Source organism: Rhinatrema bivittatum, chromosome 3 (assembly GCF_901001135.1).
Source record: "Rhinatrema bivittatum chromosome 3, aRhiBiv1.1, whole genome shotgun sequence".
Classification (NCBI taxonomy): Eukaryota; Metazoa; Chordata; class Amphibia; order Gymnophiona; family Rhinatrematidae; genus Rhinatrema; species Rhinatrema bivittatum.
This window is the reverse complement of record NC_042617.1, coordinates 282,681,746-282,889,165: the sequence shown is the minus strand read 5'-3', so window position 1 is coordinate 282,889,165 and position 207,420 is coordinate 282,681,746. Positions and strand designations below refer to the sequence as shown.

The window sequence follows — 207,420 nt, the reverse complement described above, 5'->3', positions numbered from 1 at the left end:
GGACCGGGGCACGGCCCGGGACCGCAACACTTCTGGCTTATACAGCTGGCCCGCCTCACCCATTGCACACTGGAAGAGTGGAACCCACATCATCACAATATCAGGATATGTTTTGCTGCTTAAGAACATGAGCTATTCCATAGAGAACGGATATTTTAAACTAGTCCTCCATCATGCGATGTGCAGTGATATCCAATATCTCTGTTATACACCCAGGTGCTACAAAGGAATGAGTAATGCAGGAAATATGTTCACCTTGCCTATACACCCTTGGCAAAAACTTCCCCAAGAGCCAAACCACAGAATCACATGTGAGACAGCTACCTGAACACCGTCACACATCCAAGATACGATTTCTTTCCAGTTGCCATATTAGAGTCACAGGTGGTCGCTGATCCTTTTGATTGATTGATTATGAGGCTACCAATGACACCATCACTTATAAACACCGTCTGACCCTATCTGCTACTACACTGCAAGAGCCAGTTCTATTTATGAGTTGAGTAATGCCGTTTGTGGTGTAAGGGCTGAATTTGTTTGAAATATATCGATCTTGGTCCATTAAGGTGGGAGGCGACTCTTTCTAACTGTGAGCTCGGCTCCTTTAATGAATCAAATGATGATTTCAGCTAAGGCAGGCTTCTCCCGAAGGGCGGGCTGATGCCGAAGACCTCGCATCTTGCAGCTGTGCGGTCTGAGAGGCAGCAGAGGGAGACCTGGTCACACCATGGAGGGAGGCGCCGGAAGAAAGTGGGTGTGGTGGGAAGGTTGGATCCTTCCGAGCAAGAGCGAGGGTGTGGGGCGGTGCTGTGCTGCACACCATGGACAGCTCCCCTTGAGCTCCGGACGCTGCCTCTTGACCGGGCCAGAGTTGGAAATCTTCCCTGCACCCAGCAGGGGAGACGGCCCAGCAGTGCACCCGCAAAGCTGTCAGAACTGAAAAGGAAAACAGCAGCCACTCAATTTCGGCTCTCCCTTGGGCAGGTAAGTTTTCAGACTGCATCTGAGCAGCAAAATAATCCGTGCCCTGCCTCTTCTGATTACTAGTTTCTTTTAAGGCGGTTAACTTTTTAAATAGTTTGCTTGAATGCTCTACCATGCTGAAAGGCGAGCTAAACATATAATTTGATAACAGAAGTTCTTCCTGCTCAGAAGGTTTATAGACGTGGTCAGCTAAGGTTAGTTGTGCATTCATTAGGAGGAATACTTGGGTGCTTGCCAGGTTCTTGTGGCCTGGATTGGCCACTGTTGGAAACAGGATGCTGGGCTTGATGGACCCTTGGTCTGACCCAGTGTGACACGTTCTTATGTTCTTAATAGCCTAGGTTAGAGCAGCGGGCTAAAAACCAGGGCAAAAGCCACACCTTGTGACCTTGGGCAAATCACTTTACTTTCCACTTTACTTAGATTGTAAACCCTCTGCAGATAGGGAAATACCTACAGTGCCTGAATGTAATCTGCTTTGAAGTGCCAAAAAGCAGAATATATATATATATATATATATATATATATATATATATATATATATATATATATATATATATTATTTATTTATTTATTTATTTATTTATATATATATATATATATATATATATACCGATGGTCCTGTATAATATACACATCACACCGGTTTACAAGGAACTAAAACTGTCGCCTCGGGGGCGGAATACATTGAAACATAATAACAGTAAATAACTTTAATAACTTTAAAAAAATATATATATATAAAAGGCAGAATGAACTTGAACTGATGTTAAAGGAATGATGATGGGGGGTTGGGGGTGTTACAGAGGCAGCTTCTAGGAGCAGGTCATCCAGTTGCAGAATATTTGAAGCACTGCAATGAGGTAATCCCTATTTCTGATCCGGGCTAGTTCCAAAAGAGGCACAAAAGAACTTCCTCCAAAGAGCTGTGAGAAATAAGATTGCTGTGTTTCTCAGTCCAGACTTGGAGCCTCGTGTAACGGGTCTGGCTTTTAGGATATCTACAATGAAAATGATCGAGATATGCCCATTCATGCTTTGGAGATCCAGCGTATGTAAACATATGTCATGCATTAGTCACTGGGGATATTCAGAAGACCAAACAGGTCAGGGTACCCCTGAGGACTGAGCTGAAAACTTTTTAAGCAGTTAGAAAGTCACTGGTTGGCCTTTCCGTTTTCTGCAAAATATTTTTTCAACTTTGGTCTCCACAGTGCTCTTTGATTTCTATTTTTGTTTTCTCAATATGAAAAGTAACAGTACAGACTACAGATCTCAGATCTCCCTGAAAATAGCGAGAATACAAATAAAAGACCATTTTTCCATGTTCCCCTTTATTTTGTCAGCTCTTCAGTAGGATTCAGGACACTGCATGAATTGCTGGCAATTTTACAGTTTCAAAAGTCTGTAAAAATGAATCCATTAACTACCTGATAGATAAGATTAAAAGGTTTATTATAAGGTTCAGGAATTATATCCAGGATCTGTAAATCAAAGGTGAAGGTTGAATTAAAAACTATAGACATGCAAGTCAGTAATACTTAACTTCTAGTTAACATTTAGCTGGCTGGCTTATAGAGAATCTGCTATAGTAGCCTCCAGCAGTTTATCTACACTATCTCAATACACCTCTCTGCTCAGTCCAATATCTGTGTGGCTGTTCTGGTTACACCAGACCTAAATGGCGCTGATAATCAAAAAGTTGTTAAATGAACTCCTGATCTTGCTGTTTTGGTTTGGGTGGTACTGGGTCCCTGTGTGACATGTGCCAAAAAGCAATCTGCTCTACCCGCCGAGTGATTTTGTGATATGGCCAGAGGCAGATTGCTATTGGATCACTGTGTTCTGATTCCAGCGCAGCACTTTGTAGGTCTAAAGCAAACAAAAGACTTTGGACCATATGTTGTACAGGTCCCACAGTTTTGCCCTTGGGAAAAAAAATCCATAATGCATCTTTCCCTCTGTGCAGCGTTCCCTGGAAAGTTGTTTAGTTGCTGTTCAGAAATATTAATATAGTAACATGGTAAATGGCAGCAGAATAATACATCCGGTCTACCCAGTTATCCTGTCCACACTGCTAAGGATACATCCCAGCTGCCAGCCACAGAGTGCAACTGCCTGCAAGATTTCTCCTTATCCAGGACAGTCCTTTTTTTTTCCTTCCTCCTTTGTATGCCACCAACTTGGGTATAAAAGCATACAAGATCCCCACATAGTCTCTCCAGCACCCACCTTTCCCATGCCTAATTACAGGGCTGTGTAATAATCTAAATGGCCAACAATAATAGCATGGCCCATTACCCAAGCATTTGGCCTCCTAGGTTCCCTGCATAACCTGCAGACAGATCCAACGACCTGAGTGCCAGCATTTTTGCTTGGACTTCTGGTTCCTACAGAACTTGCAGCCTGCCAGACTAACCCAGCAGCCAGTGCGATGTCAAAGCCACATGGATGCCTGTATTACCGCAGGGGGCATCTATCGTTTCGTTGTAAGCTCTGCTACACACTCTGGCAGCCCTGGCCCCCAAAACCCGTTGTTATATCAGGCAAGTGTAGTACTAGGAATGCTTATATACATCTTGCTAAGTAGTGCTTTCTCCTCCTTTAGCAATTAAGGATCCTCTGTGCCTATCCCATGCTTGTAAGGTCTTTATATGAAAGCAGTTAAGCATAGCCAACATTTTCTAACTGATGTGGACAGCCAAGAAAGCTCTATAGTGGCCAGGGAAGATTAGGTATCATTGATGAAGCAACAAAGATTATTTCTATGCTGTACTCACCTCCAAATGTTGAAACTATGTGCCTGAAAATGTATTCTCACTTCCTGCAGGCAGACAGTACTATATTTTAGGATTGTACAGCTGTGGGTAATTGGCTTTGCATACCTCAGCTGAAGTCTATATTAAAAACCTAAAAGAAAAACGTGTAATACCATGCAATCAGCTGAGGCCAGTTAAGGTTCCTCTTTTATTGATCTTATCAATTTGCATGCAAAGTAATAAACCTGTTATAGTCATTGACCAAACCCAGAGAGCTCTGAGTGTCGTAGATGAAATTAACCCTTTAAATATGATCCAGAAAAACTAATAACACATTTTCAACCAAGCAGCAATCAAATACCTCAATATTTATTAGATTCCTAGAATTTATACTTAATTCTTGTAACAAATACCTATGCATAAGCTTACGTTTTGTCTACGTGTTTAAATGGACATCTTAACCAGTAAACAACTTACTTCTATATGAGGTAAAATTTTAGCCTGTAAAGAAATATACATTTCATTGAACTCTAGAATACAAAAGCCATAGGTCATCTCTGGTTCTCTGGCCTTTAGCAATTTCCAGCAGCCATGTATTCTGATTCTACAACCAAGTCTCAGATCTGTAAGACAGATGTCAGCATAACGAACAAGGGAATCCAAGCTCACCTGCTGCTCGGCAGCACCACGGGCTTCAATTCAAGGGCCTGGAAGATGATCAGTGACCGCTTTGAAGAGCAGGCTTTCCAACCCATGTAAGGCTAAGAGCAGTGAGACTTCTCAGATAACTGTAGTAAGCACGTGTACCTCGAGCTTCTAGGCCATTGAGAAACGTAATTGTCGGTCACTGTTCAGCTGGCAGAACTTTGGCATTGGGAGCTGCAAGTGACTTGCCTAGAGTGCCACAGAAAGAGTCACCAGCAAAGCTGGGGCTAAATCCTAACTTATCCTAGAGGCTTTCTGACTCCCAGCCCCATGCTTTAACCACTACTAGAGTCGCCCTCCTTCCCCAGGATACCCTATACAATTAAAGCACCCCCTGGTATCATGGCCCCTGTTAGTTGCTTTGTTTCTGTCTTCCAGTGAGGATGCAGCTCTTGGAAGTAGGGGGAGGAGGGTAACTCAGAAGATCAAAACCCATCAGACGAAGGAGCACACATAAGAGTTGTCAGATTGGAGTGTCTTGCAGAGGCCGCCACCGAGGGCTTAGCTGTTGCCTTGCAGCTGGCGTCTCTGAAGTTTTAATATTTATTTCCCCATCTCATCCCCTGCTTCTTTACCGACATACATTTCATTTCCTGGACTTGCTGCTGATTTCCTAGCTGAGTAATCGTATCCTTGGCAGGTCCGAGCAAACAAGGGAAGACTGCTGCAGTCCTGTGTCTTTGACAGGACAAAAGGAGTGCTGAATGGAACTGGAACTTCACACATCACTCTCACTCATCGAGAAGCACTGATAGGGCAAGCCAAACGAGACTCAGTACTGAAATAGCAGGGGGCATTGCAGGGCAAAGGTTTAACATCCTCAAATTATAGTTACTGAAGGAAATATTTAAGAGGCTTCGATAAAGCATGGAAAGGTGAAATTTTCCATAGAAAAGGAAATTCAAGGTCAAGGAGTCAGAATGAAAAGTTGCAGGAAGAAAATTTTAGGGGAAACATGAGGAAATATGTCTTGCAGAGGTAGTGTCAACCAAAACCGTGACAGAATTTTAAAATGCTTGGGACAGACCTTTTTTAAACCCAGCTCCACTAACAGCTTTTACCAGATCCCCTGGCAACTAATTCCAGAGTCCAGTTATGCATTGAGTAAAACAATATTTTCTCCTGTTTGTCTTAAATGCATTACCTGGTAACTTCATTGTGTGTCCCCTATTCTTTGTAGTTTTTGAAAAGTAAACAACTAATTCATGTTCACCATTCCACCTCACTCATTCCTTTATAAACCTCTATCATATCTCCTCTCAGCCATCTCTTCTCCAAATTGAATAGGCCTAACTTTTTTAGCCTTTCCTCATAAGCAAATTGTTCCATCCCCTTTATAACTTTGGCTGCCCTTCTCTGTACCTTTTCTAATTCTGCTTTATTTTTTTTTGAGATGCAGTGACCAGAATTGCACACCATACTCAAGGTGCAGTTACATCATGGAGCGATTATGATATTCTCTGTTTTATTCTCCATTCCTTTCCTCATAATTCCTAGCATTCTATTTGCTTTCTTGGCTGCCGCCGCACACTAAGCAGAGGAGTTGAACATATTATCCACAATGGTGCCTAGATCCTTTTCCTGGGTAGCGACTCCCAAAGTGGAACCTTGCACTGTGTAGCTATAATTTGGGTTGCTCTTGCCTATGTGCATCACTTTACACTTGATTTGTAGTTCTGATTTCCCATTAATTTCCCTAAGAAAATCAGAACTACAAGTCCATGCATGCAATGGGGCAAAACTAAGACTGACTCAGCCTATCCCTGATGAACTGGAGCCATCTGGTAATCCTAAAAGTTGTGTGTGGGGATGGGGGTGAGACATACCAGTTATATTGTGATCTCTCCCCTCTAGTTCTTTTTCAGGCAAACTCCACAAAGGTTCTTCAGTGTGGCTCGTTCATTGGCTCTGAAACATTGGTAGAGCAGAGCCTGTTTTAATAATTATTGCTGGAGATGAATGCTGGAAACATAACCACATTGGAAACATTCTTCGGTGGTGTTCATTCTAAGCATGTAAAGCAAATCTCTGTGATAATGGAAGATAAAATACAGAAGTAGCAACTCCAGCCCTTGAGTGCCACAAAGAGGTCTGATTTTCAAGATCCCACTGAAAATGCATGAGATTTCTTTGTATATAATGGAGGCAGTGCATGTAGATATCTCTCATGCATATTCACTGTGGAGATCCTGAAAACCAGACTTGTTTGCAGTACTTGAGGACCGGACTTGCCTAACCCCTCATATAATAGATCAAATGTGCAAACTAAAGAGTAACAAATCACCAGAAGCAGATGGTATCCAGCCCAGAGTGCTAAAAGAACTAAACCATGAAATTGCAAACCTTTTACTAGCAATCAGTGGTCTATCGTTTAAAACAGACACAATATCTGAAGACTGGAGGGTAGCCAATGTAATGACTCTGGAGGGATCCAGGAACCTACAGACTGTTGAGCCTGTTGTCAATGCCGAGCAAAATGATAGAAACTATTATTAAAAATAAAAATTACTGGCCATATAGATAGAGATAGTTTAATGAAGAAGAATTAATATGATTTTAACAAAGGGCAGCCTTGTCTTACAAATTTCTTAGATTTTTTTTTGAAGGTGTAAATAAACATGTAGATAATGTGAGCTGGTTGATATAGTGTCTGGAGTTTCAAAAGGCATTTGACAAAGTCTCCCATGACAGACTCTTCAGAACATTAAAAAGTCATACAGGCCAATGCAATATAGTGCACTCAGGCTAGCTCACCAGGTAACACTCTATTGGACATGCGTTTTGGACACACTAAAATAACTCCTGATGCAATATGGGGATGAGCGCATCCAACTGAGCGCATAGCTAATAGCACTCATCACATGCAAAATCCATGTAGATGAGGCTATTGGCTATTACCCCGTGATACCAAAAATTGCCATGCGGCCCAGGCACCCCTTTTAATGCGGCAAATGTGACGCCTGACAGGAGCTGACATTAAAGCATGCTGTGCTCAAGGGCTCACTGAAAAAAGCAAAAAATCCTGTTTCTAAGATTGCTCCTATTAGTATCATCACAATCCTAAATAGGAGGAACCACAGAAAGCAGCATCCCCAAGGTGTGGCCCAATTGGAACCCCTGCTGGCAGAAAGTGAAGAATAAATTAATATTAAGTGTCAGTGGAAGGACCAATCCTCTTTCAGAAGGCTGTCATGAAAGGGGATTGCTCCTTTCACTGACAAATGTCAGTGAAAAGGATAAATCGGGAACAACCCTGCCAGGGGTGGGGATGGAGCTCTGGCCAGGCTGTTGTGGGCGCACAGCCATGTCTCCTGGACGCCCGATGCAGAGCGCTAGGGATGCACAAATTACCCATTGCGCGTCCCTTTTAGCGCGGCAGCTCATTTGCTTATTGCATCAAGTGCCCAGGAGAGGTGGATGTGCGCGCATTCAAAAACCGTGCACCCAGTTTGCACACACGTTTTTTACGCGATGATATTGCATCGGCCTGATAGCATAGAAGGATTTGTAACTAGAAGATAGGAAATACAATAAAAATCTGTACTGGGACCCTGAGCTGCTTAACATAGTCATAAATGATCTGAAAAAGGGAGTAAATGGAATTATCAGATTTGCAGATGACACATAATAGTTCAAAGTTGTTAAAACTACAGTGGATTGGGAGGATCTGAAAAAGGGCCTTGTGAGACTAGGAGATTGTAAACCCTGCTGAGCAGAGACTGTCTCATATGTTTTTGACCAGCACTGCCAATATCTAGTACCGCTATAGACGTGATAAGTAGTAGTAGTAGTAGTAGAAAGTTAATATGTAAAAAAATGCAAAGTGATGAACATAGGTAAAAATAATCCCAACCAAAGGTAAACACTGCTGGTTTCTGTGTTGGAAATCAGCACCCAGGAAAAGGCCCTTGGCGTCAGCTCAGTGGGCGGCAGAAGTAAAAAAAAAAAAAAAAAAAGCAAATAGAATGTTAGGAATGATCCATAAAGGAATGGAGAGTAAAATGGAAAATATCATATTGCCTCTATCTTGAGCCAAGGTGCGACCACACCTTGAGTATTATGTTCTGTTCTGGTCGCCCCATCTCCAAAAAAAAAACAAACCATAGTGAAACTAAGAAAGGTGCAGAGGAGGGCAACAACAATGATAAAGGGGATGGAATGACTCTCCTATGATGAGAGACTACACAGGTTAGGGCTCTTCAGCTTGGAAAAGAGACGGCTGAGAGGGCACATGATGGAAGTTTATGAAATCATGAGTGGGATGGAACGGGTAAATATTGGATGGTCATTAATCCTTTCAAATAATAGTAAAACAAGGGGGCACTTAAATTCATTTAAGAAATGAACACCATAAAGGCTTTTAAATAAATAAATAAATATTCTGGATACACAGATTTATTGGGCAAATAGCAAAAACACCTGTCCTAAATGTCACTGAGGCACAGATGGGTAGTAATGCCAGCCTGAGAGAGAAACAGTATACATTTCTGAGACAAACCTTTTTTTTATTTATGTAAAATAGTTATAGGCCGAAGTGCAGGCATTCTAAACTAATATACTGTAGCTGCTGATACGGACGTTTAGCAGAAGCGTGGCAGTGGTAGAGGTACTCCAGGTTATTCATTCTGGTCTTGTTTTAAGTGCTTCCGTCTTTTTGCTCCTGGAAGTGTGCGCTGCATAATGTGATGCAGATGGAAATTTTAGAATCAATGCAGGCTCCCAAGCACTAGAAACTCTTCCTTGAAATTTGGAGAGATTCTAATCGATGACTCTCTCCCAAGGCCAGGAGAAACAGATTCAATTAACCTTAGTAAGTAACTTAAGCTGGCCAGACAAGCGCAAGAATAAATCTACTTGATTCACATGTGTTTGTCCATGGATTATTGACAGTGGTTACCTAGACTGCTTTACTTGCTTTTCATGTGTCAGCTCTTTTTTTATAATTTAGGGGGAGGGGAAAGAAGCTGGGGTGTTTGGGAGAAATGGGGTGTGGTGGAAGTTTTACCTCCTATGTATTTTTCAATTTCTGTCCATCTCTGGTGGTTGTTGTAGAGAATAAACTTAAAATCAAATTTGTCCTCTGTGTCATACAGCTTGGCACGCATAAGGAACAAATGTATGCCAGGTGTCTGTATTCTATATTTTGGTTCCTAATAAAATAGTTTAAACAGTAAACTAAAGTGTAGGAAGTACTTTTTCACTCCATACACAACCAAGCCGAGGACATGGTCAAGGTGACTAGTATGGCAGGGATTAAAAGAGGCTTGGAGGAGTGGAGGAGTAGCCCAGTGGTCAGAGCAGCAGGTTCAAATCCCACCACTGCTCCTTGTGACCTTGGGCAAGTCACCTTGCCCTCTGTTACCTCAGGTACAAAATTAGATTGTAAGCCCTCTAGGGATAGGGAAATACCTACAGTACCTGAGTGTAATCTGCTTTGATGTACACTTTGAAGTACCAAAAAGCAGAATAAAAAAAGTCTAAGTTCCTGGAAGAAAAGTACATTATTAGCTGGGTAGACTAGAGAAAGCCACTGCTATCTCTGGGAGTGAATACTTTTTGGACCTGCCGTGTACTTGTGACGCAGGCTGGTCACCGTCAGAGACAGGATGCTGGGAATCGATGGATCTTGGTCTGACCCAGCGTGGCACTTCTTAAGTTCTGGAGCAGAAACTCCATCCTTGCTTTCCTTAATGAGGTGAAGGATTTAATTTTTTTTCTTTCTGTTATCAAGGAACTGTGTCCTCCCACTCAGTTCCAGCCCCGCAGAAGAGCTGTGCAGCAGGCATAGGTACCCCAGTGTCCAATCCCTACACAGAATACATCTCTTATACAGTAAGAGGCATCCTGTCAGCAGCACCCATGCTTACACCAGACTCTCGCTTTGGCCCTTACTGGCAGGGTATAAGTTTTCACTTGCCAGTGGGTTGAAAGTTCTCTTGATATCATCAGCTCTAGCCAGAGCCTGCTGGTGAATGTTTCACTTTTATTGATAGGCAATTATCCCCGGACAGCTTGAATTACTTGATTGCACTCATATTTCTCCCACTCGGTGTGCATCTGAGCCTTGTATTCCCCACCCACCTTTTATCTGCAGCAATAAAAAACCCAAAATACATAATTATGCTGGAGTCCAGAGCAATTTGCTCTGTGGATTTTGGCATTCTGTGGATGGACAGATCCTCCTGCAAACTGGCTTGTGACTGATGCAGCTGTCGCATCTAATGGGAGCACCTGAAGAGGAAGAGCGCGGAACAGAGAGGGGAGGGTTGGGGGTTAACATAAGCATCCTGCTTACTGGGCTGTTAGGAAACCTCACAAATGCATTAGTTGTTCAGAAATGCATGAAACAGAGGGTCTTATCAAGATAAGAGTGCCATTTACACAAGACTCTTGTGAACATCCCCTGTAAACTCTGGTACTTGCACTGTTCACAAATTCCAGGGCTAGATCAGGGCCGGATTAAGGAAGCCTTGGGCAGTGCCCTGGCTATGCCCCCCCCCCTTCCACTCCCACTACTCTTGGCCTTAAGCTGATCCTGATTAGGCTCTCTTCTAGGCTTGGGTCCCAGGTGAGCGCCCCACTCCATCCCTGCTCCTCGTTATCTGTCACTGAGCTCATCGGGCTGTTTCGAGAATTCTTAATGAAAGTCATAGAATATTTTTTGGGTAAAGTAGTGTGGTTATCATGTTAGTTAAAATATTTCTTGACTGGGCGTTGAGCTAATAAGAATGTGCATTTACACGGGACCTCCCATCCAGAGCGGATGCTTTACAACTACAGTGCTATAGATGCAATTGCACACATCTGCCTATCTCTAGGGTGCCGAGGGCAATTGAAGACTCCCATTGCATAGAACTTGGAACCTTTCCAACTCTTATTGTCAACTTCATTAGCCAGGTGAGGCTAGAAACCCAGAGGCAGTGATTCTTAAATCTGGTCCTTGAAGTCCCTCCAAACTATGATGTTTTTAGGCTTCCCATGAGGAATATTCGCTAGATATTCTGCATTACACACTGTCTAAGAATCAAGTTAATTTGCACATGTTGGCTACTCTGAAAACCAGATTGTTCATTCTGGGTGAGCAGCGGGGTTGCCAACTGGCTCCAGATTTTCAGGACAGGTTGATCCAGTCCTGCTTTTACTCCCCTGCATGCAGGTACTTATAGTTTTGCTTTTTTTAGGGAAATCAGAATAAGTCCCAGCATGCAATGGGGTAAAACCAGGACTGGATCAACTTGTTCTGAAAATCTGGAGCCAGTTAACAACCCTAGGGAGGGGAGAAGTAAGTTGCTCTTTAGAGTAGACTGAGAACCATTGCCCTGAGCTATTTGTAGGCAGGTGAGAATCTCTGGCATTCCTGACCGAAGTCACAGTAAGAGCTGTAGTGGCTGGCATTGCTGTGCCAGGGGAGATGTGAAATGCTCCCTGCTGAGGTGAAAGGTCTGGCTCCCAGTTCTGACTCCTAATTTGTATATCAGCTTTAGGAATGGAGAAGGAAAGCAGGTGGGTAGACACAAATGGAAATGTAACATAACCTAGAACCAGCAGGTAACTCAGTTTATCAGGTATGAGCTGAGCCAGTCCTGGTTTTATCCTCATGGCACCTATAGACCTGTAGTTCTGATTCTACTAAGCCAAGCTGGACTGTGGTGGGATGAGAGTTTTAAAACCAGGACTGCCCAAGTCTATCCCTAGAGGCCTGGAGCCATCTAGTAACCTTATTATCTCATCTCAGCCCATGATGTCTGTGACCCGAGCTTGAGTTCGATAGAGTCAAGGAAACTTGTTTGTGAACTGAATAAAAAGAAAAAAATCTGTTCTCTCTTTCCTCAGCATCCTGAGTCTCTTCCGCAGCCATGAATTCCACGGCCTCACTGCTGGACTCCATGGTGGGGGTTGGTGACATGGTCCTCTTGGACCCCCTCTCCGAAGTTTCCATGATCAAAAACCTCAAGGAACGATTTAACCAGGATGAAATTTATGTAAGTGAGAAGAATGGCAGTGCTGCATTGGTGGGAATAACAGGTTAGGCCGGTGTTTTTCATTTTAAAGCCTGGGAGCCAGTGACAGCTCCTGTTGACCCTAAGTGTGGCTCCCTGACTCTCTTCTCCTCCTTCTCCCGAAGCTTTGCTGCGGTGCTGCCTCTGGAACAGCTGTTGTGTTTGCTTCCGGCCCCGTAAGGTTCTCAGTGAGTTTGAACCACGTGGCACCAGATCCACCGTGCTGGTCTCACCACACAGCGAGAATAGTGCAGGACTTCAGGCATGGTGCAGCCCAAACTCCGTGCCGAAGAAGACAGAACAGCTGTTCCAAAGGCAGCACCGCAGCAAAGCTTCGGGAGAAGGTGAGGAAGGATTACCAAGCAGAGGTGGAAACCGGCTTGGAGGGGGGGGCAGGATGGTGGAGGCTAGCTGGTGGGAGAAACAGGTAGGGGTTGATATTGGCTGGAATGGGATCGAGGGAACAGAGGGTGTGGGGGAAGAGAAGCTAGGGAGACCGTTGGGGAAGGGGGGAGAGAGTGTGGGGAGCAGACATCATTTCAGTTACACTGGTCACTATCAGTGTGCCTGAGTAACTGTGCTGGCCACATCATTGAAGGGGGGCCCCCTTCTGGACCCTTGCTAGGGTGCCAGTTGATTTGACCGGCACCAGTCCTGGTTCTCATACTGAAGTGGCCCCTGCTTGAAAAATAGTGAAGATCCCTGTGTTAGACATTGATTTAGTGCAGCACAGAATCATGACATGCTAATACAATCTGAGCACTTGAAGGACCATGCATTCAGCCACCCCTGAGGTAGGTGGCCTGGCAGCCTCGGACACGGAAAGGTAGTCTCTGGAGTGTGAGCAGAAGGTACGGTGCATATGAAAACAGCATTTTGTTTTTTGCAATTCTGGGGTGCTCTGGTTGGATGCAGTATTTCAGAATTAACACCACGAATGGTAATAGTCTGTATATTGTTTTCAAATTTCACCATTCTAATTTTTTTTGTAAAATCTTTAAGCTGATCTCTTGTTTTCATCTGAATGCCTACGGGAGGCAGGGGGGGGGGGGGCTGTGTCATTAGTCAAGGGTGTCACAGAGTACACCAAGTTCATTGGATCTGATTGGTCCATGCTGTCAGTGATGTCACCGATTCTTTTCCTCACCTGGGACTCCTGAATAATATTTCCCCGTGGATCTCTCTCTCTCCCCCAACCCCTTCTCCCTCTTCTCACCAGACATACATTGGCAACGTGGTGATCTCCATCAATCCGTACAAGCCGCTTCCGATCTATACCCCAGAGAGAGTGGAAGAATATCGAAACTGCAACTTCTACGAGCTGAAGCCACACATGTGAGTGGAACAAAAGCCTGCCACTTAACAAACCTCCAGGGCTTTAATTAGCATGAGCACCGCAAGGCTAGAAATAGATCTGGGCAGGCAACAAGGGGAATTGGAATCCATCTGTACTTAGACAGGTGTCTTTAAACCTGTAGTTAGCCTCCACCCATCCCTTAGCCCCCTGTGGGGCTTTTATTGATGAAACCTGCAGATAGAAAGGGGCATGAGTGTAGCAAGGGCAGAGTAAGAAAGGGCGTTGGGTCAGAAGAAGAGGAATGGTAAGCAAGGTTAAGGAGCTCTGGACCCATCTTTGTCCCTAGTTCTTTGGCAGATCACTTGATCTTGGAACTGATCTGAATAATGAGCGATATCCTACAGGCAGTCAAGGTTGAACAGCTGGGAACGGAGAGATATCCTTAACTAGAGCAGCACAGACAGGAACAGCCAGGGACACTGGATGGGCCAATAGAAGTATAACTGCTGTCATTTACTGTGTTGCTATAGAATTGATCTGGTGCTGCTGTAAGAGTTCCTGATGTCTAGTCGAGTCTGACCCCTGGGGCACCTCACCATTGTTAACAAGGAAATGCGGCAGCCATTTTTATTCATTCGCAGCTGCTCCCTTAAACCTGTGGAAGCATGAATATTTCTGATCGATAAGACAGCATTTAGCTGTCAGCAATCTTTACCAGTTCATTTAAATGCTTCATCAAAGCCAGAGGCCTCGTTCCCTTATCTGCCCCTATGGGTACTGAGCATTAATAAGGTCCATCAGCGCTAAAGTGGGACCTCTCTAGGATCCCTTTGCGGAGCTCTCAGAGGAGCAGGCAGTGTCTGTGAACAGGACCTCCCTGGTTTATTGTTGCCAGTTGCAGAGCAAAGCAGGGAGGAGATCTGGAACAGAAAGCTCATCCATTAGGAATTTATTTATAATTCATTAAAATAAAATAGCCAGGGCCTGCAGCAAAACAGAAGAGTAGGATGCAGCGGGCAGTATTTATCCCGCTGGAAGAATGACTTCTTGTTATCGGTGGGGTGGGGAGAGGGGTAAAGCATTAACTGATGGCACTGGGGATGGGGACGGGGGATCAGAAATATTATCCCTTTCCAGTAGAGTTGCCCAGTTGAATGGGTGAAGCTTCAAGCCTCTCCTGGCTGGTTGACTTTCATCTTAAAATATTTGAGACTTGAGATATGAATTTGAGACTCACCCTCCAGCACTCATTTACCACTATAATTATCCAATTACTTGCGGATAGGTTTACCAACTGGCTTGGCATCATGTGGCTTCTTTTTATATAGGGCTTTTATCTTGTGTTAATACTTTATTTTATGAGGATGATTTTTGATTATTATTATGTCTGTTCTTTACAGTATACATCTGGGTGTTTATTTTCTATTTTATGTTGGTTTTGTACATCACTTACAACTCTCGTAGACATAATTTATACTTTTTAAAATTCATATTCCACCTTTCATGACACTTCAAAGCAGACCATAGTCAGGTAATGTAGGCGTTTCCCTATCCCCAGAAGGTGTCTGATATGAGGGACCTCATATACTATGCATTCTTCCCATAGACTCAGAATGAGAGAAAAACCTTAGTAAATCAGGCCCCATGCTTGAAGTGAAGTGACGTGACTTGCCCAAGGTCACAAAGAAGTATGAGCAGTGTTTGAACCCTGGCTTCCCTGCATCACAGCTTTGCTGCTCTAGCACTAGGCTACTCCTCCATTTGTAAAGCTAGTTAAATAAATATAGTCATGCCTCCATGGCATGTAAGGAAAACTTTAGCTCTGATTTTGCTAAGAAAAACAGGGGCATCAAGACTGTAAATGTACTGGAGACATAACAAAGGCTGGCTCAGCTTGTACAGATGGTATGGAGACAGTAAAGCTGCCTGTGAAGCACAGGTTTATATAGATGTCACAGCCTTAGAGCAGGGCTTCCCAAACTGTGGGTTGGGACTGCAAATGGAGTCACAAAACCTTCTGCTGAGATCACAAGAGTCTCAAATGGTTGCAGGTGCCAGCAGCAGCAGCATTAATAGTGAAAATCAGCATACGGCCTGTGAGCAGCACATGCTCACAGGCCTTGCAGTGGCACTACCCTTGCATGAGTTTCTATGGCAACAAGAAGTCCTGTGTGAAAAGGGACTGGGGCCACTACAGAGCCTGTGAACTTCCACTAACCTATAGGCCCAATGTTGATTTTTAATTACTAATGCTGTTGCTGTTTACAGATCACTATCAGGCTTGGGATCAGCCATGAACAGAGGGGAGGGTCAAGGGTGCATAAACCAGTGGATTGCCACTTCTCTCTCCACATCCATCACTGAACCTACCCAAGACAAACATGTTGTTCCTGTCATCAGCCAGCCCTCTCTTCCCACAGTTGTCATCTACCTTTGGACAGGAGTCCAAGGGAAAATGTGGCCTCTGACCCTGGCAGGAGAATGTTTGGAGGAGGGGCTATTTGAAGAGAGGGATAAGATGCAGGAGGGGTTTGAGGATCAGAAAGAGAGAGAATGGTTGTAGAGGGTGAGAGTGGGGGAATGTAAGAAAGTCACTGTGGGGTGAAAGGGGATCAGCTGGAAGTGTGTGAGAGGGGAGGAGGTGAAAGAGGGGATGGGGATGAGAGTGAAGAAATTACAAATACTCAGTTGAGGGTCATAAGAAGGGTTTGGGGATGAGAGAGGATCAGCTGAGGGATGTAAAAAAGGCTAGAGGAAGTGGCCTGGGGAGGTGAGAGGATCTGGGGGATATAAGATCAGCTGGAGGGAAGGAAGTCCTCTGGAGGGGATGGCAGTTGAGAAAAAGGATTGACTGGAGAGGGTGGAGACGAAAGAGGAGATCAGCCATAGTGCAGAGAGGGTGAGAATGGATTGACTGTTAGAGGAGGACCACACTCCTGGTCATCCTCTGAGGTCATATGAATTTTAAGTGCTAAACTATGGTCACATTGGTTAAAAGTTTGGGAAGTCCTGCCCTAGAGAACTGTGCTTTTTCTGCAGCCTTCCCTAGGGACTCAGGAAAGGACAGGGTTGATGATGCACACTTCCAGGGCTCCACCTCTCCTCTATAATCAAACCAGGCAGAGACAGCCTGAGACCTATTCATCTGCACCATGCCTAGGGGATTTCAGGGAGCAGGCAGATCAAAGGTCACCTGGCAAATGTATCTGCAAGGTAAATTTTTAACTCAGTTGGAAATCAGCCCAGGGAAAAGACAAAAATGCTTAGCACAAAAAGCACACTGTATTGCTCTGGAGCAAAGATGAGGTTCTCTCCTAATACTGTCACCCAGCAAGCTCCACAATGCAATCTCTTAAACCCAGTTTATCAGGGAAATAAGAAGAGGCTGGACTGCAGGATCCAGCACAAAGACAACACTAGAGGAGAAAAGGTAACAAGAGTCACTGGGCAAGTACTAGCATAGTCCCTGAGCCCTTACTATTACTGGTGTAACTCCCGGGCTCAGTTGGGTTCTCAACAAGGTGTGAAATCAGCCAAAAATCTCTGGAGGTGGGGAAAGATTGACTTCTAGGCCCATTTGTGTTCCTTTACACAAAGTCACCCTTTGTAAACAGCACTGATGATGAAGCAAAAATAAACAGCAGCAATAATCACACTAGAAGCTGGTCTGGTTTCCAACTCATTTTTACTGATAGTTTGTAGAATTGAATGAATAGGGTTTGGGTTTTTGTTTTTTTTACAGCTGTTGATGTTACTGTCCAGTTGATTTACTGTTTGACTTTTCAACAAATTTGTGACTTTAAACTTCCAGTACAAGTCCTTAGATGTTAATGCCAGTTTCTTTAACCGTTAAGCTCCTTCTTCTTGTTGATCAATAGAATTAAAGTTCAACTCTTCCCATTGAGAAATGGGTAGAAAATGTAGTCCCAATTACGTAAATGAATCTCAGGTTCCCAGTTCTCATACCTCTCTTGTAGTCTTCCCTATTCTCCTCCCTAAGTGTTTCTCACCTGGCTCAATAGAGACACGCTCTTGCATGATACTGTTCCTGGTAATGGATGTGAATCCATTCCTCCTTGATGACACAGATATTCTTCAGGCTCGTTCTAATTGAAAGACACCACTTCCTCCAGGTGATAAAGACTCTGAATCCCCGGGACCTAGGGTGCTCAGTAAAACAAAACAGAAAAATTCTTGCTCAAAAGGGGAAACCGAACAAGAAGCAGGAAGGGTGGAAAAACGTCTTCCTCACATAACAGAAAGGTTTCCAAAACCATGGAATCAAAAATGGGGATAAGGTACTCTTGTCCCCATTCTCTTTACCCAGGTCTCAGTCCAAGAGACACCCAAAGTCCTTTTCCTAGAGAAAAATAATAAAAAAATTGGCAACAGCAAAGGACATGCTGCCCCTAAAAAGGTTAACCAAGGAAATCAAAGTAAGAATCCTTACCCTTCTTATGTAATCCTTTGGGTTCCTTACACTGAAAGAATGCAAACAGCAGACCTGCTCTAAGCCAGATTCCAATGACAGCAGTCTCTTAACCCCAGCCAAATCACTGCGTGCATCATAATGGTTTATTCAACACATTCCAAGCAGTGGCAAGCATCTAAATCTACACTAGCATAAAAGCATAAGAACTTGCCATACTGGGTCAGACCAAGGGTCCATCAAGCCCAGCATCCTGCTTCCAACAGTGGCCAATCCAGGCCACAAGAACCTGGCAATTACCCAAACATTAAACAGACCCCCATGCTACTGATGCTGGCTACTCTCGAGAGAACAAAGTCTCTCATAGCAACTCCCCTACGTACAAGAACATCACCCTAGATTCATTTGACCCTCTTGTGTCGTACCAAAGTACGTATCTTAGCAAAGTATGGGGACCGATGTAATAAGACCCATGGCAAAACAGGTGCTAGTTATAGGCGTGGGTTTTGATCACCGCGCGCTGCTGAAGCTGCCACTTCCGCAGGGTGTAAAAAAAAATAAACTATGCAAATGATTTGTGTACAGAAATTCACCCACATACGGAGAAATGCGTGTACCTAAGCGCGGTAAAGGCCTGTGTAATAAGCGGCTGCATCCGCAATCAAAGCCTGCACCGATAATCCGTGCATTAAGGCGAGCAAGCGAATGGGTCTGCCTATTAAGTGAACGCATGACCCTGGAACATATTTTTAATATTTCCAATAACTGGGCTGCAGAAAACATGGCAAATATTTTCATGGATGCTAATTCACACCGGTATAGCAGCGAGATGCTCGGGTGCCGATATAGACACTCAGCTGGGAGTGAATATGGACGCTCTGGCGTCCAGAAAGGCGCCTAGCTAATCTTGCAGCTCAGGTACTGAGCTAGGCACTTGGTCGCGAATCTATACCATCAGGCGCCCAGAAAAGCGCCTAGGGAAGCACCTATCTAAGCTGGCTGCTCCGACGCCAAGAAAAGTGGCTAGCGATGCTGGCCGCGTGGTCGCCTAGAAAAGCGCCTAGCTAAGCTAGCCACTTGGATGCCAATATAGGCACTCAGCTAGGTGGTTTTCAGGCTGCTCGGATGCTGACATAGGCCCCCCCAAGTCGGCGCTAATACTTAACTCGTTCCCTGACCATGGCGGTAAAAAACCTGCATTAAAAAATCCGCACTAGCATTAGCACGGCTCCCTGCATTGCCTATAATTAGCTAATCACCTCCTTTGCATGTATTTGCACAGGAAAAGCCGCTGGTCTGTAAGCGCATTCATACACGCTTTTTTACAGCACACAAAACCCTTATTGCATCCCTGTATAGGGCTTTGTGCGGAAAAACGCATGTACAAACGCGCGTACAGGCCGCAGCAGCTTCATTGGCCCCTGTATGTCATCCCTAAGCATGTGTTATATCAAAATACTAGCCGTTAAGCCCGTAACAACGGGCTCGGTCCATTTCCTTCCCACTCCCTCCCCCTCATTCTCCCTCCTCCCTCACTCCCCCCTCTCACCTCCCTCTCTCCCCTTCCCCCTCCCCCCCCCTCCCTCCCTCTCTCTCTCCCTCCCCCCCCTCCCCCTCCCTCCCTCTCCCCTTCCCTCTCCCTCCTCCTCCCTCTCTTCACCTTCCCCCTCCCTCCCTCCTCTCACCTTCCCCCCCCCCTCCCCTCTCTCTCTCCTACCCTCCCCTCACTCTCTCTCCTTCCTCTCCTCAGTCACTCCCCCTCTCTCAATCCCCTCCCCTTTAAGATCATCCACAACCGGCAGACGGAAGATCTCCGGGGGGGGTGGGGGTGTCCCTCCCGCGCGTGCGTGGCGCCGCTACTGCTCCTCCCGCTCCTGCTCGTCATCGCTGCCGCCGCTACTGCTCCTCCCACTCTGCTTCTCGCTGCCGGCGCTCCTGCTTCTCACCGCTGCCGCCGCCGCCGCTCCTGCGGCCCCAGCGCCATTTTTTTTTTTCGGGCACACTGGGCTCTGACCTACGTGCTCGCCCGCGCATGCGCGGTAGAGCTGCTCTCTACTGCGCATTTGCGGGCCGTCGGTCAGAGCCCATTTATAAGGTAGATGTTACACCAAAGTGTGTAATGACCTAAAGGATGAATGTTAATTTTGTAAACCGTTGTAATCTTTGCTTGGAACGATGGTATATGAAATAACCAACTAAATAAATAAAATAACTATACTAATGGCTTTGTCAGGGCCAAGCTCATGCCTAACAAATATTACAATAGGCCTAATACCATTTGGGTTCCAAGTGGTTTGTTTTTTTTTGGGGGGGGGGGGGTTGTTTTTGCTTTTTCGCAAGGTTTTCTGATTGGCATTACAGCAGTATATGGATATATAGTATACATGTTACTGTAAGTGATAGTTTGACCTCAAGGCTGTACTTTGAATGTCTTTTTACAATACTCCTGGGGGAATTCTGCCCAAAAAAATTTAAACTTCTGCCCACAAAAACTTAAAATTCTGAAAAATTCTGCAAACTTTATATTGGTCAAAATAACACAATTTACATGACAGTCTTTTAGTAATTAGATTTTAAATTGATACAGAAAAAGTTATTACTTAAAGATGCAGAATTTTAAATATTTTGAGCAGAATTTCTCTAGAAATCTACTGTAAGAGTGTCCCTTCCACTCATGCTCCCTATTCTCCTGCCAGTATTTCTCCCCTCCATCTCTAGGCTCAACACCTTCCACTCTATCGCCACTCCCAGAGTTTGACCCCGTTCTCAGTACTGCCCCTCACACAGGCTCCCTCTGTCCTTCCCTCTCTCACACACATGCTCCCTCTCTCTAGTACATATACACACACCCTCATACAGGCTCCCTCACATCCCCTCATACAGGGTCCCCTCTCTCTTGCATACACACCCACTCAAGCTCCCTTTGCCTCTCACTCATACATCCTCACACAGGCTACCTATATCTCTCTCTCATGCACCCCTTCACACAGGCTCTCTCTCACACATACACAATCCCTTCACACAGGCTAGCACCCTCACATACACACAATCCCTTTTTCATACACACGCGCTCCCAATCTCTCACACACATACACACTCCTTCACAATCTCCTCATATAGGATCCCTCTCTCTGGCACCCACACTCAAGCAGCCCCCCACACACACACACGCACTCTCTTTCTCTCTCTCACTCACCTCCCCTGCTCTCTCACACCCTCCCCTGCTGTTTCTCTCTCACTTCCTCTCCCTCCTCCCCTCCCCCTCCCCTCCTCTCATCCTTCCTCCTCCCCTCCCATCTCTCATCCTCCCTTTTTCTCACACACCCTCCCCTCCCCTCCTCTCTCTCACCTCCCTTTCCCTCTCTCACACCCCCTTCCTTCTCTCACACCCCTCTCCCCTCCCCCTCCTCACACACACACACACACACACACACACTCTCACCAGGGTCTTCATCTTCGCTGCAAGTGGAGCGGGTCCCAAGGCACGTGGGTGCCTTCATCTTTGCCGCGAACAGCGCGCCAGGGGCCTTCATCTTTGCTGTGAACAACACGCCGGGGCCTTCTTCTTCGCCGCGAATGGCGTGCTCTGTTCGCTTCATGCTGGGGTCTCCTCTGACATTTTCTGTGCAAAATTTGGCAATTCTGTGCGGGGGGTGGGGGAATCCTGCACAAATTCTGCGCTCTGCAAGGCTGTGGGAAAGGAGAAGGGTGGGATGCAAGGCTGAAAGGGAGCCTACTAATGACCTTGCAGTGGGCCTTCATGGGTCCAAAATGACTAAATGGGGCAAGAGCAATTGCCCAGGCACTCCTGCCCTGCCTGCCAGTATTTAAAAATGTTGTGGGTTGGCTCTCTGGCTAGCAACATTTTCTTGTATAGAGGTACTTCTGTACAACCAAATGGCACTGGCCAGAAAGGCAGCCAGGGCCATTTTTACACACTGGCAGGCAAGGGCAGGAGCACCCAAGGATTGCCCAGTCTGATGGATTTGGTGGGGATGGGGTATTAAAATTTAAAATTTGGGTCACTGGTGGGAACTAGCTTTTTTCGGGGGGGCGCAAGACTGACAGAATGTGAGAGAGTGTGAGAATGAGCGAAAGTGAGACTGAGAGGGCGTGAGACAGAGTGTGTGGGAGAGAGAGTCTGAGATAGGCTGTTTCTATTGTGTGCTGGTTATTGCAAAATAAAAAATTAAGCGTTAAAAAAAAAATAGAATGGAGGGGGGAGGGCAGCCCAGTGATTGTTCGCACAGGACATCAAAGAAAGTAGCATAGGGTGATAAAGGGACTTGCCTCAAGGTCACCCAAGAGAAATTCAGTGGCAGAGCCAGGAGTACAGTTCAGAGAACCTGATTCTCACCCCGTGTTCTGACAATTAGCCCATACTTCCTTCCTGGTGCAGAATAGGTTTTAAATGCTTACGCTTTGTATAGACAGTGATGGGGAGGGCAGAGGGGAGCTGCAAAACCTTGGGCCTGGCTGGGAGAGACCAAAATATGAAACATCCCACTAAGAGAGGTGGAAAGACATAGTCAAATGCAGCCGAGGAGCAGAACCTTTGAATGAAATTATAAAAAGAAGCACAAGGTACCAAGGATCTGTAGTCTTCCGGGCAGCACTGGGTTGCAACATTATCATCCTTCCCCACTCTGGATAGGACCTGCATGGGGGATAATGGCCTCCTCCTGGGTCACAGACGTGCTTGCCCAGTACATCAGCTTTGACGTGACAAGACATGAATAGTAGAAGGGAATAAGCTTCTATCATCCTGGCTTCCCGACAGACTCCAGGATCCCCATTCTGGACCAGCCAGCACAAAGCGGGTCATTCCCTGGTGTACTTGACCCCTTTCCTTTTGGTTTAGTTATTTTAGCAAGGGAAGATCTCCATGGTGTTCCTCTATGCCATCTCCTTGAACTGGAAAACAAATGATTTACACATACACTTTTTCTGCCAGGCATTTCTTCACTTCGTTTTGGCTTTGTTTCTCTCGGTCCTGATTTGCGGGCCATCAGTGATCGTACATTGCAGCCTCTGTAGCTTCTGGGATGATACCAGGGGCTGGTGTGGGGAGGGGGAGGGGGAAAGGCTCATGTTGGCTGAGTTTGGCGGTGGCCAAAGCTATTAGCTGTACTGTAATGATCGAGACTCCTAGACACCCAACTCCAGAAGGAGCTGCACAGATCTATAGAGCTCCAGGCTTAATAGCACTGCAAGGACCACAGAGCCAGGACTCAATAAATATTAAAGTCTAATGTACCTTCCTTTAAAAGACCCCAGTGCTTGTTGTTTTTTTTTTTTTAAATTCAGGCTGGGAGGAAATTGCTGATTGTGTTGGTTAAAGGGCTTAGCTCAGGAAGGCTGATCCTTTTTTCTTTTTAATTGGTTTTTGGAGCAGGAAGGTGAGAGGGCAGCTGGTGGACAGGCAGAGGAAGTGAGCCCCACATTGCTTGTAAAGCTTAGGGAAAAGAACAAGGACAGTGAATCTTGCTGCCGTTCAGAGTTTATATACACAGTGGGGATTTAAAAACAAACAAACAAAAAAAAAAACAGGTCGGGGTCAACGGCGATCTCCACCTTTCACGTGGACTGTCATGGGGAATAGGAAAAGAAACAATCTGACACAGGTAAAAGAGATTCTAGGTCATTGACCTTGTGTGACCTTGCAGAAAAGCAACACTGTATGGTGAATTTTCAAAAGGTTGCATGCGGAAAAATGTGCATATACACATGTAAATAGTATGTACTCACATATATGCTATTTTATAAAGCTCAAATGTGCGCGCGTAAAGAGGGTTCACGCATAAATATCCACGTGTAAAAATGGGGTGGTCTAGGGGGTGTTTTAAGGTGGGGCCGACAGTTATGCATGTTTGTTGTTATTTTATAAGAGACGCTTGTAGATTTGACAGCTTACTTGTGTATATTTACACCTGCTCATTATCTGGTGTAAGTGATATTAAACATCTTTATTATGAAACTCTGAGTAGGTGGCGGGTCTGGGAGAACTAGGGGGAGTTCAGGCTGAAGTGCCAGGAGGGTCTCGATGACCTGCACATGGACTGGGGAAACTGGTGGACTAATTGGGAAAACTGGTAATTTCCTTCACACATGCATATAACAAAGTTTTCGGACTTACATGCATAAAAACCTACTCACAGGGGGTATGAGCTATTTAAAATATGTGTGTAAAATCTCTACACCTATATTTTTTAAATTGAGAGTAAAATGTTAAAAATTTTAAAAATGTGCATGTATAGCAATTCAACACCACTTAGATAAGGTCTGATTTATCCGGCTAAGTAAGTCTTAGACTTATCCAGCTCGTAAAGGTTAGGGTGAGCCCTTGGTGTTGCGGCATAGTTGACGCAACCTTGTAGCAAACCTACGAGGCATACACCGGCAGCTGGCAAACCTGCGCTGTAGCGGGACACACTGGAGCTTCACCTATACCAGCCGCCTCCCTCGCAAGTTGAGCCCTTGGGTTCTGGCAGCCAGTAAGCTGGTCCCTAGGGTGGAGACAGGAGCAAGAGTCCAATAGCACACCAGGGTCAGGACAGGCAGTGGTCAGACGGAATCAAAGACAGGTCAAGGTTGGGGCAGGCTGTAAACAGACATGGTCAGGTCCAAGCAGCAGACAAAACGTGGACAGGTCCAGGCAGAATGTCAGGTCCAGGCGGCAGTCAAAATGTGGTCAGAAGATCAAGATCCAGAAATTCAAGTCAAGGGAGGACAAAGACATACTGAAGACACTGGATGAGATGAATGAGGCAAAGCTGGACGAGATGGGCTGGATGAAGGAAGCAACAAAAAGACAAGGAGAACAGAACAAGGCTGGAAGAGACAAAGCAAGGCTGGAAGAGGGAAGGCAGGTCTGAAGAACACAAGACAAAGAGGAGAAGGCAAGCTGAAGACGCAGGAATTTTGAGTATGCTGGCAACACGCACTGCAAAGCATGAGACCCGTTGCTGAGGCGAGGAACTGCTTCAGGGCCTTGGCTTAAATAGTCCAAGAGGCAGATGTCATCTGGAGGCATTGCTCAGGGGTTCCCGCCACTGTGCACATATTATGCAGTGCACATGCCTATGGGAAGGCCAGGTTGTGGTGGCATGGTGGTGTGTGGGATGCTGGGTCCAGCGGTATTCCTGCCACACTGAGGCCGGGCTGCATCGGGGCCAATAGGAGAGTCAAGGCAGCGTGCCGCGCTGAGACTGACCGGCATCAGAGGTGAGTGCTGCAGCTCAGAGGGCCTACCTGTGGGCTACAAATCTTAACACAGCTATCTTATTTAGCTGGATAAGTAGCACTTAAAAGACATATCCAGCTAAGTAGCGGCAAAACCACCACTTGGTCAGATAAGTTGGAACTTATCCAGCTAACTTGAATATGTATTTGCGCGTATCCTTTATATGCGTGCAAATGTTGCAGGGTGGATTTACGCATATTTTATAACCTGCACATATATGATAGGCATGGGTTATAAAATACTGGGGTACATCTGCACTCGGCCATATACATGTGTATATGGGTGTGCACGCATGTGTTTTACATTTATCTTCCCTGTATATCTATCTACCTATCTAAATTATATATACTACCCTGGACCACAATCTTAATATTTCAAATAAATTTTATTATTATTACAAAACCCTTCTGTTTTATTCATTCCTTACCAAATAAATCATACACATGGTATTACACTCCCCCCCCCCCCCCCCATAAAAATTAGAATACAACATATATACTCTATACACATCACATTCATAACAATTAAAACATACCACAGGCATCAATTTATATGTAACAAAAAAATCTTGAAGGGGCTTTTTTAAACACACCTAATCTTTTTCAACATGGTTTGTTCAAAAAAAGCGGTATGTTGAAAATGATTTGGTGTGTTTAAAAAGACCCCTTCAAGAGCTTTTTTAAGGGAATTTTATGGTATGTATGAGTGGGTAATGAATATAGTTTGTGGAATGGATGTTAATGGTGCTGGTTTATTGTCAGTGATTTCTGACAGGAAGTTTTTTTATATATAGAAATTGAGATGTAACTGGGCTTTTTTTTATATATTGTATAATAAAAAGTGAATGTAAATGGTAACAATATTACTTTAAACATTGGTGATGTTACTCTTTTTATATATATGTATATAAATATACATATATATATATATATATATATATATACATACACACACACATATGGGGTAGATATTCAAAATTCACAATTATGAAGAAAGTGCAGAACAAAGTGACTATCACTTTCTAAGTGCAGTCTCTCCATTTGTTGTTTTTGTAGATATTCAAAAGCCATTTAGACGGATAACTCATAAGTTATCCATCTAATTGGCTAATGCAGCATATTCAGACACTTATCCAGCTAAATTATAGCCAGTTAAGTAATTATCTGGCTATAATTTAGCTGGGTAAAAAAAAGGGGGGGGGGGGGGGTTGTTTCAGGGAGTTCTGGGGAGGGGTAGAGATATCGGCTAACCTAGCCAAATATCGAGTATATCCGACTAGCAGGCCGATACAGTAAAGCGCGTCCGCGGTTACCCTGTTTCTAACCTGCTTTCTACCCACAATTTGGCCGCATAAGTCTAACCCGCGATTCACTATCCGTTTTTACCAATCTTTACTGCTTCTTTAAATCAACGCGTATCCCTTTCTGCCCGCGGCATGTATATGATATGTAAACGATCAGATTAGCTATTCCCTCCCATACAGTAACGTGCGGCCCGATTATCGCCTTTTTAACCAATTATTTTGCCGCGTCTTTAACCCGCTAATTTACCGCCTACCCTGACCCTGGCGTTAGAGGGATGTGACAGCAATAGGCAGGCTCCGGTCAAATAAGTGGGTGGGTTGGAGCAAGCGAGTAACATGGTGTGGCCTGGTTCTTCTACGCTCGGGCCTGGTTCTCCTACGCTCGGGCATCAGGGATTGCCAGTCCTCTCTCCCCCCCTCCCGAAGCAAGGCGCAGGGCGAAAACAAATAGAAATTGTAACAAAAGTAAACTTACTGCATGCTTCCAGCAGCCCCAGTCCTCTCTCCCCCCCTCCTGAAGCAAAGCGCAGGGCGAAAATCGACTCGACATGTTATTAAAGCAAATAGAAATTGTAACAAAGGTAAACTTACTGCATGCTTCCAGCAGCCCCAGTCCTCTCTCCCCTCCTCCCGAGGCGCCCACCGTGGCTCCCCTGCCTCCTGGGGCAGCCGGCGGTGAAAGCGGCTTCCAGCAGCCCCGCTGGCGAAGGTGCATGAACGCACGTCCAATTTGGGTGCTCAAGCAGCGAAGGCGCATGAGCGCACGCCGTGACCTCGGACGGCGTGCATTGGACCAATGCACGACGCATTTCCGACTACAATCACCCTTCTTTCCAGATGACGTCACCAAGACCACCTATATTCTGTCCCTGTTGGAAGGCAAAGCTCTAACCTGGGCTTCTCCTTTATGGCAACGATCGGATCCAGTGTTGCAGAACTACTCTCAATTTATTGAGCTGTTTCGGACTACCTTCGAGGAACCTGGGAAACAAGCTGCTGCCGCCACTGACCTACTTCATCTCCATCAAGGAGGACGGTCTCTCACGGATTACAATATTGACTTCCGCACGTTAGCCAACGAACTCCATTGGGAGGAGAGTGTTCTTCGGACCATCTATTTAGAAGGACTTACAAACTTCCAGCTTCTTTAAATGGCACCATTGAATTGTTTATTTATTTATTTAAAAACTTTTCTATACCGTCGCTAAGTTATATACCATCGCAACGGTTTACAAATAGGCACATAGACTAAGGTAAGTAAATGTAGGATATCTTACATTCTAACAGGTGCCAATAAAGTTTGGTTACAATTTCATAAATAAAATCATTATTTGAGTAATGTTGGTCAAGTCCAGGTATATTATTGAGTTACTATCGCTTTGAAATATTACTTCTTAAAGGTAGGATTGATTAAATTCATTCTCATCTGCATTACCTTGTACTTTCATTCTCTACCCTCCACACTCTTTAGTGGATCGACCGTAGGCTACAAGAAAGAGCACGAGAGGGTGGTAACTGGAGAAAACGGCCTACGTTTTCCCAGGCCCCGCCGCCCGCCACTACGACTCCTCGAGAAACCCCTACCAGTGAGGGTCCCAGGGACCAAACTATGCAGCTCGGAAGGGGCCCGTTAACTCCGGAGGAACGTTTGAGACGATGCAGATCTGGGCTTTGCTTGTACTGTGGTGGTTCTGGACATCGTTTAGCTAACTGCCCTATTCATCCGGGAAACTTCAAAGCCTAGGGACTTTTGGGGGCGTTTCCCTGGGCCTTTCTTCTCCAAAACCCCCACTCACTCTACCAGTAACTCTTCATATGAACGGACGGGAATTTACCACCTTGGCACTGGTGGATTCTGGAGCCGGAGGAGATTTCATTCTGCAAAACCTGGTGGATGAACTCCATATCCCAGTCCGACTTTGTCAAACGCCTCTAGTCATTTCCTCCATTCACAGGGAACCTTTACCCGGCAGGATTATGCATCAGACAGAACCTCTGGACTGTTTTATTGCACCAGACCATTCTGAACAAATCACGTTCTATGTCCTGGAGACAGCCATCCATCCTGTGGTATTGGTCATACCTTGGTTGCAACGCCACAATCCCCAATTTGATTGGGCTTCCTTACGACTAACACAGTGGGGTCCTGAATGTTCTGGGACTTGTTTGAAGGACTCTGGTTCCGCTTCCAACTATATCTGTGCCTCGACTCTGGGGGAATTGCCCCCTCCATATAAACAATTTGCAGATGTATTCTCTAAGAAAGCGGCTGATACCTTGCCTCCTCATCGGACGTTCAACTGCGCAATCAAGTTGGTGCCTGGTTCCACACCACTGCGTGGGCGAGTCTATCCTCTGTCTGCTGCCGAAACTCGAGCTATGACTGAATATATTCAGGACAACCTGCAAAAAGGATTTATCCGACGATCCACCTCGCCTGCGGAGGCTGGATTTTTCTTTGTGGAAAAAAAAGACGGGACTTTACGCCCTTGCATCGATTATAGAGGCCTCAATGCTATTACTATCAAGGATCGATATCCCTTGCCTCTCATTGCGGAATTATTTGACCATCTGCAAGGAGCTCAAATTTTTTCTAAACTGGATCTCCGTGGTGCGTACAATTTGGTACAAATACAAGAAGGGGATGAATGGAAGACTGCGTTCAACACCAGAGACGGACATTATGAGTACTTGGTAATGCCGTTTGGTTTAACTAACGCTCCTGCGGTTTTTCAAAATTTTATTAATGAAATCTTTAGAGACCTGTTATATACTTGCGTTGCGGTATATCTTGATGACATCTTGATTTTTTCCAAGGACTTACTAACTCATCAACACGTGCTACAAGTATTACAAAGACTCAGGGACAATCGGTTGTATGCTAAACTGGAGAAATATATTTTTGAAACTGAGTCTTTGCCATTCCTGGGTTACATTATTTCTAAACGAGGTTTCCAAATGGACCCTACTAAAATAAAAAGCATACAAGAATGGGCTCAACTGAAGGGGCTAAAAGCCTTGCAGAAATTTCTTGGTTTTGCCAATTACTACCGACATTTCATTAAGGACTTTTCCAAATTATCTGCACCACTCACTGCACTCACACGTAAAGGAGCTAATATCACTAATTGGCCCACTGCCACAGAGGAAGCATTTCAGGCTCTTAAGGACTCCTTTTTACGACAGCCCTGTCTTCGCCACCCTGACCCGAGTCGCTCATTTACAGTTGAAGTCGATGCATCCACCGAGGGAGTAGGAGCAGTTTTAAGTCAGACTGATGCCAAAGGTACGTCTCATCCCTGCTCGTATTTTTCAAGAAAATTCTCTTCTGCTGAGCGCAACTATGCTATTGGCGACAAAGAATTACTAGCCATTAAACTCACATTGGAAGAATGGCGACAATGGCTGGAGGGGGCCCAGCACAGAATCACTATCTTTACAGACCATAAGAATCTGACTTACCTACAACAAGCCCAACGTCTTAACCCGCGACAAGCTCGCTGGGCATTATTTTTTTCTCGCTTTGATTTTGAACTCCGGTATCGACCTGCAAGCAAGAATATCAAGGCGGACGCGCTATCCCGTTCTTTCATCTGCGAGGATGGAGAGGAGGTCCTGCAGAATATCATTGACCCAGCCCGTATTATCCTTGCAGCTACCTTCTCTGTCCCGATGGGGAAAACTGTGGTTCCCAGCAGACTCCGCAACAGGGTACTGAAATGGGGACATGATTCCCAATTCGCTGGACATCCTGGCCGTAAGAGAACACAGGATCTCCTTCAACGATTCTACTGGTGGCCGGGGATGTGCAAAGACATTCAAGCGTACGTAGATTCTTGTCCCATGTGTGCCCAACATAAAAGTCCTGTGGGGAGGCCGTGGGGACACTTACAACCACTGCCGGCGCCAACCAAACCTTAGACTCATATCTCCACTGACTTTGTGGTTGATTTACCTGCTTCTGCAGGACACACGGTTATCTGGGTGGTGATTGATCGTTTCTCAAAAATGGCTCATTTTATACCCCTGCCCGCCCTCCCCTCTGCTCCTCGTTTGGCTCAACTATTTATGTCTCATATATTCCGGCTTCATGGCCTACCTCTGCATATTACCTCCGATCGAGGTTCCCAATTCACCGCTCGATATTGGCGGAGTCTTTGTGCCAAATTTCATATTACATTGGATTTCACTACCGCCTTCCATCCGCAAGCCAATGGACAGGTAGAACGTACCAATCGTTCTCTCAAGCAGTTCCTATGGTCATATGTTAATGCACGCCAGGATGACTGGGCCGCATTGTTGCCGTGGGCGGAGTTTTCACATAACTATCACATCTGCTCCTCCACTGGATCCTCCCCTTTTCAAGTTGTTTTTGGCTATCAACCCACACCACCGGTGCCTCTGCCCCTGGCGGTGCCCTCTCAGGCGGCTCAGCTCACCGCCACACAGTTCAAACACTTATGGGTACACACTCGTCACATGCTCTGCAAAGCAGCTCAGACGGCTAAGAAGTTTGCAGATAGGCATCGGAGACCGGCACCTCAATTTCATCCTGGCGATAAGGTGTGGCTTAGCACCAGAAATATTCATTTGAGGGTTCCTTCTATGAGGTTGGCCCCTCGGTATATTGGTCCTTTTCCTGTGACTAAACCAATTTGGCTCGTAACTTACCAACTTCGCTTACCTACTTCTCTTCGCATCCACAACAATTTTCATGCATCCCTGTTGAAACCGTTGCTCCTCAACTGGCCATCTCGGAAGGTTCCTGTGTCTTCACATGTCCAGCTGGAGGACGACGTGACGTATCAAGTCCGGGAGGTCCTCAATGTTCGGAGACGTGGCCGCAAATGGGAGTACCTTCTGGCATGGGAAGGATTTGGGCCGGAGGAGAACTCCTGGGAACCTGTTACTAATATCCTGGACAAGGATCTTCTCAAGGATTTTCATACCGACCACCCGGAGAAACCCAGACCTTCTAGGGGGAGGCCTAAAGGAGGGGGTACTGTTATGAATACTGGCCGCGGCAAGCCGTGACTGGGACCTACCGCTGTCCCCAGGGGCCGGACGGAGCATCAGCATTGATGGGATCCTCAGCAGCACAGCCTCTTCAAGATGGCCATGGCGTTTTCTCCGTGCGGCTTAGCTCTGCCCCCTGACTAGCTGCTAGGGCCGCGCGGGCGGCTCTGGCTCAGATTTAAAGAGATACTCACAGGATGTGAGTTAGCTTCTTCCTGCTGCATCCTGATTGGCTGGGACTATTTAAGCAAGGTCTGTGCCCTCAGACCTTGCCTTGACTTCTTGGCTCCTGAGTTTGTTCTGTTCCTGGTTCCTGGTAGTCTTCCTGTGTTGATTCCTGGTCCGGCTGACGTTTCTTCTGGTTCCTCGATCCCTGGCTTGGCGACGTTCTATCTCTGACTCTTGATTCCTGGACTGGCTGCGGACACCTCTGGCTCTTGACCCCTGGACTGGCTGCGGACACCTCTGGCTCTCGACCCCTGGACTGGCTGCGGACATCTCTGGCTCTTGATTCCTGGACTGGCTGCGGACATCTCTGGCTCGCGACTACTGGACTGAACTTCTTTAAGAGACCCTCGGGGTTTGCTCCTCGACCCGCTGAAGGCATCAGCTGTTGTTGTCTCGACCCGCTGGAGGCGCCAGCATCTGGATTACACGACCAGCAGGAGGTGCCTGCATCCAGATCTTCTTCATTCCTATCTGCAACTCCGAGGATCGGCCTCGCCTACCGACGGTGGCCTAATCTGTCATCGTCGGACCAAGGGTCCACTTCTCTGAGCACAACAGATACAGTTGTGTACTAATAGGAAAACCTTATACAGGATCCCACGGTGTTTGACTTTTTTAGACAAGTTAATTTAAGTATATTAGGTAGGGTGGACATCCTCTTTTCTTTTCCCTGTCTGTTGTATTACAGTTTGTTAATCTTTTTGGATTAATTGTACATCCTTGCTAATAATATATTTTTTAGTTTATTAACTCTGTGTTTGTGACTGGTTAGTGATCCAGGTAAGATAAGTTACTATATACCCTCAGTATTTATGGGTATCTGGTATGTGAATGCCCATCCTATGAACTCTGTGAGGTTGTTGTGAGGTCACAGTATCTCCAGAAACCCTCAGTAAATACCTTGTGAGTAAGGTACTTGCCCAATGTTACGACTGTCGCTGCCCGACATCTCCACTCTGCCTTCTTACCTCTCTGGCGACTCCTCCTGCAGTTGACGGACGTTTGGCTGCAGTGGCGTCTGCCTGCTGTCCTCTCCGGCATCCCCGGTCCGGCTTGGGCACTGCCTCCAGCCATGCTGTCCAGTTGCCTTAGGACGCGCGCACTGCGCGGCCCTGCTTCAAGTACCTTCTTTGGCGCAAACCTCAGGGGCATCCCCTATGATGATGTCACACACTCTGGATACAAATAGCCTATGCGTTTGCTAGCCGTTGAGTTGGCAAAGGTTTCCTAACAGATGGGATTCGCTCTCCGTACCTAGCTACTCTGCCTCCACTATTGGACTACTCTATTTGGGGTACCCGTTCCTCGGGGGCCTCTCTCGCTTCTCTTTCAGGTCGCTGTCTGGAACCGGTACTTGCTCCTCGAGGGCCCATGTTCCTGGACTCGCTACCTGGACTTCTCTTCTGCTTGGAAGACACTGCTGCCTATACCATCAGTGAGTTACCATCTACTTCTCTCAGAGCTGTTCCCTGGAACCAGGTACTCGCTCCTCGAGGGCCTGCCTTTACTTCATCTCCTGTGCTCCATACCGAGAGACTGCTGTGTGAGTACTATACCAACGAGGCTCTATTCCTGAACCCTGCATATATTGATTGTACTCTCGCTCTCAGTTTCTCTCCACTACAGCACAGCCATTGTGGGATCGCTGTTCCAGAGCCTGAAGGACTACAAGCCCAGCCGGGCTACATTCCTGCTCACTACCTCCACCTCTGGTGGCTCCTCAATACTGTTTAATGAAAGATCTAACTGTGTGTGTGTCCTAAAGCTGAGCCTGACCTGTGGCCCCTCACGGGACTTTCCCCCATGGGCGTGGCCGGCAGCCACAGAGTCCAGGGATCCACCCAAATCCTTACAAACAATAACACCCAAAGGCAGGAGAGAAATTACCAGGACAGGGACAAATGCAGATAAGGCCTGTGCAGTGCTTGATGGGACTCTCAAGTGGCTAAGGGTTGACCTCTGGTGAGTGATAGGAGTAGCGTGGAGGCGTTATGTGACATTCCCTATCCTTGGTCCTCTCTTCCTTTCCTCTCACCTTCTCTTCACACCATTTCTGTCTTCCTCCCTTCCTCTCCCCATCCTTGAGATTTCCTTCTTGTACTGATGATTGAGAGTCCTTTTTCTCACCCAATAAAAAAAAAAATCAATTATTCAGACACAAGCAAAGTTGGTAAATAATGCTATTTTTACAATGTAAAATAAAAAATTGGAAATGTTTGCTAGTGTGCTTCAGCATTTGCCACTAAATCAACCCCCGAGCTGCTATTGGAAACTTTGATTTTCTGCTCCCTGAACTTATTGGGAGTGGTGATGGGGGAGGGGGGGGGGGGGGGGCGGGGCTCACAGCACCAAAACTGCCTAGGGGAAATAAAATCCTAAATCTGTCACTGTCCATCCCTGCTGTGATATGACTGCTGGGCTCTCCTTTTTTTGCATTTTGTTTTGTGATGCCCAGAGCCAATCACTTTTATAGAAGCAACCATTAAAGCTCATAGCCAATCACATTCCAACTCAAGAAGCGATATTTCAAGACTAGGTCACCCATGATCAATCATATTCAAGTACAGAAGAATGGTTGTGAGGGTCTCAGCCCTGGAATATATTATTTTCAAACTGGTAATAAATTTGCAACCGAAGAAATTGAAAGCACAGAAACAACACTCTCCAACCATTGGCATCTGTGAGAAGTGATGTAGCTTTAGGCTGCAGTTTTCCAGCAGGTACTTAGGATGTCCTGTTCATGCCATAACTGCCCTGAAAAATTGTGGTTGATGATGGTTTATGTCTTCTATGCTCTGGGGGTCTCTGCTTTGTGTCCTTCCTGCCTGTGCTATGCACAGCTGAACTGTCTAATGACAGCAACTGTACTGGGTGCCTGCCAAGGCAAGGTCTGAAGAGATGAATGGGGAAAGCCATGGCTTGGCAAGAAGGCACTGTAATTATCAACATCCAGTTATTAGTTTCACCCCAGCTCCCTTGCGGCCCACTTACACAAGTGAGGCTACGATTTGAGAGGATGTGGCTGCCTGTCCATTAAAATGTTGCTCTGGGCCAGAAAAGTTGAGTGTTACTATAATATATCTGCCATTAATGCACAGAGATTGCAACACAGCATCGCGAGTGCCTGCAACATATTCTGCAGAAAAAAAAAGATTATTGCGCTGATATGTATGACTCTTAGTTGTTGAATCCACCACGCAAATTGCCCTAACCCTGTCCCCTGTTTATAATTAATGTCATTCTTCTTTACATACATTCTTTGCGTAAACCATGTGAAGTATAATGGATTATTATTATTATAACAATGAGGAGGTAGGGGCAAGAGAGAGAGAGGGCCGGCGGAAGCATTAGGCAGGGTAGGTGGTGGCCTAGGGCGCTGGAAGTGGGTGGAGAGGCAAAGTAGCCAGTAAGGCAGCAGTTTTGAAAGGACAGACGAGATGAGTAGTGATGTAGATGAGGCACAGAGCCAGAGGGCGTTTTCCTTTTTTTGTTATGTATTTCTTTGAGGAACTGGGGTCCTTTGTCATGTGTGGAGAGAAAGAGAGAGAGATCACATGACACCCTTCCACTGGCACTGGAGAGAGAGCAAAGGTGGGGAAAGAAGGGGGTTGAGAGGAATAGGACAGGGCAAGGGGTGAGAGTAAAGGGGGGGGAGAGAATAGGGGGAGAGAGCAGGGGCTGAAAGGTGACAAGGGGGATGGGGAGAGAGCTAGGGTGCTGAAGAGGGGTAAGGAGAGAGCTGGGAGCAGTGGGAAGGAGCTGCTGGCAGGTGAGAGAGGAGGGACTGAGAGAAGGAAGAAAGAGGAATTGGCTAAAGGTAGATGACCCCTCCCCCCCCCCCCCCCCCCCCCACACACACACACAAGAAAAAATGATAAAGGCTTGGCGGCCATTACAGGTTGGGAAAGAGGTTAGGGGTCGCTGCAGCCCGAACAGCACGAGTTGGACATGGTGCTTGTTGGCCAAATGTTGGTGGGGGTCATGGCCCCTGTGGCCCATCCCATTCCAACGCTTCTGTAAGAAAGTACCAGCTAGGAAAAAATAAATAAGAAATGAGAATCTGAAGCAGAAATCATAGCTCAGCTTTCTTTATGTATTGCTGACAATAATCGTTTAAGTCACAAAATAACTTGAAGGCAAAAAAAAAAAATCAATCTTAAAAATTTGGGAAGGCTAATTTTCAATAGTGTGCATAACGGAGCATGTAGACATGTCTAAAGTTAGGCTTAATATTTTATAAACAGTGCAGCGGGAGCCTTCATTAATTCACCTACATCCTCTCCAGCACTTGCTCCAGACCCCCCTCACCTGACAAAAGAGAAGCCAGATCTAATACCCTCGACTTGCATGCAAATTTGATGATGTAAACATGCAGTCCATTTATAAAATATGTAAATGTGCACATACTTCCAAAACCTGCTCCAGGAAGCCCTTGAAACCCCTTCTTTGTACGCGCACACGTTTCTGTGCTCCCTCCCTTCTCTTCCCGTGCACAGAGGCCCATGCACGCCGATTTTACACACACAGCCCCCGTGTCTGTCTTGGAAAACTGATCCCATAAACTAACTGTGTGCTTTCTGACTCACATGGGATCTGTCTGAAAGGTAGGCTTTCTGTCTGTTTGTATCCACTGCAGGACCACGAAGTCTCATATTTCTCTTCAGTTTGCCATCTTGGCAAGAAGATGTCGTCAGTCCACCATGAAATAATAACTTCATTATGTTTCCTATCATGTCAGATATCAAAATTGGCTAAAAAAAAAAGAAAAAGCACACATACAAATTACTTATATGAATGAAAAAAAATCTTAAGGTGGCTTGATGACACCCTCCTTCCCTTTGTTCAGTTGTAGCCTCTGATGTGACAGCCAAGATAGTGAATTGAAAAGGAAGCAGAGACTCCTTTTCCACAGAGACAGACATTAATAACTGAAACTTGTGCGTGTCAGGTATGTACATGTTGGGGTAGATATACCTGTCCGACTAACTTTTAAGGTAACTGCACCACTGAATATCCCGGCTAACTTATCTAGCCACTCAGCAGCTGAATATGGATCCCATGATTGCTATATGTTTTTTATGTTGATTTTTTTTGTTTTCTGAAGTTTTTTTTAAGTGTTTTTTATTTTTTTTGTGAATGAAAGAATTATCAGCCAATATTTCCCTCTTTTTACTTCTTGGTCACGCAGAAATAACTAATAGGGCCATCAACATGCATTTGCATGTTGTGGGCGCTATTAGTTTTGGGGGGAGGGAGGGGGTTGGCCGCGCGTTTTCGACGCGCTATTACCCCTTACTGTATAAGGGGTAAAAATAACGCGTCGAAAACGTGCGGCCAAACACGGGCTAACAGTGTGTTCCACCAGAGCGCACTGTACTGTATCGACCTGATAGTTTTTTGGTTTTTTTTTTGCAACCAAGATTTTAATCGGTGCAGCATTTTGAGTATAATTTTTGTAATTAATGGTTTTTATTGTAATGCAAACATAACCAGCAACAAAGCAACCCCATGTGCACATTTGCTCTTAAGTGCCTCATGATACAAACAGCGTAAGGTACAACAGAGATTTTGTTTTTTAGATAGCAATTGTTCATTTCCTGGTCTTTCTTTTCTCTCCTTTTGTTTTTCCCGGTGACGTATTTGCCATGAAACAAGGGCTGTAGAAGGACTGACTATTCCCATACCTTGAAAAAGCAGGAACTCTGTAGAAGGATTAGTTTTTTTCAATAGCAATTGGCAAACAAGTGGAGACACATGACAGCAACGCTAATAATTCCTTTGGTTTGTGTTTTTCCTTTCCATGTAGCTATGCAATTGCAGACGAGGCATACCAATCTCTCAGAGACCGGGATAAAGACCAATGCATCCTTATCACAGGGGAGAGTGGGGCAGGAAAAACAGGTAAGCAAGGCACATAATACACTGATGTCTTCATCTGACTCTTCCATGCTTTGGAGTTAGGATATCTCTGAGACATACAAAAAAGGGCTAGAGCAAGGGCAGACTGAAAAGGTTAGACAGGCATAACTGCATGCAGTGGTCTATAGGGAGAAGGCCTTGATGTTCGTCTCTGGTTCTTGTTCATAGAGGCCAGCAAGTTGGTGATGTCATACGTGGCAGCAGTGTGCGGGAAGGGAGAGGAAGTGAACCAAGTCAAGGAGCAATTGCTGCAGTCCAACCCTGTGCTGGAAGGTAAGAATGAAATTGTGCCTACTGTGGATAGAGGCTACAGCTGAAGGGAAGACACAAGCTGCTGCCGACAATTGGATAGAACTCCCTTAATGCCATGGAGTTATGTGCAGTCCTGGTTTATTCAGCAATGTCATCACATCATTGTTTGTTCTCTGCTTCCCCTTCTTCAGAAACCATTGGGGCAGATTTTCAAAGCCGTCCGCGTGTAAATCCAGGGCTTGAAAAAAGGGGCGTGGCTTGCGCGGGGAGTGGGCGGGGCAGGGTGGAGCTGGAGGCTCCAGGCACAGCGGCCATTTGCTGCTGTGCCTGGGATTGCAGGTCGGCCATCGGTCGGCGCGCGCAACTTGTGCCTACCCAAGGCAGGCGTAACTAGGTAAGACAACTTTTTTAGGGGGGTTTAGCTTAGAGCTGGGGGGTGGGAGAGTTAGGGGAAGGGAAGGGAATGTGGGGTGGGGGGTAGGGAAGTTTCCTCCGAGGCCGCTCCGATTTTGGCCTGGGAGGGAATGGAGGAAGGCAGCGTGGCTTGGCGCTCCAAGACACACAATTGTGCACCCTCTTGCGCGTGCCAACCCCTGATTTTATAACATGCGCGTGGCTGCGCGCACATGTTATAAAATCCGGCGTACATTTGTGCGCACCGGGTAGCACGCACAAATGTAGACCACGAACGTACCTTTTAAAATCTGCCCCATTGTGTTTATATTTCTCTATCTTTAAGAACATAAGATATGCCATACTGGGTCAAAACAAGGGTCCATCAAGCGCAGTATCCTGTTTCCAACAGTGGCCAATCCAGGCTACAAGTACCTGGCAAATAACCAAACATTAGGTAGATCACAAGCTACTATTGCTTATTAATTACCATCATAGCAGTTTATGGATTTATCCTCTAGGAACTTATCCAAACCTTTTTTAAACCCAGTAACACAACTGCTGTAACCACATCCTCTGGCAATGAATTCCAGAGCTTAACTATATGCTGCATGAAAAATAATTTTCTTCAATTTGTTTTAAATGAGCTACTTGCTAACTTCATTGAGAGATCTCTGGTCCTCTATTATCTGAGAGAGTAAATAACCGATTTACATTAACTTGTTCAAGTCCTTTCATGACTTTGTAGGCTTTGTCATATCCCCCCTCAGTCGTCTCTTCTTCAAACTGAATAGCCCTAACCTCTTTAGCCTTTCCTCATAGAGCAGCCATTCCATGCTCCTTATCATTTTGGTCGCCCTTCTCTGCACTTTCTCTAGTACAGCTATATCCTTTTTGAGATGCGGTGACCAGAACTGCACAAAGTATTCAAGGTGCGGTCTCACAATGGAGCGATACAGAGGCATTATGATATCCTCCATTTTTTTTCCATTCCCTTCTTAATAATTCCTAGTATTCTGTTTGCTTTTGTGATTGCCATATTATCCACTATGACGCCTAGATCTCATTCCTGGGTGGTAACTCCTAAGATAGAACCTAACATTGTGTAACTATAGCAAGGGTTATTTTTCTCTATATGCATCACCTTGCACTTGTCCACGTTAAATTTCATCTGCCATTTGGAAGCCCAGTTTTCCAGTCTCGCAAGCTCCTCCTGCAATTTATCACAATCTGCTTGAGAAATATTGTTTCAACAAGTCCCTATCAGCTACAGAACAGAAAGAAACAAAGAGTGTAGCACAAGATGTAATTAAGTCCTGAGAGCTCTCTAAAAAAGCAGAAAAATCCACATTAGCTAAGGTTGTAAGAGTATCTAAAGCTCCTTCATCCCCATCTTCTCACCTCTTCATCATTGAAATGTAATAGATCTGGGAAAATAAGATTTCCTTTCTTTGAAGTATCATTAACACTTCACATAAATATTATTTAAGCAGTCCCTCAGTTGATAGTCAATTGATGGGAAAATTTAAAATTTGAAGATCCATTGCTTTCACTTTATTTTCCAACCCCTCAAGTTTATTATGGAGGCTTAGATTGTTCTTCATATGGGTGACACTGGAAGCTTGAACATTAGCAAATTGATCTTTCATTAAAGTAACTTGAACCTCCAATTCTCCCAATCTCCTATCCTGCTTCTTGAACTTCAATAAAGCAGCTTGAGAAAATTTACAGAGCTGAGAGATAGAACACAATAAAACATTCTCCATATGAATAACCACCTTCCAAACATCCATCAAGCTGATGTTGGAAGGACTGGGGGGTTACATTGTCTTGCCCAGCAATTCTTAAACCATGGGAAGGGGAAACTGCAACAGGAACCTGCAGAAAGTCCATTCTCAAACCAACTTCTGGTATTTTATTCAAGTTAGAGTCTTTACCTCCAATCGTGGGTCCTCCTTCTGCTCCAGATACACACCTGACCTTCGTCGGAGTAACAACAACCCCCTCCAAAACTTTCTCCAGCCTCTCAGAATGCAGCACAAACCATCCTGCATTCTCTGGCGCGATCTCTGCCACAGGCTCTGGCAGCTCAGAACCCATAGTCAAACACTGATTTCCCGAGCAGAGACTCATTCTTCAACAGATTCCCCTCCCCTCTAAAGGATTCCTCTATCACAGCAACGTAGGAGTTCTGATAGGCGGAGTCAGGGAGACAGCCAGCGACCCAAAAGAGTCACCAGTTAGCTTTACCTGCTCAGTTTTTATTTTTGAAGGTCATCCCTTACCAATTAAATCTCCAGTTCAAAATATGGGCATCATATTGGATCCAGGTTTATCATATCAGAGTCATATTAAATATCTCGTAAAATTGGCCTTTTGTAAATTGCGCATGTTATGCAGATTGAAACCTCTACTAGAGCCCAGTATTTTTCAGAGCACGTTGCAGGTTTTGATATTTTTCCTAAATTTGATTAATGCCATTCTCTGTTTGTTGGCCTTCCCACTAACACACTCAGAGCTAGGCAAATCGTGCAAAATTCTGCTGTTTGCATTCTAACAGGGAGAAGTATGCGTGAACACATTACGCCTGTACTTTATTCGTTACTTTGGCTCCCAATTCAATGGCACGCAAAATTCAAGCTTGCCACGCTTGTTCACAAATTGTTTCATAACACCAGTACTCCCTGGATAAATGCAACACTACAAATGTAAAAGCCACTTTCATCCTTGAGATCAGCCAGTTGAGGTCTTTTAGAAACCCGCTCTCCAAAGCTGGATCATCTTACAGAAACCTGTGACCGGGCTTTTTGATCGCTGGGCCTTTATTGTGGGACTCTCTCCCAGAACAACTACGTCCCACCATTGGAATTTAAACAGCTTTTTTTTTTTTTAAGAGATTTTAAATTTATTAACATAATCCCGTTATTTAAAGCATTGCTTCTATTACTGGGTATTTTAAACTCTTTTGAATTATGCTCCTTTTGTTCATTTTTTTTTTCCCAGTCTTCATTCCCTTTTTGGCGATGTCAAGATCTATTGCCTTATCTGTTTTTCTAATGTTCTACTTGTTTTATATAAAATTTTTATGCTTGTTATATTATACCCTGCCTTGAACTTTGAAGAGTGTGGGTAACAAGTCTTTTAAAATAAATATTGTGTATACCCCTGTCCTGGTAATATCATCATACAAATTAGTGAACAATTATAAAGTGCAATAAAAAAACAAGAATAAACATAATCAAAAATAACTACAGAAACAATACATCCATAAGTAAACTTTAAAAAAAATCATGGCAAGGAATGAGTCACTGACCTTCCATCAATCCCAAGTTATCCGTACACAACACATCAACCAGCATGTTTCTCAATACAAGGACCATCCTTCCATCCCTACTGAAGCTATTCACTATGCCCAATTACCGTACAGGAGATAAGCGAAAGATTTTTTTACTATTCCAACTTATCTTATGGAAAGAACCAAGGTCCTGATTCATCAAGGCATTTTCCTACAGACACAGAATGGGAGAAATGCCTTAGTGAATCAGGCCCCAGATTTTTAACTTTCTACTAAACATTGTTAACTTCTTCTCCAACCTAATATCAGCTGGCTGCCCCCAAGTCAAGCACATCTCTCACCTAGACCAGATATACAGTGAAGCTCCCTGACTTGATCTTAGGACTGAGTTGGATTCCACCACTGTAATGCAGAGGATAAGTAAACAGGGTCCATACCATGTAAAGCTCGAAAAGCTATCAACAATGTTTTAAATGTTGCTCTTATTCCCTCTGGTAACCAGTGGGATTGCTGTAACAGAGGCTCCATCAAGGAGCTTCCTGTGACCACCCTTTGCTGCTAAATTCTGCAGAATCTGAAGGTTCTGAGTAGATTTGGCTGGAAGACCCCCATAAAGCATACACCAGTAAATCCCGTTGTGAAGTCACAAGAAGAATCACTTTTTTGAAAGCTGTAATATTCAAACAAGGCCATAGGCGTTTAACCAAGCACAGTGTAAAAAATGTTTTACGTGCAGTCACGGGCAGAGTCAAGCTCCACCTCTCACCGCCCAGACTACACCCCCAGCCAGCCCCTTTTTCAGGGCCCAGCCGAGACTTACATGCATGGCTGGGCCATTTAAAAAAATGCCCGACTCAGCCAAGTTTCGCCACTCCTCTAGTGGCTGCCTCAGCTGTTTTAAAGAGTGAACATAAGAACAAGCCATGCTGGGTCAGACCAAGGGTCCATCAAGCCCAGCATCCTGTCTCCAACAGTGGCCAATCCAGGCCATAAGAACCTGGCAAGTACCCAAAAACTAAGGGGTAGATTTTTAAAAAAAGCGCGTTCATGTACTTTTGTTTGCGCACCAGGCGCAAACAAAAGTACGCTGGATTTTATAAGATACGCGCGTAGGCGCGCGTATCTTCTAAAATCCTGGATTGGCGCGTGCAAGGCTGCCGATTTTGGGCAGCCGGCGCGCGCCGAGCCGCGCAGCCTGTCACCGTTCCCTCCGAGGCCGCTCCGAAATCGGAGCGGCCTCGGAGGGAACTCTCTTTCGCCCTCCCCTCACCTTCCTCTCCCTTCCTCTACCTAACCCACCCCCCCGGCCCTATCTAAACCCCCCCCTTACCTTTGTCCGTAGATTTACGCCTGCGAGAAGCAGACGTAAATCTATGCGCGCCAGCAGACTGTTGGCACGCCGTGCTCCGACCCGGGGGCTGGTCCGAAGGCCTGGACCACGCCCCCGGGCCGGCGCCATGCCCCGGTCCCGCCCCCGAAATGCCGCACCCCGCCCCCGAAACGCCACGTCATCGGGTCCCGCCCCCGACACGCCCCCTTCCAAAAACCCCAGGACCTACGCGCGTCCCGGGGTTCTGCACGCGCCGGCGGCCTATGGAAAATAGGCGCGCAGGCGCGCAAGGCCCTGCTCGCGTAAATCCGCCCGGATTTACGTGAGCAGGGCTTTTAAAATCCGCCTGTAAGGGTTTAGAGGGTGTTCGGGGGGGAAGAGGAGAGCACAGATAGGATTCTGTAAGCACAGGTACACATGTCAGGTTAGAACACCTGTAGCACAGCACTGTAACAGGAGCCGAAGCACTGAAAGGAAGCCAGCCTCTACCCCTCTTCCCACCTTCTCATAGCTCGAGCAGCCATGGATCCAGATGTTTAGCATGCAGGAACATGTGGATAATCTGAGGAATCCTTAAATGAGCTGCTTTCCTGCCATTCAGTTAGGGTTACCAAGGGGCTCCGTTTTATCAGGACAAGTTGATCCGGCCCTTCCCTCCTCTCCCCCACCCCCCAGTTATGAAGATTCAGCTTTATAATCCCTGTAAGGAAAGCAGGAAGGACAGGTCCAATAGGGTCAAAGCCTAGCCTGAAAACATGGAGGCAGGTCGTAAATCTTCATCCAGCCTCCTCCCTGTGGAGCTGCCCATCGGACTCATTTCCGTAGCCAGGGACTCACTCTTTCTTTATCTCCTGCAGCCTTTGGGAATGCCAAGACCATCCGTAATGACAACTCCTCCAGATTTGTAAGTAACTTTAATCTTTTTGTCAGATAACAGTTTGGCTTGGGAGGATAGGAGGGGGGAGGGGAAATACAGCATGACTAAACTCAAAAGCTTTAAAAAGAATAGCTTTATGGATTGGCTACAATGGAAATTATGGGGTTTTCAGATCTACCCCTGCCTTTCTTAGATGTCAATGAGACACCCATGTGATTATCATTGGCCAATCAGATTGCTGCATTTTTATTACCCAGTGTTCTAAGGCGTTTTATAATTGGGTGTTTAGGGGCAAGGTGATAGAAGTAATCCACAGCGCTATCCGGGGCCATATAATTACCTTCCTTAAGTCTGGAGGCATTTTCCATGAATAGAAGCAAATCTTTGAATATTTCTCAGAGCCCAGCTAATTATGAATTTAAGTGTGTATTTGTCTCAGATGGGCATTTTCTCAGACTGGTGAAGCTGAAAAGGCCGGCCATATTTACTTGATGTGTGAACCTTGGAGCCAGGCCCTAGTGCTGCTGTCCTGCTGTGAGAATACCTGACCCCCGTCTCGAGTTCATATTTACTGCCAAATAGGGATGCGCATAGAAAATAATATTGTTTCCCTGTACGTACCTGGATCAGTCCAGACCATGGGTTATGTCCCCAATCCAGCAGATGGAGTCAGCACAAGCTTCGAGGGGGCGTCACCATATATACTACTACCCCCTCTGCAGGAGTTCAGTATCTTCTGACTCCAGCAAATGCGAGTAGGGGACTCAGGGTTTCTCTCCCTGTGGTTGTAAATTAATCTTTTCCCTTTTTGCTTCCTCCTTTTCTGGGCTTCTGCCTAGTTTTCTTGTGGATCAAGTTTTTCTCTTTAAAAAAAAAAAAAAAAAAAACCTCTTATTCAAAGGCAGGCTGTGGGGAGGCGTGGCTTACCCCCTGTGTTTGTTTCCCCTCCCGGTGCTGAATGCTAGTAGTTAGGACGGGGTAAGTGATATTATATATTTTGTTGTTCGTTTTTCTTTGCAGCTCTCCCCAACCCCGGGGCCTCGCGGCTGCCGGTGGTGACAGTCTTTCAGCGCTGGTGTCTCGGGCAGCCTCGTGGGCTGCTGGGACACACAGAAAAGTTTTTCTTCTGCCGGGTTGTGAGGCCAGGAAGGCCCCCCCGCGCCGATTTCTTCAGCGGGCAGTGCAGGCTTTCTGGCCCCCCCGCAGCGGCGGTTTTTCGCGCGGCCACCCTCCCGAGCCTCAATTTATTTATTTTTTCTCTCTCAGCCGGCGTTGCGCTCGCGGGGTGCTCCCGATGCCGCGGCCGTCGCGTTGCTCGGCCTGCGGCGAACCGGGATCCAGGATCTCCCGCGAGGGCGTCTGCGCCCGGTGCCTTCCCGGGGGGGAAGGCACCTCGCGGTCCATCGCCGATTTGGTGTTGCTCTCTTCGATGCCCGGGAGGCGCGGGCCGGCCCCTCCCCCATTCCTGGCTGGAACGGCGGCCATTTTGCAGGCACAGCGCCCTGAGGAGGATCCAGAGGCGCTGGAGGAGGGGGATTGCGATGCGGTTTCTCCGCAGTTCTTATTGCCGGAGCAAGGCCCGCAGGGGCAGGGTCCAACGGGGGTTCCCCCCCCTGGAGCCCCCTCGGGCAGGCCGGGGTTTTCCCCAGAGTTTGTTTTGCTGATGCACACAGCCTACCTCCAGGGGTTGGAGACTCCTGCGGGGCCTCCCCCTCCCAAGATCCCACGGACGTCCCCCCCGGCACAGGCCCCCCCCGCCCCGGCGGGCGCGGGGGGCCCCTCATGTTCACCCTCCAGCTCGGGCCCGCTTTTCGGCTGCGGCTGTGGGAGCGGTGTCAGGACCAGCGGATCCGGGGTCTGATCCTCCGGATGGCGGACAAGGAGACTCCATGCCGGAGGGGTGACGACCCGCGCACGCTGCGCCTCTTCCAGAGGGACGAGTTGGATGACCTCATTCCACTTATAATTCAGGAATTGGATCTGGACCCACCGCCGGACCCGCCTGCTCCAGTGGCGCCGGCAGTCGTCATTTCTTCAAAGAAGGGGGACCCGGTCCTGGCGGCCCGGCGGCCCAGGGCTTGAGCTTTTCCCATTCACGAATCGTTCCTGCAGCTCCTCACTGGGGAATGGGATACCCCGGAGGCTGCTCTGAAGGGCAGCCGGGCCATGGAAAAGCTCTACCCCCTGCCAGAGGATTTCCTGGACCTCATTAGGGCTCCGAAGGTGGACTCCGCGGTGTCGGCGGTCACGAAGAGGACGACGATACCGGTGACAGGAGGTGCGGCCTTGCGGGATACGCAAGATCGCAAATTGGAGGTTTTCCTGAAGAGGGTCTTCGAGGTCTCCGCTCTGGGTATGCGGGCAGCAATGTGCAGTTCCCTGGCCCAGAGGGCGAGCCTTCTCTGGGTACAACAGCTGCTCACGTCGCAGGAACTGCCCGCGGAGGAGGCCGCCCAGGCGGACAGGCTAGAAGCGGCGGTGGCGTATGGGGCGGATGCCTCGTACGACCTGTTTCGGATCCTAGCAAGAGCCATGGTGTCGGTAGTGGCGGCACGGCGCCTCCTGTGGCTTCGCAACTGGGCGGCGGATACGTCCTCCAAGTCGAGTCTGGGCTCCCTTCCATTCAGAGGTAAGTTCCTCTTCGGGGAGGACCTGGATCAGATCATCAAGTCTCTGGGGGACAACGCGGTTCATCGGCTGCCGGAGGACAGATATCGGCCTTCGCGAGCATATGCCTCTTCCCGGACCAGGGCCAGGGCGCAACGGCGCTACAGGAGCTACAGGCCATCGGGCTCTAGGCCCGCCGCCTCCAGGCCACAGACCTGGTCACGTTCCTTTCGTGGACGGAGGCCCGCCCGCACCACCCCCGGAGCAGGTAACCCCCCTCCTAAGCCTTCGCAATGATGTCAGGCTCGCCCACTCCGCCAGTCCCAGAATTGGGGGACGGCTGGCGTTTTTCTACCAGGAGTGGGCGCAGATCACCTCGGACCAGTGGGTCCTAGACACCATAGAGCACGGCTACGCATTGGAATTTGTCCGTCCTCCACAGGCAAGGTTCATTTTCTCCCCCTGCGGGTCGGTGCTCAAGAGACGGGCGGTGCAGGCGACGTTGGACAGACTTCGGGAAATAGGGGCTATCGCCCCCGTGCCCTCCGGAGAGGTGGGCTCGGGCCACTATTCCATTTACTTCGTCGTGCCAAAGAAGGACGGGTCCTTCCGGCCCATCCTGGATCTCAAGGAAATCAACAAGTGCCTCCGAGTGGTCCGGTTTCGCATGGAAACACTGCGGTCCGTGATTGCGGCGGTACATCGGGGGGAGTTCCTCGCCTCTCTGGACCTCACGGAGGCCTACCTGCACATTCCCATCCGCCGGGACCATCACAGTCTCCTCCGGTTCAAGATCCTGGACCAGCACTTTCAGTTCATAGCGCTCCCGTTCGGATTGGCGACGGCACCGCGTACCTTTACCAAGATCATGGTCGTTGTGGCGGCAGCCCTTCGAAAGGAGGGCGTGCTGGTCCATCCCTACTTGGACGATTGGCTCATTCGGGCGAAGTCCTTCCACCAGGGACAGGCAGCGGTGCGCAGGGTGGTCCAGTTTCTACAGTCCCTGGGCTGGGTGGTGAACTTCTCCAAGAGCTCCCTCGTACCCTCGCAGCGCTTGGATTTTTTGGGAGCGTCCTTCGACACCCGGCTGGGCAAAGTCTTCCTGCGTCAGGACAAGGCGCAATCGTTGCGGGAGCATGTACTGCGGTTCTCTGCCTTGCAAGATCCCACCTCCTGGGACTACCTCCAGCTCCTGGGGGTGATGGGTTCCACCATCGACATGGTCCCCTGGGCGTTTGCGCATCTCAGGCCCTTGCAGTGGGCGCTCCTCTCCCGTTGGAAACCGGTTTCGCAGGACTACCAGATGATTCTCCCACTTCCACAAAAGGCCAGGGACAGCCTGGGCTGGTGGCTGGAGCCGTCGAGTCTAGCCCACGGAGTGTCTCTCGACTTGCCCAATTGGGTGATAGTAACCACCGATGCCAGTCTGCTGGGCTGGGGGGCGGTCTGCGATCGAAGCGCCACGCAGGGGACGTGGTCCGCGGTGGAGGCGAAGTGGTCCATCAACCGTCTGGAAACCAGAGCGGTCAGGCTAGCTCTGCGACATTTTCTGCCGCTCCTTCGGAACCGGGAGGTCAGAATCCTATCAGACAATGCTACCACTGTGGCCTACATCAACCGCCAAGGCGGCACGCGCAGCCCGCAAGTAGCGCTAGAGGCGGCGCTGCTGATGCAATGGGCGGAGCGTCATCTCGTTCGACTAGCGGCCTCGCACATCGCCGGAGTGGACAACGTGCAGGCGGACTTCCTCAGTCGTCAGCTGCTGGACCCCGGAGAGTGGTCTCTGTCCGAGGAAGCGATGCAACTTCTAGTCCGGCGTTGGGGTGCCCCCCACTTGGATTTGATGGCCTCCGCTCTCAACGCCAAGGCTCCTCGCTTCTTCAGTCGCCGGAGAGAGCGCGGCGCGGAGGGAGTGGATGCGCTGGCCCTTCCGTGGCCGTCTCATCTTCTTCTATACGCGTTTCCACCATGGCCCCTGGTGGGCAGAATGCTTCGCAGAATAGAAAGTCATCAGGGGACCGTAATCTTCGTCGCTCCGGAATGGCCCAGGCGGCCTTGGTTCGCGGACCTGATACAACTGGTGATCGACGGGCCAGTCAGACTGGGGCACCTCCCCCGTCTCTTACGTCAGGGCCCGGTATTTTTCGATCAGGCAGAACTCTTCTGTCTTGCGGCCTGGCTTTTGAGAGGCGCCGCCTTCGGCGCCGGGGATACCCGGAGGCGGTAGTGTCCACTCTACTGCGGGCACGTAAGACATCGACGTCGGTGGCCTATGTTCGTGTCTGGAAGGTGTTCGAGCTGTGGTGTGCTAGTCAGGACACGAGACCTACGAAGGCTTCGGTACCTCAGATCCTGCAGTTTTTACAGGCGGGGGTGGACAAAGGACTCGCCTATAATTCTCTGCGGGTGCAGGTGGCCGCCCTGGGTTCGCTGTTGCGTGATGGCGGTTCCCTGCTACAGCATCCGGACATTGCGCGTTTCCTCAAGGGGGTCAAGCATTTGCGGCCTCCAGTACGGGACCCGTGTCCCTCCTGGAGTCTCAACCTGGTGCTTCGCTCCCTGTCGGGACCACCGTTCGAGCCGCTGAGCACTGCTACGATCAAGGATCTCACCCTCAAAGCGGTATTCCTGGTGGCCATCTGTTCCGCTCGCCGCATCTCGGAGCTGCAGGCTCTGTCGTGTAGAGAGCCTTACCTGCGTTTCTCCGACTCTGGAGTGTCGCTTCGCACAGTGCCTTCCTTCCTTCCAAAGGTGGTGTCTGCATTCCATGTGAACCAGACGGTGGAATTGCCGTCTTTTTCTTCCTCCGAGCCGAAGGCTCTCCGACTATTGGATGTCAGGCGCACGCTGCGTCTCTATCTGGAGGCTACCAATGAGTTCCGGATTTCGGATCATCTCTTCGTGCTTTGGTCTGGTCCCAGGAAAGGGTCTCAGGCCTCGAAAGCGACCATTGCGAGGTGGTTGAAGGCGGGCATTGCTGCTTCATACATTGGGGCGGGGTGGTCTCCCCCGCCCGGCATTGTAGCTCATTCTACTCGTTCTCAGGCGGCTTCCTGGGCGGAGGCTCGTTCGGTCTCTACTCAGGAAATCTGCAGAGCAGCTACCTGGAAATCGTTACACACGTTCTCGAGGCACTATCGTCTGCACCTCGCCTCCTCAGTCACGGGACATTTTGGCGAACAGGTTCTCCGAGCAGGCCTCGCAGGACCCCACCCGATTTAGGGAAGCTTGGGTACATCCCATGGTCTGGACTGATCCAGGTACGTACAGGGAAAAGAAAATTATTACTTACCTGCTAATTTTCGTTCCTGTAGTACCATGGATCAGTCCAGACGCCCACCGCACTTGGGTCTTTTCCTTCCTGCTCGACTCTTCTCTACGGGACTGTAGTGTGATAGGGCTTTCCCGGCTCCTCAGTCGCACTGTTTCTCACAGCCCCCTTCACGTTGGCGTGCTGTTTACGCAGCGTCCTACCCGTTGGTAGGACGGTTCCAGTTTTTCTATTACGGTTACACGGTTTATTGTTGCCGGTTCTTATAAACTTGATCCACTAAAGGGGTTCTATTTCTACTCGGGCTTTGATATACTCGATACTGAACTCCTGCAGAGGGGGTAGTAGTATATATGGTGACGCCCCCTCGAAGCTTGTGCTGACTCCATCTGCTGGATTGGGGACATAACCCATGGTCTGGACTGATCCATGGTACTACAGGAACGAAAATTAGCAGGTAAGTAATAATTTTCTTTTCGTTTTTATTGCAGGGGGGTTCCGTTTTTTTGCTTTGGGTTTTTTTTTTTTTCTGATTTAGTGTGTGCTGTTATGTTTAGTGTACACTTAGTGGACATGCATACTTAATCCATTTAGCACGTGTTAAAACCTTTAGGGGTTGATTTTAAAAGCGTTTCTCTCACAAACATGCCCATATATGCGAGTCTGTAGGCCACATTTGAGCAATGTGGTTTTTAAAGCTGTGATTTATATGTGTATATGTGCATGCGCGAGCAAAACATAAGGGGGCAAAAAAGGAGTAGGGAATGGGCATTCTACAGCGGGGTCAACTGTTAGGTGCCTAACTCCATATTTTAAAATGGGAGGCCGCAGCGTGCAGCGGCTTGTTAGCTGCGTAACTTTACTGCTGCTCCTGATGAGGTGTAAGTCTGCAGGTCTCACGTTTTAGGCCTAACTTGACAGGCTGAGGGGTCCAGGTCAACCTGGGAGGTGCAGGATGAAGAATTCCAGTGTATCTCCGCTCGCATGCCGATGTGCTCATATATGGGCACACGCGCGCTCGTTTTAAAATTAGCCCGGTAGCATGCACTAAATTGGAAAAACAAATCAAAAAGAACAGTTTAGTTGTTTTTTTTTCTCTCGTTTCGATTTTAAAATGACATGAAACAAAATAAGAAAGATCTTCGGTGTTTTTGTGTCATTTTAAAATGCCGGCACACCTCTACTGCCAAATCGTCCGCTTTAAAGAGCGAATGGACTGAGGCGGCCTGCAACCTCTGTGGGAGACAGAGAACATAGAGGCCTGGACAGGAGGTTCTCTGTGCACTGTTCCGGGTATTGGTGGGGGAGATCTGGGTAAAAGCTGCTGCAGCAAACAGCATCACATTGGCTGGGAGGTGGGAGGCGTGCAGGCTGGCTCGCACTTCCAGAATGATGAGGCCACTGCTACTTAACATTTCTGGACGTTGTGTGAGGTAGAAGCTGGCAAGGTGCGGCAGTTCACATAAGCCCTTCGAGAGTGCTGCTGACCGTCCGGGAACCAGCATAGCACAGTGGACGTAACACGGGGTTTTTGTCTCTTGCAGGGAAAGTACATGGATATCGAGTTTGACTTTAAAGGGGAACCATTGGGAGGCGTCATCAGCAACTGTAAGTGTCACTCTTAGCAACTATATGTAGCCCCTACTTCATGGTTTCCTGGCTGAAATGCTCAGGAGGAATGCTGAGTCCCAGAGCTAAGTCCCTGCACATAGTCACAAATCCATACAGCTCCAGGGCATGGATTCACTGAATTGGAAGGGGGGGGGGGGGAACCTACAAGATCCAAAGCTACTGGGGGAACCTCTGTTTCTCTCTCTCACTCTCCAGTTGTACTCAACAGTTTGATGGATTGCTGCAGTGCATCTGGACCAATATCCACACTAGACCCTCAAGTGGGGTGTTTCAAAACTAACTTTCCTGTAGCAAACCTTCAAAAGTTGCCATCAGGCATCAGTGCATGTTCTCAGGGTTATGTCCAATCTTCATCCAGACTCTTACTCATGCTTCTCTGGGTGAGTGTCCCTCGGGGTGGCTGGCACCCTGCCACCCTCTCCTGCCAGGTTTGGAAGATAGGCTTTTAGCAAGGCAAAGGGGGTCCCCTATCCACAGTGGCACTCCCTTCCCAAGATGAAAGCAAAAATACCTGAGGTCGCACATACGCTCTCTTAGCTCCTGGGGAGAGACGCTGCTGGGAATCTCCAACCAAACTCTTTTCCCACATCCCACTCTCCTCTGGGTTGTTGAAAACAGATCTCTCGATTTGAAAGTCCAAAATGCAGCCAGCAGATGTAATCCCCTGTTCCTGGCAGGAAGGGTGGCCGAACTTCCTCCCAGCACAAAAAGGACATCAAAACCTTCTAAAAAAAAAAAAACCAAGAATACTTCTCTTGTGACCAGTCACCTCTGTCCTTCCACTTGTAAAAAAATAAAAATAGAAAAGCAGCTCTTCTGATCCTGTCCTCCTTCAGGCTCCTGAAACCAGGCACAGAGGTTCTCCACAATAAAAAAAAAACAAAACAACAACCCTTACTCAAAACTGAGACAAGCCCTGCCAAACCAGTTGGGTACTAACGAGGGATGTGTCTCTCTTCCCTCCTCCTAGGGTGTCTGTCTGTCAGGCCTAGACTGGAACTGCAGACAATTAAGACACCTCTTTCCTCAAAAGCCAGCTCAAAACTGCCATACGATTCAGAACCGATGGGAGATCCTCTCAGCATCCTTAGAGGAAGTGCTGGTTAGACATTATACGCTCTCTCCTCGTTCCCTACCCAAAGCCTGAACTCAAATGGAAACCTACTTATATAAACCACAAAGGACATCACGCACAGTGCCTAAATATCCCCTAAAGCACCTATTACCATATGTAAACTCCTGGGGACAGCACTTGTAATATTTCTGAACTAATATATACCATAAGGGATATCTTTTGCTGTGCCTATTGCCTTCTCTTTATGGTCTTATAGTTGTTAGGTTACAAAAACGACTTGGAAGAGGGGACAGGACATATCTGTCCCAGTTTTGAGGAACTGCCCTCTTCTCAACATTATAATAGAGTGATTCAAGTGTGCATCACTTTGATTGACTTCAGAAATGCAATTGATTAAATCAATAAACTAAACTAAATCATTATTATTATTATTTATTAAATTTGATATTCTGCATGTGAAAACAAAAGGAGCCAGGCAGTTTACAGTAAAATTAAACAAAAAACATATGTCACAATGCAGTTATACGTGGGAAAAGAGACACGACATGCCAGCTAGCTCAACTTTCTGGCAACCTGGATGCTACCTGGTGGTATGTGTTGTGCATTACCTCCTGGGGGAATTCTGCACAATGCAGAATACAGCAAAATCGCCTCTACCATGGAGAATTCTGAATTTCCTGTGCAGTAGCCAGCAGCATCCTGAGAAGGAGGATATCAGGGCTTGCAGGGCCTGGAAGACAGGCAGCAGTGGCAGTGTAGCCGTGCCAGTTGGAAACGGAGGAGGCAGCAGGGGCCATCACGCAGGTTGGAAAACTCAGGGGAGTGGCAGTGTTAGCTCACATGGGCCAGAAAAAGGGGGAGACTTCAATGACAATCAGGAGGTGGAAGAAGGAGGAGGCAGCAGTGTGGGTAGAGCCTGGGCCACAGCAGAAAGAGAGCAGCGCTGGGAGACTTGCAAAGAGGGTAGGGGAAGAAGAGTGAGCTGCGGATCTATCTGGGGAGGGAACAAGAGAGCTAGGTGTCTAGTCGGGTGTGGAGGAGAGAGCTGGGAGTCTTGAGGAGGGTGAAGGGGAAGAGAGCTGGGGGTAGTGAGGTGGGGTAGAGATCTGGAGGTCTTGCTGGGGTAGGAAGGAATTTGAATCAAGGCAGACAGCAGAGAAGAAAGGGTGAAAGCTGCAATGGGACAGAGAAAGAGCTGGGGATCTTTTTGGGAGGTGGGGAGAGCGCTAATCCTGAGGGAGGTAAAAAAGAAAGAGAAAAACTGAGGAGAGAGTTGAGTCTGGGGAGTGGTGGGGGGTGCAGAGAGAGAAAGCTGGGTGGCTGGGGGCTGACACTGGGGTTTGGAGAGAGCAGGAGGGAGAAGCAAGAGGGGGAGGGGTCAAGCCTGGGGGGGGGGGGGGGAAGGGGCCAGGCCTTATGATGGGGGAATTCTGCAGAAAAAATGTCAAAGTTTACATCTTTGAGTAATAACTGTTTCCTATATTGCATTTTAAATTATTACTCAAAGGCAGTGATTATATTGTGATATTTGGACAAATCAAGCGTGCAGATGTTGCACTATTTTTAATTTTTTTGCGCAGAATTTCCCTAGGATGTATCTGGCAGCTGAAGATCTGCAGACGCTGGTCTCCTCGGGGACTCTCCCAGTTCTAAAGATACCAGGCAGCCTTTGTCACAAAACCGCCGGGCGGCGATAGCCACCATCTATCTTTAGAGCTGAATGAATCAGTGCTTCCAGCTGCTATTTCTCGGGAAGGAACACGCGGGCTCTTGGTACTCAGCCTTCCAGCGACGGCAGAGTCCCCCCCTGGGCATCACTGAGATGTACCATGAGGCGCGGGATGCACAGGAGACGGGGGAGGAAGGACAAGGGAAATTCCTGTGTCATGGAGCAGCTGCTTCCCGCCCGTTAGTGCAAACCCACTGGCCCATTAATGATTCTTTTCCGGTTTAAAATGAACAATAACAATAAAAAGAGTAGCCATTGTGCTTAAGAAAGATTATTTTATAAAAAAAAAAGAAGAATCCAGGAGAGTAGAGAACGAGATGAGAAAAGGAAAGAGAGAGGGGGAAGGGGAGGGAGGGAAAACTGTAAAATATATGGTCATTGTTCTACCTCCTTTAATCAGATGTTGAAACGTGTTCAAGGTTGTATATGTCTTGTTAATGATTTTGGCCTCAATAAAATTTTAAATGAAAAAAAAAAAAGGAAAGGAAAGAGAAAGATGGATCGATGTCCAGTGCCCAGCCTTAGCATGCTCTGCTCTTGTGTCCTGTGAGTTTGGTATCGTCTGGACAAGGGTAGATTCTTTGTCCCTGCTGCTCACGATCCTGACTCCTTTTCGCCTTGGTAACTCCGTCGCTTTTCCTGTTCATTTTTTTCAGATTTGCTGGAGAAGTCCCGGGTGGTAAAGCACGTCCAAGGGGAGAGGAACTTCCACATTTTCTACCAGCTGCTGGCCGGAGGAAGCGCAGAGCTGTTGAGTATGGATGGCCTCTCTGATTTTTTTGCTTCAGTGATCGGGGTGGGAGGAGGCCTGGGAGCAAGGAAGATGGTCAGCAGGCTCCTAGGTGTTCTTATAGAAGGAGGAAGGTCTCATGACAGGGTGGCCACTAATGTACCCCCAGCCTACAGGGCATCTTCATGGTGAAAGCAATATCAAACATTACCATGTTTAAAAGGCCAATTTTCTCTGCCTCCTTGGTAGCTAGATTGGCAGTACCGAGGACAAGCCAGCAACATCCCAGTCCCTGTGGCTGCTCATCCTAGCCCTCCTCTGCTTTTTTTTATTACAAAGGAAATGCACATCATGGGGAAAAAAAACAGCTGAAGAGACTCATTCACCATGCCCTGGTGCTACTAGCCCACTGCTATGTCCGTAGTCCTGTGGCCTAAGAAGTTGAGAGGAATCTGAAGGACAGGGGGCAGAGACGGAGAAGAAACCTGGAAGGAATAGAAGAGAGGGAGAGAAAGAGAAGATGAGAGTGAGGGGGAAGGCGCAAGGGGTAATGGTGCACTATCCTGTCTGCAGGCCCCTTTTTAAAATCCTATATCTGTTTGAGTGTATCATATATGAAATAAGCAAAACAATGGTATTAGGGATGTTTAGCCCCCAATTTTTTGTTTCAGTTTGTTTTTTCATATTTTTTTTTCAGTTCATTTAATTATTTTTCAGTTCAGTTTATTTGCTAAACAGAAAAAAAAAAACATTAAATGTGAAACCCCACCCCCAAAACTAAAAAAAAAAGAACCAATTAAAAAAAGACAAATACAGGCCTCCTACAGCTCTGGAAACCCCCTGCCACCCAGCAAAATAAATTCAGGGTTCAGGCCTGCCCTGGTATCTCCAAACCCTCACTTCCAGGCCAAAAAAAAGAATCCAACCTGGCCAGAGCCTGCTTGGTTCTGAATTGGGACCTGCCTAGGTCCCTCCCATCCCGGCCCTGAATTACCCTTTTCCCAGATGCTGAGTGAAAAAGGGGAGAAGCGATGCCCACTCACACCCAGCCGGCACCATTATCATGTATGGCCATACAAACGTACGAATCCTAAAAAATGGTAATTGAAGGCTGGGTTAGGAGATCCCTAGCCCCAGCGCATTGAAATGGTGTGGGAAATGGCCCAGTCAGGCCCCAAGCAGGCTCTGGCTGGGTTGGATTAGTTCTTTGGGCCAGAAGTGGGGGTCAGAGAGTCCCAGTGAGGCCCAGCGGGAAGGCTCAAGCCCTGGGTTTATGTTTTGCTGAGATACAGGCCTATACAGTACAGAGCACTCTGGCAGAGCGCACTGTTAACCCGCAATTGGACGTGCGTTTTGGACACGCTAGCTTTACCCCTTATTCAGTAAGGGGTAAATGCGCGTCCAAAACGCGCGACCAACCCCCCCGAACCTAATAGCTCCCGCAACATGCAAATGCACGTTGATGGCCCTATTAGGTATTCCCACGCGATACAATAAGTAAAATGTGCAGCCAAGCTGCACATTTTACTTTAAGAAATTAGCGCCTACCTAAAGGTAGGCGCTAATTTCTGCCGGCGCCGGGGAAGTGAACAGAAAAGCAGTAAAAACTGCTTTTCTATGCACCCTCCGACTTAATATCATGGCGATATTAAGTTGGAGGTCCTGAAAGTTAAAAAAAAGTAAAAAAAAAAAAAAATTTAAAATGGGCCCACGGCTCGCGGGTTGAAAACCGGATGCTCAATTTTGCCGGCGTCTGGTTTCCGAACCCGTGGCTGTCAGCGGGCTGGAGAACCGACACCGGCAAAATTGAGCGTTGGCTGTCAAACCCACTGACAGCCGCTGCTCCTGTCCAAAAAGAGGCGCTAGGGACCGCCGGCCCTAATTTTAATAAATTAAAATACTGTATCGCGTGATTTTACTGTATCTGCCCGTAAGAGAGGGTTTCCAGCATTGCGGGAGGCTCCCCCTTTTTTTTTAATGCCATTAATACCCAAAATATTTGGAGTATTTTTGTAGGAGATCATCTTCAGTTCGTTCCATTCGGAATGAACTGAAAATAGCCTTATTTGTTGCATTTGTTTCAAACGAATGTGCATCTCTAAGCGGTATCAAAAAGGACATTACCTCAGCAAACGATCAAAGTATCTAATTAAATCAGGCGACACTCATAATCCACAGGTGCCCAATCACATAGCATCCAACACCAAAAGGTTTAATCCTAGGACCCTCGAAAATATTGTTTTTATAATTTGTATCGATGCAGACAGTATTCAGTCCTTTGCTGTGTCCAAGCAAACTTCATGGTTTTCAGTCTTTCAAAACGTGAGAAAAAGGCTTCCTAACACAGTATAAATGAAGAAGGTAAACAGCACCAGAGGACACAGGGCGTCCAACAGTCCATATCCAGGAAACGCCGGATGAAAAATGTCCAATCCAACGTCCAGCGGATCGCATTTCAACAAAGATCGTCTGCTCCAGGAGGGAAAAAAGCTGCTTTACAAACTTCTTATTGAAGAGCTCACCCGTACAGATCCATCACCAGTTTTTATGTCATTAGGCACTCCCTCCCCTGATTTCTTAACTGCCAATTATTCAGACTCTGAATAAATCAAAGCCTACACTTAAAGCACCGAAGCCTGGCGCTCCTGCTGTCTACACATCCTCTTTTCTTTGCTCTTCTTCTGGCTGGCGCACATGTGGATTACGAGCGTCACCTAATGTAATTAGATGCTTTTCTTCTTATATATATATACGTTATAGTGTAATACATTTAGCACAGCTGCTCTCCTGTAAGTGGAATATAAAACTGTTTACATTAAATAAACAAACAAACAAACATACTTGGACTGGTCCTTTTTGCTATCACTGTGCTTTGCTTGGTACACACTGGTGGTCCCAGTCTTGCCTTCTTATGAGGAGGGGGGGGGGGGATTTTCAGACCGTCTAGTTTGGGACAAAGGGCGTGGGTACAATTTGCCTGCAGGCTTTGCAGCAAGACACGGTACCCACTTTTGGCCTGAGACCTTTGCTACCCATGAACATTTTGCCCCTGCTTTTTTGTGCGGGTGCTTTATCCAGGGACAAAACCTGTGTTAGTTTCTTTCCTCGACCTAAACACGCCTCCCAGGAATGCCGTTGCTAAACGTGGCTAGACGTCCACATGTCGTGGAACAACCCACGTGCTTTCCGCCACGGTGAGGGAGGGCAATATTCAGACAGCCCGCTTTATGCTGGCAAAATGTTCTGAAACTCTTCCTCTTTGTGATTTGTTAGATATGAAGTGTAGTCAGATTTCTTTTTCTCTGTATGGCCAGATTGAAAAACGGGGACAATCGCGCATTCTGCCTTTCCTTAAGCAGGACATAGGACTGTTTCATTAAAAAAAAACAAAAAAAAACCTGTCCCATACAAAGCAGGACCCCAGGCAACCCTGTCTCATGAACGTGTTCCCGAGGTCACAACTGATCCCTGCTCATCAGTACTGGCAAAATATTTTACTTTTTTTTTTACCTTCTGAAATCAATGGCGACAAATCCACTGCCTTTTTTTTTTCCCCCTCTTTTCCCTGTCTCGTAGAAAGTCTGAAGCTGGTCCAAGACTGCAGCAAATACAGCTACCTCAACAAGGACCCCCAGAGCCTGGATGGCATGGAAGATGCTGACAAGTTTCAAATCGTGAAGGTACAGTTTGCCATCCCCGTGCGTCTTGTATTGGTGGACAGTGGGAGGTGGATATTCAGTGGGCCTGTGAGCGGGTAAGGTACCTGGGGAAACTTCACCCATGTATTCAGCGGAGCGGAGCGGAGCCGGATAACTGTTTCGCTGATTGTGTCTGATTATCCGGGTAACCGTAGCACAGTAGTTTTTCCAACCAGACTAACCTGGCTATCTTTAACCTGGTAGCACTGAATATCAGCACTCACCAGCTGTTAAGCTGCCTCTTTTTACCTGGCTAAATTGTTTCCAGGTAATGAGTTATGTGGATAAAATTTAGCAGGGGAGCCAGAGGAAATTATTGAAATCCCAGGGTTTTGTCTGAGTAACTCAAAAAGTTTACCCGGACAAATCCTTTGAATATTGACCTCTGAAGGAGTCGTCATAGTGACCAGATTCCACACTACATATCTAAAATTGTATGAATTAGCTCCTTTCCATCTCTCTCTCTTTCTCTCTGTGTTTTTGACTCTTTCCCCATACATATACAGAAACACGATCCATAATGAGAAATATTGCCACCCCCCCCCCCCACACACACACAGAAGGCAATAGCCATCAGCGTGAGCTCTGTTGCCCATAGACACTGTGAGCAGTATTGCCTCTGATTTATGACACTGAAGAATATGCAGGGCAAAGAGGTTTTGATGACCTCACTTCGACTGTTGCCTCCTGGTCAGACTATTGACTTGTTTTGAGCGTGGTAGCTCATTTTGTGTTGGGTCTTGTCAAATTGTCTGAAGAAGTGTGGTTCTTGTAAAATATAAATATGATAAATATTATAAATATATCTCTGGATGTCACTGGTTGGGAAGCAGCAGAATTTGGACCTCACCCTGCCTCACCGCCTAGTAAATGCTGTTTTCTTGCTTCTCTGCTCTTCAGAATGCCATGGAGATCATTGGTTTCTCGGATGCGGAGATGACCTCCATCCTGCAGATCATAGCCGTTGTCCTCAAGCTGGGGAACATCCAGTTGGGCAACCAGGTTCAGGCTAATGGAATGGACGCCTCCTACATCATTGAGATCAAAGGTCAGTGGGTCACCTTCTTGGAAGTGGGGCTGGAGCATGGAGAAAGAATTGAGGGGGGGGGGCTAGGGGTGGAAAGCTATATTTATCCAATTTTATAGCAAGTGTTTTTTTCATCTAAATATATTCAAGAAACTCTCTTCCAGTAGTGTATGTACAGAATAGAATCAGGCATCTGTCCGCTCAAAACTATTTCTTCTTTCATTATGAATGAGACCACAGAAGGATCCAGCTATGTGATCCTCCTTCTCCCTCAGTGCAGATGTTGCACAGTGGCAGGTAGTACTGAAGAGTAGGGATGTGAATCGTTTTCCATATCGTCTTAACGATAGAAATCGTGTGGCAGGGCAAGAAAATCGTCTTAGGCACGATTTTTTAGTTAAAAAATCGTTAAAAATCGTTGTTTCCGATTAGTGCGCACTAACTCGAGTTAGTGCGCACTAACGGGAGTTAGTGCGCACTAACTGGGAGTTAGTGCGCACTAACTGAAAATGATACAATTTGACACTTTTCAGGTCAGTTAAGGTCAGTTTAGGAATGAATATGTATTCCTATTGGCTGCCCTCTTATTTATTCATGTTACCAAGTTTCCTAATGACAGTATATGGGGGATGGGAAATGGAAACAGTTGGTAGCTTGACAAAACAAGTAATGTGATCAGTCAATGTGACTAGAACTTGTGCCCTAACCCTGATACCAGGGGTATTGTGATCTTCCTGCACACAGTGCCCTATCCCTATTAATACCAGGAGTGTTGTGATCTTCCTGCACACAGTGCCCTATCCCTAATACCAGGGGTGTTGTAATCTTCCTGCACACAGTGCCCTATTCCTGATACTGGGGGTGTTGTGATCTTCCTGCACACAGTGCCCTATTCCTGATACCGGGGGTGTTGTGATCTTCTTGCACACATCCCGATATCAGGGATAGGGCACTGCGTGCAGGAAGATCACAACACTCCTGGTATTAATAGGGATAGGGCACTGCATGCAGGAAGATCACAACACTCCTGGTATTAATAGGGATAGGGCACTGCATGCAGGAAGATCACAACACCCCTGGTATCAGGGATAGGGCACTGTGTGCAGGAAGATCACAATACCCCGGAGGAGTGAGGGTCAGGCAGCTCCCCCCTGTCTGTGAAGCCAGCCTCTCACTAGTAATGCAGGGAGGGAGCTGTCTCAGACTTCACCATCCTCCCCCCCCCCCCCCTTACCCACACACCATTCACTAGCTGGGACATGGGGGAAGTCAGGAGTGAGGGTCAGGCAGCTCCCCCCTGTCTGTGAAGCCAGCCTCTCACTAGTAATGCAGGGAGGGAGCTGTCTCAGACTTCACCATCCACCCCCCCCCCCCTCACCCACACACCATTCACTAGCTGGGACATGGGGGAAGTCAGGAGTGAGGGACAGGCAGCTCCCCCCTGTCTGTGAAGCCAGCCTCTCACTAGTAATGCAGGGAGGGAGCTGTCTCAGACTTCACCATCCTCCCCCCCCCCCCTCACCCACACACCATTCACTAGCTGGGACATGGGGGAAGTCAGGAGTGAGGGTCAGGCAGCTCCCCCCTGTCTGTGAAGCCAGCCTCTCACTAGTAATGCAGGGAGGGAGCTGTCTCAGACTTCACCATCCTCCCCCCCCCCCTCACCCACACACCATTCACTAGCTGGGACATGGGGGAAGTCAGGAGTGAGGGTCAGGCAGCTCCCCCCTGTCTGCGAAGCCAGCCTCTCACTAGTAATGCAGGGAGGGAGCTGTCTCAGACTTCACCATCCTCCCCCCCCCCCTCACCCACACACCATTCACTAGCTGGGACATGGGGGAAGTCAGGAGTGAGGGTCAGGCAGCTCCCCCCTGTCTGTGAAGCCAGCCTCTCACTAGTAATGCAGGGAGGGAGCTGTCTCAGACTTCACCATCCACCCCCCCCCCCCCCTCACCCACACACCATTCACTAGCTGGGACATGGGGGAAGTCAGGAGTGAGGGACAGGCAGCTCCCCCCTGTCTGTGAAGCCAGCCTCTCACTAGTAATGCAGGGAGGGAGCTGTCTCAGACTTCACCATCCTCCCCCCCCCCCCCCTCACCCACACACCATTCACTAGCTGGGACATGGGGGAAGTCAGGAGTGAGGGTCAGGCAGCTCCCCCCTGTCTGCGAAGCCAGCCTCTCACTAGTAATGCAGGGAGGGAGCTGTCTCAGACTTCACCATCCTCCCCCCCCCCTCACCCACACACCATTCACTAGCTGGGACATGGGGGAAGTCAGGAGTGAGGGTCAGGCAGCTCCCCCCTGTCTGTGAAGCCAGCCTCTCACTAGTAATGCAGGGAGGGAGCTGTCTCAGACTTCACCATCCTCCCCCCCCCTCACCCACACACCATTCACTAGCTGGGACATGGGGGAAGTCAGGAGTGAGGGTCAGGCAGCTCCCCCCTGTCTGTGAAGCCAGCCTCTCACTAGTAATGCAGGGAGGGAGCTGTCTCAGACTTCACCATCCTCCCCCCCCCCTCACCCACACATCATTCACTAGCTGGGACATGGGGGAAGTCAGGAGTGAGGGTCAGGCAGCTCCCCCCTGTCTGTGAAGCCAGCCTCTCACTAGTAATGCAGGGAGGGAGCTGTCTCAGACTTCACCATCCTCCCCCCCCCCCTCACCCACACACCATTCACTAGCTGGGACATGGGGGAAGTCAGGAGTGAGGGTCAGGCAGCTCCCCCCTGTCTGTGAAGCCAGCCTCTCACTAGTAATGCAGGGAGGGAGCTGTCTCAGACTTCACCATCCTCCCCCCCCCCCTCACCCACACACCATTCACTAGCTGGGACATGGGGGAAGTCAGGAGTGAGGGTCAGGCAGCTCCCCCCTGTCTGCGAAGCCAGCCTCTCACTAGTAATGCAGGGAGGGAGCTGTCTCAGACTTCACCATCCTCCCCCCCCCCCCTCACCCACACACCATTCACTAGCTGGGACATGGGGGAAGTCAGGAGTGAGGGTCAGGCAGCTCCCCCCTGTCTGTGAAGCCAGCCTCTCACTAGTAATGCAGGGAGGGAGCTGTCTCAGACTGGTATCAGGGTTAGGGCACTGTGTGCAGGAAGATCACAACACTCCTGGTATTAATAGGGATAGGGCACTGTAAGAGATGACTGTAGTAGATTGAATAAAGATCTGATGTTTCTGCTCTCCTCACACCAAACAAAAACAACACACAAGCAGAGAAGCCCTTCTTACAAAGCTGAGCTAGTGAGTTAAGTAGGAGGAAAAGTAAACATACTGGTGCCAGTGTGGCTACTTAAAAAATACACTTACCAACAATCAATTACATATATTTGAACTGTGTACAGTTCCAGCCAGGACCACCTTTCTAAAATGCACAGTGATTGGCAAATTCAACATGCACTAGCATTTCAGGTGCCTGCTAACAAAAATAATAAACAAACAAGTTCTAGTCACGTGAGTGCTGATCATTACATTACTTTTTTTGTCAAGCTTCCAACTGTTTCCATTTCACATCCCCCCAACCATATTGGTAACATCAATAGATAAGAGCACAGCCAGCCAATAGGAATACATACATACATATTCATTCCTAAGTGACCTTTACTGACCTGGGAAGTGTGAACACTTTGTTTCATTTTCTGTTGGTGTTCGTTAGTTTCCAGTTCCATTTCCCATCCCCCCAACCATCACCTCAGTGGTAACCTTGGTAATATCAATAGATAAGAGGGCAGCCAGCCAATAGGAACACATATTCATTCCTAACTGACCTTCAGTGACCTGGAAAGTGTTTATTTGTATCATTTTCAGTTAGTGCGCACTAAATCGAGTTAGTGCGCACTAACGGGGAGTTAGTGCGCACTAACTCGAGTTAGTGCGCACTAACACGATTTAACGATTTTTAACGATAAATCGTTAGAATTTCTATTGTATCGTGTTCTATAATGATTTAAGACGATATAAACATTATCGGACGATAATTTTAATCGTTGAAAAACGATTCACATCCCTACTGAAGAGCTCTCAGCTCATGGGAGTTGTGGTCCCTGCAGGGCGACTGCTACTTATCATTCTGCAGTGCTGTTAGATGCACACAGCACTGTATGGATATACATAAGAATCAGACCCTGCTATATAGAGCTTCCAAGTTAGTCAACACAAACATACAGAACAAAAGTCACTTTGGGAGTTTAATTTATTAAGAAAACGGTTAAAATCAACAAGGCTATGGTCAGGAAAAAGAGGGATTAAAATGTAAAAGCAGCCTCATACAGGTAGGTTTTTAGGCTGAATTTGAATAAGGCCAGAGAGGGAACATGCTGTGAAACTGTATAGGAGAGAGCAGGATTCCCCTTTGCCAGGCCATAGGAGGATGCTGAGCTGTAAGCATCATTCGGCGTGGGGCTTGTGTAATGGGAATTTCGGAATTAGAGACAGGAGAAACAGAGAGGAGGCCCACTGTGTGCATGCTGTCCACTGCCTGACTCTTGTAACCAGTACAGCACAGCTTATGTCGGAGAGGAATTTTGTGCATTCATGAAAATGCTTTGGGAAGTGGTGTTCTGCATCTTGGTCATCGTTGTAGGTTAATGTGAGTCTCTGAACCTAGTTTCTTTCCCTCAGTCCTGCAGGAGATCTGCCAGCTGATTGACCTAGATGTTGGCATCCTGGAGAACGCCCTCTGCTTCCGGACTGTGGAAGCCAAGAAGGAGAAAGTGGTGACAGGCCTGAATGTTTCCCAGGTACCCCTTCTCTGTGGATGTGCCAAGAGACAGACTCCAACACAGCATACAGAACTGCTCTTTTTTATTTGGGGAGGATGAGGAAATAGATAATCTTGAAACTGAGAAATCAAGACATATACCACTCTGTGCACCAGGAGTTCCCAAACCTGTTCTGGTGACTCCTCGGTCAGGTTTTCAGGATATACACAGTTAATATTCATGAGATACACAGTGGAGATCCAGCTTATGCAAATTAAGTCATAAATATTCATTGTGGGTGTCCTGGAAATCCAGCTGGCTGAAGGGTCACCAGGACAGGTTTAAGAACCACTGCTCTCCTCCCTTCATTCCAGTGGTTTTATTATTGCTTTATTATTGCTGGGCAAGCACAGGGAGATGATGGAACAATTCCGAAGAGCCCGCATTGTTTGCAATGTTTGAGGGCACGTTTAACACAGGAAAATTGGTTCTTACCTGCTAATTTTCATTCCTGTAGTACCATGGATCAGTCCAGACACTTGGGTTCATCTCCCCCTATGAGCAGATGGAAACAGAGAAAAAAACCCTCGCTGACACCGTATCAAAGCAACCGTGCCAGCTGCAGTTCGTCAGTATATATCTATATCAAAGCAGATAATAGCAAAAAATATGGAACCATTAAACAACAATTAACAAGAACATGGAATGCAACAGAGAACAATATTACAGCTGAGCGGACAACTCTCCCCTTAATATAACCCCTTTATAATTGGGCGGGTTCTGGACTGATCTGTGGTACAAAAATTAGCAGGTAAGAACCAATTTTCCTTTCTCTGTACAAACCTGGATCAGTCCAGACACCTGGGATGTACCAAAGCCCTTACCCAGGGTGGGACCTGGAGAGTCTCACTCACAAAACACTCTCGCCAAAGGAAGGGTTTGCCAGAGCCCCGACATCTAAGCGATAGTGCCTTGCAAAAGTATGTAGCGACTTCCAAGTCACTGCTCTGCAAATTTCCTGTGGGCACAAGTTAAGATTCCACCCACGAGGCTGCTTGCATACGTGTGGAGTGAGCACGTAAGTCTTCCAGAACTGGACGACCCCGTGTAATATACACGGAAGAAATAGCCTCCTTCAACCATCATGCAATAGAGGCTTTAGAAGCCTTGGAGCATCTATTAGGAGCATTCCACAGCACGAAGAGTTGAATGGATCACCTAAAGTCATTGGTAAACCCGAGGTAACGCAATACAGCTCCCTGAACATCTAGATGTTTGAGCTCCCCCACATTAGGATTCAACACCGGTAAGTTAGGAAAAGCCAGAAGTTCCACTGACTGATTGACATGGAACGCTGAAACCAACTTTAGTAAAAAGGAAGGTACCATCCGTAAAGAAACTCCGGATTCTGAAATCTGAAGGAAAGGATCTCGACAAGATAACGCCTCTAACTCAGAAATTCTTCTAGCCGAACAAATGGCGACGAGAAAAATTACCTTAAGTGTCAAATCCTTTAACATAGCCCTTCGGAGCGGCTCAAAGGTAGGTTCACACAGAGCTTTAAGAACTAGATTAAGGCTCCAGGTTGGACAAGATTTCCGAACTGGAGGACGAAGGTTCATCATACCTCTAAGAAAACGAACCACGTCCAGATGAGATGAAATAGAGGAACCTTCAATTTTGCCATGGAGAGAGCCCAGTGCTGCTACCTGCACTTTAAGAGAACTAAGAGATAAGCCCTTGGTGAAGCCATCCTGTAAGAAAGATATTTCAGGAATTAAGGCCCTAAGAGGGTGACTTCCCCTGACGGAACACCAGGACTCAAAAATCTTCCATACCTGAACATAAGAGAGATTAGTAGACTTCCTTCTAGACTGTAACAATGTGGTGACTACCAAGTCCAGGTAACCTTTCCTTTTCAAATGCCTCCTCTCAAAAGCCAGGCCGCTAGACAAAAGCGAGCAGCCTGGTCGAAAAATATAGGACCCTGTCGAAGAAGCCGCGTCAGGTGGCCGAAGCGAAGCGGGCCTTCTACCGCCAGGCTGACCATATCCGCAAACCACGGATGCTGAGGCCAATCTGGAGCCACCAGAATCACCTTTTTCTATGCGATGTAGAACCTTGCCCACCAGCGGCCACGGAGGAAAATCATATAGTAGAACTCCCTGAGGCCATGGTAGAACCAAAGCGTCGACCCCTTTGGCCCCATACTGTCTTTGGCGACTGAAGAATCAGAAGGCCTTGGCCTTCCGAGAGGTCGCCATAAGGTCGACATGAGGTAGACCCTCAATGATCTTGAATTAACTGTATGGCTGTCTCTGAGAGTTACCACTTGCCTGGATCCAAGTATGTGCGACTCAAGAAATCCACCTGAACATTCTCTGTTCCTGTGATGTGGAATGCCGCTAATCTCTCTAGATATCATTCTGCCCAGAGCACCAACCTCTGCGCCTTTAGAGCCACTGCCTTGCTTTTGGTTCCGCCCTGCCGATTTATATACGCTACTGTTGTCACGTTGTCCGACAGAACTCAAACCGGACGATTCCATAATAACGGCAGAAATTCCTTCAAGGCCAAGTGAACCATCCTGGTCTCTAGACGGTTGATAGACAACGCAGACTGTCTCATGAACCAGGATCCCTGAACCAAATGGGACTGACAAATTGCTCCCCATCCAGAGAGACTGGCATCGGTAGAAACCACCATCTAATCAGGAACTCCCCGACTGAGATTAGAAGTCTGAAGCCACCATGACAGACTGTTTCTCGGCAAAACCTTGAGAGGTAAGCGGATATGATATTCTTCTGATACTGGCTTCCAGCGAGACAACAATGTCGTCTGTAGTGGACATATGGGAAAACACCCAGGGAACCAAGTCCAGCAAGGAGGCCATCGAGTTGAGTACCTGAAAGTAGTCCCAGACCTTGGGTACCTGCAACCACAAAAACTGGCGGATCTGGGCTTGAAGTTTCAAGATTTGATCTTGCGAGAGAAAGACTCTGCCTATAAGAGTATCAAACCGATCTCCTAAATACTCCAAAGTTTGTGTTGGTGATAGCTGACTTTTGTCATGATTCACTATCCAAGCTAGGGACTGTAGGACTTCGAGAACCCGATGAATCGACTTGCGGCATAAATACTCTGACTTGGCTCTGATCAACCAATTGTCCAAATATGGGTGAACTAGAATACCCTCCTTTAGAAGGAAAGCTGCCACAACCACCATCTCCTTGGTGAAAGTCTGTGGAGCCGTGGCGAGACCAAACGGAAGAGCCTGAAACTGAAAATGTTGACCCAGAATCATGAAGCAGAGCAAACGCTGAGAGTCCTGATGGATGGGAATATGTAGATAAGCCTCCATGAGATCCAAGGAAGCCAGGAATTCTCCTTTGCGTACAGCCGCTATGACCGACCTGAGGGTTTCCATCCTGAAGCGTGGCACCTTTAGTTTTGCATTGACCTTTTTTAATTGAGTATCAGCTGAAACGAGCCCTCCTTTTTGGGGACCAGAAAATAAATGGTGTATCTCCCCTGACTGAGCTCTGCTCTGGGAACTGGTACTACCGCACTTAACTGACATAATCGGTCTAGAGTCAGTTGTACCTCCGCTCGCTTGACTGGATAGCTGCGTGGGGAAATTAGAAAAAAAGTTCCAGTATGGGATGAGCAAATTCTAAAACGTAACCGTATCTTATCACATTGAGAACCCACTGGTCCTGAGTGATCATGGCCCACTCGTCGTAAAAGTGCCATAAGTGATCGCCTATAATAGGAACGACAGAGTGGACCAGCCTGGCATCCTGCTGAGGAGCCACCAGAGGATCCCCTAAAGGACCTTCTGGCTCCACGAAAGGATTGTCCCCATGCTTACCCCTGTGAAAAATATTGTCTCTGTGGTCCTGGCATACCACGGGTAGGCTGTGATCTTCTGTCGGACCGAAAACGAGACCTTGATTGAAAAAAATCTCTTACTCTTAGGTTTATCCTCGGGTAACCTGAGGACTTTGTCGTCTCCAAGATCAACTGCTCCAGATCGCCAAACAACTTACCTTTGAAAGGCAAGGATGCCAATTGTGTCTTAGAGGAAACATCTGCCGCCCAATTGTGAAGCCAAAGCAACCTTCAGGCAGCCACAGCTGATGCCATTACTCTGGAGGAAGTATGCACCAAATCATAGAGGGCATCTGCATCGTAAGCCACAGCTGCTTCCACACGCTCAGCCATATCCACATCCACACCTGATTGAGACAAATTACCTTGAAGCTGCTGTACCCACCGGAGACAAGCATGCTGCAAGAAACTTGAACAAAGCGCTGCAAGCAAACCCAGGTACACCACCTCAAAAATCCTTGTACGTCTTTTAAAGCAGCCGAACCAATAACCGGAATCATGGTGCATAGTCACAGCAGACACCGCTGCATCTACTTTCGGGAGGGAAAAAAATTCTAAATCCTGTTCTGGTAGAGGGTAAAGTTTCCCCATGGCTCTGCCAACCTTTAAACCAGAATCAAGAGTCCCCCATTCCTCTTCTACTAACTTCCTAACCGACTTGTGGTAAGGGAAAGAAGTTGGAGGATCTCGGATGGTACCTAGTACCTGGTCCTCGCCCTCCAAATCCTGGTTCTCCTGAGGCATTTTAACCCCAAGAACCTGGTAAGCCAAGGGAAGCAAAACCTCCAGCTCTTCCCTTTTAAAAAGACGGACCACCTTAGGATCCTCTGCCTCATGAATAAAAGAGAGCGAGTCATCCCCTTGACCCGCATCCTTAGCCAGAATAACCTGAGTCACCAGGGGAGCTTAGCCAGACCCCGAACCAGTACCACCAGGAGCTATGATAGCATCCTCCGGATCAACAGCCCCAGCTGCATCACCCTGTGGGCGAAAAATCAAGCCCTGTGCTGAGGGAACCCTATTACCGGGCATAGGAGACCTCCTGGGACCCCCCCCCCCCCCCCCCGAAGGACCCTCAGTGGGCTAAACTGGTGGAATCTGTGGCTGTGTAGTCCCCAAAGCTGCTTTCTGTCTGGCCATATAGGCATCATGAAGTAACAAAACAAAGTCTGTGGAGAAAAGCCTCCCTGCACCAAAAACAGCATGGTCTGGTTGAAAAACAGGCAAACTAGAGTTTTCCTCCCCTTCTAGCACTCCCTGCCCATTCCCCAACCCAGAATGGGCCGGAGACAGAGATGGAGGACCCTCCCCCACACCCCCTGGCAATGTGGGAACTGCCGCAGCAAAATCCAAAATGGCCACCCTTCCCGCACCAGCCGGGTGAGGTAAAAAAAGAAGTTGCAGCCGGTCCAAAAGACAATGATACGCGATGCTGTTTAGCGGGAGAAGGAGCCACAGACAACCCTCCCCACTGTCGGCACAGTTAGCGCATAACCCCGACCTATTAAGCTGAGAAGTATCAGAGCTGCATGAACGGCATGCCCTGCCGCGAGCCATAAGGTAGAGATAAAATTAAAATCCTTTCCCTGAAGGTACTCACCATGACAGAAGAAAAGGTCCCCCAAACAAACAGCCAGAGCCCCTCAAAAAGCTCCTACCTAAGGGGAGGAAGTCGCTCGCCTGTAGAGCAGTGCTCTGGTGCAAACACAGTTTTGTTTTGTTTATTTTTTAATTAGCCAAAAAATTCTTGTAAAAAAGTAGTAAAGAGCCTGCAGCTGCCTCAGTGGCCTCGTGAAGGGAGGGATCTGGACAACCAGATTTACATTTCACGAGCGCCCAGACCAAGAACACACAAAGGTACCAACCCCAGCTCGGCTGCCTCAACCGGACAGGGAAGAACCCTAAGGATTCTAAAAAAATAAAAGAAACCCCCAGAAGGAAGGCTCAAAAGAAAAAAATTAGCTGAAAAAAATTAGTCAACTGCAGAACTGCAGGATTAACAGCCTCTGCCATCTGCTGGAGACAGAGAAATACTGACGAACTGCAGGTGGTACAGTTGCTTAGATACGGTGTCAGTGAGGTTTTTTTCTCTGTCTCCATCTGCTGATAGGGGGAAATGAACCCAGGTGTCTGGACTGATCCGGGTATGTACAGGGAACTGTACTTTGCAGTCGGTTTACAAAGGGAAACCACGCATGTGAAAGTCCATGCATACTTGTAGCTGGACAGAGGTGGGAATTTTTCCAGAGAGGACAATTTACCTAGGCACACGGCTTTGAAAACTGCCCTCCTCGTAACTTTTCTGACCTCACTCAGAGAATCAGCAGGAGGGCCAGAGACATGGTAGACTGGGTCAGGTGTGGGAAGAGTCTGTCACCAGCCATACCAGAAATAGTTCAAGAGGTTTAGTGTGGCTGTGAGACTGCAAACAAAGCTCAGCTTCTTAAGCAACACGATTAAACAGGAACAAAAGATAGTACAGCTTCTCGTCAGCATAACTAAATCTACCCAAGTCATCAGGCAGAGCATCTTCCTTCAGTTACCTGACAGCCCTTGGCCTCCTTGACTGCAGGTTAGGGCTTTCAGGCTTCCCGGATCATGGGTGTCTGTGTACCTGGGCAGTCCGGACTCTAGCGGCCTGCCGGTTTCAATCCAGACTTCTCTTGTTACAGCAGGAAAGATGTGAAACCCTGGCCTGGATTATACCCAGTTACTCTGTAACACTGGGTAGTTCTGCATGCTGCTCTGTAACACCACTATTAGAACTGAAGAACGTAAAATGAACAGGCACCTGTGCACTGAAAACTGCACAAACATTTTAGTGGGCACATGCTAGAACGCCAATTAACAGGCAATGCGCTAATATATTTTTTTTGTGTGCCCACAAAAATAGTTTCTTTATCAAGCCCACTAATCCTTCCCAGTGTGAAAGGGCCAGCTAGCACGGGGAATTTCCTTCCCTCCAACATGACAAACAAGGGGCCTTGAATTACACTCCTACACCACAGATCATGGAGGTTAACTGGCAGCCCTGACTCCCTCTCCACCACACAAAATATCAAGAATCACCAAATGACTCTCTCTCCCCGCACCTCAATTCCCTTTCCACACCCACCATCAAGAGGCTTGCTGACCCTAACTGCTCCCACCTCGAATCCTCCTCCTCCACACTCACAATCAAAAGGGCTGCTTTACCCCATCCTCCTACTGGCAGATCTCCCCCCTTCCTACCCCTTCCAAAGAGCACAGCTCCCTCCCACCCTACTTCTGAGACTTTCAGAATAATGCCAGCTGGCTTCTTGCGTTGCTTTGGCCTGCTTGTTGTTTTACGGGAAGTATGGGGCATGATCAAGGCAGAGGCCTCTTGATCTTAAGGTTGTGGGGCGGTAGTGGGCATAATTGCGAGGTCAGGGAGGGGAAGCCTATGTGCGGAAGGGAAGCACCGAGGCCATGGCCTCACCACAGTGTTAAATGTTAGTGTGCCTGCCCTTCAGGAACACTAATATTTAACACCAGGTCAGAGGAGGGTGCTACATTTTAGGCCTTAGTGAGCGTGTGCTGAATAGTGGCTGGAGGAGAACATACTACACTATTTAGCAAACGTCTGCTATGTCATCATTTCCATCTAACATACCTTCATCTCCATGTGGGTACATGCTAATTTTAGTATGAATTGGCTAATGGGCTTCAGACCGGGTTAGTGTAAATGCTAGGGCCTAACTGCTTAGTGACGCTATTCCACACATGCACTAAATGACCTTAAGTGTGCACGCTAAGCTTTAATTCACAGGTCCCAAAGTGACTCGGCATACGTCACGTACAAAGTCAGGGGAAGAGCCAGGGATTAAGAGGGAGGTACAGTGAAATACACACAGAGTGAAAACAGAACAAAGATTTCATCTCCACCACACAGCCCCCCTGGCATCCCTGACCGCTGGACAATGTCACTCCCTTCCCCCAAAATGTATTAATCTGTAACATCAAATCAGGGAATGGTGGTGCTCTGCCGGGTGGGTCCTGCAGCCCTGCACTGATAACGCCTCCTGCCCCTTCCTCTTTCAGGGTTACTATGCTCGGGACGCTCTGTCAAAGAATATCTATGACCGGCTCTTTAACTGGCTCATCATCCGCATCAATGAAAGTATCCAGGTGAGTGCATTCGCCGAGAGATGAGTCTGGAAGCTTTCAATTAAGGTCAGGTCTCAGATCTTGGGCCCCTGGGTGACAGAAAGTGCTTTAAAAGGGTTCTTGTGTTTGCAGGTGACAGCCATCCAGGAGAAGAAAGCCATGGGGGTGCTGGACATCTATGGCTTTGAGATTTTTGAGGTGAGCATCAGCACCAGTATACTCTCCAGCATCCCGGTCTCAACACAAGAGTTCCCCCTAACCCAACTGTGCCCCGTTAGGCACAGCAAATTCCCTCACCATAACACTTTAAAGAGTGACTCTGCCCAAAACGAGATACATGGATGGAATTCAGGAGGCAAGATACCCTGCCACTGAGTGTTGAAAAATTACATTTTTCAACACTCAGTGGCAACACACTTTCTCTTTCATTGGGATGAGTTTTCAAAACGTTTCCGCACGTAAAACTGAAGGTTATGCATCTCGGTGGTGGGTGCCCGTTTAAGTAGAACTTTGCAAGAGCCTAGCAGCATCGCATGTAAATGTTAACAGAAAAAGAAAGTAGGGTTTAGAAGCTCGTGCGCAAGTTAGCATTTTGTAAGCAGTATACACGCATACATTACCAAACTTGTGTGCTCGCTTTTACGTCTGCTAATTGAGCTGCGGAATTGCAATTGCATTTGTCTTGTGTCTGTAGTTTTTGGGTGGAAGGTTTGCGTTAAGCGGTGATGGGGAGTCAGGGTGAAACACTGGAAGGTCTGGGACAACTGGTGGGGGAGTCAGCGAACTGGTGATTAAAAGTAAACATACAAGTCAGTATTTTCATAAGCAGAGTACACATTCTTTATAAAATATCTGCCTCCGTGCATAACTCGAGGTTATTATGTGCATGTGTTACATTTCTTACATGCGTAAAATATGTGCGTGTATTTTTATAACACGGGCATTGAATTATCTGGTTCCCTGCATTACCAAAATGTGCGTGTACTGACTCATACGTGCATACTTTCAGAGCCGAGATGTGCAGTATAAACCGTGCAGCTCCCGCCACGCAGTGTATAAAATCCTGCTGTAACTTTAGAGGTACCGCCTTGCACACACATGTGCTGATTCGCGCTGACTGTTGAAAATTAGCCTCAGGGATGGTAATTTTCAAACAGGCTTGCTGGCACACATAGACATGTGCGGTGCGAGTCCAGGTGCGTGGCCATTTTATGACCTGTGCGCACATATGCGTGTATGTTATAAAATAGCCCTGGTGCGCATACGCGTGCCCCCAGTTTTGCAAGTCGGCACTCACAGCCGGGTAAAGTCAGGTTTGAACCCTGCAAGTGGGGGAATTTTATATCAGGCGCACGTCCATGCCATGACCAGTTTCACCAGGAAAAAGATCTAGACATCATAATGGATAATCGTTGGCTCAGTGTGCTGCAGCAGTCAAAAAAGCAAACAGAATGTTAGGAATTATTAGGAAGGGAATGGTTAATGAAACGGAAAATGTCATAATGCCTCTGTATCGCTCCATGGTGAGACCCCACCTTGAATATTGTGTAGTTCTGGTCGCTGCATCTCAAAAAAGATATAGTTGCGATGGAGAAGGTACAGAGAAGGGCAACCAAAATGATAAAGGGGATGGAACAGCTCCCCTATGAGGAAAGGCTGAAGAGGTTAGGGCTGTTCAGCTTGGAGAAGAGACGGCTGAGGGGGGATATGATAGAGGTCTTTAAGATCATGAGAGGTCTTGAACGAGTAGATATGAATCGGTTATTTACACTTTTGAATAACAGAAGGACTAGGGGGCACTCCATGAAGTTAGCAAGTAGCACATTTAAGACTAATCGGAGAAAATTCTTTTTCACTCAACGCACAATTCCCTGTACGTACCAGGATCAGTCCAGGACACCTGGGCTGTGACTCCGCACCAGTAGATGGAGACAGACTAAAACTTGTGGGCGGAGCCATATATGCCGCTGTGCCAGTCACAGCCCCTCAGTCTTACTCTGTCTCCAGTAGGTGGTGCAGGTCTAGTCACAGCCTCTGAGTGGCCTGAGGACTGATAGTTAGTCAGGGTCTTTGTGGTTTATTGGTTTCGGTTTATTGGTTTTGTTCTTTTTAAAAAAAAAAAAAAAAAAAAAAGGAAATTTAAAGGTGAGAAGACACAAGAGGAAGCTGTCCGTCCTGCCTCCCAGGGGGGTGGGAAGGTTCTGAGGGGACCATCCCCCCCTGGTTGAGGCCGCTGCTGAGGGTCGAGGACCCGACCTACCACAGGCAGCAGCGTAGGGGGTGACACCGGGGAGCCCGGTTCACTCACCCCCAACAGAAGCAGGAGACTCAGGACTCCGGACAGCGGCAGGTTTGAGTACAAAAAAAAAAAATAATAATTGTGCTTTTATTTTCTTGTGCGGCTCTCCGTTTCTTCGCTGGGGGGGGAGTTTTCTCGGCTCGGCGAGGGGCGGGGAGTGTTTTCGGCGGTAGGAATTAATTATTTAATTTCAAATTTGTTAGTTTGCCGCCCGTTCCGCCGCGACTGCGCGGATGCTGAGGGGATCGATTTGCCGCGCTTGCGGCTCAGCGCGCGCGCGGTTTTCATGAGGGGGGATTCGCTCCGCCTGCGTTCTGGGCGGGAGGGACCGTCCGGGACAGACAGGGGAGGGCCGATCCCGGTCGGCACTATCGCCGTCACGCGCTTTGGCCGCTTCTGTCATGCCAGCTGACCCCTTCCCGCTCAGCGCGGGAGCGGCGGCCATCTTGGGGTCAGCCCGCGAAATTGTACGCGATCCGGCAGGGAATCCCGGCATGCCTCCCGCGTTCTCTCCTCAGCACAGGCCTTCGAGGGGGGGTCCTCCGGGGGGGGGCTGAGTCCCCGGCTGAGGCTAGCAAGGATGGTCCTCCTCGGTTTCGGGGTCCTAGTTTTTGGCCGTTTTCGCGCTCCTATGGCGCAAGGTACTCAAGGGCAAGGCCCGCAGGCGCAAGGAGAAGCATGGCCACTCTAAGGGGGATGGCCCACGGCAGAAGAAATCCGGGTCCTCGTTTTTTGGCCGCTTTCGTGCTCCGACTGCACAAGGTGCTCAAGTACAAGGGCCGCAGACGCACGGAGAGGCATGGCCACCCTAAGGGGGACGGCCCATGGAAGAAGAAATCCCGGGAGGGCCCAGATTTCTCCCTGGCTCCAGCAACGGGAATGCGACCACCGAGAAGGGTCCCGCAGGATACGGAGTCTGAGTCCACCTCACAGGATCAGGTGGATCCGCCCGGAGAGCCCCTGAGGGGGGCCGATGGAGCGTCCGGGGACAGTTCTGCCCTGACTGGTCCGGGCAAACCATCACAAACCGGTGATGGGGATGACACTAAGGTGGTTCAGTTTTTACGCAGAGATGACCTGTCCCCGCTTATCCCGGCTATCCTCAACGACCTAAGGGTGGAAGCCCCACCGACAGGTTCGCGCCCTGGAGCGAACATGGACCCAGTCCTGCTGGGGCTCACTGGTCCAGCGGTGACCTTCACATTCCGTTTCTCGGCGTCAGACATATTGTTTCAGGAATGGGATACTCCAGAGCTGGGTCTGTAGGGGACCAAGGCAATGGACAAGCTTTATCCGCTGCGAGAGGACGTACTGGAGCTTCTACGGCTTCCGGCTTCCGAAGGTAGATTCGGCAGTGTTGGCAGTAACAAAGAGGTCAATCTTCGAGGTTTCAGCGTGAAGGGGTCCGAGCTGCCCTCTGTAGTAACTACGCCAGGCGGGCTAGTTTGCGTCGGGCCCAAATTCTACAGGCGACTGCAGGTCTTTCGGCTCAAGAGGCCACGCCGGCGGATCGTCTGGAGGCTGCCATCGCCTATAGTGCGGATGATTTCTATGATCTACTGCGTACTTCGGCTAATTCCATGGTCGCTGCTTTCGGCTCACCCATTGTTTTGGCTTCGCAACGGGGCAGCGGATGGATCCTCCAAGGCTCTCCTTGGGGCACGGCCCTTCAGGGGAAAGCTGTTGTTCGGTAAAGAGTTGGATGCTGGAGGTTTTTCCCTGGGTGAGAACCGGGTTTTCAAGCTTCCAGAAGACAGGTCCGGAACTCGGTCCTCCTATTCTGCTACGTCCCGTTTCCACGGTAGCAAGAGATCTCGTCCCCAGAGGTCCTCTGGGCCTTCTTATCGCTCGAAGTCTTCACTGGCCTCCTCGTGGCCGCAGTCCTTCCGGGGGAAGCGTTACGGCAGCCAGGGAGGAACCCCGTCCGGCACGGGGCCCAAGACCTCGCAATGAGATACTGCTGGGCCATTCCTTAAGGCAGCCATAGCCCTTCGTTCCAAACATAGGGGCGAGGTTGACTTTGCTTTTCATGGACTGGGCCAAAATAACGTCCGCCCTGTGGGTCCTCAACTTATTGCAGCACAGTTCCGAGTTACGTTTTGCACGAACTCCACCGGATAATTTCCTGATGTCGCTCTGCACAGATCCAAGGAAAACGGGGGCGGTGCACCGCACCCTCCAGCACCTAGAGACCTTAGGAGCAGTCCTCCCCGTACCTCCCAATCAGCGAGGCACAGGTCGTTGTTCCATTTACTTCATTGTCCCGAGGAAGGACGGCACGTCCCGGCCCGTTTTGGTTCTCAAAGGGGTAATCAAATGGCAACGACCCTCGGACTTGGCCCGAATCAGCCAATCGTCCAAGTAGGGGTGTACCAGGAACCCTTCCAGTCGAAGTTGTATCCACTACGACTACCATTACCTTCGTACACGTGCAAGGAGCCGTGGCGAGTCCGAAGGGGAGAACCCGGAATTGGTAGTGTCTGCCTAAGATGCACAATCTGAGGAGCCGCTGGAAAAAACGGTGGGATGCCGAAATGGAGGTACGCCTCTGTGAGATCCAAGGAGGCTAGGATTTCGCCTGGACGCACCGCGGCAATCACTGGCCGAATCATTTCCATCTTGAAGGTTGGACTGCGCAGGCTTCGTGCACGCAAGCTTCAGCCTAAAGTGCGTCGATTATGGAGTCTTCAGCTGCCGCTGGTTGCGATTCTCTGACGGTTCTGGAGTCTATGGCGTCTACCCTGGCGTTGGTTCCTTGGGCTTTGCTCATCTACGCCCAGACGGTTTCACCTACCGCTTCCGCTCACGGCCCAGACGAGGGCCAGTCTTCACTGGTGGCTCGATTTGGACCATCTCACTTGCGGTATATCCCGGCTGGTTCCCAACTGGACAGTGGTGACGACGGATACCAGTCTCTCCGGTTGGGCAGCGGTCTGCCTAAGCAAGTCAGTGCAGGGCCGGTGGTCCTCCGGCCAGTCGCAGTGGTCCATCAACCGTCTGGCATCCAGAGCGTTACGCCTGGCCCGGCAGGCCTCCCTCCCTGTGGTGTCCCCCCCCCCCCCCCGTGGTCCGGGGGAAGGCGGTCCGCGTGTTGTCGGACAATGCAACAGCGGTATCGTACATCAATCGCCAAGGGGGGACAAGGAGTCCACTAGTGGCGGAGGAGGTGCACCTGCTGATGAGCTGGGCAGAGCGCCATCTCGGCTCCATCGCCGCGTCCCACATTGCCATCTCGGCTCCATCGCCGCGTCCCACATTGCCGGGGTCGACAATGTCCAACCGGACTTCCTCAGCCGCCACCATCTAGACCCCGGGGAATGGGAGTTGGCGGACGATGTTTTTCCGTGGGGGGCTGCCCCACATGGACCTGATGGCCACATGGAACAACGCGAAGGCTCCGCGTTTCTACAGTCGGCGTCGAGAACGGGGAGCAGAAGGCGTCGACGCGCTGGTCCTTCCTTGGCCGACGGATTTTGCCCCTGTACAGGTTTTCCCCGTGGTTGATGGTCGGCAAGTTTCTGTGGCACATAGTTGGCACCCGTTCCATGTGCTCATGGGGGCACCGGAGTGGCCACATCGTCCGTGGCTCGCAGGTTTCATCCAGTTGTCGGTGACGTCTCCTTTTCGTCTCCGTGGGTTCGCGGGGCTCTTATATCAGGACCCGGGCTGCCTGGAGGTGGCGGATCACGTCTGTCTCGCAGCATGGGTTTTGAGAGGAGTCGCCCGAGGAGAAAAGGTTACTCAGATGCAGTGATAGCCTCGTTGCTGTGGTATAGGACGCGGTCTACGTCTCTGGCTTCTGTCTGGGTCTAGGACGCGGTCTACGTCTCTGGCTTCTGTCTGGGTCTGGGTGGTTTTTGAGGATTGGTGCGTGCAGCGAGCGATGGATTCATTTTCCGCTTCAGTCGCAGAGATTCTAACGTTTCTTCAAGCCGGTCTGGTCAAAGGCTTGCCGTGCAGTTCGCTACGGGTCCAGGTGGCGGCGCTTGCACGTTTGCGGGGTAAGGTCCGGGGAGCCTCCTTGGCTCTTCCTCCGGATATCTCCCGTTTTCTTCGGGGGGCTGAACGTCTCCGTTCTCCATTGCGTCCACCTTGTCCGTCTTGGAACTTCTACTGGGTTCTTCCGCCCTAGGCTCGGCTCCGTTGGCGCCATTGAAGCGCGCAACTCCGAAGGCCCTTCCTTTGAAGACGGGCGGAGTTGCGGGCGCTGTCCTGTAGGGAACCGTTCTTGCGGATTTCCGATCCCGGAGTGTCCTGGCGGACGATCCTTTCTTCCTTCCTAAGGTTGGGTCGTCTTTTCACGTGAATTAGTCAGTGGAGTTAACGGCGTTTTCGGGTCGGGGAGTCCTCTGATTCCCAGTCGGAAGCTGGACGTGCGGAGGTCTCTTCTTCATTTAGAGGTTACTAATCCGTTCCGGGTAACCGACCATCTGTTCGTTTTGTTCTCGGGGCCAAAGAAATGGGCCGCTGCGTCCCGCCCGACGTTCGTGCGTTGGCTTAAGGAGGCCATTGGCTTCAGGCCGCATCCTGGGCGGAAGCTTCTCAGGTATCGCCTCAACGAGGTATTGCCTCAAGAGATTGGCAGGGCGGCTGCCTGGAAGTCGATGCATACCTTTATCAGGCATTATCGGTTGGATGTCCGGGCTCCCGATTCCGGGGGATTTGGAGAGAGGGTACTCCGAGCGGGCCTCTCTGCTTCCCACCCTAGGTAACTTTTGCTCTGGTACATCCCAGGTGTCCTGGACTGATCCTGGTACGTACAGGGAAAGGAAAATTAGTTTCTTACCTGATAATTTTCGTTCCTGTAGTACCAAGGATCAGTCCAGGATCCCGCCCGCAGAGCTTCGCCACAGTAACGGAGAGTCCGCTCATAATTGTTCTTAGTCCTGCTGATCGCTTGTTTAGCTCTCCCGGTTGGGGAGTCCGGTTAGGAGTTTTGGGTTAGTAGTGAATTTTCTAGCCAGTTTTGTTGATTGGTTGCATTGCTACTTTGACATTACGTATGACTGAGGGGCTGTGACTGGCACAGGGGCATATATGGCTCCGCCCACAAGTTTTAGTCTGTCTCCATCTACTGGTGCGGAGTCACAGCCCAGGTGTCCTGGACTGATCCTTGGTACTACAGGAACGAAAATTATCAGGTAAGAAACTAATTTTCCTTTAAGCTCTGGAATTTGTTGCCAGAGGATGTGGTTAGTGCAGTTAGTGTAGCTGGGTTCAAAAAAGGTTTGGATAAGTTCTTGGAGGAGAAGTCCATTAATGACTATTAGTCAATTTTACTTAGGGAATAGCCACTGCTATTAATTGCATCAGTGGCATGGGATCTTCTTGGTGTTTGGGTACTTGCCAGGTTCTTGTGGCCTGGTTTGGCCTCTGTTGGAAACAGGATGCTGGGCTTGATGGACCCTTGGTCTGACCCAGCATGGCAATTTCTTATGTTCTTATGTCCACCAGTTTGCCCAGTCTACAGCTAGGTCCTCCAAAGCCCACTCTTTCGTTAGCCTGCATCCCCCCCTCCCCCCAATTAACCCAGACCTCTCAAAACACCAGAGAGATGCCTACAGTTTATTTACTTACACCTCCTTAATAGCAGAAGTAAACTTACGTGGCACTAGAGCTGGGCACCTGCCCAAGTGCAAACTTACTTATGCAGATATCTCTTGGCCCTGCCCTTTTTTTGTGTGTGTCCAAAGTGAGATATTCGCTTATTGAGACACTATGCGCGCATGGTGGTGCCTTTTAACATTGGGTGGATGCGAACATGTCCTCTATGGGCGCACATCTCCCGATTTTTGGTGCATGCATCTCTTTTAAAATTCACCTTTAAGTATCCTTCTAAACTGCATGCTCAGCCTTAAAATTAAGACCACCCAAAGCACTGTACAAAGGTTAAAAATTCAGTTTAACAGATAGAACTAAATAAATAAATGTCATGAACATTACAATCGCAAATAAATATAACATCCAACTCTGGATATAACTCTCTACCGACAAATGCCCCATGTGATCCCCAAAATGGTAGTGCAAGCCTAAATGCAAGCTGGTGCCCAAGGAAACCTTTTCTATAATGGTCTCTAATGGATAATTATGAATATAAAGTCTGACGTGTATTTTAAATATATGCAGCCATGTATAAAATATATTAAGAAACTATCAAATTGGGCTATTGTCATCTGTTTACAGTATTTATTTTTATTTATTTATTTGTATTTTTCTATACCGGCATTCACGGAGTTCGTATCATGTCGGTTTACATAAAACAAGGGGTGAGAAATACATTATAACGTAAATAACTAATAACATAAGAGTATACATTAAAAAGTAAAACAAGTGCATGGAAGAAAAAAGTTACAATAAAACGGGGGTCATTCTAACTGGGATTAGAGTTAGAGGAAAGATAAACAGTTTAACGAGAAGTAAAACATTGTAATGATTGGTAGATAGAGACTGTTTCAGTTTAATAGGAAATGATCAGTAATGCTGCATTTGATGGTAGTGAATCTTTAAGGGTCCGGAAATGCTTTCATGAAAGTATGAGCTGCTTCAATACTTTGAATATATGCATTTAAATGCTTTTGCTAGGGTTTAATATATAGCAGACCATCTATATGAAATAAAACTGCAGAAAGTGTTGTTGGCTGATACAAAAGGTTTTGAACGCAAAGAATTCAGGTTTTTCCGTGTATCTTCTTGAACTCTGAAGCCCTGAAATCTTGGCCGCTTACTGGGGGGCCATGCAGGAAGTCTCTGCCTCGCAGCAAAGTCACTTGTTTTTCTTTGGCTGTCACAGAACAACAGCTTTGAACAGTTCTTCATCAACTACTGCAACGAGAAACTGCAGCAGGTCTTCATCGAGATGACGCTGAAGGAGGAGCAGGAGGAGTACGTGCGGGAGGTAAGGCTTCCGTTCTCCCCTGACCTTACTGCTCCTGCTTCTGGCGGGCAAAAAGCATTGCGCACCCATCCCAGTTCACCTCCTGCTCCTCTCACTCCCACTCCCCGCTCTTCCCTCCTCCCCCCTTTCCCCAAGACTGTCGAACTCTCCAGTAAAGGTTTACGTGTTCTGTGAAATGCTAGGGTCCTCCCCTGCCCATGAGCATGGGGATTACCTCCGCCTCACGCCTAATGGCCTCTCTGTTCAGGCTCTGACTGTGCTGTTCCTTCTGCCCTAGGGCATCACGTGGACCCCGGTGACGTTTTTCAACAATGTGGTCATCTGTAATTTGATAGAGGATGTAAGTGGCTTTTATTAATAGTTGTAGCAGTAGTAATAGTTTTTCTTGTGGTGAACAGGGCGTTTTTAGTTTTAATTGTTTGGCTCGTCAAAGCTGGAAGCAAGGGTTTAAGAAGCAGTCGTACTTCCGGGGCTAATATGACACTAAGCGGCTGATCGGGACAGCATGGAAAACGGCTCTGTGTGGGACGCTGCACTTCAGGGAGTCCACTGCAACATTTGATCTCTCAATGGGGCCGGCGCAATATCATGCGCGCAAAAAAAAAAAAAACGTGCGCGCATCCCCTCTCTTGGGCGCTTGAATAATATTCTAATGAGCTGGTGAGCTAAAAGGGACGCGCAATGGATAATTTGCGCGACCCTAGCACATCCATGCCATCGAGCGCCTAGGAGAAGTGACTGTGCACAGGTAAGGAAAACAGACGTCCAATTTTCTGAGCCTCCGTTTTCCTAACCCATGTACAGCCACGGGTTAGGAAAATGGACACTCCTAAATTGAGTTTCACTTTCCCTAACCTGACCAGTCAAGTTTTTTTTTGGTTTTTGTTGCCGCTTTCTATAGTTCCTTCTGCTTAGTATCACAACAATATTAAGTAGGAGGAACCACAAAAATTGTATTTTTTGCTCTTCTGACCATGGCTTGGGGTGCGGGTGCCTCAAAACTTAACACCAGCTGTGAGCTGGCTTAAATTTTTGAGCGTTAAAATGTGCATGTCAGGCGCACATTTTTTTTTTTTAGATCGGGATGCTAGCTAATAGCTTCATCAACATGGCATTTGTATGAGATGAGCGCCATTAGCTACGTGCCAGCATGGACACGCATGTTGGACGCACTAATCCCAATATTGCATTGGGCTTATGTCTAGCGTGTCCAAAACGCACATCCAACCGCGTGTTTAGCAGTGCGCTGAGCTCAGCGCACGATATTGCATCGGCCCCTATGTGTGATGGAGGTTGGATGAAAGATGGCACAAAAAAACAGAAGGCTGCACCTACCCTCTGGAGGAAAAGGGTAGGGCTAGGGAAGAATAAGCAAGGAAAAAATCTAGGTAAGTTGAGTCTTGTGTGCGAATTTCAAGAAACAGGGACCAGCAACAACAGATTGATCTAGCCCCTTGAGTATTTGCAGTAGTGATGGGACACACATGTGATTGCTCTGGTTCCCTTGCAGAGCAGGCAGGGGATCCTGAGCGTGCTGGATGATGAGTGCCTACGACCCGGCCAGGTGTCGGATGCCACCTTCCTGGCCAAACTCAACCAGGCATTCGCTAACCACAAGCATTTCGAGAAGCACACCAACCAGGTTACTAGACACCAAAAGGCAAATCCCACCATCAACCAGTGCTTCAGTATCCAGCATTATGCAGGCCAGGTAAGAGAGAGAGGGCAGCCGTGGTATGGAGCATGCTCTCCTTTATTGCCTTACTATCAGAATGGCCCAGATTAACCATGATAGGCAGATCCAGTCATGGTTTTCCCTCAGTGCATCAATAGACTTGTAATTCTTGCTTCCAAAGAAATAACTGGAACTACTTGTTCAGGGGTAGGCAACTCCGGTCCTGGAGTGCCACAAACAGGTCTGGTTTTCAGGACACCCACAATGAATATGCATGAGGTTTATTTGTATACAAAGGTGGTAGTATATGGAAATTTATCTCATGCATATTCATTGTGGATATCCTGTAAAACAGATCTATTTGTGGCATTCCGGGACCGGAGTTGCCTACCTCGTTGCAATGGAGGTAAAACCAGGCCCGGATCTGCCTGTCAGCTTGCAATCCCAAGTGACTTTTGCCGTGTCTTTTATATAAATTTATATCACGAAACAGTTTATTTTATAACAGGCTTGCTGATGCCCTCTTTCCTGCTGTAAAGCTTAACTACCATACTAATTTTTTAAAAATAGATTTCTGTTAAAAATTCCAGTATGGATATCCTGTTTTCATCATGACAATTAATAATAAAACGACAAACCCGGACTGTTGCATAGCTGAAAACACCCGATTGCCCTTCTACAATAGAATTTGACACATGCAGGCCAAAGTTTGGTATCATCATACTGGTTGATGATGTCAATTTTAATTATGACAAAGTAGGGTGAGTTGATGTTGTGTTTTAACTATCATCGTTAAGTTCTTCCTCTATTTTTATTGTGAAATGGTATTTTGATATGTAATTGTGAGTATGTTTAGTAAATTGCCTTGAGCTGACCATAGACAAGGGGATTCAAAAGCTGCCATAAATAAATCACCAGGGCTACCAACTGACCTTGTTAAGGATGGAGATTTTAGGTTGGTTCTGGATTTCTGACAACTCCCATCCTGATGCATTCTGCTACCTGCAGTGCTAATAATGTCCAACAGTAAATGCAGGGAATACAAATCTGAGTGTAAGCTCACAAACCAGGACTAGACAAAACATCTCTCTCCTTGACCTGGGTCACTCGGCAGCTCTATGTCACTGTGGGATGGTTTCTACCATGCTCTGGGCCTGGTCTTTGATGCTGAATTTTTATTACTGTTTGAAAAAAAAGGACCTAGAAGTTAGCTCTTGGCCCTGCTCAGAAGGCAGATGGAAAGGGTAGGGAGGTGGCAGACGGGATGTTGAATTTTCTGGTAATTACTTGCCAGAATAAGGAACCTTATGATGCAGGTTTGCATGGGTTCAGCTTTATTTCTCATGGCTTAAGAAGACAGTCTGGCAGCGTGTTGTTGATATATTATTTGGCCCCCTTCCTTCTTCAGGATGGGGGAGGGGGGGTGGGTGGAGAGACAGGCTGAGGCAGATGAGCTTTTGTCCTTTGCATTTCCAGGTTACCTACAACACCACGGGCTTTGTGGACAAAAACAACGACCTGCTCTACAGAGACCTGTCGCAGGCCATGTGGAGGGCCAAGCACAAGTTACTGCGCTCCTTCTTCCCCGAAGGAGACCCTCAGAAGATCTCTCTGAAGCGGCCCCCCACAGCTGGCTTCCAGTTCAAAGCCTCCATCAGCACCCTGATGAAAAACCTCTACACCAAGAACCCCAGCTACATCAGGTAATCCCCGAGAGTGGGAGGAGGCACTGCTGGAGGACCAGGGCCAGGGGGGAGGGTGAAGCAGGGAAAGGGAGACTGCACCGGGGGGGGGGGGGGGGGGCTAGGATTAGAAAACCAGCACATGTGGGATGGAGCAAGGAAAGGGGGAGAAGCGGGAGAGAAGAGGAGAACTGATAAGAAGGTGGAGAGATGAGGGAAGGAGGAGAGGGGGGAGAGCAGAAGGAGCGGTTTTTGAGAGGAGCCCCGGCCAGCCCTCAGTACTTGTTTGGACAGGAGGGAGGTAGGGGATCCCTACAGGCACACTCTTTTTTTTTTGGCAAAGAGGGGGCATGCACCATGGAGTTCTTTGTTTAAAAAAAAAAAAAAAAAAGTATAGCTGGGATGGCGGGGAGGAAAGAGGTTCGGACCATGGACCTTGTTTTAATTTGTTACATGAGGGAGGGAGGGTGGCTGGGGGGCATCCAATGGCAGGAAACCATTTTATTAAAATTGTTGCATGGGCAAATAGTGCAGGGATAGGACTGGGGATTTTTGGCGTGAGGGATCATTTTGTTTTCACTTTTACATGCAGGAGGGAGGAAGGTGTGATGACAGGTTTGGTGGGGGATGTGGGGGTTAGTTTTGCTGGCTAAGCACTGATTTTCAGCGCTGGATAGTTAAGTTCTGACAGCCCTCATGCAGCGCTCTAAATATAGACAGCTAGATTTAAGAACATTTTTAGGTGAACCTAACCGGCTCGGTTTTCAATTGAAAATATGGCTAAAGATAACCAAATAAATGTACCTAAGCGGGTTTTAATTATGTATCTTATAGTTTCTACCTGTATAACCACCTGATCTTCACACACAAACTGTGCGGGCAGCTGGTATGTGAATATCAGGTTGGTCTGTGCACATCCTGCATCACTTAGGTGCCTTATTGAAAATTTACCCTAAAATGACTTCCATTCCATTTGTGTAAATCTCATTTAATTTCATTATTGCTTTTGATTTACTTTTTTCCATTTGCTTTCTTGTTTTCATTCCATTTCCTTTATCTTCCTTTTGTTTTCCTCTCTCATGCCTGGTTTACCCTTTCATCACCACCTCTGACTGTTTCCCTCCCATCAACTTTAAGTTTCTCCTCGCTCTTACCTTCCTCGTTCCTCCTTCACATGCACTTTCATCTTGTCTCCCCGCCAGCCTCCGTCCTTCCTTCGGTCCATCCTCTGCCTGCCTAACTCCCTTTCACCTGAAGTCCTTCCTCCACACCCCCTTTTGTCCTCCCATCCGTGGTCTTTCCTCCACCTCCTCCCCACCTCAAATTTGTTTCGGCAGCCCATGCCTCAACTACATGGGCAACTGCAAGACTGCTGAGTGAGCCAGAGAAAAAATAGTAGGAGCAGGTTGGCCACCCATTTCTTGTGAATCCCTGACAAGGCCCGGATAATACAGCCCTTAGTGGAATCACAGGAGGGGATGGGGGCCCTGATTATAAAAACTGTAGTCCGGATTTTAAACGCCCTGTGCATGTAAAATCCGGGCTTTACTCGCGTGGCTGGGCCTTGTGCGCGCTGAGCCAATTTTCAAAGGGGACCAGCCACGTGCACAAGTGCCGGGCTTCTTTGAAGGGGTGGGCTGGGGGGGCATGTTCTGGGTGGGGAGGGGCAGGGCCATTGATTGCTGTCCCGAAGACCCGGCTGCCAGAGCGCACAAAGGAAAATTGGTTCTTACCTAATAATTTTCGTTCCAGTAATACCACGGATCAGTCCAGACTCCTGGTTTCCCCGGTGTCTCGGCGCGTCGCCTGCTTTGATTAAGAAACTGGTCGGCATATGTTTCTTCCAAAGCCCAGCTAGGTTCTCTACCTTTTAAAGGCAAGTTGCTATTTGGCATGGACTTGGAAAACATGGTTCAATCCCTAGGGGAGAATAAAGTTCGCTGGCTTCTGGAAAAGTGGTCTTAGACGCCATATTACCTCTTTTTGGACCACTCCACAGCACAAAAAGATGATCCGAAGTACGAAAACTGTTCGTGACTTCCAAATAACGCAGCAAAGCTCTGCGAACATCCAGTTTCCTTAAGCCCTATAAAGGGGATCTGATTGGTCCAGTTCTGAAAAAGACGGAAATTCTACTGACTGATTCAAATGGAATGAGGAAACCACCTTAGGAAGAAATGACGGAACCATCCTCAACGATACACCTGAATCTGAAATCCGCAAGAAGGCCTCCCTGCAAGATAACGCCTGAAGCTCGGATACCCTATGAGCCGAGGAAATAGCCATCAGAAACATCACCTTTAAGGTGAGGTCTTTCAACATTGCCCTTTTCAGTGGCTCAAAGGGCGCAGCACACAATGCTGTCAGAACTAAGTTTAGGCTCCACGAAGGGCAGGATGCCTTACTGGTGGACGCAAGTGCTTGGCTCCCTGAAGAAAATGAGCTACATCCGGATGAGCCGACAACGTCACTCTTTGTATAGTACCACGCAGACAACCAAGAGCTGCCACTTGCACCCTCAAAGAACTACATGATAACCCCTTGGCTAGTCCGGCTTTAAATAACACAAAATATCGGACACGGACGCCTGGGTCGGAATCACCTTACACTCCACACATCAGGACTCGAAGACTTTCCAGACCCGGACATAAGACAGGGAAGAGGACGTTTTACGAGATCTCAAAAGAGTAGCTACCACTGCATCCAAATAACCTTTGCCCTTCAAACACTGCCTCTCAAAAGCCATGCCGCTAGACAAAAGCGATCTGCCTGGTCAAAACAGATGGGCCCTTGATGCTGAAGGTTCAGGAGCTCCTGAAACCGCAGCGAACCCTCCACCGCCAGGTTGATCAGATCCGCAAACTATGGAGGTCGCGGCCATTCTGGAGCCACAAGGATCACTTCTGCCGGGTGCCGCTCCACTGGTCTGAGTATTTTGCCGATCAGAGGCCAAGGTGGAAACACATAAAGTAGGATGTTCAAGGGCCAGGGAAGAACTAGAGCATCTACCCTCTCCGCTCCTGTCTCTCTCCAGTGACTGAAGAAGCAAGGTGCCTTGGTATTCCGGAATGTCGCCATCAGATCCATGCTGGGTGTGCCCCCACCTGTCGCAGATGGCCTGAAAAGCCTCGTCGGCAAGTTCCCATTCTCCTGGATCGAGACGGTGATGACTGAGAAAATCAGCATGAACATTGTTGACCCCTACTATGTGGGACGCCACTATGCTGACTAGGTGCTGTTCCGCCCAGCCGATTAGCTGCTGAGCCTTCACCACCACAGATTGACTCCTGGTCCCTCCTTGGTGATTGATATAAGCCACCGTGGTTGCGTTGTCAGATAGAATCCTGACCAACTTCCCGCGGAGGAGTGGAAGGAAGGATTGCAACGCTAAGCGCACCGCCCTGGTCTCCAGGCAATTGATCGACCACTGAGATTCTTCCTGAGACCATTGCCCCTGTACCAACTTCCTCAGGCACACTGCTCCCCAACCGGAGAGGCTGGCATCCGTGGTAACCACTGTCCATTCTGGAACCACCAGGGGAGTGCTGAGGCACAAGTTGTCTTGGCAGAGCCACCAATCCAGACTGGACCTTGTGGAATCAGTCAGCGGCAGGGGCAGATGTAATTTTTCGGACCGGGGTTCCACCGAGAAAGCAACGCTGACTGTAAGGGGCGCATATGAGCAAATGCCCACGGAACCAATTCCAGAGTAGATGTCATGGAACCTAGGACCTGCAAGTAATCCCACACCTGCGGAGGATATTTAGACAACAAGACTTGAATTTGACCTTGAAGCTTGACCATGCGTTCTGCCGTGAGGAACACTCTGCCCCGCTGCGTGTCGAACAATGCCCCCAGGATCTCTAAGGACTGTGAGGGAATCAGATGACTCTTGGCAAAGTTGTCCACCCAACATAGCGCTCGCAACAATTGAAGCACATGGTGGACAGCAGCCCGACAATTCTCTTCCGAATTTTGCCCGAATCAGTCAATCGTCCAAGTACGGATGTACTAAGAATCCTTCCCTCCGTAGCTGCGCTGCCACCACCACTATTATCTTGGTGAACGTCCGGGGCGCAGTTGCCAGGCCGAAAGGCAAAGCTTGGAACTGATAATGATGTCCTAGGATAGAAAACCTCAGGAACCTCTGATGATCGGTCCGAATTCCGATGTGTAAATACGCCTCCATCAGATCTAGGGACGCTAGAAACTCCCCTGGTCGTACAGAGGCGATGACGGACTGCAACGTCTCCATGTGGAATCACAGGATTCGAAGGCATCTGTTGACTTGCTTTAAATCGAGAATTGGTCGGAACGACTCCTCTTTTTTTTGGCACCACAAAGTAAATGGAGTACCGGCCCCTCTGCTGGAGGAACCAGTACAATTGCTCTGAGCTCGAGAAGACGCTGCAATGTTCCTTTTACCGCCCGACGCTTTGCCGCATAACCGCATGGGGAGTCAGAGACAGTATGCAAAATCTAAAGCGTAACCTCGACTTATCACTGAGAGGACCCATTGGTCCGATGTGAGCTTGGTCCACTCCTTGTAAAACAGAGACAGCCTGCCCCCCTACCACCGGAACTGAGGAATGGACCGGCCGCACATCATTGCTGAGGCTTGCCTCCCTGTGCTGATTGGGTACCACCCGGTTTACTGAAAAGCCGCCCGCGAAAGGAATGCGACCACAACTGCTGCCTATTAGGATTTTGTCTAAAAGAGGAAGGAGCAGCCCCGGGGGGCCAGAGACCTCTGACTCCCACATTAACGAGACCGCGACGAAAAGGAACCCCTGGACCTGGGCTTGTCTTCCAGTGAACTTTATTCTCCCCATGTCTTCCAAGGGCAAGGGCTATTTGGCAAGTCTTCCAAGTCCTTGCCAAATAGCCCTTGCCCTTTAAAAGGTAGAGAACCTAGCTGGGCTTTGGAAGAAACGTCTGCCGACCAGTTTCTTAACCAAAGCAGGCGATGCGCCGAGACCCCGGAAACCATGCATGCGGCCCACTTATTTTATAACATGTGTGCGTGTGTGCACTTTATAAAATCTACCCTCTGCAGTACTTCTTCCTCCAAGCTAAGCCAGGCACAGGAGCCAGATTTCCCATCTAGGCTTGTCAGACTGATCCATGTTATGTAATCTTATTTGCTTGTTTAATGGTTAGCGGGGTAGGTGGTGGGGGTGGGGGTGGGGGGGAGTCAGCCTGTTTTCAGCCCTGTGATTCCCTTTCTTTACCCTGGCCAGGTGTCTGAAGCCCAATAACTCGAAGGATCCCTCGCTGTTTGAGGACTCGCTGGTACAGACGCAGGTGCTGTACCTGGGGCTGCTGGAGAATGTGCGAGTGCGCCGTGCTGGGTTCGCCTACCGACAGCTGTACGAGCCCTGTTTGGAGCGCTACAAGATGCTGAGCAAAGAGACCTGGCCCCGCTGGAGGGGGAATGCCAGGTAAAGGAAAAGAGGAGGAGGGGGCGAGACGGGTGGTGCTGATATATAGGGTATTCATCCCAGGCCTGTATTGACCACTGCTGATAAATCACATTGTAAAGGAATGAGATCGATCTGTTTATGGAAGGCTGCTCTGTGACCTGCTCCATTCACTAATTAAGAATCCCTCACCTTACCTTAGTACAGTCAGCCTGTACTAAGACATGGGATGCTTCTTCTTGTGTATTGAATTGAATTAAAATAAATATCTTTAAGGGGCACTGTAACGAGTAAAGCAATATGTGTCTCTTGGCGACTCTCGTGCTCTGCTGTTACTCATGTTGATCCTTGATTTTTGTAGATAGTTTCAGTTCTGTTGTTACATGTGTGTGCTCGTTGCTGCTGAAGGGATTAAAGAGTTACATTAGAATATAAGAATATGTTAGATCAGACCAAGGTCCATTGAACCCAACATCCTGTCTCTGACAGTGGCCAGGTTGCCTATACCTGGCCGATCCCATAAAGCAGGTCTAATTCCTATTTACTCATTCCCAGGGATAGCAATAGCTTTCTTTAGTCTACCTGGCTAATAATGTGTTATGGGCTTTTCCTCCAGGATTTTGTCCAAACCTCTTTTAAATCCCGCTATATCTTCTGGCAACAGATGCCACAGCTTGATTGTGCGCTAAATGAAAAAGTACTTTCTGCAATTTGTTTTAAATCTACTGGTGCTTAGTTTCATGGAGTGTCCCCTTGTCTTAATATTATTTGAAAGGGTAAATAACCATCCTTTATTTACCCGTTCCACCCCACTCACAATTTCATAAACTTCTATCAGGTCCCCTCTCAGCTGTCTCTCTTTTCCAAGCTGAAGAGCCCTAACCTGCATAGCCTCTCATTATAGGAAAGATGTTCTATCCCTTTTCTCATTTTTTTTTTTGTTGCCCTCCTCTGCACCTGTTCTAGTTCTGCTATGTCTTTTTTTTTTTAAGATGGGGCGACCAGAACTGCACACAGTTTTCAAGGCATGGTCGCACCATGGCTCAGTACAGAAGCACTACGACATTTTCTGTTTCATTCTCCATTCCTTTTCCTTTGTGAGATACCCCTGCTTCTTGATCCAACACAGTTTCCCCACAGTACCCACACTTATCTCAACAGCTGCGATATCATTAGTCACTCAGCATCCTTCTATTGTCTGAGGATGTCACAGAAAGGGCCATCTCAAGGGATAGGCAAGGCAAGCATGCACCTGGGATGCCAAGCAGGGTGGGGGGATGGGCTGGAATTGCCATGCTGCTGCCGTCATCAGCAGCAATCCAGCAGCAGAGGCATGTCCTGTGCATCCAATCTCAGCACTGGCCAACTGTGCTATTAGACATGGATTCCTGCCCTCCCCCCAGGGCTGGCCAGTCCTTATTTCAGCGGTGGGCCACCTTAAACCAGGCCTCTGGAAATACAAGTCTAGTTTGCAAGAATAAAACCTTTGCACAACCGAGAGGGAGGCCATTCTGTGACCTTGAGTTTTCTGGTTGAACATCTCTTTGTTTTATGTGCTGTCAGATATTGCAGAGTGTACTCCATTAGGATGTAAATTAATGCTTTCAGGAGAGGGCTGGAGAAAGATTTTGTGTAGTCTGATGCTGCCAATACTTGACAGAATTTTCTCTGAGCTTTGCATGAAACTTGATGCAGTGCTTCCTTCACCAAAGAGAAACTTGAATATGCAATTAACAAGCGCGTAGAGGGGGTAATTTTCAAAAGGAATTACATGCATAAATGTAACTACTATTGCAGCAATTTTCAAAAGCCATTTACTCAAGCAAAGTGTATTTAACGTGAGTAAATCCTATGGACAAGTCAATGATATATATTGTAGCTATTTTAAAAAGCCCACTTACTCAGGTAAAATGCATTTACTCAAGTAAAACCCAGTTTTACGCATGTAAATGCTTTTTAAAATCAGGCCGAGCGATTAGATGCTCCACTCTATGTAGAGTGCAGTATGTGAAAGGTACCAGCAGCACGAAAAGGCTATGTATTCATTATGGGGCCGATGCCATATAAAGCGAGGAAAGCTAATGCAACCCCGCTGCGACTGTCGGTTATAAAGACCGACGCCGGTAAACTCGGCGTCAGTTTTCATAACCGGCCATCTGCCAGTTTACCGGACACTGAGTTTACCGGCGTCGGTCTTCATAACTTGGTGGTCTGCCGAGTTATTTTTTTTTAATTTTTTACTTAAGTACAGAAAAGCAGTGTTTTCTGCTTTTCTGTACTTGTTTGACCTGCACTCAGCTATTAACACCTACTCCAGGCAGACGTTAATATTTGAGTGATAAATGTGCCTCTGAGACTCACATTTATTTTATTGCATGCGGCGTGAATGATAGGCTCATTCGCATGCATTTGCATGTGATGAGGGCTATTACATTCACTTTGCGTCCGACGCGGGTTAAATAGGCGCTAATCCCTCTATTGCATTAGGGGGTGGATTAGCACCTATTTAACCTGCATCGGAGTGCGGGTTATAAACTGCGCTTGGCTGAGCGCACTGTATTGCATCGGCCCCTATGAATTTTAAAATGCTACAGTTAAGATGTTGGCTACGGAATTCTTTAAGGGGAATCTTATCTGCGGTAAGGGCAGTTGTACTGTTAGCAGTTTTCTAACCTCTGCCACTACAGGGGGCCATTCCAATGCAGGCCCCTTTGTGTTTGCTAACTGTGGACATGTTATGCCAGAAGAGTGGGTCACCTTATTCAGCAGCTCTCTCCTTTATACTCTTTGACTTCTTTCTCCCTCTTCCAGTTCCTAACTGAGATTATTCTTGTGACAGAGAGGGCGTTGAGGTCCTGCTGAGTGAGATGAACATCCCTCCAGAGGAGCTAGCCTATGGGCGTAGCAAGATTTTCATCCGAACTCCCCGGACGGTGAGTAGCTCTTGGCTCCTTGAATCCAGAGCAAGAGAAGGGACAGATGTCTAGTTGTGTAGCATCAGTGGTGTACACAGTACTGTACTAAGAAAGTCCCATGCTCCAAAGAGCTTGCATTCAACATTTTGGCACAAGGAGATTCAAGGAGCTGCTCAAGGTCATATGGTGAGCTGGTGCATAGTGTTTGGGGTGGAAGTAGGTTTGGCAGCTCTGTGCTCTAGCCAGTCTGTGGTGCCACGCACTGCCTGTCCAGTGCTGTTGCTGTCTTGCCATATCTTTGGCAGAGTTTTGGTACTAGCTGTTGCTGGAAGCACCAGCTGAAAACTGTCTCTGGAGCAGGAAATTGCTTGCCATAGGGTCCATGATGTCTGTGTTACCAGCCCTAGCTCCAGCTTATCGCAAGATTTGAGTCCATTCTGTGCTGACTCATGCATTCCAGTGCATCCTGCTATGGAGGACAAGCTCCAGCATACATTGCTGTAGGAGTTAGAAAACTCAGGAGCTGCCTTAATATTTGCTGTTGACATGGAGTTGCCTATGCTAGGCCTTTTGTATTGTTGCAGGTACAGAATCTGTTGTCTCACATCTTGCCACATACGGATGCAGGTTTTGTGTTGAATATGGTGGGGATCGGTTGTAGATGTGAGTGGATTAGGTATGTGTATAGTATGGATGGGCGAGGGTGAGTGTGTACATGGCTAGCGTGTGTTTGTGTGTGTGAGCAGTGTGTGCACGTGGATAGATGTGACTAGTGTGCTGGTGGGAGTGTGCATGGTGGTGAGAGTTTGGATGCAGATGTGGGTGTGTGCATGGGTGGAGATAGAGTGGGTGTGTGCTTGTGTATGTATATTTAAGTGTGTGGGTGGGAGAAAGTTAATACGAGTGAAGTGTATGGATGGCTGGATGAGTGGGTGTGTATGTATGAATGGGGTGGGTGAAGTATGTGTGGGGGTGTGTGTAAATGTGGTTATACACAACCGTTGCAAGGGCTAGGTAAGAAAGTCACTTGCCCTGGATGCCAAGCTTGGGTTGAGTATGGGGAGTACCATGCCACCCTTTTGAGTCAACTTGTGAGCCTGAAAAGGAAGAGAGAAGTCAAAAGTAACCCTTCCCTGAGGCTCTGCTTTGTCCAGTGATTGCCCTGCGGTTATGTCTATGGGTTGAATGAGTGCTGGTGTGTCCTTTGAGTGTGTGTATGTATGGAGAGGGGATTTGGGTATGTGTTTATGGATGGTGGGAGGTCTGTTTGTTTATGGAGTGTGAATGTGTGTATGTATAGTATATTTGTAAGGTATGGGTAAGATAGAGGTTTGTTTTAACCTGATTGCAGTTGACAGTTATTTTGGAAAGAGAAAAGGATTCAGCAGAGTACAAACTGGTGAAAGTCAAAGGCTTAAGCTGCTATAAAAAGAATATTTAATTTTTAAAAATTCTTCTTTCAGAAAATGAGTTCTCTATAGTAATGCATAGCCAAAATGTATCTTCTTAGCCACAAGATTTCATCAGTCAAATGAGTTTCTGCATATGAATCATCTTGAGAGCTGTCTCCATGGCAGTCCACTTAAAGCCAGAGAAACAGGGAAATATAGGCCAGCAAGAAAGTTGGACTAACCTAACACATCGCTGGCTGCCTTTGAGAATTTTTCTCCTTGGCCATCACCCAGATGAAGGGAATCTAAAGCTCACAATCTAGTTACAAATCTATTAAGTTACTCTGATAAAAATGTCTCTCCTGCACCCTCTCCTTTGACCTGTATTTCTCTATAGCTCATGTCAGAAATCAACCAGACAACAGTGGCCTGCTTAGAACTGCAAAACTGACTGTTTTCATGAAAATCCAGAGTTTCAATTCAGTTGCACACTGCACAATCATTGATGTGGAGTTACCTTCAGTTTTTACCCCTTCGGTGCAGTGTCATCAGGGACACTGTGTGTGCACGGTCCAAGAGGCTGACTGCGACACCAGAGCCAATTTTGCCTTCCTGTCTCCTTAGTTGTTCCTGCTGGAAGACAGGCGCCGGCAGCGCCTGCAGGACCTTGCCACCTTGATCAAGAAGATGTATCGAGGCTGGAAGTGCCGCACGCAGTACCAGCTCATGCGCAAAAGTCAGATCCTTATCTCAGCCTGGTTTAGGGGCCACACTGTAAGTCCATTTGCACTTTCTGGCTTCATGTGCAGTGGGCGAGAGGCACTTGCCCACACATTTAATAACCTGCCGCTTAGAGGCTGCCAGCTCAGTAACTCATGGGATGAATCATTGCCTGCCGAGAGGCCTATGTGCCTGCTGCAGATAAATTAGCTTTTCACGTTTCCTTACTGAAGAGAGCGAGCACAGCTGGGAAAACTCGCCTTCTCCCCACTGCGGGCAAAGAAGGAAACAGATTTCTAGTATTTCCCTTCAGGGTGGAGTACCATGTAAAAAAGTGATTTGTAATTATCAAAGCTAGTTGATCACCTCGTAGGGTGGGGGAGAGAGGAGAATAAACACTTTGGGGACGATGCAATACAGTGCACACTGTTTAACCCGCTGTCGGACACTGGTTAAATAGGTGCTAATCCACCTCCTAATGCAATAGGGTGATTAGCGCCTATTTAACGCGCGACTGACGCGGAGTGAATAAAATAGCAAATGCATGTGAATGAGGCTATTACTCAGTCACTCCGCATGCAAAAAAATAAATGTGCGTCTCAGACGCACATTTATCGTTCAAATATTAACGCCTGCCTGGAGCAGGCGTTAATAGCTGAGCACATGTAAAAGAAGTACAGAAAAGCAGAAAAAACTGCTTTTCTGTACTTCAGTAAAAAAACAAACAAAAAAAAAAAAAAACCTCGGCAGACCGCCGAGTTATGAAGACCGATGACGGTAAACTCTGCATCGGTTTTCATAACCGGCCGTCTGCCAGTAATAAAAACGGATGCCGATAAACTGGCAGACGGACGGTTATGAAAACCGATGCCGAGTTTACCGGCATCGGTCTTTATAACCGGCAGCCGCCGCGGGGGTCGCATTAGCAAGGAAGCGTTAAGGTCGCGCAAGCGACCCTAGCGCCTCCTTGCTAGCGCGACCCCCTAATTTGCCTATTGCATGGCACCCCCCTTGCAGGTGCCATGCGTGCATTAAGAAAGCGGGCGCTGAAAAGTCAGCGCCCGCTTTCTGCGAAAATTATTGCATCGGCCCCTTTGGAGGGAACCTCCCTTTCTTACAAAGCTGCTTGTGCATCTGCTACCTCGTTACACCGTGCCACACAGGCTCTGCTTTGTCTTGCAGCAAAAGCAGAAATACAAAAACCTTCAGAAGTCGGCCCTGATTGTCCAGTGTTATATCCGAGGCTGGAAGGTAAGAAGGCAGGGGAGAAGATACATCAAGTACAAATCCCGAAAAAAGCAATACCAATCCAAACATGCATGGTATAAGTCTCATTTTCCATTGGACCATCTGTTTTAATCTAAACATTTTTGCCATAGACACAAAATGTGAAAAAAATCCTTCCTGACCCAAAGTGCCCTTCTGAAGCTCTGGGGGCATTCCCTGGGATTCCTTTCCCATTGCTTTTAATGAAGAAAAGTCTCTTTGGGTTATGGAATTGCGTTTGTATTCTGTCTTCTGCCGAGTTGACAGCTCTGTCCATGGTGGATTGTTGTTGATGCTGTATTAAGACTTCACAGGAAGGTCTGGCAGCAAAAGACAGGGTCTGTGGGATAGAGTTTGACGTGTCAAGGATAGAAAGTGCGGTTATGGAATGCATAAACAGGGAAAATAAAATACAGGAGGCCATGTATTGTGGTTCCCAGATGAGAGCCAGACAGGGATCGAGGAGAGAGGTAGTACAAAATGGCTCCCTGCTGAGAGCCATATGGGGCAGAGAGACCATGCATGATGGTTCCCTGATGAGAGCTGGTTGGGGAGGAGAGATGTGGTACATAATGGCCCCCTGCTGAAAGCTGGATGGGACAGAGTTTCAGTGCCTCCCCGTCCTCCACCTGCAGCCTCTCCATATCTAGCCAGCATCACCACAGCTCTCAATTTCTCCGCAGGCGCGTGCAGAGCTGCGGAAGCTGAAGCACCAGAGGTGCTGCGAGCAGGCATCCACCACAATTTCTGCTTATTGGAAAGGGTTCAAGGTAACTGTCATTAGCACCCATGGCTTGCGCTTACTGGGGGTGGTGGAGAGGGAGAGAAGAGTGAGACCAGGATACTGCCACTTCCAGCAGGGACCCAAGCCGCCACTGAAAATCTTGAAACATTGGCTGCACTGAGCCCTTCCCCAGGGCTGAGCTGTGGTTTGGCACTTACCTGTTCTTTACCTATTCCCAGGTGCGCAAAGAATACAAAAAGTACTTCAAGTCCTCAGCACAAACAAGAATTGCCAACTTCATCTACCTGAGACTTGTAAGTCCTCTCAGTGATCCTTCGTAGGAGCACATTATCTTTCACTATGTTTGGTCTTTCCCATTCAGCTTCTAGTTTCTCTCTATGGCTTCCTATGTGTGTAGGGCATGGATCGTGGGTGAAGGCTTGGGGGGGTTAAACCTGATATGCATGTATGCGCCCATTGGGAGGGGGAGGTAGAAAACCAGCCAAGATTTCTGTTCCCACCTAGAATGGTTCTCTTTTCCATATGAAATGTTTTGTGCTCATTCCAGGAGTGCTGTAAAGTTACCCAGGGCTTGCAGTCTGCACAGGCCACCCCTTCTATTATTCCCTCCCCTCGCAGACTCTAGGGCAGTCCAGCTCCAGAGACTAAGGGCCTGATGCAATAAGATGCATGGAAGAATGGGCGCTAGGATTGAGCGCCTGTTTTCCTAATGTGCGCACATCCACATTCCCTGGGCGCCCGATGCAATATTAAAATGAGGTGCCGCGTTAAAAAGGATGCACTAGGGAAAAATTGTGTATTCCTAGTGCTCAAATGCATCGGGCGCATGTCCCTTTTATCCTGCTTCAGGCTGGTTTCACCGCTTGCTATTGTGCATGATGTTGTGCATGTATAGCGTGTGTTCAGAATTTTTTTTTTTTTACATCAAGCCATTACATTATACCTTTATTTTCAAATACCAATGATAGTATCATAATGATACTAAGTAGGAGGAACCACAGAGGAAAGAAAATTTATTCTTACCTGTTAATTTTCATTCCTGTAGTACCACGGATCAGTCCAGACTGTGAGTTATGCCTCCCTTCCAGCAGATGGAGACAGAGAAAAACTTGAAGGGCGCCCCTAGATAACCTGGTGTGCCCACTGTATCCCTTCAGTCTTAAGAATATCAAAGCAGACAAAATATTAACCATAACAACAAATCAAGCAGGAACTGCAATAAAATCAACTTTGTGAATAAGCAACCTGTAGGTTTCTTCCTCTTCTGTAGCTATCTGCAATAAACAGGAAAATGAGCGCGGACTAGTCAAAAGAAACCCCCTCATGGGTGGGCGTTTGGACTGATCCGTGGTACTACAGGAATGAAAATTAACAGGTAAGAACCAATTTTCTTTTCCCTGTTCGTACCTGGATCAGTCCAGACTGTGGGATGTACCAAAGCTTCCTTAAACAGGGTGGGTCGATGAAAATCCCGCACGAAGAACCCCACTGCCAAAATTACCAACATCTGGAGTTTGGACATACAAACAGTAGTGAAGAGCAAAAGTATGGAGCATCTTCCAGGTAGCCACTCTACATATTTCTTGGGGTGATACCAGCTGGCATTCAGCCCACGAAGCCGCCGGTGAACGAATAGAATGAGCCTTCAGCACCTCGGGGATAGGCCTACCTTTGCAAATGTAAGCGGAAACAATTGCCTCTTTCAACCATCTGGCAATGGTTGCTTTAGAAGCCCTTCTTAGGGCCACTCCACAAGACAAACAGATGATCCGAATATCTGAAAGAATTAGTGATTTCCAAATAATGCAAAAGAGCTTGGCGAACATCCAGACGTCTTAGCTCTCTCGCATGCGGCTCATCCGAGGACGGATTGGGAAAGGCTGGCATTTCTACTGACTGACTTAAATGAAATCTTGAAACCACCTTTGGCAAAAACGAAGGAACCATTCAAAGAGACACTCCAGACTCAGTGATTCTCAAGAAGGGTTCCCTACATGACGGAGCTTGCAGCTTCGAGATCCTACGAGCGGATCATACAGCGACCAAGAAAACCATCTTTAAAGTGAGATCCTTTAAAGTTGCCTAAGAGGTTCAAAAGGGGGAATCAAACAACTCGAAGTACCAAAATAAGGTTCCAGGAGGGACATACCAGGCGGACAGGCGGATTCAAATGTCTTACCTCTCTGAGGAATCTAACCACATCCGTATGTGACGCCAAGGAGCTACCTACCAGTGAACCCAAGGCTGCCACCTATACCCGGAGAGAGTTAAAAGATAAGCCCTTAGCTAAACCCTCCTGCAAAACTGCTAAAATATGAGCCACTGAAGACTGCTTGGGGAGAATACCGTGACCACGACCCCACGTCTCAAAAACCCGCCAGATCCTGGCATAGGATAGTGAAGTAGAGGTTTTCCGAGCCCGCAATAGGGTAGAAATCATGTCCTCTGAATAACCTTTCTTCTTCAATCTCCTCCTTTCAAAAGCCAAGCCGCTAGACAAAAGCAATCTGCTTGGTCGAAAAATATAGGACCCTGACGAAGCAGATTAGGAAGGTGTCTGAGCCTCAGAGGCCCGTCCACTGCAAAATTGATGAGATCTGTGAACCATGGACAGCGGGGCCACTCTGGAGCCATAGGATTACGGTTCCTGGGTGGACTTCTATCCTTCAAAGAACTTTTCCCACCAGCGGCCAAGGTGGGAACACATACAGGAGAACTGAGGCCGGCCATGAGGGATCTAATGCGTCTACCCCTTCTGCTCCGTGATCTCTTCTGTGGCTGAATAAATGAGGAACCTTGGCATTGTCTCTCGTCGCCATCAAGTCCATGTGGGGAGTGCCCCACCTTTGCACGATGAGGTCCATCGCTAGATCCGACAGTTCCCACTCCCCAGGATCTATCCTTCTCCGATTGAGAAAATCCACCTGAATTTTGTCAGATCCGGTGATGTGAGACGCCGCCAGTAGAGCGAGATGCTTTTCTCCCCAAACCATGAGCTGCTCCGCCTCTTAGGCCACCGCTTGACTTTTGGTTCCGCCTTGGCAAATGATGTAGGCCACTGTCGTCGCATTGTCGGAGAGGATTCTCACTGCCCGATTGTGTAACAATGGGAGGAAGTGCTGCAACACTAACTGAACCGCCCTGGTTTCCAGGCGATTGATTGTCCAACTGGCTTCTTCCGTGGTCCAGGTGCCCTGAGCAGAGTGGGATTGACAGACCGCTCCCCAGCCGGAGAGGCTGGCATCTGTGGTCACCACGATCCAATCCAGGATCTCAAGGTCTACTCCGCGAGCCAGGTTGTGGGGGGCAAAGCCACCATCCAAGACTGGAGCTGGCATGATCGGTGAGAGGCAGAGGGAACTGGAAATCCTCCGATTTGGGATCCCAACGGGAAAGCAGTGCTCATTGTAACGGTCTCATATGAGCAAAAGCCCAGGGAACTAACTCCAGAGTGGATGCCATGGAGCCGAGGACCTGAAGATAGTTCCACGCTTTGGGGAGAGGCAGCGCTAACAAGCGATGAACCTGTTCCTGTAGCTTGGACATTCGGTCCAGCGGAAGAAACACTTTCCCCAGCCTGGTGTCGAACCGGCCCCTAGGAAGTCCATCGCCTGTGAGGGTACAAGGTTGCTTTTGGTTTGATTGACAACCCATCCCAGCGATTCTAGAAGAGTGACCACTGTGCTGACTGCTTGAGTGCAGAGGTCTCTTGACTTTGCTCGAATGAGCCAGTCATCCAAGTAGGGATGAATGAGAAGCCCCTGCTTCCTTAGGGCCGCCGCTACAACTACCATTACTTTGGTGACTATGCGAGGAGCTGTAGTCAGACCGAACGGCAGTGCACAGAATTGGAAATGTCTGCCTAAAATCATGAATCGAAGAAACCTCTGATGATCTTCGTGGATGGGTATATGTAAATATGCTTCCATCAGATCTAGGGATGCAAGGAACATGCCCTTACGAACCGCAGCGATTACGGACTGTAAGGTTTCCATCCGGAAGTGAGGTATCTTGAGGGCCTTATTTACCTTCTTCAGGTCCAGAATAGGCCGGAAGGAGCCCTCCTTTTTGGGGACCACAAAGTAGATGGAATAACGTCCCAACCTCTGATCCTCGTGGGGCACCTCCTTTATTGCTCCGAGAGCCAGGAGACTGTCGAGAGTTTGCTGAACGATCTGGGCTTGGTCCGTAAACCGCAGGGGGAAACCAGAAAGAAGTCTTGGAGCGGCCGAGAAAATTCCAAAGCGTAGCCGTGTTCGATAATGCTTAGGACCCACTGATCGAAGGTTATTCTGACCCATGCCTCGTGAAACCAGGCTAAATGCCCCTCCTACCCGAGGAACCAAGGGATGGATCGGCCTGATTTCATTGAGAAGACTTGGAGGCAAGGAATGTTGCTGAATTTGCTTCACACATGGTTCTGCGTCCCCGAAAGGAAGAGTTCCAGAATTGCTGACGACCTGGAGGTTGCCTTTGCATCGCAGGCTGAGTTCTGCTCTGTCAAAACCTCCGCTGCCCACGAAAATGGGGAGCGAGTGGAAGGAACCCTCTAGAAGGTTTCGGACAGTCCTCCGGAAGCTTGTGGACCTTATTCTCCAACAAGAACTTTATCAACTGCTCCAAGTCATCACCGAAAATAAATTTTCCTTTGAATGGCAATGCCCCTAACTGATGAAACATCTGCTGATCAGTTACGGAGCCACAGGAGTCGTCACGCAGAAACTGCGGAAGACATAGTTCGAGAAGAAGTCCGCAGGAGATCATAGAGGGCATCTGCTCTATATGCCACCGCCGCTTCCAGGCGCTCGGCCTGTTCTGCCTCTCCTGGTGGTAGCTCTCTGGAGGTTAAAAGAAAATTATTCCTTACCTGCTAATTTTCGTTCCTGTAGTACCACGGATCAGTCCAGACAGTGGATTATGTCCCCCTTCCAGCACATGGAGTCAGAGCAAAAAACTGAAAAGATGGCCCCTTATAGGTTGGAATGCCCTGTGTCCTTTCAGTATATAGAATATCAGAGCCAGAAAGCCCACTGTATGGAGCAACTTATAACCAGAAACATAAAACCGGAACTTGAAACAGAACTCGTAATGCTGAGAACTTGGAAAAAGAACTGACATACAGTCTGATAGAGAAGTAGTAGAGCTGGGCGCAATCCAGAAAAAGGGAGGGCAATACCCGCCTCCAGGCGATCCGCTTGTTTTGCTTCATCCGGTGGAATTTCTTGAGCCCCAAGTAATTGTTGCATCCAACGAAGCCCTGCTTGTTGCATGAACGAGCTGCAGACCACCGCATGGACCCCTAGAGCTCAAACTTCGAAGATCCTCTTCAAATACACCTCAAGCTTGTGATCTTGGGTGTCCTTTAGCGCAGTGCCACCTGTGACCAGGATAATTGTCCATTTTGTGACTGCAGAGTCAACGCTGGGCACCTTGAGGAGATCCAAGGAGTCCTCGAGAAGTGGGTAAAGCTTATCCATTGCCCTGCCGACCCGGAGGGAGCCATCAGGGCCAACCCACTTTCTTGACAACTGGAGGAGTCTGTGATGAAAAGGCAACGTTTTCGCAGGGGGCTGAAGGCCTGCCAAGAGAGGATCTCCCTTTCTCCCAGTCTCACTGGGCCCCGCAGGCTCCTGTGGGGCTTCAATGTCTAGCTCTTCAAGAACTCGCGGAATAAGTGGGTCCAGTTCATCCCTCTTGAGTCTTAAAACTCGCGGGTCATCCCCTTTCAGCAGCGGTATAGGGTCATCCAAATCTGGGTCCGGGTGTTTGGGAAGGAAGGGGTCTGGATTAGCCTGCTGAGAGACCCCCTGCACCCGAGCGGGACCAGGAAGTTCCGGAGGGCGGGAGCCCCCTGTGGTGCCTGTCCCTGGAGGAGCTGGAGGTTGTGAGCCCCCTGCGGTGCCTGTCCCTGAGGGAACCAGAGGATCAGGACCTGGAGAGATATCTGGGACCTCTCCCATGCCTTGAAGTCTGGGAATCTTTGGGAGAGGAGGAGCTGCTGGATCCTGTGAGAGGCTTGCCAAATATGCACTATGCATTAGTAAAATAAATTGCGCTGAAAACGGCCCCGGGGGAGGCAGCAGGAGGAACCCTGTTAAGCTGTCCCACAATGGAATTATGAGGGGCAGGGCTCGGTGTCAGAATCAGGGGGGGGGGGGGGGGGAGATGAACCGGAGTCATCCGGTAAATCGGGAGACGCAGGAGCAGGCAGCTCCGAAATCAAGATGGCTGCCACTCCTTCTTGAGAACGGGACGGAGCCAGCCTCCTCGAGGGCGGGCGCGCAGAAGCGCGCAAAATCGGACAGCCCTCTGAGGTGGACGAACCCTCCCCGCTGGGGAGGCAGTCCGAGCATAGACCGTCGCAGGAGAGTCAGCCCGACTCCCCGCAGGCTGCACATCGCGCCGAGCGCAGCATAGGAAAGTGCAAAAATCGCTCTCCCAAAGTTGTCAGCAGCTGGCTCTATAAGTGCTGGACAGAGGAATGGCGCCTCTCTGTCCACATGGCCCGAGGAAAACGACTTCTCAGGGCGGACTGCTGAGGGGGGGGGGAGAGGTTGGAGCCACCAACATTCACCCTGCCAAATGCTGAAAAGAAGAAATTACAGAAAAATAAAACTTATCCCCAAAGGACAGACAGGAAAGGAAGAAAGTTCTGCCTGCAAGCCCAAAATGACTGGGAGAAGTGACAAAGTTAGCCTTGTAAATTAAATTTTATTTTTTTTTTAAAGTTGATCCATACCAAGGTAAGGAAAACAAAATGTAGTAAGAAATGCTGGGAAGCCGTAGATGTCCCCTGCCATCTGCTGGAGTCAGAGAAAAATACTGAAGGGACACAGAGGGCGCTCCAACCTATAAGGGGCCGTCCTTTCAATTTTTTGCTCTGACTCCATCTGCTGGAAGGGGGACATAACCCACTGTCTGGACTGATCCGGGTACGTACAAGGAAAAATTGTTGCACCCAGCAGAGGCTCGCCCGCAGCATATAACTACTGCAGACCACCGCTCGGCTCCCCAAAGCTGGCACCTCGAAGATTCGCTTGTGAAGCACCTCCAGCTTCCTATCCTGCAAATCCTTGAGGGCTGCCACCCCTGCGACGGGAATAGTTGTTCGCTTCGTTACAACAAACACGGACGCAGTTCGAGACACGTCTAGCAGGGGATAAAGCTTATCCATAGCCCTTCCCACTCATAACCCAGCATCTGGTATGTCCCACTCTTGAGTCATTAACTGGTGGAGCATGGGGTGAAAGAGAAAGGCCTTAGCCAGGGCTCGCAAGCCCGCTAAAACTGGAAGAGCATCCTGGGGGATATCCACGGAGGGAATTAGTGGCTCTAGCTCCTCCCTGTGAAATAGGCGGACCACTTTAGGGTCATCACCTTCCAAGGGGGTCTGCTTCCCCAAGTCCTCCTCCACCCCCGCAGCGAGCAAGGGGGCAGCCAAAGCATCCGCAGCCCTGCTGTCCGTGCCAGTAGCAGGAGCCGAGGCGCCCGGCACAAATGAACCCTGTAATTTGGCGACCCGCAGGGATGCCAGGGCCTCTGTATATTTAGCAAGTTTTGCGGGGGGCTGAGCCATAGGGCTAGGATGCGGAGCACCGCCGAACTGAGTAGCCAGAAATGCTTTGTGCATAAGAAGCACAAAGTCCAAGGAAAAATCTGTGGATCCAGCCCCCTCCCCCTCCAGGGGATCAGGGCTATCCTGTAACACATCCTGGTCAAACATATCCCCAGGACTTGCATGTACTGGGGAAAGATTGGGAGGGAGCTCCCCTTCCCCCCATAGCCCTTGCTTCAGCGTCGGCAAACGTTTTCAAAATGGCCACCGTTCCCGCGCGAGGGGAAACGGATCGGCCCTGACCTCCCGAGGTGCTGGCCTTTTTATTACACCTCGGGGCTTAGTACCACTGCTGGCAGCCTGAAAGGAGCTGCCCCCCGAAATACATTGCAGGCAAAGTCCTGTGCGGGAGAGTCTGGAAACACACTCCCCACAGGCTATACAAGCCGATGGCTGCGGCATGTTTCAACACGGGGGGGAATGCGGCAGAAGCAGCGAGGCAGGGAGCCTGAAAAGCTCTGTAGATGCCCAGACAGCCTCTGGAGGGAAACGCAGCGCAGCCGCGAAGAAAAGAAACCGGCAGGCTGCTTCAGAGTTTGTTTGTTTTTTAAACAGAAGTCAATCGGGGCGCAGTGAAGGAGAGGGACCGGACCAACGGTTTCTCCTTCAGCATCTTACCTGCGGGGAGCTCCGCGGGGTAACCAACCCCGGCTCCCAAACCTACCAGGGGGGATGGCCCGAAGAACCTCACAATCCCCTGGGAGGATCCGCCAAAATCGCTGCGATTCTGTTTTCTTTTTTATGCTTGATTTGTTGTAGGAGCCTAAGAGCACAAAACAATTAAAGCTGTACGCCACTTTTTTTTTTTTTTAAGGGATTACGTCTCAACCCTAAATCAGGGCAAGACTGCAGGTTTCCATCACTTCCATCTGCTGGAGTCAGAGCGACTGAAGGGATACAGTGGGCACGCCAGGTTATCTAGGGGTGCCCTTCAAGTTTCTCTCTGTCTCCATCTGCTGGAAGGGAGGCATAACCCATGGTCTGGACTGATCCGGGTATGTACAGGGAACAATCCTGTTTAATTTCCTCTGAGCCCTTTACTAGCGGCTTGATTTAACACTAGCTCTGAGCCTGGAGTTAAATTTGCTGCATTAAGTGTGCGTTGGGCACTCATTAATTTCCTGTAGCCGGGGTAATACTAATAGCCTCATTTACATGGAATTTATACGTAATGAGCGCTATCGGGTACACATTTGTTTGGGCGCACATTTCGGATGCATTAATCTCCTTATTGCATCGACTGCTAGTCTAGCGCATCCAAAACGCATGTCCAACTGTGCATAAACCTGTGCGCTAGGCTGGGTGCATTTTATTGCATTGGCCCCCTAGATGTGGGAGAACATCACTGCACCTAAGAAACCTGAAAGCTCCTGTTTTGGTGTCACTTCATTCAAATGCAATTTGTCTTTCTTTTCTCTCAAAGCTGCAACTGTACTTCCTGGGCTTGAAAAAGAACCTTCCTTCCCTGTCCCCTGTGGACACAGTCTGGCAACCTCCTCCCTACCAGTTCCTGGGCCCAGTGAATGAAGAACTAAAAAGGATATTCCAGCACTGGAAGGTTAGAAAGTTACCAGTGACCTTTAGCCTCTGCCTAAGAGCATCAGCAAGCATGCTGCGGTCTCTTGAAAGGTCCAATTGAATGATTGATTGTAGAGCTGCCCATTGTTCCCTGTCATCTGAGGACCATGCTTTTTCATCCTTTTTCTTCTTTGTCCACCATGTTCTCACAGTCCAGGAAGCCAGGCTCTGCCTTGCACCACCCATCTGATTTGTCTGAGGCTATCTGGATTCTCTGCAGTTTGGCAATAACCTTGCCTTAACAGACAGGAAAATAAGCCAGAGATAATGTGCCTGGGGTTTTGAGACCATACCAGCCTCTTCTTCAGATGCCCTGTATAATTCTTCACTGAGCTCTGAAGATGTGGTCCAGAAAGCTTGTGTACATCATCTCTGATTAATTTTCTTGTTCAACAAAATATCACAACCTGCAGAGTCCAGTCTTCTGCATTGATATAGCTCCTGAAACTCTGTAATGTTGACTGTAAGAGAGGGTAAGCATATATTCTGCAAGTCCAGGAGATTCATATTGAATGGAGCGATATATTTTCAGTTTAAAATCTGTTACTGTGTAACATGGTGTCCCAGTGCTATACTGTGCACAGTGGGTAACTGGGGTACTTACCATCAGGTACCAGCTAGGATGGACTCTTTTGAGGGCCTCAGGACGCCCTGTTGTTCCCGAACAGCATTCCATTGAGAGGTTACGGAGAGCTGTTTAGATTAGAATTGTTCGAATCCCATCTCTGGTCGGTGCCAGCTCTTTAACTGTGAATTTGTTGATGTTATGTCCTGTGGGGTGGAGGCGTCAGCACTGTAGAATCCAAACTTGTTGACAGGTCTCACTGGCCGTGAAACACAGAACAAAACGGGAGTGGTGTAGTGAGGAACTGCCCACCCCAGGTCACCTGAAGTCTTGTCACTAGCAATAAAACCAAGAATAACATTAATTTGCTTGCACTGCTTTTTTTATCTGAGGCACCTTACACATGTAGCAAGAGACTGTTATTGCTCCAGTAAAACAATTTGCACTCGTATGGGCCTGGGAAATCAAATAAAATAAGGGTGAAATGCTGGTATAGGACTACACTAAAATGTGCATCTGTGTGCCCCAGGCATAAGAGAGAAATTCCAAGCTTTGGACTCCTCTCTGAAGTCAGATTAGAAAATCAGGATGGGCGTGATGCAAAATAAAATGAAGGCAGTGTCGGCTCCTGCTCACAGCGCTTATTCTCTTTCTTCTGACAGTGTAAGAAATATTGTGAGCAGCTCACCCCCAACAAGAAAGCAATGTTTGAAGAGAAACTCTGTGCCAGCGAGCTCTTCAGGGACAAAAAGACCCTGTATGACAAGAGGTGAGCCTCTATGGTAGCACGCAGGACCCTTCCAGCTCAGTTATAGGATTGGATTCATTCATTCATTCATTCAAAAAAATGGGGAGAACCGCTTTCAAAGCCATTGATGTGGGTAAATTCAGCATCTGAAAAATGTTCCTTCCGCAAGGCGTGAGCTTTAAGCTGCAGTCAGAGGAGGCACTTCTGGGGGCATGTAGAGGTCAGAGAAGGAAAATAACTGGTAGATTGCATTTTTCAAATCTGCTTCGCTTGTTTCCCATTTAAAAAGTACAACTGCAAATGTAGTCCCTGCAGCAGATTTCAAAGGTACATGCATGCTTTCTCTTTGAATACTGGTGCAAACCCCACAGGCAAAAAACATTTGTGGACTGTATCCCAGTGTGGCCGGTTTTATTTTCTTTCTTTGGGAAAAAATGTATCAAGTGAATTTAGGTGGTGGGGAATGATACTGAAGACAGGAGTCAAAGAGTCGCTGCACACATTAGTTGCTCAGAGGGCTCATTCTTACCAGAGACTTCCAGAAAAAGCACTTTAAATTTGGTTTTCCATTACATCCAAAATGGTGCATCAACCTGTACGCAGCTCATTTGAATCTAAATTGATGCGGCCTGTCAGCAAAGCGCCTTTAGGAGATGTCTGTCACTTTGGGATCAGACGGGGGAATCACTACGAATGGCCAGAGGTAGTGTTAATGGAGCATGGATATCCTAATTCAGCATTCTGGGCCTTTTAAGGCTTTTTACCAGGTCACCTAGATGTAGATTAGGAAATAGTGCAGCATGCTACCTCAGAAAATTGCAGACCCTGATGCCTCTCTCTCTTTTGCAGTGTGTCTCAGCCATTCCAAGGAGAATACCTGCAAGTACAGAAGAACCCCAAATTCCAGAAGCTTAGTAGTGCCATCCAGGGCAAGGTTGTGATGGCTGACAGTGTTTCTAAAGTGAACAGGAGCAGTGGAAAGGTGCACATTTTCAAATCCTTCCCCATTAAACTAATTCAGCTTCTTGGTGTTCTATTTGTGCAATGCAAGGTGTGGGGGTCTTAGTCCTAGAATAACAGGGGATGCTGCAAGGCAGGATTGAGGTGCATTGGCAGAGCTGTGTGTGGCTGTCATGCTGGAATATCTGTAAGTGACTGACTCTAGTTTTTCTTTTTCTTGTTGTTTGCAGTCATGCTCCTGGCTTTTTGTGCTAACAAAAACTCATATTGTCCTTGCCGATGCCAAGTCTGTGCACATAAAGACAATCATCAACTTGAGTGATATTGCAGGCATTTCTGTTAGCAAATACAGCGACGGGCTCTTTGCCATCCACCTGAAGCAGGTACTGTCCACCTGAGCCCCTGGACCTTGCAGAAGCACAGGCCATAATTGCTAATATCAAACTGGGCAAAAAACACTTATTTATTATAAGCATGATCTCTTATAGTGAGAGAATCACAAATCTGATGCTGTTCTTATAAAGCAGAGTTGCTTACCTACAACAGGTGTTCTCCCAGATAGTAGGATGTTAGTCCTCATAGATGTGTGACATCCATCTGTGAGGACTACCATCCTGCTTGTCCTGGGAGAATACTACTACTACTATATTATAACAGAGGACATAAACCAGGGAAACAAGGAGCTCATTCTATTCCTGCCTGAGAGGTCCTAATACTTCCTTCTTGCATTAGACAGGCACAGCTGGAACAAAGGGCGACTTTGTCCTCATCAGCGACCATGTGATTGAAGTCCTCACCAAACTCTACCAGACAGTGCTGGAGGCAACTCAGCAGAAGCTGGCCATCACCATAACTGATGAGTACGAGAAGGGCTGTTGCTGGATGTTGTTCAGAATGATTGATATTGGTTCAGGTGGTGCTCAAAGTAGGAAAAGTGAAAGACGTGTTTTAGCAAAATTTGAAGCTACACGTTGATGGCTTTAGCAAAACAAAATATTTTGGTGTTTGAATATTGTTTTCCCTTCTAGCTGATAATGTCAAATGCAGAGACATACACAAACAACAAAAGAGCTCTTCTAGCAATTCTCTTCCATAGTCTCTAGCAAATAGAAGAGCTCTTCTACTGACTTCTGCCATCTATATTAAATTGAAGAGCTCTTCCAAAAAGAAGAAACTACTACTTACCTGATAATTTCCTTTCCTCTACAGAAGGCAGGCCAATCCCCACAAATGGGTTATGCACATCTATCAGCAGAAGGAGATGGAGTAAAAGCTGATGTCACGGATATATAGCTGTACCCAGATATCAGCCTTCCAGTATTCTCTAAAAAACCCAAACTGTGAACAAACTGATTATACTTGAAAATGATTATTAACAATCAATCACTCATGCTTCCAATCAAAAGAGAACACTGAGTGCAGATCAAAGAATTAACGTTCACTAAATTGAGGGACCGGTCAAAACACCAGTCCTCCGACAAACAGCAGGAATGTCCGCATCTAAAGAGCAAACCAAAGGCAAAAATCAGCAGCCGAGGGTGGGTCAGGGATCGGCCTGCCTTTCTTAGAAGAAAGGAAATTATCAGGCAAGTAGTATATTTCTTCTTCCTCTGCACTCAAGCAGGCCAATCCCCACAAGTGGGGATGTACCAAAGCTACTCCCAAACAGGGCGGAAGACTGCACTCATGAAAGCTGCACTCTGCAGAGCCCAAACATCCAAGAGGAAGGCATGCAAGAAAGACCACATCGCTGCCTGGGAAATCTTGACCAGAGACGATAATCAAGGCTCCATTTACACTAGCACCTTGGCCCTAACGGAGTGCATTCTAAGTCGTTTAGAGAAAGGAAGCTTGGATGACATACTTTTGCCAAGGGGCTATAGTTGCCCGCGTTGCTAGTTCCCCTTCTTTAATTCCACCATGGAGCAGAAACAATCAGACTACCTGACATGTTTAGAAGCCTCCAAACATCATCTCAAATATTGCTCTACATCCAAGATATGCAAGAAACATTAATCACTCTCATCTCTATTTCTGCCCAGCATGGGCAGGAGAAATAGACAGATTCAAATGAAACTTCAAAACCATTTTTGGCAACCGAAGGTACAATCCAGAACTGCATCGCCCCCAGAGTCACACATGGAAAACAGAATGTTAGCCTCACAGATGGGTGACATCATCGGATGGCGCCCGGCACGGAAAACTTTTTGTCAAAGTTTCTAGAACTTTGACTGGCACACTGAGCATGCCCAACATGTCACTATCCACGCAGCCACATGAGGTCCCCCTTCAATCTTGTAATACAGAAAAACATCACGAGCGAAAAACTAAAAGAACAAAATGCAGGAAAACCCAACTCCGTGGGGTGGGGAGGCAAGAGGGTAATATTTCCTCTTTCTATAAAAGAACTTCTTGGAACTTGGCTGGGAGGATTTCCTGGCAGAGGATGGCGGATCAGAAGTGCTAGCTGACAGTTGTTGAAGGGTTTCATGGTGATTCTTCAATTGAGCTACAGCATCCCTAACCTTATTCCCAAAGAGATTCCTGTACAGGGAAGGTCTGCCAACTTCTCCTGTACCTCTAGATCGTCTGAGGTGTGGAGCCAGGTCATCCTATGGGTGCCAATCCTCACTGTGGCCAACCCGGCTGCTGTTTCAAAAACATTGTAGGTGGATCTCACCTTGTGTTTTCCAGCTTCTAGACACTGTTGAACTGCAGAGAACGACTCCTGTTGTTGCTGCGGTATGCATTCAGCAAGTTCTTGGACTTGCTTCCACAGGTTCCGAATGAAACTCGACGAATCACAGACACATTAGCCAAACTGCACGTGTTTCCAGTCGATTGAAATTCCTCGGCACCCCAATGATCCAAGTTACCATTCCGGTGTCTCCAAGGAAACTCCTTTCCTGAAAAGATCTACTTGCAACCTCCACTGCAAGTGGACGCTCACCTCCAAGAGAAGCCACACCATGTAGTCCTTAGACTGTGGACCCCACTGGGAAATTGTGCTGAAGATGCCGCATGTGTGTCCTCGCCCAAGGGAAACCCACTAACATAGCTGCAATCAAACTCAGGACCTGTAAATAAGGTCACACTGACAGACGAAAAGATCTTCCTAGGGCCTGAACTGGAGCAATCAACTTTGAATGCAATTCCCTGGCCAAAACACACAGCCCTGCTAGGAAACAACAGGACGCCAAGATACTCCAGCATCTGAGTCGACTTGTAAGGAGCTCCTGGCCAAGTTCAGCAATCAGCCTAACTCTTGCGATGTAGGAAGACAGCTGACTCTCTTTCAATACAGATACAGGTAACCAAGACGCCGCCCCTGTGGAAGGATGCCGCTATCAGCACTAGGACCTTAGAGAAGGTCCTGGGCGCAGTGGCCAGCCAGAGGAGCAAGGCCTGAAACTGATAAGGATGTCCCAGAACAGCACACCGCAGGAACCATTGATGTTCTCAATGAATGGGACTATGTAGATAAGCCTCTGGCAGATCTAGAGCTGGGAGAATTCTCCTGATTGCACTGCCATTTTTATGGCGCATAGTGTTTCCATATGGAAATGAGTCACCTGCAAACATCATTTGCAGAACAGCATCCCATATTTTCTTGCAGTCTGAGAACAGGAATTACGACCTTCAAGTTCAACAGCCTCCTTAAAGAAATCTCCACTGCCATTCTCTTCTGTAGGGAGTTGTGAGACCACAAGGCATCCAGAGGAATGTGAAAACTCCAGAACCTAGCCTTCTCTTAACAATTCCAGGCCCCATTGGATTGACATGATCTGGACCCAGCTTTGATAACGGTGAGACAGACGAGGTGCTCCACTCCCAGAGCCCGCCTTCTTCCGAGGCTTTCTGGATCAAAAGGATTGAGACTTACCATGGTTCGGAGAGAGGTATCTTCAAAGGATACTAATGATGCATTAGAATTAGGGCATCCCGACAGTGAGGTTCGAATAATAAGAAAAGTAGTCCAAGTGCCTGTAACTAAAAACTCACCTGAGCTAAAAAATTCTAACTTATCCCTATCAATTAAAAAGCAGAATGAAAATACAAACAAAAAACAAACTTTGAAATGTTTGTATGCTAATGCCGGAAGTCTAAGAAGTAAGATGGAAGAATTAGAATGTATAGCAGTAAATGATGACATAGACTTAATTGGCATCTCAGCGAAATGGTGGAAGGAGGACAACCAATGGGACAGTGCTATACCGGGGTACAAATTATATCGCAATGACAGAGAGGAGCACCCGGGAGGCGATGTGGCTCTTTATGTCCGGGATGGCATAGAGTCCAACAGGATAAACATCCTGCATGAGACTAAATGCACAATTGAATCTTTATGGGTAGAAATCCCTTGTGTGTTGGGGAAGACTATAGTGATAGGAGTATACTACCGTCCACCTGGTCAAGATGGTGAGATGGACAGTGAAATGCTAAGAGAAATTAGGGAAGCTAACCAAATTGGTAGTGCAGTAATAATGGGAGACTTCAATTACCCCAATATTGACTGGGTAAATGTACCATCAGGACACGCTAGAGAGATAACGTTCCTGGATGGAATAAATGATAGCTTTATGGAGCAATTGGTTCAGGAACCGACGAGAGAGGGAGCAATTTTAGATCTAATTCTCAGTGGAGCACAGGATTTGGTGAGAGAGGTAACGATAGTTCACTGTGCTGCGGCAGTCAAAAAAGCAAACAATGTTGGGAATTATTAGAAAGGGAATGGCGAATAAAACAGAAAATGTCATAATGCCTCTGTATCGTTCCATGGTGAGACCGCACCTTGAATACTGTGTACAGTTCTGGCCGCCGCATCTCAAAAAAGATATAGTTGCGATGGAGAAGGTACAGAGAAGGGCGACAAAATGATAAGGGAAATGGAACAGCTCCCATATGAGGAAAGACTAAAGAGGTTAGGACTTTCAGCTTGGAGAAGAGACAGCTGAGGGGGGATATGATAGAGGTGTTTAAAATCTGAGAGGTCTAGAATGGGTTAATGTGAATCAGTTATTTACTCTTTCGGATAATAGAAAGACTAGGGGGCACTCCTTGAAGTTAGCATGTGGCACATTTAAAACTAATCGGAGAAAGTTCTTTTTCACTCAATGCACAATTAAACTCTGGAATTTGTTGCCAGAGGATGTGGTTAGTGCAGTTAGTGTAGCTGTGTTTAAAAAAGGATTGGATAAGTTCTTGGAGAAGTCCATTACCTGCTATTAATTAAGTTGACTTAGAGAATAGCCACTACTATTATTAGCAACAGTAGCATGGGATAGACTTAGTTTTTGGGTACTTGCCAGGTTCTTATGGCCTGGATTGGCCACTGTTGGAAACAGGATGCTGGGCTTGATGGACTCTTGGTCCGACCCAGTATGGTATATTCTTATGGATTTAGAAATTATTATATCTGCCAACCAATTTTGCAACCACAGCTGACATCTAGCTGCTCTCAAGTCACAGCCCGCATCAAGAAAGGAAGTGGCCCCAGTTGCATCAATGCTCTGCTATTCGACTCCGCTCCCTCAGGCTTCCGAGAGAGGAGTAGACTCGCCTGAGCCATCAGGGCGCAACAAGAGTAAATTTGGAAATTCATTGCCATGGTCTCAAGACCTGCTAAAGGATAGCTTCAATTCTCCTATCCTGAGTATCTTGTAGAGCTGCCCTTCCTTCTACCAGAAGGGTGGTCTGTTTAGACACAGAACACACCAGTACTTCCACTTTCAGAAAATGTAACTCTTCACCTCTCCACCGATTCCAAGGGGTACAGTCTGCCAAAGCAAGACCCCCTTTAAGGTTTGCTTCTGGAGTGTCCCATTCAAGGGCAATCAGCTTTTGAAATGCATCCAGCAGGGGAAAGAAATGAAATGCTTGCGTACTGTGACCAAAAAATTTCCATCTTTTGCGCACCCATAGAGTCATCCCCAGTCACACCAAGTGGCTTCAGAGTCTGAGATAACAGACTTGGTAACTCATCAGCATAAAAGAAACGGAGCAGAGTTCTATGTGGCTCCAAATTCAGAGGGATTTCCCCTTCAGCCAGTGGAGAGAAACCCAAACCTTCCCCAGAATCATCTGTATCCACATCCTCCTGCATATCATAAGGGACTTGCATGCAGTAACAACCACTGGGTATATGCCTCACTTTGAATGTATCGCTGTCTCTGCTGGGCACCTCTACAGAAATGACTGTAGTCCCTGGAAAACTCTCTCAGAAAAAGGAGGATGGGCCTATACCATGCCCTATAGGCCTTAATTGAACATCCTCAGATCAAACATCTCCTGAAGACAATTGGGTCTAAGGGTCAACTGAAGAAGGGGACACCCACAATGAGTTGCCTTCAGCTCTAATCCCCCCGACAGGGAATGGCTATCAGCCAGGCAGCGCTAGCATAAACTTGCAGAAATCTTTGGCTGTATTGCCCTTATATGGCAAGAAGCACAGATCGTTAGGTGCTTAGATTTATTTGTCTCCAATGCCATAGCGCCTCACTTCACTTGTGCGCCCAAATAAAAGACGCATTCAAAGTCACAATATGCTTGCGCTCAAGTAGGCGCTCAGCATGCTCTCAAGTCAGCGTGCACTCAGATGGGCACTCAGTATGAGTTCAAGTTGGAGCTCAGTACACTCAAGTAGGTGCTCCATACATGCTCAGGTAGGCACTGTCTCAAATAGGCGCACCGAAATAATGCCACGACCTTGTGCACACCAGTAGGCACACATGTACTGACTGTGTCACCACACCACCATATGGTAATCATGCGCATGAACAAGTGCATGAAAGCACTTCTACAGCTCACCACACAGCTCAAAAAATCAAGCCTGGGAGTGGGGCCTAGCCAGAGGCTGCTCAACCTACCGCGCCACTGCCGCATCTCACTAAACTTCCCTGAGAAATGAGTGGGAGGAAGGAAAGGATGCAGACTGCTCATACCAAGGGAGGAAGACCTGGTAAGAAAGGAATAGGGGAATAAACCTCCCTACTCTCTGCCTTCTGCTCCTCTTCATTTATTTTTACTTTTTTTTTTAAACCTGAGCCATTTCATCTGTTTGCAAGTACTATTGGGTCTCCAGCTATGAGGGGAAAAGGGCTAAAGACTTCACCACCAAGCTTCCCTCATTCATCAACCACTTTGCCTATTTTTTTTTTTGTCCATGACTGAAAATGACTACTGGATTAAAGGCGCTCAACTGAGGGAGGGACCCATTGGTGTCACCTCAGGAGTACAATCAATGCAATAATCTTCTCCTTTTCTTTTCTTTCTTTTTTTTTTTTTTTTTTTAACTACAGGAAATCCCCAATAGGGAAATGCATATCCACCATCTACTGGAGACTGAGAATACTGGTGGGCTGATGTTGGGGCAGAGCTTTATATCCGTGACGTGAGCTTTTTACTCTGTCTCCATCTGCTGGTAGAGGTGCATAACCCACTTGTGGGGACTGGCCTGAGTGCAGAGGAAGTTTCTTCTACAGTCTCTAACCAGTAGAAGACCTCTCCTAGTGACTCCCTTCTATGGTCTCTAACCAATGCAAAAGTTCTCTCTCAACAGTGTTTCCCAACCTTCTCTTGGAGGCACACCTAACCAGTCAGGTTTTCAGGATCTCTATAATGAAAATGCTTAAGATTGATTTGCATACATTGGAGACCCAGGGAATGCAAATCATTCTCATGCATATTCATTGTGACAGTCCTGAAAACCTGACTGACTAGGTGAGCCTCCAGGAGTGGGTTGGGAAACACTGCTCTAACCATCAGAAAAGTTCTTCCTGCGTCTCCTTTCCATAGTTTCAAAACAATACAAGAGCTTTCCCCATAACGCCATTCCATGGTCTCTAAGCAATGAATGATCTCTCCTAGAAATCCCTGTCTTTAGGGAATGATAGTTGGGGTAAAGTTGATATTTACTTTGTCCATTAATTATGTAGAAATGTTTTAGAAAACATATAGAACGTTTCAAAATCTGTCTAGAGGTTTCAGAGAATGCAGAACATCTCTCTGAATTCTCCCAGCCCAAGTCTTCACCCCTTCCCTCTCTGCAACATTCCTCTTTTCTGAACTGCCTGTTCTTTTTGCGATACAGGTTCAGTGTGAAGTTTAAGCAGGACGAAGTGGCTGTGAAAATTGTGGAATCATCCATGAAAAATGGGAGCGCACCTGTCTGCAAGAAGAAAGGTAGCCGTAAGATGGACGTAGTTATCCAGTGACAAGTCTGTGGCACATTGAGGAACAGAAAAAGCCCGAGGGCTATCCTTTGCCATTCAATAACTATCTGTTCAAGGATTTCACTCCCAGTGCTGGAAAGGAGAGGGGGAGAGCTCTGATTGGATGAGAAGACCTAATGCCAAAGAACTACAAGCCAACTTTAATGGGTCCCATGCAGAATCTCAGAATATATGAGGACTCTTTCATCCTCGGAAACCAAACACTCCAGCTCACATGGAGAGGAGAAATAAGCGCTCCAGATAGTCTGTTTATTAATCTACAGACATCATCCACATAAACCCTCAGAAATCCTGATGTATTTTGCCTTATTTCTGTCAAGCCAAGGCTGTATTTGAGCAGCTTGGCCAAAACTAGCATGGTTTACTATATCTTTTTTTAAATCAGGAAAATGTTAATTTATGTGATTAAAAAAAACCAAAACAGTTCTAAACAACTGGAAGAGCATTGTTCTCTTACCACGTCCTGCATGTTGTTTGGGTGTAGCAGCACAATGAAAGACAGGCCTGAAAGAGTGATCATGATTCAAGACAGGCAAGGGTAAGTTAGGCCACTGGTATAACTACAATAATGTCAATTTGCATGATTTACTGAATGCCTCTCATCCCAACCTGCTTTGCATACTTTACTACAATCACCTCCTGGGAAGTTATCAATTATAATGTCTGATCTTCAGGACTGCTCCCAAACAGAAAGGACATTATTAGTAGCCAGTTACAGTAGGAAAAAGTGACTTGTTGATAGACATACAAAGAATCAGTATGTCTAGTGACTTGTTGATAGACATACAAAGAATTTGTAATTCCAGAGCTGGGATTACAAATGAGGCATAACATGTAATTTGTCCCAAGGTGCCACAGAGAGTCCTCAGTAGAAAGGATATGGAATTGCCTCTTGAATTTTCATGAACAATAACTCAGTGCTGTAGCCACTCACTTTCCTTCTACTCTAGTATAAAAGCTGAAACAGGTCACTAGGAAGAAATGGAGAAATTACTTACCTGATACATTTGTTTTCCTTAGTGTAGACAGATGGACTCAGGACCAATTGGTTTATGCTCCCTTGCCAGCAGATGGAGACAGAGTAAGCTGACATGACAGTATATACAACCCTGCAGTGACCCCAGCCTGCCAATATTCTCTTCTAAAATAACTGTGGACTAGCAAAAAAAGATTAAAAACAGATAACCAGAACTGTACTCAACCAACCATTAACACTGAACTCACATAAGATTCTAGGTACCCCAAGCTAGGGACTGGATGAACTTACCCAGAGCCCCACAGGACTACTGACACACTCACGTGGCAGCCGAGGGTGGGAAGTTGAGTCTACACTAAAGAAAACTAAATTATCAGGTAAGTAATTTGTCCATTTCCTAGGATGTAGACAGATGGACACAGGACCAGTGGGATGTACCAAACCTACTCCCCAATAGAGTGGGAGGCTGCCTGTGGTCCAGTCAACACCGCACATGCAAAGGCTGTATCCTCCTGGTCCTGCACATCCAGAAAATTAAATCTGGAAAAAGTGTGTAAGGAGGACCACATCGCAGCTCGGCAGATATTGACAGGAGACAACAGACTAACCTCTGCCCATAACACTGCCTGAGCCCTACTGGAATGAGCCCTAACCTGAGTAGGCAACGGCTTTCCAGCATCCACATAAATGGCTTTGATCACCTCCTTAATCAAATGAGCTATGGTAGTCCGCGAAGCCGGAGCGCCCTGCTTACTTCCGCCATAGAGAACAAACAGGCGATCAGTCTTTCAAAAAGACTCAGAGACCTCCAGACAAGATGCTTAACATCCGAGCGCAAAAGGCGAAACTCCTCCGCAACCCTGACCTTATCCAGGGATGGCAAGGAGATGGACTGATTCAAATGAAAGTCCAAGACTACCTTGGGTAAGAAGGATGGAACAGTACGCAGCTGTAATACCCTCAGAGTCACTCAAAGGAACGGTTCCTGGTAAGACAAGGCCTGCAGCTCAGAAATCCGATGCGCAGAACATAAAGCCACTAGGAACACAATCTTCAAAGTCGTAGGGCCCGCCAAAAAATCCAGCACCAAATTAAGACTCCACAATGGAACTGGTACCCTCAAGGGAAGCCTAAGATGCTTCACTCCCTTCAAAATAAATGAGCCACATCAGGATGAAACGACAAGGAAACACCATTCACCAGGCCTCTGAAACAGGCAAGAGCCGCGATCTGTACCTTCAAGGAATTAAGGGCCAAGCCTTTATTCAATCTGTCCTGCAAAAAATCCAGAATGAGAGGGAACTTAACTGAACAAGGAAGAATACCCCGCTCCTCACACCAGGCCTCAAAACTCTCCGAACCCGCACATAAGCCAAGGAAGTGGAGAACTTGCACATGTGAAGTAAAGTGGCAATCACTGCAGAGGAATAAACACACTTTTAACAGGCGAGCCCTCTCAAGGGCCAAACCGTAAGACAGAATGGAGTTGGATCCTCGGAAAGAACTGGTCCCTGTTGAAGCAGATCCGGCAGAAGACGAAGGGGGGCCTCCACCAGAAGTCATCGCAAATCTGCATACCACAGACACCTGGGCCAGTCTGGCGCCACCAGGAGTACTAGCCCGCTGTGGCCTTCGATATTGTGAATTATGCTGCCCAGCAAGGGCCATGGAGGAAAGGCATAAAGCAATCTGTCTTCCAGCCAGACCTGTTCAAAAGCATCTATTCCCAGGGACCACGGATCTCTCCTGCGACTGTAGAAGCGAGGAACCTTTGCATTTCAAGAAGTCGCCAGTAGGTCTAGGAACAGAAGGCCCCAGTGTCCCACAATCAGCTGAAACTCCTCAGCTGACAACACCCACTCTCCTGGGTCCAGACTCTCCCTGTTGAGAAAGTCCACTGTTATGTTGTCTTTTCCTGCACTGTGAGAGGCCAAGATCATCTGCAGATGACTTTCCGCCCATTCCATCAGCTGGTCTATTTCCTGCAACATTTGCTGCTCTTGGTTCCTCCCTAGAGATTGATATAGGCTACTGCCATCCGCAGCCTGTGGCTAAACTTCAAGCATGCCAGCTGTACCTCCCGGGCTTTCAGGTGATTGATGTTCCAGTGGGACTCTTCATCATTCCAACGCTTCTAGGCTGTTAACTCCAGACAGTGAAAACCTCCCAACCATGGAGACCCGCATCTGTTGTACCATCCAGGCCAGAGAGGACAAGGGAACTCCCTTTCTCAGATGATCCGCATCTCAAAAAAGATATAATTGCGATGGAGAAGGTACAGAGAAGGGCTACCAAAATAATAAGGGGAATGGAACAACTCCCCTATGAGGAAAGGCTAAAGAGATTAGGACTTTTCAGCTTGGAGAAGAGACGGCTGAGGGGGGATATGATAGAGGTGTTTAAAATCATGACAGGTCTAGAACGGGTAGATGTGAATCGGTTATTTACTCTTTCGGATAGTAGAAAGACTAGGGGGGCACTCCATGAAGTTAGCATGGGGCACATTTAAAACTAATCGGAGAAAGTTCTTTTTTACTCAACGCACAATTAAACTCTGGAATTTGTTGCCAGAGGATGTGGTTAGCGCAGTTAGTATAGCTGTGTTTAAAAAAGGATTGGATAAGTTCTTGGAGGAGAAGTCCATTACCTGCTATTAAGTTCACTTGGAGAATAGCCACTGCCATTAGCAATGGACTAGACTTAGTTTTTGGTTACTGGCCAGGTTCTTGTGGCCTGGAGTGGCCACTGTTGGAAACAGGATGCTGGGCTTGATGGACCCTTGGTCTGACCCAGTATGGCATTTTCTTATGTTCTTATGATCCTCCTGCAATCACCACTGAAGGCAGGAGATGTGCATCAGCAAGTGGAGCAGAACTGCATAATCCTGAGACTGCAGGTTCCAAGAGATAGCAGAGAGCACCGAAGAGGTCGCATATGCTTTCTTGCCCATGTCACTACTTCCAGGATAGCTGCCATCAAGCTGAGTACCTGTAGGTAGGACTACACCATTGGGCGTATGGTGTTCATCAACTGATGACTTGAGATATCATCTCTGGATCTGAACTTGCGGTAAGGAAAATCTGTCCTGTCCCGTGTCGAATTGGACCCCCAGATACTCCAAAGACTGGGATGATTGAAGATTGCTCTTGGTCAGGATCACCACCCAACCAAGCTCCTGCAATAAGGAGATTACCTTGTGTGTCACCAGGAGGCTCTCTTCCTGAGACTTGGCTCCAATCAGACAGTCATCCAAATATGGGTGCACCAGGATTCCTTCTTTTCACAAGGCCACCACTACCACCACAATTTGGGAGCAGTGGCTAGACCAAAAGGCAGCACCTGAAACTGATAATGGTACCCCAACATCACAAAGCGTAGAAAGCGTTGGTGTTCCAATCGGATGAGAATATGAAGGTGAGCCTCTTACAGATCCAAGGAGGTCAGAAATTCTGACTGCACCGCCATTATTACAGAGCGTAAGGTTTCCATTCGAAAATGAGTCACCTTCAAGTGACTGTTGACCCTCTTGATATCCAAGACGGGACGAAAGGAGCCCTCCTTCTTCGGCACAACAAAATAAATGGAATATCATCCCATGCTTTCTTGAGACATGGGTACCGGAACCATAGCCTTCAGCCTGAGGAGCCTTTGAAGCGTGAACTCCATTGCCTGCTTCTTCTGCGGGGAGTGGCAAGCAGACACCATGAACACGTCCTGAGAAAGACTGAGAAATTCCAGTACATACCCTTTGCGGACCACTTACAGAACCCACTGGTCTAACGTGATCTTGACCCACCTCCGATAAAAGAGAGAGAAGACATCCCCCTATTTCCTGTTCCGGAAGGTGGATCAGCAAACAATCATTGGGAAGCTCGGGAAGGTCCACCACCCAAGCCTGCTTCTCTCTTGGGCTGCCGGGGACGAAAGGATTGAGATCTACCGAAAGGCTGACCCTCTATTGGGACAAAAATGCCTGGAACCCCCAGAAATGACCCCTCATACCAAAGGGGCACTGTAACTGCTTCTTATTCTCCAGCAACTGAGGCACTGGAGACTCACCCCCACTTACTGGCCAGTTTCTCCAACTTGCTCCCAAACAAAAGCGAGCCTTTAAAGGGCATTTTGGTAAGATTAGCTTTGGAAGCTGTGTCAGCTGACCAATTTCGCAACCAAAATTGACACTTGGCCGCTATCACTGAAGCCACTCCTCCGGCCGACATCCGGACCAAAACACAGCCTGCATCTGCTAAGAAGGTGGCAGCAGGCTCCCTAACCATTCTGGAATTCCCTCCAGACTCATAAACCTCCTAATAGAGAAGCAGACAAAATCTTGCCACTAGAGCGCAACAGGAAGCAATCTGTTTATTTATTGACACTGCCTCAAAGGCTTGCTTAAGAATAGCTTCAATCCTTCTATGATGTACATCCTTCAAGGCCGCTCCTCCCTCTATGGGGATAGTCATCCGCTTAGACAGGGCACATACCAGAGCATCCACTTTAGAGAAAACACAAGCGCTCTCTCACAGCCAGATTCAGGGGTTACAGGCCTTCCATTATCAAACCCCCTTTAAAATTTGCCTCTGGGGCATCTCATTCCAGATCAATCAATTCCTGGATAGCATCCATCACCGGGAAAAACAAGAGGCTTTACGTAAGGAAACCAAAATGGGATTCTTCCTCTGCTCTGACATAGCATCTGAACCAGGAACACCTGGGAAATTAGGGCCGGCAGTTCATCTCTAAGAACCGCAATATGGTTCAATATGGTTCCAGCCCTGGAGGAATTTCCCCATCTTTCAGGGTATCGGGATCAACCTCATCGGTGCCATCCAGATTCCTGTCTGGAACACCCACAGGGAGCAGAGGCCAGCCCCGGCGCTTAAGCATAGGACTAGAAGAGGAAGGAGCCATCAGCTGAGAGTGGGGAAGCAGAGGACTGCGCCTGAAGAAAGGCTTGTAAGCCTTGAAAAAATTTCACCCAAGAAAAAGCAGCCGGGTCCAGACCAAGTCCAGAAGGAACTGGAGCTGGTGCCACAGAACTGCCCTCGCCAGCAGAGGAGCCAGTCAAGGGAGAACCAAGATCTGGCATCCCCTCAGTCAAGACTGTGACCAACCCATCATCAGAATGGGAAGAGCCAGGTTTAGCAAAATCCAAGGAAGACAACTTCTCCCTGAGCGTCTGAGCAGTGCTGACACAGGATAGAAGCCAGGTCAGGCCGAGAAGCCCTAATATGACAGGCAACAAAAATAGGAAGACGCTTAGGCTTCTTGCTTACCAGCGCCATCGCTGTGGCAAATGTGTGTTGGAACGGTTCACACTCAAAAATGAAATGTGCCCAAAAAAATAAGCTCCTAGGATAAAGCGCAGCAAGGCACATGCACAACGTGTGTGCCAAGCTAAGCGCATAAAAAAGTTTGTGTGCATAAAAAGCACGTCCAAAAGCAGAGCGCACAACGTGCGCAGAGCCGGCACACTGCGCAACCGACAGCCTATAGAGAACAGAACACACACAAGAGCACATGGCGTGCAAGAAAAAAGCCTAGGTGTGGGGCCTAGCCCACTGGGGGCCACTCAACCCACCAGGCTGCTCAGTTCACCAATCCCAACGGGCGCGGGAACGAATGTCGGCAAGGTGCACCAAGAACGGAGACTGGAGGAAGTCCTGAAACTCTAACTGTTTCTGATTCCGTTAAAACTTTCTTTTTTAAACCTTACCTGAGCTCACTGCATACCGGTTGAGTACAGAGACAGTCTCCAGTTGCAGGAGGAGAGGGCATCTGCCGTCACTGCCACGCTCGGCCTCCTGCATCTGCTGCCTTTCAGCTGAACTAACAATTAAGTCCACACCGGGAACCAGCTACCGGACCAAGGCACACCTCTGAGGGACCACGGAAATCGCCTCAGGAATTCTCAACTGAGGGAGGGACCTTTAGGAATCACCACAGGACAGCGGGGCTTTCTTTTCCTGAATTTAGAATTTCAAATTTCTCCTTTCAAAAAGCTCAAAGCAATCCCCATATGGAGATTCACATCCACTATCTGCTGGAGACGAATACTGGCAGCTGGGGTCACTGCAGGGTTATATATACTGTTATGCCAGCTTGCTCCATCTCAGTCTGCAGGTAGGGGAGCATAAACCCACTAGTCCTGAGTCCATTTGTCTACCCGCTAGAAAATGTGCATTTTGGAAAGAGATTTCCCTCTTATCTTATCACCTCCCAGCATATGCTGCTGCATGTTAAAAAAAAAAGCAAACTGCAGCCTCCAGGCTGTCAGTATGACTCAAATCAAAAGAGAACAGCCAGATCCATGTTGGCCCCTCATTACACACTATTCCATGGGGGAAATCAGTACACGCCTGATCTAAATATATAGCTGGGAAATGGGGCACAACAATGATTGCACCCTCCAGTAAAGATTCTCTTTTCTGATTACAAGGAGAAACACAAGAATCAACACAGATTATATGCAGTGACACATTGCCTTTATATATCAAACCAATACTAGCTTCTAAATAAATTACAATAGAAATGAGACAGAAATCTACATATCATGTGGTCCATTGTTTCTGTTAAATACAACCCTTGGCACATAAAAAGAATTTTGTTAATAAGTCAGCTGTGTGGCAATACAGCATTTGCCTTGTTTAATTCTTTCTCCAATTAATTTTAAATGGATTCCAAAAGGGCATAAAACACGTTACCTAAATGCATTTGGATCGAGTTAAATGAGAATTGTACTAGAAGTTTAGGCATAGTTTTTGAGGCATTGTCTATGATCCTGCAGGTCCCCTTTCATTATAAAAAGGGTATATCACAAATGGTATGGCCTCCCTCTTCCTGAACACATTGGTTTGATCTATGGTAGGTCTCCTATGGAAACACCATTAACAAAAAAACAGGGACCCTATTCCATGGACCATGTTGGACTTCTAAATATATTTCAATAGATACTTTCTAACAGCCCAGGTTTCAACGTGCGTTTTTGACGCGCTAGCTTTACCCCTTATACAGTAAGGGGTAATAGCGCGTCGAAAACGCGCTTCCAACCCCCCTGAAACTAATAGCGCCCGCAACATGCAAATGCATGTTGATGGCCCTATTAGTTATTCTCGCGCGATACAGAAAGTAAAATGTGCAACCAAGCTGCACATTTTACTTTCAGAAATTAATGCCTTTTTCGGCGCTGGCATTAATTTCTGCCAGCACTGGGAAAGTGTACAGAAAAGCAGAAAAAAACTGCTTTTCTGTTCACCCTCCGACTTAATATCATAGAGATATAAAGTCGGAAGCTCCAAGATTTTAAAAAAAAATTTTAAATTGGTCGGCGGCCCGCGGGTGGGAAGCGGACGCTCAATTTAGCCGGCGTCCATTTTCCGAACCCATGGCTGTCAGCGGGCTTGAGAACCGAAGCCGGAAAAATTGAGCATTGGCTGTCAAACCCGCTGACAGCCGCCGCTCCTGTCAAAAAGGAGGCGCTAGGGACGCCCTAGTGTCCCTAGCGCCTCTTTTTACCGCGGGCCCTAATTTGCATCTTCTTCCCCCCTGAATTGCGCACACAGGAGAGTGGCCTGTGCGCTCGCCCGCGACTTTTACTGAATCGGCTCGTAAATTAGTTAAAACTCAGTTACTTGCATTAGCAGAAAGTAGTGGGAACAAATTTAACAAAACCCATGGTGAACTAATCATTACAAGGGACTTATTGATATGAATGTAAAGAAATATCTTAACTGGGATTAAAACTAGTAACCTGCTGAGGTGGTGGCAGTAGCTCAACCAGTCAACAAAAAGGTAGTTGTTCTGGTAGTTGAACTATCATAGCTGTATTATATTTCTCAGTTGTAGTTAACTCTCACCATTAAAGGGGTTCCCAAACATAAACAATGATCTTAAAATTAGAATTTCACTTAAAGAGGGGCAGATGTATTAAAGTATTTGAACAATCTCATATTTCATGCCCCACTCCTTCCTATTTAACAGAACAATCGGGTTTAAATTTCTCTTTGCATTTTCATATTTCTTGTACTGGAAGTTATCCATTTGTAAAAGTCTAAACTATTTTATTTATATAAAAAAAAGTCTGGTTTGGCACATGTTTCTCTTAACACGTCTATTTTAGTATATTATTGGAGGGTTTCCAACTGGCTCCAGGCTGATCCAAACCTGGTTTTACCTTACTCATATAGTTCTGATTGCTTCAGAAATGCCAATGGACCCAGTTCAAGGAAAGCGATTGCAGGCCTAGAATTCTGCCAGTCCCCATGCTCGTTCGTTCTGCTGCCTGCAGTGCTGATTTTCAAACGTAGAAGCTGGAACTACAAATAGAACAAAAGTAAGTTACAAACCCTGGAACAGTAGGCGCTTTCCTGGAACTGGGTCCCCTGATTGGCTCCGTCTATCTAAAATACCACCTGAGCCGATTGCTGGAACTGTCCCCCCTCCCAACCAGTAATATACAACTTTGTCGGTCTATCGAGTGGGGCAAGTGAGAGAGTCGGGATTGGTCTTTATGCATATTGGAAGCGAAACCCGCGCCCCTATTTCTACGGAGAGGACGTTCAGCCAATTACGTGGCGTAGCTTGGCATTAAGCGCGCGCTCTTTGCACAGCAGGTCGGCGCTGTGCTGCTTGTAGGCGTTGAACTCGCGCTGCAGGCGGGCCTGGGTCTGCTCGGCCTCCCGTAGGCGCTGCTGTAGTGCCCGCACGTCCGGGCCGCTGTCTCCGGCCTGAGCCCGCTCTTCTACCGCCGCCCGCAGGTCGTCCTCCAGCTGCGCCACCTGCTGCTGCTTGTCCTGGACAAGCCGGCCCCGCTCCACTGAGAGCCGCAGCAGCTCGTCCTTCTCCTGGTTCAGCCGTTTCAGCTGCTCGTGCAGTGACTCGCTCTCGCCCCGCAGCTGCTCCTCCAGCTCCCTGCCACGGACCCGCACCCCCTCCGCTTCTCCCGAGAGCCGGCGCAGCTCTTCCTCCAGCCTCCCGATGCGGTCCTCGCGCTCCCGCAGGGCCAGCGCCTGGGCCTCGCTCTCCCCCTTCAGCTGCTCGACGAGCGCCTCCCGCTGGAGCCAGGCCCGCTCCCGTGCCTGGCTCTCCTCCTGCAGCTGCCGGACGAGCTGCTCCCGCTCGCGCCAGCCCTCGCCTTCTAGCTTCCGCTGCAGCCGCTGGCACTCCTGCCGCAGCTCGGCGTTCTGCCGCTTGTACTCGTCCTTGAAGCGGATCATCTGCTGGTGGTTGGCAGCCAGGTCGTCGAAGCGCTCCCCCAGCTGGCGAGCCCGGCGCTGCTCGGCATGCCGCGCCGCCTCGGCCGCTTCCCGCAGCTCGTCGCGCTCCTCGTTCAGCGCTTCCAGCGCCTGACAACGCTCCAGGGCCTGGTCCGCCCGCCGCTTCAGCGCGCAGATGAGCTGCGACTGCTCGTCGATGCGGGAGCGCAGCACGACCAGCTCGGTCTGGTCTTCCCGCTGGGCCCACAGTGGCTCCATGTCCCCGCAGTCCCGCGCCATGGTGGCGTCCTCTCCCGGACAACCAGGGTGTTAGGTTGTGAAGACGCGGAGGTTTGGGGGCGCTCTCCTAGCAACCACCAATTGGCTCTCGGCGTCGCGCCCTCTTCTTGCTTTCCCATTGGTCGGAATGTTGAGCTTTGGGCTTTTTGTTAGAAATCTGGAGGAACCGAAAACGTTAAACGGTCTGCTTGTGGTGTCCCCGTGCTGCCAGCGCGCCACGCGGGGCTTGTCTTTTCTATCCCTGGCAAGGGTTGATCAGAATTTTGCACGGGAGTTCATGCTGGAGCTGAAATATTCTGTAGGGTGCTGGACTAGCGTTGTGCCCTTAAAGTTTTTAGGAAAAAAGCCAAACTTTTGAGAAAATCCAGGCACCTTCTACCATTTCTTGTTTGTCCGGCAGAAAACGCAATAAATATGCGTAAGGAATTTTCCATCATGTACCACCAGATGGTGGTGTAGCATAACTCTAAAGTGAGTTGTACTTGAGCTTTTGTGCTTCAGGGGGAAGCATGTAAAGAGCAGAACTACAGAAAGTGAAATGACACGGTCATGGAAGGGGCCTGCTCTTATATTTGTTGACTTGATGGCCACGGCATCAGAAGATGGGGGTGGGGTGCATTCTAATGTAGTGAATATGATGTCACAAAAGGCACTATATAACTGACTTGATTACAATGGAGTTGTCTGCTGCATGGTTTTTTATCTTTTTTTTATCTTTTTTTGTTTAAAAGTTGAAACTAGTTAGTTGGTTCGCTTATTCTTATTAGATCAAGTTCTGATTTGTTCCATGTAAACTGCCACACGGCAGTAGTTATTACCGTTTAACTGTGAACCGGAGCAATATGTATTGTATACAGGAACTCCCGGTATATAAAAATCCATAAATAAATAAATGGTTCTAATCAAGCTGAGCGTAAAATATATCATCTGTTCTCGTGTAGGATTACTCATAGGAGCCAACTTTTCAAAACGATTGGGTGTGCCAAACGTAATACATAGTGAAGGAGTTTGCTCAATATTAGGCTTGCCCATTCTCCCACAAGGTGGGCACATGTGAAAAAAAAAGAGCATATCTGATTTTGGCACTTGGAGTTGGGAAGCCCACATGACTTTCAGCCAGGCCCATTATAAATTGTGATAATGTATGTTTAATAAGCAGTAGGCAGCTCTGGGCCTGGAATGCTACAAATAGATCTGGTTTTCAGGCTATCCACAATGAATATGCATGAGATATATTTGCATACAGTGGAGGAAGTGATTGCAAATATACCTCCTACGTATTTATTGTGGATATCCTGAAAACTAGACCTGTTGTGGCACTCCAAGATTGGAAATTCCTTTCCCTGGTTTAGTAAATATAATCCAATAATCTGTGTGGCCTCTTTACTAACAATGCATTATTATACTTTTTGTACAGGCCAAATCTTTCTCATTCCAGATGCAGTCGGGGAGAAAACCTCAATATCTGGTTTACTGGTTATACCTTGTCTGCCTGGTGCAAAGGTGGTAGATCTCACATGTCACAGGATTTTAGATATTGCGGGGGAGAAGCTGGCTGTCTTGGTACATGTGGGTACCAATGACATAAAGTGCAGGAGGGATGTTGTGAAAGCCAGATCTAGGATTTTAGATAGAAAGTTGAAATCCAGCGCGTCCAGGGTAGCATTATCAGAAGTGCTCCCTGCGCCATGTGCAGGACCCCAGAGGCAAGCAGAGCTCCAGAGTCTCAATGTGTGGATGGGCTCCAAAAGAATGGGCTCCACCTGAACCAGGCTGCTGGCACTAACCTTTAAAAAGGAGAGAGTATGGCTTTTAAACTAGATGGGGCAAAGGCTGACAAGTTGCTGAAGAAGCACATGGTTCAGAATGATGTATCTTTGAAGGATATTACGAGAACATGGAAAATAGGGCATCCCAGTGGAGAGGATGCAATAAATGCTAAAGTGGATCAGGTTAAGTAAAAAGCCGAAGGAGTCCAAATTACCTCTGTCAACTGCTAACATGTTGTTAATACAAACAAAAAACATACTTTGAAATTTATTTATTTATTTATTTATTAACTTTTATTTACCGACATTCGTAATTTTTATTTACCGACATTCGACATTATTTACCGACATTCGACATTCTGGCATTTGTATAAATGTCTATAAACAAATGCCAGAAGTCTAAAAAATAAGATGGGAGAAGTAGTGTATAGCACTGGATGAAGAGGTAGTTATTATTGGCATCTCGGAGACCTGGTGGAAGGAGGATAATCAATGGGATACAGATACCAGTGTACAAATTATATCACAATGATATGATGGATCAAATTGGTGTCCTATATATTAAAAAGGACATTGAGTCAAAAAGGATAAAAGCTCTGCAGGAAACAAAATGTAATTTTGACTATTGATAGAAATTCCAGGTGAAAAGAATAAAATAGCTGTGGCGGTGTATTGTCGTCTACCTGGGCAGAATGAACAAGCAATGAAAAGCTAAAAAATGAAGAAAGCTTAACAAAATCAGCAACACAGTTATAATGGGTGATTTCAAATACCCCCGTATTAAGTGGATGAATGTCACATCTGTAATGAACTCGCTGCCCGCGGGTCTCCCCGCGAGCAGGCTCACTCACCCCATGCTGTTTCTTCAGCCGACGTGGCAGGACGCCGCCGTCAGCCTTCCCACGTGGCCGGAGCCACGGACTCTGCTCCCCTGTGGCCCGGAGGCTGTCCATCGGGTCTCCCTTCATCGTGGCCGGAGCCGCGGGCCTTCTGCCCTTTTCAGCGCAGCTGGGAACGCCACCGACGTCTACTTCATCTTCGCGGCTCAAAGGCCGCATCCCCGGCCCAGAGTGGCGGCTGGAGCCGCCCCCGGGGCCTCCTGCAGCAGAGGGTGCCGCTGCCGACGTCGGGCCCTGCGTCTCAGGCCAGCCCTGCCTCTTCCTGTGTCTGATGCTGTGCAGGTCGCTGTCCACGGTCCTGCACAGCCCTGCTTCCTGCTCCTTAGGCGCCGGCGCGTGCCTCTCTGCAAGATTTAAAGGGCCAGGCACAAGAAGTGTGCTGGCCCCACCTAGGGAGTGGACTTCCTGTACCAGCCCTATAAAAGGGCTGCCCCGTCATTCAGTCTTTGCCTTGCATCGGAATTGCTTCACTCTGGAGGCTCCTGCTTGCCAGAGCTCCGTCAGGTCATCTTCGTCTTCTCCATGGAGTTCTTGTTTCGTCTCGCCATGTCAAGTTACGTCTTCGTTGCCTGAGGTCCCTGTCCAGGTGTCCTGGTGCCTCGCTTTGATCCTCCGTTTCCTGATGTTCCAGGTTCCTTGATGTCCTGATCCCGGGTCTTCGTCTTCAGCGCTCTTGAGCCTTCTGGTACCTGTAGGCCGGGGGTTCCTCGGATGATGTGGTGCCCGAGTGGACTAGCCTGCAGGTGGACGTGTGTCCTGTGCTCCTGAGCCGTCATGTCCTGCCAGCCGTAGGTGGAGCTTCGGACGACACCGGCTTCGTCGTTGGAGTTCTGCTTCGACTGGATCCTTCCCTGCGCTCGTCCCGCTCCCAGCGTGGTCCGTGACCAGCCTCCTCAGGCTGTGTAGGGCGCGCAGTGGGACAGGGTGGTCCGCGACTCAGTCCCGCGGGTGGGCTGAGTAGGGCGCCCTGAGAGACAGTGCCAATGTCCTTCCGCCCAGCTTCTTGTCTCGTCTGGACTTCGTCAGTTCCTCGTCTCGTCCTGGATGCTTTTGCATCACTCTTGGTATCATGTCTTGTTCCTGATGTCGTCGCATCGACCACTGGTCCGTGATGTCTTCGCATCAGCTTTGGTGTCAAGTCTTTGTCTGCGATGCCCCTGCATCGATCCTGCTGTCATGTCTTCGTCTGCGATGCCGTTGCATCGATCCTGCTGTCATGTCTTCGTGTCAAGGCCCGTCTGCCCTCAACCTCAGGCCAGGCCTGCTGCTCCATGCTGTTCCATGCAGCAGGTCCGAAAGGGCTCGGAATGGTCGGAGGACCATTCACATTCCAACATCATCTTGTTGTTGGCCTTGGGAGCTTGCCGGCCTTGCCGAGGGTAAGACCGTCAGCCATGATGAAACACGCCGTCAACTCTCGGTTCGGTCCTGGATCTGTCTGGGGTCGGGTCGAGGCCCAAGGACACACAAAACACCCTTATGTAACAGAATGTAAGGCCTTTCGAGGCCGCTACACAACAGAATGTAAGGCCTTAAGAGGCCGTACGTAACAGAATGCAAGGCCTTCGAGGCCCGTCACGTAACAACATCAAAACATGCTAGAGAGGTAAAGTTCCTAGATGGCATAAATGACTGCTTCATGAAGCAGCTAGTATAAGAACCACCAAGAGGGGAAAGTATTTTAGACCTAATCCTTAGTGGAACGGTGCGAGAGTTAACAGTGTTGGAGCTACTTGGCAATAGTGATCACAACATAATCATATTTGATTTCATAACTGGAGGGAGAACACTAAAGAAATCTACTGTGAGAGCATTTAGCTTTAAAAATGAGGAGAATGGTTAGGAAAAAACTGAAAGTAGCAACTATAAAGGTTAAGAGAAGTTGACAAACTAAAGAGTAGCAAATCACCTGGACCAGAGGGTTTACAGTCCAGAGTGCTGAAAGAACTGAACAATGAAATTGCAGACCTGCTATTGGAAATTTGTAGACTATCATTAAAATCAGCTGTGGTACTTGAAAACTGGAGGGTTGCCAATGTATTGCCAATTTTTAAAAAGGGATCTGGGGTGATCCAGGAATCTGTAGATCAGTGAGTCTGACATCCTTGTCAGGCAAAATGGTAGAAACTATCATAAACAAAATTGCTGAACATATAAGAAGGCATAGTTTTTAATTGGACAAAGCCAACCTGGATTTAGCCAAGGAAAGTCTTGCCTCACCAAGTTGCTACATTATTTTGAGGGTGTAAATAAACATATTCTTGTCTCATTTAATCGCCTGTTACATGTATTGACTACCAATCTTTACTAACTCTGTTACGTAAGGATTTTAAGTCATTACGAATTCATTGTTTTTCTCCCAGTTCTTATCTCCTGTTCTTTGTAAGACTCTCGTCAGTCATTTCATCTGTTGTCTGTAAACCGAAGTGCTTAGTGATTTTATCTCTAGAACCTCGGTATATAAAAATGTTAAATAAATAAATAAATAAATGAAGGAAGGAAGGAAGGATAAAGGTGAGCCAGTTGATATAGTGTATCTGGATTTCCAGAAAACATTTGACAAAGTCCTTCATGAGAGACTTCTTAGGAAATTAAAAGATCATGGGATAGGAGTCGTGTCCTATTAAGAACATAAGAACATGTCATATTGGGTCAGACCAAGGGTCCATCAAGCCCAGCATCCTGTTTCCAACAGTGGCCATTCCAGGCTATAAGAACTGGCAAGTACCCAAAAACTAAGTCTATCCTATGCTACTGATGCTAGTAATAGCAGTGGTTATTTTCTAAGGCAACTTGATTAATAGTAGGTAATGGACTTCTCCTCCAACAAATTATCCAAACCTTTTTAAAAACTAACTGCACTAACCACATCCCCTAGCAACAAATTCTAGAGTTTAATTGTGCGTTGAGTGAAAAAGAACTTTCTCTGATTAGTTTTTAAATGCACTACTTGCTAACTTCATGGAGTGCCCCCTAGTCCTTCTACTATCTGAAAGAGTATATAACCGATACACATTTACCCGTTCTAGACCTCTCATGATTTTAAACACCTCTATCACATCCCCCCTCAGCCGTCTCTTCTCCAAGCTGAACAGTCCTAACCTCTTTAGTCTTTCCTCATAGGGGAGCAGTTCCATCCCCTTTATCATTTTGGTTGCCCTTCTCTGTACTTTCTCCATCGCAACTATATCTTTTTTGAGATGCGGCGACCAGAATTGTACACAGTATTCAAGGTGCGGTCTCACCATGGAGCGATACAGAGGCATTATGACATTTTCCGTTTTATTCACCATTCCCTTTCTAATAATTCCTAACATTCTGTTTGCTTTATTGTGGATTGTGAACTGATTAAAAGAAAACAGAGTAAGGTGGTAGATTTTCCCAGTGGAGAAAGGTGATTAGTGCGGTGCCCCAGGGATCTGTTCTGCGACCACTACTTTTTAAATATATAAATGACCTGGAAATGGAAACGAATGATCAGATTTACTGATTACACAAATTTATTCAAAGTTGTTAAATTACAAGAGGATTGTGATAAACTGCAAGAGGACCTTGCAAACCTTGGAGACTGGGCATGCAAATGAAATTTAATGTGGATATGTGCAAAATTATGCACTTATGGAAGAGTATCCCAAATTATGGCTCACAATGCAAAATTCCACAATAGGAGTCACCATCCAGGAAAAGGGTTTACAGGTTATTGTTGATAATGTTGAAATCTGCTGAATGTGCAGCAGCAGCCAAGAAAGCAAATAGAATGCTAGGAATTATTAGGAAAGGAATGAAGAATAAAATGGAACATTGTAATGCCTCTGAATCGCTCTATGGTGCAACCTCATCTTGTGTATTTTGTGCAGTTCTAGTCACTACATCTCAAAAAAGATAACGCAGAATTAGAAAAGGTACAGAGAAGGGCGACCAAAATGATAAAGGGGATGGAATGATTCCCTTAAGCAGAAAGGCTAAAGAGGTTTGGATTCTTCATCTTGGAGAAAAGATGGTTGAGGGTTTATATGACAGAGCTTTATAAAATGAGTGGAATGGAACAAGTAAATGTTAATCAGTTTACTATTTCAAAAAGTACAAAAACTAAGGGACACACAATGGAGTTACTAGGTGAAACATTTAAAAATATAGTTTTTTATTCGGTGCATAATTAAACTTGAACTTGTTGCTACAGGATGTGTAGCTGCGCTTAAGAAAAGGTTTGGCCAAGTTCCTGGAGGAAAAGTCCATAAACCATTATCAAGGTAGAGTTGCAAAAATCCATTAGGATAAGCAGCATGGAATCTGTCTAACCCTTGGGATCCTACCAGGTACTTGTGACCTGGCTTGGCCATTGTTGGAAAGAGGATACTGGGCTTTAATAGACCTTTGATCTGATCCAGTTTGGCAAGTCCTATCCATGTTGAAATTGCTTTATGCATACACAAGCTGTAATGCAGTTTTAGTAGCCGTATTTTCCCTAGAAAGTACTGGAATGTTTTGTTGGTCCTTTTTTAAAGAAAGGTATCACAACCTAACAAGTAGAAAGTGTAATATACTTGCTAGCCTTATTACAAAACATGACCTCACCATGCAATTCGTTTTGAAAAGTGTCAACTTTGTCCTCCTCCTTACCCCCCCACCCCCCCAGCAAATAAAAAATCAAGCATTAGCTTTGAAAATTGGAAAGTCAAATGGCTCTGTAAAATCCAAAATGATTCAGTGATGGGTCCTGGGGCGCCCCCTAGCTCCAGGCCCCATCGCTGCATCATTTTGGCAATTTGAGGTTAGGAGTTGGAGGATGGGAGTTCATGGGGGGTGGGTTTGGGGTTCTCACTAGAAACCAGTGACCTTTTCTTTGACTTAGGGAGTGTGTGGGGAGGTTTTGGGGGACCATATACACCAACTATTGTTTTGTTTAATGGGGGGGGGGGGGGGAGAGTCGAAGGGGAGGATTCCTTCCAGCACATCTTTGTAGTTAAGAGGGTGGGGCAGCTCCTGCCCTCGCATCTTTTTTTTTTTTTTGAGCCACATTTAAAAAAAAGTTTGGCATTGCCCTTTAACGCAGAAGTCTCAACTCTCCCGCATTAGATTCATATTTCCTCCAGAGGTGATTGTAACTATTGTGGCTGACAAATTTTTAAGTTGGTCATGGTAAGTTATTAACATCAGATTGCCTAGTAATGAGCTGATTTGTATGGATTTGCAGAATTATTGCATGCAAAGCAACTCATTGTAATGGAGAATCTGGGCAGTGCTATGCAAAATATTGCCATGATAGGGCTGTTTATTGTGCTTTAGAGCCCTACCATGGCATGATGCATCTCCCTAAAAGTTTGGAACTAGGCCCAAAAGTTTCAGAATTGTAAGATGTACACCCCCACCCCCCCCCCACCCCCCAACTGCACCCTGCACAGACATTTTACTATCTAGAAACATAGAAATATGGCAGAAAAAGACCATATGGCCCATCCAGTCTGCCCATCCGTCCATTAGCATTATAATTTCCATCACCACCTTAGAGTTTCTCTCTAATTATCCCATGTTTTCTTGAATTCAGATATTGTTTTTGTCTTCACCACTTCTACTGGGACACTGTTCCAAACATCCACCACCCTCTCTATAAAGAAATATTTCCTAAGATTACTCCTGACTCTACCCCCTTTCAATCTTATTTCATGAGCTCTTGCTCTAGGGCAGGGGTGGGCACTTCCGGTCCTCGAGGGCCACAAACCAGTCTGGTTTTCAGGATATCCCTAATGAATATGCATGGCATAGATTTGCATACGACTGAGGCAGAGTGCATGCAAATCTCTCATGCATATTCATTAGGGATATCCTGAAAACCAGACTGGTTTGTGGCCCTCGAGGACCGGAAGTGGCCACCCCTGCTCTAGGGCCTCCTTTCCATTGAAAAAGGCTCTTCTGTGCATGGAAACCTTTGAGATATTTGAATGTCTCTATCATATCTCCCCATCTCGCCTTTTCTCTAGGGCACTGATGGCAAACTCCAGTTCTCGAGTGCCAAAAGCAGGCCAGGTTTTCAGGATATCCACAATGAATATGCATGAGATAGATTTGCATACAGTGGAAGCAGTGCATGCAAATCTTTCTCATGCATATTCATTGTGGATATCCTGAAAACAGGGCCTGCTTGTGGCTTTTGAGGACTGGAATTCACCATTGCTGCTCTAGGGTGTACATATTTAGATCCTTAAGTCGTTTCCCATATGCTTTAGAACAAAGACCACTGACCATTTTAGTAGCCACCCTATTATTTATTTTATTTATGTATTTTTTATTTGAAATCTTTAATATATTGCTTCTACAATGAAAGGTAGATCAAAGCGGTTTACAATGAAACATTCATAATAACATTTTTAAAAAACCCCAAGATAAGCGGGTCATAAAAACAATAAAAACAAAACAAGCAGTGGGAAAAACCTCTTGATAAGACTGTTAAGACTCAGATCTTTGTAACCTGTTTAAATGCAGTGGAGCATAAGTGTGTTAAGTTTTTTTTTTCAGTGCCGATTGCGAGTACAGCTGGATGCACAGTTCTTAGATGCCTGTTGGAGCGTACTGACAACTCTTGTGGCGCCGATAGCAAAGAAGCCTAAGCGCCTTAACCTTTGTGCTGCTTGCCAAATTCAGACTTCTCAGCCTGGCATTCCCTCTGACTTGTGTTAGCATTGTTTGGAGGCTCAGGGAGAATTGTTTCCGTCTGATTTTGCTAAGCCTGGTCAGGTGCCAGAGGTTTCTTCTAAATTTGGGGCTCTTCTAATTGGTTTGTCAGCGGGGGAAAGTACTTCAATGGGTGCAGGACCGAATCCCTCTGGTTTTGGCATGGACCCCTATGCCTTTTCGTGAATGGAATTTTTCAAGGGCTGTGGTCCTTTCTTCAGGCGCAGTCATCAGCCCTAGCCAATCTTAGATGAGGATCGCAGGCTGCAGTTTCCTGTGCACCTGGTGTTGTGGGTAAACGTCGGAGTACATCTAGACCTGCTGTGGATCATGCCGATAGGGACCTGGATGGCAAGGATGATGAAACTGATCCTTACTCCCTGGAGGATGAGGAAAATTCCCCAGGGGCTGAAGCCGTATATAACTATGTTGCGTTTCTTTCATAGAGATGAGTTACTGGCTCTGATTTCCCGGACACTGAAGTTGCTGGTTGTACCGGGGGCTGATTCCATGTCTGAGCCAAAGAAAGATCCCATTTTGATTTCTTTGTGTAAAGCCTCTTGTTTCTTCCCTATTATGGAGGCTATTCAAGAACTGATTGATCTTGAATGGGGATGAGCCTTAGAAGGATTGTACCCCCTGGTTCCGGATGCAAGAGAGCAATTGTACTTCTGAAAGTGGATGCGCTTGTGTGTCCCATCACTAAGCGGATGACTATCCCCATAGGCCATTCTTAAACAGGCCTTAAAGTGATCGTAATGAATTTGCAGATAGCTTCTTTTTCTCCCTGGTGGCTTGCTCTTGTTTACTTCTCTCTCTCAGGAAGTCTACGAATCTGGTGTGAATTCCAGGGCAGTGATGGAATCTGCAGCCACCTTTTTGGCAGATGCAGTCTATGATCTGGTCTGCACTTCGGCCAGAGGGGTGACTGATAATAGCCCTTTAAGGGATCACTCTTGTTTCGGAGTGAGCTGGAAAAAATGGCCAATAAGTGTGGTGAATCTCAGGTTCCTTGGTTACCAGAGGATAAGAAGCAGATGCCAAGCTCCTTTGGCACGAGAGATCGTGCTAGGGGTTTCAGATGCTTTCAACCTTACAGAAGGGCTGCTTTTCATGGGACTCAGCCTTTGGATAGGTCTCAGTCCTTTCGTCCCAGGCAGCCCAGAAGGGGCGCAGGCTCGACTAGTGTCCCATTCCCCCCCCCCCCCCCCCCCCAGCCTCTCAATGAAGGTGCGCTGACCCACCTCTGGGAACAGGAGATGGGGGGTCCCTCATCTCTTTTTTATCGAAGGTGGATTAAGATCACATCAGACCAGTGGGTTATGGAGGTGATAAGAGATGGCTACGCTCGAGTTTCTCAGTGTCCTTCAGGACGTTTTCATGGTGTCTCCCTGCAGCTCTGCACAGAAGAGACAAGCAGCAGAGTGTATATTGTCAAGGCTCCTCAGCCTGCAGGCTGTAGTTCCAGTGCCTTTGTGACAAGAAAATATGGACCAGTATTCTATTTATTTCGTTGTACCCAAGAATGAGGGCTTCTTTCGCCCCATCCTAGATCTCAAGGGAGTGAACTGTCATTTGCGGATGACTCGATTTCGCATGGAAACCTTATGCTCAGTGATAATGGTGGTACAGTCGGGAGTTTTTGACATCTCTGGATTTGTCAGAGGTGTACCTTCATATTCCCATCTATCTGGAGCATCAGCGGTTTCCGTGTTTCGCTGTTTTGGGGCGACATTATCCATTTCAAGTGCGGCCTTTTGTGTTGGCCTCTGCACCCAGAACCTTTTTCCAAGGTTATGGTAGTGGTTGTGGCAGTGTGGAGGAAAAATAGCATTCTGGTTCACCTGTACTTAAAGGATTGGCTGATTCAAGCCAAGAGTCTGGAAGAGAGTCTTTGGGGCTCATTTTACATTTATATTTTACATTTATTGGATTTATGAATTGCCCAACCAGGAAGGCCTGGGCGATGAACATAATTTTATGATTATGTATTTTTTTTAACATAAAAATACAAAGTTAAGCACAGAAAATAAAACAAAAGTCTTCAGCGTAAAACGAAATAAAACATAGTTAAAATAACAAGGCAACAACAATTATAGAATTTAAACGGAAGTATGAATTACATAAAATATTAAAAATAAGCTAAATTAAATTAAAAAAGTTTAAATTTGTTTCTTAAGTTTAACTGAGTCTGATTGCCTCAGATCATTTGGTAGAGAATTTCAAAACGTAGGTCTGGCAACAGAGAAAGCACATTCACGGGTCGTATATAATCGTGCTACCTTTGAAGGAATCTTGAGCAGGCTGCATTGAGAAGAATGTAGGGCTCTCGTCGCTTGGTAAAATGTTTACAAACAGTTAGCCCAATGACATGTCTGGTTATTTAACAACTTAAAAATCAACATTGCAACTTTATACTTAATTCTTTCCTGCATTGACAACCAATGCAATTCCATCATCGTAGGGGTAATGTAGTCAGTCCTTTTTTAAACCAGTTAAAAACTGTGCAGCAGGTTCCTCCTTGCTACAGGAACTAGATTGGGTGGTGAACTTGGCCAAGAGCAGTCTACAGCCATTCCAGACATTGAAGTATCTCAATATACGGTTCAACACAAAGCAAGGCAGGGTGTTCCTGCTGGAGGGCCACATTCAGAAGCTGATGGCACAGGTGCGAATACTAACAGAAACAATACACCCAACAGAATGGTCTTATCTACAGGTGTTCGGGTTGATGGCAGCTACCCTAGAGGTGGTTCCATGGGCAAGGGCACAGATGCGCCCTCTGCTGGCTCGTTGGAGTCCACTGTCTCAGGTCTATTCAATTCGGCTTCGCCTACCGGTGGAGATCAGCATACAACTGCAGTGGTGGTTGCAAGTGGACCATCTCAGGAAGAGGGTTTCCCTATGTTCACCGGACTGGCTAGTATTCATGTTAGATGCAAGCCTCCAGGATTGGAGGGCTCACTGTCAGGAGTCTCCAGCACAAAGGCGCTGGAATACAAAAGACTCTGGAGCAGCTATCAGCTGCAAGTCTGGGCCGTCTGGTTGGCATGCTTGCGATTCGTCAACCGATTGCAGGATTGAGCGGTCCGGATAATGTCAGACAATACAACAGTATTGGCTTATTTCAATCGCCAGGGAGGAACCAAGAGCCAGCATGTGTTGCAGGAAATAGCACAACTCAAGGAATGAGCGAAAGCGCATCTTCAGGAGGTCTGAGCCTCACACATTGCAGAAAAAGACAATGTAAGAGCTGACTTTCTCAGCAGACAGTCTGGACCCAGGAAAATGGGAATTGTCAAACAAGTCATTCTAGCTCCTGTTCCCATTTCTAGACCTGCTGTCGACATCTCACAATGCAAAGGTTCCTCGCTTCTTCAGTCACAGGAGAGATCAAAAGTCCCTGGGTATCGATGCCCTCGTACAGGAGTGGCCGGAGGGTAAGCTCCTATATGCCTTTCCACCATGGCCCATATTGGGCAGAATGATTTGGAAGACTGAGAGTCACTCGGGGATGGTGCTTTTGGTAACACAAGGTTGGCCCTGGAGGCCATGATATGCAGACTTGAGAAGGCTCCTGGTGGACTCTCCTATCCGATTAGTGGTTTACAGGGTTCTGCTGTGGCAGGGGCCTGTTCTTCATGAAGATCTGTCTTACAGTATGGCCCTTAAGAGGGCTAGGTTGCTGATGTGTGGATATTCCACCATGGTGATTGCCACCTTGTTACGAGCGAGGGACTTCTCCACTTCCTTAGCCTATGTGTGGGTTTGGCAAGTGTTTGATGCTTGGTGTGAGGATTGAGGGGTTCATCCCTGATCTGTTAAGATCCCGCTTATTTTGGAATTTATGCAGGTTGGATTGAGTAAAGGGTTGGCCCTTAATTCTTTCAGGTGGCAGCTCTTGCCTGTTTCCAAGGTCAAGTGGATGGTGGACCATTGTCGGATCATCCAGTTGTGGTGTGTTTCTTAAAAGGATGATGCATCTTTGTCCTCCCCTGCGATTGTTGGTGCTCTTGTGGCGTCTTAATCTGTTTTTTTTTGTATTTTCTGGTAGGTCCCACTTTTCGACCACTGCGTAGCCTTTCCTTGAGGTTACTTATCTTGAAAATGGTGTTTCTTGCGGCAATTTGTTCTGCATGTAGAGTCTCCAAACTGCAGGCCTTGTCTTGCTAGGAACTGTTTCTACCAGTGACTCTGGGAGTCATACAGTTGCATATTGTTCCATCCTTTTTGCCAAAGGTGGTCTCGGATTTTCACTTGAATCAATCAATTTCCCTGCCAACTCTGGAAAGGGAGAGAGAGATGTGGATGAATATCACCTGTTACAGTCTTGGATATTAAGAGGCATATCTTGAGGTATTTAGAGTTTCTGAACCTCTGTGGAAGACAGACCGGCTGTTTATACTCCATGGTGGGAGTAAACAGGGTGAGCCAGCATCACGGGCTGCAATAGTCCGCTGAATTAAAGAGGTACTCATGGCAGCGTATATGGATGCTGAGCAGCTGTTGCCTAGTCAGGTTAAGGCTCATTCCACTAGGGCTCAGGCAGAGTCATTGGCAGAGATTAGATTGCTGTCTCCCATCAAGATTTTCCAAGATGTGACGTGGTCCTCCTTACATATCTTTTCCACGCATTACCACCTGGATGTGCAGGCCTGGGAGGATGCAGCCTTCGCATTGTGGTATTGATCGGACTGTGGGCAGCCTCTTGTCCTGTTTGGGAGTAGCTTTGGTACATCCCACTGCTGTGGATCCACCTATCTGAATGCTAAGAGACGAGAAATTACTACTTAACTGATAATTTCCTTTTCTTTAATGAAGATAGGTGGATCCTATCAGTAAACATTTAATTTAACACCAGACCTTGTCCTGCCTGGTTTGAACCAGCATCTCAACCCTTGAGATGCAGCATCTAACATCACATAGACACATCACTGCCTGGGCCATAAGCAGGAGCTTCCCCCAACAAAAAGGATTCCACCCATGGGACAGACTGTAAAATTATGGGAGAAGTACTAACTGGAGCAACCCTGAAGAATAAGTTTGTGTACCCTTGGGACATAACACCCCCCCCCCCCCCCCAGCAAGGGTTATATAAGGTTTGAGCTAGAGTAAATGTTTTACATCCCCCACCTCCACCCCCACGTCTGCCTACTACTATCCGGAGGCGTGTCTGAGGTTTCTCTGTACTGACCCAGGAGTTCAATAAAGATTTTTTTTTTTAAAAAGAGAGGAATCAAGTAAGGTACAGAGCATAGCAGCAGCATTCAGAAGTCATGGGATAGGCAGGGCTTGATCAGAAGGCACTGGTGAGTTGCAGCAGTGTTTATCTTGGGGGGCCTGAGCTAGGAGAAAGTCATGTCGGCTGCAACAGAGCATGGGAAAAAGCCTTCCTCCATTCTGCCTGGGGCATAAAGAAACTGCCGATGGGGGGAATGTCTAAGGTTTGCTACGAATGCAGCAAAGATGAGAGCCATTGGGGGGGGGGGGGGGGGGCGCTGAAACAGAGTTACGAGAGGGTGCTGTGTCTGCAGAACACCTGAGGCAGCAGCCTCCCACTGTGGCCCAGATCTCTGAGGTAGGAACAATGGCCATGTTGGGGCCAAGAGGGAGTCAAGGAGGGCATGGGCAACCTTCACTCAGGCCTGAGAAACATGCTGGGGGGGGGGGGGGGGGGGGCCTGTCAGTGTTTGATCTGTTTGTGGCTACAGCCTTTAGAGGCATGCTTGCTTCCTCATTCAAGTCTGAGACTTGCTTCCTAGCTTTAGTTGCTAGGGAATGTTTTAATTGCTTACAGCAAGCCTTTTCAATGAGACAGAGTTCAGTCTCCACGATCCAGTTCAATTCTTTTGGTTCCTTCCAGATCCTCTGGTAGTTGAAGCAGGAAAAGATCTAGAGGGGAAGAAGAAAAGGCTTTGGAGGAAGAGGAATTCTCTAGTTCAGAGGATTCTCTGGAGGAGTTTGGAGGCTTGCCAGAGGTTGGCAGAGAGGATGAATTGGAGGAAGGTTAATTTCCCCCTGAAGGGGAAATCCCATAAGGATGAGCTGACTACCTGTGTACTTTGAATATTAGAAGATAAGGAGGAGGCTCAGGCTCTACAGAAAATCCTATTATGGTCAATATTAGAGCAAGTCTTTTGCCTTCCATCAGGCAATGAAAGATTGATTGATCTGGAATGGGTATCTCCAGAAATTAATTTTAAAGGAGGTTGATTGTTGGTCGAACTCTATCCCTTGCTGCCTTTGGAGAGAGAGAGATTTTGCTTCCCAAGAGTGGATGCGCTGGTCTATTCCGTGACTAAGAGAACTACAATACTGGTTGAAGGCATCGCTGGAAGCAAGCTTTTGAGGTGGTTAGCATGGCATTACAGATAGCCACTTGCAGCTGTATAGTAGCAAGGTTGGGTTTATGTTTAGTGCAGATTGCACCAGAGGAGGTGGTAGAAGACTTCTTGCAGTTGGAACTGGGTGCAGAATATTTGGTGGATGCCTGCTTTGATTTGGTGCAAGTATCTGCAAGAAGTGTGGCATTTATTATAGCAGGTAGGAGTCTGTCTGTCTTTGGAATTGGTCAGCGGACTCAGTCTTTACACTGGCATCCTATTCAATACAGGATTAGATTTAAAATTGCCACAATAATTCACAATGTTGAATATGCATGATGTATCCAGTCTGAATTTTCTATTGTGTATCTGCTGTCCCAGGAGAGCACTATATTCTGCAAATAAGGGTTTATTGGCAGTGCCATCATTGTGTGGGGCATTTGGGGGAGATCCGGGACTGGGCCTTTTCTATTGCTGGACCCATCTTCCGGAATTTACTCCCAGAGCAGTTACAATTAATCAGTTCTGGAAGCAGTTAAAGACTTATTTAAGCAGGTATACTCTGTATGTTAATATATTGGAAGCTGTGGATTTTGATGCTGATTTAATGTTTACAGAGTTTGCGACTTTATTTTAATTTAATCTTTATTGAATATCCAATTATACAAAATATGAAAAGGAAAATTAATGTAGTGTTTATTTTATTTTGACTATTTATCCTTGTTATCCACCATGAATATATAGATACGTGAAGGGTACAAATTTTAAATTCTAAGTTATCCTTTAAAGGGCAGTTGTTATTAGGAGAGGGCCTTGAGAAATGGCCAAGGTTTGGAGTGAGTCTATGGCACCAAGACTTCTGGAGGACAGACGTAAGGGTTCTTCTCATTCTCTTCCACCCAGAAAATAGGTTTCAGGATACCAGAAGATTCTAACAAGGTAGATTCTCTAGTACTCTGAGATCCTGTCTATTTAGCAAGTATCAGTCCTTTTAGTCAGATGAGAGGTTCCTCTCAAGCTCAATGAGTTTTTGGGGGACCCAATCTCCAGCACTGTAGATAGGAGGCTGTTTGTTGCACTTTTACAGGAGGTAGGTCCAAATTTCATCGGGTCAATGAGTCTTTGAAATCACTGGAGATGGTTATGCTCTAGAATTTTCCCATCTGGATTTCGATGTATTTATGGTTTCCCCCTATCATTCCGCTGGGAACAGGAAGCCATACAGGTTGATGCTCAGTTAGCTCCTTGGATTAAAGGTGATGGTGCCATTTCTGAAGGCCCAGTATTTCATTTATTTTGTGGTACCTGCAACATTGGGTTGACTGCAGGCTCTGATTTGGGCCTCAGACAGCCTCATTCTGTGTGCTGTCCTGCGCATGTTGGGTGACTTATCATAGGGCCCCTGGATTTCATTGGATCATTCAAGTGAGGCAATGCTTGCTGTGTTTGATTGCTCCAATGGGAAACCTTGGTTTGAATTAGCATGTGAGGAAGGGTTTAAATTCAAGGATTCCTGAGAATAGGCTCTTGTTTCATTTTTCCCTCTCTTTCCTCACTTTGTCTTTCAGGTTTTCAGGTTGTTGTGTTTACTTTGGCAGGTCTTGATGGTCAGCAGGTTCCTGATCTTGTTGGTGCATGATCAGAGGGGAGTGAGCATTTGCCGGAGTTGGCCTTGAAGCGTTCTTCCAGGCCTATGCTTTGGTGGGAGGATAGTGGAGGAGTCGGTGCAATCGGTTCTTTGATGAGTGCCAGCAAGGAATCAGAGGGAGGGGGGCTTCTTAGGCCTCCTTGCAATCCTTCAGTGTCTTCTGGAACCTTTCTGCTTTCTGAGCCGCTTCCTTTTGGTGTCTCATCAGGGGAGGTTAGTTCTCAGTTGCTTAATTGTCATGGGGAGGTATGCACAGGTGGATGCTGTCGTGCAAGCATGGTCCTGCTGCTGGTGTAGGTCGGGAAACTGTGTGTGTTTTTTCTGGATCTGGGATGTTCAATTGCCCAGTATTTGTTTGCTCAGCTGTGGAAGGTGGAGGCAGGGTGTCCCACAGTGGCAGATCTAAGGGACTGTCAAGAAATGATTTGTGGCTAGTCATGGCAGTAGCACTGCTTCAGGATTTCCTTTCCCTTTTATGGGTGATGTGCTGGGGGGGGGGGGCTCCTGCTCCTGCTATGGTGGATGGGTCTTCTGACTCTCCTGGAGCACAATAGACTACTGGTTCTTCTCTTGGGATGGTCCCTGGACCACAGTCTTCAGCTTGGTTTCTGGGGCCAATTTCTGTAGGTCAGTGGTCTTCCTATAGTGGTCCTGGCTGGTAGGTGGATTTAGTGCTTGGCCTGGGGGGTTTCAGGAGTGGTTTGGCCTTAGTTGTACTGTTGGGGTTGAGTCATGGTTTCCGAGGGTACAGTCTGCTGGGTATGATGGCTGGCATAGTCTCCCTATGGATAGGTCTATGATTTCTCATATGCAGGCCTCTTCTTTTTCCGAGGGCTGTGGTTGCGGGGGGGGGGGGGGGGGGGGGGCAGGATGTGCCTGTCTTTCCTTCTTCGCAGTTTGCCTGGGTGGGATGGTGGCTATGGCGGATCTTCCTGGTGAGAGAGGTAACGGTGGTGGGGCCGCTTGGCAATAGTGATCATAATATGATCAAATTTGAATTAACGACTGGAAGGGGGACAGTAAGCAAATCCACGGCTTTCGTGCTAAACTTTCAAAAGGGAAACTTTGATAAAATGAGAAAAATAGAAAAAAACTGAAAGGAGCAGCTACAAAAGTAAAAAGTGTGCAAGACGCATGGTCATTGTTAAAAAAATACCATCCTAGAAGCACAATCCAGATGTATTCCACACATTAAGAAAGGTGGAAAGCAGGCAAAACGATTACCGGCATGGTTAAAAGGAGAGGTGAAAGAAGCTATTTTAGCCAAAAAATCTTCATTCAAAAATTGGAAGAAGGATCCAACAGAGGAAAATAGGAAAATGCATAAATGTTGGCAAATTAAATGTAAGACATTGATAAGACAAGCTAAGAGAGAATTTGAAAAGAAGTTGGCCATAGAGGCAAAAACTCACAGTAAAAACTTTTTTAAATACATCCGAAGCAGAAAGCCTGTGAGGGAGTCAGTTGGACCGTTAGATGATCGAGGGGTTAAAGGGGCACTTAGAGAAGATAAGGCCATCGCGGAAAGATTAAATGATTTCTTTTCTTCGGTGTTTAATGAAGAAGATGTTGGGGAGGTACCCCTACTGGAGAAGGTTTTCATGGGTAATGATTCAGATGGACTGAACCAAATCACGGTGAACCTAGAAGATGTGGTAGACCTGATTGATAAACTGAAGAGTAGTAAATCACCTGGACCGGATGGTATACACCCCAGAGTTCTGAAGGAACTAAAAAATGAAATTTCAGACCTATTAGTAAAAATTTGTAACCTATCATTAAAATCATCCATTATACTTGAAGATTGGAGGATAGCTAATGTAACCCCCATATTTAAAAAGGGCTCCAGGGGAGATCCGGGAAATTACAGACCGGTTAGCCTGACTTCAGTGCCAGGAAAAATAGTGGAAAGCGTTCTAAACATCAAAATCACAGAACATATAGAAAGACATGGTTTAATGGAACAAAGCATGGCTTTACCCAAGGCAAGTCTTGCCTCACAAATCAGCTTCACTTTTTTGAAGGAGTTAATAAACATGTGGATAAAGGTGAACCAGTAGATGTAATGTACTTCGATTTTCAGAAGGCATTTGACAAAGTTCCTCATGAGAGGCTTCTAGGAAAAGTAAAAAGTCATGGGATAGGTGGCAATGTCCTTTCGTGGATTACAAACTGGCTAAAAGACAGGAAACGGAGAGTAGGATTAAATGGACAATTTTCTCAGTGGAAGGCAGTAGGCAGTGGAGTGCCTCAGGGATCCGTAATGGGACCCTTACTTTTCAATATATTTATAAATGATCTGGAAAGAAATACGAGTGAGGTAATCAGATTTGCAGATGATACCAAATTTTTCAGAGTAGTTAAATCACAAGCAGATTGTGATAAATTGCAGGAAGACCTTGTGAGGCTGGAAAATTGGGCATCTAAATGGCAGATGAAATTTAATGTGGACAAGTGCAAGGTGATGCATATAGGGAAAAATAACCCATGCTATAGTTACACAATGTTAGGTTCCATATTAGGTGCTATTACCCAAGAAAGAGATCTAGGCGTCATAGTGGATAACACATTGAAATCGTCGGTTTAGTGTGCTGCGGCAGTCAAAAGCAAACAGAATGTTGGGAATTATTAGAAAGGGAATGGGGAATAAAACGGAAAATGTCATAATGCCTCTGTATCGCTCCATGGTGAGACTGCACCTTGAATATTGTGTACAATTCTGGTCGCCGCATCTCAAAAAAGATATAATTGCGATGGAGAAGGAACAGAGAAGGGCTACCAAAATGATAAAGGGAATGGAACAACTCCCCTATGAGGAAAGACTAAAGAGGTTAGGACTTTTCAGCTTGGAGAAGAGACGGCTGAGGGGGGATATGATAGAGGTGTTTAAAATCATGAGAGGTCTAGAACGGGTAGATGTGAATCATTTTTTTACTCTTTCGGATAATAGAAGGACTAGGGGGCACTCCATGAAGTTAGCATGTGGCACATTTAAAACTAATCGGAGAAAGTTCTTTTTCACTTAACGCACAATTAAACTCTGGAATTTGTTGCCAGAGTATGTGGTTAGTGCAGTTAGTATAGCTGTGTTTATAAAAGGATTGGATAAGTTCTTGGAGGATAAGTCCATTACCTGCTATTAATTAAGTTGACTTAGATAATAACCACCGCTATTACTAGTAACGGTAACATGGAATAGACTTAGTTTTTGGGTACTTGCCAGGTTCTTATGGCCTGGATTGGCCACTGTTGGAAACAGGATGATGGGCTTGATAGACCCTTGGTCTGACCCAGTATGGCATGTTCTTATGTTCTTATCTTATTATGAGGACTGAAAGAATCGTCAGTGTGATGGAACAACAAGTTCACCGGTGTGGAGACATCCAGCCTGGAGTGGAACTGCCAGTTGTGTCGGATTCGGTGGTGGTGCCAACTAGTACCACATCTGGTGAGTCTGAAGCTGGGGTGTCTGCTTTTGTGGAGGAGGCAGTGAGAGTCGGGGAAAAGTAGGGATCTCTCATGGAGGGTATTGCATCAGCCACATCTCAGAAAGCCAAGAAAAAGCATAGGCAACGGGGGGAAGGGGGAGGGGGTTTGGATGTCATTGGGCTCATCTAGTTCTGATTCTTCTAGCTCTTCTTCCTCCTTGCGTCCTAGTCCAGTTCATAGCGCTGTTTCAGTGGATCATGGTACGGAAAGGGGTGCACTGGCTGTGGTTCTGCTCACGCAATTGTGGGAGGGTGTACCGCGTTTTTACTGGAACAAGATTTGGAAAAGACAATATATTGATGTTTTCCATTTGCTTGAAGGGAAGAGAGGAGGGAAGAAGGATAGGAAAAAGAAGGGGAAGAAGGAGAGCATATCGGATATTGAGCATAGCTTGCCTAGGACTATTTTGAATGATTCAGTGTTTCCTGCATTTGGCCAGTTTGGTAGGTCATTATACCTCTCAGTATGGATTGTTGTTGGCTTATGCTGACACAATTTTGGTGGCTCAGATGGACTATGATGGTTGGGCGTGGCTCAACTGTGATGAGCACTTTCGGGATAAGATGGAGGAAAACAAGTTTATATCCTGGGGTACCCAGGATGTGGGCTTATGGCTCATCCAGATGACAAGTAAGGTGGCTGGAGGGAATCTGATTTCTGGGGTTGCTCTGACATTGACTGGTAAGCTTTTTCATGGCCCAGGAGTGCCCTATGGTTTGGGAAGGGTTCTGTCGGAAGGTCTGATGTCTGTTGGCATTTCAACAGATCGGGATGTTCCTTTCCGGACTGCAAATTTAAGCATGTTACATCTGTTCCTCAAATCACCTGGCCTCTAAATTTCCATGCCGAAGCACTGGGGGACCTGCAGTGGGACCCAACTGATACTGTTTTTGATAGGGAACCTATTCTGATTGTGGTGAAAGAGATATATATTTGGTTGCAGTTGTAACCACGGAGGTAGGTGGCTATGATTTTGAGTGAGAGTTTTAGTATGGGTCTTCAGATTCTTTATTTTGGCCCTTTGTTTGGTGGGGGTGACAATTTGGATTCTATCAGCCAGTTTGCAGATGTAGTGGAGAGAGAACTGGGGGAGAAGTTGTGCTTGGGCAGGACTGGGGGCAGATATGATACATGAGTGGGCTTGGGATTTTTGTCCTGGCCTGTTCCGGTCAGATGGGGTGCATTTATCCGATATTGGGCAGGATTTGTTGAATAATGCTTTTCGGGAGACCTTGGAGGAGGATGTGTTGTGTTGGAATCTCAGCCTCAGTTTTGTGGGGAGCCACTGGAATAGGTTTTCATCTATACTGTGAATGTGGCGGTTTATCTGAGCAGAATTTTTGTACTGGGTTCACATTCATGAGTCAGTCTGATCGATCATTTAGCAGGTTAAGGGAGGTGTGGCTGGGTTTAGTCACACCAGTGTGAGTGTATTGCTGAGATATGCTGGATAGGGATGTGAATCGTGTCCTCGATCGTCTTAACGATCGATTTCGGCTGGGAGGGGGAGGGAATCGTATTGTTGCCGTTTGGGGGGGTAAAATATCGTGAAAAATCGTTAAAAATCGTTAAAAATCGAAAAATCGAAAAATCGAAAAACCGGCACATTAAAACCCCCTAAAACCCACCCCCGACCCTTTAAATTAAATCCCCCACCCTCCCGAACCCCCCCCCAAATAACTTAAATAACCTGCGGGTCCAGCGGCGGTCCGGAACGGCAGCGGTCCGGAACGGGCTCCTGCTCTGAATCTTGTCGTCTTCAGCCGGCGCCATTTTCCAAAATGGCGCCGAAAAATGGCGGCGGCCATAGACGAAAAAGATTGGACGGCAGGAGGTCCTTCCGGACCCCCGCTGGACTTTTGGCAAGTCTCGTGGGGGTCAGGAGGCCCCCCACAAGCTGGCCAAAAGTTCCTGGAGGTCCAGCGGGGGTCAGGGAGCGATTTCCCGCCGCGAATCGTTTTCGTACGGAAAATGGCGCCGGCAGGAGATCGACTGCAGGAGGTCGTTCAGCGAGGCGCCGGAACCCTCGCTGAACGACCTCCTGCAGTCGATCTCCTGCCGGCGCCATTTTCCGTACGAAAACGATTCGCGGCGGGAAATCGCTCCCTGACCCCCGCTGGACCTCCAGGAACTTTTGGCCAGCTTGTGGGGGGCCTCCTGACCCCCACGAGACTTGCCAAAAGTCCAGCGGGGGTCCGGAAGGACCTCCTGCCGTCCAATCTTTTTCGTCTATGGCCGCCGCCATTTTTCGGCGCCATTTTGGAAAATGGCGCCGGCTGAAGACGACAAGATTCAGAGCAGGAGCCCGTTCCGGACCGCTGCCGTTCCGGACCGCCGCTGGACCCGCAGGTTATTTAAGTTATTTGGGGGGGGGTTCGGGAGGGTGGGGGATTTAATTTAAAGGGTCGGGGGTGGGTTTTAGGGGGTTTTAGTGTGCCGGCTCACGATTCTAACGATTTATAACGATAAATCGTTAGAATCTGTATTGTATTGTGTTCCATAACGGTTTAAGACGATATTAAAATTATCGGACGATAATTTTAATCGTCCTAAAACGATTCACATCCCTAATGCTGGACACTTCAAACGGAAGCAGTTGTGATGCTGCTAAATGTGTACAGGTTGGGTAGCCTGGGGGTGCCCATCTTGCTGGGGGACAGGGTGGATGTTCACTAGGGCAGTGGGTTCAAGGTTTGGATAATGTGATGCTCATATACATATATTTGTAATCTGGTGTAATAAAGCTGTGATCTTATTGATTCCAACAAATTGTTTGGCTGTTTTTTTGTTTATACATGGTTTGTTCCTTATGAAGAGAGAGGGTGTAAGTAGCCCTGTGGTACTGGATGCCCATATTGTCAGATGATTCATATCAAATGAGATCATTGATACCAGATTTAAAAAAGAATCAAAAGAAGACTGCACTGCACAGTATACTACCATTTTACCTATCTTCTCAAAGGCATCCAGATTAAACAACAAACATTCTACACTTTCCAGTTGATTTATAATCCTACTCAAAGGGAGAGCATATTCATAAACAGCCAACCTCCCCCCCCCCCCCACCCAAGCCTCCCTTTTCTTAATTGCTGCAATATTACATAATTTGTGGGGTCACAGTTGAGTTGATAGTACATTATCTTCCTTTTCTAGGCAAGTTTCAGTTCCACAAGCCAGATCCACTATTTTTTTTAGTTTGTTTTTATTGAAAGAATAGAAATTTCCATTCAATGTATATACAAAATATAAGAAAACCAATACAAGCAAAATGAATTTTGCACTAGCAAGATGATAAAGCAACAACTATATACAAATAAACTGACATTTAAAACAATACATCCACCTGTAATTTAAATATAACTTGAAGCAGGTGGAAAATAATCAAATAACCATGCAGTCACTAGATATTCTATCAAAAGAAACGCTATCCTCACAAGAACTCCCAACCCCCAGTCCCGAAAAGAGTACTAAATTCCAAGGTTTAAAAGAATAGATCCACCAGTTCATCATGAATTACATCAGAGATGGTCTCTACCTTCCCACAGGCCAATATAACATTGATGAGCAGCAAACTCAGTACTAGCTCCATCATCTTATTTTCCATATAGTTTTTCCCAGGGACTGCTTTAAGGCATCTCCCTGGCCTAGACATAGACCTTCTAATAAATTCCCTAGAAAATTTCCCTCTTTCTATGATGATGGTGATAAGAGTAATTTCCTATCTTGGACAACCCAATAGTTGTCCCATACATCTCAATACAATCTAGTCACAAGTCTAATTCTGGAAACAGATGTATTCAATTACTTAATCTTTAGGGTTGCATGAAGGGGCATACAAAAGGGCTAGTTTTTGCTCTACTCTGTGCACTGTTGCCTCATTCCCCTATCCTTCCTGATTCCTGTACACTGCCTGGGAGGGGAGGGGCTGAAGCAGAGGACTATTTTCTGCTGCCTGATATTCAGGGTACTAGCTAGTAGAGCAAAGCTCATACACCCCTAAAATCGATGTGTTCTGGAGACATTTGTTTAGCTTGGCTAATGGAAGAATCAGCCCTGTTAGTATGGGTCAATCACATGTAGTCTGTGTGGTCATCTCATTGTCATTTACCAGCATGGCAGTCACTGGGAATGAGGGGGAAGAAAGGAAGCTTCTTAAAAATCTCAAAAAGAAGAGAAAATAAAAGATGAGTAGTTGCCAAAAAAAAGAGGGAAACAGGTTATGTAACTGCATGGAACTGCAGTTGTCAGAAAAAGAGTACAAGTAATTTCATTTTCATATTCTAACGGGCAGCTTTGATACACAGATCTGAGTGGCAGTTAGTTCAGTGCCTCACAGGACCCTTCCCAGCTATGCTCAGAATTATTTTCTCATAAATTCTCCAGATGTTGCAATTTTTCAAATAAGCGAGATGAAGAAGATTGGTGTAAAAAATGCCTTTATTAAAGAGTTGCCGACTTTGGCCGAGTTTCGCTCTTGCAGGAGCTGCCTCAGGGGCTGTTTCTATCCTGTTGATTTAAAAATTCAGTGGAAAGTCATCACTGATTGCCAATATCAATCTCAGTGTTGTTAGTACAGTCAATCCCGCATGTGTTAAGTTATTTATTCGAATTCTCAAGCTGGCAAACAAGCATGATTCTTAATACATTCCAGTTTGTTCAATGCCTTGTGTAAAAGTGAATGTAAGATAGCACATTTCTTGTGTTCAGCCCATCATTGTCAACATCGGCAGGAGACTTAACCACGTACCAAAAACTCTTTACATAACCACATACCAAAAAAGTCTCTTGCCGATGTTGACAATGCGAGAGCGAAACTCGGCCAGAGTCGGGCAACTCTTTAATAAAGGCATTTTTTTACAACGCTCTTCTTCGTCTCGTCACTTACTAGTAATATTGGATCGGCTTCCGCTTTGTTTTTTGGGTCCAATTTTTCAAATACCACATGTGACAATAAGTAAAATCATTTTGTTTATTTCATAAAATGTGGTATACCTCCTTTCATCAAACATTGAAGCTGAATACAATTATAAATCAATCATAATAAAAGCAACTCAAATACAACAATAACAAAATACTGGTAGGTATAATAAACATGAAACTATCGATATTAAAATCGTTACATGAATCGTTTTCTTTCACTTTTGGAAGATATTAGATTGTAAGACAGAGAAACAGAAAGGGCTGATGCTTTTGTTCTGGCAACTGAATTAGCAAGGGAAAGAAAAAAAATTCTGGTACTTCTGTTTAAAATATCATCTTCTTATATGCTATTAATTCTACCATGTATCATCACTTGATTTTTCCTTAGTGCTCTATTTTTACTGACAGTTGATGTCCCAGGAGAGATTGTGCAGCGCATTCTCCATAATGGATGTATTCGGTGTTTTCCTTTTAATCAATCTATGACCATTTTTTTCTTTGGTTTTTTTTTTTTTGTTCAATTTTTTTTTTCTTGTTTTAGAGCTCAGGGGAGAAGTTAAAACTGCAGTAAGTACAATATCAACACTATTCAGATAATTTCAGCATTCAGATAGTCAAAGAATCCATGTCCCCAAAAGAGAAAGCATAAGAACATAAGAAATTGCCATGCTGGGTCAGACCCAGGGACCATCAAGCCCAGCATCCTGTTTCCAACAGTGGCTAATCCAGGCCATAAGAACCTGGCAAGTACCCAAACACCAAGAAGATCCCATGCTACTGATGCAATTAATAGCAGTGTGGCTATTCCCTAAGTAAACTTGATTAATAGCAGTTAATGGACTTCTCAGGCTAGGGCTATCAGATGACTCCAGGTCAGTAGGGACAGGCCAAACTAGTCCTGATTTTATCCCACTTTATGAACTATTGTCCTGATAATTTTGAAATAAGGTCCACAGAATTTGGCTGTTGCCATGGAATGATGGGAAGCAGTCCAGCCACATACCTGTTTATTACCTGCTGCTGCCGCCCTCCTCCATCCCCTGCCTTTGAAGGCCGTATTCAGTATTCACCACCTCTTCCCACTTATTCTTCCAGCCTCCCATACCCATCCTCCTACATTGGCTGTCATTCTAATGCTTGTTCCTGCATGGCTGGGCTGTGAATAGCGCAGTTGGTAAAGTAAGTTTGCTTTGCTGTAAACAGTGTTTTCGGTAGATAGCCATTACATTAGCCATTACATATGGATGATGACATCCTGTGGCACCAAATGGACCTCTCTCTCTCAGTAAGTAGAGCTGTAGCTCTATGACCATGTGTGGAAATTCCCACATGGCATTGCCTTGTAAGCCCCTTCAGTTGATTTTAGAGCTAATTCTAGCTAAGTGGTCGACTCTCCACCTAGCTAAAATTAGGTAGGTGGAGAGTCGACCTAGGGAGGTGGGCAGGTATTTAGTATGGGTAATTCATCCTGATATATTCAAAAAACCCTACCATTTATAGTAAACAAACTTGCTTTTTCCATCAATAAGCAGGACTGAATTAGCCATGACATGTGGGGAGCCCCAAGTTGAGGGTTGCAGAGGAGTTTTTACTGAATAAGCAACCAAGACCCCATAGTGGAAAGTAGACTACTGGGTGAACAGGTGCCACAAAAAAAAAAACTGCTTGTCAAATCTTTAAGAGATTGTCCAGACAGTAATGTGACACAAAAGTGTGCACTGATGACCATGTTGCAGCTTTGCAGATGTCTTCAAGTGGTACTGCTCATAGATGAGCCATAGATGCAGCCATGGCTATCACCTGATGAACCTTGATAGTGTCTGTAATTTGTAGGCATGCTAGATTATAGTAGTGTGTAATGCCGTCTGGTAGCCCATTGGAGAATGTACATTTGGCTACTCCAATACTTCATTTGTCTATTGGGATCATAAGAAATGAATAGTTGAGAAGCCTGACAATGAGGCTGTTGCGAGCAGAGGGGTGGACCCTTAGGCTGGCCTGAAGGAGTGAAGAGATGGAAGAGGAAGTGCCGGGAGGCAGATACAGACAGGCGTTGAGCAGGAGTCTTCATCCTGGAAGCCCAGATCCCCCCGGGAGGAGCTCATGAGGACCCGAGCCGCTGGGACTTAGGTGACTGGTGTGAAGAGAAGACTTCACCCTGGAGACCCGAGGTCCCCCCGGGAGGAGCCTGTGAGGACCCGGGCCGCTGGGACTTAGGCGAGAAGAGGAAGCAATCTGAAGTCGAGGCAGGCGGCAAGCAAGGAGACCGGGAACAGGCAGGAGTCAGGAACCAGAGAATCAATACCGAGAACTGAAGGAGATCTGGAACTGGAACTGAAGCTGGAACTGGAACAGAAGAAGATCCCGGGCTGGAACTGAAGCAGGAACTGGAACAGAAGAAGATCCGGGACTGGAACTGAAGCAGGAACTGGAAAGAAGCACAAGCAGGTCCAGGAACCAACAGGCAAGAGACAGCCGAGCACAGCAACTAACTTCCAGCAAGGAACCTCGTTGCAAGGCGTCTGACTGAAGCAGATGCCTGCTTTAAATACTTGCTGGCGTCTGACGTCACACTGAGGGGTGGTCCGTGGTCCGGCGGGAAAAGCCCTTTAAATTGGGCTTCTTCGCGTGCGTGCCTAGGAAGGGAGGGGCTGGATTTGGAGGCCTGGCGGCGTCTCCCTCGTGGAGACACCGCCGCAAAACAGGCGGAACAGGCCCAAATGCCCACAGACCATCTCCCCGGTCTGCCGACCCGGAGCAAGGCGGTCCAAGTCGCGGATCCCGCCAAGGAAGCCTTGTGGAGAGAGGTAAGGACCCAGTCGCAGAACCTGCGACCGGGACCGCAACAGTACCCCCCTCTTACGCCCCCTCCTAGAAGGACCAGGTTTACCAGGGTGACTGAGATAAAACTGCTGGAGCAAAGACTTGTCCAATATGTTATAGGCAGGCTCCCACGTGTTCTCCTCCAGGCCACACCCCTCCCATGCCAGCAGATATTCCCATTGCCGCTGGTGGAAATGGACATCAAGCACCTCCCTGACTTGATAGATAAGGTCATCTTGAACGGGTGTGTCTGTAGGGTCTGGGACTTGGTGATGGTACCTGGAGAGAATGAGAGGTTTCAGTAAAGAGACATGAAACACATTGTGAATGCGCATGGAAGAAGGCAAGCGTAAACGGTAAGACACCAATCCCACACGTCAGCTATCCGAAATGGACCACAATATTTTGGAGCCAGTCTTCTGGATGGGATCTGAAAATGAATATTTTTGGTGCTGAGCCAGACTCGGTCGCCAGGAAGAAAGACAGGTGCTGGTTGGCGGTGATGATCTGCCCATCTTTTGGTAGCACTGGCTGCCTTGGAAAGCTTCTCCTGAATGGAGAGCCATAGAGTTGCAACTGTAGAGCAGAGTGTTGAGCCGCAGGAGTGGCACTGGTCACGGGCAAAGGCAGGGGCGGGCGCAGCTGTTTGCCAAATACTGTAAAAAAAGGTGAAACCCTGGTGACTGAATGAGTATGGTTATTGAAGGCGAATTCGGCCCACGGCAGGAGTCTTGTCCAGTTATCTTGCCTCTCATTGGCGAATGTGCGGAGGAACGTTTTCAACGAACAATTGGTGCGCTCTGTTTGCCCATTACTTTGGGGATGGAAGGCGGTAGAAAAGCTAAGTTGCACATTAAACTTTTTGCACAGTGCTTTCCAGTAGTGAGCGGTGAACTGGGGTCCACGATCTGATACAATATCTTGTGGAAAGCCGTGGATCCGAAAATCATGTAGGGCAAACAGCTGGGCCAGTTCGGGTACCGATGGCAACTTGGGCAGTGGAACAAAATGGGCCATTGGCGAATCGGTCTACGGTCACCCAGATGACTGTATTTCCTTTGGAAGCCGGAAGGTCTACCACGAAATCCGTGGCTATGTGTGTCCATGGCTCTACCAGTATAGCAGTGATTGCAGCAGCCCCCAGGGTTTCCCAATTCTTGGCTTTTGTATGGCGCATGTGGGGCAAGAACTAACGTACATGCGGACGTCCTGCCTAATGGTAGGCTACCAGTAAAAACGATTCAACAAGTCAAGTGTTCTTTCGCGACCAGTCATGGGCCCACTCCAAGACTCTTTTTCCGAGAGCGCCATGGGACCACCGTTCTCCCTTGAGAATTTACTATAGTACTAGACAAATTAATCTTTGCAGGGTCCAAGATATACTGAGGCAGTTCCTCATCCTCCTCCAACTCTGCAGTGCGAGACAGAGCATCCACCTGCACGTTCTTTGAAGCTGGACGATAACGAAGTACAAAGTTGAAGCGGTTGAAGAAAAGTGACCAACGAGCCTGTCTTTGATTCAAGCGTTGAGCGTGGCATAAGAACTCCAAGTTCTTATGGTCGGTGTAGACGGTGATAATGTGTGTGGCACCCTCCAGCCACTGTCTCCACTCTTCAAAGGCTAGCTTAATTGCCAAGAGTTCTTTATCTCCAATGCTGTAATTACACTCAGCCGCGGAGAACCTCTTGGAGAAGTACGAGCATGGTAGCAACATCCCAGAATCAGTACTTTGGCTAAGCACAGCCCCTACCGCAATGTTAGAGGCATCTACCTCCACTACAAATGGACAGAGCGGGTCGGGGTGACGTAGGCAGATATCTTGTAAAAAGGCCTTCTTGAGATCTTCAAAAGGCACACGAGCCGCCTCTGGCCATTCCACGGCGTCGACCCCCTTTCTAGTGAGAGCCGTGAGTGGCGCCACCTTGAGTGAATAGTGAGGGATGAAATGCCTGTAAAAATTTGTAAACCCCAAGAAGCGCTGCAAAGCCTTTAATCCTTTCGGCTGCAGCCAATCCTTAATGGCGGCCACCTTCTCGGGGTCCATCTGGAATCCCGTTGCTGACCCGATATATCCCAAGAAGGGAAGGCTCTCCTTTTCAAACATGCATTTTTCTAGTTTAGCGTACAGGCAGTTCTCTCTAAGGATATGCAGAACTTGTTTTACATGTTGTCGATGTGATTCCAAATCACGAGAGTAAATTAGCACATCGTCCAAGTATACTATGACTGACTTATTTAGCAGGGCACGGAGTACTTCGTTCATCAGGTGCTGGAAGACTGTGGGGGCATTGCACAATCCAAATGGCATGACAAGGTACTCATAATGCCCATCCCTGGTGTTAAAGGCAGTCTTCCACTCGTCACCGGGCCGAATCCGGACCAAGTTGTAGGCACACTGCAAGTCCAACTTTGTAAAAATCCTGGCCTCCTGCAATCTGTCCAGGAGTTCAGGGATCAGCGGGAGGGGATAACGGTCGCGTTTGGTGATAGCGTTACGTCCCCGATAATCAATGCACGGTCTTAGGGATCCATCCTTACCCACAAAGAAAAACCCCGCCCCTGCGGGTGACTTAGAAGGGAGGAGCCCATGAGGACCCGAGCCGCTGGGACTTAGGTGACTGGTGTGAAGAGAAGACTTCACCCTGGAGACCCGAGGTTCCCCCGGGAGGAGCCTATGAGGACCCGGGCCACTGGGACAGGCAAGAAGAGGAAGCAATCCGAAGTCGAGGCAAGCGGCAAGCAAGGAGACCGGGAAAAGGTAGGAGTCAGGAACCAGAGAATCAATACCGAGAACTGAAGGAGATCTGGAACTGGAACTGAAGCTGGAACTGGAACAGAAGAAGATCCAGGACTGGAACTGAAGCAGGAACTGGAACTGAAGCAGGAACTGGAACTGAAGCAGATCCGGGACTGGAACTGAAGCAGGAACTGGAAAGAAGCACAAGCAGGTCCAGCAACCAACAGGTAAGAGACAGCCGAGCACAGCAACTAACTTCCAGCAAGGAACCTCGTTGCAAGGTGTCTGACTGAAGTAGATGCTGGCTTTAAATACTTGCCGGCGTCTGACGTCACACTGAGGGGCGGTTCATGGTCCGGCGGGAAAAGCTGTTTAAATTGGGCTTCTTCGCGCGTGCCTAGGAAGGGAAGGGCTGGATTCGGAGGCCTGGCAGCGTCTCCCTCATGGAGACGCCGCCATGAAACAGGTGGGACAGGCCCAAACGCCCGCAGACTGTCTCCCTGGCCTGCCGACCTGGAGCTCGGCGGTCCGAGTCGCGGATCCCGCCAAGGAAGCCCTGTGGAGATAGGTAAGGACCCGGTCGCAGATTCTGCGACCGGGACCACAACAGAGGCTGACTTCTCTTGGTCTTTTTACAGTAAGATATGAAGGGCTTTCTCACCATCATGTGTCTATGGCCTTGGGAAGGACATAGGTAACATAAAGGCTTGATTAATATAAAAAGCTGATACCCTTGGTAGAAACGTTGGGTGGGAGTGGAGCAGTACCCTATTGTGGAAGAATTGTATATAAGGTGGATAATGAATTAAAGTCTGAAGCTTGCTGACTCTTCTGGCTGACATTACTGCTACCAGGAATATTAGTTTTCATGAGAGAAGCCAAATCCAGTGGTTCATATGATGGCTTCATCAGTTAGACGAGAACCATATTTAGATCCCAGGAAACAGGTGGTTTTATGACTGGAGATGTAGTATGCCATACGCCTTTTATGAATTTGGATAGTAACGGATGAGTTAAGATAGCTTTGCCCTCAGTTTAATCATGGTAAGCTGCTCTGGCACTAAGATGTACTCTCACTTTGGGTTTGCATGCAAAAAGATCCAAGGTATTGTTTTGACACCATGTAGAGAACTTTTTCTATTTAAAACATGGCTCTTCTAGTTGATAGTTTTCTGCAGATACTAGAACAGGGCTTCCCAAACTATGAGTTGGAACCCCAAATGGGGTCATAAAATCTTCCCCTGGGGTCACAAGTGCTCCTCAGACACCAGAAGCAGTAGCATTAGTAGTGAAAGAAAATACGCGGCCTGAGTGTTGGCATGCATTCGCAATCCCTACCGTGGTCCCACCTGTGTAGGAATTTTTAATGATAACAAAAAACCCTTCGTGAGGAGCAATTGGGGCCACTGCAGGCCCTGTGCTGACTTATTATGAATGTTGCTGCTGCTGCTGCTTGCAGATCACAGTCAGGCTTGGAACCAGCTATGAGGGGAAAAGGCTGGAGGTTGCATGGGCTGGTTAAGATTGGCACAGCTTCTCTCCTTTCATCTATCACTGAATCTATCCAAGAGAAAAATGTTTGTCGTCAGCCTGCTTTCGCTTCTCACTAGTTGTCAGGAAAGGGATTTGCTGTGGAGGGTGTGAGAGGGGCAATGACCGAAAATCAACTAGAGAATGAAGAGGGAAATGGGGCGTGAAAGAGATTAGCTGGAGGGCTGTAAGGAAGAAGGTAAGGCTTTGAGGTGATAGAGGATGAGGGATAAGAGTGAGGAGAGAATGAGGTAAGAAGGAAGGTTGATAGAGGATCAATTGGGGGTTATAAGAAGGAGCTGTGGATAAGAGGATCAGTTGGGGGATATAAAAAGGGTGTGAGCGGGGTGGGTTGGAGAAGATGAAAGGGGCTGGGGAATGTAAGGAGATTAGCTGAAGGTGGAAGTTAAGAAAGGAAATCCTGTGGAGCGGGTGGATATTGAAGTCGAGAGAGGAGTTCAGTGAGTGGAGTGATTATTGAAAGGGGACTACACTGCTGCTAATTTTGTTTTGGTTGTCCTTGCGGTCATGCAAATTTTCAACTGTTAAAATAACTTTAGGAAGCCCTGCACTAGATTATCCTCAGCTTCCTTGGGTAAAAACAGTTTGGCAATTATTGAGCACTCAACATGTCTAGGCCATGCTGGAGCTATAAGAATCAGATGGGCCTGGACGTTGAGAACCTTTTACACCATTCTGGCTATTAGTGGAATTAGTGGAAAATCATTCATGAGATCTGCATCCAATCAAGCAGAAAAGCATCCTGAGCTGATTTGAATTTGATGGGAAGAATGGAGCAAAACTTTCCCAGTTTTCTGTTTTTGCTGTGATGCAAATGGATCGATTGCTGGAAGCCCCCATACTGATTAGTCTGTCAGATGTTGACTACTGTAGAGACCATTTTATGTGGTTGAAGAAAACTGCTGAGGCAATCTGCTACCATGTTGGAGATCCCTGGAAGGAAGGACACTTGCATGACAGCTTGATGTTTGCATGCCTATTCCCATATCTTTATTGATTCAAGGCAAACAACAACTTGTGCCTCCTTGCTTGTTTACATAGAACCTGGCTACTTGGTTGTCAGTTTGAACGAGAATGCTTTTTCCTTGGTGCCAGCCCCTGACTCACCCTGCCTCCCCCCCAGTGCCACCCTCCAGTCGCCCCCCCTGGTAGTCCAGCGGAGGGCCCGGGAGTGATCTGCCGCTCCCGGGGCCTCGGCTGCCACTAACCAAAATGGCGCCGGTGACCTTTAGCCCCCTACTATGTGACAGGGGCCAATCAATGGCACCGGAAGCCCCTGTCACATGGTAGGGGCTGAAGGCCACCAGTTCCAGGGGCAGATTGGTCTATCGGGGGATTGGGCTTCCTCCGGTGGGTCGGTCTAGCTGATCACGTGGCCGAAGTCTCTGGCTGCGCCGATCTTTTTTCTTGTGTGTGTGTGTGTGTGTGTGTGTGGTGTGTATGAGAGAAAGGAATGGTGCTTCTGTGTGTGTGGTGTGTATGTGAGAAAGGAATGGAGCTTCTGTGTGTGTGTTTGTGTGTGTGTGGTGTGTATGTGAGAAAGGAATGGAGCTTCTGTGTGGGTGTATGTGATGTGTATGTGAGAAAGGAATCTGCCAGTTTAAAAAAATGAAATGTGATAATACATATACCTCAACTTTTGTGCTGGTAGCGCAACTTTTGAAAAGTTGGATGAAAGATGAAATTACTGAATTTTAAGCATCCCTCTTCTGGAAAATAAAATTTAACTTAAAGTGGGTAGAGACAAATACTAAAGCAAAAAAAAAAAATTAAAGTATTTAAAATGTTCATCTCAGCAAAATCACAAATTTAAGATACTGATGCCAGGTGGGGTATTTTTTTTTTTTTTTTTTTTTAAGCATAATTTAAGCATGAAGACTAGAATAGTTCCAATCTGAAACGGTTTTGCTTTTTTTTTTTTTTAAGCCTTTAGAAAATGTATATTTTTAAATGACTAAGGGCCTCATTTTCTAAAGTATTGCAGGCCTGCGATACTTTAGAAGATGAGAGGCGGGGGCCAAAACGGGGGGAGGATCTGTGCTAGCCGGCAACAATCGCACCGTTGCGGTGCGATCGCTGCCGGTTTCTCACCCAATAGCGCCACCATAGGAGGTGTAGCTATTGGGAGCGAAAGCTGCCGCGAAAAGGCACTTACCATTTCGCTGTCTGCGGCATTGGCGCAGAGTCGGCCCCGGTGACACCCCGACTCCTCCTCTTCCGGGGCCGACTGCCCCGACTCCACCCCCATCCTGGTATCGCACGCGATAAGGGACTTTTCGCGTGCGAAAGGTCCCTTATCGCATGCGAGCGGTGTGGAAAATTAGGCCCTAAGACTGGAATCTTCCCATGAATAATCCCCACATGAATAATCATACGACTGATAATTTGAAGAAAGACACTTGCTATATTGCCTGAAAGCGTAAAACAAGAGAAGATGTATGGTGTGGGTGGCTGTCCCTTGGGAGGACAGAACCTGAAGGAAGAGTATCATTTCGCCTTCTGATAGGAATGTGGTTTTCTTATTTAAGGGTTGGGAGATCACTTTCACTTTTAGTAAAAGTAAAAATCATGCAAGTCTGAAAGCAAGGTGCTTCTGTGAGAGTGTAATGTGTATGTGAGACAGGGAGGGTGCTTCGTGTATATGCTTCTGTATGTGTGTGGTGTATATATGAGTCAGGGAGGGTGCTTATGTGTGTCAATGTGTGTGTGCGAGAAAGATGGAGCATGTTTTTGGCTGGCTTGTGGCTGTGAGAGAGGGCATGTGTGTGATTGAGCCTGTAAGTGAGATAGAACATGTGTGTGATTGAAAGCCTGTGTGTAAGTAAGAGAGAGCGAGTGCATTGTGTGATTGAGAGAGACTGGCCAGAGAGGTGACATGTGTATGTGTGAGAAAGACTGATCAAGGAGATGATTGGTGTGAGAGACAGAAACTGGTCCTGAGGGTGTGACTGGTGTGTGTGTGAGAGAGAGAAGAGACTGGTTGTGGTCCCTAAGGAAGAGGACTGGGAGGACAGCTTCAGCAGCTACTGCTGCTTCTGGTGTGGCCTGCAAGAGAAAGGAGTAGGAGAACTGCTGGAGAGGGTAAGAAAAGGTGGCTTTTTAAGTTCATTTTTCTCGATTGACTACCATTTTAATTATTGGGTAGTATGTGATGTGTCTGCTGTTTGAAATATTTTATTGGTGTTTGGTAAAGCTTTCAAAATTTGCATGAGTCTTTAATTATTGGATATTCTATTCATCAGCTGTTTTGAAATTATTTTATTTGTATGATTTTATAATTATGATTAATGATTTATATATCTTGATTTTATTGATTTGTTTCACGAGGAATTTGAAATTTTTGTTTTTTCATTGCTACACTGTATAGAGTCTGGCGTGATGCGTTTTACAGTTCAGTTTTTGTCTGCACATTTCTATTTATACTTTATATGGCTTTATTCTGTATTTGGTCAGGGTTTGTGTTCTGCATGCAAAGACTGAGATGAAGCATTCTTTTAGCATGTGGTTTCTCTGTAGTAGTTTGGCCTGTTCTGTTTTCCTGATAGGATTCTGGTGTAATATTTGTGGTATTCTTTTTCATAACTGGGGTTGTTATTCTTTGAGTGTTGGCAAATAGTACTGTGTTGATACGGGAGGACCATGCCGAAATATATCACAATAGGTATGATGCCATATGAATTCCAAGATGCAAAGTTTTCTTGTTGGCATCACAACAGTGCATGAAATTATCACAATAACTTGTATAATAATTTTACCTCAGTGTTGTGTCCGTCGGTTCCCGACACCCTCTCTCCTACCTCCTTGGCGCCTCCCTCTTCGTCCGCAGGAAGATTGGCTGCCATGGCGTTCTTCTGCCGAAGTCCTCCAGCATCCCCGGACCGGCTAGACGCTGCAAACCACCATGTTTCCTGGAGGCCTAGGGGTGCACGCGTGGTGCGGCCCCGACTGAAGTACCGGCAATGGCACAAACCTCAGGGGCGTCCCCTGAAGATGACATCACCTGCGACGGATATATAAGATCTTAGAATTTGCTAACACATCGAGTTAGCAAGGGTTACTCTACCTAAGCTACTCTGCCTCCTCGGACTTACTACGGGTACCCACTCCTCGGGGGCCTCGCTCTCTCCTTTATTTTTCAGGTGACAGTCTGGAACCGGTACTCGCTCATCGAGGGCCCTCGTTCCCAGACTTACTCGGTATTCTCTTCTGCCTGGAAGTCATCACTGCCAACTACATCAGTGAGTTACCATCACTCTCTCAGAGCTTTCCCTGGAACCAGGTACTCGCTCCTGGAGGGCCTATACATTCCCCCTCCTGGGCTTCTATGAGACATTGTGTGAGTGTTACCATCTGGTTCAGTACTTGAACTCTGCATACCCTGCCTACTCACTATATTTCAGTTTCTCTACAGCCCAGCCTCCACTATCTGAGGGACTACAGCCCAGCCGGGCATTCCAGCTCACTACTGCCACCTCTGGTGGTTCAGTATACTGTCTAATAAAAGAACTAGTGTGTGTCTGTCTCCATTGAGCCTGACCGGTGGTCCCTCTCGGGATCTTCCCATTGGGGGCGTGGTCATCTGCCACCGGTCCAAGGATCCACCCACAACTCTCCTAAATAACAACAGATTGCTAATTCCAAGCAGACTGTTAACTTCGAACTGAACACTCAGAATGTCATTTTTCATGTAAAATATGTTATAAATGCATAATTTAAAATTGTGTATGGGGAGGGAATGCCAGGTTTGCCTAGGGTGCCTAATACCCTTGCACCGGCCCTGTCCTGTAGTTCTATCAAAGTTCAGGTTGCTGCTCTGAGCTCTTTTTGAGGGCAAGGTTCATGGGGTGTCCTTAGCGGCACATCCGGATGTCGTTTGTTTCCTCAGGGGAGTGAAACATTTGAGGCTTTGTTCTTCTTGGAGCCTTAATCTTTTCATATTTCCATCCAGTTCTCATCAGGGAGCTATCAGGCATGATTTCCTTCCTCATAGGCATTTTAGAGATTATCTTCAACTAATGCAGTATGAATTTATAAATTTATGTATTTCATTTCTTTTTTTGTAGCCTACTTCCCAAAATCACAGATGAAACTTTTATCGGGACAGTGTGACATGATTTCTGAAACATTTGTATTAAGTGTGTATATATGTACGATGTTCAGTTATATGTTTTTTTGAAGATTGTTCTGGGAGGGCAGGTGGTGGGGGTCATAATGATTGTTGAGACTAATTATCAAAATCTCAAGGGGGGAGGTTAAGGTTGTTAATTGGGAGAAGGTGAAAAGCTGAGGGTTCACCAAGGATGCCTTACACCATCTATGCCCATAGCACAAGGCTAGACATTGCACTTCCTCCAGCCCACATGGGAGGGGAAGGGGGGAGGCAGCAGAAATCTGAAGGTTTACCCAAATTGAAAGGGTCCCCGACAGCAGAGCAGCAAGAGCTTCTCTTTCAGAAGAAAATAGTCTTGAAATGGGAAGCACCTCATACCAGAATTTCTGACTGCTGCTTAGCTTTGACCATATCTCCAGGTGCCCTCCTTCTCCCCCCATTATCTGTGCCCTCTCCCTCCACCACCACTACCTAAATCACCATTCTATGTTTATTAAGTTGTTCTGCTCGGTGGTTCATGGGCTCCCCCCATGAACTGCTCCTCTTACCTCTGGGCCTGGGCCAGCCTTGCTGACCCCCAAGATGCATCGAAAACGCCACCAGCACACATATGTGGTGGGCCGCCGCCAGCCTCAGCATGTCGTGCCTCTTCCTAGGCACATGTGCACATGCCGACATCGCCTCTTTCAAAGGGACCACGGCAGGAAAGTCCCCGTGGCCCCTAATGATGACGTCCTCAGTGCTGCCTTATATAAGGGCAGCTTTCCTAATGCAACTGACCTCAGGAGCAGGTCCAGCTACTGCCTAAGTAGTGCGTGTTGCTTCCCAGCCGTTCCTGTCTTCGTTCCAGCCTGTCACCAGTCTTGCTCCAGTCTCTGCCATCCCTTGTTGCCTGCTTTGTTCTAGCCCTTGCCTGCCAGCCTCAGCCTATCTGTCCCTCTTCCTCTCCTTCGGATGGATACCTGGTTTGACCTCTGCCTGGACTTTGGATATGCCAATTGCCCACCTGCCTACAACCCTAGCCGACATCAGACCTCTCTTCTGTCATCAGTGGAGACCCCACCTGCCAACCCCAGCCCCCGAACCACCACGCACCCTGCCCCGCCCCCGGACCGTCCATTTTTTGCAAGCCCCTGGACATACGCTCGTCCCGGGGCTTGTGTGCACCGCCGAGCCTATGCAAGATAGGCTTGGCGCGCACAGGGGCAGCTTGGGGCAGCTTTTCGGGGGTTATGCGCGTATCTTACGTGCGTAACCCTTTGAAAATCTGCCCCAATATTTGGAGTTAGCCACTAACAAATGTGGCTAACTCTGATCGCATCGTAGGGCTGTCCTAAAGTTAGCCAGGTATACTTATCCAGCTAACTTTAAGATAGCTGGGTATATTCATGCCACTGAATATTCCTGTTAAGTTAGTCGGATAGCTATATCTGGCTAACTTAACTAGCCACTTTGCGGCTGAATATCGACCTCAAGGTTTTTATAAAGTGAAATAACATTTACTCAATTTAATATGTAAAACTATGCAAGTGTATGCAAAGATGCCACCAAATTTATTAACGCCAGGGTGTTGGGGTTTGGCTGTAGTGAGGGTGTAGTGAACACCTCGTCTAGAGTGGAGCAGGATGTCAAGGCTGGAACTCAGTGTGAGCAATCTGGTGTGGCTGGAGCAAGGAACGAGGTGCAGGCAGGGCTGGAGCTCAGGAATGGAGTACAGACAGGGCTGAAGCTCTGGAATGGAATGCAGACAGGGCTGGAGGTCTGAAATGGAATGCAGACAGGGCTGGAGCTCAGGAATGGAGTGCAGACAGGGCTGGAGCTCTGGAATGGAATGCAGACAGGGCTGGAGGTCTGGAATGGCATGCAGGCTGGGTTGGAGTTCTGAGGCAGAGTGTAGACTGGGCTGGAGCTCTGGTTGCAGGATAGTGTGGAGCCGGAACAACTGGAACAGACTGGAGTTCGGTGCAGGTAAGAGTAGATTGGAACACTGGAACAGAGAGCGAGTAAGAGAGGAACTGAATGCAGGTAGGAGTGGACTGGAACAACGAACAGATTGGAGCTGGTTGCAGATAAGTGGACTATAGAGTGAGTAAGAGTGGAACTGAATGCAGGTAAACGTGAGACTGGGTCACTAGAACTTGGACGAGGGCAAGACAGACTAGAACAAGACAGGACAAGAACTACACAGAATATGACCGTTAGAGTCAGTTGGACCGTTAGAGTCAGTTGGACCGTTAGATGATCGAGGGGTTAAAGATGTGGTAGGCCTGATTGACAAACTGAAGAGTAGTAAATCACCTGGACCGGATGGTATACACCCCAGAGTTCTGAAGGAACTAAAAAATGAAATTTCAGACCTATTAGTAAAAATTTGTAACTTATCATTAAAATCATCCATTGTACCTGAAGACTGGAGGATAGCAAATGTAACCCCAATATTTAAAAAGGGCTCCAGGGGCGATCCGGGAAACTACAGACCGGTTAGCCTGACTTCAGTGCCAGGAAAAATAGTGGAAAGTGTTCTAAACATCAAAATCACAGAACATAGAGAAAGACATGGTTTAATGGAACAAAGTCAGCATGGCTTTACCCAGGGCAAGTCTTGCCTCACAAATCTGCTTCACTTTTTTGAAGGAGTTAATAAACATGTGGATAAAGGTGAACCGGTAGATATAGTTTACTTGGATTTTCAGAAGGCGTTTGACAAAGTTCCTCATGAGAGGCTTCTAGGAAAAGTAAAAAGTCATGGGATAGGAGGCGATGTCCTTTCGTGGATTGCAAACTGGCTAAAAGACAGGAAACAGAGAGTAGGATTAAATGGGCAATTTTCTCAGTGGAAGCCGGAAAGTCTTAGGAAAGACTTCCACAGAGTGTATAGGAAGAGAGAGGCCGGGGCAAGGCCAAGGTCAGGACAGGTTGCAGTTCGACATTTACCAAGAGCAGGCCAAAGGTCGAGGTGGGAGGCAAGCAGGACATAGATGGAATTCATAGCTGAGGTCAGTGGCAGGTGGAAGGCAAGAGGGTAATCCGGGGTCAAAGCAGAAGTCAGTACCAAATAGACAGGAGAAGAATTGGGATGAAGGAAAGCCAAGGGCAGAACGAGTTGGGCTGGGCAAGGCAGGCTGGACAAGGCAGGGCAGGCTGGACTGTTGTGTTTTGCTGGTCACGGGTCCATCCCATAACCAGCTGCTCTTACTTCCAGCCCCAGGTCAGAGGGGGCCCACTGACACCATGACTAGGCCCCGAATGAAGATGTGGCAGGCTGCTGCGCAGGCCCAATAAGCAGTGCTAGTTTACGTCGCTCAGCTGAGTGGGGCATCCCTAGGCACAGCTCAGCCAAATTTAAAGGGCCCGTGGCTCCCTCAGATGACATCACATACCTTCCCCTATTTAAAGCCTGCTCTGACCCGCCTCAGACACCTCAGCAATAGGTTAAACTCCTCGGAGAAGCTGTTTGTCTCTGTGTTCCTGGTTCCTGCTCCTGACCTTGATCCTGCGTCTTGTCTTCATATTCCTTGTTCTGCTCTGTGTTTTCAGAGTTCCTTTGTTTGTTCCTGGTCCTTCTTCGATCTAGCCTTCTCCTGGGTTCCTGTCTTGTGGTTCCTTGTCTGTCTTCAGCATCCCATCCTGTTGTTTTGCCTTGTCTCACCTCCTTGGATTGACCTACAGGCTTGTCTTCAGATTGGACTCTTGGTTTTGTCTTCAGTAAGATTCCTGGCTTGACTTCGGATGCTTATCGACACTGCTTGCCTTCCGCCTGCCCTGTGACCACTGCCTGCTCATCGCCTTGCTTGAAATCTGCCTGCCTAGACCTCGGCCTGGACCTAGACACTGCACAAACTCCACCAGCCCCTGACCTCAGCCTACACCAGTCTCTGCCATCTACTGCCTGCCCCAACCTCTGCTTGGGCTGACTCTGTTTTATTCCTGCTGGCCTACAATACCTTCCGCAATGGATTCATCTCTTCCCAGAGGCCCGCGCCTAAGTCCAACTGGCCCCGGCACCCGAGGGCTCAACCTAAGGGGAATGAGGGCTGGTATTGGTGAAGTTCCTGTTGGGCCTCTGCTCCAGCCAGGTCTGCCTGCTGACCTGCTGCCTGAGGACCTACAGGCCTCCTCCCTGTGGGTAGCAACAACCTCACCTTGGTCCACTTCCTCAACATGGACAAGGCAGGGAGGCTGGGCAAGGCAGGCAAGAACCAAGACAGGTTCAGGAATCAAGGCAGGATCAGGACCAAAGCAGACGTAACACCAACTCAACGATCAGGGAGACTTGCTACTGAGACAATCCTCTGAGCGCAACTGGGATTTTTATACTCAGCCATGTGATGTCATTGCTGCGCACCAACAGCTTGGTTTCCCGCCGCAGCATCTTCATAAGGCACAAACTCCTAGGGGAGCCTGGGGGGCAGTGTTGCTGATATTATCATGGCGGTGTTCCTGCCTCTTCAGAAGTCATCGGAGTCCTGGGGTGAATGCTGCCATTCACGAGACAACCCTGTAACTGGCAAATTCTGTCTACTATAACTACTACTATTAAACATTTTCCCTCAGAGGTGGCTACTCTATCACAGATCTCAGTGGTAGCTTCAAAAAGACAAACTTTTACCAATAATCCAACCACAGTTTCACTCAAGATATTGAATAGTACTACATGTAGTCCCAGATCCAATCCTTGAGGCACTCTACTAATCGCCCTTCTTTTTTTAGAATTAATTTTACCTTGACTACTACCCATGTTTTTTTGACATGATCTCCCTTTTGTAAAAACCATGCTACCTTGGATCCTGCAACCCAGTGGATTCAAGATACTTTACTATCCTTTCCTAAGGTAGAATTTCCATTAACTTTCCCACCACTGAGGTAAGATTAACCAACCTGTAATTCCCGATCCCCTCCCTATTATTACTTTTATGAAGAGATAGCACTGACCTTCTTCAGTCCCATAGAATCATTCACATCTCCAAAGATTGAACAGATCCTTCACTGGAACTTCCAGAACCTCTCTGAATTCTCTTAATATCCTAAGTTGCATCCCATTCTGGTGAGTGTTCTTCATCAACTTTGTTGCCACATCAGGTGACTGTGTGGGACTATATTCTATTTCCTTTGCTGTGAAGACATTCTGCATTGGTAGCATTTGAAGGGTGCTGTGGAGGTGTCTCTGCATCATTGATCTTATCCTATCAGAAAACACTAACTTATCTACTCCTGGACCTTTGTGGGAGTGAGAGCTTTTATTTTTAAAATAAAACTCCTTTTTCTCCCCATTATGAAGTGAAATAAATTGGATGCTGCTGTGCTGATCATCATCAAATCTTCCCCCCCCCCCCCCAGCCCCTCCACCTATGATAACACTGGTAAAGCATGAATACAGCACAGACAACTGAAAAGTAGACTCAGGGAAAGAATATTCTTAAAAACAAGAAGTGAGGTCATAATAAAAGGTGCAAACCTATTTATTAAAAAAATAATTGTATATATAAAAGAAATAAAATAAGTGACAGAAAAGAAAGAAACCTAAGAATAAGACTGAAATGAGGAAGCAATGAAGGCAAGAAAACAGTGAACTGATACTTTGAGCAATCTAGGCTAGTACTGCAGTTTCAGATATGTATGATAATGTAAGCACTTTACAGGGCAAAATTTCAGTTAAACTGGTGCATTCATCAAACATGAACGTTTACCTGCTGGAACAGATCCCTATCATCTGTAAAAATCCTCAATCTTCAGAACACTGTCCTTAGTGTAAGTGGCGATTTCAGAAATGTGTTGCTGCAGAAACCAATTTGGAGCTGCATTTCTCTTTCACCTCTTCCTTGGGTAATTGCTCTCTTGTGCTTGTTGGAATCAGCAGCTGGAACGTGCTCCAGTCCTCACAGCCTCCGTGCAGCTTCACCACCATGAAAATCTTGGGTGCTTCAGAGGCAATTTGCCCTCTGTAGCACATACATATGTAACTCCGGCTTGGGGTACATAACATGATGGAAAGGGTTTCCCTATTGTATGAGGGGCCTCCTTTCCAAATTGGTTTGTTGGGTTCTTAGCTTGGTCATGCAGATGGGGGGAGCGGACCTGTATAACGACAGCCTGAGTATCCAGCCACCACTCTCTCTTCTCTCTGACTGGACAGGGAGGATTCTATTCAACTCCCCTCCATGAACTCTGATCCCATGCCTTACCCTAGTGCTAGCCAAATAAATGTGGCACACACCATGTTTCAATTAACTTTATATCTGCATGAACCGGCCAGCAACTATTTATATATATACAATATTACTCACTGAATCCGTCAGAATTTCATGGGCTTCCACAGTCAGTATCCGTCTAATAGAAATGATTTCTAGGGACATAATAATAATTGCATTTCCCCATCTCCATCTCCTTTTCCCACACCAATACTTTTTTTCTGGACCAACCGTAAGAGTTAAGTTTGGGCTCTGTCGTACCTCGAGGCCAAGCCTGCTTAAGGAATGGGATTCACTTGTTAGCATACCTGTATCAAAATTCACATCCGACCCCCGTGTACATGATCTACTCACACTCCTCTGATCTTCCATCCGAATTCCACGCCACCATCCTCCCAGTGCAGGTTCCCCGGACTACTGCACTCAGGGGACTCTCTGGGGCACTCCTGATCTCAGGCTCATCCCTGCTCCTAAACCCCTGGCCCACTTCCTCAGAGGGAGGAATGCACTCTTCTTCTTCCCAGCTCCTGATTAATCCTTGGGAGGAGGAAAAAGCCCACTCCATGGCCACAGTCCTCTCTCTTTTGTGTGTGTGTGTGTGTGGGGGGGGGGGGGGGGGTAGTCCCTGCAAAAGCCTCACTCCCACCAGGGAGGATTCCCTGGGCCTCGTCAGCCATCTACATCTCTGGAAGTCCCTCTCACACCCTCCATCCTGCAAGAGGCAGGATCCAAAGGGACAAACCCGTCAAAACTGTCCCACTTTTATAGCTCCCTCTACACTTTGGTCACCCAATCTGAAAAACTCACTTATTTAAGTGAACACACCTCTTTCCCCAAACCTCACATTCCCACATAATATACAATGCTCACACCTTGTTGCAGGGAGCTCACACTGCACACTCTATACAGGAAGCTTATTATAATTCCCAAAGGGTTGCAGGAAGGGAGAAACAGAAACAGGCCCTCATTTAGGTAAGACCCACTGCATCTTGCCTTAATCTTCTGTATCTCCTGGAATGGGAGTCCTTTTCTGCTCACAGACTTACTGCGGCACTCGACCCAACAAAATCCCTGCTATGTGAGGACAGCTGCATTACAGGAGCACTCAGCCAATCTCCACAGTCATTGCTGTTCTGTGGCAGATAAGTTACAAGAGCACTCAACCCTTCTGCAGAGTCCTTGTTATTTCATGACACATGTGGTGCGGAAACACCCAGCAACCTAGTCTACACTAACTGTGAAGCTCCAAACTATTCTTTCTCCTTCCAGCAGCAGCAGTCTGAACTCTTCTACCTTCCCATGGTTTGAACTTGTGTGTAGATGACATCTCAGGTTGCCAATGCTAGGTTCACTTTGCAGAATCCCCTATTATGGGCCTATAGGAAAAGCATAATGATAAATTAGTGCCAGGAGCTTATTATGATGATGGTATTCATTTCCAGTCCTCGAGGACAAACGGATTGGGTTTTCAGGATACCCCTAATGAATATGTACAAGATAGACTTGCATACAACTGAGGCACTGTTCTTGCAAGTCGACTTCATGCCTATTCATTAGAGAAATCCTGAAAACCCAACCCGCTTGCGCAGCGATGTGGCATCCATAGTGCACAGTGGTTGGCAGGCACTGCCAACTTACAAGAGGTGTGCACCGCGCACGAACAACCTGAGACGCCATCACTAGAGCCTACGCAGCCTGCCAGTCTATCGTGGCAATCCTCTGCCAGTCAGCTTTCTGCTCCCAGCATCCCCACCACCTCCCAAAGTGCAATTTTTCCCCAGCAGTCGGCTTGCTGCTTTTTCCTGTAAGTGGCTGGCACAGCTGCAGAGAAAGTTAAAGGGGGAGGGAAGGTGCTCAAGCCTATTACAGATAGCGGTGCCAGTATAACCCTCATCTTCCTACCATTGCTTGCCTCCCTCCCACTCAACTTGATGGGGCTCTGCTCCTCATTGCAGACTGCAGCTGTTACTTCAGCTTTCCCTTCAGCTGACAGAAGCATCTCAGTCTTCAGTCACATGGCAGTAGCGCATTTTCTGGTGCACCACCAGCTTTAGCAGTCACCCTACAATCCTGCATCTGTGACCCTTAAGTACTGGCAGTGAATACCACTGTACTATGATGTGGAAGTTGCAGAAGAGAGCGGTGCCTGTGACAGCAGGATCTGAGATTTACTGAGTGGCCTTTCAAGATCCTGTATGTGGACACATATCCCTTCCCTGAATCCCCCCATACCTCCCCACTCGGGTACCACTAGTTTTAAAGAAGAAGGCATCCTGAAGTGCTTTAGTACAGTGCCAGCCTGGAATACCTCCTAGCCCACTGCTTTTCAGCCCAGTTCCTAGGACATACCCAGGCAGTCTGGTTTTCAGGATATCTACGATGAGTATGCTTTTTTTTTTTTTTTAATTAATTAATTTATTTATTTATTATAAACGTAGCCAGTTCCCCGTTTGTATATACAAATATCATCCAGGGCTGCTACTGGTCTGGGTCCAAGTCCACATGGGGTGGGTGGGAGGGAAGCTATCTTCCTGGGCCTCTGGCACAATCAAGCACTGCAATAGTCAAAGTCTACTTCAATAATCATCACTTGATGCAAGAGGGTCCAATATAATATAGTGAGGAAGCCAGAATTAGTAAAATGGATAGAAAGAAAAAAAATCACATCAGTGTTCATCCATTCAGCCAAGGCACTGGAACAAGAAGGGGAAGAAACAAAGTCGTGTTCAAAATAATCTGTTTAATGTAACTTAAATAGCAATATCCAGGTCAAAATCACAAAAATCAAAAATAGCATAAAAATATTACAATAAAATCAATGGCTTCCTTGTCCATTTTTAGATCTTCTCACCACTCTCCCTTTTTTTTTTGCACCTTCATCCATAGCAAAAATGACCTCCCCTTGTAGGGTAGGTTAACTAGGATGAAACTCCAGCATAAACTGGTCAAGATGGCAAAAACATATCCCCAAGCATTAAAAATCTCACACAAGGTTCCAACAAAGTCAAAATCTTTAACTGTAATCCAAAAGTCTCAGAAGTATCCTCAAGTCTCTTGATTCTCTTATTAAACCACAACTTCTTCTCACCCCAGCTGATAACCGGGTAGCCTGGGTAAAAACTAAGATCCTTTGATGCAGCCTTTTGGGATACCAGAGGGATGCTCTTCTGTCTGGTCTGATCAGTCTTCTTCCAAAATTATTCTCAAAAGCAACAACATTCATGGAGAGCATGGCGCTCTCGTACTGTGGGCCCAGGAAGTATGTCTTTCCCTCTGCTACCCGCCGCTGTGAGAGGGACAGCAAGGTGTTTTCCCTTTGGGCTGCGAAAGGTCTAACCACTTTAGGGCAGGTATGGCATGGGATGTCCATGCTCCCCTTTGACAAGCTTAAGGTACACTTTCAATCAGAGCACACTGATTATTTTGCATATGGGCAGTTGAGACATTTTTTTATGTATTCTACATCCGTGCTGGCGGATATGTCCAAAGGGAAAACCCTGTTCGAAGGTATCTGTGAAAGGGCACACAAGGTGAAGGGGGGTCATTTCCAAACTCTATGTTATACTTAATACAGCGAGGGACTATACTGCTAAATTTCTACTTGCATGGGAAAAGGATTTAGGGATGGGTTTTTACTGCGGAGGATTGGGATAGGTGTTTTTTGCTGACTGGCCGCAGCACCATATCTGCTTCCTTATTGGAAAACAGTTATAAGGTGTTATTTAGGTGGTATCTTACGCCTGTAAAACTGTATAGAATGTTCCCTAATAGTAGTAATCAACGCTGGAGGAATTGAAGGGCGGCTAGGAGACTATATCCATATGTGGTGGAAGTGCCCGGCCCAACAACCACTGTGGAGGCAGGTAGAGGGGTGGTTATGTGTTGTGTTGAATACAACTATAGCTCTGACACCTCAGGTCGTGCTATTGATCTTTCCCGCAGGCAACCTGTCAAAGCCCCAATGCATGTTTATTAAGGCAGTCATATTGGCGTTAAGAGGTGCACTGGCCAGGGAATGGCGGAGCACCTATGCTCCTTCTTTTGATACTGTGCTGAGACGGCTGCGCTGGATTTATTATATGGAAAAGTTGACTGCCATTAAACATGATAGGTTAGGCAGATTTGAAGAGCCGTGGAAGTGTTATCAGCAATGGCAACCAACATACCAACAAGTGAATGTGTGATACTGTCTTATCCAGTTACCCCCTGTGGTTTCCACCTGTAGTACTAGGCACCTTTCAGGAATGTGCACCCGGTAGTGGGTTAGTTCGTATGGGAAAGGGTTATATGGGATCTCTGCAGCCTGATACACAATGTCCTTGCACAGCATGGTTTGGTATGCTTATTGTCTTCTCCGGGTAAGGGGGGGGAGGTGGAGCGGGATGGGGGAGGAGGGGAAACAAAAAACAAATGACAGCGATAATTGTGTGGTTATTTTATAGTTCATGTATTTTGTAAGTTTCAAGTGAATTTCCTATTGTGAACTGTTTTCTTGATATCCTGTGAATAAACAGTTAATTATATAAAAAAAAAAGCAACAATATTCCTTCAAGTCACTGAACCCCCAGGGATGAGGCCAAGACCCTATAGAGCTCCTCTCGTTTCTCCTATCCTTATCCAATCTCCTTTCACCCACGACACTCTTCAGTCCACGGAAGACTGAGCATGCTTAGGGGAATTTTAGATCCCACACAAGCCTTTCCCTGGAAAGGTGGGATTGTGGCATGGGGAGGCATCCTAGACGTCAAAACTCCTCCCACTGCCCACTGATGGAAAATATTTGGGAGCAATATTAGTGACTGGTAAAGCCCCATCACATAAAAACTTATATTCCACTAATTCCAATCAAAGGCTGTTTAATGCGGATTCCAATACTGCAGCCATAAAACCATGACAGACAAAATAAAATATTAAACAACCAGCATATTTAAAATCGCATTTTGAACAATCAGGAACGCTCTTAAATTATTATTAATTTCTACCCAATTGCATGTTGAAATAATTTGGCTTTCAGTCTTTTTCTAAATTTTCAAATAATCCATCTCATAATCATAATTCACTTTCCAAATAGTTCCATAAAATGGGTCCTGCGATGGAGAAAGTCCTTGATCTAGTCTCCTGCAATTTAAAATCATTGAAAGATGGTACAACTAGTAACTGCATTCACTGAATGCAATGCACGTCTTGGCTCATACAAATGGATCTCGCCCCCCCTAAACAGGACCCGTCATCATTCCTGGCATTCTTCTTTATATTTTATTTATTGAATTTTCAATGATAACACAAATTCACTTGTGACAGAAAAGCATTGAGAGAACTGGATAGCAATAATTATAAGGTAAAATGAAGAAGGTATTACAGCAAAGCCTCAATTATTAAAAGGAAAAAGAGGGGGGTAACAAGACCTAAAGAAGCAAAACGGAGAACTAAAGAAAACACTTCACAGAAATAAGCAGAGAGTCTACAACATTGAAAAACAAGATATGCCAATCATTAAACTTGAGGAGTCAATACAGAAGCAGGGTGGGCATCCAAATAAGACATCAAATCCACAGGGTTGAAATAAACACGCTTCACACCAGAGTGAATAAGAATACATTTGCAAGGATACCGAAGAATAGCTTCCTGATGCATCAAAAGAAATGCTTTTCCTCTCCTGGGTGACAAGGGCAATATCTGGAAAAATCCAGACACGCTGACCATGAAACAATGATGTATTATAGTGGAAAAACATTTTTAACAAAAAAATCACGGTCTTTAATGAATACAAAGGAAACCAATAATGTCCCACGTTTAGGAACTGGTAAATCAATAGAAAATTCCGGTAGCTCAGTCAAATTTAGATTAGATTGTTGTTCCAAATTGTCAGAGTTTGTTTTAACATCAGTCTTCAAGAAGCAGAGCTTTGCAATGGTGGGCATTTAACACCTCAAATATATATTGCTTGAAAAGATCCATCGGAGATAGTACATTAGAGATAGGAAAGTTCGACAGCCTCAGATTTAAGTAGCGTAGGAAATTCTCAATGTTCTCCAATTTCTTAGAGTGGATCACTTCAGATTCAGTCGAGTTCATCTGTACATTTTGACCCTCCTGTGAGGGTATCGAATGCGATTGTATAAATCTGCTGTTACTCCAACCAAAGAAATTGATTTTTCAAGGGTCATTAAAGCAGACCAAACTGATTCCAGAGTTACTACTGGGGGCTTTTCCAAAGTGGGGAAGAAAATAGGTTTGCCCAAACCTTGCCTGTTGCGAGGCAAGAAAAAAACCTCGGCACTCCACAGCGGCGTCGAGGCCTCTACCCGGGGTCTCGCCACAGGTTCAGCTGTGATGGCCGCCACCCCAGATTCTCCTGCGGCGACCCCAGGTCCATCCAACACACTTTCCAGGAGTCCCACATCTTTACCAGTAAAAACGTCCCCAGAAGGCGCTGAGTCGGGAGACAATAGCCCGCTTAGCGGCATAGCATATCCTGCGGGTGACTCAAGCTGTGGGGGGAGGTGGAGTGAGCGGCGTGCTGGGACTCAGCGTGGCTTCAAGCGTCCGGAGGGGGGGGGGGGGGGGGTGCGACTCCAATCCACGACTCCACCGACCAAGGAACCAGCCGCCGGCAAGGAAAGCACAATGTTGAGGAAAGGAATCCTTTTATTTTTAGGTAGGGAAGGATCAGGTAGGGGAGTTGCTGAAGTCAGCTTCCGACTTTTAGCCTTCCTCTCGGTATGTATTCCTGGCCTTCTAGATTAATACTAAAAGTTTAAATTGTATTCTTTTATAAACTGGCAGCCAGTGAAACGTTCTCAAACTAAGGGTTATCCCCTCATTATATCATTTCCCAGTAATGTTTTGCTGATTTTGAAGTTATAATGTAAACCGAACTGATGTTTTCCTACGAAGTCCGGTATATAAAAACCATAAATAAATAAAATTAATTAATTAATTAATTAACTGCACTGCATTCTGAACTAATTGCAAAACATGCAGTAATACCTTTGGCAATCCCAGATATTCCACATTTCAATAGTCTAAATTACGTAGGACCAATATCTTTACCACCAGTCTCAAGTCAGTACATAATGTATACCTCTTCAGATGTCACAATTTTAAAAAAATGTGGTTTTAGCAACTGTTTTTCCCTGAGGTTTCAAAGTTAATTTAGAATGCATTATCACATATAGATTGTGGACATCTGAGACTATAAGAATGGTATAGTCTGCTACAGCTACAGAAGGGTGGCCTCCTGGTGGCGATTGCTTCCCTATACCCAGTATGACTTTTTTTTTGTAAATTCTATACCAGCCTGTTTGCAGTTATCCACTCACCAATTGTCTTTATACAGCACCACAGGTTGTATAACATTGAAAACTGAATCGAATGTCGCCTGCGTACATAAAATATAACTCCTCTAAAGAAGATAATACAGGACCTAAAGCAGAACTCTGTGGAATCCCAGAGAGCAACTTTTTTCCAAGAAGTACTATCCTTTCTGGTTCTCACCTGCAGTTCCCTGTCCTTTAAAAAAAGGAAGCAAACCAATTTAAGACTGCTGAAATTAAGCCCATGGTTTCCCACAGAGTCAAAAATATGTCATGACTTTACAGTGTCAAACGCCGCTGAGATATCTAGTTGGACCAGCATGAAGGCTGATGCATCCTTGATATCCAGGTGCAGAGAATCCATCAATGACACAAACAATGCTTCCTTTCCGTACATCTTTCTAAATCCATGCTGTTAGCTATGAAAGATTAAATTATCATCCAAATTAGCTTATAATTGTAAGAGTGCCCATTTTTCTAACAACTTACTTAGTGACAGGTAAATTAGTTATCAGGTGAACATTTCTTACATCATCTATTGCAGGGATTCCCAAACTTTTAGCCAGTGTGACTCCATTTTAGCACTTAAAATGTTGCATCACTCTAGAGGATGACCAAATCAAATTAGCAGGGGTGTGCCTCGCCTCCAACAATTACTCCTCACCCTCCCCACAGTCCGACTGATCCCTTGCTTAATATCCACCATCTCGTCGATCGTCTCTCTCATCCTCCACAGCCCTCCAGAGGACCTCCCCCTGCTCGGTGTCCCCCTCTCCCAACCTCCACTCCTCTCACCTCCCAAATGCAACCCCTCTCTCTCACCACTTCTAGCCCTTTTTGCATGCCCCAGCTGATCCTCTCAGACCCAAGCCCTTCTTATAGCCTCAAACTGATCCTCTGTCATTCCCCCCCCCCTCTCACTCTCCATAGCCAATCTCTCTCCACTTTATCCAACCCCCAAACCCCCTCCTCCCTCACTCATAAGAACATAAGAAGTTGCCATGCTGGGTCACACCAAGGGTCCATCAAGCCCAGCATCCTGTTTCCAACAGAGGCCAAACCAGGCCATAAGAACCTGGCAAGTACCCAAACACTAAGAAGATCCCATGCTACTGATTCAATTAATAGCAGTGGCTATTCCCTAAGTTAACTTGATTAATAACAGTTAATGGACTTCTCCTCCAAGAACTTATCCAAACCTTTTTTAAACCCAGCTACACTAACTGCACTAACCACATCCTCTGGCAACAAATTCCAGAGCTTAATTGTGCATTCAGTGAAAAATAATTTTCTCCGATTAGTCTTAAATGTGCTACTTGCTAACTTCTTGGAATGCCCCCTAGTCCTTCTATTATCCAAAAGTGTAAATAACCATTTCACATCTACTCGTTCAAGACCTCTCATGATTTTAAAGACCTCTATCATATCCCCCCTCAGCCGTCTCTTCTCCAAGCTGAACAGCCCTAACCTCTTCAGCCTTTCCTCATAGGAGAGCTGTTCCATTCCCTTTATCATTTTGATTGCCCTTCTCTGTACCTTCTCCATCGCATCTATATTTTTTTGAGATGCGTCGACCAGAATTGTACACAGTATTCAAGGTGGGGTCTCACCATGGAGCGATACAGAGGCATTATGACATTTTCCGTTTTATTACCCATTCACTTCCTAATAATTCCTAACACTCTGTTTTGCTTTTTTGACTGCTGCAGCACACTGAGCCTTCATCCCTTCAAATAGCCCCTCCTCCAAATACTGTCATATCCAGGGTCAAAGGCAACAATATTCTTTGGGCCCTGATCCAAAGGTCAATGACAACTGGTGGGAAGAGATGACGGGGAGGTGTTGGATGAAGAGTGAGAAGCAGTGGCAGTCTTCACTGGCCCATGCACATTCATCTCTCCTCTCATCTTATAGCTCATCCTAAGCCCAACAGTGATCTGCAAGTAGCAGCTGCATTACTAATGACAGTCAGTATGGGGCCTATGGGCTAGTGCAAGCTCACAAGCCGTGCAGTGGCCTTGATCCCTCCTCATACAGGGTTTCTTGCTACCACAGAAATTCATGCAAGGGCAGTTCCAATGCAGGGCTTATAAGTGCATGCTGGCTTACAAGCCCCAATACCCAATTTCCACTACTAATGTTGCTGCCACTGACACCTGAAGAGTTCTGACATATGAGGCACTTTGTGACCCCCATTTAGGGTCCCGACCCACAGTTTGGCAAGCCCTGCTCTATCGAAAGAGCTTGGTTTTTTTTTTTTGTATTGGCTGAACTGTTGCTCTTTTCTAGAACAGACGGCACATAACCTTCTAAGGAAACAATTACTATCCACTTGTATACCTCACCCTGGATAGAATGAACAATTCAGAACGGACAAGGGTCAAGTTGACATGCTAACAATTTTAACTAAAAAAATAATTTTTTTTGTTTGTAATCATTTTTAATTGAGTTTTCATTAGAATAGACATTGCAAAATATTCATATAAAGTTACAGCTTGTAGCTTCATATCTTCATATGGTGGTGCCAAATATAGAAACTAACACTATGATCTACTCCGCACACACGCAAGGTTGTAAAAAGTGTGTCAATGAATACATAATAATAACGCTAAGAAAACACAGTAACATAATAACATAGCAACCAGTAGGGATGTGCAGAGCAAAATTTTATGTTCATATTTTTTATGTCCGAAAGGGGGTCCCACTTGCGGCCAATATGGACATAAAAAAAATCCAATGAGTTGGGTATATGTACATATGTGCAAAAAAAAAATTTAAACCCCCTCACCCTCCTTAATCCCCCCCCCAGACTTACCACAACTCCCTGGTGATCGAGCGAGGAGTGAGGACATCATTTCTGCAATCCTTGGCGAGAAGCATGTGACGTCGGTGGCACGTCGAGTGACGCGGCGTCACGTGATTCCCGGCAAGTTTTGGCCAGCTTGGGGGGGTCAGGAGGCCCCCCCAAGCTGGCCAAAAGTTCTTTTTGGGCCGAACGAGCCGTCCGGCGCGAACGAGCCGGGAATCACGTGACGCCGGCGTCACTCGACGTGCCGCCGACGTCACATGCTTCTCGCCAAGGATTGCAGAAATGGCGTCCTCACTCCTCGCTCCATCACCAGGGAGTTGTGGTAAGTCGGGGGGGGGATTAAGGAGGGTGAGGGGGTTTATATTTTTATTTTGGCTCAACAATCGCGATTTCCCACATATCGAACATATCTATGTTCGATATGTGGGAAATCCGATCGTTTATGTCGAATCAATTTTTTAAGTAAAAAAAAAATATGAGTTGCGTTTTACTAATGCGGTCAATCCGAATGCACACCCCTAGCAACCAGAAATCACACTATCAAGGCTATTGACCGGGATATGAACCCAGTTTCTCCAGTAGGATAACGATAGGTAAGATGATTCGTGCCATTCCGGACCAACCAACCTGTGATTGTTTGCAAAGGTGATTGTGCCAAATAATAATCTTAGAAGTCACGTTGTCCCAATTAAAGCTAAAGGCCATGAAGAGATAGATAGAGAGATAAAGAGATACAGAGATAGATACATACATACCCCTCCCCACCCTCCCCCATCCCTTCCCTCCCTCTAGCACCTTCCGCTTGGACTATGACGACCAGAATGAGGAGTAAAGTCTAGAGGTTAAATCTCAGCAGTCAATAAAACCCAATGGAAAGCTCATGAGAAGCATGTGGGTCCCATCCAAAATGAGGAGAAGCAGAATATTAACATACGTTGAGTCTTATGTAATCTTAGAGGTTACTTCAGAAGGCAGGGATCTGAAGAATGCATACTAAATGGCTTGGAATTGCTTTTGTTTTTTTCTTCGAGTCAGTAGGTATGGATTTCTGTTCCAGACGATATAAGTCCAGCATGGCATTTTTCCATTCCTGTATGGTATTGAAGAGGGGACAGCCAGTGTTGCAGAACCAACTGTAGGGTCACCAAGCGTCCCTTATGCAGTAAAAGTGATGAAGAGCTGGCTCTTGGGCCCTGCGTGTCTTGTATGCCCAGCACACAAAACCATGCATCCCAAGATAGTATCCTCTCCTCAGTATTATCAAGTTTCCGAGAGACCTGAGACCATAGATTTTGAATAGGAACACATTCCCAAAGACAGTGAACTAAAGAGGTATGAGGTTGGGCACATTTAAGGCATGCATGAGAGGAGGAAATACCTGCTAAATATGCTTTGAGGGGCCAGAAAACAAGTTTATGCATTATTTTAAAGTGCAGTTCCCATAATGTCATACTGATTGCCACTCGTTGGTTCATTTAGTAGCACATTTGCAATTGAGGTGTTGCAACTGTGCCTGCCAAATCACCTGACCAATTCGCCGCCAATACTGTGTATATTAAATATTGTTTGATGGTGTGCAGAAACTTGTAAGACAAGGAAATAGTAACAGCTCTCTTGGTACCCATATGTAGTAATCGTTGAAACGGTCCGCTTGTCAAGGTATCCTTAGTAGCAGCATGAAGAGAACATAGATAACTGCGGATCTGTAAAAAAACTAAGTAGTCTATGCCAGTGAAACCAAGATGTTGACAACAGTAGGCAAATGAATGTACCCTCCCAGACTGCAGGTCAATGAAGTTAAAAGTACCCTGAGCTATTAAATCGGAATATTTTTTCACAATTGAACCTGCTGGGAAGTCAGGGTTCCCTTCTAAGGGCAAACAGTATGACACTTTCCAGGGTAAATGCAGATGTGTCAGAAATCGTCAGCAACTCCTCATTGACCTAACCAATATGTTATCAGTTATGCGAGAGGGGAGGGAGTCGCGAGGTGCATGTAAAATATAGGTGGGGTTTCTGGGTTGCAGTAACTCCTCCTCTAAGTGCAATAGCAAAGAGGAGCAGCTATATCCCAGCCATTCCCGCAAAGTTGGTATCAAACAGGTGATGTTATAATATTGAAGATTAACGATTCCCATGCCCCCATCCCCTTTTGGCACTGACAACTTAGAAAATTTTAACCGGGCCCTCTTGGAGTGCCAGAAAAATTTCCCAAATATTTTCTGGATATGCCGGATATCTTTGGAACGCAAGTAAAGAGGGTTATCTGTAAAATATACAATAACTTTGGTATCAACATCATTTGAACCAGTGCTATCCTTCCTGAGATAGATAAAGGAAAAGAGCTCCAGCTCATTAGCTTCTCTTGAAATATTTTTATTAATGGAGTTATGTTAGAATTGTACCACTTCTGCGGATCACTGTGGATCTTAATCCCTAGGTATTTAATTGTGTCTCCTGCCCACAGTAAGGGGCCTGCAGATGCCTGTTAATATCCATGGCCTTTTGGTACCTTCTCTGGGCTGAAGTTCAACTTCAACCCAGAGAAGGTACCAAAAGTATGAATAAGGTCAAGTAAAACGGGCAGGGAATGGTGAGCTTTAGAAATAATCATTAGCATGTCATCAGCAAAGAGCATCATTTTTTGCCCTTCTCTACAGGCCCTTCTCTACAGGCATCCAGTCAGGATGCCTGTAGAGAAGGGGGGACAGGGGGTAGCCCTGCCTTGTACCTCTTCCCAAGGTAAACAGAGGAGAAGTGGTTCCATTAATACAGATAACACCTTGGGATCTTGATATAACAATTGAATAGCTGTGAGAAAGGGGCCTATAAATCCAAATCTTCACATTGCTTCAAACAGATAAGGCCAAGCCACCCTGTCAAAAGCCTTTTCGGCGTCAAAGCTTACTAACAGGGGGTCGGGAGTCTGATGGATCCTGCAACTTTCCAGAGCTACCAATAGGTGTTGAATATTAGACACTGGTCGCCGACCATGCACGAATCCGGTTTGTTCTAAGGATATTAAATCTGGTAAAATGTACTTTAGCAAATTTGCCAGTATTTTAGCATAAATCTTCACATCCTGATTAAGGAGTGAGATCGGTGTGTATGACCCTGGATCTGCAGGGTCCCTCCCAGGCTTAGGCAAGATGGTAATGGCCGCTACTTTCATAGTCTCGGGGATATGGGCTTGAGTTATCATATAGTTGAACAATGACGCCAGAGAGGGCGTCACATGGTCCCGCAAACTTTCATAAAATAAGGAGTTTATGCCATCGGGCCCCGGCGATTTATGAAGCTTAAAATCTAGTATGATCTTCATAACTTCCTGAGGCAAAATAGGTTTGTTTAAGCCAGCTAACTGTGAGTCAGTCAGTTCGTTGTGGAAGCTTTAAATCGACAAAAAAGTTATGCTGATTTGAATCATTGGGAATATCAGAAGCATACAGATTTTCGTAAAATGTAATGAAAATTTGCCCAATCTCAGAGGTGCAAACAGCATTTGAACCGTCCGGTCTCCGGATATGACTAATACATTTAAAGGAGTGTTGAGCTCGGGTTAACCGAGCCAGGAGCCGCCTTGGCTTATTACCATGAAGAAATAACCGATGTTTAAAAGAGAAAAACTGCCCACAGCTTTCCTAGCAAGAAGTTGTTCAATACAGTCTGCGTTTGCCGAAACCTGGCTTTCCAAACATGGCGATTCCATTGGGCTTTATAGTAAATCAATTTTTTCTCTAAAGTCAAAATTTGGTGATACTGTTGCTTCTTCTTCTGTACCGTGTATTTGATAATATCACCTCTTAGTACGGCTTTTGCCGCTTCCCAATACAGAACCAGGTTGTCTTTATATTGCATATTAAATAGGGATGTGAATCGTTTTTCAACGATTAAAATTATCGTCCGATAATGTTAATATCGTCTTAAATCGTTATAGAACACAATACAATAGAAATTCTAACGATTTATCGTTAAAAATCGTTAAATCGTGTTAGTGCGCACTAACGGGAGTTAGTGCGCACTAACTCCCCGTTAGTGCGCACTAACTCGATTTAGTGCGCACTAACTGAAAATGATACAAATAAACACTTTCCAGGTCACTGAAGGTCAGTTAGGAATGAATATGTGTTCCTATTGGCTGGCTGCCCTCTTATCTATTGATGTTACCACTGAGGTGATGGTTGGGGGGATGGGAAATGGAACTGGAAACTCATGAACACCAACAGAAAATGAAACAAAGTGTTCACACTTCCCAGGTCAGTAAAGGTCACTTAGGAATGAATATGTATTCCTATTGGCTGGCTGTGCTCTTATCTATTGATGTTACCAAGGTCACGTGACTAGAACTTGTTTGTTTATTATTTTTGTTAGCAGGCACGTGAAATTTGCCAATCACAGTGCATTTTAGAAAGGTGGTCCTGGCTGGAACTGTACACAGTTCAAATATATGTAATTGATTGTTGGTAACTTGGTAAGTGTATTTTTTAAGTAGCCACACTGGCACCAGTATGTTTACTTTTCCTCCTACTTAACTCACTAGCTCAGCTTTGTAAGAAGGGCTTCTCTGCTTGTGTGTTGCTTTTGTTTGGTGTGAGGAGAGCAGAAACATCAGATCTTTATTCAATCTACTACAGTCATCTCTTATATTAACCTACTCAATTTTTTTTAAATGATTTTAAAAATCAGGAGGGTGGGGGATTTATTTTAAAGGGTCATGGTGGGTTTTAGGGTTGCTTTAGTGTGCTGGTTTCCCTGCCCTCCCCCCCACTGGACCCCAGGTAATATAAGGCACTTTGGGGGGGTTCGGGAGGGTGGGGGATTTATTTTAAAGGGTCGGGGTGGGTTTTAGGGTTGCTTTAGTGTGCCGGTTTCCCTGCCCTCCCCCCCCACTGGACCCCAGGTAATATAAGGCACTTTGTGGGGGTTCGGGAGGGTGGGGGATTTATTTTAAAGGGTCGGGGTGGGTTTTAGGGTTGCTTTAGTCTGCCGGTTTCCCTGCCCTCCCCCCCACTGGACCCCTGGTAATATAAGGCACTTTGGGGGGGTTCGGGAGGGTGGGGGATTTATTTTAAAGGGTCGGGGTGGGTTTTAGGGTTGCTTTAGTGTGCCGGTTTCCCTGCCCTCCCCCCCACTGGACCCCAGGTAATATAAGGCACTTTGGGGGGGGGGTTCGGGAGGGTGGGGGATTTATTTAAAGGGTCGGGTGGGTTTTAGGGTTGCTTTAGTGTGCCGGTTTCCCTGCCCTCCCCCCCACTGGACCCCAGGTAATATAAGGCACTTTGGGGGGGTTCGGGAGGGTGGGGGATTTATTTTAAAGGGTCGGGGTGGGTTTTAGGGTTGCTTTAGTGTGCCGGTTTCCCTGCCCTCCCCCCCACTGGACCCCAGGTAATATAAGGCACTTTGGGGGGGGGTTCGGGAGGGTGGGGGATTTATTTTAAAGGGTCGGGTGGGTTTTAGGGTTGCTTTAGTGTGCCGGTTTCCCTGCCCTCCCCCCCACTGGACCCCAGGTAATATAAGGCACTTTGGGGGGGTTCGGGAGGGTGGGGGATTTATTTTAAAGGGTCGGGGTGGGTTTTAGGGTTGCTTTAGTGTGCCGGTTTCCCTGCCCTCCCCCCCACTGGACCCCAGGTAATATAAGGCACTTTGGGGGGGTTCGGGAGGGTGGGGGATTTATTTTAAAGGGTCGGGGTGGGTTTTAGGGTTGCTTTAGTGTGCCGGTTTCCCTGCCCTCCCCCCCACTGGACCCCAGGTAATATAAGGCACTTTGGGGGGGTTCGGGAGGGTGGGGGATTTATTTTAAAGGGTCGGGGTGGGTTTTAGGGTTGCTTTAGTCTGCCGGTTTCCCTGCCCTCCCCCCCACTGGACCCCTGGTAATATAAGGCACTTTGGGGGGGTTCGGGAGGGTGGGGGATTTATTTTAAAGGGTCGGGGTGGGTTTTAGGGTTGCTTTAGTGTGCCGGTTTCCCTGCCCTCCCCCCCACTGGACCCCAGGTAATATAAGGCACTTTGGGGGGTTCGGGAGGGTGGGGGATTTATTTTAAAGGGTCGGGGTGGGTTTTTAGGGTTGCTTTAGTGTGCCGGTTTCCCTGCCCTCCCCCCCACTGGATCCCTGTAATATAAGGCACTTTGTGGGGGTTCGGGAGGGTGGGGGATTTATTTTAAAGGGTCGGGGTGGGTTTTAGGGTTGCTTTAGTCTGCCGGTTTCCCTGCCCTCCCCCCCACTGGACCCCAGGTAATATAAGGCACTTTGGGGGGGTTCGGGAGGGTGGGGGATTTATTTTAAAGGGTCGGGGTGGGTTTTAGGGTTGCTTTAGTCTGCCGGTTTCCCTGCCCTCCCCCCCACTGGACCCCTGGTAATATAAGGCACTTTGGGGGGGTTCGGGAGGGTGGGGGATTTATTTTAAAGGGTCGGGGTGGGTTTTTAGGGTTGCTTTAGTGTGCCGGTTTCCCTGCCCTCCCCCCCACTGGACCCCAGGTAATATAAGGCACTTTGGGGGGGTTCGGGAGGGTGGGGGATTTATTTTAAAGGGTCGGGGTGGGTTTTAGGGTTGCTTTAGTCTGCCGGTTTTCTCGCCCTCCCTTTCCCCTCCCCCTTCCCCCCAATTTACTAGTAAACTAGTGTGTTGTCTTACACTAGCCAGCCACTACCCCTGTGTTGGTCCTGGACTTGCAAATGCACGTGAGCCTTAAATTTATAAATAAATTGTTTGTGTTAGTAGTGCAAGTATAAGTAAATATAATATTATGGGGTAGCCTAGTGTCAATGGCTAGTGGCTGGCTAGTGGCTACTAGCCACGCCAGTGAGCCACTAGTCAGATTACTAATCACACAGTGACCTGTCACTGACTGACGAAGTCACTCACTAACTGTATTTAACCCTTCTATATATCTTATCTATTAGGTGCTGCTCAGTACACTGCTGTGCCAGCTTACTTGTTGGTACTGGACTGGACTTGCAGCCATAACGTTTTAAAATGTTTGCTGGCAAGAAGAAGAGTGCTACTGGAAAGAAAATTCCAGTCAGTAGGAAAAAACTGCGATTTGATGATACCCCTTCTACTTCAGCGAATGTAAAGGAGCAAGGTAACTTGCAGGACAAGGAAGGAGCAAAATCTGGAAAGGTGAAAGTGAAATCTGTGCGGCAGCAGCAAAGTTTATTGATGGATGAAGTGCTACAGAAAGTGCTGAATAGAGAATCAGAGGACTCTGAGTCTGAGGAGGAGGATGACAATGATGATAATCAGGATGAGGAGAAAAACACCGCCAATGACAGTGATAGTAGTGATGATGAATCAGATGATGGTAGTCCGATTGTCAAAAAAACCACTGTCAGCGCCAGTAGTATCCTCTCTAGTCCTAAACCAGTTGAACTTTTGCAGGTTACTACAAGAACAACTTCTGCTACTTCTACTCCTAGTACTACTACTCCTACTCTGATGACAACACTGACAAGAAATGTCCAGCCTAGAGTAAGGGACAGTAGAAAAACATCTAAGGTTTGGAATCATTTTAATGTTACGGATGATTGGAGATGTGCTCAATGTATCCATTGTAAAAGGATGGTGAGCCGTGGAAGAACTATTGGACATCTTACTACCACCAACATGAAATATCACCTTGAAAGAGAACATAAAGCACTGTTGCTTGCAGAAGAAGCTGCAGGGAAGCCACAGAAGGAAATTACTTCAGAAGATTGTGTGTATGTGAAGCAGAAGCAGTCTTCTTCTTCTCCTCTTCCCCGGCAGCAGCGGCAAGCTACTGTTGAGCAGATGGGGTGGTGTCCTTCTTCAATTTCACAGACTAGGAAGCAAGTAGTATCCAAAGTGGTGACACGACAAATTGCTGTAATGATTGCTGAGGATGATCAGCCACTGCAGATTGTAGAGAATAGTGGATTTAAGAAGCTGATCCATCTTTTAGCCCCTGACTACAAAATTCCTTCAAGAACTACATTTACCCGTCAGGTGATTCCTTCCCTGTACTCACAATGTCGTGCTGAAATGCAGATTGTGATGGCAAGGGCAAAGGGAAGGAGCATACATCTCACCACTGATCTTTGGACTAGTAAGAATGCAACACATGCATATTTGTCTCTAACAGCACATTGGTGGCAGCTGGATGAGGCATTAACTGACAGCACAAGCACAAGCAGTGGCAGTAGCACCAGCAGCTCCAAAAAGCTTTCTCCAGGATACCGGTGGGCTTTACTGCATGCTCAAGTGCTAGACCAGAGACATACTTCTGCAAATATCTTACAGACAATTCAGGGGATGATGGAAGGATGGAAAGGGCTACTTAGAAGCAGTGATATGGAATGTTTAAATGGATATATCATTACTGACAATGCTGCCAATATGATTAAGGCTCTGGAGGATGGTGGATTCAAAGGCATCCGATGCTTTGCACATACACTGCACCTGGTAGTGAGGGATGCGTTGGGGCTAGGTGCCAAGGAAGTGCAAGGTACTAGTCGTCAAGCCCTGAAGCGGTTGATTGAAAAGTGCCGCAAAATAACTGGGCATTTCAATCGCAGTGTGAAAAGTGGGAAGGAACTCAGAGAAAAACAAAAAGCAGTTAGGGCACCATTGCATAACCTCGTACAGGATGTGCCTACCAGATGGAATTCCACCTATCTTATGTTGGAGAGGTTGTCTGAACAACAGACACCTCTGCATGATTTGGCAATGGAATCTGAAATTGGATTGGAAAATCCACTTGGATGTCAGGACTGGACAAACATTGCACAGATGGTGCATGTCCTCAAGCCTTTCAAAGTATATACTGATGCACTGAGTGCAGCTACAGCCACGTTAGGTGATATCATTCCTGTAATATATGATCTGGAGCAGGTATTACAGGAATATCTGCATCAGACAGATTTGTCGAAGGAAGTGTTGCAGCTTGTGAGATGCTTAAAAGAGCAAGTACAGAAAAGGTTGAAACCTCTAATGGAGAAGGATAGCTATATCTTAGCTACTATGTGTGACCCACGTGTGAAAGGCAATGTTGCTCTCAAGTGCAATACTCTTGCATCCTGGACAAATAAGTTGATTGAAATGGTTAAAAAGATTTCAACTCCTCCCACTCCATCCTGCTCAGCTGCTTCCAGTTCCACCAGCTGCTTCCCTCCCATGATGACAACCCATTCTCCTCCCAAATTTCATGAAACTGGTCCTATTTCAATAGCAAGAGCAAAATTTGTCACATTTCAGAGTGGTGGGGCTGCTAACCAGCAGCACCTGCAAGAGAAGGTTGCAGAAATTCATGTGAATAATTTTCTCTCTGAGCCAGTTGAGAGCATGGAGTCAGATCCCCTGAGATATTGGGCAGAAAAAGCTTCAATGTGGCCTTATCTTACCAGAGTAGCACAACACTTTCTTTCCTGCCCACCCACCAGTGTGCAAAGTGAACGAGTATTTTCATTGACAGGGAATATTGTGAGTCCACTCCGTGCACGTTTGAATCCAGACTTAGTAGAGGAATTGGTTTTCATCAAAATCAACCTTCCGCTGCTTCATAATGTGAAAATTCGCTGTGACTGGGAGGAGGAGTGAGTCTCTTGTCTAGGATGGGGATGCAAGGTCATTTGGGAACACAGCAGGATGGAGCATTCAGCAGAAGCACTGCCAGTGCCTCATGATAGAACTGCCCCTGCCTCTTCACCTCAGGTGTCTGCTGTGCTGTTATCATCTATCTTGTCAGCTTGATGAATAAGGACTTTGTATGTGCAAGAAAGAAACCTAAGTTTGTGTCTATCAACTGTGTGCGCTTATTTAGCAGCTGTTAGAAAACAGGCAGTTAAAGTACTTTTGAGTTTTGACCATAGTCTCTCTAAGCAGTTAATGTATATCATACTGTGATAGGGGCATGGTTTATTTTTCAGGCTGAGACAGTTTATAGCTCAGCTTACCAAACCGGTCCTGGGGATTCCACAGCCAGTTGGATTTTTAGAATATCCACAAAGAATTATGCATGAAATACATTTGCATATCATGGGGACTCAGTATATGCAAATTTACATCATGCATAAAATCCTGCTGAGTGAGTGGTTATTTATTTGGAAAACCCTGGTTTGTAGGGACCAATTTGTCTCACTCTCTAAATAAAGCCTGACCACGTAAGTTAGTGCCTAAATCAAAACCATCTCCAGTTGTGTCATGAGTTACCTAACCTCCCTGTGGTCAGTAAAAGGTTTCTCTGGCCGAGATTTAATTATTTCTCCCTGCGGAGCAGATACATGTTAAGTTGAATTTTCAAGTTGCATTAATAAAAAACAGCATTTACGTGTTTACATAAATAGCATATACTTCTTTATATAGTACAACATGAGTAAATCTACACGTGTGAAAAAAGGGATGGTCTAGGTGTTCCCAAGTGGAGGCCAACATTTATGTATGTTAGTCGCTATTTTATAAGAGATTTACTGTATGTGTAGATTTGGCAGCTTTATATTTACTCTCACTCTTTATCTGGAGTAAGTGATAGTATAAGAAGTCTTAACAGTCAAATCATGACTAGGTCGTGGTCTGGGAGAAATGGGGGAAGCTGAGGCTGATCTTGATGAGTTGCAGATGGACTGGATTGGAAACTGAAAGACTAATTGATAACACTGGTAATTTTATTGCTGTGTGCATGTTAGAAAATCTGTTGACTATAAATCCCAATTTATAATAATTTTAATAATTGAGTCCACTAATATTTCTCAAATTTAAAACATTTTATTAACTACAAAACTATAACGAAATTAAATAACACTGTTATAAAAATATAACTTTACAATGACAACATACCAAAAAAAAATTGTGTTTTAGCACCCAGTACTCAAGGATGTGGAGAGGAGAATGGCAACCGAGAGGAGGATCCTGCTCTGGAGCAGAGGGCAGTGGCATCTCCTCCTCACGAGGCATCTCATGAGGAGGAGATACCTGTGCCCTCAGCTCCTGAAAGGCCTCCTCCATGGCTGACAGCCTCCTCTGCACATCCTTGACATCTGCCCTGATGCTGTTTACTCCCTGCAGGAGCTCCTTCAGCATGCCAAACTGCGCATGTGCAGTACATACGCAGCTTGGAGGAGATCCTGCAAGGAGTAAAGCAGCAGTGCTGGTGCTGGTGCTGCTGGGCCCGGCTGTGGCTGCCTCCATCCTTTGGGCACTGGCAGTGGCACTGGTGGCTGTGGCTGCCTCTTCTTGCCCTGTAAAGAAATGTAAAAAATTCTACATAAGATATAGAACAGGGGTGGGCAGTTATGGTCCTCGAGGGCCACAAACCAGTATTGTACGCACCAGCAAGTTTACAATATTAAAATACATTCAACCCCTTAGTTTACTAAATTGTAGGGTTTTGGAAAAATGAGTTTATAGTCTACAACCTCGGAGAGGGAGAGTGGAGGGATATCATTCTAGATAATTAGAGATAATATTATATAAATATATAACATAACATACATCTATCCCACCCTATATAACTGACTGATCACAAACAATAATTTTGATTTTCTGCCTCAGACAGATACTAGACAAACTACTACTACTAGTACTACAACATACATACTGGCCCTGTGGGCCAAAATACAAGCCATTAAGCCCGTACACACGTGCTACATTAAAAAAAAATGTTTTTCAGTTCATTTTTTAACATGGCACTCTTCTACAGTTCTTCTTCCTCACTCATCCTCTTTCTCCCACTGCCTCCCTCCCCTCTCACAGTGACTAATACCCCCTTCCCTCAGTCTCACATTTATCCCCCATTCACATTTGCAGCATGTTGGTCAATGGTCAGGGCTCAATTATCTAATAATATAATACCTGGCCCACCAGTGACGGTTTGCTCCGTCCTCCTCTGCTGACAGCTACTGGGCCCAGGAAGCCCTGCCTCGTCCCTGCTGGTGTGTGGTTCTGTACGAAGACACAGATCAAATTTCACAGAACAACAGTTAAAATTTAAAAAAAAGGAATTGGAACTGACACAAACAATATTAAACACAAATTCCATTACAATTAATTGAATAATATTTGTGTACTTGTGGAGTATTCTCAAACAGCCTACCAGGCGAAGGACGCGCTAAAGTCAGGCGGACCTCCTCAAGCCAATCACCCTCGTGAAGTCTCAGATGCCGACCTGAGAATTAGAGGTAGAAAGGAAATAGAATAACATTAATTGATTAATAAATTACTTACAAACACAACATGCCCTGCTAGGTTATTTTTTTATGCAATATATAACATTTAGTAATAAAAAAAAAATTAGCTATCTTTTAATGTGGCATTCAAAATTCCCAAATACAAATCACATCATTTCAAAATGATAAATAAATATAAATAAATATAATACACCACTAACATTATCTCTCACCTTTCTTCTTGAGATCTTCGATCTCACGCGGGTAAGAGGCTCTCCGGCAGAACTCCTCCTGGAGAGCCACCCAGGCTGCAGACTCCCTTTGAAGGTTAGGCCTGCTGCCTGAGGGGGTGTAGAGATGCTCCTCATCCAGGAGGAGTAGCCGGGCTAGGAGGTCCACATCTGCCTGTGTGAACCGTGGCTTCCGGGACCTAGCATCACGATCGGCCTTTGAGGAGGACGGTTGGGCTGACTCCCTATCATGATCCATCTACAATGAGAAAATAAAAAAGAAGATGAAAAAAAGTAAGTTCAGAAGCTCAGACTGGAAAGGGCTGAAGTATCCCACCCTTCACATCCCCCACTGCTGGTATATGGGAGAGAGAAGGGGAAGGGGAGTGGTGGGGGGAGGTGAAGGGGCAAGCAGCCCCACTCCCTGTGAGGGATGGGAAGGGAGAGCCAGCCCCACTCCCTGGGAGGGATAGGAAGGGAGAGACAGCCCCTGAATGCAGGGGCTGTCTCTCCCTTCCCATCCCTCCCCCCCCCCCCCCACCACTCACCCACACACTATTCACTGGCTGGGACATGGGGGAGGGGAGGAGTCAGGGTCAGGCACTGTGTGCAGGAAGATCACAACACCCCTGGTGCCAGGATTAGGGCACTGTGTGTGCAGGAAGATCACAACACCCCTGGTGCCAGGGTTAGGGCACTGGGTGCAGGAAGATCACAACACCCCTGGTGCCAGGGTTAGGGCACTGTGTGCAGGAAGATCACAACACCCTGACCCTTGAAAATAAATCCCCCACCCTCCCGAACCCCCCCAAAGTGCCTTAAATTACCTGGGGTCCAATGGGGGGCAGGGCGGGGAAACCGGCACGCTAAAGCAACCCTAAAACCCACCCCGACCCTTGAAAATAAATCCCCCACCCTCCCGAACCCCCCCAAAGTGCCTTATATTACCTGGGGTCCAGTGGGGGGCAGGGCGGGGAAACCGGCACGCTAAAGCAAACCTAAAACACACCCCGACCCTTAAAAATAAATCCCCCACCCTCCTGCCAGGGTTAGGGCACTGTGTGCAGGAAGATCACAACACCCCGACCCTTGAAAATAAATCCCCCACCCTCCTGCCAGGGTTAGGGCACTGTGTGCAGGAAGATCACAACACCCCGACCCTTTAAAATAAATCCCCCACCCTCCTGCCAGGGTTAGGGCACTGTGTGCAGGAAGATCACAACACCCCGACCCTTGAAAATAAATCCCCCACCCTCCTGCCAGGGTTAGGGCACTGTGTGCAGGAAGATCACAACACCCCGACCCTTGAAAATAAATCCCCCACCCTCCTGCCAGGGTTAGGGCACTGTGTGCAGGAAGATCACAACACCCCGACCCTTGAAAATAAATCCCCCACCCTCCTGCCAGGGTTAGGGCACTGTGTGCAGGAAGATCACAACACCCTGACCCTTGAAAATAAATCCCCCACCCTCCCGAACCCCCCCAAAGTGCCTTATATTACCTGGGGTCCAGTGGGGGGCAGGGCGGGGAAACTGGCACGCTAAAGCAAACCTAAAACACACCCCGACCCTTTAAAATAAATCCCCCACCCTCCTGCCAGGGTTAGGGAACTGTGTGCAGGAAGATCACAACACCCCGACCCTTGAAAATAAATCCCCCACCCTCCTGCCAGGGTTAGGGCACTGTGTGCAGGAAGATCACAACACCCTGACCCTTGAAAATAAATCCCCCACCCTCCCGAACCCCCCCAAAGTGCCTTATATTACCTGGGGTCCAGTGGGGGGCAGGGCGGGGAAACTGGCACGCTAAAGCAAACCTAAAACACACCCCGACCCTTTAAAATAAATCCCCCACCCTCCTGCCAGGGTTAGGGAACTGTGTGCAGGAAGATCACAACACCCCGACCCTTGAAAATAAATCCCCCACCCTCCTGCCAGGGTTAGGGCACTGTGTGCAGGAAGATCACAACACCCTGACCCTTGAAAATAAATCCCCCACCCTCCCGAACCCCCCCAAAGTGCCTTATATTACCTGGGGTCCAGTGGGGGGGAGGGCGGGGAAACCGGCACGCTAAAGCAACCCTAAAACCCACCCTGCTATGGCCGGCACCATTTTCCTTACGAAAAAACGATTTGCGACAGGAGATCGCTCCCAGACCCCCGCTGGACCCCCAGGGACTTTTGGCCACCTTGGGGGGGCCTCCTGACCCCCACAAGACTTGCCAAAAGCCCAGCGGGGGTCCAGACATTCACCACCACCTAATAATAATGAATTATTAATTCAGTGATATAACAAATCATTTAAAAAAAATTGAGTAGGTTAATATAAGAGATGACTGTAGTAGATTGAATACAGATCTGATGTTTCTGCTCTCCTCACAGCAAAGAAAAGCAACACACAAGCAGAGAAGCCCTTCTTACAAAGCTGAGCTAGTGAGTTAAGTAAGAGGATAAGTAAACATACTGGTGCCAGTGTGGCTACTTAAAAAATACACTTACCAACAATCAATTACATATATTTGAACTGTGTACAGTTCCAGCCAGGACCACCTTTCTAAAATGCACAGTGATTGGCAAATTCAACATGCACTAGCATTTCAGGTGCCTGCTAACAAAAATAATAAACAAAGAAGTGCTGATCATCACATTACTTTTTTTGTCAAGCTTCCAACTGTTTCCATTTCACATCCCCCCAACCAATGCCATTACCTCAGTGGAACCTTGGTAACATCAATAGATAAGAGCACAGCCAGCCAATAGGAATACATATATTCATTGCTAAGTGACCTTTACTGACCTGGGAAGTGTGAACACTGTTTCATTTTCTGTTGCTGTTCGTGAGTTTCCAGTTCCATTTCCCATCCCCCCAACCATCACCTCAGTGGTAACATCAATAGATAAGAGGGCTGCCAGCCAATAGTAACACATATTCATTCCTAACTGACCTTCAGTGACCTGGAAAGTGTCTATTTGTATCATTTTGAGTTAGTGCGCACTAAATCGAGTTAGTGCGCACTAACGGGGAGTTAGTGCGCACTAACTCGATTTAGTGCGCACTAATCGGAAAAAACGATTTTTAACGATTTTTCAATGAAATAATCGTGCCTAAGACGATTTTCTTGCCCTGCCACACGATTTCTATCGTTAAGACGATATGGAAAACGATTCACATCCCTAATATTAAATTCGTCATTCTGTCTCCACCTCTGTTCAAGATATTCCCCAGAGCCTGGGTCCATGGCCAACCATTCGGGCATTCGCCACTGAAATAAAGAGGGTAGGGCAGCCGCCGAACCTGTGATACAAAAAACTGGGCAATGATCCGAAATCACCAGGTGACCAATATTGGCCCGGTCCACGGTGGGGAACATAGATTCTGATATAAAAATGTAATCAATTCTGGACTTGGCCGGGTGGGCTCTGGCATAGTGAGTATAGACTTTCTCTGTGTGCTGTGGGGTGGAGTACCCGCCAAACATCAAGTAGTTGTAGTGACTTGCAGAGAAAGGTGAGCCCCTTCTCAGGTCCCAGAACTGGTGAAGGGCTAATGGAACACCTATCTAAGGTGGGATCCATTGTACAGTTGAAGTCCCCTGCAATCACAATGGGAAGGGGTCCAAAATCCGATATACGGGTGATCAAGCTAGTAAACAAATTATGGTCATATTTGTTAGGGCCATATACTGATGCAAGGAGTGCAGGCTTGCCAAACAGGGATCCCTTAAGGATGATGCACCTCCCCCCTTCATCAGAGTATTGGGCTTCTAATTGAAAGTATATAGATTTATATACTAAAATAGCAACTCCATTGCGTTTATGAGTGCCGGAGGAGAAGTATACCTGGTTATACCCTTACCCTCTTTTGTTTTTCAACTTAATGTGTTCCTTGTCTAACACATGTGTCTCTTGTAAAAACACAATTTCTCCTCTAGATTTATGACAGTGTGCCAGAACTTTTTCTCTTTTTATTGGGGAACCCAGACCCGCAACATTCCATGTCATAGATTTGACTTTAGACCCCATGAGTTCAGATATATCCACTATCACACCCCAGGGACAGCTGTTGACAGATTTCTAGGTCAATGGAACTAATCCAGGGACTCCCAGCCTGCCCATCTGGATATAGTCCACGTCAAACAAAATATTCCCCACAGGAACACTGCTGAAATGGCACCAATATGCCGATTAAATAACTGCACAGTAAATTCAGGCAAAAGCACACATCAAAACCAGCCTACTTCTCGTACCAAACTTCCCAGTCCAAGCTCCAGGTGCATCCCCCCCCTCTTCCCATTCCCATCCCCTAGGCTAAAATCAAATCCCTGATTCAGCCCCATCTCAACTCTGAAAGCGTTCTCTGTGTTGAGAGCTGGAGTCATAAGGGTGTGGTCAGGTGTCCGTCCCAGTAAGTAATCCATGATGAGTCGCAGCCAGAAATAAAAGCCATCGCATCTCATTTATCAAGCGCAGGCAGTTGGCCCACAGTATAGCATGTCATAATTAAGGTCAAGTGGGGCATTGTGAAAGCAGTTAATAGCGAAAGGAGTAAGTCGCCCCTAGGCTCAAGGAAGTCCAAGGGTAACATGTGAGCCATGCTGGCCTTCCACCGGGTCATGGCCGCCATTCACCATAATGTTAAAGATTCCTGGTGGTGATATAACAGGCATTCAAGGTTAGCATACAAAACAAAGTTCTGCTGAGCATGCCGATGATGATCCAGTCCACTCCTTCAGACCTCTGAGACATTCATAACATCCTGCATGAATTTTTGAGCTTCAGGCAGTGAATCAAACACTTGGTTTTGGCCATTGTGCCATATACATAATTTAGCTGGATATTGAAGGGCAAAACACACCTGTTTCGTCGCCAGTTGAGAACATAGCGGGCCAAATTCTTGCCGCTTAGCCACCACCCGCGCTGAAAAATCTTGGAAAATTCTTACCGACTGGCCTTGATAAGTTAGTGATGGTAGTTTGCGTGACGATTGCCAAATTCTCTGTCTGTCCGCAAAATCCAGTATACGGGCAATCACAATCCAGGCTCTTTGATTAGGTAGAGCGCGAACACCAAGGCGGTGGGCCTGTTCAATTTGAGAGAGCCAAGCTGGTTAGGGATACCAAGCGCTTCAGGAAGCCATAGAGAGAGTTGGTCGGCCAAATCGGATTCTGGGATGGACTTCGGTAAGTCGACAAAACGAAGATTGTTGCGGCGAGATCTGTTCTGCAGCTTGTCTATCTTATCCTCCTGCGTTTGAACGAGCTGCTCCAGTTTGTGTATTCTGTGTTCCGCTGACAGGGCCTCGTCTTCTGTCGCCGAGACACGAAGTTCGAAGGCGTCTATTCAGGGAGGTAATACCGCGAATGTGGATTTTAGTTCTAATATCTGCTCCGAGATTTCATCTAATTTGTTGGAGAGCACCGCAGTCACTGCTGTCGTTAATGCCGCAATCGTATTTTCATCCGCGAGGCCCATGGATCCTTTATCTGTGCTGGCCGCCATTTTGTCCTCGCCGGTTTTCGATTTATTTTTGTCCTTTTTCGACAGCTTGGCAGGCATTGTAGCGGGCGATTTGCTCATGTAGCGATTGATGTTCATAAGCAATTCTCACCAGGAACTTGAAGTTATAAAAGGAAGAGTGGATGCCTGTTTAAAGCACTGATATGGGAACGGATACCTGAAGCCGGGTGAGACACGTCTTCCCCAGATCACCACATCATGTGACTCCCAAAAAATAATTTTTATTTTATTTATTTATTTAAGTTATTTCTAGTTCGCCTATAATGGCATGTGCTAAGTGGATTACAAGCATAATAAAAACAAAATATGTTAAAAAACAGAAACATAATTTTTTATGTCTGCCAAAGTTAAAACTTCAATTTGAGCCCAAGATATCACTTTATCAACCATTTCTCCCTGCACCTCCCCCTCCCTCCATCTACACTTCCCAAAATACTCTAGCTTTTTAACTTTATTTTGAAAAAGGTTTTTTTGTTACATTTTTTACTACATAAAACAATTCTTTCAGTCTATTACTAGAAATCCTTATCTGCTCAGAATAAGTTTTCCTTGGCTTCTGAATTTCACTTTTATAATATCTTAAAAGTGATTCATAACAGTCTTTATCAACTGGAAATCTAGTCTTACGCCATTTACGTTCTGCTTTTCAAAGCTGTTGTCTTTGTGATTTCAATTCTTGGGAAAACCACAATACCTTTGTTTTATTCTCTATATTCAAGACACCTTGCTCCGAGGCTACTTCCTCATAAACATTAGCTAAAGAGGACACCAGCTAGCTACCCCTTCTCTCCCATCACTATCTAGATTATCTAAATTATCAAACTTCTTTAATGGGAGGGCAGGAGGAGCCAGGTCTCTGGATGCCCATGAAAATATGGGCACCAGCTGGTTCCTCCTGCAAGGCAACGGTTAGGCAGGGGTGGGGGTTTGTCCTTCCTGTTGGTGCTCGGGGATTAGAATCCCCAGGGAGCTGAGGCCCTGATTGGTTGGCCCCGGTGCACCAAGGGAAGGGGGGGGGGGGTCGTACCAGTGGGGGTTGGGGGCTATATAAAGGGGTGGTACCTTCTGCTGCCGGCCCTTTCGGTTCCCAGCTCTTCGTCGTGCTGCGCACGCGGCAGGTGTTTACTTGTGCTCGGCCTAGCTTGTTCCTCTTGGGCTGTCCTTTCTGCTTTTTGCAGCCCTTGCTTCTGGGATGCCTGCCCAAAGTCGAGCGCGAATTGGAGCTGCTTTGCAGACTCAATTGGCGGAGGTCGGGGAACCGTGGCGGTTGCGGGCCGAGGAAAGTTGGTTGCCGGTGCAAGGAGGTAGTGGGTCTCATCCTGGCCCCTCCAGGGAGGGTCCTGTTTTGACTGAGGCGGGCGGCAATCGTGCTCGTTGGGTTCAGGTTAGCGACCCGACCCCTCGATCTTTGCCGCGTGTCCCTGGGTTTTTTTTGCTGGTCGACTCGTTGGTCAGCCAGCCCAAGTAGGAGCAATCACATGGCACAGCTGCTTCTCAGCTGACGGCAAGTGTTGATGTGGGGCCTGGAATTCCTCACATTTTCCTTGCGGTGTCTTCTGCATTAGGCATTCTTTTTTCTTTTGCCTCTGCCCATGCTATGACGTACAAGCAGTATCGCGGGCCTGACTTCGGCTCTGGGGTCCTGCAGGGGCGGGCTGTAGTAGTGCCTGGCTTGGTTCCTGATCCCAGTGTGGGCTTGGGCCAGCCCTTTTCATTTCCTTCAGCTTCCTCTCACCTTTCTTCAAGTAGCATTTCTGGGGATGGAATGCTCTTTTGTGCGCCTTCCTTGGAGAGTAGGCAGGAAAATTTTCCTCTGGTCTCAGGGCTCTCGGTTAACCTTGGGACCAGTTCCTTTTTCACAGGGATTCCCGGGGCCCAGATCAGCATTGGTCCTTTGTGTTGGGGTGTTGGTCCAAGTTCTGAAATTTTCCCAAATTTGGGTGGGGTGGATTTTTCCTCTTGTGTAGGTTTGGGTGGCCAATGGGTTTCTATGGAGAGTTGGGTATCTTATGGTCTCACTGGCTTTTATGGGCCTGATTTGGGCATCCATTTGCCTATTTCAGGTCTGGCACCTTCTTCTGTTCCTTAAGGTCACTTGGAGAACGAGGCGTGGTTAAAGCAGTTTGGAGAGCGCGCGCGCGCACGCCTAGAGAACCCTGAGGTCAAGATGGCGATCGGCAGCAACCATCCTGCATGGGTAAGCCTGGGAACGGAGGCTGGAAGGCCTGTGGTAGCTGGCAGAAGCCACGAGTTCGCCCAATGGAGCCAAAGTAGAAGAAAGAGAGGTGAGCAGAAGTGGTCGCAGCCATCTGCGACCGCAAAGCATAAATGTTCTGGTGTCTGTTCCAAGGTTGTGCACCTTGCTAATGTGCAAGAATATTTATTGATACGGCCATCTGGGGGAACCTCCTTTCTTTGTCCATGAGGATTGTGCTCTTCTGACAAGATACCAATTTTCTATGGTACTCCAGAAGGTTTTGGATGCCCTGGGCTAATAGAGGAGAAATTATGGGACCCATTCTTTCTGTATTGGAGCGGCCACTTCTGCTGCGGACTTAGGTTTGTCCAGTGGGGTTATTCAGCGTATTAGCCGATGGAAGTCTGGGGCATTTGTGACTTACGTGCGCAAAGATTAATTGTAATTGGGGTTGAGTTTTGTCCCCTTGGTCTGGTTGCTACGTTAATTTTCTTTCTTTTCCAGATTCACATCTACACAAATGAAGTGTTTGGCTAGTTGGTCACTCTTATGTGGTGTGAGCTCATCGTTGGGCAGTGAAATGACCCTATGGCTTGCTTCTTCGCCTGGCTCATCACGGCATGTGAGTGAGATGGATCGGTCATCGTGACATGCGCTGGGACCAGTTATTTGCATTTATGTCATCCTACCTGACTAAGTGGCCTCCGCCAGTGGTTTTACTGATCCACCTTGGTGGCAATGACCTGGGGGACTGGTCTTGTCGCCGCCTTCTGGACGCAGTCCAAAAAGACCTGGGGGTTTTGATGTCTTGGTTGCCTGACACTGTTTTATGTTGGTCGGATATTATTTCAAGGCCTGCCTGTATGGTTTCCAGGATCTGGGGTCATAGTAGAGCTAAATTGAATCGTCAGATCAGTTTTTGATTAACTGCATATGGGGGTGTAGATGTTATGCATGTTTGGTCCTGGGATGTATATCCCGGCCTTTATGGCAGGGATGGGGTACACCTTTCAGGGGTTGTATTGATTTGTTTAATAACATTATTCAGGACGCCTTGGAGTATGTCTTTAACCTTTAGGCCGCACCTTTATTGTGGGGGATGAGTGGCTGGGTGGGTGTCACCCGCCTTGCCCTCTCACTGTGGCAAGAAATGACCAGAGCCTTGTGTATTTTGGGGTGGGGCTAATGTCGAGGAATCTGCTAGGTGGTGGGTTGTCTTGACGTTGTGCTGTTGGATTGCATGTGATTGGGTTCAGTTACATGGTTGGGATCCTTTGCTGGGCCTGCGGTGGGGGTCCTGGTAAGCGGCGGGATGCTTCTCATTGTTACAGGCTTGGTGGCCTGAGGACAGAGCATCTTGCTGGGGCGAGGCAGATGTATCCTGGGGGTGTGTGAATTGTATTGTTTCAATGGCTCTGGTGACTTGTCAATAAAGCTGCGGCCTTTGTCTTTTCAATCAGTGTTTCCGTGTGTGTTATTTCTGGTGACAGATCTTTGTAAGGGGTTGAGGGAGCTGCGAGTCCTGGTTGCCCATATTATTGTGCCTAGGCTTTCTGAAACTTTTTCACTTCAACCTTTGACCTTACTGTTTGTTTAACCTTCTCAATCATCCTAAACCCTGATCTAATCTTAACTGTGGTTTATGAGCAGACCATAACATTGGTAAAACTCTTACTGTCTGTACAATTCTTTGAATTACCAGTGCCTATCACAGCAAAATACTAGATCTTGCTGATGTGTAGGCTTATTTACCAATTTAAACATGCTAATAATGTCATAACTTCAATAAACTCACTCGCATAACAAGCTTCTGTATCTTTCACTTGAAAATTAAAATCCCTGACCTCTAACACTATCATTTTGTTATCAGTCAACACTAAATTTGGACAAATTTCAATTACTTCACGTGTCCTGTACCCACAACCCCAGTGGACGATTATAATACAAAATGACAATTGTAATAGTTTTATCAAAATACAGTCAACTTCATATCAACAACACAGAGTGAGCATTCCTTGGGGTGGTAGAGAACAAAGTAGACTGGACGCCAGCTATTCTTCTACAGATTTTTATTATTTACAAGCAAAATCAAACAAACAAGAGCCTGCTTGCTTCAACAGTGCTGAAACAAAAAATGCAAATGTCTTCAAATAAGTAGCTTTAGCAAAGTTCCTGCCTCCTTCTCCTCATGCACCTTTGGGAGGGCTGATGTCCTCCCTGGGGCCTACCTCCTTAACACTCTCTGCAGGAGAAATGCCCTGCACCCGGGGTTCCCTTGTGGGCTGTTGAAAGGTGGACCAGGCTAAATGCCGGGTCCTGAGCTTTTAAGAAGAGTCTAACATTCACTAATTTATAATAATCCTAAATCAATTGGCATCCTGATGGGCTTCCATGAAGATTTATAAATAATTAACATACCTCCTCTATGATTGCCATCCTTGGCCTGTTCCTCAAATAAATAACCAGGAAGGAACATTTGATTTAATGATATTATATCGGCATCTGTGTGCCAAGTTTCTGTCACGAAATCTACTTCATGCTCTAAAATAAAATCTCAAATTTCTGTACTTTTACTCCTTCCTGACTGTCGTGTCGATACAGTACAGTGCGCTCCGACGGAGAACACTGTTAACCTGCCATTGGACGCGCGTTTTCTCTTACCCCTTATTCAGTAAGGGGCGGAAAACGTGTGTCCAACCCGCCGAACCTAATAGCGCCCTCAACATGCAAGTCGGAGGTCCCGAAGGGTAAAAAAAGTAAAAAAAAAAAATAAAAAAAAATTTAAAATGGGCCGGCGGCTGTCGGGTCGAAAACCGGACGCTCAGTTTTGCTGGCGTCCGGTTTCCGAGCCTGTGGCTGTCAGCGGGCTCGGGAACCGACGCCGGCAAAATTGAGTGTTGGCTGTCAAACCCGCTGACAGCCGCCGCTCCGGGCCAAAAGGAGGCGCTAGGGATGCGCTAGTGTCCCTAGCGCCTCCTTTTGCCCGTTTCTACCGCCGGGCCTCATTTAAATACTGAATCGCGCGCATAGGCGAGTGGCCAGTGCGCGCGCCGGGAGAGCGGGTGTTCGCCCGCTCTCCTGCGAACTTTACTGAATCGGCCCGTGTGTGTTTTAAGTATCTTAATTTCAGAACTTTAATATTTATACTAAATGCAGTTTTTTTTTACCAATATTAACCGAAGTAGGAAATCTTAGGGGTCAATATCAGGGCCCTTAACCAGTTAAAATCTAGCTGGATAAAAGAGGCATTCCAGGAGCATTCCAGGGTAGACCCAAGTTATTTGGCTAATTCAGCTGTTTTCAGTTGTATCCAGCTAAGTTATAACTTTACACCTGCTTCAGAGTAGTTGTAGTTATCTGGCATTATGGGCTGGATAACTTGTCACTTACCCGGGTATCTTCAAAAGATACCTGGTTAAATGACACTATTTAAAAAATAAAATAAAGCTAAGTGTAGGCTTCTGGCCTGATTCTCATCCCCCCTCCCCCAAATATTTAATGAGACCCTCCCAAATCTCCCCCAAGTGGCTATAAACAGTGTTGCAGGGTCCGCAGATTGCCCTCCGTGCTATTGTTTTTGAATAATGCTTCCTCCTGGACCCCTTCCCTTCCTCCACCCATCTGCAGTCTCTTTGTACACTGCCATTCCCCTCCCACCCCCCCAGGACTCCTCCATGCCCCTACTGGGAACAAGGTATTTTCTTACCTGTTTTGGCACTTCCAGCATTGCTTTGAGTTAAGTCAGATAACTTGTCCACTCATCGGCTTACTGAATATGGACCTCTTAAATACTGACCTTGCCTCACGTGTTCATGCTTACTTAGCTTGTCCTCTCAGCATTGAAATTCCTTGAGTCATTCACATCTCCTTTTTCATTCCACTTCCAGTAATGGAGTTTGTCAGTACACTAGCAAAGCCTAATACTACCTCCTAGGAACTCTAATACACTATTAACCTTAAGAAATTGCAATCACAGCCAATACTACAACATGTTTCGATTTATGTGCTATTTCCTGTGATACATACACTTGATTTAGTCATCCTAGTACATAATCCATAAAATTACAAGATATTAACACTTACCAAACTGTCCCTCTATTAACTGGAGTTCAGCTCCCTCTCAGTGCTGCCCCCCCCCAGTGATCACGAAGGGGACCACAAATAGGGGCAGTGCATGCAACTCTCTCATGCATATTCATTGTGGGCATCCTGAAAACCTGACTAGCTAGGGGGTCATCGAGGACCAGCCTGAGAAACACTGCTTTAGCGAGAGAAACTTTCTTAATATAGGCGTTTTAATGCACCAGTTCTGCATACATTTTAATGCCTTATTCGAAGCACACAAGAAGTTACTAATCGCACTATTATGCTGGTAATTTCCATAACTCTCACATTACAAATTACCAAGAAAGCTGAAAACGCAATAAATATATTTTCTTTGGGGGTGGAGGAAGTCATTGTATGTAAAGTGACAGAATAGAAATCTACTTCTGTCTCTTATTTATCTCTCACCCTACAGCATCTACATAATCGGCTACAGTATATATCTTTTTTATTGAATTTGAAAGTTCTGATTCACCCTAAACCACGGAACTACATAAATCACAAAAACAGAAAGACAACTGGAATTAAGACAAATATGATAAATGTATCAGAGGATAAGGAATAGACAAAAGTCTCAATTTTCTGTCTCTCTCTGTGTCTTTATCTCACAGCTCTCTGTCTCTGTTTGTCTCTTTCTTTATGAGTTTGGCTACCAGAGTCTATTCAGTTTTTCTGTAATGCCTTAAATGGACTGCAGCAAGACTGAAAATTCTAGCTATTAGTAGTAAGTGTAGAAACTCCCTCTCTTTTTCTGTCTCTTTTCCTTTTATCTTTTTCCATTCCTTCCCCTAAAAAAAACAAACAAACAAAACAACTTGCAGTTTCACATGATTTGGGTCTGTGCTAAACTTGGGGAGGCTGATATTTAGCCCTGCTTAGCTGGAATGTGAAGGGCTATCCCTGAAAACCTTCCTTAACCAGTATAGTGATAGGAGTATACTACCGTCCACTTGGACAAAATGGTCAGACAGATGATGAAATGCTAAGAGAAATCAGGGAAGGTAACCAATTTGGCAGTGCAATAATAATGGGAGATTTCAATTACCTGTAAACAATGAGGGAAACCAAATTTGTTTTAAATATAGCCTAAGTGATGGTGTCAGCAAGCCTGATGTTGTGATTTCTCAAAAAGAACCCAACCGGTCTTTTAATCATTCACCAGTTTTTGGTGGAAACTTGAGGCTCTTGTATTTTGTTATCATGGAATTCCTTGCCACTTAGTTTCTGCCTAGAAAAGGATTACTTGAAATTTAGGAAGGCTCTGAAGGTCCATCTTTTTAAAAAGCCTATCCTCACCTTCACC

The 207,420-nt window shown here is 46.9% G+C and overlaps 2 protein-coding genes across 3 annotated transcripts; one reads left to right on the top strand and one right to left on the bottom strand.

Moving 5' to 3' along the window:
• Positions 1–834: 834 nt before the first annotated feature.
• MYO1A (myosin IA) lies at positions 835–117,647 on the top strand. 2 transcript variants are annotated; one of them, XM_029594868.1, is made up of 29 exons: positions 835–984; positions 12,282–12,430; positions 13,668–13,783; positions 37,771–37,865; positions 38,052–38,156; positions 44,011–44,057; positions 51,453–51,516; positions 55,001–55,099; positions 58,651–58,754; positions 59,673–59,820; positions 64,427–64,545; positions 72,460–72,546; positions 72,658–72,723; positions 81,615–81,719; positions 81,997–82,059; positions 83,230–83,430; positions 84,871–85,097; positions 90,317–90,517; positions 93,336–93,429; positions 95,427–95,576; positions 96,705–96,773; positions 97,472–97,558; positions 97,752–97,826; positions 106,572–106,706; positions 107,954–108,060; positions 108,889–109,021; positions 109,230–109,382; positions 109,732–109,859; positions 117,089–117,647. In XM_029594868.1, exons 2-29 carry the CDS (start codon positions 12,305–12,307, stop codon positions 117,210–117,212), a joined length of 3,228 nt encoding a protein of 1,075 aa, XP_029450728.1. In that variant the 5' UTR covers positions 835–984; positions 12,282–12,304; the 3' UTR covers positions 117,213–117,647. The 2 variants fall into 2 exon arrangements, with proteins under 2 accessions (XP_029450728.1, XP_029450729.1); XM_029594869.1 differs by lacking the exon at positions 97,472–97,558.
• An 8,042-nt stretch (positions 117,648–125,689) lies between these two features.
• On the bottom strand, positions 125,690–128,099 carry CCDC89 (coiled-coil domain containing 89). Its single transcript, XM_029594867.1, has one exon. It carries the CDS (start codon positions 127,698–127,700, stop codon positions 126,765–126,767), a length of 936 nt encoding a protein of 311 aa, XP_029450727.1. The 5' UTR covers positions 127,701–128,099; the 3' UTR covers positions 125,690–126,764.
• Between the last annotated feature and the right edge of the window lie 79,321 nt (positions 128,100–207,420).

Coding starts and splice junctions, on each gene's coding strand:
- MYO1A (XM_029594868.1), top strand. CDS start 12,305: ATGAATTCCACGGCCTCACTGCTGGACTCCATGGTGGGGGTTGGTGAC. Junction 82,060..83,229: donor TCTGTAATTTGATAGAGGAT/GTAAGTGGCTTT, acceptor GTTCCCTTGCAG/AGCAGGCAGGGGATCCTGAG. Junction 109,383..109,731: donor TTGCCATCCACCTGAAGCAG/GTACTGTCCACC, acceptor TTCTTGCATTAG/ACAGGCACAGCTGGAACAAA.
- CCDC89 (XM_029594867.1), bottom strand. CDS start 127,700: ATGGCGCGGGACTGCGGGGACATGGAGCCACTGTGGGCCCAGCGGGAA.